The sequence below is a fragment of the Lasioglossum baleicum genome, chromosome 12 (assembly GCF_051020765.1).
Source record: "Lasioglossum baleicum chromosome 12, iyLasBale1, whole genome shotgun sequence".
NCBI lineage: Eukaryota > Metazoa > Arthropoda > Insecta > Hymenoptera > Halictidae > Lasioglossum > Lasioglossum baleicum.
In genome coordinates this window covers 5,071,689-5,315,481 of record NC_134940.1, presented here as the reverse complement: position 1 = coordinate 5,315,481, position 243,793 = coordinate 5,071,689, and the positions used below count along the sequence as shown (strand labels likewise).

Sequence of the window (243,793 nt, the reverse complement as noted above, 5' to 3'; positions counted from 1 at the left end):
ACCGCAAGTGGAAACGGCGGATCATAGTCAGACAAACTGCGCGACCTCGAAAGAGGACACCGTGTACATTGACGGTTGAGAAATGCCTGTATAAAGAGGGAAGACCAATAAATTGACATTTAATGAAAATCTATTGATCATTTTGTGTTTTAAATAAAACCTCATGAAAACCTATTAATCATTCGGCACTTCTGTGTACGTTTAATTAAAATCTATCGATTACTCGATGTTTTAGCCGGCGTCCAACCGAAACATATTGTTCGATAAGCGTTTCATTGGACATCTCATAAAAATGCAATAATCGGTGTGTTGTGAAGAAAGTCTGCTGAATACAGTCGGTCACAAAAACACTGGGACAAAATTGCAATAGATCGGAATTGTAGAACAAATACTAAAGGTTGCATTTCACAACTTTTTTATGCGGGATTATATTGAAAATTTAAAAAATACGTTCTGTAGATCTGTGTCAATTAAACATATCCTGAAAATTTCGTCAAATTCGACGTTGCAATCAGCTACAAACGTTTAAAAATGGTGAAAATTGCAATTTCTCACGATTTTTACATCTTTCAATGCCTGTCGTTTTTTCCCGCATCATCGATTTCGATGAAACTTTCACAGTGCATATAATTGACACAAACCTACGAAACATAATTTTTAAATTTTCAAGCCCCACATAAAAAAGTTGAAAATGCAAGTTCTAGTATTTTTTCTACAATTCCAATCTATTGTAATTTTTGAAAAAACTTCTTTTCGCATACTGTAGTAAACTAATTGCTCTTGCTTTCCAAAAAAGTTCAAATCGCATGGTCCAATATTAAAAAAGTTATTGTCTTTTCTAAGAGTGTCCCAATATTTTTGTGACCGACTGTATGTATTAATTGTTCGATGTTCTAGTTAAAATCGACCAATGAAGATCCTTCGACCAAGTCGTAACCCCATGAAAATTTATTGATCATTCGTCGTTCCAGTCGAAGGGGTTACTTTTAAAAGCACGATATAGCACGGTGTCGTTCTGAAATACACTCCCGTCGCGATAATAATAAAAAGCTATCGATCAGACTCTATATTTTCTAAGTGCTTATGGGCTAGGTGTTGTAGAGGAGTCTGGTGTATTTTCGTACGAGGGATAGATTAATTGGAGAAGATTCACAGCTCTGCTCTGCGTGGAACGCTAGAGGCTAGACCGAGCGTGCGACGCCCTCGTTTCACGCATGCCTCTTACACCTGCATCGTCCGGCTGCACCGTGGCCGCGAATCATGCACATCTGCGATGCATTGTGTGCGCCACCGGAGGCCGATTATGTCGATTGGCGTGATCACGCGGCCCGGCTCGAACATCCGTGGACAAGCTTGTGCATCTGCGAGCTGTATTCGACACGCGTTTTCGACCTTAAAAGGAACACGAGAAAGGATCAAATAAAAGTATTAAATTCGGAACCTTTCGGAATCATCCGTTCCAAGAAAGAATTGGATCCCGATTGATTTAGTGCTCTCTCGAATCCACTATCCGCGTGTTTACGACTTCGAAAAACCAATTGCAGAGAGGAATTCTATCCGAGAAACCAAAAATTCCCTGAATTACGCTCATCCTTTAGATCTTTCCTTTAAACGGAATTTCAATTTCAATCGAACTTTTCTAATTCTCGGGGTCCTCCAAAAATCGGAACTACAGTGTTGAATCTGTCAAAAGAAGATACAGTATCTGACAAAAACCACAAATTCTCTAAATTCCACGCTCCCCAAGGTGTAACGCTATCCTCGGAATCTATGTTTCGAAACGAGTTCGACCTCTCAACTTGTAAAGACTCCGGATTCCAGAACCCCGTAAAATTCAGTGGCATAGCGTGACCCTAACTTCTCGGGCCATCAATCGCGAACCGAAATCACAACATCGCCTCGCGGCCAGACTAAACTTCAACACCGTCGAAAATACAATAGCGCGGTGCGCGTCACCTCGTACTCCGAGAACCATTCGTCACGATCCACCGCAACGGAGGCTCGTACCGAAAAATTCCTGGTGCTTCGAGTGAACCTCGAACGAACGAGGGAACGATCGAACTCGCTTCTTTCCGGAGATCGGCCTCTGCGAAGGAACTCTTTCCAAAAATACACGCGAAAAATCAGGGCCCTCGTTGCGGCGGAGCCGTGGCCCGCAGCTGCAAGCATCACCAAAGAAAACACCCGGAAATAGAGCGAGGAACACTAGTAGAGCACGCGATTCGCTGGAGGCGTGGACCCGGTGTCATCCTGAGTGAACCAGGAAGTGGGCAAACAGAGGCAGAGACGGAGAAACGATGATATTGCACGAGACGTAGACGAAAACATCGTGGCATCATTTTTTTCTTCTATTATCTTCTATACGTCCTCACAATAACGAATGTTAGCATTACTCTCGTACAGTACGCAATATTCTTCGGAAAGAAACAAGTCGCGCCATTTACACAAAAGTATCAACACATTACCGACCGGTGATTATTGCATAATTTTGAGAAATCTATGATTCGCGGCTAAACACTTTTTAATGGAACCTTCAACAGTGACACGAATTTTCATTGTCAACGAACAAGTCACTCCCAATAACGTCATCTAATACATTTAAGATTGCAACGTAAAAGAAAATGTCTATGCTTTCTTTTGGTACAGCACAATTATTGAAAATCCTATTAACCCCTCTCCCTACGATTTATTCTTCGGTCATGGTGATTAATATTTATATCTGTTTTATGCTGTTTATTCTCCAAACGCTGTACATTCAACCAAAGTAGAATGTTATTTCTGTTTAAAGGAAGTTGGTAGAATACACATTTATTAGACTCTGTGCAGAATCTTCATCACGAGTCAGACACGATATTGTAGGAGAAGGGGTTAATAGGCTTTCGATAGGTAAAGTGTTAAGAAAAATACCGTCCAGGACTCTCACAATCCCATTCAACCCTCCCAAGTACCCCTGTATCAATATCTAAAAACTCTACAGAGAAAGAGAGAGAGAGAGAGAGAGAGAGAGAGAGAGAGAGAGAGAGAAGAAGAGAACCCAGGCTCCGGGCAAGCGGTCCGTGCAGCACAGACAGCACAGGTAGAGGCTTCGTTGCGCCTAGAGCGGTTTTGCGAGTCCGCCGTTCACACTTCCGGCGGATCGATCGCTCGCGGCACGTGCGACTCGACTCTGGTCGGGCGAACACACACAGGCGGTCCGCGTCGAATACGGTGCACTGTGCTCCTCGAGGAGGAAAGGAGAGAGGACACGCGTTTTTCCGCACACGTGCATCCGGGGGGGCCGCGCGACACTTGTCGATGCACTTCACAGCTGCGTCGCCGCGACACGGTACGCGACACAGTGCGACACGGTACGCGACACGAGCGAAAGCAACCGCTTTATTCATTTCCCAGCGAAATCCCCCGGCGCACCACGCACATGCAGTCCGCATTCATCTCGACAGTTAATCCGGTTCGAGAGAGAGAGCCTGGCCGGCTAGAGGGCCTAGAAAGAGTCTAGACGAAGTCTAGCTGGCTTAGGAGATATTCTCGTTCCCGGAATCGTCGATTCGACGATGACCACCGTACCGTTGTTTCGCGCGACGTCGTCGTCTCGATGGTCCGGCATCGATGGGCCACCGTGGACGCCGTCGATCGCACTCGTTTCAACTAAATCCTCCAGCAAGCTCTTCTGAATGAATCCACACTTTGATCTCGTTCAACCCTGTTCCCGTTCTCCCGTATCTATTCGCACGATGCTCTCTCGCGCTAGTGTGCGTCTCTGTAGGTCGAAGACGTGGTTCTTTTATTTTTAGCGTACGCAGGTTGAAAATGGACCGTGATCGTTGCGATTCAATGGTTCGGTTCGTTGTTGTTCTCGTTCCACGCGACCCACGAGGCGGTTTGTTATGCTGATCTTTTTTTCTAATACTCGCGGACACGATCTAGCTCCCCTACACGCACACCGTCGCCAGAGAACGTGCGTCAGGGTGATGGCATGACTGCGACTATCCAGCTTGCCGTACGTCGACGTCGGCGCTGCCCTCGACACCATGCGACGCCGGCGTCGTGGCGCCTCTTCGGCCACCGCTCAACCCTCACCTGACATGCGCTGTTCGATACCGATGCGATGGCCGCGGAATAAATGCGAACACGATGAAACGATCATCGCCGATCCTGAACGACCCGAGACATTAGCGAATTACCTGCTTTATCGTCTCCGTCGGACACTGGACCTTCCCGGTGTCTGCTAGGTGGAATTCGAGAGGTTTTCTTTGGGCGAGACGCGTTTCGGGATTTGGATATCCAGGAAATTTGAAACTTTGTGCTTGGGGATACGGTTTGTGCGATGGTCAAATGAATTTTTTAACCCCTCGCCCTACAATATCGTGTCAGACTCTGTGATGAAGATTCAGAACAGAGTCTACAGTTACTCGAATTAATATTTGGACACTCTAAAAAAGACGATAACTTTTTAAATATTGTACTATACGATTTGAACTTTTTTGGGCAGCTAGAGCAATTAGTTTACTGCAGGATGTGAAAAGAAATTTTTTCAAAAATTGCAATTGAACGGAATTGTAGAAAAAATACTAAAAGTTGTATTTTACAATTTTTTTTATGTGGGCCTATATTGAAAATTTAGAAAGTGTGTTTTGTAGGTTTGTGTCAATTATATGTACTGTAAAGGTTTCATCGAAATCGGTTGATGTGGGAAAAAACGACAGGTATTGAAAGATGTAAGAATTCTTAGATATAAGCCGAAAATCGTGAAAAATTGCAATTTTTACCATTTTTAAACGTTTGTAGCTGATTGCAACGTCGACCAATTTTATTTTTACAAAACGTATTTTTTAAATTTTAAATATAGGCCCACATAAAAAGTTGTAAAATGCAACTTTTAGTACTTTGTTCTACAATTCCGATGAATTGCAATTTATGAAAAAATTTCTTTTCACATCCTGTAGTAAACGAATTGCTTCAGTTTCCCAAAAAAGTTCAAATCGTATAGTACAATATTAAAAAAGTTATCGTCTTTTTTATAGAGCGTCCGAATATAAATTCGAGTAACTGTATGTATGTTATTAATTTCCTTTAAACCGAGATGAAATTCTATTTTAGTTTTGTTAATGTATAGTTATTGGAGAAGATAGTAGGCATATACAATAGATATGAATTTTTTCCTCTTTTAGGACAATTACGAACTACGAAAAAAGTTCTAATCACTGAAGCCGTAAAATAAATTGTGGGGCAAGGGGTTAATATGGCGATGTTTATAAGAAATTTTATAAGGTGGGCCCTCCGTGCGGGTTGCGCCTGACCATTGGCGGTATACCTGAAAAGGTTGTTTGGCAGACAAAAACGCGCACGGATCAGCTCTGAACCGGCCGATTATTTACAACCACCGCGCCCCGACAACTTCAACCCCGACAGATGGACACACGTGCGACAGACCCACCGAATCAGATCGATGGGATCATACATTCACACACACACACACACTTTTCTATTTTATATACCGGGTATTTCACCTAACTTGACCACCTTAAATATCTTTGTTGTTTTTAAAGATACGTCAAATGTCTAAAGGACAAAGTTGAATGGTAAAATGGGGCACAATACGATACCAAAAATATTTTTGTTTTTGTGTCATTTTTTTTAGAGATATGAAGGTCACCTTCATTTTTTTTAAATGGAATGAGGTATTTTTTAATACATCAATCGATGCAGCTGGACATTCGTTATAAAAAAGTATGTATGTCGAAAAGTTAGTAGCTCACAGGAGATATTTCAATTTAAATAACTCTAAAACACCATTACTGTCGTACAAGTACATAGTAAGTAAACGCCAACGTCTTTGTACGACAGTAATGGTGTTTTAGAGTTATTTAAATTGAAATATCTCCTGAATTACTAACTTTTCGACATACATGGGTCAGTACTTTTTTATAACGAATGTTATATGTACAGCTGTATCGATTGATGAATTAAAAACTCCCTCATTCCATTTTAAAAAAAATGTAGGTGACCTTCATATCTCTAAAAAATTGACACAAAAACAAAAATATTTTTGGTATCGTATTGTGCCCCATTTTACCATTCAACTTTGTCCTTCAGATATTTGACGTATCTTTAAAAACAACAAAGATATTTGAGATCGTCACGTTACGAAACTCACCCTGTAGATAGATCGAGAAAATTAAATTGGTTCAGGGAATAGGTAATTTTCAGCAATTTATTCTGCAATGTATTCAGTCATGTTTCATTGTTATCCAATCCTCGTAGAATTGTCAAAAAACTTGTCTAAAATGTCTAACAACCGCAGCAAGATTTTCCGGGAAAGGGGCTCGAAATTTTCGAATTCTCGCCGAGTATTCCAGCGTGGAATATTTTTCAGCGCGTCCCCGCCGGCTTTCCCGGTAATAAAGCAAGATTTCAGATTGAAGAAAGTTGCCTCCCCTAAGTAACGTATTGTGTATAAATAAGAATATAAAGTAGGGAGCACGGGGTGGAACGTGTTTACGTACACATCGCGTAACCCATGTACCACATACATACATATTTCGAATGTAGGGTAGAACATGTGCGCACCGGTCGGAAAATCGAGGCGCGGCGGCGTTTACCGGAAAATCGAAGGCAACCACTTCTCTAATGCGCTTCGTAAAATACAATAGATTTTATTGTCGACCAGGGGAAACGGGTCACTCGTCATTCCATTCCCCCCCTTTACATAACAATTTCCTCGATCAAATCCACTTAATCAAACGCGAACTAATCACAAAAGTTCCTTGCGTAACGCGAACATTCGTAACGAAACACCATTTTATCTCTGTCGATGTTGCATCTACTGCGACGAAAATTTCATTCTTGGAATGAACATGAAAAATGAGAATTCTATATTTACTCTGTACTCGCGATACAATTCAATACTGATTACTACGTGAAAATTCCACTTAGAAAAATTATATACATTGCTCAATAATTATGAGGTTTCTCGCGATGAAAACGAAGTAAAAGTTAAACGGAAATGCGATTGCAACGAACGCGCATAAAGATGCGCAGTTGGTAGATAACGGAGAAATAGGATTTTATTTTCCGACAGAAAAATTGAACGATTAGGTAACTGCGGAAGTTATGCTTTCGGATTTGCAAAATCTACTTCTGGCGCCACGAGTTATCAATGTTAATCGCTCGCTTTTCCTCGTCGCAGTTGCATGTTAATAGGCATTGCAGCTTATGTTGCAAGAGGAAAGTGTAAGCTGGTTGCTCTCTTACGGTATCTCTTATTGGTCGCTGTTAAACATTGCCGCCTGCTGGCAAGATGTCAGCACGAGGCGACGCATCCACTATATCGACGGATAGTTAGGTATCGACGTTAACCATGCTGCATATCCATTGAAATCTGAACTCCATGTGATATGGACACCGACAAGATACTATCGTCGGTGATATGGATATTTGCATCTGTGCAACAAATTTATATTTGCATAATCTATGAAATTAGTTCCGTTCATTTGCTTAGGAGTACAACTTCCTCGTTATCTATAGCCAGTGCCATAACGATGGTATGAAGCGCCTGTGGCAAGTGTCTAACTTGCGCCTCCCCGTTACCCAATAATGACAAAATAATTAAAAATTTTAATGTAACAAGTTAAATTTGACTAAAAATGTTAATATATTAAATACTATTAACCTCATCAAAACGAGTTGCCTGTATATACAATAATGTATTTGTCAAGGTATTTGCATGAATAAATAATCTATAACCTAAATAAGAACAAATTTAAATTCATATTCAATGACGACAAAATAAAAGAAATACAAAACACAGGTATATGTTGAAATAATATATAATAAAAACATAAAACAGTTCAGCATATTTTATAAAGTAATTTTTCTCGTTTTTTCATTTGCAAACACATCTATTATATCGCCATAATTTAATGTTTTGGCAACATCTTTTTTTCAATTGATATTATAGATATGTTTGTTAATCGCTCTTGTCCAATAGAAGAACGAATGTACGATCTTACCATTTTTAATTTGCTAAACGAACGTTTGCAGGAAGCTGTTGCTACAGGCATTGTTATGAAAATCCTTAATGCTATGTCGAGATTTGGATACGTGTTTTGTAATGAGAGTTCGTAATTTTTCTGCAATATTTGAAAAGCGTCCAAACGACCCACTACCGGGTTGGTATTCTTTGTTTTGCGCCCCAAACCCAGTTGCGCCCGTGGCGGGCGCCTCTTTCGTCACGCCCTCGTTACAGCACTGTCTATCGCACATTGATTACGTCGCTTGTGTCATGATGTAATTGATCACGATAGTTTCTGCATTATTAAAATATTCCCTCTGTTATTTATTGGCTACCGCAACTACAATTGAATATATGCTCATTAAAGAACAGAAAGCAGTCCGATGAATTGTTGCGGGTGTATTAGGTTTACCGGATGAAATGAACTTGTCAGAAATATGAAATGTCTGCTCACGGAATGACCATGTTACGTACGAAAGTAGTTATCGTCGTTCCACGAAGGTCGTGATCAAGCGAAACACAAATACACAAATCACAGCGGATTCTCACGCAACGATTTACGCTTCCGCTGTAATCCGGAATTATTCGATAGCTGATCCGCGGTTACGTCAGATCGGACACCGATGATGTGGTTCCCCTTGACCTCGATGCATAGTTAGGTTATTAAACTAGTTTCCAGAGGAAATCGGGGAACATTTCAAGGAGTGACCCGCCGTCTATTGCAAAAAACTTTCAGCAAACCGCGAGCGATAATGAAAGCGTAAACAAACAACAAAACCGTCCGACGAGAGTGCCGGAGCGGTGAGTCGAAGATTCGCCACAGTATCGATCCAATCCTCTCCTATTAACAGTCGTCACCGAAAAAAAGAATAATTACTCTAATTACTCGACAGCCAGTGAATTACTTCGTTAAACTCAAAGTGAATTTTTTTTGCGGTTTTTTTGCGAATAGTGAGAACAATTTCCATTCGCGTTACATAAGAGGTACAATTATTGGGAAAGCCTGCTTGGTCAGCAGAAAGGAGGCCAATTTTTCAATTCGTCGTGCGAGAGTATACAGGTTAGTTATCAAGTAATTTGTTTCACATTTTTATGATTAGATCTATGTATTTAGCTTGACTCGGACGAGAGAATCATTATACTGGCAACAATGATCGCGTTCTCTGTCAGGCGCGAGACAGTTGTTAGTTAGACGGACGGGCAATTACTTAACTGCGATAAGTATAATTACGAAACGATTACACAATGTGGAGTGCACGATACGTGCCATCGTTGACCTAAATCCGAAATGAAAGAAGGCTGATTTTATATTGGTGTGACTGTGGGTTTAATTGACCGTGAGCTGCCTAATGTATGTACGATCAAGTATAAATTGTTCAATCTATAGACATACTGCAAAAGGAAAAGAGCAAAAAAAAAATTAACATTGATACAAGCATAAATTGTAAGTGAAGAAAATTTAATTCAAATTGAAAAATTGCTTTGAAGTAAAATTAGATCGAACCAGTGCGCCGACAACATCATTACATCTTTTATCAACAATTATACGATCGATAAAAAAGGGACATTTATAAATTTTAAGGTTCACTTGATTTTTAGAAACACGAATCTGCTGTAGAACGCTGCAATTCACTAACAGCGTTGAGAAGAACACCTTGCAGAGACGCATCGGGTTTCAACCGGTAATGGAATTATTTTCCGTTCCCCTACTAGAGAAATTGATTTCGTGTTACCTGTGCACGGCTGCTCGCTATGTCTGTTCAGTAAGATCGCGGTTAGGCGACTGTCGGTTCGTAGGAAATGGAAAACTGCACCGGGAACGAACAAAAGTAATCATTCGTTGGTTTTTTTTCGAATCTCCTGTTATTTTCTGGCGAACTTGATCCAGTGAGACACCGTGAAACCATCGATTCGACGGTGTTAATAACACAATCACAGAGTGCGACACAGATGGTCAAATTGCGTGCAAATTGCAACATCGTGCATTCCGCATCGGAGAAGCTCTACTTATCGGTCGTTGATAACGTCTCTTATCGATTTTCCTCAATTTCGTGACTAATTATCCCGGAGTCAAGTGTCAAGTAAACGTTCGATCGGACGAGAAAGATATCGAGCATCGATTCAGTAATTAACTTCCCTGCAATTAGCCAGTTCCTGATTACACAGTTTTCGTAAACACGTTATGGACATACTCCCGATAGGCACCTTGTGCAATTGTTGTTATTCGTAAAATAATGCATTGTTGTTCGCTTATTTGCATGACTCTTTTCTTCGATGATTATGCACCAGTGTAAATATTGTGCTTCCTTCGCCTTCTTCGAGAATAATAAGACATTTGAACGTGCAGAAACGTTGAAAAGAATTTATATCGCTGTTCCATATCGTTGCTGCTATTTTTGTTTTGTGTCGACATGTTTTCAATGCGTTTATTGGTAGCTAACTTATATGTACTCCGGGACAAAAAGATAGCACATCGTCTATTTTTTCCTCATTTGGTACAGTAAACGGAAGAAAATGAATATTTTAATATGTTAACACCTTCTGTCATGCCTGTATGTATAATGTACTGAATATCATCGACAATATTCACTCTAACAGAATTCTAGCAATGAAAACGTAAATATTCTGGTTTGCAAGCGGGACAAAATGATAGCACAAGTAGCAGATTTACGCTTCTCAGTTGTGTAGAAGTTACTTAAGGGCAAACATTTATTGCAAATCGCAATTGATAAAGTAAAATTTTATAAAAGAACATACTAAAGTATTAAGAATAGATCGTGGAAAGAAACTAAGTGATCGTGAAATACATACGATGTTGAAGTTAAAGGAAGATCAATATTGAATTACACAAATATCAAAAGTTGTAAATGCAAGCCGAAAAGTAATTATAAACTTGTTAAAACATTTTGAAAATTACAGCGAAAGTTCTGGATCGAATTCGAGGATGACTGCAAAACAAGTCGCAGTAAGTGTTGGTGAAAACACTCGCGTAAAGAATGTACGTCGTGTTTTACAAAAATGCAAGCATTTAGCGCGAACAAAATTCCAGAAGAAACCTTGGCTAAAGAAGGAACATAAAGCGTTCCGCTAACAATTTGCCGAAAGCATATAAACATCAGAACAAAATGGCGAAGAATCATATTTACTGACGAAAAAAGATTTCATCTGGATGGTCCAGACGGCCTAGGTTATTACTATCATGATTTGAGTGAAGAACAGCAATTTTTAAGCCGTCGCCAAATGGAAGGCGGCTGTGTGATAATTTGAGCCGATATTGGATATTGGGGGTAAAACAGAAATCGAATTTATAAAAGGACGAATGAATAGTGAACGGTATATTGAAATGATAAATGAACAACTAAACACTTATGCTGTAAGAATTGCTGCAAATAAATACATTTTACAACAGGATAATGCCGCACTCCACGCGACGAAAGCGGTCAAGAAATACTTTTCTTAAAAAATTATTCGTGTTTTGGAGCGGCGAACAAGATCTCCGATCTCAACATTATTGAAAATTGTTGAGGACATTTTACTAGAGCCGTGTACCAAAATGGCAGTCAATTCCAAAATATTAACGATTGAAAACAGTGCATTTTGGACGAATGGGAGAATATTAGCCAAAACAGTATTAAAAAATTGTATAAATCTTTACCAAACCGAATGATTGAAGTCATTGGATGCAAAGGAGGTCCTACAAAATATTGAGCATTGATTTCCACTCATTAATTGTGTTATATTTCAAGTTTTTTGTTAAGTGTGCTATCATTTTGTCCATCTATATTTCGTTAATAATTCTACTCCTTTAAATAAAAATAGATAAGTTAACGAAGCTCCGTTTCATTTCATTCATATATCGCTGCTCCGGAAGTATAATGACGCAACTGTAAAATTTTGTGAAATTGACTTTATTTTGTTGGCAGGCCCAAAAATGATTTACTAGATGTTTGTAAATCGACATAATGTAAATCGAGGCTGGTATTTATTATTTTATAAATTGAAATAGCTTATAAATGTTGCAATAATAACCCACAATGTTTATAAACTACTCTCATAGAAGAATTAAACCGAATCTGCAATTTTTGCAGTTGTGTCATTATACTTCCGGAGCAGCGATATGTTAAAGATGCACATTTTGAAAATATGTGTATAAAAAAATTGAATTTATAATGTTTAATAAAAAGAAATTAAACATAACTTGCATCAGTGGATAACCATCCCCGTAATTTTCTGCTTGCAGAACCAGCGACAGCGATTCGAAAGATATGGATCTCTTAAGCATAACGGGATGGATGGAAGGACCGATCGGTCTTCTGAACTCGACGCCATCGGAGAACAATTATCTGAATTTGAGCGAAGAGCAGACAGTCGAGAGGGTGCTGATTCAGATCACAGAGGAAACTACGAAAACCTCCATAGAAAAGGAGCAGGAGAACCTGAAGACGATCAATTTGAACGAGGTAGCCTGGCACGACACTGCCGATAGCTGTTGGATCGTGGTCCACGACTTCGTATACGACTGCACGGATTTCTTGAAGAATCATCCTGGCGGAGCAGACGTGATTCTCGAATACGCTGGCAGAGACGCCACTCTGGCTTTCATCGGGACTGGTCACTCGAAAGCTGCTCGATTGAGCATGGAGAGGTATCTGATCGGCGAACTTCCGCCGGAAGAGAGGATCTTCCGCATTCCCAACGGCCTCAAGATCGCCGGATTTTAATTACTGCATCGATGCAGCAGTGAAAGACTGATCTATTGGTCCACCGAGTGTCTCGTGACTGAACTTTGGACACCATTGGTACTATCCGTCCTTTGAGACTTTAATCATATTTTAGTCCGGTAATTTTTAATCTACAACTTTGGAGCCACGTGCTTAACATTTAAGTCCGATTTCCTCTCTTTCCGATTCGAGGAAGTTTGCTTCGCCAGCTGTTCAGAAATTAAGGATTTCCTTATTGCAGTCCTTTCGCGTGCTGATTTGAATGCATTATTCAAATGCTTCAGTGAAATCGCACTGTGGCTTTGGTATGATTATATATTGTCCATTATGTAAATATATAAATGAATTCCGTAGCCGATTTAAAAGTGGATTTCGACTTCATTGAGTGGATGCGAACGTCGACCCAATTCAATTTATAGAATGTAAATGGAGTAATTGATGGGCTTGTGTACAAGTTGCTTATTGATTTCCTCTCGGAGCGTACTGTACGAGAGATACGGGTCATTGTGGACATAGTAAATCTGTTTTCGGGAACATCGTCCTAATTGAACCGACCCGCGGATGTCGGAAACCGTCTGGGTTATCGCGAGAGGTCCGTCATTCTTTAATTAGACACCGTGAAATTAGATACATACGGTGTCTGCGGTCTCAAACTGAGGTATTTAAGTCACGCGTTCCGGATCGCTTTACATCATTCCGTTTGCGTGTACTTTTTGCCCTCGTTTTGCACCGCGATCCCTTATTTTTAATCTCGTCAATGTGCATCAACCAAACCATACATAATACTGCAGTGGTTCGAAAATTCATATTTCATTTGCTGCAATTTTCCAAAAAAATTTTCCTGTTATTGCGGAACGAAAACTGTTGGAGAATTTCGACGAATCGGAGATCGCAAGGAGGCGAGGATCAGACGAGGATTTTACACCGGTACAGTATATTTCTTGGTCCTCTAAACATTCATAATATACACAACATACAATATGACATAGCAATTCAGCTTTTTAGTTTCTCGTTAATGCGTAACCGACAGAACGTTACAATTAGTTTCTCGCGAACGTGTTCACGCTCTTCTCTCTCCTCTCTCTCTCTCTTTCTCTCTCGTTTTTTTCCGCTTCTTTATTCCCCCATCGTTTTCGCCATGGTACAGCTAGAACGTGTGTCATTGTGCTCGACAGCAGGAAATAGTTATCGACATCCACGGAAAAATAAATACGAGGTACACGACGACGACGATGAGAAAAATATTTCTATGTCCAGAGTAATGCATCTACAAGTACGATCGTAGTTTTCTCCGTTCATTCTCTCATGCACACATTTTCATTCTCGCTTTCTCTGTCACTTTCTCTCTCTCTCTCTCTTCGTCTCTGGCATTCTTTTGTTTTTCTTTTCTTCTTTATCATTATTATTATTTTTACCAGCTACGCCTTTCAATCAACCTCGCACAAAATATGGAAAACACTTTTTCCGCCGGTGACATTTCTGTTACACAATCGCGTCGGATACAATTATTAATACTCCATTGAACGCATTCGCAATCAGTCGCTATTGCAATTAATTCGAACTGAAACAACTCGTTTGAACGTTCGACAAATGGTCGATCGTGTCGAACGGAAATACGTGTCTCGCAAACAACGCGTTTCAATTATTCCGTTTTCTTTATATTTGTTTTCTTCTTTTCATTTTGTAAAAGCGAACACGGAGTACACGTATATTTGCGTCTTGCGACTCCCACGCGGAAAACACTCGTGGAAAGGATGCTACAGATTTTAGAAATTTCGCGCTCTTTGGCAGTCCGGGATACACCACACACACACACCTATCACGCGATCGTTTACGATGGATCTCTCTCTCTCTCACGATCCGATTCTTCTTTGTAATATACATGTTTCTTGTTAGATTTATTATCCGCGTCGTTTTAACGATCGACCGTGTGCGCTTAGACGTACGTCAGCTCGCATACTGATTTTCCTGTCGCTGTCATTCCTCCTCTGACACAGGTCACTGCCTAATCTGCTGCCGTAAACGTTCCACAAAATTTAAGCAATTTATTTCATCGAGGGAAACTTAATTCTTACACTAGAACAACCATTTCTTTCTTCACAATGATTGAAACTATACAAACGCTTCTTTATTCGAGTAGACGTTACCGTAAAAATCGTACGAAGTCTGAATAAATTCAATTTTCATTTCGATCGTAAAAGAATATTTATCGTTCAAGCTTAACGCTCGTTGGTCTAGTGCCAAGATTTATAGCATCGATTGTTGCTTCGCTATGGACTTTATTCCGGTTCGAATGTGTTACGTTCGCTGCAAAAATGAAGTAGATTAAACTAGATAAAAATGCTCTGGTTGATAGCGGACAGGAGAATCACGCGTGTGTCGCATCGGCGTGGAAACTCGGCATCGGATTCGCTAACATTAGATTGTTTAAACACAACGAGCACCGCGAATCCTAATCTACACGACTCATTTTCCTCGTAACATTAATATACATATATGTATATATATATATACTGTCTGATTTCGACTTGATCCTAACGCTTAGAAAACATAATATCGTTTCGGTGGTTCATAATCAGCGTAGAGTGAACCGATTTAAATCGTGGTTCCTCGATCTACAATCATTTTAACGATCGATCAGTGCGTTTAGATGCTTTTATATTTCCGCCTCTCGATCGAGGAACCATTTCAATCATTTCACAGAGTTCGAAAAGTGTGTCGATACCACTAACAACAATGAAAAGACGACGAGCGCGATTGATAATGACGTCACGAATTATTTTAGCGGGTCGCAATCAATTTTTCCGCTGTTTCCCGTTCAGAAATAAATAACAGCCATTATATTGTTCGCGGAAGTGATGCATAGAGAATCATTTTCGGTAATGTTCCTGCAATGTTACCGATGTCCATTCATTTCTCAAGGTTCCACAGCTTGGAAATACCATTGCGAATTATTCGTACCGCTGTGGAACAGCGTTTCCCATCGTTGCAGATAGGAAAAGCTCGATTCGGAGTTCGCACAGATCAAGTGTACTTTATACTTTATACTCTCCTCGAAATAATGGTAACCATTATATGTATACAGCCACGAGTCCTTGACGAGTATCGTACATCCATCTCGTACAGTTAAACGATTGGAAGTGACATTTATGCGAGAGTCGAGAGCCTCGATCCGAATTCGCAGAATACTGTTCTGGAATTTTCAAAGGAACAGGTGTCTCTTTGAACGAATGGAATCGTTCGCGTTGCTCCTGCGCAGGAGATTTGAACGCGCGCGTAGGCGAGCGCTCACGCTTCAGGTCGCTGATGCCGTTATTCTCGAATTGTCGTTCACTGGACGAACAATGCTGGTTGTGTTCTCGAAGGTGAAGGATTTTCGAAGGCGAGATTCACTTTTTCATTCAGTCAAACAAACAGTTCTACGCGTAATATTAATGATAATAAAATTTCCCTCCCCGAATCTCGAAAATTCGCGAACAGCATTCCGCAAAAACGATCGAGCGCAATAATCGATTTACAGTGACGCGTATGCTCGGCGGCACAACTGTATAATCTCTAATCGACGAATTCTCTGCCATCTAATTACACTTAAATCGGAACAATTTGTAACTCTACAGCTCTACACGCTTAACACGCTTCTGTATTTTTTTTTATGTCGTTTTACATTTTTTTTTTTTAATTCGTTTCTGCATTAAAACACCGACTTTACACGCTACTTTCTGTTTTGTATGTCGTTAGGACAGCCTATACGTAGTCGTTACTTAATTAAACGCATCCTCCTCCTATCGTCCAATACGGTACGTCGAGTGGCTCGATAATTGTACACGGTTAATTGCTGCGGTGACCATTAAAATTATGGTTACTCCTAAAATAGAGACGCGGCGTTCTGGGAGAGAGGGAGGGCGTGTTTCGTAGTGTGTTGGGAGCGAAACACGAAGCAACGATTCGTGTAGAAAAATTGATGACTCGATTCTTAATTGAATTGCCGGCGCATGGCTCGCTCGGCTCGTCGGGATACTCGGATAATCAGTGTCTCGTTAATTCGCGAGTTGCGCCGGAACACCAGTTGTCCGGACATCGATCGATTCTAGCTGTTTAATTAGAGGTTCTTACTCTTACTCCCGCGTGCGCCAGCGGGAGACAATGTAATTATCGAATTGGAGATCATTGGCCGAACCTGAAACCGGAAAATCAGAGGGAAAATGTAAATCACAGGGGCGAAGGTAAAAATATTTAGAAAACACGTTCGGATATGTTTAAAAATATAAAATACGCTGGAATTATAAACCACGGGAAAATGAGATCGAAAATATAATGACTGAAAGCAAGATAAATGCAAAATAAAAATTGTCTGTGCATCGATTGCAAGAAATAGAAATTAAATTGAATATTAATTCTTCTTTTAACGATTTTAATAGAGGAAACATATATTGACATCTTCATTTTTTTTTTTTAAATTCTTCAACAATTTTGAATCTCATGTTCTCAATTTTGCTATAAATGCATAAAAATCTAATAATGACAGAGAATTTATTCGCAGCTTCAGAAATTTCATTCGTTTCTTGTCTTTGACGAAATAATTGTTGCTTACTAGACAGGATGAAATTATGAGTCTGTAAAATCTGCCTGCGGTTCACATTTTTGGAATTTGGGGATGAGGGTTGCTCGACGCCCATCCCCGCGTCTCTTCGTCTAGTTAATTAGACGTATATACAGTAGGACAATGAAGATTATCTCGTACCCCTACTCGCTATAGGAATATCTATCTCCCTCCGTGTCTCCCGTAAAACACCCATGCTTTTTTAGATAGTACGATAGGCTAGGACATACTATGACATTCGTTCGTATGAAACGTTACAGTGACAAAAATAAAAATTTCATACCTGCGCGTCTACAGAATGAAATCCGCTCATCTCGTTCCGATCGCTGGAAACGATAGGGTTTCGACAAAGTCCAAAAAAACCGAAAGAACGCCTTCCTCTCTGAACAAGCCAGTAAACTCAGGAAGAAATGAACTTTGTGCGAAGGGTAGATTCGATCGCGTTAAAAGAATTTTAAAGTGTACATTTGTTTGGCTTATTAAAATAATTAAAGAAAGAAAGTGATCCGGCTCTTATTTCGCGAACATCGATTGCAGAAACTTTTTCTTTTGCATAAAGATTCGCAGTCTATTATACGCTCGTAGTGAACACAGAGCACGGCCTCAATTATTTTCTGTTCTTGATTTACTTCGAGAATGATTTCTCTGTATTTTTATGGATTTTCCTGGAAGCGTTCCGTCGGAAAAATGTTTCTTTGATTGTCATGTTAAAGAAACCACGAATCTGCCACGAGAGTCGTGGTGATCGTGTGGAGCAATCGATCGATATCAAAGAAGGGGTTGGGATTGAAAATATTGAGACCGGGGATCGTTCAGAGAAACGGAAAGAATATGAAAACGGTACTATGCAAGGAAATTGTACTTCTACGTACGATTCGATGCGATCACTAGCACTCGTCAGCGTAACATTACACATTCCGTCGTAAAAATGATAGAAGATCGAATGGATCGAGACTAACGCTGTCTGAGTTACTGCGCGAGTCGATTATACGGAACATTATAATTAATCGTTAATTAATTATAATTAATCATATGTACAGATCGATCGTACAAAAAACCGAGTCTCTATCGAGTCGCGTTCGATTATCGGCGACAAGAAAGCTGGGACGCTTCGCGCCGAGAAATTAGGCCCAAACTATAGTCTGACGCACAGTTAGGCTAAAACGTCTCCGTACACTCTTCAAAATACGGCGGACCTTTTTAAAAATACTACGTACAATGTTTATATTTATATTCGTAACTTTTCTTTCTCGTTTCTTACAGATTTCTACAACTTGCTTGACCGAGGAATAATCACGAAATGGAAAAGATGCCGAAGAAAAAGAGTTTCAATATTTTCTTCGAAATTGTGTGTGATTGGTCGCACAGTGAAATCGTTTTACATTCTTCAAAAAATTGAAATCGTTACTTTTAAAAACGCTATCTTCTTTTAAACAGTGTGTGGAGACATTTTCAACGGACCGTGTATAGGAATAGTTGCATCTCTCGTCCAGCACGGCGAAAAGTAACCAGACTCGAGTAACTGATGTTAACAGACGCAACCCAAACGGGAAATCATCATCCTACGGCGGCGGAATCATCATCCTCCATCTATTCGAATTAGGCGCGCAAAAACCTGGACCAGCCAGGGGCGGACGACCAATAATCATCCTCGGACCGATTAAAATCCTCGCGATAGAATAACCCTAAAGTCTTCGTTCGAAACGAGAACCGTGCTCGACCAATAGTAATCGTCCGAGACAGCGTTCGTTTTCTTCATGTTTGTTAACTCGACGAAAGATTTGTGCGATGTATGATGATCATTTAAAAGCCTACGCTACCGGAAACGGGCCCCGGCGTTTCCGGGACCGTGGGGAAAACGCCGAAAACGATTCGAGAATTAATATCGAAAGCCCTGCCGAATCGATTCCTCTCGGAAAACTTTCGAGAACGCTTGAAAATTTCGCTCTCCTCTCGAGCTTTTTCGATACTAGTCGGTCCCCGACAATCTCTCGAATCGATTCATTTTTCTCGATGAGAATCGGTCGAACGAGGCTTTCATGCATTCATTATAATTAGCATTCGCGCTCGTAGTACCGGCCTGAATATTAATGCGGCCTTCCCGCCGGTGATTAATATTCATTTTCGAATTTGTGTCTCGTTTCGAAATATCGCCCGGTGAACAAATCATCGACAAATTAATTTCCATCTTCTGTCTTTATCGTATCGATTACAAGGATTACGATGATTCTCAAGCGATTCGCCATTTTGCGTGCAACCAGCGTTACTTCGAAAGTCGAGACGATCCGCGACGGGACTTTTCTTCTGATTTTTCGGAAGAGGATCGTTCTTGCTAGAGAGGACAATTTGTCTCGGATCTGTTCCTCTCGTGTTCGTTCTCATCGGGCAATCACGGCCTTACATCAAACTGCATAGCGAGATCCCGTTCTCGAACGCGGACTGCAACGCGGTCGTCTCCATGCAGAATGCACCGTCGTCGTACATCGTCGCCAGTCTCTGCTGTTGCACTCGGCTCTCGCTCTGAGATCTGAAATGTTATAGATTTGTTATAAGCATGTGGCATTTTCTATTTGAACACTTTACCTACCGAAAGCCTATTTATAGGATTTTCAGTAATTCTGCTGTACCAAATGAGTACAGAGGATTATACAACGCAATAGTAAATAGTTTAAATGATGAAAATACAATGAAACGTTTCATTAAAATTCAAGAGGACTTTTATCTTTCCACGCGTTTCATGCTCTAAACGATTATAGTCTGCAGACAATATATTTCGAATTGCCTAGGTTGACTGATATAGATCAAAGTGAATGGATTAGCCCAGTCGTATTCAAACAATTAAACTTTGAAAGAAGTCGAAACCATCCACTTCGAATGGATAACTTAAAGGACTTATTATTAAACGTTGAAACATCAATATACATAACGAAATCTGTTTCTGAAAGTTGAACTATTTAATAATAACTATTACAAATTTCCTTCATTAATAACTGTTATGAGCAATCGAAATAAATTTATCTCGTCGAATAACCGTTATGAGCGATAGAAATAAATTCCTTTTGTCGATAACTGTTAATGAGCGATCGAAATAAATGTATCTCATCGATAACTGTTATGTGCGATCGAAATAAATTTCTCTCATTGATAACATTTAGCAACAAGAGACAAATAGTAAAGACACTCGAGAATGTTGATAGGTACGCAATATTTGTTGTAGCATAAACGATTCGTTACATCGTTTCTACCATAAAACGTCGAAACGTTATCGAATACGAATATCGAAGAGTTGTTGGCAAGAATTACTTTCCGTGAAACGTCGAGCCCCTCTCTTATTTAGCAAACAATAACAGCAATAAACGCAGGATTGTTTTAATAACTGCTGTGAATTATATATTTACCAGCAATACACACGAATTCATATTACAATACAATAAATATTATTAAAACGCTTGATACATGTTAAGCCACAATATGAAGCGTATTTTATGCGTAATGAAGCGTATTAAATGATTCTTCTCTCATCGGTAACTGTTATGAGCGATCGAAATGAACTTCTCTCATTGATAACATTTACCAACAAGAGAAAAATGTTTCGGTTACTCATAATCCTTATCTGTAACCAAACGATTCTAGGCGACGAAATACTTTTTATTCTATGACTTTTTTTCTTTTTGATTATAACAGTTACGGAACCTAGTCAAAAACAATAGCATAACGATAGCAGGGAGACAAATAATCGCATGAAATCAATATCTGACATTTCATGTGCACCAACCTAATAATAAACAAGCTGCTGACGACTGTTCCATACATCTGAGAAATGTAGATTTTGGAGCAAGAGAGAAATTGAAGAAAGATGAGAGAGACAAGAACGATTTGTATCTAGAGAAGCAATTTGCCCGAGTCATCGGGGAGCAAGAGTATCCCCGAAATTCACGGAGACCGATGTGTCTGGAACGATAGCACCTGAGACAGCTCGGTGCTCGCGGAGAGTCCCAGAGGTGTCGTAGACACGTGGTCTCGGTGAACGACGACCTAAATTATTTCGCAGCTCGCCAGCTGTCCGTGCAGAACACTGGGTTTTCCCTTTTGGATAGTGTCGAGACTCACCTGGGAGGCATTGCCCTCGCGCGTTGTTGCGTCCTGACCTGCTGCTCCCTGGAGGCTTGCTGGTTCGATAGGTAGCTGCTGTCCCTGAGCACCGCCCCCTGTTGTTGCTGTTGGTGTTGGTGATGGTGATGATGGCCGGTGGTGGACCGATCGTTGCTCTGCGAAAGAGACAGCTGCGCCAGGTATTCCCTGAGCTCCGGTTGACTCGCGAGCAACTCGCGGCGTGTTTGAGCTGACAGTGTCGTTGTCGTCGAATCCGACCATGGTGGTGGGGGTGTGTGAGATCGAGACAGCATGGCGTACTTGTGGTACAGGTATTCCTCGTAGGTCGGCGGCAGCCCCGACTGAAAGCACACGAACAATTTCCTGTAGGACAGTGTTTACCAACCTTTTTTGTGCCATGCCCCACCTAAGCCCTTCTAAAATTCCTATGCCCCCTATGTAACATATACATAATTTTTAATATTCAAAAATTGAATTGTTCAATGAAGAAACTTAAATGATAGAGGTTTTAGGGAGAAATCACTAGGAAATTGTTGAGGAAACACAGTTCTCTAAAAGTAGAAAAACAGTACTAAAAATTCATGTACGAAATAACTTCAATGGAAGATTTTTCTATATTATTTTAATTATTAATAATTATTTATTGTTTAGATTTAGCAAGATCCTTGCGCTTGATGCTTGCTGCAAAGAGATTTTATGTTAGTTTCCAATTTAGTTAGCATCAGTCTCAAGTCTCCCCGTTGTGTTATATTCAGCCGATTAATTTTCTTAGCAGCAAATCATTTATGGCACTAAATCCACATTTAGCTATTTAGCTAGAAGATGGAAACGGTAACAATCGTTTTCTTGCACATTTGGTTGAATTTCGATATTTGATTACTTTATAAATTAATCTCTGGACGTGTCCATTTCCGAATTGCCCCACTTAACAATCAAATTGCCCCTCTGTGGGGCGTGGGCTTCACTTTGGGAAACACGGATGTAGGAGTTATGGGCAGGTTTTGTGCCTTTGATTAATTTTGATCAATTTCGTGAAAGTCTTTCGTGAAAGTCTAGAAGAATGAAGAAAGCAATCATCGGTACCTAGTACCTACCACTATAATTGCAATCAGGGAGCGTCAGAGCAGTTTGCAGTTGCAGAGCGATTTTCAACTTTAATAACGGATTTATTCGAATCCGCTTAAATCAATTTTTATCAATATTATTCCTGCTTCCCACAATCAAGGCAGAACAATTTCATTTTGCATAAAGATCCGCAGTCTAGTAATCACACAGCTGAATGAAATCTCGAGTCAAGAGAGCAATCAACGGTAGGTAGAACTACTATGATTGCAATTAGGGAACGTCAGAGCAGTTTGCAGTTGCAGAGCGATTTTCAACAAATTTAATGACGGACTTATCCGAATCCGCTTAAATCTCGAGTCAAGAAATGTCTATCGGTTCGGAACGATTTCAGACTAATCTACCATTGCGATTCCCTACTGAGCAAGATTCGTGCGATTAAACGGAAGCGATCCGCGTACGAGTGCAAATTGGATATGAGGGCATTAAGCACGATAAGTCTCGGGGCCGAAATTACGTAACGGAGAAACAGAAGTAATTTATCAGCTTTAAGCCTCCGATAATCGTAGCTCAACTAGAAAGAGAGAGCCAGAGAGAGAGAGAGAAAGAGAGAGAGAGAGAGAGCGAGGGTGCGCAGATTTTCGAGTAGAATCGAGGTTCTGCGGTGAGCTGCTCGCTGTTTACCGGGCGGCAAATTGCAGAAAAGTTTCCGAGGACGGGTTTGAACTCGAGCCAATTGTTTGGAGAGCAAAAACGGTGCTCGGCGTCGAGACGCCGACGCGTCTTCCTCTTTTCCTTTTCTGGCTGCGCATAGTCGCCGGAGAACTTCTGATTCATGGATGTTTCTCTCCTCTCCTCTCTCCACTCCTCTCAGCCGTTCTTGCATGAAAAATATCCCTGAACTTCGCGATCAAATTTCGCTCCGTGAACGGCTAATACATATTTCCATTTTAATCCAATATCCCGCGGATAAACTTGAATTCGCGCGAGCATCTGCAACCTATTCGTTACCCGTCGAAAATATTTCACTGGAACGTGATACCGAGCGATGGAAAGCGAGTGAAAGTTAATAAAAATCATTTTAAAAAACGTTTGGCTTTACTCCGATTATTTATTAAATGAATTTAACCACAGCACGGGGCTCGGCCAATTTTTTCTTTCCCGCGACGAGGTATATCGGTAGATTTCATGCATTTATGACGAAACGAATTGGTACTGCAAAATTCTGGAAATATTAAAGACACTCGAGAATGTTGAAACGCGACATTTTTTTGTAGCATAAACGATTCGTTACATCGTTTCTACCATAAAACGTTTCGTATCGAATAGTTGTTGGCAAGAATTACTTTCCGTGAAACGTCGACGATTTCCGTGAAACGCAGGATTGTTTTAATAACTGCTGTGAATTATAACGAATTCGTATTGCGATACAATTTTATTATTAAAACGCTTGATACATGTTAAGCGACAATATGAAGCGTATCTTTATTAATATGCGATATTTCAGAAACCCAGTTGCAGAGTAGAAAATATTTTAACTTCAACAAAAAGTACTCCGACCCGTTTATTAAACGTTATTAAATAAATGTTACACGGCTCAGTCAGAAATCCTACGAAACACGCGGGTGACTAACGAGTATTTAAACGTGCAAACGAATTGAATTTATCAATCGAAATATCCGTAAACATTATTAAACCGTCCCGAACACGCTGAGCAACGCTCCATGCATTCCCCGGGGAAAATTAGTCTTAAAATGAATTTACACACTACCACCTTACGGGACGCAAATGGTTTAACTGTAATTATACCTAGCAGATGCTAAAATAATTTTTAATTAAATATTGCAAAGCCAGAGCGCTCACGAAACGTTGATAAACAAGGTTACACGAGCCGTAGAGTAACTCCCACGAAGTCTGCATAAATCATGGAAAACATTTAGGTGCTCTGGTGCCTTTGCGCGGTATCGGCTGAGCAACGATAAATTGTAATTAATTAAAGACACGCGTTACCGTGGTAAATCGATTGCCGTAATAATTTACAAGTCTCGCGCTCGCGAGGTGCGAGAGATGCACCGAGAAATATGGAACACCCGAGATAATGAAGTTTGATATCCGTTGGAAGTGGAGCCGAAAAAGTCGATGGTCGGATTCGATCAGCTCGAAAATCGCGGGCGCGCTCAAAGTCACGATTGCGCGAGCAAAATTTTTCGGCGCGGGACGAGAGGGAGTGGGGAAATTTTCGTCCAACTAATAAATGAATTGCACGGTTTAATTAAAACGCGCGAACGGCGACGTGCTGGGCCCCGGTAATTGATCCCGTTGCTCGGCAAAGTAGAACAGACTTAGTTTACTCTCCCGCGTGACGTTTAATTTCGCGACGCGATTTAGATGCAGCCAATTAAATGCGCCCGGCAACTGTATCGAGTTCTACAATTTAGATAGACCGAGTGGAAGATGCTTGAAATTCGAGGAGCCCGTCATTCCGCGAACGCCGAACGTTCTGCAGAAACGTAGCACACAATCTTGGATATTACCCGAGCATCATCGGACTACTAATTTCAGTGAATTACTAATTACTAAGTACAGTAAGTCCTCGACATTATTTTAAGGATTATGTCTAAAAAGAATTATCGAATGGTATAAAATTTTGGAAGCTGTCTGGTTAATCCGAGTGGATCGGCGTCGAGTATCGCGATTCCTGTTCTAAATCCTGGTGAATGGACTAGTCGGCGGTCGTTTTTCTCATTCGAGGATCGGATTAGCGGCATTTTAGGCTGCCAGACGGCGAAACGAGCCGCCGGGAGCCGTCAAAGGAGGCAACGTTTCGCAAGCGCCAGCGAATAGTCGACGCGAAAGTCCGCTCCGCTCTGCATCGCTCTGCATCGCTCTGCATCGCTCTGCACCGCTCCATGCCGAGAGGGTAATGAGCGGGCGAGCCGACGTTTTGCGCTCATTCAGACCGTTTTATTCGATTACCGCGCGGCGAGCTCTTAATTAACGTGAAACGGTAACGTTAATTTCGAAAACGCGCACGCCCGCCGTCGGCTGGATGGCTTCCTTTTTTCATGCCGATTCGCCGACACGCGTCGGGGGATGAAAGCCCCCAACCCTGATCCCCCGTCTGTCCTATCAAACGTTTCCGTCGACGAATACGTCGGCGCGGCGCGATACAGCCTCGATGTCGTCGGGAAATTATTCGAACTCCTCTGGAAACATCCTCTACCAGAGGAACAACCATAGTTATTTGTGACAGAAAACTGATTCTGTCGAAATTTATGTGGAGGAATGGTTGATATTCAACTTTTAACAGTGCACACCATTTTTGGTCTCATGCTATTTAATATAAAATATCAAACATTATTTTTAACTCAAACGGACGTTCGTCGAAACAGTGAATCGCGCGAAAGGAAGAAAAAAGACAGATCCTTCCCCGAGATGGCAGGACAGGACACGAAAACTGTTCAGAAGCCTCTTATCGATATTTCTATCGAAATCACTTGATAGTTGAGGGGGAAACTGAGGGCCCGCAGTTATTGCCTCGTTTTTGTCGGTTTTGACGGAAACGGTGAAGGAAACGCGGAGAAATCGAGTTTCGAGATTATTATCCTGCGATTCGATTTTCCAGAATGACACAGCTTCGGAGAAACTTTTCCCTCGGAGAGGAAGGGCTTCCTGTTCTCTGTAATATTAATGAGATAGTAAAAAAGTGGATGCATGATCGCTGACCGTGGATTGAACGGGAATTTATTCGCCGAGCCACGACGCCAGACGATTCCTTTCTGCGGAACAGACTCCCTTCTGTGGAAACGAATTTGGGAAAAAGGGATGATCGAAACTTCGTATTCGCAATTGGACGCGATAAAAATGTATCGCGCTATATTTTGTACAGGGTGTTAATAAATGTTTGGTCTTGGCAAGCATAGGCGTGTTCTACATCTTCGGATCGATGGAGATCTGTAAAAAAAAGTTGCCGCAAAATTGTCCTTGACCTTGAATTTCAAGGTCAAATTTTTTTATTGCATTGTATTCTACGCATCATGAGGATAAAAAGTGTCAAAGGAACTATTGGTCAAAACTCAACCGTTCTCATAAAAAATAATAGTAGTGTTATTACTAATGAAGCATGCAGTTACTATTGTTGTTTATCTGTTGTTTATCGGAAATCTAACATAATTAATATTACCTTCTATGTCTTGAAAGATGTTCATCTTCTATTTCTTCTTCTGAGCCAAAGAACCGATCCATTCTGATTAATATTTCTTAATAGCCGAGCTTGACTGCCAGCTTCAATATGGCCACCATTGTTTTGCAAACAGGTCTCTAATCTGTTCTGAATATTGTTTATAACTCGCTGATGTAAATTTGTTATATTTCGTAAATGTTGGAAGGCATGCTCTATTCGAATTTTTAATCTTCCACAATTCTTATTTCGTGCACCGATTTATACACTGTTCCTTTACCGCTCCTCATAAGAAAAAATCTAATGGATTTAGATCGGGCGATCGCGAAGGCCATATAATTGGTGCAGGTCTTCGACCAATCCATTTAGATCCAAACATTTGATTTAAAAAGTCTCGAACCGGCCGACTAAAGTGTGGTGGTGCTCCATCGTGCATAAAATAAGTAAAACGACGCCTCTCACGCGGTATAATAAGACATAGATCGGTCAACAATCGTGAACGTAAAAATCTAAGGTAATTCTCACTTGTTAAACGATTTGGAAGATAATAAGGACCACAATAATTCTGTTTCCTAGAATAGCTGCCCACACATTGGCTGCAAAACGTCCTTGATTGAAATGTTGCATCATGGCACGAGGGTTTCGATAATTCCATATTCTAACATTTTGCAAGACTGTGTCTATGTCAACAACTAGAATTTCCAGTTGAAATCTACAATTTCTATGAATAAAATTCATCTTACAGTCGACAAAACTTCCGCATCAATGTTTGGCGAAACGGTTGAGTTTTGACCCATAGTTCCTTTGACACTTTTTATCCTCACGATGCGTAGAGTACAATACAATAAAAAAAAATTTGACCTGGATATTCAAGGTCAAGGACAATTTTGCGGCAACTTTTTTTTTACAGATCTCCATCGATCCGAAGATGTAGAATACGCCTATGCTTGCCAAGACCAAACATTTCTTAACACCCTGTACACTTCGTTTTTTTACGAAACGATTGTGAATTAGCTGAGAAAGGGCTTTCTCGAAGAATCCCCTGTCCCAACATATCAATGAATAAGATTAGAGGTATCGTTCTACATAAGGGTGGAACACTGCCAACACAAAATTGCTTCCGGTGAGCATCCCCAGCCGGTTAGGTCCGGCTTTAATACTATTCTCTTCTCCGATACCGTCGTCCGGTAGTCTTAACTATCGTAATTTCCCATAGAATACGGCGAACTACTTCGAAAACATTGTAATAAACCGGCTCCATTCCGAGCGAAATTTATCGTTTTTCTCCTCCTCGGATAGAAAAGTTTTTTTCCTCTCTCCCTTTCTCCCTAGAAAAAAAGGAAAATTACTGCGGCGAATATGCATTTGCTTTACGATGACAGGGCCACGGCGATATAATACACTCGCGCGTGGGAAAATTGTTATTTATACCGCGGTGTTTCGTGTTGCTTGTTGTTGCGTCACCTGGACGCATTATTCATTGCGAAAACCGGGAGCGTTACACGAACTCCAATAACTTCTCATTCGAACTTGAATTATTTAATGGTCGCATCTTTCGTCGGCGAACACGATTTTATGACGCGTCTTTTATTCACGGCCGATTAGATTGACGGGCTGAGAAATTTATTCGCTGTTATGTCACTTCTGCATCTTTACGCGCAGTTGCATGTAAATGAAAATTAAATTGAAAACTGTGTGCGAGAGATTCTTATTACATTTTTAATCACGCGGTGTGGTTGGTAAGTAGAAATTATGTTTCAAGTGGGGCGCAATAAAATTCTTTTCCGACTGTTCATTTTTGTCTGTCTGTTTGTTCGGTACAAATATTGCAATTGATTTTAAACTAACTTCTCGATGTGCTAGAGACTTGAAATTTTAAACATAGCTCAGAACTGGATGACAATGCAATATTTAAAAAAAAATTTTTTAAAAGCCTATGCGTTTAGGAGATATAAACTACGAGGTTAGAAATCTGTATATAGGGGCTAGGAAACATTATTTTATACTTTTTAGTCCGTTTTAAAAACGTGGTATTTTTTAAAAATTTATTTTTATTTTCTATGGACCGGTCGGATATTTATTCTCTCTCTCTTGTATTCGGTGGTTAATAAATTAATTTGTGAGGCGTTTATAAATGGCTTGGCACTATTTGGAATATTCTGCAGAATCGCGGACTGTACGGAATAGAATTTCATTTTTCATCGGACCTCCTCTCAAAATTGATCGCAGCAGATGCAGGGAATGGCAAGGAACGAAATCGCCGGCTGTTAAAAAGCGAGACGTTGAATCATTCCAACTTTTCCCGGAAATTAATGGCGCAGGTTTACCCCCCACTGTTCCGCGAACATTGTCAGATCGACTCGCTCTCTCGAGAGGTTCCGTGTCAATCCGAGGAAACTTTTCGACACGCGCAATTTATACCGTTTCATTCATGGGTCGGCAACATTAATCTCCCTCGGAGATTGTTGCCCGCCGCGAGTTCACGCGATATTGAGACAAGCGGTCGGAAAGTTGCGAACCTAAATTATAGAGCGAGTTGCTTGAACCTTGCCAAGCGAGATTCTCACGTTGAAAATGTGTTCGCGCGAACACGCTGATAAAATCACGAATTTTTCCTGACATTTATTCACTTCTATCGCCGATGATACGATTATTATCAAAGCAGAATCACAATTGCGGAGGATATCGGATTAAATTCTACATTTTATTGGACTCATTTGCGCTCGGATTTGTTTCATCGGAGAATTATAATTTTTTTAATCTGCAGGCTTTTGTTGAAATGCGATGAAACAGATTTTCTGCATGCATTGGCGATTATAGATATTGTTTCATGTGCAATGTAAAATGTATTCAGCAAATTCTCACGATTCAGATAAATGTATCAAATGTATTTTACAAGTATTCTAAAGAATATTGAGGAATACAAAAAAGTAATGTAACAATATGAAAACTCTGAACATCCTCCGCATTGAATTGAACAAGCACTTCTGCCCAGAAAGGGCAGACCTTGAGGCGAAGGGGGAACATACATAATATTACTAAAAAAAATCTGATGTACCGATGCTGTAGTATAAAAGATACGGCGTTTAGCAAAAAGGGCATCGCATAAAGGAGGGGAAAGTGGGTGAATATATTGTAGAAAAGGAAAAATATTCGTCGATCCTTGGGTGTTTAGGGTGGGGGCGTATACAACACCAGGCAAATTGGAGGACCATCCCCCAGCTTCGAGGACCACTTTGCCTCTGGCTCGCCGTTTCGCATAGTTCTGCGGCGCCGAGCGACACATAAATTTCCGAGGCACATCGTGGTGGCCGTCCCCCACGAAAAACACTGTTACCCTCGGTGTCGACCCACTTCAAAGTCCCGGTAACGATGCCAGGACTCTTCGAATTTCGCTGAGCTCGTGCCCTCCCATTCTCACCTCGTCCCATCGACTGCCCCTCCCTTCGATTCGCCGTGCAATTTCGGCGGACCTCAGATTTTTCGCGAAAAAGACCTGCGAACGATTCACTCGGAAAATGTCGCTCACTGCCAGTTAAAAATGAGTAATGGAATGACGATTGAAATTATAAGCGGCACAGGAATTCCGACGATCGAAGCAGCGAAAGAACTCGTTCGGCAAGGTGTTTGAATTTCTCTAAAAGCATTAGACATCGGTCGATCAAGGTTTCCATTCCCGACTCCACTATCGTCGGAAAGCACTCCCGTTTCTTCGATTCCAATCGGCGGCGTTTCCTTCTGCTGTCGAATTTCCATCGAACAGAAAAGATTGACCTTCGCCAGAGTCCGCGGAATGTTCAATTTTGATTGCGCCCGCTGATCACCGTTCCAATTTCCTTTTCGCGTTTAATGACCGAGTACTTTTCCCTTGCAGCGGTGAGAGGAGAGAGAGAGAGAGAGACTCTGCTCTCTTACAAAAATCCTCTTCGAATCTTTTTAATTCTTTAGAACCGTCCCGATATTGCATGTTCCACGTCAATGTATAATATACGTATACATATAAAATTATCAAATTCATTAGTCCGGAGACACATCGATTATTTTTACCTTCACCTTGAACCCTCGCCGAGGAATTTTTCACGAGAATAAAACGACGGTGATCGCGAACCTCGCGGAAGATCACCGAGGAGGAAAACGAATAGCGGGATTCTTATTGTGCGGGAGAAAAAGTTCGACTCGCAATTATCGAAGAATTAGAACGGCCACGGGATTGCCGGATAACATCGATTTTCTGAATTCCGCTGCTCTTCGCGGTTATATTTGAATTCGGGACAGGGAGAGCCCGCTTATCGTCTCGCCTTTTTCCCTCCGTCGCGATTAAACTTTCTTTTATTACCGCTTAAATTCTTCACTCCGATTATTGAGACTCCTTTATCGGGTTCCTTATTGGAGATCCCTCTGATCTTCCACTGATATTCGCATTAATTTTTACAATAGCGGGTCGTTTTTAGAACTCGACCGCTTGTTCTAGGACATTGCTGAAAATAATGATCGAAACGTCGAGTTGAACGTGAAAGATACGGACGGACAGCGCGATTTATCCGTGAAATTTATTTGCCGCGAGACAGGAACGAATATTCATTGGACAAACAATTTTTATATCTGACACACCGGTCCGGGAATTAAATTGTCAGTAAATCACGACGCGCTCCAGCCTGATATGGAGCGAGGCTGACATTACATTTATCGCGAAGTTATTTTTTAAAAGCCCGTTCTATTTGCGATGCTTTTTAGTAATTAAATAGTTTGCGGGAGTATAATAGCTCGCTGTTCAGAGGCGGAGAAATAACTTTTATGAAACGACAGTGGAATACAATTTCCAATTTCAATTTTTACGTTCATCTTATCGGATTTAAACTTCAAACGATTAAGGTGGAGCGGGGTAAGTCCGTTAATTGGTTATTTTTATTATAATATTAGGTTGGGGAAAAAGAAATCCATCATTTCTCCGCTTGAGATAACGTAAAAATTACTCTAGCTTCTATTTATTAACGTAGTATAAGTTAGTATGAACTATTCTACATAAATGTCGCCCAAGAATAAAGGTGTTTTCCTCGCTTAAATTAACCAATGCCAAACAGTCACGTGCGAGGTACACGTACAACTTTGAGGTTACCCTGAACGTGCAATAGTTTACAAGTTATTCATATATTCTGTGTGATTATTTTAGGTAAGTACAACATTTTCTATTGTATTTTTTAAAACTTATGGAGAAAAACACTAAGATGATCTTGCCCCGTAAACATTACTACACGGGGCAAGTCCGTACTGTCACGGTGAGGTAAGTGCGTACTGTATGGGTAACTATAAAACTAAACAATATAATTTAAGAATCATTTTATAGCAGGCTTGTTAATCATTCTTTTCTTGCCTCGTAGCACTTGAAACAAGGTTCGAAAGAATTTTTAACTCTCATAGACGGACTTGCCCCATTTTCGGGGCAAGTGCGTAGTAGTTGGCACTTTGTACAATATCCTATCAAAATGATAATTTTCTAGCAAAATTAGAATCCTACATAATACTAATTCATCAGTGATAACTGTGGAAAGAGTTTGATATCAAAAGCGTTAAGTTTTTACATACCAGACTGAAAATACACCAGTTTAAAGTCTAACTTTGCAAAAACTAGGGGGGGGGGGACTTACCCCACTCCACGTTACTTGCAGATTATATATATAAAGGACCTTTTGACACAGTTCGTGGTTGATTTAAAAATACTTGTCACTCACCTGCCACGTTTTCGAAATCGCCACATCATAGGTGGGCGGCGGTGACACCATAGAGGGAATTGCGTAAACAGCTTGCGCTCTACAGTGCGCGTTTAATTGACTATTTCCCATTTCGTTGACGCTAGAGTTCGGCGTGTCCGGGATCGTGGCGTACAGGGCCTCTGGTATAGTGTCCTCTCGAATTCCTCCACCGAGTATGCTGGAGCCTGAATCTACGCAACATCGGAAAAACAAATCAGAATAAAAATGTTTGGAAAAAGAAGACCTTGGAATGTTGATGGATCGTGAAAAAGGAATCGAGAGAGAAGTATTATAAAAGGTACGGGAAAGTATTTTTAGGTTACGTACCGATGTAAGTGTAATGCGATTCTGCTCTGTCGGCGCTTCGAGTCCTCCTCGAGTGATTCAAACGCTTCTCGTACTTGTTCGTCTTCGTGGTTTGCCTCGTTTGATCCACGACCGAGCTGCTGCTTCCGGTTTCAGAGCTTCTATTCTTTGAGCGTGCTTCATCCTGTTGTTTCTTGCCGGATCGTCCTTCTTGCTTGCCGCTCTTCGATTTTGATATCCTGATCAGCTTCTTCGTGGACAGAGAGCTGTTCCGGGATTTCGGTTCGACCACCACCCCGCACTCGCAGGCTGGCGCGTTTTCGTTAGGCATTCTGGAAAAGATCGAATAACATGTCAGCACCTTCAGCATTTACATGACAGCTGTTTGGCTGAGGTGCTTGTTTAATCATGAGGACTGAAATGGAGCCATTGTGTAAATTGTAACAGGTCAAATAATAAATTAACAGATTACTGTACACGTGATATTTGCCATTTTGCGGTCGGTTATAACGGGAATAATGATTTTGATTGAAAGTAAACAGCGCGGATTAACTGTCAGTGGAACAGACCTGTACATAGTCGGACAAGCGGACAATATAAATGCAATGCTGCGCGTTACAGAAGGATTCGCAACTATTCAGCATGATTACGCATCTGAATTTGATGGGAATAATAATTTACAGATGGAGATGGTAGAAATTCGTAGTAGAGTGCGCCTATATACATATAATCAGACAAGGAACGAAGGAAATATTAAGTTGTAAAGAACTAAATGCAGGATTAAAACCTATGTTTTTAGAGTGTTATAACTCACATAAAAAACAATTTTATTAACATTTTATTAAAATTGTTTTAATGGAAACAATAATATGAAAATTAATTTTATAGAAAATTTAATATTGTTCAATAGTAACATTAAATTATTACGAGAATTGAATTTAACATTATCGAGGGGAATAGTAATAAAATTAATATTTTACAGAGAATTTAATATTATCTAAAAATATAAAGCTGTGCATTCGTTGACACTTCCTTCGCTCCATACCTCGTTGATATTCCGAACCGCTTGAGCGGCACTTCGGCCTAGTTTGAACTTGTAGAAAAAAGTAATGCGAGAATCGCGTTTTGACATCCTGAAATAAAAGCCAAATCTATCTATACAAATAAAAATGTAAATGGTCCTTTGTTCAAAATCTTAAATCTCCGAATTGGCTGAACGTAGAAAGATCTCGGGAAGGTTTTAGAGCAAACCGCATTCGAGAAAGTCCATTCGTTCAAAAGTTGTGACATCATTAGTGATAACTTATAGTTATAACTTTTGACTGGTAGCAACTATATTCAATTTAAGGTACTCATTGTGAGAGGGAGAGAGAGTGAGAGAGAGAGAGAGAGAGAGAGAGAGAGATAGGTGGATCTAATATATAAAGTAGCAAAGTATGTCTGTTGCGCTTTCTCTTTTCTTTCTTTTCCATTTAACCAGACTGAGCAACAACAACGCGTGGGCGGGTACAGCTAGTAATTTAATAAAAATTTGAATAAAATTAAATATCAAAAGCATAATTACATAGAGCGTAACACAAGCTTTAAAATGACATATAACTCTGTCTATGTCACATAAAATTGCAATTAAAACAAAGGGACAAAAATAATAAACCTAATAATACGATGAACAACGTTATACGTAGGTAATTAGCTTATCCGATTAAGTTCGTTAAGATTGATCATATTCAGACTGGAATATAGTGAATTCAAACTAGAATATACTTGAATAATCTTCAATATGCGGACGTAATAGCATTGTGTACAGTAGAATAAATAGTCGTAGGTTGTGTAAAGCAGTTGAACAGGATCATTTAAAGTACACATAACAGAAATGAATTTACACGCGAGGCAACCGAGCACGGATGATTCAGTATCGAAACAGTAGGAAGGTCCGTTCGTGGTCAGACACGGGTTCAATCTCGTCTAAACCCCTAAACTCGTTGGGTTTACTGTAAAGTATTATTTGGATTGCACCACACAGAATAGGGTACACACAGATCGAGAGCAAATAGCATTCCACCGGAATCACGAACGAATGCATGATATCGACACTCTCTCTCTCTCTCTCTCTCTCTCTCTCTCTCTCTCTCTCTCTCTCTCTCCCCCTCTCCGTTTCTCTGCGTCCCTGTTTCTCGCCCTCTCCGTCCCTCCATGGGCCGGTAATGCCGGCGTATAATCTGGCAGAATAACGCAACGCGTTTCGTGGGATCGCGTTATGTAGCTCACGGGCCGAAAGCCATTAATAACCGTGCCATAATGGCCTCTAATTGGAGTCACTTCGAAACGTTTACCCTCGAATAGGGCCTGGAGCCAGCCATTTGATTCTGTGTGGGTGCGATTAAGGGCGTCGAGAGTGAAGGGAACGAACTTTTTGCGGAATCGCGTCGCTGCTTCGCAATCTCCATTACAGAATAAAATCGTAGAATATTCCCGATATCCAATGATTCACCGTAGCTTCTCCTTTCAATGTGTTCTTTCACACTTTTTCTCATTTTTCTCGTTCTAATGTACAGTGGAATCGCATTCTAACAATTTTTCAAGCTATGCTATTCGCACTGGTTACAATTTCTTTTCGAAAGTATCTTAATTAAGAGAAATCTGCGCTTACGGGAGCACAGAGGCAGCTCGAGTAGTTATTATCAGCGACGTTCCACGCGAGCGCACAGCCAGAGGAGGACGATTGATCAAACATAAACATCTCCAGGCCCCTCCGCTTTTGAAACTATCAACGGAAGTAGCTATCCAGATGATAAACTCGTCTGAATGCCTCTTGGAGCGTCTCAGACGTAGCAATAAATCGATAATCGCGGATGAAGATGCTAAAGGAGGGGAGAAGCCGGGGGATGGAGAAAGCAGAGCCGGCCCTGTTCGGTTAATTATTCGATTCTCGGGAAAAGCCTCTGGTCCTCTTTTCACCGAGGGAGACAGGCAAGCTCGAAATCAAAGGGAGTCGCTTTGATCCGAGATTTAAAGGCGTGATTTACTGGAATCTGGAAAGGAGTGGGTTTCTTTCTCGTTCCTGTTCCCCTTTGTAACGCGCTACTTTCCTGGAACAATGCTTTCAATCCTTTTACACCGCATCGGCAACCCCTCATCCATCCTTTCCGATAATGTTTCTTTCAACTATGCTGTACGCAACACGTTCGTCAAATAAAATATATATTAAAAACAAATTCCCTTTGAAAGTGTTATAACTTCAGAGAAAATCGATATTTCCACTCTTAAAAAATCCGGTACACTCTCGAAATATGCGTTAATAAGCACACAAAGTTTGGGATCTATATAGTTGCAAGTTGCGACGGTCTTCCTGAAAAAAATTCCCGAAAGTTTGCTCGATCACCGTCCCGGCGGAGAATAACGCTTCTTCTTTGAGCAGCCGATTTAATTAGCTGTCGCTGGTTAATGACGGTGTTCAAATGGCAGGCTTTTCAATCGTGCACGGGTAATTTATTAATGAAACAAATCGAGCGTTCGTCCGAACCTTTCGTCGAGCGACGGGCGGTACCGTGAAACGTACCCGGGAAATTGAGCAACGCCTCGAAACGCGAGATAATTACGTGGTCACGCGTAACTAATTAATGGACGGAATTAATTAGAAAACGTTTCCAATGCTATGGTTATCCGCGCGCCGGTGTGCCAGGGTCTCTAAGCCGCTTTTCGCACGGCAACGCGCAAAAAAAGCGATTTTTCGATCCCCAGCGAGAGGAAGAGAGAGAGAGAGAGAGAGAGGAAGTACATTACTCCGTGGGCTGAGATTTTGCATAAGTTAATTGCGAACGGGATTACACATGGGTATCGGGTGCAAAGAAGCACGTTGGCGTAGAGACTGCGGGAATAATAACGATGGATCGCGGTGCAAGTTTCGAGGCCGGCTGATCGACAGCCAAAAATTAAACGAAAAACAGATTATCGGTACTGCGATTCGCGTACCCACCGGCTGAGACGATGACAAGGTCGGAAATGAATTCGAAACTTGAAATTGAATTCCCCCAGGGACGGTGTTATAGATACTTTCATTTCAAGGCTCGTTTCTCCCGGAATTTATGATGCCGCGAATAGAAAAACCGACCTCCTCCTGGAAGATGCTGCGAGTAATTGGATGCGTGGACGGGGAAGGAGTGCAGGAGTATGATAAGTCGGGCGCAAAAGGAATTAAGTGTTCCAGTAAGTAGGGAAGGTTCGTTGCGGTCAAACGAGCGAAGAGACTCCAATATGTGTTCCAATTTGCATCGTGCATTTTTTAAAATTTTCACTTGTATTCCAAGTGGAATTGGTCGATGTTGAACCGACACATCGATGAACAGATGATGTTTCCTTTATCTATTCACAGTAGCCTTCATTTGGCTGTATCGAGTCATGTCACTCAGTCACTGACACAGGTACAGGTTCACTGATAAACTCATTGGATATCAGGTGTGTTCAAAATGTTGCGGTATGTCGTTATCCGTTCACTGCTAACTGGAAACCAATATCTCTGACCCTGGGTCATCCCTGTTCGATAACATTTTTCTATGAAACATGCTTTCGTTCCAAATACATTTTGTTCGTCTGTTACGGATGAAAAATGTTCAACTTCAATTTTATTATCAGTTCCACGATAAAAACAAAACCTACCGACCATCAAAAGTGATGTGTATAGTATTATAGAAATAACAAGATTAAATTTATTTCTATTTTGTGCGATTTTTACGATAATATGTACTGGAGTCAAAAAATATACTCAATAAATTTCTATGAAAACACACCGTTAATTGTCAAATAAAAAAACATACGCGTGGAAAACCACGCGCGGTAAAAGTAAATATATCATAGAAAAAATAATGAACGATCAAAATTTGCGACGCAAAGAAGGAGAGCGTATGGGAAAGAAAGAAACATAGTTCATAGCATTTCCCGTACGCTCTCCTCGACGACTCGCGATGGCTGAATGTGAGAAACAGACATCAGCGTTCGAACCGGAAGTGTATCGTCACAGAACCCTCGCTCTTGTATTTCTGTATTTGACAAACTGTGTGTTTAAAAACGTATGGTTTAACATAATAAACGTTGCATTGACATTGTATGTGTCCCTACTAGCGGGGTTGCCTCCAACTTTTTCTATGAAAACCCTACATCTCTCGATATTTAAGAAAATGTATGTCTCTTGACAGTAGCAGCACTGTCGCGCCGCCCAATACTTCTCGCGGCTCCGCTACATTCTGCCGAACAATGCAAATTACGCCTCGAAAACGCAAAAGTAAGCCAAATTGGGATACGTCCCCGCTAGATTGACCTTTTATTTAGCGATTGTGACTACGTAGGGGCCCCAAATGTGCATTAGCGAGACGCGGTTTGTTAAATGCCGGACCCTTGCAGTGTGTGAGTGTGCCTCCACACTCTCGCTCGAAATCGGATCGGCTAACCAACCCCACCACTTCCGTTACGCATTTTCGTGTCGCGAATTCCGTGACGCGAAATTAGGCTTACACCCTGCCAAAAGAAGTTTCACTTTAAAAATCCAAAATGGGTCATTTGACTCCTCGTGGTAGGTTTAGTGTTAAACTCCGACGTTCTACAGGGTTTCGGTGACAACCAGCAAGAAATTCAGGCGCAAGGATATCTGTGAACGTTTTCGCTCCCCTTATCGCGCCGTTTGGCGCTGATGAGCGGCGCTGTTTGTCCTGCTCGACGACAACAATGATCGCGTCGGAGTTTTGGGAACGAGCGTCGACACGGCGCCGGTTCCTTCGTGATCATCAAGGACCCGGCGAATTCCGTTTCGGGAATATGCAAGCGACGTTGATTGCAAATTGGAGCGAGTCTCAAAGTAGCTCGGGATTCTGCGGTTAATCCTGAAAACGTTCGGGCTGTAATTCCAGACGCCTGACACACGAGACGATGTTCTGTCCCGCGATACTGCCAATTTCGGATTAATTGAAATTCAAGCGTGGCCGCGTTGTCGAAAAAGCGCGTCGACGCTCGGCTGACACGCGATCACCGCTGCCCGTCGCTTTAATTGCGTTTCGAGTAATCAGCTTTAAATACGGGAATTCCGCATCCGTTCTCCGGTTCGGATGTTTTGTTTTACCTACTTCATTTTCAACCGGATTCACACCCGACTGCGCTTCTACGAAAGAATTTCGAAATTGCTCTGACTTGAATTATACAAAGCTAAGTTGGTTCGTTCCGGCATTTACTTTTGTAAATACTTTCTTGTAGTTACCGCTTTTAATTTAGAGTTATCCTATGTTTGAGGTGTTTGATCATTCTACTGTAATGTCCATGCGTGGGATGTTTAGAACTTCAAGAGCCTCATTTTAATCATGTGTTATTATTACTTGACATAAAAACAGCGAATGAATTGCATTCTTTGCATTCGTGAACCTACCACAGTCTGTAGCAAGCTCGAATGGTCCCAGAACTCGATTAAACAATCTAATACACCGTGCTTGGCACGATAACTATATCACTGCGGAACAAACGTCAGTAGCGACCATGTTAATAACGTCTGCCATAATTGGAACGTCTGATCTCCTTACAGTAGGATAATGTTGGAGAAATCGCGAGACGTCCCACGACCGAACGGAATTAATACCGGGAAGTAATCGATGAAATTAATTTTCCAACCGGGAACACGAAGCTCCCCGGGTATAATATCTCCGAGTGAATCTGCTTCGGTTGCAACGTCGAGATACATGCGCGCTCGGTGCATCGGCAGGTGCATCGCGGGTGCAGGCGCGCCAGAGAGAAATCGGTGCGCGGAAATGAAATTACGCGACGCGCTGCGAAATGAGCTCCCGGAGACCTTAGGTAGTTTCGACGACAAACTATTCGCCACGGTCCCCGTTAGTATTCATTCCGGCTGCTGGCAGCCGCCTCCGGCGAACTTTCGGCTCCCGGTGTGTCAGCCCGTGGAACGCCTTCCGTCATTCCAAAGACTTTGACCGAGTGCTAGCGATCTATCAAACAAGCCCGACACCGTGCCGATCCTTTTGTTTGCTCGCCCGTTTGCTCGATCATTCTCCTTCAGCCTCGTAACTTCCTTTTTCCAACGAATTACCATCCTTCCACGAGAACCAGGTTGCATCGCGGAGACAAATTGATACGCTGTAAGTAGAGCAGGATCAGCTTCGATCAGGCGAGTCGCTTGTAAAATGTTGGCGTCAGTGCAGCAAGTCGACGTTATGTCAGGCGACATATTCTTTAATTCTTCCTTACCCCTTTTGTCAAACGTTATACTTTTGACAGTTGAGAAAATAAGAACACAATTTTATTTATATCGCACACAAAGCAGGAAAATATTAAAATTATTCAGTTAAGAGGGTAGATTCGCGTTTCCAGGATTGCGAGGGTGCGGGATTCGCCTTCTCATTTCACGTCTCATTCCAAAAGTGCTAGATGAAAGATCAATCTAGGCCGCGATCGCCCTCAAAAGTCCTATTTTTACGTTTACGGCGTATAATTTACGTTATTCGGAAGCACGCAGCTGTCGCAGTTTTATGAAAATAACTACAGTTACTCGAATTAATATTCTGACGCTCTAAAAAAAAACTTTTTAAACAAAAAATTAAACCGACTTCGAAAAAACGCACTAAAAAGTATAAAATAATTTCCATTTAATATATGTGAATACACACGAACTTCAATACAATACAATCTTTTCGGAGGCGGCGCAAATATATTATTTAAATATAAATATATTAGTATTTAGAACAATTTAAGGATTTTCGTAATTTCCAGTGTCGAAAATTATCAATTTTGCGCCGCCTTCGAAAAGATTGTATTGTATTTAAGTTCGTGTGTATTCACATATATTAAATGGAAATTATTTTACACTTTTTAGTGCGTTTTTTCGGTCGGTTTAATTTTTTTTTTAAAGTTCTTTTTTATTTCACACTTTTTTATCTCTGTCAGCCGTCACATTCCAAATCGTAATTTATAAATATCTGAAAGCCGCAATCGATAACGGTAACGACGTCGCGTCGTTACTGTTCCTAATGTCTAACATTCAGCGGAGTTCACGACGGTATCACCACCCTACATTTTCGCAAATAAAATCGTAATTAATAAAGAAATGTAAAATTTTTTTGCATGGGGGACAATCTCGGGAACATACTCTACAAGATGCAAAAGGTTTCGTTCCGATTGGTCCATCCATCTCGGCGTAATCGGTGAACATACATAGAAAAAAAAGCGAAAAAAAAGAGAAAAAAGGACACATACAGATCGAATTGAGTAACCTCCTCCTTTTTCGAAGTCGGTTAAAAAGACGATAACTTTTTAAATATTGTACTATACGATTTGAACTTTTTTTGGAAAGCTAGAGCAAATAGTTTACTATAGGATCTGAATTTTTTTTCAAAAATAGCAATTGATCAGAATTGTGGAAAAAATATTAAAAGTTGCATTTTACAACTTCTTATGTGGGCCTATATTGAAAATATAAAAAGTACGTTTTGTAGGTCTGTGTCAATTGTATGCACTGTGAATGTTTTCATCGAAATCGGTTGATGTGGGACAAAACGACAGGCATTGAAAGATGTAAGAATTCTTACTAATTCTTGTCGCTCATTGCAACGTCGACCGATTTTGACGAAATTTTCAGAATATTTTTAACTGACACAGATCTACAAAACGTATTTTCTAAATTTTCAATATAGGTCCACATAAAGAAATTGTAAAATGCAACTTTTAGTATTTTTTCTATAATTCCGATCAATTGCAATTTTTGAGAACATTTTTTTCATATCCTGTAGTAAACTAATTGCTTCAGATTCCAAAAAAAGTTCAAATCATATAGTATAATATTTTAAAGTTATCGTCTTTTTTAGACCGTCCGAATATTAATTCGAGTAACTGTACATGCACAGCTCTATGCTTCTGAATAATGTAAATTACGGTTCGTAAACGTAAAAATAGGTCGTTTAGATTGATCTTTTACCTAGCGTTTTTCTCTACTGCAGAACCGCGTGTTTATATTATCGAGAAATGAGAACGCGCATTCCGCACCATTGCAATCCTGGAAAAGCGAGTCTACCCCCTTAAAGAAGGACCACGTTCTCGATTACAGTAAAAATTATTATATTGCTGGCATGTACTCGGATGGATAAAAGAGAAATCTACAAAAAAAAAAAACGTCGCGTTTGAGATTGTACGTTTTTCAGAGGTAACAGGGTCCGCTTTTCTATGAAGAGGAGAAAATCGCGAGGCTAACAATAGCCAGTGAACGGGCGAGGGGGCAATTCAGTTTTAAACAGAGAATAGCGAGCGAAATTGGGAATAGGGGTTGAAAGGGTAGCAGAGATGTTCCGAATAACTTCTTTTTAATCTCTCGGTGGAGGGGGAAAAAGCTGGATGTACGAGGGAGGAATAGGTATCCCTTTCGATTCGACGGCGCGGCGATACGAAAATTGGATTGTGCCACCGGCGTAGGATGTGCTCGATGTCACACGGCAACCGAAACGTTCTCTCGCGAAAAAGTTTTCTCCGTGCTGCGCGTGTGTACTTATACGTGTGTGTGTATTCAGGAAGGGAATGAAATTTACGCGTGAAAGAGAGAAAGGATCCTTTCACAGAAAATCTCGATGTAGCATGGTACGTTGCCGTCGGGACTGTGACGGCTCCCGACGCTTCCTTTCTGATATTTACCTCCGATTTAACGGGTTTGTTACACCGTGGAATTACGATCGGTGGTGTTCGATCGTTTCCACGGAATGATCGTGATCTTACGCTAAATTAACCTTTCGAATCGAGCCTGTTACTTCGCCGAAGAAATACCGCAAAGGATCGCGGTAACTCAGAACTGGAAAACTAAACCTGATCTCCTGAGATGAATAGTCCTTCGCCTGCGATCGAGTTAGCAAAACTAATAAAGCGAACGAACATATACCGGGGAAATCGGTGAATTAGTAATCAGATAATATACGAGCGAACTGCGGCTATAAAGGAGCAAGTCGGTGGAACATGAAAATATACGATCGGGCGAAGTATGGCACGCGAAAGTGGTCTCCGGGAGGCAGTTACTGTTTCATGATGCGAAAAACTATGTCCGCAGGGATGCTGGGCACTGTGAGAATCTTGCGAGCTTCTGTCGCGCACCCATCCGCGCACAGTGTGACGTTTCGATCATTTAGGGATATTTAATTCCGAATTGGAACATTTTTGAAAAATTGCATACTTACTCTTAGAATCACTATTGCTTTTAACTTTTCGTCGCATTCAGATAAGAAAAATCAGCCTCAAGTGCAACTGCTGCTTTATACAAATGATGAAACTACATCAGTCGTCAGTAATAATTTACCTGAATAAAAATGTGTGTACTTGAACTTCAATTGTTATTGTATTTATTTTATTAAATCATCGAAACGTCTGATATTGTACAATGAGGCTCCATTCTGGTTTCCAAAAAATGGTCTATAAAATTGACTGAATATATATTTAGATTGAAAGATATTAAACTCCACGAGTGTACGAGGATCTCCAAGCTTCGATGGCACTTGTGAAATTTCGAATACGCGAGGAATCGTTCGAACCTCGTTCCGGGTTTTGAAAACACAGCCGACGATATTGGAAATTCGTTCGACGACCAAGCCATTAGAAAATTGTCCATAAGGACGAGGAAACCTCTGCGGGCTAGGGTGAGGCTTCCTGGACCCGGGTTCGAGAAGAAAATTCGAAGCCGGTTTGAAGAGGGCGCCCTCATCCTCCTTCGGAATCGTTGAACCGCGTAACCTGCGTTATGCATGCCCCGACGGTCTCGTTATTAGTATATGGAAATCCGTGTGTAAAAGTGGGGCACCGGGTATCCGCCGATGTGTACATGTATCCCACGCTTTGTTACCTGCTTTTCATTATGGATTGGGAATCCGGCCGTCGGAATAATGCGCGCATCGCGATCTCGCGCCGAGGCAACGTGTAATTGGTGTGCCGCGATCGGCCCTCGCAAAAATTGGGTCGATCCGATGAATACGGAACCAAAACGGTTTTATCAACCATAACGCCGTACCGGCTGCGGTTCGCAGATGGTTAAAAATCGCGGCTGACTCGCATGCATATCTGAGCGCTTAATTTCGGTGAATTCGAATATTGGAATAGTGATATAAGTAGACTGCGGATGTATATGGAATTTTTAATTTTTGTAGACAAACTTTAACAAAGCGGTACCAAATAAAATACTAGTTTCATTGGTAATAACATTTGTAGATCCAAAGTAAATAAAAATCCTACTAAATTTTTATTTTAAAATAATCACAGATCAGGTGCAGTGGGGTAAGTGCGTGAACGGGGCAAGTGCGTTAATTGGTTATTTTTATTATAATATGAACGGAATTTCTCTAGCTTGTATTTATTAATGTAGTATAAGTTAGTATGAACTATTCTACATAGATGTCGCCCAAGAATAAAGGTGTTTTCATCGCTTAAATTAACCAATGCCAAACAGTCACATGCAAGGTACACGTACAACTTTGAGGTTATCCTGAACGTGCAATAGTTTACAAGTTATTCATATATTCTGTGTTGTTATTTTAGGTAAGTACAACAAATATTGATGTAGGTTTACATTAAATAAACCGTTTTTATTGTATTTTTTAAGATTTATTGAGAAGAACACTAAGATTATCTTGCCCCGCAAATATTACTACTCGGGGCAAGTCCGTACTATCACGGTGGGGTAAGTCCGTACTCTGTATGGGTAATTATAAAACTAAACAATATATTTAATGCAATAAAAAACATTTTGTAGCAGGCTTGATAATAATTATTTTCTTGCCCCGTAGCACTTGAAATAAGGTTCGAAAGCATTTTTAACTCTCATAGACCGACTTGCCACATTTTCGGGGCAAATGCTCCCTAGTTGACACTTTGTACAATATCCTATCAAAATGATAATTTTCAAACAAAATTAGAATCCTACATAATACTAATTCATCGGTAATAACTGTGGCAAGAGTTTGATACCAAGAGCGTTAAGTTTTTACACACCAGACGGAAAATACATCAGTTTAAAGTCCAAATTTGCAAAAACTAGTGCGCACTTACTCCACTCCACCTTAATCAAATAATTCGTTAAACCAGAAAACATGCCACTTCTGAAAAGAACTTTGCCGTGTAGATCACAGTGGGAAAAACGTCGCATAAATTCGAAGCCGTCTGCCCTCGAAAGGTGAGACAGAAGCACGGCTCAAACGGTTTCATTTCCCCGAGTTAAGAAGCATCTCGATTACCCGTTCGTGCATCCAGTAAAACTAGCGACGGGAGCGCACTCGAAAGCGAAACCGAGTGTTATCCTCGTCTCAGCGCGGCGATACGAAGAAGTAATTGTTGTCGAAGTTGCCTGCGCGTCACGCGGACTAATTTCTCGCGCGTCCGGTGAATTTTCAATTTCGAGGCATTCAATTAAAAGAAAATTAATCAGCCCGTGCTTTTTCGCCGTGGCCGATCAATTTCGTCTTTGCAAGACGAATCGGTAGCCGCCGATTACACGCGCCAACAATTTCGACGGTGTCCAGTGTCCATAGACGAGGGAACTCTGCGGCCGTACCAAGGCAATCGCCCATGAAAAAGTTCCTTTGGAACGTTCTACCTTTGAAACTACAAGTTTTTGGGTTCGTCTTGGTCCGTTGCTCGACGTAATTAAAGGGATCGTCTGTCCTATAATCGGTACGTCGCTTCTGTGAAACGAATTCCTTTTTTACCTTCACTCTCAACGAATTTTCTTACACTTTTGCCGGGTAATTCGAACACGGCTGCAATACAGTGCACATCGATTGAACAATTGAATCTATGTGCAATAGACAAGCAACAGGGACCGAGAGACGTTCCATTTTAGACCGATCGCTGCAGGAGGGAACGTGATGCGATTCTGGTGGCGCGGTGAGATTAATTTCTGGAAAGTCCTGAACGTGCTCCGAGGGTTTTCTTCGGTAAGCCCGCCGGCGCATGACTGGATTAATTATAGCAACTCCTCGGAGCGTGCTGGGACGCAGCAGTGTGGATGCTACTATTGATTAAACCGTCGATAATGTTGCTGACAGTCTGGCAATTGGAGCTAATTGGGAACAATCGAATCGACGAAACTGTATGAACATCCCTGCACTTTGTCACCGATCGGAACCGACCATCTTCTTTTTCGTTTCACGAATACTGTAACGATCTCGATGCTGGTCACGTAATTACAACAAAATTCAAGCGAACGTTCGATTCCCGTTTCCTGGAAAATACGAAATAGTTAAAATTAATTAGACCAACTTTCCTGTTGTGTTTTTAACGAGGCACTGGGCCTATTGTTGCAGGACCAGTTCAATTTTACTATAGACGTCGTTTCTTTTTTCGAAAGCGGGAAAAAGGCTTAAGCTTACGCGTACCAGGATTAATTAAAATACGAGTAATTAAAATTATTTCAGGCTCGCTTGCAATCGATTCTTTCGCATTCGGGAATATTCCGCTACAAGTTGTGTCGAGAATTAGACCGTAAAATTAGATCCGTACACGTCGACCAAGCTGCCGGCTGCGTTCTCATATTTTCGACCTGTACCGCGAGTCATTTATACAAAACAATTCCCAAACTCCGTTAGGACGGGTACACGGGCTAATACGGTTAAATTGTTCACTCGCAACAGCGACAACGCATAACTTGCTTTTTTGTACTGTTCCCACTGTGCTCATTGATTCCTTAGGTAACGCGCGAGCCGGAGTCCATTGATAGTCGAGTAACACGGATTACGTTCCGTTAATTGCTAATTAAGCCCGACTTTAGAAGAACTTTTTCCGGGCGAGTTCCAAGCACTTCTACTCAGGCAAACAATGCTCTTCTGCCGTCGTTTTACGACGATATCTTAATCCAGGATTCGTTTATGTTATAGCTTATCTTAAAATTTATCCTTTAATGTCCGAGATATAAATTTCCGGAATTTTATACAAGTTCCGACGACACACAGTGGTGCCGAACGCGAATCTAGCTGGACAAAAATAGAAAATTACATTTACGTAGAAGAGCGCGAAACATGTTGGGACTTCTTTCTAATGAAATGGTTGGTAAGGGTCAATGATCATTTACTCAAAGAAGAAGTGTAAAATGTTTTTAAAGCAGATAGAAAATGAGCTTTTGCGGGTGTCAAACCATTGCACGCGCCACTCGTGTTTTGCCTTCGATTTGTTATGTGCCTATTTTACTTTGTTGGATATGGATAATTCTAAGAGAAACATAGGTACTTATATATTTCACAGAAAAACCAATAATATCTACGTAAATAATTGAGTTCTGTATCATTATTTGTAAAGTATTATATTTTCTGTCTTAGCAAGTTGCTTTACATTTAGGTAGAGTTACAAAAAGAAGCTTTGCAATCCTTTGTTGTACTTTCACTCTCAAATCGTAGATTAAATATGGAGCCATCGTACAAAAAATTATCGCCGGCCTGTATCAATCTTCTTTGTTCTTTACATTTTAGTGGCGCCTGCTGAAATTTCCTGCGCGGAGCTATGTATTTCACGTTTGACGCAGTCAGGTGAACGTTGCTAAAAGAAGTGCTTGTGTATATAATTATGTAGTGCACTATTTTTATTTAAAAGACAGCAGTGCTGATGAAAAAGGAGTGTATTAAAAAAGTGTGTGATAGATTTTGCGTAAATTTAAAGAACAGGTGGCAGAAAAGTTACTGTAGTGTAACTAAATTTCTAAACAAAAATGAACAGTGGTTGGACGGTAAAGTGCAGTTTCCAACTAGAAATATATAAACAGTAAATGCAAAATCTTTTGGTAGAGGACGTCCAATGAAACAATTTGATGAATGTTCTGACAAGAGCAAGAAAAGAAGGATCGATACATTTGTGAAGGATATTAGCAGCGAAGAACTAATATTTGCAGCTGAAAAACAACATATATAATACTTAAACAAAGACAAAATAATATTATATGTGATTTGAAAACGTTGCGGGGTCATTTGTCTAGCTAGATTCGCGATCGGCACCACTGTGCGACACCGCGAAAAGGATAATTCGTAAGAACCAAAATTTCAAGAATGATAATAATATAGAAGATAAAATGATATAGAATTGATCTAATGATATAGAATAAAAGATAGAATAATATAGGAGATAGAATGATATAAAGAGTACAAAACAAGAATTCATTAGCGTTGTTATCCGCGGAGAATAAAATGCCATTGTTCACCGAACAATCACATGTATTTTCAAACAGAAATGTACACCATTGTAACGGGAAATATTCGACTCCGCGGAAAAGCGACAATAAAATTCCATTATCTAAAGCCAGTAGATGTTCGCAACAGCGATCAGACATGCAATGTAGCCGCAGTAAAAACACGAGCTTTTGGAAACATTCATCTAGCTACATACATTGAAAAGCACGAGCGGCCGAAAAACATTTGCAGCCGTTGTTCCTCGGAAAACGGATAATAAAATTTCATTTTCAGCTCGAATCATGTGCTGTAATCACGTTCAAGAGTATGATCGTGTAAAAACAGTCCAATCAATGTTCCTAAGAGAAAGAACAATCAATTGCAATTTTCTTCAGCGAGTAGAGGCGGACTGTAATGGTCGGACACAATAGCTAGCTTCAATGATGAACGGTTTTGTTGGAAAATCATTTTCAACGTTGCTGTTAAGGAGGAAATAATAAAAATTTCATTTTCAATGGTTAGCAGAATCAGACGTGCTATTCATCCACGTTAGGAAGTATGAGCTTTTTTGTACAGTACTCCGCCCTTTACCATTTCCAGGCGGAATCACATTCTCGCACGATCGTGAATCACTGTCGATCGTTCCTCCGGGCCAAAAATCCATGAGGATGGAATAAAAGCGATACCACGGGATGCATAATTTATAAGACATACGATTATGGCGGCGAGAGGCGGAGTATCCGGGTGGGTCCGAGGCTTCCAGCTGGCTCGGGATAACAAAGCCGGTCGTCTGAGTAAATCATCGCTTATCCGGTCCGTTTGCAATTTTCCGCGTTGCTTTTCGGGTAGCCACGAAAAGGGAATCGTTCGCGGAGAGGGGAAGGGAAACGGAAACCTGAAGAATTTCTGTCTCTTCCGTGTTGGGACGATCGGAAACGGTGGACGCGACCGAAGTAAGGGAATAAGGGTGAAAGGTGACCCAGTTCGTAAAGGGTGGCCGGGTTGGGTTCAGTGTGAATGCTTCCTGTCCCGGCGTGACCTGAATTCACCTGCTCCCGCGCCCTCCTACCTTGCGTTTCTCCCTTTTCTTGCCCTTCGACCGGCCCACCCCTCCTTCCATCGAGTTATGCATCCACCCACTGCGAGATGGATCCGGTAACCTAATAAGCTCCGGTTAATAAAATGTGTCGAGTGCGAGCGCGTCGCGGAAGCCGGTGGTTTTTCTATTTCGAGAGGAAAATCCGGCAAGAGGAAACTTTCTTGAAATTGCCAAGCGGAATGCGTTCAAGTACATATTTACGGTTTGTTCGATATCGCTGGAACAGAAGCAGGCGCTCCCGTTGTGTGTTATGAATATTTCAACCTCCAGGAAACTTAACCACAATGATTAAAGTTATAAACTAGAGGGGTGTTGTTGCTCGCTCGCTTTGCGAGCTCGCGAGAGGGTTAATGGTACGGATGTTATTTGGTGTGTGACTCTCCAAGAGTCACACAAAGAACATCCCGATTAGTTAGTTGTAGTATATTATTATCATTATTAAGTTTACTTTTTAAGAAGATTATACGTTTTCAGGGAAATTCAATAGTTTTCTACTTATCAAAATGTTTGCTATATGGCGTCGCATTAAACGAACATCGCAGGCTCGTTACTCGCTTGGTCCCTTGTTATAGCATACTAATGTTGCAAAATAAATTGTCTTAATTAGGTTTTCGCAAACGATACAACTCCTCATTATGAAATGAAAAAAAAATTTTTTTTTAAATTTGTTATGTTATTACGTCTGTTTCTTCGGTGGAAAATTTCCGTCCTCTCGTATAAATTGCATTGTTGAATCAACTCCTTTCGAAAAAAAACTAAAAAACTAAAAAACTACTTGACCAAAATGGACCAAAATCTAATCAGCTCTAAGTTACAGCGGGGCACATCGATTGCATCATTCATCAGTCTGATCGCGTTGTTACTTTTTCAGAAAACGTTAACGAAAAATTTGATACCATACAAACATACATACGCACACTCACACGTACAAACATTTTGTGAAACCTGAAGATCTGCTAAAAACTCGATTTTCGATTTTCGGGGTCATTACAGTAACTTCCCTATGAATCGGGAAGTTAAAAAGTAGAATGTGCAAGCCAGTGGTCGGACAAGCGCTACACGTCACAAAGTAAAATCTCAGCTACACAAGTGAAACAGGTCCTCGTATGGTCAGACACGTTGTACGTATGTATTCCCAATGGAGACGAAACAGGAGAGATCATAATTCTCGCGTGAATGTCGCCTGTCTTCCAGCACGGAGCGTACCCTGCAGCGAAATATAATCCAGAATAGGGAAGCCTTTGAACCACCGCGCCGCCGCGCCGGTGCCTCGAATCAGATTCGTGGCCAGTTCGACCGACAAAAGGAACTTTCTCTGTGGCGATCACGTGTTCTCGTGGTAATTGCTCGGTCAACGCTAGGACTTCTCCTTGGCAAACACACGGTAAATACACGGCCCGAGGGAAGCCGAAGTTGCCCCGGTTGCTTTTCCACGAGAAACGACGTAATTGAATTTCTTACGGCTGTCTCCTATTATTGCTCCCGACCGTGGTGACACGCTCACGGCCAGAGCCCTTCCCACCGTTCGACGAAACAATAAACGTCGCCGAGCTGGACACGCGATTGTCGTCGTTGGCAATCTCTGTAAGCGCGCGACTGTCAGCCTTTGCTTGTAAATCTCTGCGCCTGTCACGTTCCTAACGATAAACAAATAATTAGACACTCCTAGGAATCCCTCATCCCGTAAACCGTCGCTTACCACGGCGCACAGGGGGACGATTGTATCGGAATGCTGGACATCGCCCTTTGCAGCCCTTCCATTTTTTTTTTTCAGTAGTACAGAATACGAATCTGAAGTCAAAAAATTTGTTTAACCACCCAAACATCTTTTTTCCAAGCGTTGGAAATAAGGAAAAAATGACTCATTCATTTAGAAAATTCGCTGAACCAGGATGTATTTTTAATATTCTATATTTTTTCGATTCGTTATTCAGTTATGCCAGTATTAGAAGTAGTATTGCTTATTCGGAGGTTCCCACCACTTTTTCAAACCCAAATGCCGGCCGCAGTCGGGCCCCGTCGGATGTGATCGCAACGAATTTCTCTCATAGAATACCAAAGGAAAAAGTCTATAAAGCCCGTTTTTTCGGCAAAGCGCGGCAGTCTTTTTAAAAATGAAAATAAATATTTTTCAAGGAATAACAAAAAAAGTTCGTCATAGTTTTTTTTCCTTCTTAGTTCACGTTTACTGTAATATAAACATAGAATTTTTTGGACTTGCTATCTGTGAATGACGCTCGTCAAGGTGCAATAGAGCAAGTATACATACGGTAGCGGACAAAAGTTTATGACCGCTCTAAAGAAGACGATAACTTTTTTAATATTGTACTATACGATTTGAACTTTTTTGGGAAACTAGAGCAATTAGTTTACTAAAGGATGTGAAAGTAATTTTTTCAAAAATTGCAATTGATCGGAATTGTTGAAAAAATACTAAAAGTTGAATTTTTTACATTTTTATGTGGGACTATATTGAAAATTTAAAAAGTACATTTTGTAGGTTTGTGTCAATTATATGCACTGTGAAAGTTTCGTCGAAATCGGTCGACGTTGCAACGAGCTACAAACGTTTAAAGATGGTAAAAATTGCAGATTTTCACGATTTTCGGCAGGAAATCGTGAAAATCTGAAATTTTTACTATCTTTAAACGTTTGTAGCTCATTGCAACGTCGACCGATTTTGACTTTTCAGAATATGTTTAATTGACACAGATCTACAAAACGTATTTTTTAAATTATCAATATAGGCCCACGTAAAAAAGTTAAAAATTCAACTTTTAGTATTTTTTCAACAATTCCGATCAATTGCAATTTTTGAAAAAATTTCTTTTCACATCCTTTAGTAAACTAATTGCTCTAGCTTCCTAAAAAAGTTCAAATCGTACAGTACAATATTAAAAAAGTTATCGTCTTCTTTAGAGCGGTATTAAACTTTTGTCCGTTACTCTATGAGCCATCACAGGCCTTATAACAAACTTCAAATTCTGGCCAATGTCGCCGGTTTTCGTTTATTCGTCCCACTGTCCGGCATGCATGTCAAACAAATTGCCACTGCGTTCTATCACACACACAAATTCAACATATACCTGCTCGTACATAGATTAAAAATATTTTTTGTCCCGAGATCTGAAAAAACAGAACACAATTACGATAATGTTGTACAGGTTTTCGCAGGCTAAGCTAAATGCCATGAATGCAAAATAATTTTCGAATTAAACTTTGCGCCCGTACTTTATTTTATATTCGGCAACGAAAGCGACTCTTTAAAAACGAAATAATCAAAATTTTATACGGAAAATTTCACGGTACCTTTCCCCGTATAATTTGCCGTTGGAATACTTTTGAAATTTAATATTTTTAATCGCGTCGCCGGAATGGACTGGCCGAAATATTTACGCGGTTTTTCGTCGATCCATTGACGCCCTTTTCACGCGAATTTCGCCAGGAACGTAAACCGACGGACAAATAAAAAGCTTTCGTGGACATCGTTTGCTTAGCGGCGAGCATTCCTCTGCATAAACGGAGAATCATAGGAAGGCAGAGGGCGGCCGGGGAAAACTAAAACGGCGAGGACAGAAACGTGGACTGAAATGTTTATGTTGTGAAAGTTCGCGCGTGCTCGTACAAATGCCGGACAAATTTATTTGACCATTCCCTTGGTTTGCTGACGGTTTTATTTCAATCCTCTTGGCCAAAAGGTTTGACCACGGAGCCTGGCTAATCGCGATATCAATCGCGTCCAATGTAAACAGACGATCTCGCACCAGAAGTAAGTCGCTCACTGTATAATCTGACAAGTAGAATATTTTCGTTACTACCGGCCGAAGGTTAGAATCACTTGGTAATTTTTATAAAAATCGAATATGTCGATAAATTTTGGGGCACACCGTGGAGCCTGAAAGAAATAAGTTGAAAAGTGGCGGTGTGCCCCACGCCAAAAAAAACCATGATCCGAAGGTCATACAAAAAAGTTTATTTAATAAAAAAGATGCCCCTACTTATTTTAAACTAAACACAGGAAAAACCATCAAGATTCATCATTGGAGTCCTGAGATATTTAATTTTATGTAAACTCAAAAAATGATGGTTTTTTGCAATTACCTGGAAATCAAGGCCGAAACAAAAATTTGGCCGTTTAAAAATGGATGACCCTGTAGATGAATCGGGTCACGGTGACCCAAAAAGTAGAATGACCCAGAACACGACCAAACAAGTAGAACATTCCGGTATGCGGTCGGGCAAGTAAAACAGCATGTAAAAGGCAAGTAGAACAGTTCGGTATGGGACGACGAGACAAGTAGACCGAGAACGCAAGTCGCAAAGTGTCGATTCCGGCGACTTGACCCGTGTCTGAAAATGACCGAAAGAGTCGAACGAAACGGAAGCTAGTTTAATTTATCCTGTGGCTTGCATCTCCCCAACGCAAACGTTCGTACGAGGGAGTATTGCGCGGAGGCAGGGATGGAAAGTTCCGCGGGAAACAGTTAGGGATTAGCAATTTCAGCCGACATAGAATGCGCGCAGGTGGGAAGTTTCGTGGCAAAACACATCCGGAGCTGGAATTCCACGCGTATCCGGGCGCGCGCGCTGCGAACGACTCGCGGGCAAGTTTTAATGACATCCCAGCGCCGCCCTTCCCTTTGGGAGAGGTTTTTCGCCGCTCGCAAACGGAAGCTTTTACGGCGGCTGGTTCACCGGCAGCAACAGCGCAAAGGAATTCGAGATCCAGGCTGATGTTCGAACAGTTAACGGCGTTGGACTCATTACGAGTCGAACGGCGTGTCACCGGAACGTTGTTATCATTGGCTCCCGTCTCGGCTGGCCTGGTTTCCCTTTGGCTCGATCACGGTGTCCGTCAATCGCTCGGTCGCAACTGTCCTTTGTCTGATCACCGGCTTGATAAACGACGACCGGGTAATCGAAACCTGGTGTACTCGTTGGGCGTGAACCGTCTGTACTCGGGTCTCAGCAGAATGGTGATGCACGATTTTCCACCAATTTAGATTTGTGCTTTGCTCGAACACTACCTACTCCATCGTTGTTCCTCCACCGTGGATCTTCATCCATTTAGAAGCCCCGCGAACTTTTACCAAGTTACAAATTACACCGCTTACGCGTTTACGTGACCACCTTTCGAGATAGGAACGGAACACCATTAATTTTTTGTACACCCAAGTTAACCCCTCGAGGACGACGGCAATCGTCATTTTCTTTCTCTATGGTGACTCATACTCTTTGATATCTTCCATAACCATGTTCAAATTCTAGGAAATAAATGATAGAGTATGGAAGCGTATCGTGTCTAATCATTTGACCGTGTATAATCAATAGACAGCGGATCTTTATGCAAAATAAACATTTTCTAGCTGAATTCCAACAATCTGGAGTTCTTTCTTAATATGCTTGATAGGTTGAAAATGATATAACAGTATTATTAAATTCTTCCAATATTTTCACTATTTTAAACTAAGCCTAATCATTTTTGTCACAAATGCATGAAATCAGCTGTCTAATAATCAATGATAAAATACTCTTCGAGTTAGTATGATGATTTATACGACACATTCGATTTTTCAACCTCCGCAGAGGGGCCCTAAAACGTCCACTTGAAACTTTAAAAACCGAAAGAGCCCGGCAGGCAGCAAAGAACATCAATTTCTCATCCACGTTGCACGTTCATCTTGCAAAGATAAAAAGCAGAGATTTCGAGTGCACAGGGCTTTCTGAAGAATCACTTAAAAAGGAAGCATCGCAAACGTTCGCGCGCTCCAACGATTAGAATTGCATTTAGCGTGAGATCCGTGCGTCCTCGGGTCCGAAGAATACCTGTACGTGTTTGCATGTGTGTACATATCTGTAGATGTACAAGCGTGTTGAGAACGAGAAATCTTTTTTTCAAGGAGAAGCACCGTCACCGCTCGAAGAACAATTTTTGCGTCCCGGTTTCCCGGAGCATTGAAAATTTGTCGGGTTGTTAAATATTTCGGTGTCGAACAATGCGCTCGACGGGCATTGCATTTATCATTCGACTGTTTCTACGAAACGCGAAGACGCGCGTTTCGTTCCATTCCGTCGTCCGGGGCAGAATAAAGAATTCATGGATCGCGGAAAACGGCGCGACGCGGAGCGGGAACGGCGGCGGGGAAAACGGGGCCGGTGAACAAAGTGAGCGTGAAACTAAAGGGGCGCACAGAGGAGCGCGGCAACTTCGGATTAACTTTTCCCGACGGCACGGCGCGCGACGCGCGGCGCGGGAAGCTCCGACGAGTATTTAACTTTGATGGGATTCGCCGCCGCGAGTCTGTCGCGCATTAAGTGAGCACCGAAATTACAAATTCCGCGGATATGGATCCATCTGCGCCGCCAGACTTAATGCCGAGGCAGATTCCGAATGCACTGTGTGTCCGCCGACTGTTTTCACGAATCTTTATGTTTGTAAAACCTATCGCTAGCGAATCATCGTGTACACATATTCGTATGTGTATAATGTCTAAATATTGTATCCTGGGTTGGTAATTAAAACAACAGACCAAATTTGTTTCTCTGTAAATAAAGGTTATGTTTTATTAAATACTTATTAACGCACTTTTTACAACTATTTATTTACAAACTCACCTGTAAATAAAGAAACGACAATTAGAGTCTATTGTTCACTCTCTTTATTTACACTAACTTTATTAACACTAATTATCTCTATCTTCATTTACTTTCTATGCACGTGTGCTCTCTATATTCTTTTACTCTTTTTCCTATCTATATCTCTCTCTATCTATCTCAAATGTAAGAGCTGTTCAAAGAGTGCGCTGAGCATGCAAAGCGCGCTCGATTTAAATTAAAGACAATATATTTTCTTTACATATGTTCAAACAAATTCCAGAAATTTTTGCGAGCAGAAAAAACGAAGAATGAACTAACAGTTTAAACTCCCACAGCAGCCGGAAAATGTATATTTAAAATTCCTGCGATCGATCCCACTGACAGGGCATCAACTTCGACCGAAAACGATTGGTTAGAAAAATTTTTGCTCACAGAGCGCGTGTACATTCAGCCAACGGTTATCCTATCGTTTCATGTTCCTTCTTCCCGATTGCAGCCGGTTCCCCTTTGTGAGCGGAGTTCCCGTACTCACGGGTTCTTGAAGGATATATTCAGATGTTATCCACGGGGTGTCCGTCCCTTTGTGATCCTTATCATACCGAAAAAGTTCGAGCTTATTACCCAGGCAGCCGCCCACGCTAGATTATTCCGGACCTGGCGGCGTAATGAAAAAGAGGATGAAGTTCGAATGATTCCGCGCGATGGAACGCGAGCTTAGGATCGACGGTGTGGCTGAGCCACGAGGCGAGCTCCTAATAACCAACTGGGAAACGTAAACACTCGTTAAGGCCATTCCCGGCAGGCAGCTTTAAAATCTGCGATAATAGAGCGACCAGCCACGGATTACCACCGAGGGCAACATAGTGGAACTGAAATTTGCGGCCAGGAAAGTTGCGTCAGGATTCTCTCCTGCTCAATGGCGGAACGGATAAAGGGAGACCGAAACCACCCATGGAATTATTGAATCTACGGCTACGTCAGGAATTACCAGCATCCCCCGAGCGTTATTAACGCGAATGTAAATGAAATTCATCGAACACCCCTGGAAACAATGGAGATGAAAAAAAAACGGCTTATGAATTCTAGCGTACAAAAGACCTTTTTCGTTATAGCAGACACTGCAGAACTTTCCCTTCTTTCTGTATATTCGTTGAAAATCACTAACATGCCGGACTCTATAAAATCGAACGTAAAAAATAAAATTTTTAGTTCGCTTAAATTCTGCAAAATTTGTATCGTCACATTGTGCGTAAATAAATAAATATTCATTGCGATGTAAATAATTCTGTAACAAAGATCGTACCGTTTTTACACATTTTGTTCTTGAATTGTTCATATGAAAATATTGATAAGGAATAAAGTATTTTATTGTGTCCCAGACTACGCATACATTCAACGGTATGTAAATGTGCTATTATAAATTGTTCTCTGGAACCGTAAATTTGTTTAACGATTTACGGCCCAGTCGTTCATACACGCTTTCAGTTGTAGAACGTTATGCAGAAAGTCGATTAGCCACGAAAATATAACATGAATCGTGTCTGTCCATGCACAGACCTAATTTACTGAAATCGCTTTTAGTTTAACCGAGCATCGAAAGATGGAATTAAAATCATGAATAAGTAAACAGGAATATTTAACGCGCTTTATGAGGCCGCGTAATAGGTGTCCTTTGTCCGAACATGCACCCGGTACATTCTACTTTTCGTATTACACGCTACCCTACTGACCTACACTGCCATTGAAAAGTTTCCAGCGATTTCAGCGTTTCCAACGAATACCCGAATTAGTCACACAAACAGGAAACTGAACAACTGTGTAGAATGCAAAAACTTTTCCGGCCAAATATTATAGATTTTTCATTATGGAATAACGAACGAACAGCGAAACGAAATTACTCGACCAACAGGGGAACTAAATTAAAAAATGACGACACGAATTATCGTCAACTTATTCAAATTCCCATTTTTATGGACAACTGTGGAAACAAAGGAGCTCCGTATAGTTTCATTTCCTGACGAACAAAAAAAGAGGAGAAATTCGGTTGTAAACTCCATTAACCTTCTCGCATGTTATGAACGAAAGTAAATATAATAAATGTCTCACTTCCTTTCAACTTTTCTCTCGGAATGCTGAGAAAATGTGCGTCACGCCTAACCATTCACTGACCTTAGCTACCCGGGTAATCGCTTACTGTTTCATTTCGGTAGCCTGATTTCGTGCTGACGTTCTCCATTGCGTCTCCGTACAATTCTCTTTCAACTGTCTTTCAACGAGCTGTCCTCTTTCACTTCGCCGACGACATACGCCATTCTTCCACTTGTCCGAGCACATACGAATCCGATTCGCCTGACCACTCGGACTTTGATCCTATTTCTCTGCTCGTATCCCCTCTCATTCTGACCATACATGATCCTATTGGATCAGGGTCTGACCATACACCGTCTTATTCCCCTTATCTGGTTTTATTCGACTTCTCGCTGTATCGCTTCTCCGAGCAACGGTGTAATAGAAAGAACCATAACGACAGATACATGAATGGTCACTGTTAATAAAACGGGCTGCTTACGTACGCGGCGTCCACCGCGAACGACACCACCACTACCTCCTTTCATGGGCCATTCCTGCGCGCAATGTCTCTGTCGGAAATCATCTCCGATTCCTGCTCGGCGAAGTACTCTCTATAACAAGAGTATCTCCGGCTTTGTCGCGGAACAACTGTAGTTTGTTTAAACCCAACCCTCGGTGTTATTAGTCTGCCAAGGTATTTTTTTTTTTATAGAAACCTTCGCGTCTCATTGCATTCTCGTTTAGTTCGTATTTAATGTCATTCAATCCAACAAATCCAAGAATTAGGAAAATTGGTTTAAATTCAATACATACACTCCGGGACCAAAAAGATCGTCTGTTTCTCCACATTTGGTACATTAAACTGATAAAATGTACAGCAGCGGACAAAAGTTTAAGACCGCTCTAAAGAAGACGATAACTTTTTTAATATTGTACTATAATACGATTTGAACTTTTCTGGGAAGCTAGAGCAATTAGATTACTAAAGGATGTGAAAAGAAATTTTTTCAAAAATTGCAATTGATCGGAATTGTTGAAAAAATACTAAAAGTTGAATTTTTAACTTTTGTATGTAGGAGTATATTGAAAATTTTAAAAATACGTTTTGTAGATCTGCGTGAATTAAACATATTCTAAAAATTTCGTCAAAATCGGTCGACGTTGCAATGAGCTACAAACGTTTAAAGATGGTAAAAATTGCAGATTTTCACGATTTATTGCCGAAAATCTATCATGATTTGAATGAAGAATAGCAATTTTTAAGCCGAATTATATAAGCCAATTTATAAAAGGACGAATGAATAGTGAACGGTATATTGAAATGATATGAACAGCGAAACACTTATGCTGTAAGAATTGCTGCAAATAAACACATTTTACAACAAGATAATGTTGCACGCGGTGAAAGCGGTCAAGAAATACTTCTCTTCAAAAATTATTCGAGTTTTGGAGGGGCCAGCAAGATCTTCAACCTCAACATTATTGAAAATCGTTGGGGACATCTAGCCAGAGCCGTCTACCAAAATGGCAGACAATTCCAAAGTATTAACGATTTAAAGTAGAGCATTTTGGACGTATGGGAGAATATTAACCAAAACAGTATTAAAAAATTGTATAAATATTTACCAAACCGAATGATTAAAGTTGTTAGCTCTAAAGGAGGTCCTACAAAATATTGAGCATTGATTTTTATCGATTAATTCTGTTATGTTTCAAGTTTTTCGTTAAGTGTGCTATCATTTTGTACCTCTATATTTCGTTAATAATTCTACTTCATTCAATAAAAATAGATAAATTGAAGCTTCGTTTCATTTCATTCATATTTATTAAGAAAGACACACTAAACATATTCGTATAAAAGTAACTTGAATTTGTAATGTTTTAACAAATAGACATTACATTAATTTTAAAGTGTGCTATCTTGTCGTCCCGGAGTGTATGCGTGAATGAAATTGCTCGCTGCGCTGTTCCACCAACAGAAGCGTCGATTCAATACAAAGGAGCACGCGTCACAATGCCGGGGCTTGTTTATCGATAATAAATCATACCCTTGAAGGTGTAAGAAAAGAGAGCTCGCGGAAAGAGCAGGTTCAATAAGTTGTATCGAGTCACAATTGATCGTGGAATGGGGGAGAGTCGATCGAAAACCGGGCACGGCCGAACAAACGAGCAGCAGCCAGATGTCTGCGGATCCACGATGAAAAGGAGGCTTTTCACCGTGGCGGCTAATCAAAAGAGATCAGTCCGGATTAAGAATATTGGATGACAGAAAGAAAAAGAGAGGCGGAGAAAGAGAAAACGGAAGAAAGAAGACGAAGTCGGGAATAACTGCGGCGATACGCGACGCCCCGTTGCGACGGATCGGGGTCACGTTCCTTTTTCCGCGTTCACCTGAAAGGGAGAATTACAGAGGCGGCGGATCGCGGCTATAATGAGGCTTGGCGCGGGGCGAAATGAAATTTTCACGGGGCCAGGCGTAAAAACGTCTTCATTATTCAACGGGCAGCCGCGGGATGTACGGAGCGATAACCAAGCTGAATGACAAATCGTAACCCGGCCCCCCCGATAAAAGCCGCGTATGATTAATGCAGCCTGGCACCGACAAACGCCCAAGCTCACCTGAACCGATCCTGCGCGTGACAAACCCTTTTTTTGTGAACCTTCGTGCACGGTGCGGAGAAGATGCTGAGATTATCGTTCTACATGCACCTGTGATTTTCAAGATTCCTGCCGAAGCATGCGCGAGAAATTATTTTCACAATGTTCTACACCATACTTAAATTGCGCGTCATTTTTTTTTTTGTAGCGAACATAGAGTACTAATCCTTCAGAAAGTCACCAGACATCAGTGTCTAAGGCAGGGCCCGCTAGATAGCCTTACTGATGAGTCCACTAGCGGGTCCAGGACGAAAAACACCATCTGTCGTTGCCCCAATATTTTTAACTGATCGAACCTGGCGCCGATAACATTATCTTCTTATACTCCAAAATTACGATCAAGAAGAACTCTACTATATAGAGTACTAATCTTTGACAACTGGCATCAGGTAGTATCGAGGTTTAGTCATGCAGAATTACACGGTAGAGCAACGCATAGAAACTGTGAAAAATCACTACGAAAGATGGTGAAAATTTTGCAGAGATGGTTCGAAAAGTCTTTTGGTCATCATAACGCACCATCTCGCAACACCGTGGTGCATTTAATCACAAAATTCGACAGTTTTGTTTATTTGCGTAGCCACTAAGTTGAAAATGCGCCTCATCGCTGAAGATGATTTTCTTCGAAACATCATCATCAATTTGTTGATGCTTCAATATCCGATTGGCGAATGTACGACGCATGGTCTTTTGGCTGCAGTTCTTGTGTCAATTGGATCTTGTAAGCATGAAAATGCAGATCTTTCGTCAAAATTCGCTGCTCGCAGCATCTTGAAATGTTCGATTGCCGAGCACGATGGCAAATCGAGCTGGAAGGAGTTTCGTCAACACTCGCACTCACTGCGGCTGTTTTCATTCGACCGACCGGTACGAGGACGGCCACTGCTTTTCGCGGTTAGAATTGCACCACTATCCTCAAAGTGATTAAATGCACCACAGTGTTGCGAGATGATGTGTTATACTGACCAAAAGACGTGCGGACTTTTCGAACCATCTCTGCAAAATTTTCACCATATTTTGTAGTGAAAATTCACAATTTCAATGTGTTGCTCGACCGTGTAATTCTCCATGACTACGCCTCAATACTTCCTTATGCCATTTGTCAAAGATTAGTACTCTATGTTCGACACAAAAAAAATGGCGCACAATTTAAAATGTCAGGCCATTTTGAGACAACCTTTATATAACGTTTGATCTTTACAGGAGAAGTGAAACGAACATATTTTAATCATATTCGTAAATATTTTAACCGTCACATGTTAATTAGTAACGGAAGGTATAAAATTAATAGAAAGCCCGAGAGAATCTCGGTATTATTGGAGATCGGTGTTGCTGTTCTAATAAAACGCACAGAGCAGATCGCCAGCTGTTGGAAGTAGCTTAGAAGCGCGTTTTCCGCTCGGCCGATCGCGCTGAACGAAGCAAACAGCCTTGAATTTCATTCGACAAAGGCTTTCTGCATCGGATTCAATGCCAGACTTATTGTACGACCGCACAATGCACCGAGTAGCCGTGCATCCCGTCGGCTGCGTTTTTAATGAACGTCGCAGGGTTGCATCCCTGCACCAACCCAAAGTCTAAATCAATAATACAGACATCGAAATTGGTATCGAAATGATCGAATTGGTTAAATTCGTAGAACGTTGATCAGACCAGCTGAAATACTCGACATTGTAACGTCCTGCACGAAATTTTAAGGCAGACAGTTTTGATGGCGGACGAACCGACACGAGTAGAATATTTACAAGGTTCTGTTACGAAAGAGTAGAATGTAGAATGCAACCGTTCAACGTCACGCAAAGTCAGAGTTCCTGTTCGACGTGATAGATTTTGTAACAGACAGGAAATATTTTTGTCAGCCGAGCAACTGTGCGACGTTAAGTTGTCGATTCACTGAACCGTATTTTCAAGGAAATGTCAAAATGTATAGCAATTTTCAAGGGTCAAAGAATTTGCAGAAAATAACGTAGAACGGCATGAATATCGTTCGAAATTATTTTTCGAAGACGGATTTTTGGAACACGGTGGATCAAGCAGGAAGAAACAACGCGTCTCCCATCGGGCAACAATAAATGCTTGATAGACGCGGCGAGGAGATTAGAACCATTGAAAGTCGAACAAGTAGACTCGACTCTTCGTTGTGCTTTATATCAGGTGCAAGCACCACGTCGGAACGGTGAAAAGCAAATAAAATAGAACGCCGCCGTCGCGTTAGCGATGGATTCAGTTAGAAATTTCCGTGACCAAACGAGCGAAATACAATTAGTCTCGACGCTAATTTCTATTCATTCTATACTGCAATTAATCCCGAGCACTATTTACCTACTTTATTGTTAAAACAAACAGACCGCCGCGCCGGCAACAATAGACTATACATTTCAATGCACTCCGGCGCTAAAACGCGTCCGATCACTCGTCCGATCTACAATTAACTGGCGATATTTTTCCGTCGATAGTATCACGAATGGCCGCTTCGGCTAACAAATATTCGGCTATAAATATTAGCGGTAAACCTTACGTTTAGGGGGGGGGGCAGCTCCGATGACCTTGACCTTGACATATGTTGTCGAGGAGAAGATTCTGAACAACTTTTGTCATTACAACTACCCGGCGCTCGCTCTCAGTTTTCGAGATATTTGCGACAAACTATTACAAATACTGTATTGAATTTTACGTATTCTTGCATGCTCCGTGGCAACGTGAGCCTGTTCCGGAGCGGCATCTGTTTATTTTCTGTTTATAAACACATTGTGGGGATCAGAACAGAGTGTCACTCTATATAGGGTGAGCTTTCAATTTTGAAAGACTACTTCTGGATTTTCGCATGCCTTCTCGCCCCCCACCACCTCACCCTAACTAATTCTGATCGCATAATTTTTCCATTCTACAGGGTCATCCATTTTTAAACGGGCAAACGTTAACCAGCTGTAGAGGACCCCAAACGGAACAACTTTTACCCCTATCACTTTTTTTGTTTCGGCCTTGATTTCCAGATAATTGCAAAAAACCATCATTTTTTGTGTTTACATAAAATTAAATATCTCAGGACTCCAATGATGAATCTTGATGGTTTTTCCTTTGTTTAGTTTAAAATAAGTAGGGGCATCTTTTTTATTGAATAAACTTTTTTGTATGACCTTCGGTTCATGGTTTTTTTTGGCGCGGGGCACACCGTGGAGCCTGAAAGAAATAAGTTGGAAAGTGGCGGTGTGCCCCACTAAAAGAGTTATTAGTTTTTAAAAGGTGTACGAATACTTTGTACACCCACTATATGTATATCCAGCTGTACCACCGATATTTACACAAAACCGTTTCATTGAAAAAATCATAAAAATCCTGCATAGGAGATATATGCATTTAATACTCTAAAAATGAATGAAAATATTGTAGGCGTTATTAAATTCAAGCCTGGGCCGGCATTATGCTCGCTCTCTCTCTCTCGTCGCTCCCCCATCAAAAGAATATAAATTTATTCAGCGTTCTCGCAGTCGCCCTTGGAAGCATTCGCGTGCTTTTTCCTGGTCGCTGCTAATAAAAAGCGCGCGCCTCTCATTTTTATATTTCATCGTCCCTGCGACGCCTACGCTAGGCATCCCGGCGCACGCGTCGCGAGCCTAAGAGGCCCCTGTGCTTTGACGGCTTCGCCAAATAGAATTTCCATCCTTTGCGTTTTCCTGCAATTTTGTATCGCAACAAATGTAATCCCCGAGCATTATGGCATCGTCAAATCTGACGGTTCTTATATGCAAAAACTTCCGTCTGCTTTATTAGCAAAATGAAAATCTCCGTAGACAATTCCCATTTCATTCCCAGCTTCAAGTTTGGGAAAATTGTTCTAATCAATTTTCAAAAGTATAATACAACTCACTAGACAAAAGTAGTCGTCACATATCGAATCTTACGAATCTTTAAACCAACCTCAATTACACAATTGAATTACATTGTATTTCAATTATACAGTAATTCAACTACATCGTAACTGAATTACATAATTCGAACCTTTCAATTAATTCAACTACGTCGTAACTGAATTACATAATTCGAACCTTTCAATTAATTCAACTACGTCGTAACTGAATTACATAATTCGAACCTTTCAATTAATTCAATTACTAAGTATTTTAATCAGATGTGTAATTGAAATGCAATATGTATAATTAAAATACAGCTCTCCAGATTATAGCCCTGAACTTTGAAGAACTGCGATATATTTTTATGTTTTTCTTTCATATACTTGTTTGCTGTCTATGTGGCGTAGTTTCTATTCTAGTTCTATTTCTATATACCTTTCAAAACTGCTTTTTCACTCCCAGAAGAAGCTGTGAAAGTTCAGCGTTCGTTTCGCGGCGAGCGTGTACGAGACCGTTTAATTCAGGTACGACTCCCCCGACAGAAAATTCGAAATCCATTTCCCCGAGGCCGGTCGCGAAGCTTCATTTCCCGAAGAAGTTCGCAGGAAGTTGGCGCGGGGACCTGGTCCTTTTGGATATCGGTGTCCCGGAATTAAAATGTCGGCGAAGGTAATCCTTAATGCGCACGGTGGCCCACGGGGATCCCGAGGCGATCGCTAATCCTGCAGAAGTTAATTCTGTCGACTCTGATCCTCCGAACCGGGGCTGGTGGGCGGCTAACATTCGCCTTTCTCACCCTCGCGCTCTCATCTTTTTTTATACATGTATTTATCTCCAAGGCTTCTTTCCGGTTCTCACCGGCCGACAGTGCGGCCGCCTATGGACAAAAGTCGAAGGGTCATTCCAAGCCAAATAGAGCACTTTTTGCAGGCACCATCGTCGATTTTGTTCTAAATGAAATATGTCGTAGTCCATGTGAAATTAGGGGGGGGTGGGTTTAAGTCATCATTTAGCCGGTTTCGAATTTTTTTAGAAATGGCAGGCCTTCAAAGTTTTCAATTTTGCCTATTTTGGTGAAAACCAGTCTCACTTACGAATTTTGATCTCAGGAAATGTATGTTCGATTGAGCTACAGTTTTTTTTTGTTTTATTCGGAAAGGATTGGGCTATTACAAAATAATTTTTTAAACCTCGAACATCAACTTTATAATGTCGAAAAATTTGAACAAATTCTTTTTTTACGTTTTTTTTCGATGAGGGGCCAGAGTTATTTAAACTTTGAAAACAATATGTTATATTCTTTGAAGTTTCCCCTTTATGATGAGCCCTAAAATGAGCTCATCAGAGATCCCACGCGAGAACTGGCCCAATCACTTACTGACTTTCTTTTAATCAAGAACGTTCTTTTGTGTTCTTTCTTCGAATTTTGAATATGGAAGGTATCGAAGAAGGTGAGGAATATCCACACTTTTCCTGTTTCATTAACCGTTGAGAATTAGTTTTGTAGAAATAATAAAACACTAAGTTAGAATCACGTTTTATACAAGTTAATATCTTCAGATATGCTTTTCTCAATTTCGACCCAAAACATTCTGGGGTTCTGATATATTTCGATATCACAACTATTATACTTCACAAATATGTCAAAATTTCCTGCTTCAAACTGCTTTGAACGGCTCTGTGTTCTTTTTTTCCGTTTGGAGTAAAAATTTATTTTTTGTTATATTTTTTGTGATCAGACTTAATTAGTGACTTAGACTTTATGAATATCTACTTCATGGGTATAGCCTATATTATATAAATAGGCATAGCTTTATTATTGTGAAGTTACCTATTTACATATCCCATCCATTGTCATTGTTATGTATAGGTGATATTCATTTAATATTTCGTTAAAACGTGATATTTCTGTTTGAGTGATCAAAAGTTCAAACTCATTTTATTGTGATTGGATTTGGTGATAAAACTTGAAAGCAATTTTTTGTGGCTAATGTTATAATGTTTGTAAAATATTATTTGAAATTCAATTTTTCATAAAATTCAATTTAATTTGGTTCATGTTTCCTCATTTTTGTAGATGATGCATTGAGGAGTAATTTTTCTACCCCTGTTTCCATCACTTAGAATATACAGGGTGATCCCAAACGAAAGAAAGATTGAGGTTTTATAGGTTTCACGCGTATCACGAATATACCATATATGTATTAAGGGTCTCTGAATGGAGCTAAACCGTTTCTTCACGCAAAAACACTCGAAAAACGTCGAAAAAACGATCTTTTACGGAAAAACGGTTAAACTTTATACAGGTACCCTTAATGTATGGTATACTCGTGATCAGCGTGCAATTTCCTATAAGAATCCGTCAAGAACAAACTTTTGTCTACTCCGACCGTACTTACTAACGCCGCATGTGCGGCCGGCGAATCAAAGATGAAACACGGGTTGTGCAAACATCAGGCGAATGTCCACTCCTTCGGATGTAAATCGCAAACGATTTGATGTTTCTTCTATTTTGCAGTCTTACATTGTTCATGAATTAGTATGGATGATCGGTTGAAACAAACTTTACTAAATAAATTCGCCATTTCGCGAAATGGTCGAAAGAATGGAAAGGCGTGTTTCGTTAAAAGGGCGTGCCCGTTAACAATTATAATCACGGTGCGGAGCTTTGTTAAATTGCGTCGAAGTCTTGGAGGAACTGCAAGACTCGGGAGAGTTCTCAGAACAATTTAATAATAATAACACTGTCCAACAAATTTCAACTTTTTTTGTGATTTTAATATACTGTTGGGTCCTTCTTATAGAGTTTTTTGCGCTGATTCCGAATCTGGTTTTAATTTTTTTCCTATACGTCCAGTTTTTGAAAATCATGGCTTTGAAAAAAAAAGATATTTTTCAACTTTAAACAAATATTGTGATGTTATTATAAAAGATATTGAATTGTTGTTTACAGCAAACGATTCTGTAGACTTTCCCGAATACAGTGATATCCAATATTAATACATTATGATTGTTTAAACATGTTTAAACAATGATTAAAGACGGAGATGCACCACTTTTGCACCAATTTTTGCGGATATTTTCGAATTTATCTCAAAAAATAAGGGTCCAGCGAAAAATTGAACTATACCACGCGAAAGAGCAGACTTTTATCTTGAGAAACCCCCCTGTGAAGTTTGCATGGTCGACGTTTTTACCGAACCAGAAAGCAAAATATCTTCGCCCGACATGTGTTGACGCCAGTGGTGCTCTTCCACTAGCGCGGTCGTTCGTCGGGATACGGCGCGGCGCGCTGCGGTGAAACGGCGCGTGGCTATAAGCACGCAATTATGTCAGCTTACTTAAATGTAATATTTTATTAAATGTTATATTATTGTTATTTATTATCTATTAGTATATTTATTCTGTATAAATTATTTTATGTATATTTTAATGTTAGTCTCTCGTTTATAGTATATTTAATACAAAAAATACCTTTTGTAACAAAAAAATAATTTATTCGCACACTACACTATTACACCATTTACAATGCTAATATATATGTGTACACTATTCAGATATAATACACTACTAAAATACATATATTATATACACAACAACTAAAATACTATAAATAACTATAAATGTTTTTTATGAAGTTTTATACGTAGCAATGCAGATTTGAAATGCTTGACACGACTGATTTCAACAAACACAAAGCCGAAACTGAACTCTGGCATCAGTTTTCTTAAGAACCAACACGATATTTTGAAATAAATGACGGTATACGGACAACGGAATACATACAATGTAAGGAAAGTCTGCAATGCGGTGACTGAAAAATTTTATTTTCAGTAATTGTCGTCTTATCTATGTATTGTAATTATAGTGCCAATGAACACTCGAGATTCTTCCGAGTAAAATAAGTCCAAACACAATATAAACGGGACTATTTTTATTGACTTAAATACATAATTAAAATAGTTTGCTCCATATTAAATCGATATAATGTATTATATCTGAATAGTGTACACATATATATTAGCATTGTAAATAGTGTAGTAGTGTAGTGTGTGAATAAATTATTTTTTTGTTACAAAAGGTATTTTTTGTATTAAATATACTATAAACGAGAGACTAACATTAAAAAATACATAAAATAATTTATACAGAATAAATATACTAATAAATAATAAATAACAATAATATAACATTTAATAAAATATTACATTTAAGTAAGCTGACATAATTGCGCGCTTATAGCCACGCGCCGTTTCACCGCAGCGCGCCGCGCCGTATCCCGACGAACGACCGCGCTAGTGGGAGAGCACCACTGGCGTCAACACATGTCGGGCGAAGATATTTTGCTTTCTGGTTCGATAAAACGTCGACCATGCAAACTTCACAGGGGGGTTTCTCAAGATAAAAGTCTGCTCTTTCGCGTGGTATAGTTCAATTTTTCGCTGGACCCTTATTTTTTGAGATAAATTCGAAAATATCCGCAAAAATTGGTGCAAAAGTGGTGCATCTCCGTCTTTAATCATTGTTTAAACATGTTTAAACAATCATAATGTATTAATATTGGATATCACTGTATTCGGGAAAGTCTACAGAATCTTTTGCTGTAAACAAAAATTCAATATCTTTTATAATAACATCGCAATATTTGTTTAAAGTTGAAAAATATGTCTTTTTTTAAAACTCCATTTTCTCAAAAACTGGACGTATAGGGAAAAAATTAAAACCAGATTCGGAATCAGCGCAAAAAACTCTATAAGAAGGACCCAACAGTATATTGAAATCAAATTTGGTGTTGGACAGTGTAATTAAACCCCGTGGAGCTGCGTACGTTTACGGTGAGCGAGCATCTTCGAGACGGAGTAAAACTGCGAAGTTGCGTAGAATTTAATACTGTTTCGTGTTTATAATTTATCGAGGAACGAAGAAAATGGAGTTTCATTTAATTCGCAGTGGCCTTAAAGAACGATTTTTCTGAAAGTTCCGCACCATACTAGAGTGCTTACTAAATAAATTGACAAACGAGAAAGACGAGAAAAATGAGTGAAATTACTAAGGAATATTGTATACAGAGACGTAAATAACATGTAACATCATATGCAATAACATCAAAGTATCTGGGTGTTATTACATCTAACCGGTGTAATTAATTAGTAATAATTAAATTGGACGCGCTTAATTGATTCTATTAAATTACCATTATCGTGGACGTAATTATCGCATTTCTGTTAATACGTGCCGTATTAATTTATGATCACTGCATACTATGTATATAATAATATTCTGATAAATCTTTCTGGACTGATAAATAAACTCCTCGATTTTTCGTGATTGTGACCATACCAAAGTATATTCATTGTCGTCGTCTACGTATCGCAGATTTGAAAAGCAAAGCAGTCCACAGAGGGCACAAAGCAACAATGGACGCACAAAAGATTCAATAATTCATAAAGAAGCACAGGGAGAGAGAGAGAGATAAACAGGCTTCACGCGTTGCCTTTCAATAAAAAGCAGATCCTATCGAAGACTCGTTACTTAGGAATTCAATAGAGACCGATCGACAGATCGGATCGAAACAGCTTCAAGGACAATTGGTTATGCAAACGCGAGTCAATTATTGAAGCGCGTCGCAAAGAACCGGCAACGATTCATCTTCTTTGTGGCTCGAGTTAAACAACGATTTAATATTCATTTAGCGTACCCGTGGACGTCTGACGTCGGGCCAACGGAAGAAAATATTGTTTGATAGCCTCGACCCGAAACAAAGGAGTTGAGATGCAGCCCCGTTTGCAAACGCAGACTTTTAACACCATTAACGACCTCCTTTGGATGCTTCTGCACCGAAGGATCAGGCCTTAACGTACCCTTTCATCCTTGCCTGTGTCTCTGAACAGAACTTAGATTGTTCGTTGACAAAAAATTCAATTCATTATGTGTTTAACACTTTGCACTCGGTCGTCCTTTCTGAGGCACCACTAAAAGTATTGCTTACATTATTAAATATATCGGTATCTAATAAATTACTAAACATTTAGGTATTGTATGAGGTATTATACCAGGCCTGGCCAACCCAAAGGTTTCGCGGGCCACTTTGATGACGTGTAACGTTACACCGGGTCGCAATTTAAATAAACGTGATTTTAAAAAATGTAATACAAATACCAGATGAATAAAACTTTATTGTTATACTATGGTTCAATATATCATAATTAACTCTTGAGTCTTAATTAATGAGATATTTTTTTATCCTTTCTTTCACTTAATTTTTGTAAATCACAATATTTATGGTCGACGTTGCACATCTTTTATTAGCTGCTTTTCTAAATTGGCATCAGTTAATGAAGCACGTGATGAACTCTTCGTATCTTCGAAAAACTGATTCACAAACATACGTGGATCCAAAAGCACATACAACTCGTTGTGCAAAATATCTCAAGTTGGAATATCTCTCGGGTGTAATACATATAAGTATTGTAAAATTTAATTTTTGATGTGGACGCTAAAATTTGTTTCATTTCTTTGTTGCACTGTAACTCAATTATATCAAAAATATTAAATATAGAACTGGAGTTCGTAGTCGCACTTTCGCATTATGACAATGGCACTTCATTTATTTAATATTTTTCGTATACATACAACGAGAAACAAAAGTTTCAATAGAAATATAAAATCGCCCGGCGGGCCGCGTGTTGGCCAGGCCTGTATTATACCAATGTCATATCCATAAAATGTCAAAAATCATAGGAAATGGAAATATCCTAGATCGGAAGAGAAATGTGTTTAATTTTCCAGTTACAATAGCTCCGAGTGCAACGGGTTAATAGAAAAATGACGAAACGGTGCTGTGCTCCGGAAAATCTTGTTTGGAATTCGTGGAAACTCTCAATAGTTTGTGATTATTCATGTTTGTTGACTTAACAAGCACGTTCCCATCAATTGGCAGAGCGATTCGAAACTTCCGACTGGCAGTGTAACTCGTATTTCTCGGGGACTAGCGGAGACTGCAGCTCCTCCTCCCGGGAGGAATAGCCATGCGACGTGTCAGGCGGATTTACTAAAGTCGCGGAATGTTGATCGAGTAAAATGGGAACGCGTACTCTCGAAAGAATGTAGAACTGGTAGAATAACGAGATAATAAATCGAGGGGTTCCGTACGCGATGCAAGTGAAATGGTCGGGTACGTGACCGGTGAAATGTAATGGAACCGGGGTAGCTCGCTGAACAAGTAAAGTAGAATCATAAATTCGACAGGAAGTAGAAGCACTGTGCACTACTGGGAAACTGGCAGACCGATTCTGTAGGTTTACGGAAACGCACCTGACGAACAAACTAAAGTATAACTAATGTTTTACATCGCAAAAGATTGCTCCACACAAATTTTACAATTTCATCGACGAATTTTGTACGACCAAAATTAACCGAAGCTTTATACAATAAAAAATAACAAATAAAACGCAATCTCGCAATTTTTCAAAGTTTTGTACGTGAAGCTCCGCGGTTTAGTAATGAATAACCCGGCCGGCGTGTATGCAAATCCGGATCGCTATGTATTATTAATTTCCAGAGGCTAGAATCAAAGAGATATTTGTGTAGCGCATTAAGGTTGTTTCCAGAATTTAAATAAACTCAAAAGGACACTGTGGGTCATCGTAAAACCGGCGATGCCGCTAACATATTACAAACTTCGACAATCAAAAAGGATTCTATGTTATTCCGGCGGCTATAATTTTTTTTAATTAACACGGATACACCTTCATTCGACCGCGACCCACGCGGATCAATGTCTGAAAAATTAAAATTGAAAATACCCACGGTTGGGCGAGCGAATAACGCGAGCTCGCAAGTAATAGAATGTTTGTCGGACGCATCGAAAATACCGCAGCGGTTGTGTTTTTCTCTTTTTCTTTCGAAAACCACCGGGATTGGAAGAATGTATCGTAGCCAGGGAGAGAGCGAGAGAGTTACAGCTTCGAGACCAAGGTCGTCGTCGGCGGCGGAAAACGAGATTGTTAAAAAGTACGCGAAGAGTATTACGGTTATTGCGCCGGGCCATTGTTTCGCCGAGGATTTTTTTGCGAAAGAAAAATCGGGCGACCGCATCCGACCGTGTTGCCAATCGGGGCGCCAGAGGCCTGCCGAGCCTTGATATCGAACTGTCGATACATCGCGCATCGACTCGACAGAGAGGCGGTGTTTTTTGGCCGGCGGATAAGCGCTGACGGAAAATAGAAAGTGGCGCGGCCTAAATTCGTGGCGGCGGCGGCGGTGCAGCGAAAACAAAAATTGAGGAGCACAGTCGGATGCTCCGTTCTCTTCCCTCCCCCTCTGTTGCTCCTCCTTCCCTCCATCGGAAGTAATCCCCTATTTACGTGTCTCCGGGGATGATATCCAGCACGCATCCAGGGGCACACAGGAGAAAACTGTAGTGAATTGACTTCACGATTTTTCATACTAACTATGATTCAAGAAAAAATCAAGATCTTCCAGAAGATAGTTGACTCATTTATAAAAATGGCACGGCAGCAGATATTTTTCAATTTGTACGTCTATAGAAGTCGCGCGACATTAAGTCAAATCGATTTTACACTGACGCCGAGAGAAATCATGCTCGCGCGGTCGTAATTTTCTGATTGATAACGCGCATCAACCTGAAAGGTAATCCGTGTCCGAGATTAAATTCTCCGAGCTTTTATACCGTCGGACCGGGGCCATCTTCCGGAATAAGAAACGCGCTGGTAATCTTCGGAAAGCACGATAAATGACCAGCACTATCTTCCTGACAACGCCGGGGAAAAATACAAGGATCCCCGGGTCCTTTATCCCGCCAGGGAAAGGACACTCCTTTCTGCGTCGTGTTAGAAAGTTAACTCTTCCGGGTACAATTTCTTTGCCGCCCACACCACGTATCGCGATTGTTGCGACGCGATACGGAAACTACACCTACGTCTCTGTTCGAATAAACTTCTCTGGAGTATTATTATATGAAGACTCCGTTTTTAGATGAAGATACTTATAATATCCTGCAAAGCATTTTATAACTTCGAACTGATTATTCAGGTAACTGGCCCAGTTTCAGTTAGGATCATTTTCCAGGTATAATCCCTTCTCCGAATGGACCACCGTCGTCGTCGATTTACGCCGCGTTTCTTACATCGTCGAAACTCGCGGAGAGGCCATAAAACATTCTTGTCGGAGCAAAAACCGCTTTTTAATCGTCCGAACATCATTCTCGTGTCCCCGAAAGTTCCTCCTCGCTCGGTTCGGCCAAGCTGGAACGCTCGAGGTCGCTCCACAGTGATTTGCATGCGATAATGTGGAAAGTAGAGGACTATAGTTCTCGCGCGGTGGAGGAGGCTAGCAAAAAGGTTGATGAAGAGCTCCGCTGTATATTCCCGAACTTTTCTCATTTCTTCTCGAACCGGATACCTATTTAATTAATCATTTTTAGAAGGTCTTCGCAACTTTCCGAGTCCGAGAGGCTGCGAGAGGCTTCCTATACATCGTGCTGAACGTACTTCCTATAATTGTACTGAAGCCAGAAAGTTCATGCTTCTAGCGTATCGAATGCTTGAATTTGTTCATTCTGTATCGTGTCGGAAAAGGACTTCCGATCGTCCGTTCCTTGTTCCGTGGTGGTAGCCGCGTTGGTTCGTGGACCGGAGGACGAGTCTCCCAGAATTTCAAATTATAATGGGGCCAGGCGGGGGCGGGTACACGCGATCGATTCACGGTATCTCGCGGCCGGCGCGGCGGGTCGTTCAGAGGGAGAGGGTACCCGGGAGGAAAAACCGGAGACCGAACTACTCGACTGGCTGTCGAGCGTCGCGAGCAACAATAACAGCGCGTGTCGCATCGGCGACGGGCAAAAAGGGGAACAGAGGGGAAGAGGACGGGAACAGGAGGGAACAAGAGTGAGCAGAGGGGAACAGAGGAGGGGAGAGGGCTGGCTAGGCGATGCACCGACCGGAGGAAATGACGAGAGAGAACGCCGGAAACCAGGAATTCGGTCTACTGGCAGGCAGCGAACTGGGTGTGCAGGTGGGTGGCAGGAAGGTCGATCCGGGGGTTCGAAAACCAGGTCACAGCCAGGTCACTGAGCCACCTACCCCTCCTCTTCCCGGCCCTTGAAATCCCCCTGTTCAACCCTCCCGCCTCCACGACAAATAAAACCGAGGCGTCGTCGATCTGCTCGCTGCCGAATTAATTATAAATATTGCCGATCGGTCGAGCAACCCCCGTGCAACCAGAAACGGAAAGGTTAGCGAGAGAAAGGGTTCTCCAGCTCGCGCGAAATTTCCTGCAACCACGTGTCTACGACTAAGTAAGCTTTGTTCCCCTGTCATCCCTGTCTGACCTAGAATTCTCCTCTCGTCTGGTGCCTCCAGGATTCATCAGTTGATGCGAGCTGTCGGTTCCGTGTTTCAATCGTTTGTGTGTACCGTTAGTCGTAAATGGTAAGGGATCTAATTGATCTTAACCCTTTTGTAGTAGAAGATAGTTCAACGCTCGGATCTAGACATTTTTCTTGGTCTCGACAGTGCATCGGATTCTATGTTCTGTTAGATGGAGATTTAGCGTTCTCATTTCGCAGTCATTGCGCTAACGGTCCGACCATGTGGGTGTCGATTTTATAGGTTTTACGTAATCGAAATTTTCAGTGATAGAGTTAACCTTTAGGTGGACCGTCGAAACTGGTTCATGCAATTTGAAACTATTAGTGTTAAGTAATTGTTTAATGGGCGCCCGTGCACCTGAGAACTTGTAAATATTTTATCTAAAAGTTAAAAGCTCGTTAATTCTTGTTTAGTAGCCTGTTGCCATCGATCATTCGCGTAAGTGAAAAATTAGTCAATAAAAGAAACAATGCTTTATACAAATCCATTTTATCCTCACCAGAATAAATCTTCCACAGTCACAAAAATGATAAAATTCCTCGGACGTCCGTGCAAGTAGTACAAGCCCGCGCCAGGTCAGCCAAAAGAAATTTCTTCGCGGTTCCCGGGCTAATAAAATAACCACGAGGTTCCAAATATTCATTCGAATCGGTCGATACCGTGGTTCCACGAAACGTGACCAATGGCCGAGGAAAGTCGGTCCATTGATATGTTTACGGGCGCTCTAATTAACTGGAAATATCCTCGTTATTTTCTCACGGGCTGATTGAATCTCGCTGTTTGCTAATGGCAAATGGATATAGTTTTGTTCGAGATCATGCTCGACGATCTTGCACGCAGGAACCGTCGAAATGATTTTCGGAGCGGTCGTCGTCCCGTTTCCTTTCTTTTCATTTTTTCTTTCGGTGACGAAGAGTTTATCGAAATAGTCCATGATCCAGGGCGCAGGTGAAACTCTGTTCGAGCGAAATCGGAAGCGTCGAACGCTTTGATTTCACGGCCGATTGGAGAAGGGAGTGCGTCGACTGAGAGTACAAACTTGTTCATTCGAAATCTCTATAAAATTGCGCGTTCCTCCATCAAAGTTTTCTTAGCGGAAACGCCCGCAGCAAATTACCGGATTTCATCCTCCCACGGAAGCATTTCCCTCATTCACCGACTGGCATGGTCAACATTCACGAGAGCATTATTACCATGCACCCACAAGCTAAAGGCATACTTCCGAAATAACATCGGAAGCTCAAATGAATCTAAAAGAAAGTATTAGAAAAAAATGTATAAAAATTTTCTGTCCAATATTTGCGACGTGTTTATGCGTTTTCGCAGTAAATTGTTTCGTTAAACGTGACTGTCTACAGCTACCGTAAACGAGAAATAGTTTGCGAGATAATCGTCTGCGGAACAAGTCACGCGACCGTTTGTTACACATTCTTGGATATTAATCTAGCATAAATGGTAGTTGATAGTGATTAATTAGCCACTTGGAGGTAAACTCTGCGGAAATGCGCGGCAGCAATGTCCACCGGCGGGCAATACAAGCGATTTTAATTATGCAGAGCAACAGCTGAACCGAGTGGCCCACGCTTTGGTCATCGGTTGTAAACTGTGTAGAATTCTCGCGTCGTTGATGAACAATTTCATACAGAATTTGAAAATTTCCTTACCGTGCAAAACAAAAGTTCGCTACTTGCGAAAAATCAGTGCGATCTTTCACATTGGACAAAAATTGTCGATCGAAAAACTTTCGAATTGTTTCACAATTGACGTAACTTCGCAATGCATCAACATGTCTACTTGAAAAAAAATACTGTACACCTTCGAAGTATACATTAACAATCTTTCAAAAGTTCAAATCCATACGTTTAACAGTTACTCTAAAAAAAAAATGATCAAAGGTGACCTGTTTTCGGCGAATTAGCTTCGCAACGAATGCGCATTCGCTCGGACAGAAAAATTCGCGAAAGAAAGAGCAGTTTTCCCGCCCGAACGTCAAAGGTGAGAGGTTCGAAACGAGGTGGTATATACATTTCGCTGAATTCGCGGCCGACTGTATAATTATAATTAATCCGCGGTCGCTCGGCGAAGCACTTTTCGTCCTCTGTGAGTGACAGACCGTAACTACTTGCGGCAAAGGCGCGCTCGGGTCGCGTCGGTGCGTTTGCGTACGATTTGCAGATTTGACAGTGGCTGCGGCCGCGTGACAAATGCAACGATACTTGGCGGACCCCTACAAATTAGTCAAAAACTGACCCGCTGACTTGGCATCCATTAACAGTCTTTAATACGACGCGAAACGTTGACAACCGACACGCCACGCGATAATTAAATCTTGAACGACTGGTTTCGGGAAAATCGCTCGGTGAATGCTTCATTGACGGAAATTCAGTTGTTCGCCGCGTTTGAGCACCGGTCGACGCTTGGAAATCACGTTAGAGATCAATTGACTCTGTTATGAGAACGTTGTGTTATTTTTAGCATATTCGATAACGAGAAGTTCGGCGAAAGGTCCCTCTCCGATATATCGCTGACAGAGTTGTGCTAATTCAATTACATTGTAAATCAATTACGCAATAGAATTACATTTTAAATCAATTACGCAATTGAATTACATTGTATTTCAATTATATAGTAATTCAACTACGTCGTAACTGAATTACATAATCCAAACCTTAATTCAATTACTAAGTATTTTAATCAGATGGGTAATTGAAATACAATATAACTGAGAGATACAATATCATTGAAATACAATATAATTAAAATACAGTTCTCCAAATTATAGCCCAAAACTTTGAAGAAGTGCGATATATTTTTATGTTTATCTTTCATATACAGAGGTAGGTACTTGTTTGCTGTCTGTGCGACGTAGATTCTATTAATAAATTTAGAAAATGTGTAACGCAGAGAGAAGTTATTTCTATTCAGATATTATCAATTTATAAATAATAAATTACTTCCGTTTGTAACGTTCACATGGATTTTTCAACCTCTTCTTACCTATTACTTTATTATTCTTTAATTTTTAATTTTAATTTAAATACATCGTAATTCGTATAATTAGCGTAATTTAATTACAAAGTATTTTATAATTGTACTCCAATCGCAATTACGAATTACATTGTAATTTAATTTAAGATCTGAATTATAAATTACAATATGATTGAATTACAATGTAATCCAATTACATCGTAACTATGATCCCTGGAGTAATTCAATTGTAATTCTGCAGAACTCTGATCGCTGAATAAAATTCTTGGCTAAAGAAAATTTCTCGTTCCCTGGAAACGAGGCCACTTTATTTCTATAGAACTAAACAACTATAAGTAAGATTAAAAAAGGGCTTCGTTCATAATTACAGTATCTAATTAGATTGATCGAACGTAAATTGATTTCTCCAGGGCCTCCGTCGAAGGCAGCTAACTGTCACGAAAATTGAGAACGTTCATGTTCGAACAAATAGCCGCGCTACATAAAGGAAGATTGAAGTGGGAACTTTGAAAGGTCCAGATCCAAGAATGATCGCTAGTGGGACGTCTCAGGTTGGAATAAAAAATTGTGTCGCAGAATATGCTTGTCTTTGCCTTTGAGAAATCTGAGCAGTGAACGTGGCGCGTCGGAGGATTATTTCTTGCTCGAAAGAAAAAGTTGTGCGAGGGAAATTTCCGCGGTGAATATATAAATAACATAAATCTACCGTGTATACATATTTTAATGAAGAACTCCCATCCGGGGATTCTACAAGGGAAAGAATTCCGCCGCGTTCCTTACTCCAGGCAGATAAGATTTCCTCGTTGAAGACAGAGCAGTCGACGTTTCCTCTCTCGTTTGGAATATCCGCGGCGGGAAGTTTTTCGGAATGTGCTCGCAGGAAGGCAGGATTTTATGGCCGCGGAATGAACGAACAAATAAAACGTGCGTATCGAAGTTAATGTTCCGAAGTAACGCGGGGTGGCAGTAAAATTGTCTGTGTACGCATAACCTGACGAAATACAATTACCGCGAAAATAAAAGTCCCGTCGGTCTACCTCGGTAAACATCAGCAATAGAAAGTTCCAGGCGGGAATTCGCGAACGGTGCCCTTTCGAGAAAGAACACAGCAACGAGTATCAACAATGTTTCGGAAATTGTTTTCCTTTCTTTTCGAGAAACGGCGAAACACTTGATCGAATTCCGGGACGAAAGCTCAACGCGGTAAGCCAAACATTTTGACTGGGAATAGTTAACAATCGCACAACGTTCAAATCGTTAATACGTATAATCCTGATTACTAGCTAGGTTGAGAAACCGTAACAACTGTGAACAATAAAATATTTTACCACGCTTATATTAGCTTGTCGAGTTGTTGTTGTTGTATGCGTCAAATCTTGTAATCGAATTTTAAACCACTTCCCGATGAGCTAGAGACTTGAAACTTTAAACATAGCTCAGAACTGAATGACAATGCAATATTAAAACACAAATTTAAAAAAAAAACTGTGCGTTCAGGAGAAAAGAAAATGTTAATATTAACCGTCACACCTCGTCGCGGGACGCTTGGTAGTACGTGATCGCGTTCAGCGATCCCCACTCCGCGCGCCAGCGCTCCCTACTCGAAGGAACTCAGTCAGTGTAGTGTTCCCATTCATTCAGTTCCATTTCGGACAATTTCGGACTCCATCAAGAGGCGTCGTCTCTCGGAGTCATCCCCTCATTCTATCTCGCGTATTTCCACACATATCTTACTAATTCATACCAGTATTACTATATCTTGCGTTCCATTTAAAAAAGACTAAAAGGTAGAAAATAAAAATATTATATATATATAAAAAAGCTTTTGAAAAACCACGCGTATATTAAAATGCACCAAAAAGGTGAAAATAGTATTTTCAGGCATTAGTGACTATAAATAAAAGCGTGGAGCACCCACCAAGATTACATTAATATAGTTTAGCGCTCCACGCTTTCATTTATAGTCAATGATGCCCTAAAAGATTATTTTCTCCTTTTTAGTGCATTTTAATATAAACGTGGATTCTAAAAAGTTCTTTTTTATACATTGTTTAACTAAATTCGACGAGGAAATGCGCAGAGAAGATTTTTCTCGTGTCTCCAATGGAACAGATCGTGTCCTCGTTGCCGGTTTAAGAAACCTCGCCGCTTTTCGCGCAATAAGCCGAGGAGGAAGCTGCGAGTAAGACAATTAAAACGGAAGTAATTAAGAAAGTGTGCTCGGAACGATAGTGCAACTTGCTTTCGGATAAAGCGACCGGTCGTGCGGATAATTAAAACGCCTTTGACGGGAAACTTTCGCGCCAGCAACTTTTATAATAACAAAATTCATTAAACAAGCAGCTCGCGCGTGCGCGCCGACATGCGTCCCTCCAAAAAACTAGGACACCGAGGTCCCGGAGATCCGAAATCAGATTTTCAGTAATAACGTTCCAAAGTCCATAATGTTTCGGACACCGTGTACACGCGGGTTTCACGATGAATTATTGCTTTGGAAATTCATTTAGCCAGGCCGAGAGAGCCGCACTCGCTGCTTCCCTCGTGGTCGCAGATAAGTGCATTATCGTTTTTCTTGCGATCCTTTCTAGCTTCGTTTACCGGATGTCGTGAGTGGGGGTGGAGCAGTTTCTAAGAAACACATAGCAAGACGATGATGGCGGAAGCCACCCCTGCTTCCTTTACATCCTTTCTTTACGGGGGCAATACGTGCACGGACATCGCCGAGGAACGAAGGAGGTCCGGACTTCTGAAGTCACTGATGCGCTCGTTCAATTTCATTGTTGCAATTCCAGAATTTATTTTTACCTTTCCGTAACTTTCCTACGGTGCTTTAAAAACAAAGGGCCTAGCCGATTAAAATGGTCAAAACTGCCCTCTGATGCGTTCTAAAATTCTGAACAAAATGTGACACATTAGGGGAAGAGGTTGGGTTATGAGACGGGTTTTGTTTTTCGTCTGTAACTTTTTGCTTGATGAAGATATCAAAGAATTTTATATACCGTTGGAAAGGTGAAGGAAATACGTAACTTTTATATGTAAAAAGTTTCGTGATTTGATCAACAAGTAAAATTTTATGGTCAATTTTCCGAGGATATGTTTTTTGGCTTCCTGAGAAAAGTGGTTGGGTTGTGAGACACTCGAAAAAATCAACTAAAAGTGTGTGTGGTAAAATATAATGTAAAACCCATGTAACTTAAGGCAAAGATGAATTTTTATTTATTTTAACCTTCCGTCGGGCTCAATATCTGGACCGCCGAGTTCGGGCGCAATGTGCTTGACGGGATAAACACCTAATTAAGTTCATTTATACAACTGCTGCTAGGGAAATAGTGCACTTGGTGCCGTCTACACTCGTAGGGCCGCCCTTTTGGCCCTTCCCAAGGGTGGGGGTGACTGATTCGCTTGTGTTTTCCAGATGGAAGGTTAAAGACATTAAGTGGCCAAAGAAGTTAAAAAGAATGGCAAAAAATTGAAAAAAAAGCGAAGACAAAAAAAGCAACGTGCTCTTATGAACGCCATATTCTTTGGCAGCCTTTCTTATGCCTTTCTTCTCCAGCAAATGATCTTTAACGTCACTAAGCACGGCATTAAAATTAATTTCTTTGTTTGCGGGCGATTTTCTTGGAGTTGACTTGACTATAAATTCAAAAATTAATCCAAAACAAACGTTGAATGACAAATAAACACTTAATTCTAACACAAACAACGATATTTGACAGGTCTAGTTCGTTTCTAGTAAAAAAAACTAGTGTCTCAAAACCCAACTATTATGCCATTCCGAATGTGACAGAAAAAAACGATGTTTTTGTCGTATATGCGCAAAACTCAATATTGCATCGTAAAATGTAAGGAAAACACTAAATGAGAAAATGCATCACACTCACCTTTTTCAATTGATTCACTCAACAAAATAATGTTTTTAAAAAAATGAGTAAAAGTTTTACACGATGTGTTTACACACGATGTCCGTGTCTAATATAAGCAACACGTCTATACACCTCGGTGCTAGCACAAAAACTAGCAGACGTCAAAACAAAAATTTGACAGCAGACAGATTGGAATTATCGCGATTGCGCGATGGTCAAAAACGACTGTCTCACAGCCCAACCTCTTCCCCTATGGATCCTAAGGCGCATTTCACAATATTCTTTCAGATTATTTTATGCATACTGTGCTCGTATAAAATGAAAAACCAACAAGTGTAACTTTCCTCCTCGAAGCAGAAACGTCGAAAAATTCTGTTTTCGTTGTTTTTCACAATGATCTTGTTACGGATAGAGAACAGATTCAGTTCGACTTTCTCACGGGAATCTCTTCAAAATCGTCTCTGGCAGGAAGCGTCCTAGATAACCTTTCATATAATAGTTGAACCTTTTAACGAAGACCAAGCTCTGGCCCGATTTAATTGGAAGTGACAAAAAACGAGAGTCTGGCCTTAAGCCCTAAGTGCGATTAAATTATGAACAGAGCATTCCATTCATTGTAGGGGTATATAAACCCTTAGATTCTTACTCTCGGGGGCTAGTACTTTCGTAGACACGAATCGCGTCACTGCTGCACTCGCATAGTGAACTTGTTAGAGAGATTGGGCTAACGTTTCCCTTCGTATCAAAGTCAACCACAGAGATTCCGCTAGTCCGGTTTAAAATCTATTAGGCATTCGTAAAGTTGCTCCAAGACCCCGTATTGCCGATGCGTCAACATAGGTAATAATACTTTAAACCGGAGAAATCTGCATTTTTAGGTTTTTGGTGTTTTTTTCATTTTTTACGAGCACAGTTTGCAACAAAAAAAATCTGAAAAAATTCTCTAAAATACGCCTTGGGATCCAAAATGTGTCACATTCGCATCAGAGAGAAATTTTTAGGAAACATTACAACATGTTTGTCCATCCAAAAATAGTAGAATAATACTATCAATTCCAAAAGCCACAGCTGCAGAACAATGAATCCTCATGCCCCGCTGATCGCCAATGATAGCGGGCTAATTGCGTGTGCGTTTCATAACGTTCATCAGCGACTGCACGTGGACGTATCGGCCCTGATACTTCTCCGAGAGCATGTTCACCTAACACGTGGCCACTAGCTCCCACATGTCGAGCGACGACTGTCCATCCGGCTAATCACGGATCGTTATTTAGCTTCTAATGTAACAGGACCACGATGAGTGCGACTCCTGTCCACGAGCGCTGGAACGATGACCGAGGATTTAATGAGGGAAATTAATAGCTACTGTGTAGCGTCGCGGATAACCGAACCACTCCCGTCAGATTTATTTCAGCTGAAAGACACGTCGTAATAATAAGGGAATGTTTATCATCGAATGGGCTGGAACTGGGTGGCCCCCGGTTTAATAAATTACCGAACCGGTAGGCTGTTTTAATTGTGCGTCACCGACAGCACTGTAAACAATAGTGGCGTGTCATCGCGCGGGCATCGACCCGTTGTTCTCGATGATCGACGTGATTCGACAATGAAAAATGAATGTCGAGGGACATTAGCCGAACCCGTTCACCGATTCCGCGATTCAATAACGTTTATTATGTTGTTCGCTATAGTGTACACATTTATGTGCATGCAAATAACGAAAATCTTAATTCTTTTATTAAACTGTTGCACAATAAAATTCAATTGCTCATTTTATTCGTAGAAACTCGTGATTATAGTACCAGACGGATATTATTTGCTTGAGCGATTACTACACCTGGCGCAGCATCGAAATTCAATTTTGCCCCGCTAAATAGTGGAAACAGCAGCGCGCACGATGATTCAAAACGCCTGTTTCCGCTCGGCTGGCCGAGGTTTCGCGGTCTGCGGTCCGCGAAGCGGGTGTAGGAGAAGAAAGCGCCGAGAAAAGGGAAGAAAACTAAAGGAAGGAGAAGACTCGCTGGTTCGAAAGAAGTAAGGGTGGCCGTCGAATCGATCGGGCTATAAAGAAAATGACGCATCAGCCGGCGTAACAACGTCTCCGTGCGGAAAGTTCGTTATTTCGCGGGCCAAAAAGCTCGTAGCTCGCGAGCTCATTAAAAGTATACAAGCCCGGCTGGTTCGAAGAAGCGCAAGGACGCGAGACAGGCCTCGGAATAAATTATGCCGCGGAATGGAACGAAGACCTTAACGAACGAGAGAGGATTACCGTGGTGGCTGGGAATCATAATCGAGCCCAAGAGATACCCTACCTTAAATCCCCTACCCACACCCCTATATACATATACACTACCGGCCAAAAGTTTGGAATCACTTTGTAATTTTTGTAAAAATCGGATATATCGATAAATTTTGAAATGATCCATCGTTATAATATCAAATATTAACTAGTTGAATAACATAATATTTCTTAACAGATTTCAGCATCTTCTTATGTCCATAATGATCTTGTATAGTTTATACATCCAGTGTAAAACAATGTTCGGAATGCACTTTTCTAAAGGGATGGATATTTTCCAGGATGCCTTGAATATGTCAGGCTGTTATTAAAAATAAAGGCGGTTTTTTTTAACGAAAGAGCAATTTGAAGAAAAATACGTATTCCTTGACAAAAACAAAAGATAATACAAAATGTAAAACATACTGCTCGTAAGTTTTTTGGCAAGCTAATCTTCCTTGATTGTTCTAAAGGTATTCAGTTCTTCTTATGAACCTTCTGTTTCTCTGAACTTACGCCGTGATTCCAAACTTTTGGCCGGTAGTGTATAATTGCCGTACAATCTCCCCACCACGTCCGGTATAATCACCATTAAACGACCGGGTTTAATTGCTCTGTTAGACGATTTGCAATTTTGAACACGCAACCTCTCGAACGTTGTTCCCTTTGGCAGCCCGTGGAGTCCAGGAGAAGATGAATATCGCAGTGGGCTCGTTATCCCGCCTCGATTAAATTGAAGACATTTTTCCCCCTGTTCTTTCCCCCTCGCTTCGGGCTATACAACGCTTTTAATTGGTGGTTAAAGCTTCTGGCCAGTCTGAGTGGTTCCTTCATCGCGGAACAACGCGGCTTTGTCCGCTGCTTTCATCGCTGAAGAGCATCCCCTACTCTTCTTTATCCTTGTTCTTCTCGTCTTCCTATTCTGATTACAGAACCCCACGTTTCTCTGGATGCAGAACGCTGATATTAATTCCTCGAACTGTTGCCTAACGGCTCGCGTGTTTACCGGTGTGCCTGCGTTCGTTGGATCGCGCACAAGGCGACAGGTGGAGGAGCTCTAGAAATAACGATTTCACATCTATCTATCTATTACCTCAAAAATGGCAGAAGTTGGTCGATCAAAACGGCACATACTTGATTTAATAAACTTCATTGAAAATATGGAAAACTTCATTGCTGCATTAAAATACGAAGAAACTTTTTCGCCAATCTAATATATACCCAAAGTAATAAATTTGTTAAATAATTCCTCAGGGAAGCATCTTTACAATCTTAATAATTGCAAATTAAAAATATCAGAACCCGTCATTTTCACGTGTCCCGTAAGCCTAGTGTCAATAACAATAATAATAAACCTGATCGGTTTATGTTTCTCGGGGAAAGAGAATTGTGGCTGGAGTGTTTTCCTAATAAAGTTTTAGTAAATCTTTTCTAAGAGAGGCTGTTGGAAAAATCGATAGGGAAATGTACTACCACTTTGAAGGAATAAATGCAGAAGCGTTGCAATACTTGTATGACCAGCAAAGTACGCACGACTGTCGGAATTCTTTTTTTAGTTCGTTTCTCGATGGGCCGATCCTCGAATTTCAGTCGCACCGGCTCCCCGTTTCTCACGGCCGCTTTCTTTCTCCTCGGTTTCGCTCGATTTCGCCTTTCGCAGCGAGAAAAGGGCTGGCTCGCTCGCGTGCGGCTCCCACGAACGACAGAATTCACCGGAGCATCGCGTAAATGGCTCTGAGAGGAGACAACTGTGTGTCCTCGGTTACAGGCTGGTGCATGCTACGGACAAAAGAGCCGGCGGGGCTCAGAAAACCGAAAACGCTCCTCCCGAGAGGAGAAAATGCGGATTCCACGTCCCTCGATCCACCGAACGATCAATAGTACTCACTACCTCGATAATATTCCAGAGGAATTTTCGATCGAAATTCCACTTCTACCTTTTACAAATCCGCCGATTATTTTTCTGACGGGAATTCCGAGAATTGTTTGCCACTTCGTTGGAATACCAACGCCACGTGCGGATAATGAAACTTGCTGGTGCTTCTTTACACAATCTTTCAAGAATCATTTTATCGACGAATCTAGGAAAATGAGAACCTGACATTGAAGAATCAATCGTACGTTACTGAAGGAATACTTTCGTCTCGACCGGTCCACTTTAAAAAAGAACGTCGATAAAACAAAAATCTCTACAGAGGCGGGGCTAACCAGAAGCGAAGTTCATCCGGAAAAAGGTTTGGCAAATGTTCGTTAATAAACCAGAAATAGCTACGTCGAACTGCATTCCAATTTGTTGTGTGGAACGTTAAAACGCGGAGTAGGCTGCGACCTTGAAAGCCCGTCGGCAAAAAGCTGCAACTTTTGAAGTCCAAGCGACAAGAAACTTGCGGCCCTGATAGTTCAGGGACAGAAAGCATAGAGGCATAGATAGGTCTACGTGGCCGGTAGCAAAAAGCTCTGACCCTGAAAGCTCGGCGACAAAAATCTCCGGTTTGAAACGGGCGCCGCTCAAAAGATCCAGCCTCAAGATCTAAAAAGCTACGTAGATTGGAGTCGTTCGTCGGGACTTTGTTGTGAAAAGCTCGGTGAAACTTTCTCCGTCCCTTGGTTAGCGATCGTTAGGCAACCAGCCGTGGTATTTAAAGCTGTAAGATTGTCCGTTGTAAATGTTATCTTTTATCGGTTCGCAATTTCTCTTCTCTGTTTCGAAACTCGCCGTTCCGAAAGTAGCGGGAACACGTGACAAATAGGTCGGGGTGTGAAGATAACGGGCAACGGCACATGGGAAATCACGACCATTGTCCCTGCAGAATAAAGACAACTCGGACGCGTCCCGGGGATGTCAAGTGCGTCAGATATCGGGGGGGATGGAACTCAGAGGTGTGAAAGGCGAAAATGTTCCTCCCTGGCTAAAGTAACAGAATGCCTCGATTTTACGAGCGATTTAACCGCGGGCACTGTTGCGCCAAGATCTGCGGGAATTTCCGAAAAGGGTTGTTCCACACCTATTTCCCTCCTGTAATATCAAAATGATTTACGTACGAGCTTTGATAAATTAGGAATTATTTGGTTCACTGGGAATATTGTACCGATCGTACAAAATAATAGCCAGCCAATTCACGCTTCTAGAAAATTAGTTTGCCTTTAGAAATTGCTACACCCCCTTTGGAAAATGTCGGAACACTTTCAAAGTGAATTCTGATAAATTGAAAATATTAATTAGGTCCATAGAAACGAATGTAGGCGCGCCGCCCCCATTTGTTTTGCAAGATATTATGCAAGAATGATTATAAAATGATTATGTTTATAAATGAAAGATATGATTATAAAAAAGTTAATTGCCGTCCAGAACAATATAATAAGTTTTTTACTTCTTCGCTGCGTCACCTGTCACATTTATGAAAGTTTTCTAAATGGATGAATAATTTATTCTCTTGTTTTAATGAAACGCAGTAACGTAATATTGTAGAAGCATTTAATGTGGATTTGCAATTCCGGCGCAAAGTTTAATAAGGACACAAAGATTGTCTTCCGTGTCCTATTTCATTGAGACACGCACGAACCGAGAAAATAATGACACTTGCCCAGCCACGGTTCGTTTTTTTTCCATACGCGAGGCTATTTCCGCCACGAGAATAATTAAAACATTTTTACGACTGGCTACGGCTTAATTAGAGTCTGCATTATTGTGGAACTGCATGCATATTTACATAAATTATGCGCGCGAGTGCTTGCTTACGTCACATTACAACTTACGAATGATCCTCGCGCCAATATTACGACAAAATAAATTTTTTTTCATTATTGCACGGCACGTGTGTCTCTCGTCGAGTTCATTTAATTATCTCGATTTAATCCCGTTGCTCCGTACGGATTTTCTTTATGACTTTTAATCAACGCCCAATGTCGAGATCGACATAGATTCAATTTATTTTAATGATCGGGCTTTTTTAATGATGTGCAAAATATTTGCTGCTGGTATTGGTATATCAGGAAGAGTGTAAATTACTAGTAGACATTGAAATTGAAGTAAAAAATGCAAAATGTTTTGGATCGCGGCGGATTCGGCATCTCGACAGGCAAATTCGCTCCAGCGCCACGGATGTATCTGCATTAAATACGTAAGTTAGAACTTTGTCAACGGATTTCCACAGTCGTCTGTGCGCCTCGCCGCGCCGGGGGCTTTATTCGTCGGGATTTATTCAGGAAGATGCACGCCGCTCCGTAATTTTCCTTGATTCTCTTTCTGAATGCATGGAGCGTGGTAATTAGTAAGTACGACCGAGCCACTCCATCCCACGACCTACTTCGCGCACCACTTGAAAAGATAAATAAATAGGAGCCCTCTGTCCGTTCATTTTCCTGGTATCAGCCGCGGGAATAGAAATCGACGCGTCGATGAAAAAATTTCCCGGCTGAACACACCGATAACCTTCACATTAAACAGGAATTTCGATAACTCGAAAATCTCGACTAAAAAGCCTGATAAAATCATCAGCAGCCTCGCTCCAACAAATTTTCTCCAGCATTAACATTTTCTGCGTCGAAATCATCCGTCAATGTTAAAACAGTGCTTCTCTATTCGACCAGCTATTCTTTTTCCACAGCTTTTTCACAACGGAAATCTCCCTTGGAATTAGAAAACTGTTTTTTTATTGTGTTGCCAATTTTTGTCTGTTCGTTACGAAGTCGAAAAAGTGTTTTTGCGTTCAACTGGCAATTTTTTCGGCCTTTCATAACGAAGACCAACTTTTGGAACTAAAAAAGTATATTCCCATTGTATTGAAAAATTCATTGTATTACCAGCAAATTCAACAAAGCCTTTCCTACTTTTTTCTTAGTACTTTTTTGTTCTCCGTAACAAAGTCACGAACATCCCTTAAAACTAAGAGAAAAAATTTTGCCAAAAAATTAGAATAGACGTTTTTATCGAGCTGGCAATTTTTTCTAGTTTGATCAAGGAGAAACAGTGTTTCCCTATTGACGTGGCAATGTTTCATACAACCTTCTCGCTTTTACAGTCAGAGCACCTTTCGGAAATGAAACAGTATTTTTCTATTTATCTAGAGGTCCACGATCGATGCTAACAAAATTTTCGAAAATGTTATTAGTAGACTGCGGACGTTTATGCAGAACAAAAATTTTCGACACTGATTGCATGAAATAGAAACTAAATTGAATGTTATTTCTTCCCTTAACGGTTTTAATACAGGAGAAATCACATATTGGTCTCTTCAATTTTAACAATTTTTCAACATCTTCGATTTTCATATACTCAATTTTGCTGCAAACGCATAAAGACCCGACCCGCAGTCTACTTATTAGACTTTGTGCTACTGTACAATTTCCTAATGAAAGGAGATGAAAAGAGGAGTTGCGGATTTTTGCAAAGCCTGTGTGCGTCGTACGAGAAAAAACATGTGTCGGCACGGAGGGGCCACTAACATAATAAGAAACTATGATGAACCAGCTGGTTCTCCTTTCACGAGAATTAGATTCGGTCTCTACGGGGTTTCGAAGACTCTGGCGTCGCGTCGCTGGGAACGCGCCGCGCCGGGATGGATTATCGGGGGTGGAATTTTAATTAATGCGTCCACGTGGACAATGTCTTAGAGCTTGGCACTCGGTGTTCCGCATCTCCGGGACCGTTTCTATTCGAAATATTAAAGCGAGGCCAGCCTCGCTTAATTATTTATTCTTGCTCCTCTGCATCCCATGTCCATTTACTTTTCTGCTTGAATCCCCTGCGCCCTGTGCCTTTGCCGCGCCGGTTTCAATGGCAGAGCGCAATGTGTTCAACGAAACACAGTCGCCGCCATTATTTACTCGGGTTTCCTTCTGTTTCACGGTGATCTACTTCATTCCAGTGTTTCCCGCCGGCATTTCTTTACACTGGCCAAACCTAAACGCTTTTTTCTCATTTGAAAAAATATTTAATTAGGAATTAAACGAAGCGCTAGCGACCCCGGATTTTTAAGTATTTTTCTCCGGTTGGAGAGAGACGATTTTTTTAATCCTCGAATGGCGGTGAATTATTTTCATCTCTTGAATTTCAGAATTTGTTCGAATGAACGGTGTAGAGCGGTAACGATAGAGTTTGAAAGACAGGTGACGTCTTCGGATACACGTGGAAGATGTCGCCGATGTTGAACGTCATCGAGATACATTGTCGCTTACGGGGAACTGTTTCTAAGCAACTTCGAGGAATACGGATCCAGCATGGCCTTTGGAAATGAAAACTGACGGCTGAATGAAGCTCAAATCGGAATTAATATACTCGTGTTGTGTGGCGGTGGGGCGCGAGCCGCGACACATTTCTGTCAGTGGAAATGAAGCCTAATGGTTACACCGAACACTCGAGTTCACTTGTGCGTCGCGTCGATACTTTGTATCCACTTTTCTCTAAACAATGCTGTGGCTTCTACTTTAAAAACATTGTACTGGATAGAACAATTTGTTTTCTCTACATTCGCTATGAATAAAATTCTAATACAGCTCGTTTTAACCTCGAACGGTCACGCAATATTTTAAAGCACCACAAACTTAAATAAACATTGACATTTCTAGCCTGTGAGCTTTGCTTTAATGACGTGACGCTATACCACGCGGAATGCTCAAACCATTAGCTGCGATAAATTGGATGAAACACGAATCTTCCTTTCTTCATTTCTACTGAAATATAAAGTCAACCACGGCCACATGATCCGTTCTAAAATATCGAACTCGTAACTACCTGTTATTTAGAAAACAAAATTCTGCTGTCTCATAAAGTACTGTAGTTTTGCCGTCATCGGTTGGGGGCGTGTTAACGCACTATGTAAATTGGCTTATGTGCTTAATTGCACGGGAAATGTGAAAATATTACTGTGCCGAGCGACAAAAATAAACGGGAATTGCCAGTGTTCCCACGTGAACAGTTAAAGATTAAAGCATTTAAACATTTTTTTATCGTAGCAATCAAGTCGAGACTATCAAATTTCTCATAAAAATCCTTTATGGAAAATACAAGACTGAACTCTCGCTCCTTTGAGAAAGTTTTAACGTTGATAATGTTCGCAAATAGGTTGCATCAAGGAAGTTAAAAATATTACTGAAACTTTGATAAACTTTTATTGGCTAGAAAAAATTCCGAACGAAGACTAAAAGTTACTAATTAACGTCAAGTGCTAAAAAGAGAGGGTTGAGGATTTTCTGATGACGCGCATCTGGCTTTTGCAACCGTGCCACCTCTAACCTAACCAAACTTGTCAAGATAAAAATATATTACATTTTATTCGGCAAAAGAAAATTCTGAACGAAAATAGAAGTTGCTAATTAACATCAACATTGGCTGCTGGTTCTTGCAACTTGCCACAAGACGTTTCCGTACACAAAAATTCTCAAAGGAAGCTGGAAGTCGCTAATTAACATCGACTGTCGAAAAAGAGTGTCTAAACATTCCATGCAATTTAAATTCCACTCCTTCCTTATCCAATCCTCTCGCTCGTAGCACTTAACGTTTAATCGCAGAAATGAATTTCTGGAATCGGCGCGAATAATAGCGTTAACTATATGTAGGTTAAAACAACGTAAACGGGAGCGGTACTCTTCAAGTTCGGGGAAAGTCCGCGAGTTTATTTGGGCATTGTTAAGAGTAGCCGGCGGCAGGCGGCGATTCGTGATTGAGCCGAGATCGAATCGTCGGCTACCTTTTTCGATTGTTAGTTCTTGAAATTTTCATCGGGCAAAGTCACGTATAAGTCGCGGTCGAATTTAATTATCAAGGAAAGTTACATCTGGGGTCCGGCGCTGGTCTCGCGCGCGCGTTCGAGCAAAGTTTTGCGAGAGTTGGTGACGTCGCGCACTCGTAATGGCCTAGTTCGATACACGTGTCAAAGTAAATGCAGGCCTTTCAGCTGCTTGTCTAATTAGGCGGGCTTTTTAGCCGGCGTTTGATTAAGCAGTAAATTGCGAGAGTCGCGCGCGGCCGCGTGAAAGGAAATTAGGAAGCGGCACGCTGGCAGCCCTAGGAAACCGAGCTGCGAGTTTATGAATATGTTTGGATCCGAACGCGAGAACCGGAAGATGTCTCGCTTTAATCTGCCCGTCAATCGACTGTTACATCTAGCCTACGGTTCCGGCGAAATTGCATCTTTCACAATTAATCAGATTCAGAACATTAGAAACATGTTCTTCTATCAGATCGTTCGGAAAATCATTTTGTTTGCTCGAGGAATAAAATATATAAAAAAAACTTTTTAAAAACCACGCTTATATTAAAATGCACTAAAAAGGAGAAAATAATTTTATTCCTGGTTCTCCATAAAATACCGAATCCAGTTAAATGATTAATAATATTTTCCCCCAAAATTTTAAGCAATTAGTTCAAAATTTCTTCTGTTATAAAATTAGTGTCGGAATAGATAGAAAAATTTATATAAATTTAAATAAAATCTTGACATTAGTGACTATAAATAAAAGCGTGCAGTGCACACGAAGATTACGTCAATATAGTTCAGCGCTCCACGCTTTTATTTATATAGTCACTAATGTTATGATTTTATTTATATTTGTATTAAATTTTTCTATCTATCCCGACACTAATTTTATAACAGAAGAAATGTTGAACTGGATTCGGTATTTTATGGAGAACAAGGAGCAAAATTATTCTCTCCTTTTTAGTGCATTTTAATATAAGCGTGGTTTCTAAAAAGTATTTTTCATATATTTTATTTTCTACTTTTATTGTCATCGGAAGCAAGTGTGTATACAAAATTTCAGCAAGATTGGACTATGGGAAGAGGTTTAAAATTCAATTACAAGATTTGACGCATACAACAACACGGCAAGTTAATATAAGCTTGGTAAAAAAATGAAAGCCAATTTTTCACTTGAAAAAAAATCGTATAAATAGGTTCGCTGGGAAATTAGGAACAACAGAGTAAGAGTGACGAAGACGGTCATCAACCGAACGATGGTAAAGGCGTTCAATCAACTTCCGGTTAATGACGCCGCGTACAAACCGCGGGAACGGCCGTTCCCGTGGCGTCGGCTTCCAAACAATCGATACCGACGCGCGGTTCGATTAAAACGAGCTTTCACGTGTGCCAGCTGAAAACGAGTTTTCCCCGTTGGAGAAAATCGAGCAGCGTTCGCCAGGCTGCCGAGTCGAAAGCGGAGGATAGATCGAATCCTGTCGCTAACGACCGCCACAACGAAACAATGGATCGCGAAACGCTTTCGGTTTCCTGCGGGTTTTCGTCGCCGCGCTTTTTCTCGGACGATTTCCTCCGAATTTTCGGACCCGGTCCGTTCAGCGTGCCACGTGTCGCCCATTCCACGCTTTTTTCCCTTCGGAAACCAACCCTCTGGTATCGCCACTGAGACAGTCTAAATATTGTATGGAATAAAAATTCATCCGTGGGTTTGTTTGCGTAACATCCACAGAAAACAAGTCGAATAATAGTATTCCTAACAAATCCGACTAAATAACCTGCCACAAATAAATGGAATATGTCAGAGCACCTATAAATGGATCAGAGAAATTTGAAATTTGTTTTTTTTTTATCCCCGTACAGTGCGGTGAGCCCAATAAAAATCGTAATCCCGAAATTGATCCGCGCGATAGCCGTAGCGTGTGTCCCGTCGGGGCGTAATCAAGTCTGTTTCCATTTAAATAAAGAAGGCGGGCGCGTTTCGATGAATACACTATCGGTGGGAATGTTCATGGACGGGCGTGCCGTTCGCGGAAACCGAAGGCAGCAGTGCTGTGCCCCGGTGAACGTTGCTCACTTTTTCCCACGATTTTTTCGTTTTCCGTTTAATGAATATGCAGGAAATCGATGCAGGCCGGACACCGTGTATTTTAATTCGTAAGTTAACAAGGGGGGCTTGATCAATGCGCCCACCCGTTCACGGAATATTGCCAAAGAGGAATTTAATTCGACTGATCCGAGCCGAGTTCCGCGGGGAATTTTCATTTCCGGAATGTCTGCTGTTCGCGGAGATCTTCGCGACGGTACTATCAGCTCGCGTCACAACCACAGTTTCTCACTCGCGACTTTCTTATTCGCCAAGACGATTCCTAATTAAACTTCCACCTCGGGAAGAAAAGCGCATTTCCCTAATTTAGAACGTAACTTTGTAATCCGCGACGCGAACGAATATTTCAATTTTCCCGGCGCCGAGAGAATCTAATTAACCGCGCAGAATTATTTTAGCTTCTATTTTCAATCTATGAATGAGCTACACCCACGCGTTCGACTACAGCAAGATCATCTCGGCCGACGCGGGGTTAATGTTTCGTTTCTTGGAAACGGGGATTGAAATTCTAATAACAGTTCGCGATAACGATCAGCGCAGACCGGAAAAACGATCGACCGTTAAAAGAAACCGAGCGGCAACGCTGACCATCGCAATGGAATTGAAATTGTTCGTGATGAAACCGTACCGATCCCCTCACCCCCAAATCTCCGTTCACCCCACACCCTCGCGATCCTGTCCAGAATCAAGCCTAACTAACTGGCAACGAAAACGTGAAAGGACGTCGAACGTACCGGAGCGACACGCGACACGGAGAAACGAAATGAAACTGCTGAAAGTCGAAAGGAGAAATTGCTCTTTTCAACCAATCAACCCTCTCTCGCCCACCCCCTCGAGCGGCCGCTCTTTTTCCCTCGTTTTCTCTCGTTTCTCCGCGAGCTCGAATCAACGTGATTAATTACAATATCGCTTTTTCATCCCTCTCTCTTTCCTCTCTTCATCCCTTTCCCTTCGATTGCCGCTTAATTTTTTGTTTACACCCACTTGCATCCCTTTTCGAAATTCTAACTCACTCAGTTTCACTAAGCTTTTAATTGAAGTTTTGGTTGCTGTAGAATGTTTTACTATTGATCGCGTTGCTTTACAGACATGTGAAATTGAAAATGTTTTGCTGTACGAAATGTAACGGCGTTGAGAAGATGTAAACGTTTACATTACTACAAAACACACATTCTATTCACTTTATTCAGACAGAAATACACCGACTGTTTCGCACATATTGTAAATACTTCCTTTATTAAACTCGCATGCTTTATTCTTGCGCGAATGATCGAAAAAACAATGGAATACAGCAACACGAAGAACCGCTTCCATTATCCTACCCCACAAAAGTAATAACCAACCAAAGGCAGAGTTGGGCATTAATCGATTAAAAATTTGAATCATGATTGATTAATGTGTACGATCAAAAAAAGAAAACATCGGAAAATCGACGATTGATTCAATCGATTGATAAAGTTAATCGTCAATCGTTGATTAAAAAAAGAAATCATCGAAAAAAAACATAAAAGCACGTAAACAGTGTTTATATTATAGTTTACATTTTTTTCAGTATTCATATATATATTTGAGTCCGTATTTCATTTTGAAATTTCAGCAGTTAATCATTAATCAATTATACGATTGACGATTACAATTGGAAGGAATGTAATAGTTAATCGCAATTAACGACTAAAGTAGGAATTTAATCGTTAACCGCAATTAACGATTAATAAGTATTTAATCGTTAACCGCAATTTTTTAACGACTAAACTAGGAGATTAATTGTTAATTGCGATTAACGACTGAAGTAGAAATTTAGTCGTCAATCGTTGATTAAATTTTTGCCCAACTCTGACCAAATTTACGGGAACTTGTTTATTTTCCCCATCTTGAACAATCTAATCTGAATACGAAAGAGCTTATTGATCCCAGCAGGCTGATAATTTGTAAGAACCCTCGATCCACAGATTCCACCAGACATACTAAAAACCGCTGTGAAAAATATTTTCATCGCGCCACTGATATATTTCTTCAGGCTAAAGATTGATCAAAGTGAAAGCACTATGAAACGGGCAGGCCAGACTCATCCTGTGGTCGTAAACCTCGAAGATTGTTCTTCCAGGTGAGCCAAAATGGCGGTGGCGAGTCCGTGTCATCGGCTGTGGATTAACAGTTTTATCTTGGGGGATACAGACGCCGATAAAGGTGAAGTGTGCGGGAAAGAAGGAAGCGACGGCGGTTTATCGGAGCCCTAAAAATATTTACCCATCGAAATATGGCCGGGGAACTGGAAGAATGGCGTCATTAAACCGACCGATCGGCTGGCGAACGACCAACCATGGTTATTGCGCTTCTCCCATCCGTTTCGGCGAGGTAGGCGACCCGTAAAACCAGCCGGCGAATTAATCATAAAGTTGCTGAACAACGATTCCACCTTGTATTCGGAATGGCCATCGCTCGCGACGGAATCTCTCCGTTATGCCGCTGTTACGATTACAGTCTCGTCGGAATTATACGTTGAAATTAAAATTACCATCCTGACGAACGCGGAATCTATTCGCGAATTCAATTCGCCGGACGATTATTCCATACATCGATCGAAATTCCGCCGACCGTACTTTCGCGAATCAGAAACGCAATTGTTTTCGCGCGAAAAGTCCCTTACAGCTTTCACCGAATTAATTAGGATTTTCCATGACGCTCTCCACATTTCCAGGAAATGTTATGTTTTATGTTATGTTTTATAAAATACGCGACAAGGGGTGGAAAGTTGCTCCATGTTGTTGCATCAATGCGTTCTTGCAAATCGAAACTCTTATTATAATTTCAATTGAAAAGCTCTGTTGCAGCCCGGCCAAATTAATTAGAATTTTAAATGGCAATCTCCCCGATTCCACTGATGATGTCCGGAATAAGAGAAAAATTCGTTTCTCGCCAACAACGATTTTATGCTATAGCAAATTTACAATCTGATCGTCGATGTAAATATTTCCGTGTATTTCACGAATTCGCGAATGCGATGTAAATGGATAAATGTGCGCAGTCCGATGTCGGTAATAACAATTGGTGTTTCCAGTAAATTTAACAAGCAGAATATTTTGTTTATAAATTAATTAAATGGTCTCTGGGTTAGGTCGAGCATTCAGCACGACAAACAGAGAATTGTTAAGGATCTCTGGAGAGAGCGAGTAGAAACTTTCTGTTCGCGGAATCGTTTAATTAATTGATTAGTCTCGCCCGAGGCATCGCCTGCCCAACATCAGACATTTTCTGCTGATGCTGGTTCCACGTGTTCGGCCATATCCCACGCGATAAAAAGAGAATTGGACATTTTTTGAGTCGCGACAGTTTTACCTTAACTGCGATTGGTAGTGGGGCAGATGGAGAGCGCGGAGGGGATAGTTCTCGATGCCCTCGAGCGTCCATTTCCTTTTGCTCTGCCTATGAACATCAAATATTATTCCACCGCTGTGCGCAAACCATTAACACCTTGCCGTATTTTAACGAGTCAGACTCGTCATGAAGATTTTAACAAAGTCTAACAAATACGAATGTTATGCCTTTCTTCTCAGATGAAATATTTCATTCGTTTCTGGTCAATATTTAAGCATTCAAGTAAATGTAGCCATACAAAAGATATAAATTCACTTTTTTCTTGTACGACATTTCTCGGGATAAAGACGTGTTCTAACCACTGTAACTGTAAAGAAAATGGTACGGCGAGGGGTTCACATCATCGGAAATTAAATTGCAAAGGCTCTGCATTTTCTGCGCGTATAGAACTTTATCAATGATCAATGCAATTTCAAAAAACGATAAATCTCTAGTTTTGGAGCGATCCATCTGTAAAATAGAATTAAATTGAAGACAACGACGAGCGAAAAGAATGGAGGAATGTGGGTGTTATAGCGTCGGTACTATCCCCTGGAACGTTCATTTCATTAACCCTGCTGCGTCCTTGGGATCTTCTTTGACCCATTTCCAGTATCCTCTCTTCAACAGTATCATGATTGTATAGTATTTTTTGACCTAGTCTTCAACTGGGACTTCTTTGACCCATTTGCATTTTTCTTTCTTTAACGGTATCGCGATTGCACAGTATGCTTTTACCTAGGACTTATTTGACCCGTTTATATTTTTCTTGCTTTCACACTGCCATCATCGTACATGTTTTTACCTGGTATGTTTTTACCTTACTGATGATTGTAACATTTCAAGATTAAATCGATAAAAGTGAATGAAATGGGTTTTCTATGTTACAGCTCGACCAAGTGGTGCGTTCGGATCAAAATCGAGGTCCGCGAACTTTTTACCTTTCAATCGTTCGCGGAAAGCGTAGAAATCGTCCATAAATCGCTTGGGAACGATCGATCGCTCGATTTCGTCCGCCGTAGTGCTCGGAGCGCCAGCGTAGCGGGCTTGAAGGGAGCACAATATGTCGTCCCGTGGAAAGTTCGTTTCTGCCGGGCAGATATTCGTTCAACTCCGTTGGTATTGTTCCCCGTCGGGTGAAACTCATCTCTCACCCTCGGCCCGTTCCCCGTTCCCCGTTGGTCGCGACTGCACCGTCAAATTGCACAATATTCATCGAAGTTTCTCTCTCTTTCGCGAACGGATTAGCCGAAGTCGCTTAAATCGGCGAACTTTCGGCGACCGGGATTATTTAATCGCGGGGAACAGTGGCTGAGAAGAAATCTCCAATTTTAAGGCAGCTCTTTATCGAACCTGTCGGACGGCGCGGCGAGCTTAAGGCTGGATACGCGACGAAGATATCGAGTTTAATTACCCTCCCCCCCCCCCCCCGATACTATCGAACTTTCGCAAACTGAATCGCCCCCGAGCCGTCGGAAGTTTTCTATTGACTCGGTCCCCGAAGAAATATGGAAAGTGCAACCTTCGAACGCGTTATGGTCGCCACTATTGCCTCGGTCGCGCGACGCTCGACACGCGTATAATTGATTTCTTTGCTTGCCTGAACGAAGCGAGACACGGTGGCTACGCGAGAGCTTCGGAAATTGTAGAAAACGCGCTCACGGGAAAATTGGAGTAATTGGCACCTGGGACTGTCGAGCGTCGACATGACTACAGCTTTTTCAGTTTGCAGTTTTTGAAATTATGATGGCACTTTTTCTGGAAACTTGTTGAGTTCCATTCTCCTGTTGAGGTTCGCTTGATGTGATATAAATAATGATTAAAATATACACAATGAATGTACACACTCTGTTCAATGTTCTAAATTTCTAGGATGTGTGAATTTTTGAATGCTGTGTACAGTGGCTCATGCATTTTTTCACATACCTGTGAAACAAACGTCCAGTGGAAAAATTGTTACGCGACACCCGTATGCATATTTCCGTCGCTATTTCGTTTTAGCACTGCTTTGCGATGCATTTATATTCATTCTAAAATCAAATCCTGACGTGAGATTTTACATGTAACGTGGAGAGGGGAGAGAGAGAGAGAGAGTACACCGGATTTCTGTGAACAAATGTGTGAGTCACTGTGTATACAAGGCGTCTCTGAAATGCAGTACCTCCAAGCGAGAAAATCTACAAGAAAAATAAGTGGAAAATCTTCATTTTTTATTTTCTCGAATCAATGAAAAGACATTATCAGACACTTCAGTCAAGCTCCATTGAGCGTTCCTCGCGCCACAAAATCAAACGGATCGAAAGCCAAGGAAGAGTTACAAAGAAAATTGCAGCTTGTTTAAAATTTGGATTGTAAATCGAGCACTAATTTCTCGGAAGGATTCACCAATTTCGAACCACCAGAGACACCTTGTATTCGTCACGCATCCACCCCCGCTTCGAACTCACAGGAATCAGTCGTCGTGGCCGGTTTCAGGATGATCGGTTGTTCAGAATCGATTTCGAGATTCGATCTGGATGGTCGATCGAGAAGAAGAGTAGAGCACTGGCACGAGTCACGCGGCCCGTCAAAACAAACCGAGCACCGTAAAACCGCGGAGAGCCTACGATCTATAGATCTACCTTGGGATCCTGGCAGGACACACCGATCGGGGACATCGAACGCGTACGATCCACCTGGTTTCGTCCGCCCTCTGTCAGTAAACTGTTTTCCTTTCGACGAAACGGAAGGTTGACGAGCTTGTAAGCTTGCGGTAGCACGTGAACACCACGGCCGAGTGGCGCGACTGAACTCGGCTGAACCGTGTCGGAGCTTGACTCCGGCGAAGCTTTCGGGCCGGCGCTCTCTCGACCGACGAGGCAGCGTCCGGGAGGGATGGGGGTTGGGGGTGGCTCGGAAGGGTTCGAACCAGAGAGGGAGGAACAGGGGGAGGGGGTAGGAGTGTGGGGGGAGGAAACGCGGAAAGGGTTGAGGAAAGAGGAAACACGACGGAACACCTGGAACGCGGGAAGGGTTGAAGAATATCTCAGAAGCAAAGGGGTACACGTCGCGGTGTATGAAGAAATGGGAACGGGGTTGATGCGGAAGAGACGAGAGTTACGGAGAAAGTGAGGGATTGAAGGTTGGGATACGGAAAAAGGAAAAGATTCGTTTTTAGAGCTATTGTTTCAGGGGTTGAAACGTACAAGGGTTGAAAATGGGAAATAATTACAGAGACGTGAAGGAAGTCTGGAAACCGTGAAGGCTCGAAAAAAAAATTATAGAGAGGCTGAAGTGAGGGCTGAAGATGTTGCCGGAGACACAGAAAAACGCAGAGGGGAATCGACGTACTACAAGGAAAATATAGAATCGGAGATTAGAAATTTTATAGAATTTGTGGAGCTCGGAGGGTCGATAAAGTGGAATGGTTAAGAACAAGTGAAAAGTTTGTGGGCGTAATGCATTTTTATGAAAGTTGCAAAGTGAACACCTGGAGGAAAACTGCGAGTTTTGAAGCAGCAAGAGTTGAATATAACCTGGAAGATGTGGGACTGAAATGTGCGAATAATTTAGAAATTTGAACACATCGAAAATTTGGGGGATTTGAAAAGTCTGAGAGGTCTAAAATAGGAATAATTTATGCTTGAGAAGGAAACCTGGAAAATCTTAATATTTCAAGAATGTAAGGGGGGGGGTCGAGGAGCGCGAATGAGAGAATATCGCCAGTGGCGTGGGGAACTGCGCACCCGATTCATGGAAAAGAGAAGACTTACAGAGAAAATAAGAGATCGAGGACTAGGAAATTGGAAAGGATTGAAAATTTTTGAGACTTGGGAAGTTTGAAGGGGTTGAAACATTGGAAGGACTTCGGAATAGGAGAAAATAGTGAAAGAGTAATATATTCGTGCGAAAGTTGGCGAAAGAATGCAGGAAGTAAGACTTTGAAAGTTTAAAGAATACTTTTGAGGAGGGGGGTGGAGAGAGGAAAATAAGGGATCGAGAAATTCCGAACGATTGGAGATTGTGAGGACTTGGGAAGCTCAAGAGGGATGCAGTTCAAGTTGGGGATAAGAGAAGAAACAAAAGATGATAGAGGATGGTGTATTGGAAACCTCGAGGGTGGGTTGGCAACGAGAAAAAATGAGGGAAGAATAATATTAAAATTCCTTATTGGGTTGCAAAGACAGGATATCGTAAAAATGTCACGGGGAACATAAACAAGAGCGGACAAGATTGATGCAGCAGAAGATGGTGGAATTATGAAGAACAGAAGCAGGGGTTGAAAAATCTAGTGCTGCTAGAAATAAGAGGATATAACGGAAAGGAAGTATGAGAGAGACAGACGAGTGGAAACACGAAAAAGGTGCTAGAGCAGCTGAAAGGTAAAGAAGGTGAGGATGAGAAGGGGTGAGAGAGGGATGAAAAAAAACATTGATCGAAGAATTTGGAAAATTTTTCGGGGAAATTCGAAGTACAGAATCAAAATACATAGCATGAGCTTACGAGGGTTGCAAACAGAAAATACGGAAGGACGTGGGAGGGTTCAAGAATACCTGAGACAGTTGTGTAGGAGGGCGATTGTCGCAGGAAGAAGTGCTGACAAGATTGATGCAGTAGAAACGAAAATGAAATTATAGGGCAGACAAATGGGGGACTGGAAAATTTGCAGAGGATGAGGATAAAAGAACGTAGAGCACGTCTAACATATTTTTACGTGGATCGCGAGGAGTGGATGTAACGGAAGAACGAAAACACGGATGAGTTGAACAACCGGACGACGAAGTAAAAAATTGGGGATGAGAGGATGCCGCGCGAGGGATGAAAACATCAAAGTACCGGGGAAGAAAAATATCGAGAGGAAAATTTAAGGAAGTAAGACAAAATAGTGGAGGAGTAGGATTTGAAGCATCGCGAAAATATGACGTTGAATTCGAGGGAGGTAGAAAAGGGTGGAATAAGAAACAGAGCTGAAATGGCGCGACAAGGTAGCGAGAAGAAGTGCAGACAAGATTGATGCGATAGAAACGAAGATAGTACGGGTCGGTAAGATGCTGGTGAGTAAATATAGCAAAAGAATAACACGTTTCCAAGGGCCTGCTCGAAGAGGTAGGAGGCTCTAATATTTGCGGACGAAAATCTACATCTTACGGATACCTTCGGAGAACAATTCTTATTCGACGGCGGAAACTTAATGAAAAGAGGAAGAAACAATATCGAGAGGGGAATGAAGAGCGGTAAAAGGTTCAAAGGCGGCAGGTCCAGCTAGGTGGAAGTAATAAAAGAGCAAGATGATTGCCTTGTTGTCTACGGGAACATCAACAGAATTAAAATGTTTTTCTATGTTCCTTTCCCGAGCAATGGATGGCTGAAAATTTGTATAATAGGAATTCTAGGGGAAAATCATTTGAGAAATGAGAAATCTGAGGAAGCAGACCGGGGGACGTATAAAAATCCATTCGGTTGCTTCGACATGGCAATTGATAGAATTTTTACTGCCACGGTGGAGAACACGTTTCGAGGATTGGAACGACGGAACGTATCGGAGATTCGACGAACGAGCGGCAACATTTTTGCACGACCGAAGACATGGGAATTCGCCGGGAAACATTTATATCGTACTTGATTAATGATCCCGGCGTGAATCGCGATACGCGAACGGTACTCTGATACATAATCGCTTCCTTCGGAGAGCTGCTCTAATGTTACGGATTACATTCCAGATGCCAGCGATCCTACGCTCTCGGCAGCGTGAATAACGCAGGCAAAAGTTACTCTCGTAAAAATAGTATTCCAAAGGTGAAACCTTTTTTAGCAGAGTGTGCTGAGGAAGTGCATTAAAACCGAGTGCAACCGGCCAGAAAAAATTAAATCATCTGTGAGATATGTTCTGGAAAGAAAATGATTTCATAAAATTCTTCCTAAATGAAATTCAATTGTACACATTATACCTTGTCCAATAATCTAATTTCAAGAACGATTGTAAGTTAAAATATATATGGCGACTTGAAACACGCGAACAGACTTTCTGGCCAACGCAATACCTTCAGTGTCCAGTACGATTTATTGCAAAAGAGCAGTTAGATAACAGGCAACCGGTATAGCGTTGGATAAGGGCTGCGAGGTTCCGCACGTAGACGTAATATCCAAAGGGAAGTTTCCGAGTATCGTATCAGTTATTTTCCATCAAGGGAGAAGCGTTGCGACTTGTCGCATGAACCAGATGGAATTTCGTTTAACGCCGGCCATGAAAATTTCTCCGCGAAGAAGGTGTGTGTCGGGCGTACACATAAAGGCCTTGCTGAACTTCGGGGGCACGGAAACTTTCCCGTCTTTGTCCGTGTTCCATCAGCGAACGCCCTGTCGACGCGCGACGTTAGTGGAACACCGGTTCACGACGATGCTCGGTATGAGAAGTATCAAAATATTCGAGCCTTCATTCAGCCCGAAATTCCCCGACGGAACTTTGGAAATTCGCTGCTGCTTACGCTCTCCCACTTCCATAGAGACGATCACGTTTACAACCGTAATTTCCATGGCGAGCAATTAGCTGCTTGTCTGACCACGGAATCTATTTACGACAAATTATTGTTACTGCTCTTGTGAGTTTACGGTTTTATAAAATAATCTTCCACCAACATGTTCGCGACTAGCGTCGTGATTTTGTAAACAAATCCATTTTCTGCAAGTCGTCATTTCTAATTACAACGAGACAATTACTTACAAGAGAATGATTAAGCTAATTTTGAACATCTCGCGGAGTCATGCAAGAAGCCTATTACCACGCTTTCGGTAGCTAAAGTGCTTACGTGGAGGTAACTTGGTACCACGATGCAACATGAATTTCTAATAGCCCCGATTTTGTTGAGTTGGGCTGCTTAAAAGCTTGGTTAGGCCTGGTTAGACCTTTCAGTGCTGGAACAATTGAAACTGCTATTGCAATACACTTCGTCTGAACCTAAATTATTTTCAAGGAGCATCTTCTCTTTCATCTTGCTTTGTGGTCAGAAATACTGAATTCTGGTAATGACTAACAATAAGTTGGACGTGGGTATACATATCTTTCAGTCGCGGAACAATTGAAACTGGCGCTGCAATGAACTTCGTTTAACTAAGAGTTGTTCCTGAACACGCATCTGCTCTACTTCTCTGCATAAATCTGTACTAATCTCGAATTACATTTACATAAGCCTGAATGAGGTCTGAATGGAACTGGATCAGGATGTCTGGAGCGAAGACCAACCCCGCAACTATCTCAATCCTCCGTCTCTACGAAACCGCAGCACATTAGTTGCACATTAATCAGCCCCGAAACCATAATCGGAACTCTGACAATCACTGGCAACGTCTCTGTCGCGTCCTCGGACAAGTTCCCGGGTAAAGTCCGAGGAAAATTCTCGCCCGCGTAATTAATTTCGGATCCGGTGGATCCGGTCTAGGCGTCAGCTTAGGCGAACGTTGCCGGTCGGTCTCTGCCACGGAAGCCAAGGCTGAGTCAAGTTTCGTGACGTGAGGATAATTCGAAGTTACAGAAACTTGTCCCTCGGTGGCCCTCGCCTGGTTCCGTGGATATTACGCGCGCGGAACAAGGAGGAAACTCCGTGGGCGCTTGTAATTGAAGGAAGATTCACGGATCCGTAACCACAGGCCCGGGGTACCTAGTGCGCGCGTTCAAGAAGCGGAACCATTCATCGTGAACAAAGGGCCTCGAGCACCCCACTCGTAGTTTTTTCTCCTCTGTCTCTGTCTCTCTCTTCTCTCCCTCCACACTTTCCTAGAGGAGTCTATCCTGATACAGCGGCAGGGGGAACGGGGAGGTGTCTCTTCGTGAAAGCCGATCGCGTTAACCCCGAAGTTCGCCTACAGAGTCGGACTCTCATTAAAAATTCACGCGCGCCAAGCGGCGAGACCGGGCTTAATCAATCACGAACCGCTTAACCGTTCGGCCATCTTAACGTCTTCTCCGGAGGGTTCTCCTTTTTAGTCAAAGGGTTGGAAAGTCAGCCGAAGACCACATTATCATCGTCCCGCTGACGCCTTGGCGGGCATTCTAGCGTTAACCAAACCCAAACCTTTCAGAAAGTCGGTTTAATTTACAATTTCTAAAAATTCTAAAATTCAGAACAAACTTACCCATACAGTTTGCTTCAGCGATTAATGGGGTAGACTCGTTTTCGCAGGGTTGCAAGGGTGTAGGATCCGCCTTTTCATGTCTCCATAATACAGTGAAAAGCATATAGCGAAAAGCGCTAGATAAAAGATCAATCTAGGTCGCGATCGCCCTCAAAAGGCAGCGTAATTCGCATTATTCGGAAGCATACAGCTGCTTGTAGCTATGTTCATAAAGCTGCGACAGCTACAGGCTGCCGAATAATGCAAATTACGCCTCATAAACGTAAAAATAGGACTTTCGAATGCGATCGCGGCCTAGACTGATGTTTTATCTAGCGCTTTTCACTATTGAAAAGTCCCATCTTTGTATTATCGAGAAATGGAGAATCCTGGAAACGGGACTATCCCCTTAAAACCGAGAAAATCTGGAATTAGCAAATGCACAATGCAGCTCGCATCGAACGCGCTGCATATTGGATTTCCCCGGTGCTGGAAGCAAGTATACATATTACCTTCGATCCCGTCGTTTTTCCTCTCGGACTAATTAGCCCCGAGACATCCGGGCGACCGACAACACGAGTCCGCGTGCGAAAAAATCCGCGCGACACGGCACGGTATTCGACGATTCATTGAGAAATCGCGTCGGACGGGTCACTCAGCAGATTACATGTTTAAATATGAATAAGCCCGAGCGCGCGGCAGGGGGAGACGCGCCGGGAACGTCGATAATTTAGCGCAATCGTGATAATTCGGATGAAATGCAATTCCGCCGCTGACAACGGGGAATCTTCTCTGTGACGTTATAAATTTCCGTTCGTCGACCGGTGAAAAACACCGGGAGAAGTCGGGAACTTCTTCGATCCGATAAATCTCGCAGGGAATATCGACGTGCACGTCGAAAACAACGGATATGTAGATCGTTATGTACGGAATCGGTCTGCGTTCTCCATGAATTTCGTCGAACCAAGTACGACATTGGAGTCGATACTATTCGTTCATTCATCTTTCCAGCTGTCGAGAAAATGGTTAAATAAAATAGGCCATGATGCAGATCGAGCGAAGGACATATCTGCTTGAAATTCCATTTGGTCTTGTGTAGATAAGAACAACAGCGCTGTTCTGCAATAGCGAATCCGGTTAATATTTAGCTGAGCCTCGTACATTTCCGGTTCCACCCTATGCCAAATATCGGAAGTTTATTTGTCCAGCGTAACTCGGCGCGCGCTCGTTCATTCCCTGTTGTTTTACCACGTTCGTCGCTACGCCATCCATATTTGGGTGACGTTCTTGTTGTATTTTTGACCGCGGTGGTCATAGTTCTCCTAGGCGCCACAAATAGCGCCTGAACCGGCTCGAGAAGCGAGACGCGCGGCCGCACAGTGGTCGGAAATCGCCAAAACGTGCCCGAAATAGGAAAGGGTACTCCAATTTAGTTCAAAATTGATACTCATAGGTTTTTAGGGTCGCTGATTATAAATCTGATGTCAAAATTACAAAAAACAAAATGGCGGATTCAATATGGCGGATGCGTAACCCAAAAAATTATTGGAGTCTCTTGAAAATTAGTATTCCCATATTTCTCGTGCCGGCGTATACCCGTGGAATACCCCCACTTCTCCCGGCCGCGCGTCTCGCTCCCCGTGGGGGCCATAGTCCTAGCAGCAACTACGGCCGCCAAGAGGATTGAATGCGGACATTTGTAATACGGACATGCACTCCGCATTACAAAAATAGTTATAATAACTAAAGTGGCACCTAGGGGTGTCCGATCTTTGTTGATTCTACTAGGTGATACTATAATCTAAAAGTGTGTACAAGTCCCATGCTCACAATCCCTCATAATCGTAACTATTTCCCTAGTTCTCTGAAATTTTTGTATGAAATTTTTATACATCCCGTATAATAGATTATCCATAATTATTTGCACCTTATACAATACATAAGTATGATTTACGTACCTCCAGGGGTACCGTCCATATTATAGAATGAAAATTAGCACAATGTAATGTAAATGTAGCGAGTTATGCACACTTTTCTGACGCGATAATTCGCAGTACGTAGCTGCGCTCTCAAAGAAACACTTTTTCAATAATCATAAAATAGCCCAAACATAAGTACAACCAACCCAAGGATCCAAAACTCTCGATTTGAAAATTCATTTTTTCGATTTTTGGGCACGTTTTCGAGCAAATCGACCACTGTGGGCCGGGTCGAGGTGGCGCAGCCATCGAAAATCGGTCGTAGCGAGTAAATAATTCCGAGCCCTGGTGTAGGCACGTGCGTTGTTAAAAAAAAAAAAAAGAAAAGCCCTAGAGCTAATCGCTTTGTTTACGTTCTCGCGCTCCGACTATTGGATTTGGGCCCCGTGAAAAACTCGACCAATTCACGCTGGGCGACGAACGTGTTTAATCATTCGCAGCCAGCGGAGAATTCAACAATTTATCCGACGGTGCTGTTTCGCTCATGATTTTCGCATGGTCCGTCGAATATTCGCGTTTGTGTCATGCAATTCAGGCCACCATCGGATTATGAAAAAGTTTTATTACTCGGCGGGACGCATGTTTTAATAATGTAGTCGCATTGATCGACTCGCGGTAAAGGTGCGAGAAGAATAACGCTGAACAATGCCAGACGCGCTTGATTTTATTGTGCGAGGGTGAATTAAATTGGGTATGCTGCACGGACCAGTACAATTACAAATCTACAGGTGTCGGTGAGCTACCAAAAAATGCCAAAATCATACTCGCAAGCCACGCAGCCCCCGGGAAAATGTGGTATTCCCGTAATCCCCGTCGAGTCCATTACCTACCCCAAAATCCGGCCGTACGTGGCGAATGCTACTACCCTCGCCGGTTGATACTTATGTATAATTAATCCTGGCGTGCAGCACGTACACGCCACTTAGAAAAAAGTGGTGATAGCGAGACGGTAAGGTGGTTGGGGCGATGCGGGAAGAGAGGAAAAGGGGGTTGGTTGCGCGCGACACTCGGCTACTCGTTCCGGCAGCAACGAGTAGCAAGTCCGCTGCGAAAGACTTTTCGGCGGATTCCTATCCGTTCCAGGAGGGGAGGTTGAAAGGGGTGGTCGAGTGGCCGGATGTGGTTGCTCACGAGTGCCCTTCCGGGGTTGTTATAATTAATACGACCCCATCGATCTCGGGGCCGTGGCTTTATCACGGCCCCGGAGAGCTACTTTTCGCTCTCGTGCGAAACCGAGCGCTGTTTCCGCGTGGTCCGCGAATTCCCGGCGATCGTTCGCGCCCCCGTAAAGGTCAATGGGCCGGTGTTCGAGGGCCTCGGGAATCTGGGCCAACGCGGACACAGACGGCCCGACGTGTGTACCTAATTCATACATTAATTCCGAGGGTAATCGAGCCGATAGCCCCTGAAACGCGTCGAGTCAGGCTTCGCTCGTTACCGAGCTCCCGGGGCTCGGACTGCCTTTCCCCATGGGTAATTTACAGCTTCTTCTTCTTCTCCGGTTTCTCCGCTGAAAATTTAGAAGCACGTGTCTCACAGATGTCTCTTTTTTATTACCACGCTTATTAACGCTTGCCGAGTTGTCGTTGTGGTATGCGTCAAGTCTTATTATCTTGAGTGCTCCAAAACGATTTCGTCATTCAAGAACGAGCAGAACAGAATAGTTTCCGTTTCTCGCGGGAAAACTTGTTTCCCCTCGAGGGTTACACTCAGTGCCCAGTTTCCGGTGATCTAATGCACCATACTGATGCAAGAAGAGAACGTCTCCAGGTTCCCTTATGGTTCGTGTCGCGACGCCTCCGAGTTCATTCGCGAACCTTGAAAGACGTCGCGTTGGGACCGAGGAACAACCTTCGGTTTGTCCATGTATTAATTCATTTCTAAATAAGCGACGGGGTTTTCTCTTTTTTCTTCTGTGTCTCGCTCGCTCTCTTTCTCGTCTTTTCAATTCAAACCTGCAAGATTTTAATTGAAAGCACGTATTCATCGACACGTCCAGACGAGAGAGGATGTCTTGCGATTTTCCATCCGCAACGCCCGAAGAAAACTCGCCGGGGAAAACAAGAAGGAAAACGACGGGGCGTCCATTGAAAGCGCATAATTTAAACGCTGCTGAATATTCCGGAAGTTACGGGTTCAATATATAATGCAGATCCGCGAACAGTCTCTATATAAAAAAGGCCTCTTAAATATTCCATCCTTCGTGTTAGATCATCTGCATAAAGATATAATCCCCGGTTTCATAGAATAACGTCGTCTCGATTGAAATTATTTTTCACTCGCACAGCCCCCTTTAACAAAAATTCCGGTTTTTTAGAGCAGATAGTGCTTTCGATAGAGCAGAGAGTGCATTAGATGGGGAAGAGATATGAGACAGAGATTTTCAACTATACATAGGATAAATTGCCCAAATATGGTATAGTTCCCTATTATGGCACTACCTTATATTTTGTAAAAGAGAAGTCGCAATCTAGTGAGAAAATCCTCAAACAATAGTTTACCATGTTTACTCATCAGTGTGCAGTGCAATCGCACCATTCTATAGATTTTAGTATCGATTTTAGTATCCTCCGCCAGTTGTGTTTCCACGTGTTGAATATTTTTGTGGTTAGATTTTCGATTGTATCTTTTTCGAGGAAGGTAATAGTCCAGTCAATTGTGAGCACCTGTCGGTCGGTACCTATTGGGTGAAAAAATACGTTGGAACAGTGAAATTTGAACAGTGTTTTGTCATTCGACCGTAATAGAATTTTGGTTCCTCAAATTCCTCAAACTTCTATATTCAATTTTTCGACTTCTGACCACTCTGAGATTGTCCACCTCCACCTCCGCTTTGTCGAGCACACGGGGCGAAAGTTTCGGCAAAAAGCCGGATATAAATCGCTCGTCGCCATCCATTTCTCATGAAGGTGTTTCGTCAAGGAGGAACCGGAGACGTTTCTGCGACTCTGCCGTAGAATGAGTCGGAACTGTGGGGAAAGTTTTGAGGGTCACTCCCGTGGGACGTTGTCGGGCACAGTCATCAGAACCGTCCGAAAGCTTCACCGGCGGAGCTGACTCGCGGCAGAACTCAAACCAATTTTTCTTTCGGAACTAACAGCCGAAGAAATGGCTGCTATCTCTGGAAATTAAAATGGTACACCCTTCGGGCACTGGGCTAATATTTTTTCAAAATTCATTCCCCTATAGATTGGAAAATGAACTTTTACCGTGACACGGTGACCTAATATTTGCTTCGCGAAAAGCTTTTAAAAGAAGAGAAGATCGCCGACATTCGAAAAACGATAAAACTTTGGGAATATGTAGAACACGCGTTGGTATTTGTTTCGGAATTTTTTATTCCCGCAGAAATTCGAACTGGATCAATCTTTGTAAAATCAAATGGAAAAGGAAATTCTTTTCGGTTTACCTCAACTGGAACGCTATATTTTTTCGAGAAAGAATAGTTCTTCATTAACATTTCAAATTCTACGCATGAGACATGCGCGTCCCATTAGTGGCCTGTGTTGTGCATGTTTGTTAAAATGGAAACCGTAGTATTTCCCTTAGTAATTCTTTAAAACTGCATGGGATGCATGTGTCCCATTAGTGGCGGAAAGGTTAAACACATGTACATAAATTAACATAACCCCCCGTGTGTACAAAGGGTGGACAGTCCGGCTCAGATTGTTGCAAAGTAACCTGTAAAAGAATACATTCACATAAAACACATAATAAATTACAGGTTTATTGAAAGAGCAGCATTTTACAAGGTAAAATGTTTAATCGCAATCAATAATAATAAAGTACCTCTTTCTACGTTCTGTCGCGAGTAATAGTTAAAAAGTGATCAATATAAAATCACAATGAATCATCCTGTTAAAATGCCATAGCCAGCGAAGACGACGCGTAATCATGATTTTACAGTGAGTAAACCCTAGAATCCCCTTTCTTACGTCTCCCCAGGGTGAAAGGGCACGCGGCAAGGCGACGGATTCTTGAACTCGCGAAAGTGTGACACGTCGGAACGCGCCGCGCCGGTCGAAAGGGGTGGTAGGCGAAGGGGTGAAGAGCAGACCAGCAGGAGGGTAGGGATCAGGACGTTCGTGGAGCATGGGCCAGAGGGCGCTGGATATCCAACAACATGGCCGTCTAACACCGACACCCCGTGCAAGTCTTCGCAAAGCTGACCAGCCGGATTTCAAGGAAGCAAGAACGCCGCGTCGACTGCTCGACCAGAAACTTCGAATTTCGTGAGTAACCACACAATTCGTACTAAAATTTCTTTCTCCGTCCCATCGGCTACATACTGGGCACCGTCTAAAAAAATCTATCTGCGATCTGCGTGCTTTGTCCGGCGAAGGAAACGCACCCTTCTCGCGTGTGTCTACGTCACCCAGCGCGCTGGTGTGCGTTGACATTGCCGATCAATAGAGCCCACGATAGCCTCGATCAGGATCCTCCGTTCCGAACTCTTGATCGATCGATCACCTCTTCATTCATAAAAGAATTTTTCCCGAAGTTCTGCGACGCGACTGCAAAGTGGCTGTCTCCCACAGATTTCGTTTGTTCGCGATATAAATAGCACGTAATTTCACGTAACAGTGTCAGTGACTTGCTAGTCACCCCTCGAGCCTGTGTTTACCGTTCCAGTGACGTTATAGCTAACGCGGGACAACGTTCGACGAATATTATTTTTCAATCGTACCCCGGACACACGGGGGATGAATATTTAATTTCTTTGTGTTTAGCTTTCATTATTTCTCTCGTTCTAGCTCACGTTTCCCACGAAGGAAACCGGTCAGAGCTTTACGGAAACTAGTTCTCACCCCTCGCGAACACAGGTCTCGATCGTGCTTCAATTTTTAATGGGGATTTTACCGGCAGCGATTTTTCTGTTGTGCTTTTGTCAGTGTACTTGTTTATAAAAATATGGAAGCTATTAAGATTCTCTTCTAGATAAAGGAACGCTTCGTTCTAATCTTTCGTGGCTGAGGATTTCTTTAAATATTAGAAACATCCCTTAATAAATACCGATATTTCGTCCTGACAGAATGAACAGTCGAGAGCCGCTAAACCGTGACAGTACAGCACGTTATCCGAAAATCGCATTTTAATGGGCAAATTTCAAGCTCCAATCTCCTCGTCAAATTAACAACGAAACTGCATCAAATTCTGTTGCAACCCACTGCAATTGTTGACTAGTTTCGAACATCGTGTGCAAGGTTCCGCAGTCTGTTATGACTCAGACCAGCTGACGCCGTAATTTTCCGAATGGTTATCGATCAGCCCCAATCGCGTTTTTTCGCGATACTCTGTGTAGAATAAACAATTTAACAATCTATCACGAGCAGAGACGGACCTTGAGTTTCGGTGACACGTGCGAGTGTTCTGTCCGTCATCGAGACCCTCGTTTCGGTCTAGCAACCCTCTCCGGTACCCGCACCCGCGTCTCCACACAGCAAACGTTTCTGCGTCGTTGACTCCTTTTCCCCCGTGTCGAACGAAGAAAAAAGTAAAAGGTTCGATAATTTCTCTCGGACAGCGACACCCGCCATTTTTCACCGGTGCTCGGCTCGCATTCTTGTCCCATTATTTTTCTCTCGATAAACTATTGACAAATTATCGAGCGCTGATCGAATTCCGTCGTCGAGCACCAGAAGTGATTCTTTCTTCGAACGAAGCCGCGATAGATAATTCATGCTCGCAATTAGCCCAAGGAACGGGTGACGCTTGAGGTTTGACGAAGCATTAATTTCCCAGCTAATTTGAAGGTACTGTGCGTTCAATTAGAAGGACTAAACTGATTGCTCCTCGTGACCCACTTCCACTGCTTACACGTGTTGCGTGTGTAAACGAGCATCTCCTTCTTTATCGCTTATGTCAATGCCGTGGCTAAGACTCAATTAATTAGGACACACCTCGTCTGTTGAACGCAGACTGATCGCATACTTTCGCGTTTGTTCGTCAAGTTTCCAGGAAATTCGCGGAAATTCCAAGAAAATTTCGATTCCGACGAATCCGGAGCAATTTCTGAGTAGTACAGCTCGATATTAAATTGATCGAGAGAGCGGTGTCGTCTCGCTCAAAGGAATGCGTTTTGCGTGTTTGCCAGTCACGTTTGACATTTCACGCGATTGTTCGGAGGTTGACTTCGATACGGTACGTGCTTTGACAAAGCTACTACGATCCTGAATCGCTTTACTCCCGACGTGCCAGTTCATATATATCAACAGGTGCATTAAAAAGTTTGCACGCGGCTCAATAAACACCTCCGAGAAATTACGATCTGATCTTTTACACCGTGAAACGCGACTAATACTTGCTTTGCATTCGTCCAATCGGAGGATTAGATTGTTTCTAGTGAAACAGCCGCGTCTGATCCGTGGCAGATACATCCTACTTAACTGTAATGTATTTCTGATTTCTGATTCGATAATAAAAGAATTACTGGGAATCGCCCTGCTCTGATTAAGGTTAGGTATGTTCTACTTCTCCTGCAATTTATTTGCCGATTGAATAACTCCGCTTGCAATTCAATATTAATAGGATTACGAGGTCGAAGCCAGACGTATTGGTTCCTGATTTATTTCCCATTCGATATCCTACTCGTTACAGAAAAACTCCACATCCTATTCGACAATAATACAATCACCATTGAAATGGTAGGGTAAAGTGCCCAAATATGAACCACTCGTACTATTACCAGTTGTACATAGATTCATTTCCTCCCTATAAGGTTCTGGGGTCTAGATTGTTCAAAAATTAATACAGCTTGGGAAAAATATCTTTTTTTTGGTGTGCCATTTGCAAGTTCCATTGAATGGGGTTCTTAATATGGTACACCTTGAGTCCCTAATATGACACCTAGTACCATATTCGGCACCCACACCAAGAATGTCAATAGCTATACCCATATTAGGGAACCCCTTGGTAGTGTCATATTGGGAACTCCACGTGGACTGATAATATTGGCTACTGACAAAGAAAAAATGAATTTCAGCCCAAACGAACAGTTGGCAAACATTAATATAAATAAACTGAAACTACAGATATGTTGAAACATTTCAAAATCACTTACCTTCCTCGAAAAAGATACAATCGAAAATCTAACCACAAAAATATTCAACACGTGAAGACACAACTGGCGGAGGATGGATACTAAAATTTTATAGAATGGTGCAATTGCACTACATACTGTTGAGTAATTATGGTAACCTATTGTTTGAGGGTTTTCTCACTAGAGTGCGACTTCTCCTTTACAAAATATAAGGTGGTGCCATAGTAGGCGACCATACCATATTTCTGGCCTGATCGTTGCCAGGTATACTCTACTTGCGATTTAGTTCCTATTAAACAAAAAATTAATTACAAAAAAATTAAGCGAGTCTCAGGAATCCTTGGATTTCGAAGGTCGAGGAAATTCGATGAGAAGAAGCCGCCATCCGGTGATTTTACCCTGAAATGCGCGAACAAGAAAGGGAGTGGCTGGCATCCGAGATGGGTCAGAAGTTTGTTTGGCGGTTTAGGATTACTCATCGACGCGAACCCGAGCCGAATACTATCATGATTGATGCCGAAGCCTCGAACTTGCTCGATCCTCGTCCATCGAAATTTTCGGGGTCTTGGCTAACGTCCTGTCAGTGAAATATCGGATATCAACCGACGTATCCCGTTTGTTGGTCGACGACAATGGCGACGTCGGCGACGAACAGATTTTCCGCGGGATGTCGCGTTATTTTTCATGCGGTGAAACAAGACCGCGCGACCTAAATCGTTTTTCAAGTGGCTCGTCCATTCGCGGAACACTTTTTTTTCCCAGCCCGATATTTATAGACTGCCCTTCCGATGATTCGCGCGACTCGTTTCGCGGAGAAATGTATGCCGCGTTTGCCCGCGATATTTATCCCGCCGCGTTTCCAACGAAAACCGCAAGCATTAACGAAAAATTGCGGTGTTATTTCGCCGTTCTCTTTCCGAGAACAATTATTTCGCATCGACCCGATAGATCGTTACACACAGAACACATATTCTCGTCGATGAATTTTTAAAGGGGTACTTCGACCATCTTCCTTCTCGAAATATTATTTTTCGTCTATCCACGTTGTCGAAGAAGAAAATGCGGTTGCCGAAACCTAAATATTTCTATACGGAACGCCTGTACCAGATTTCAACCGGAGTTCTCGAAATTTCGGGAAAAACTCGTCCAAAATTTCAAGCTCAGCCCCGCAGATACCACTGGAGTACGTGTCCATTAAAAGTGCACAGCTTCGTTAACTCCACGGATTTTTAAAACAGAACTTGCCGAGACTCCGGTCCGAATGCAGTTCCGTTGCGCTAAAACATTTTTCGAGAACTTGGCTTTCTCGGTGAATCATACGAGATCTGCAAAAAGAAAGAGAAATACGAACGAACCGGCTAGTCCGAAATTAATTTCCAATGGCAACAGGGTCTCCGCCGATCAATTTCACGAGAGAACGGAGAAGCGAAATCGCGGGAGGCTATTTTTCATGCGGCAGCAGTCGTCGCCGAGATTGTAGATAGCTAACAGGGGGGAGACGTAAGTAATACAAGTCACGGATAAATCGGACGCCGGCCAAACTCCCGGGACAGGACTTCCATCTGGCCAATTTCCTGGTAACAGAGTTAATTACGTGTACCCAGAAAGTTTCCCCGTGCTGCCGGAGATCTCCCTTAACGATCATTTTTCTTGATCGTTCCGCTATCAGCAGGCATCAGCTTCAAAAACAGGACGATTGCTCTCGGCTCTCTCCGGCTGACAGAAATTCCCTCGACTTCCATAAAACTTGCCATCGCCGGTTTCCCGTCGAGGCGTTCGATCCTCTTTATCGCTCGTTCGACGTCGCTCGTATTTATTACGGACCTCCGCACCCTCTCGCCGACCCTCTCCAACCCTTCTAAGAAAATCACGGCCATTTCTCAGCCGTTTCTGACCATATCCAGTCTCGTTTTTGCGCAGATTCCGCCTGAGGCGCGCACGCGAACGCTGACAACCTGCTTTTACTCCCTTAGGCCTGATCAGGTTTCTTTTTTACAACCCCGTCTGGGGATGGAAGGGCACAGAGGTGAGCAAGGACGGAAAAGGGCGAAGGGAAACTGTGGCTAACTGGGTGGCAACATTTTTTCTTAAGTGGATCTGCTTGTATTAATATGGGCAAAAAGCGGATTTTTTTACAGAGAAATGTTTGAAAAATGTTCCCGCCGTCAAGAGCAGCAATTCAAACAAATGGTACGCGTTTTATCAACACCGTTCGAACAAACGAATCCGCGTGCTAAGTGCTTTAGTGTGGTACATGCGATAGAACGTGTTCCACGTGTGCAGACCCAGCCGGATCGAAATCGTTTCGAAAATTCCAGGCCCGCGAACTGAGAACGATGTAAACTCAACGAGGCTTATTGTTCGCCGGCTGAATGCGATCCTTTTCTGTAACATTGAAGATTCCGTTTGAAAGGACTGGTTAAAATTTTCGCTGGCTTCGTAGCGCATTCGCTGCTGCGCCGAAGTGCAGCCCGTGTCTTTTATTAGCGCGGCCGTCGATTGCATATATCGGGTGGCTGGAATATTCTGACACAATGAATCCCATGTGAAAGGTCCTTTTATTAAAGAGACTCGAAACCTCTTAAGATGCTCAATGTCGACCCTCACTTGTGAACGTCTTTCTAGGCGCCAGTGCATACTTTAAATTTTTTTATCCGGCGTTCCCTCTGAATTAACAATTTTTTCATCCCGACAATTTTTTGCTACAGAGGTAACACTTTAAAAATTAGATTAAAAATGAATCAAATGTTTATCCTATTTTCCAGCGAAGTGCTACGGTTCGATTTATTTTTATAGAGATTTACGTTTCTCGGGTATTTGCGATTCAGCGCGGTCCATTTTTGAATTTCGTGAACGATGATAGAGAGACATTTTAAGGGACGCAGAGAATGATTTGTGGGGCGGAATCGAGCGGTTCGAATTACCGAAGGGTCACGGGAAATTTTCAAGCGAACCCGTCAGCGAAATTTATTCTGACTCCTTTACCGCACCGGTTTCTATTTGATATTTGACAGTGCAAACTTTCCACACGGAAGCCGGTAGATTACCTCGTCACCCCGGGGTTAGGATTGCGGCTGATGCAACCACCCTTGTTCCCGAAACTCCCGCGAAAAGTCACCTCAGCGCCGGATGAAGTTCTTGCATAAAAGGATATGAAGCCGAGGGTGTTTGTCGTCTTCGAAACAATACGACCCCTTCGGGCACAAGAAACTCCTCGGAGATTGTAGTGCTTAAGCGTAAAAATCGAATGAAAGGAGACGAACACAACGATCGTTGCTATGAAATCCCCAAACAGAATGGATCTCGAAAGTAAATTACAACAAATCTTTATTGCAGCGCTTCCATAAAAAAATTCTAAAACTTTTATCATCGTATCGTAAACGCATAAAATTGCAATTGCGAAGTTTCTTCCGCTATGTTCGAACATTTCAATTTCATAATCTCATCGTACACGCCTAAGAGCATTTTCTACAAATTTTCGAAAACCTTTTATCCATTTCACCGGCGGTAAAACGGCGATCGCAAAGTACACAAGCGTGCAAATCGTTTGCGCCATCCTACGCTCGAACCAAAGAGCGTTCTAAATCGGCCAGATGATTTCACATGCAACGAACTCGTCGATCGACAGCGAGTTGAGCCAAGGGAATGGTTGGAATCGACGTCGGTAGCAAAGTATCTCCAGTGATTCTGGGATCCCCGATAGACGCTGTATCGTGTCCCCAAATGCAGGCTGGTAACAAGGTGCTGGAAGCAATTTGGCCTAGAGGCTGGTATGTAAATCAGCCCCTTATTTCGTCATCGGTTCGAGAGGCGTCGGCCGAGCAACCGGCGGTGTATTCGGTTGCGATTTTAAATCGTTGCTCGGTTCGAGAGCACTGTCGGATACGGATTGTCGAAATAAGACGACCACTTCTCGACAGGGCTGAGCTGGAGGGTGGGAAGGTAGGCGAACGAAGTAGGTGGCAAAGTAGGTTGCATCGAGGGAGAGGCTGCGGGGGTGGCTCGGGGTGAAAATCCAGCGGATTCAATGGCCGTACACCCCTCGATAGAAGTGGACGGTCTCATGTCAGTGGCCCCAGCTAGTGCACCGTCATCCTGGGCTCGCACCTTTCGTCCTAGTTTCTCCGTTCTTACCCCCGTTCCAGCCACCCTTTCCATCCCTTCCATCACTACACACCACCCCCGCTTTCCAACCCCTGCCTCTCTCTCTCTCTCTCTCTCTCACTCTCTCGCTCAGCTGTGATCTTTATCTAGCCCGCTCCTTTTTCTTCTTTCATTACGCGCCCATGCATTCAACTCTGTTCAAGCCTGACCATGCACGTCTGTTTCCACTCCGGCTCCAGGTAAATGAGAAGACAGAAATCTTCTTTCCCCTCACTCCCGGCAGGCCGGCGAGAAACTTTTACCTGAGCAGCAGAAATTGATATTTCAACCCCGCAAAATCGCTTCTCCTACTGTGGAACCCTTTCGAAGTACAAATAATTTAGATAAAATATTTCGGGAATCTCTCCACCCCCTCTCTGTCCCCGATAAATAACTCAGACGTTCCCAACCGGAAATACTAATTTCAGCCTTCCTTCGCGCGGCCGCAAATCTGGTCAGACCTTCAGGGACCGGAAGTGAAACTGCAACCGCGTTGAATCGCAGACTCTCTTTACTTTTTTCTTTTAGTTTCTCTTTTCTACCGACCGGCGCGGCGTTCACTTTTGAACACATTCAGAAATCCGCGCGTCCTTGCTCCAGTTCTAACGCGATGGAGCCTTCGCCGCGCCGGTTTGTAAACCTCCGAGAGGGAGAGAGAGAGAGAGAGAGAAAGATCCTGCCACGGGATTAACGAGTAAGGTTACCCAGTCTTGTTTGCCCTTTTAATTCTTGGACAAATTCTGTGGAAATTCCGTGCGAGAACTTCCGACGGAGATTTTAATTGCTTCTCGTGGGCATTGGCGACGATCTCGACCGGAATTTCCATGGTCGTCGAATGGAAATTGGTCATACGCTGTTTTGTACCCGTACGTGGCTCGAATCCAAATCTTTTGAACTTGTATACCATTCTACGCGAAAGCGTCACGTGGAAACTTTGCGCGTTCACTTGAGGAAGAAAATTCTAGTTTCCGATTGTAAAAGCAGATTAATTAAAAATGTCCTCAAATTTTCTTAATGTCTGACCTTGCAGCGTCTTGTGCAACTGCACAATTTATGTTGGAAGTTGTAGTGCACGTTTCTGACCGCATACAATGCCATTCTACGGCCCACATTCATTGACATCACCTTGCTTGACTAATGGTTGACTTGTTCTACTAGCTCGTTAGTATACCCGTACTGGGACACGTTGTGTCCAGTTAATCACGTATGATGCCCACGAGAGACCTTCCTAATGTCATGAATATACCCTTCTAGTTTAATTAGAAATTGTTATCGCAAAACATATTACCCTTATAATTACCATTGCCTTTTTGGCACATATGTTTGTTCTACTTGGCCTGAAACGCTGTTATATTATAGTACAATGCACGACAAATGTTTGTCCATCAGTGTAGGTCATACGTCATGCCATGGTCATGTGCCTTAATGAGATTGTGCATATTCTACATGATTGCAGGTAGTTAATCAAGATGTCTTAACTAAAGATGTCTTAAGATGTTGGACCTGAACGTATAATGAACGTTTGCTCCCGTGTTTGCACTTACATTCTTCAGGATCGTTGTGTTTGGAGTTATAAACAAGTCCAGTGCACCGTAACAATTCGCAAACCGCGGACGAAGCTGTTCTGCTTGCCGACCTGGATACAGAGACCAGTATTCTACGCGTCTGTGTAACAGAGTCACGTTCTACTTGCCTAATGACGTGTAATTTCGTTATCTGAGTCTGGTCGTGCACATTCATCTCTTCCCGGTCCGACTGAAACTGTTTAACCTCCACTTCTTTGCCGGCGAAACGATTCCGATTACGTTTCGAAAAGTTCGATCTAATCAGTATCGTTCGACGGTAATCCCCTAAATTAATAGAACTTTCCGTGCTCGATAACGCATTTTACCGTTCGTAGAATCTACGCCAGGAAATCTCCGCGCTTCGCAGATTTAAATTGCAGCGACGCTCTTCAGATTCTGATCACACACAGGACAGTTCTACTTCGTGAAAATTTACCCCAGCATTTACTTCGTCTCTTACAGACGTTGAACAGAAGGCGGGAAAATTTTACTTAGCAAAATCTCGGATTACGCGATCATTCCGCAAAGCTTCAAACGACTGTATTCACCCGTCTGGTCACGCATAGGAACATTCTACCTCACGAGATTCTATTTGAACGTATACTTTAGCGTTTACAGAAAGTTGGGCCGAGTCTAATCCTAATCTTATCGCCGGAGGAAGTTCTAAGAACGGTCTTTACATGTCTGGCTGCATAAAAGCCCATTCCACTTAACGAAATTCCAAACTATTTTGCCATCCGTACAATATAAACGCACGGAAATCGCAATCCTACGGACGATCGAAGTTGCAACAACTTTCTGGAGTCGCCCGATTGCATGCAGGACAGTTCTACTTAACGAAATTCCACAACTATTTCAACATCCACTCAGTCTAAAAGCAACGAAATCCTTGTCCCACGTACGATTGAGGTTCTAACAGAACTGTAGCTACCCGATCACATACAGAATAATACTACTTAACGAAAATCTCGACTATTTGGCCATCCACTCGGTGTAAAAGCAAGCAAATCTCTTTCCTGTGTACACTCTCGAGGTCTTAGCAGGAGTGAAACTGCCGAGATTACATATAGAATAATTCTGCTTAATCAAAATTTCAACTATTTTCCCATCTACTCTAAGAGCAACTCAATCAAAATCCTATGCACGACTAAGGTTCTCACGGTAGCTACCTGATGCTGTACAAAATAATTCTAGTTCACTAAAATTTCAACTATTTTGCCATCCATATAATTTCAACTTCAATCCTCCGGACGATCAAAATATTAACAACTTCCTCCCATCGTCGGATTACGTTCAGAGCAATTCTACTTAACGAAACTATTATTTCTCGATTTTATGCGCCATCGAATCCGAATTCTACGATCAACCAAAGCTCCGACAATGCTATTTGATTGTCCGATCACGCACGGATCAATACCGCTGCGCAAAATATCCGTCCACTTTATCATTCAGTGGGTTTAACCGAGCCGAACCTGGATTCTATAAACGATCAAAGTTCTAACAATGCTAGTTGGCTGTCTGATCACAAACGGAACATCTCTACTTCGCGAAATCCGTATCCGTTTAACGACTCGGCGAATTTCAAAGCAAAATATGAAGTTCGAACGGCGCTGCTCCCGTTTAAACCAGCAATGGCGTAAGCCGAGGAGGCTGAAACACAATTTCCCGTCGCCTAAACTCCAAGCCTGAGGATTTTAAAGCCTAACGACGCCCACGCTCTGCCACGCCGGTCACAATTTCCTCGTTCCGCGTTACGTGTCTGTAGCGAGCTCGGTTTCGCCGCGCCCACGCCAAGTATTCTGCCTAATTGCGCTATTGTCGATAACAGCGAGGGCTTCCTCCCCTTGTGTCCCCGCTTGCTTTCTATGATTGCATTCCCGTTCCCATTAAAAACGATGACGCGTGCGGTCGCTACATCGTCGGCGCAACACGGTCCGACAGGGGAAAGCCCCGAGGCGTGCAAAAGTAAACAATGCTTCGAAATACTTTTCCACAGTCAATTCAGGTGAAGTGCCCTATGCCTGGACAGCATGTTTTTCTATTTTAAATTTTATCACTTTAAATAAACAAAAATAATTTTTTTAGATTTTTAACATACAGTTCAGAGTTTGTAAAGTAATTTAAAATAAAAAAATCATTGTTTAGGTTAATATCTTAATTGTATTAACAAGAATAATTGAAACCTATATAATATAAAAATAGTTGGACATATTAAATCCAATCTAAGCTAGTACCTGGACAGAAGTAAATCCTATACCGGGACAATGAATTTACATATAATCTGCAACAGATACTATAGTGTTCCAAGCACTATGGCCGCCACGGGGAGCGAGACGCGCGACCGGAAGGAGTGGGGGTATTCCTTGAGAATGCCTTCGATCGAGCAAAAATTTGCCCATGCCTGATCTATAACATCGAACTTTATTAAATCTTTAATATGATGCACATATGAATATATTATTATCGTACATTACATTCTGCCTTTTTCTGCTTTGTCGTGTAATTATCTTTTTTCTTTCGTGTAAATTATTATTGATTTCTTGCTCTTGTTCTTTTTTAATTTTGTATCTCTCTTTCTCCTGCTTTTTTGACAAATGTTCTTCTTCTATCATTTTTTTTCTTGCTCCTTTTTCAAGATCTTTCTTCTATCTTTACAGTACAGTTGGTGGTCCTTTGTTAGCATCCACCGAACTTAAATTTTTCATTCTAGAATGTGTGCTTTTTGGAATCTTAAACTGGCCCACTGTATTGAGGGCTTGTACTTGTACGATGGATTCAACAAAATGAGATTCTTGATTTCTCTTCAATATTTTATTTCTATTCAATCTTCTGTTTTCCTTCAATCTGTCATTTTTAATAATATCCTTAGATATTATGTTCACTTTTGGCTTTCACTTACTTTAATCTGTTTTTCTATGATACTTATCAATTACTTTTTTCGACTGGAATCAAAAGTTTTGTTTCTAGTGATGGCCATTATCAAATTTAATTTTTAAAGGAAGTTTACAATCTGAAAAAAACATTTTTTTAAGAACTATATCGACATGAATAATTAATTTTTGAGGTTAGGTATTAATACTGATAGATTTATGACATAAAAATTAAGTATTATTAACGTCACAGCCGGAACACATTTTCTACATACGTTATACAAGCTAATAGAAGACTACTTACACGTACATTTAGTTAAATAATTTGCAAACAATGCGTTGATTTTATTAGCAAACGCGTGTCCGGCTTCAGGCGTAAGCACACTGCGTATAAGCTTAGAGTGGGACAGCTACTGTCATCGCGTCCCAGACAGTCCCAGTATGCAGTACTTATATTTGAAAACAGTCCTAATCTTGGACATCTAATATTTGGATTAATAATTATTATTTACGTTAAGTTTGATTGGCAATTTATTTTAAAATATCAATATTATTATGCGTGATAATTATTTTTTGTCAGAGGGCTTAAATTATATCTTTTTTTCTAACAAAAGTTCGAACTATAAATGCACATGATTCGCATGTAAATTGACTATTTTGTATACTGTTTTCAGATGAACTTTGAATTTATTTTTAAATTTCAATTGATGTCATAATGAAATAATATTCACACCTACTTGTAGCTAAGGCCTCAGAATTGTATAATATAATTATTTAATCTCTTAATTACTGATTTTACTATGAAAATTCAATTGTCCAGATTTAGGTATCACTTTTGGACTGTCCAGACTTAGGGCACTTCACCTTACTACATCACAATAATCCTATTTTTCTGCGTTAGAAAAACTATAACTCGCAGCTTCGCTTCTTTTCGAAACCTCAATTCTTCGAATACCACTGAAAATAAATGATTACGTTCTACATGCTCCAGGAAGATTATGTTCTAAAATCCGGGAAAATTATAACTCGCAGCTTCGCTTCTTTTCGAAACCTCAATTCTTCAAAAACCGATAAAAATAAATAATTACGTTCCACATGCTCCAGGAAGATTATGTTCGAAAATCCGGGCTCCCCTAAGCGAAAGAATGCGAACCACAGAATTAAACCTGCCACTTTCAGCGACGCGGCGATTCTACCTTGACATTCTCCCGCGAAGAATTTTCATTTCGCCGAGCGCGAAAAATTCCGTGTTCGTTTTCGCAACGACAAAAATGATTTCGAAAGTCCCGAAACAGGTTGTCGCGAAAGATAGATCGTTACGCGGTGTTTGCGAGCGGAACGCATTGCTAATGTCATTCCGAGCTCTAGCGAACAAATGTTTGTCTAGCGTGCACGCCGAAAGTCTCGCTAACGACTGGATTCTACGGCGTTGCTTGACTTCCGCTTGATTTCGGCTCCGATCAATATCTTTCGGTCCTCCGAGGTGGGTCGTGTTTGTCTCCTGTGTCAGTTTTCGTGTTGACGCTAACTTCTGGCCACTGTTAGTCGGGTCCACCCACCAAGCTTGTGTATCAAAAACTGTCGACAAAGTGCAGCTGCACAACATCCTGCCCGTTCTCAGCTGCGCTGCTGCAACTCGTTCCCGTGTTCCGACCGGAAAATATTTGTTTCTGTTCGAATTTGATAACTTCGCTTGTAAGTTGTGGTCACGGTTTTATTATATACTATTCCATCTGCTGACGATCCAAAGGTTAATTGCAAGTCACTGAAATTACATCGCTTTTCTTGAATTTTCCGGGAGTTGTGATGTGGTAATTAATAATTGGAAATAATTTTCAGTCTCTCCGCTTCAAGTCGAATAAATTAGCAATCTCAGAAATTCGAAGTGTTAACTGGAAGGATCTCGGTTTCCTTTCGCAGCATTGACTCGAGTAAACTTTGATTTTCTCAGAGGCGGCAGACAGGTGCCAGGTCGATTTTCATTCATTCTGCCAGCAGCAGAGCAAAATTTCAAAATATCAAACGGTTAATGCTAGGCATGGGCGAATGGAGAACCTGTCAATCTTTTCCAATTCCTTTCAGAACGTTCCTTACATTCGGAAGAGGGTAAAATACTTCTTCGTTTAGATTGGTTGTTAGAAACATGAAATTTAGAGAGAATACGATTGTGGTTGACTGTAGAGATCGCGGTAGAAGCAGAATTTTTCTACCGTTCAACGGGGCTATCGCTTTAAATATGGTGTCCGTCGTCCTAGTTTCCCAATAATCGCTCCAGCGACCGAAAATGTAGTTCAAACGCCCCTTTCCACCCCCCGGCCGAGCGAGCCACCCCCATCAAGCGAAAGCGCCGTCTCGATTTTACATTCCGCGTCCCGCATCGACGTGTCCGATGTACCGAAACTCGCCGAAATCGGGGGATTCCCCGGCAGATATCCAAAATAATTAAGACACGAGGTCGGACGGGGGGTGGGAGAGGGTTGGAAAAGGAGCAAGTAGAGGGCGAGCAGGAGAGTACACACAGATCGAGATAGGTCGCGTCCCCGGCTACGTGTCCGGTATATGTATATCGGCGGTGGGACACGTCGATATCGATCGTCGACGATGAACTCCGGATTACCGGAGACGCTAATTCCAGTTTCGAGATCGACGAACGCGGGGGTGGATCGCGCTCGCCGGCCAGCTAAGACCTGCTGGAGGAGTCGGCGGGCTTTAAAGTCAGCCGCAGCTGCGCCAGGTCGACCGATAACACGGAACTCGGCCACTGGGTCAACGACAGATGCAGCCCGGTACAAGCGCACCCGGGGACACACCTTTTCGTGGGAATGAACTACTTTCCTCATCCCCTACCCTCGCGCTTCCCCATCCCCCTCACCCGGGACTCGCTTTTCGATTCGGATCCGGAGGAATTTTGCAACAAGCCAACTTTTTTGGGGCTGCTTTGGGCTCGAATTGGGTCTTGAACCCTGAAATATTAATAGAGAACCAATTTTGCAGAAGATTTAATTCCTTTGGTCCTTATCACCCCAGCTCAGCTTCTGTTTACTTTCCTCTTGAGTGGCTTGCCAGAGAATTGTTTGTAGCTATTAAACATCCGATTAAAAGAATTTGTATAGCGTTCTTTTTTTACAAAGAGAAGGTTGAATGATTTAATTCTACGTTCTCTTAGCTTTTGAACCTATCCCCGAAAGCACCACGAAACACATCTGCTTCAAACGAAAGCGAATTACCACTTTCATCCCCTATTATTTCAGCTCAGCCTCGCCACCGTCTTCTTTCCTCCGCACTCGGCTAGGAGATGTTGTAACAAGAACATTTCCTATTATTACGATAAACCTCTCAACATTGAATGACACATCTGCTTCCCCCGGAAACGAATTACTTCTTTCGTCCCTCATTACCTTCCCCGGGCTTAACTCTTTATTTCTTTTCCCTTTTTGCGGAGAGAAGCTTTGTAACAAGGCATTTCTCGTATTATTACGCGGTACACGGGGTGGTTCTTGTAGCCGCAATTAAGCCCGATAAACCTGTAAACATTGATGGATAACCATTCTTTCCCTGGGAACGAATCGCATCCTTCATTCCCTCTCAACGTTCTTCCTTTTTCTCCTCAGTTTCTTCCATCTGCTGAAAGATTTTCTTAACAAATAACTTTCGTAATCGACACTGCGCATAACAATTTAGCAAGAAGTTCAATCTGTTCAAATGGGATAAACATCTAAATTAAATGAAAGCCTGAAGTTGATGAACGATAAACCATTGCTCTTGTTCGAACTTCTCAACGGATACAGACGAGTTCGAACAAGCTCGAAACAGGCCAGAACGATGCACGGCCCGACCCCGATATTAATGGGGTTTTTCAGTATCATCGATCTAGGTCGCGATCGCCCTCAAAAGTTCTATTTTTTCGTGTACGAGGCGTAACTTGCATTATTCGGCAGCGTAAAGCTGCGCATGTAGCTATTTTCATAAAGCTGCGACAGCTACATGCTTCCGGATAATGCAAATTACGCCTCGCAATCGTAAAAATAGGATTTTCGGGGGCGATTGCGGCCTAGATTGATCTTTTATCTAGCGCTTTTGGCAAATGAAAACTCCCATGTTTGCATAATCGAGAAATGATAAGGCGCATTCCGTACCCTTGCAATCCTGGAAACGAGTCTACCTCCTTAACAAGACGGTATCACGTTAATTGCAGGCGAACGAGGCAAACAGAAGCTGATCAAGCTGGCGCCGTTCAAGTTCCCGTTCTCGAAAATGTCAAAGTCGCGCAGCAGCGACGAAAAAGACCGCGAAAAGGACAAGGAGAAGGAGCCGGACAGCGAAACCGAGAAAGACAAGGACAACGAGAAGGATATCGATGAAGAGGCCGAGAACGAGCGAGACGCGACGAAGGACAACCACAAAGAGAGAAACGACCTGGAGGACAACGCCAAGGGGGGGAACGTTCAACTATCCATGAACCAATTGCAATTGGCTACCGACCCGGAATCCAATTTAAAGTCACCGGTGTTTGATTCGAACAACCTGATGGTGAGGAATGAGCCGGCCATTCCGAGCTCACCGCCCCCCTCGTACGAGCACGTTATCGAACAGGTGAGGATCTGGGTTATCGTCACAGAATAAAAAATTATCCTTTCCACGGCACAGCGGCGTGTGGCCCGACCCGGCTACAATAACGCGCGCACGAGTCCCGCTCGCTTTGATCACTTTCCGCTAAACGAGCAATCCGATTCCATTTGCAATCCCTTTCCAGCACAATCAAATGTTACACTCGGAGGCAGCTGGAAATTAGCCGATTTTTCAAATCAGCTCCAACCTTTAATCACACCGTGGAAATGTTTCATTTCACGTGGTAGTTTGATGAGAAAAATATGAAAATTCAGAATTATATACATAAATCACTTTGTGTTTGGAGCGTTGTGGGCGTGGCAAAGTTGAGTGGGGCGGTGCCACTGGACGTGGCCGTGCGTGGTGGGGCGCGACCTTGAGCAGAGTACTCTCTCTCTCTCTTTCTCTCTGCAACAGATACAGCTTTATAAAAATGATTCTTATTTAACCCGAATCTATTCTATGAATTAGATAATCTTGCTGATAAAAGAGATGCGCGGATAAGAGAAACGTAAAGAGTACAAGGGTATCTTTGATCGACCCGAGTCAAATCGGTTAAGTTTGAAATAACTTGGCTGCACGCGGCAAGATAAGAATGTTTTGAACCCGCGTCACGTACCGTTACAATTTTAGACGCGATTGGAGCACGCGGCCGAGGCGCAGAAGCTCGACAGCGACAAAAACAACGGCACCGACGTGTCCGAGGAAGATAACAAAACGAAGGGGCCGAAGATCCTGCACAAATCGAGCAAGGAGTTCTACAGAGCGGTGGCCAAGCAGTGGGGCATCACTTGCAAGATGAGCGACCATTGCAGGTGCTTGGATTGCCAGGTATGTTCCTCTTTAGTAACAACCCACATTTTTTTAAAAAATCATTTTACGAAATTCAAGGAAGGAAAAAAAGTTGTAAAACATTTTAAACAACAGGCAGATCACTTTTACGATACAGAGAACACTTTTCTGCTATAATACGAGAATTCCTACTGTCCCGGTGCAATTCTGATCGCCATTATCCGACACATCGAACATTTCGCTCTCTGATCATGCATAAAACGCCGGTAACATTTTGATCGGCGTTCACAAAAGTGCATATAAAATTCAGTTGATAGAACTACAGCGATATTTCGAAATCGTTTCAACGATATCTCTGTATCCTTTGGAACAGAGATAGACACATTCTAATTGACAAAAATTGGTGCACTATTTAACTATAGTAGGTATGTACTTTCCGAATGAGAATTTTGTCGAGAAACATATTGTCAAACGAATATTACAGAGCCGTTACTTCGACTGCGAATACGACAAGAACGAGAACCAGAAGACTGACGGCGGCCTCGGCGCCGGGACGCCGATGTTCATCTCCGAGGTGATGCAAGGCTCCGGCTGCATCCTCTTCTAAGTCGCTGGAAAAACGGGCTTCTTTCTATAATTGGAGGATGGTTTTTGCGGCTGGTGCCGGTGCTTCCGCAAAAGGACAAGACGTTCACGTGATCGCGCACAAACCAGGCCGTTTGCTGTTTCCTAATGGACCGCAGGAAGGAATCGCAGGACCCCCAGGACACCTCTCTACCCATAGTCCTGATTTCAACACGGAACGAACGGCCAGCTGGATTTTCCTTAACGACTATCGAATCCTTCGTGGTCGTTTTATTGTTCAGAGAACGTCACGGGAAACCGTCTTCGTGAGCTTTTCTTTGGGAGCTCGTCGATTCACTCCGAAAACCAAACAAATAGCATACACTCCGACAGATAATCAAATTGTACTTCGTTGTTTAATCCTGTGCGAATTTGTTCGAATTTTTCAACTTGAATGTCCTGGAAAATGATTATCGTTGATTAGACGTGCTATTATGTAGTATACATATAATAGTAGTATGTATCTTGATAACATTTTTATATAATCACGCGAAATATTATATGCACAGTCGTTGTGAATGACCAATCAGTTTACAAATCGCCACATTTGTACGTCATCGTTGTGAGTCCTCGATTTTTAGTAATAATTTTTCGAACCTCAAACACCCAAAATAACGCCATTGGAAAATTGTTGATGCATAGAATCGAAGTAGACCCAAAGTGAAACATCACGAAGAATTTTCCATTAACGGAATGAGATTGACAAACGTAAGTGTGAGTCTCTGTTTCCAACAACCGAATAGCACTTGGACAACTGTCGACGAGTGGTTTTTACGGAGATTGACCATCCACAGTGACTCGTTAACGAACATTTTCAATAAACAAGCGTCGACGCAGCAACGCAGATGAAGATTTCAAGATTTGTCAATTTGCAATACACACCCAGACTCCGAGGAACGATTTCTGATAGCTCACACTAGACCAAACTTGTTCAAACGGATTTTGTGATTGTACAAACATTCGTTGTCCCGTGAACCCGGTTCGCATTCAACCAAATTCGACTGTGTCTTACAATTAGTGTCCAGTCGGCTGTCAACTGAACCACGTTTTTTCATAGATGGTATAGTTACCCTGGGACGTTCGAGTAATTAGTTTCTATTAACGAGTCGATCGTAACGTTGATTTCCAGACTCGATAGATTAACAATGTAACAGTTACGTTACGAGTTCTCACGATTTTTGATAAGGTTTTGCTTACAGACACGTTCATTTGAATTGTAGAGTCGATTGTTATCGTAGAGAAATGAGAAAAAAAAGAAGAGGATCAGTCTTCGAGTTTGTTGATGTGAATCGCGAAGTCTGTGTTACGTGAACTTTTAATTGAGCGTTAATTGCGAGCCTTCGTTTCGACCAGGGGAAGAGGAAGACTAGCATAAATATTAGAGATGTTGTAAAACAGTGTATAAAATAATCGGCATATTCGTCTCGAAATTTCCCTACTATAGTGAGTCACCGTTTTCCGACCTGTTTGATCGATTTACACCAAACTTTCTACGTCGAGGAATGAAACTATACTTTGTTTAATAGCTCTTGCAACTTGAAGGAAGTTGGTCAATAATCTGTTGATACTGTTACAAAGCATAATGTGCTTCGTAAACTATGTTCGAAGTTTATTCAGAACATTCTTACCGTGTAACACGATTGAACGTACATTTCGACGCGAATTTCTCGACAACGATACAATGGCCTATCATCTAACAATTTCATCTTCGACTACTACCAATTTAGTTAGAGAAGCGGGAGTTTTTTTAAACGTTTTTAACACTTAATTGTTCTGTGTCTATTGCATGATGTAACTCAAGAATCATATTACTAATATTTAATGTAACGTAATGAATGTCTTTATCTTCTAATGGAACGTATAAAAATTATTCTACACTACAAATTAATGTTTAGAATGCAAAAAAATATTACAAACCGCACAATCTTTACGTTTACTGATATCAGCTATTTTTTAATTAGGACTGAGATGTTTCCCTCGATAGTAGATTTTTCTACAGATTAGTGATCGACGTTAGACTATGACACATTAGTTAAAATATAAACATTATCGGTAGATCTTCTCCTACTGCAAAGATTAAACAAAGTTTACTTTGAAATGGCAGTAAGTTTTATTCGAGCAAAAATTTATTAGACATTTGTAATGGAAACTTCATTTCAGTATGAAATCCTTAATGCTCAATTCTGCCGAGCACCTTTTCCCAATTAAAATTAAGAAGTATTAAAACGATCTCAAAATGTTCTACAGATTACTAATAGACTGTGACACATTAAAATACAAATATTACCGATTTATTCGAAGAAAAGCTCGTCCAACATGTTTAACCCTGCAAAGGTGCCGTAAAATCTTGACGAAAATGATTTCAAAAATTCTCTAAAACACAATTGCTCAAAAGAAGTCGATCAAGCAAAGCAATGAAAATCAACATACAGAAAATTTCACCATTGCAGGGTTAATTAAAATGTCGAGATTTGACTTGAGTACAAAATTTCCAATGCTCAATTTCTCCGAACCTACTGAGCGAAAGTATCGAAGCAGTTTAAGAGTATTCTCATGGATCACGTATCGCATTCCTCGAGGTAGAAAATCATGATCGATCGATCGGTCTCTATGATTTCTTCGTGCGGCCGAAGCACGTAGGTAGATCTGTGTAATTAACGATTGTAAACTACTGATTTCCGGCGGAACGCGGTCCGAGGAAATCGAAACTCGAAACACATGAAAGTATTATAGATCGAGCGTCGAGTACGCGTTTAGCGATACTGCGGCGTGCTTATCTGCAACTATGCTCGTTTACGAGACGGCCGTAAATACTCGACTTCCGGAATCACTGAACGATCACTCCAATCGACACAGTTCTCTTTCTGTCGGCCAATTGGTCCCGATAACGCTTCGTTAACCCTTTCGAGACACATCAAACAAATGTATCTATCTAACACTCGGCTGCAATTATTTACAGTCCTTAAGGGGCCCCCACACGATCAATAATATTGTCAATATTCGCTTCAATATTGACGGAGGACCATATTGACCGTCTAGGAGGTTTATTATCAATATTTCCTTCAATATCAGGTGCTTGTGAGACTATTTGAGAACGTACGTCGTTTTCTATAGCCATCGAATTATATCAATAGCACCGCATTGCAGTTTATATCAATAATGATATAGCACTGCAGTCAAACATAGAAATAGAGAGTCTATTTCTCTTTCTCTTTGATTTTTTTTTTGTTCGCACAATGAAAGAGTCAATGCTAGAAAACTCGAATCCAAACTGGAAAACATTCCGAAATTCACAACAAAAATACCGCTGAAACAGCCCCGATCATGCAGCATGAATATTTTTGGCATATTGATGCGCGCTTCAGTATAGAGCGCCAATATTAACGCGGATATTGACAATATCATTGATCATGTAGGGGCCACTTTACAATTTCAACATTACAAGAGAAAAATCGATAACCATACTCCGTTTGTTCAGGTGAATACACACATTTTCATGTATTCTACTTTTTGTCAAACGAATATCTTTCGTTTCGAAAGGGTTAATCAGAGACGAACAGAATTTTCTTAAAGCGAACTTCAATCATACTGCCGCTCACAAATAATGAATCGTTCGTTTAACAGTGATGCCTATCAAAATTTACGAATAAAACGCCAATAGATGATTCAGTAATAATATTTTCTGGATACGTAAAGAACGTGATTAATTGACACTGGTCTGTCTCGTTGCGTGCTTTTTTACGTCAAAAACTGTGAAGATTGTAAATGAATAAACATTTTTGAGCAGCAGTGTGGATTTTGATAATCGACGATGCGATTAATAAATAGTTTCGACATGCTTCTCCCAACTTCGTCGAGTCTAAACGAAATTCCTGCTTCAAGGAGGCGGTCCCCTGAACAAACATAAACGCGCCCGAAGTGAGCATAATAACTTCGTTCCATGAAAGTCCCAGAATTCGCAGTCGTTGGACGACGACGAGCGATTCGGCGACCAAGACGTTAGATAGAAGATGGAAGACACGAGTCAAATTCTCGACGCGATTCGATCGTCCGTGTCTGTGACGGCTCGGATCGGTGCAACGAAGTTCACGATCTGACGGAGCTTAAACAGAGGAGTGCAGAGAATCTCGGAACACAATCTCAGAAAAAGAAATTTTATAAGTATAGATTAAAATTCTTGCTCGTTTTGTAACAGAAGATATTTTCAGTAAGATCTTCTGGGGAAATTTGAATATAAAATTGAATTATTGTATTTTCATGTCAGTTTTATTCATTTGCTGCACCTATCCGAGTCTCGTTAGAGAACGGACGTCGATCGTCTAAATGCGAAACATAATACAGTACCTGTCTATACTTGTCTTTTCGAGATACTGTTCTTTTGTACCTCGCGCCGAAGAAAGAAAGAAAGAGTCACGAACAATATAACTATATCGCGTGCGTATAAAATAGAGTCAACCCTGTGGACGACCCTCGACGCTCCCCACCGTTGCCAAATATCAGTTTCTTTTTCTATCGGTGAGAAGAGCATCCGTTTTTTTTTTTACGACGCTGAGATTCTTTCTTATCTATAGGACGAGTCGTTCTTGCAGCTTAAAGTCACAGTTTTTACTGAAACCTTGCTAACTGTAATTGACAAATTGGATGATCCTGAGATGACCATAAAAATTAATTGAGGAAATTAACTGGGAGAGAATTATGTTGATTAGCAAGAACAACTCGTTTCACGACCACAAACCATAAATTTACTACGGTCACAGCCATTTCAACGTTTACAATTACAATACATGATGCACGCGTTTCATTTACGATTAACGAAGTCCTTGGAAGCTTGCGTATGTGTGTGCGTGGAGAGAGATGCTATTAGAAACTAGAGAGAGGTGTAGAGAGAACGAGAACGAACGAACCTGTGTGTGTGTGTGAACGAAAGAGAGAAAGAGAGAGAGATTGCGTGTGTAGTTAGAGAAAGAGAGAACAAAAAAAGAGAAGAGGTGTGTATAGTATTTTTTTGGGCCACGGATTTTTTATTAACGTTGTCGTCGGACTTCCGGTTGAACGAGCAAAATTCTAATTGTAACGTTATCGTTAATATAATCACGCGCGCATAATGCGCGTGGTAATACGTGTAGCGTAATATTCATTGTAACAATTATATCTGTGCGAACGTCGATAGCGATTGCACGTTCCAGAAATGAAAAAAGACGAACGATGGAGAACGAATGAACGCTCGCCGTTACAATTCCAATTACACCGACGAGATAATTGCCATACCGATTAACAATCAACGTTTCGAACGATCGAGATCGATGAAACAACCCACGCGCAAAATGAAAGTCAACTCAGACCTAATTTCCTTACACGCGATCACGTTTGATCTGACGATGGAATTAATCAAGAATCCGGCTGTATTAGAAACAAAAAAGAAAAAGAAAATCTTCTGAAGCAACAACCATAGCCTTTAACGATTAAGATTAACGGAGGCGGCGATAGAGATCGATGGTAGATACAGTCTCCCGAGAACCGGGAAATTTAAATAAACAACACGTGAGAAGAGAAAAAAGAGGAGAAGAAAAAGTAACAAAAACACATTGCTGTCTTTCGCTGTTTGTAAAATGTCAATTCCCTCGCGAGTAGACACGATCATGTGAGCGGAGAGCTAATTAAATCTACGTATACATACGACTAGCGCGTAAGCCGCAACCTCTGAGCCTAGACAAACACTGTCTAGATGTATTTGTTAAGATTTTTCTATTCAAGTCAGGACGTGTTCGATCGTCCACGATTCCGTTTCTCTTTTTCTTTCTTTTCTTTTCTGGAACAGACAAACAGTTCTCTCCGGCTTTCTCTGTTGTTCGGTGGATAGGCGACGTGCACATAATTTGGCACGTTCGCAAGATTGTACGCGTGTGTCGTAACACATTTATTCTGCGTGTATGTACGCTCTCGTATAGAGGTCGAACGGTCGTTCGGCGAACGTCGTTCCATAGAAACATATTGACTGTAAAACTCGATGTATTCTGGTAAGTCCGCACCAATAAAAACAGGCCTAAAGGACTACGGAGCTATCTCTTCAAAGTTTCCCGCCCGCACCATTCTTATTATTTAATTACTTTGGAACAGTACCGTTCATTCCTGGCAAATGGAGGCCCCTTTGCACCTCCATACGTGCGACATGCTCCGAGTACAACCTTCTGGTTGCCTAAATTTAGGAGCCTCGTTCATTTTCTACTGTATCTTCCCCATGCCACAAGATTAATAGAATAAACAGAAATAATGTGATGAACCTTCGAAAATTGTATTGACTAAACATTTATCTTAAAAACAGAAAGATCTAATTTTTTGTGAAATCAAATTTTCTGTAAAATGGAGGTGCATTTTGCAATGACTTTATTTGCATATCTAGTGAAAATGCGGATAACTGTGAATTCGCTTCGTATATTGTTAAGGAAAACGTAAATTCTACCGTGGCAGGTACGCCGAAGGCTTTGTCTAATCCAGCGCGTTCTAAAATAAAGCCGTGCCGCTTAACGTGCTGGTTTTACAACTGGAAGAAACGAGCGCGAGCAGCGTGAACGCTGAATGATCGTACAATTATAGCCGCAACCTTGCTCCTTTCCAACAATTTGTACCGTTGTGTCTGACGTAAGCCGACTGCAACAATTCCTGGCACGTTTTATTTACGGTGTGGACTAGAATCGATTTGAGCCTCGACCTAGTCAACGTAAAATATCGCTCGGTATGAATCGGAAAAAGGGAAAAAGTTCCGCTAATATTTTTCTCCTGTTTTAGCTGGAATTGAATGATTCAGCCAAGTGAGTTTACCGGGAAAACCGGAAATCGGGGTCGCGGTTCATGATTTCACTAGCGCAACGCAATTATCGCAACAGAGCTGTCTTCGGTGCAACGCTGCGACATCCTCGCGTTGGATTCCGGTTTTTTCTCGGTTCATAAATAAGCGAATAATGCGTCGGACAAGCCGAGACGCTTAGCTGGAAGTTGTCCGGGTTCTAGATGACGACATGGTTTTCTTTCGAACCTTTGGACGCGCGTGCGAAACACTTGTCGCTCGTGTGCTTCTCGTCCGACTCTCGATTAGCGAGTTTTTGCTGTTGTTCTTCAAATGAATTTGCTTTGGAGTTCTGTTACGATTAGGAGACTTCGGTAGCAGCGGCGAACAACGGGAGCAGTAAATTCCGTTCTCTGTGTACCGTTTTATCGATATAGCTTATTAAATACTTGTCTCTGACGCCTCTTTTATCTCTCCGTTCATCCTTGTCTCCCTTCTGTTGTAGTGTTCGCATCTGTCTCCTTTTAGACCCGCACCAGTGGCGCGCCACATGTATAATCGTGGGTCTATCTTCCACCTCCATTCCCTCACACTTTACATTTCTCCCCTGTCCCCCTTTGTACACTTAGTGTACTAGACACGTGTGCAAAAGCCGCATAAGTCTGTTGGAAAAAGCTTCTTGGCATCTCTCATGATTTCTTCGTACCATTACTGAAACATTATAATCGCACACTTTTTTCTAAAAAATCCTATCTTAATTTTTAGTCCGTTTACAACCCCTAAACTGTAGAAGAAAGGTGCCATTTCCTTCTGACCTAGTTAAAATTCTGAAGAGAGCGAAATAAAATTCTTGGCTTAATTTTTAGCTCATTCTCGGCCCCTAAAACATTATTACATACATGGAACGCAGTCATTTTACTTGACCTCGTTAAAATTCTTAAGGAAACTAAGATGAGATTCGTCTCTTAATTTTTCGCTCTTTCTCAACCCCTAAAAGAGAACGCTGTCATTTTACTTTTTGACCTGAATAAAATTCTAAAGTATTTTCTACAAGTTAAATAAAATTAAATTACTGTAAAGCAGCCTATCTTTTCCCATAGAATTCCCAATTACAATCCAAGCGCTAAATCGTGGGTTATGATCTGAAATAGGCAGTCACGCGTGAAAACCTTTCTTCACGCTACATCAGGAACTATGATCGTCAAAAATGATGACAGCGAACGTGTTAATTATGTAAGCCTCGTCGGCGGACACGGTCTCTCGTAACACAGCGCTCAATTTGTGAACGAGTTGAGTAAACGGGACCCGTTTATTTCTATAGTTTGTCGATTACATGATAATTCGAATGAACATGGAAGAATAAATAAAAACCTGAGAGAAAATACCAGCCCTGTGTATTTTACTAATTTGTACAATTTCCTAGAGATTTTATCCATTCAATTGTGGAATTTTTTCCCAAATTTTCATCCTCGATTCTAATCAAATGAAGTGATGTAATGGTCAGAACTATTTTTAGAACCGCTTATCTCACGCCACCCCTCCGATCAGATTCACCCTCTTAACTCCTATAATCAGTGCTTTCAATTGAATTTATCTCTACCACCCTTCCTGGTCGGTAACCCTTTATCTGCCCCTTCTTATCGTCTACTTCGTGACGAAGTGAAATTCTGCATACCTTCTCATTAAAACGCTCATTCCACCCCCCGTTCGGTCATCCACCTTTGTTAATTACTTTAGCCGAAGGGAGTATTGCTCGAACCTCGTTGATTAAAATCCTTTCCTTCCTTTAAACTCCTTTTCTTCGATCCACGGTATCTGATGCAGCACGAGGATCGATTAATCAACGCACAAACATAAAATATAAGAAAATCTTAAGAAAAATTGGCCGCTAAACCCTCGTTCAATTTTGAAGTTAATTGACTGTTAATTCCCAGCGCTGCGCGAGGCAGGCGAAGTTTGTGTAAGAAAAATATGAGCTTCCCTCCGTCTTACAAGGCAAACAGCTTACAATATTTTTCTTTTAAGCTAAACAGTTCATTAATAATATACTACAATGATCTGACTAGTCTTAAATGTTAAAATTCTTTTTTATATCTCGATCTAAAAATCACAGAAAATTCCACTCACATTAGTTGACTGTTCAGCACCCTCTGATCAGCCTGCACCCCGTCATCAATTACTTAATGCCATCTCCGGGTATCTGTCTCGGCCTCGGCAATTACTCCTCGCCGAAACTCGCGTTTCATTTTCGTTCATTAAAATCCTCCTCCCGGCTTCCCTCTCTCCCTTCCTCCCTCCCTCTCTCTCTCTCTCTCTTTGGTGGCCGTCAAGGATCCGTCCTCTATCCGCACACGTGTTCTCTCCCTCTCTGGCTGCGATCGGGTCTCGTTCCTCCAGCTCTCGGTTGGCTGCCACTCGGTTGTCCATCGGTCTCGTCCCTTCGCTACTCTGCTCGTTCGTTTTTGCGGCCAGTCAGCTCGGTATCGCATTATGCTACGGTCGCGCCAGTGCATGCTGCTGCATCCCTCTCGTTGTCTTTACCGTCGGTGCAGCCTCGTGCGTATACCTGGAACCGGTGCAACGTGACCCGCGCTGCCTGGCATGCGTCCGCCAGGAAAATGGGAAAAACCGCCAGCAAACTGAAATCGAAACGGAGCCAGAGTCAGTGTTTCTTCTCTACATTTTTCTCGATTTTTACACACAATGTGCCCATCATTGTTTAAGTGGTGTAAATCATGTATTTCTTGTTTCGAGATATTTACATTGGATTAGTTTTTTTGTTTAAAATGTGATGTGAAATTTTGACTTAGACCACGTTCATAATTATGGCCACATATTTCTTCGCGCTGCAATCTTCTTGTCGGAGCCCTTTCTTTCAATTGCCGATCCATCGATTTATCGTCTGCTAGAACCACGATCTCTCTCGATCGCTCTTTCCGAGATCGTCGATTTGATGCTCAACGAATTTTTCAGTGATTTCCTGTAACTAATTTGTAGTGTTCTGATGTTCTGAAGCAGCACAGGAATTTCATGACAGAAGTCGTGCTGATTATCAGTGAAACTTTTAGAACTTCGGAAGGAGTTCCCTTCCTAATGGAGTTTTAATGTGTTTAGGAAACTTTTCGGTGTTTAACTACATAATGTTTCGAAACATTTGTAGGAGGTAAAGTGCGTTGTTGGATACCTAATGTATCTCTTTAATGGTTCTTTTTATTGTTGGTGTTTGGTGATCGATTAGCGTGACAGTTATTAATTTCATGTGTCACGTTCAACAAGGTGATTCAATTTCATGGTGAAAGGATAGTGATGACTCGAAGGGGCTCGACGAGCACGTGCTGGATGATATGAAATGCTCTTCGATGGACGACGTTCGATCACGTATTGCCTCTTATAAATTAATAATAAATGATTACTGCAAGGATACTCTTATATCAATACCTGACTTTTATCGTAAGGAAAGACGTTTCCTCTTCTTATTCGGTGATCTATCATTTAATCAATTTTATCTTAATTTTGCTTAACACTATTTATGGAGCTCTAGAAATAACTATTTCACATTATTTTATAAACATAACAATTTTGGCCATTTTTCCAATAATATATACACAAAGAAATTTTGGTAAATAATTCCTCGGGGAAGCATCTTTACAATCTTAGTAATCGCAAACTAAGAATATTAGAACCCGCCATTTTGGCGGGTCCCGTAAACCCAGTGTTAAACGCGATGTTCTTCATCTCCCACATAAAAGAGAAATTCACGGAGCGCGTTTCGAAAGCGAATGACAAATTTAAGAAATGAACGGGGCGCGGTTTCAGTTTGAGCAAATGTAGCAACGGGTGACGCAAAATTATTGCAAGTACGGTGTTTGTCAAACAGTCGGCGCAAGATAATGGGGAAATTCGCGAAGCCGAGGAACGTTTATCGTCGACGACGCCCACGAGGTCGATCGGCTCGCGGATCAGCCTGCAAAACATGTGTAGAATCGCGTCAGAGTATGTTTTATTTCAAAATCGAAACTGGCGCGGAGTATGCTAAACGTAGGATGTAGGTCGCGAGTTGGTTCTCTTTTGCGCGGTCTCGCAGCTTATAAATCCGACTACGCCAACTCCCGAGAAAATAAACGAGTCGAAAATAAATAAACAATCTCCGACTGTCTGAAACACTTTTATGAACGGCCGACTCGAGGATAACCGCGGGAAAATATTTGGATAAACTTCAAGGGAAAAGGAGAAACAAGAATTTGTTTTCTCGTTTCTGACAGTTTTTAATGAAGAAAGGTAGCTAAAAAAGACTGTGACCACCTGAGAAAAGAATTCAGTGATTCCGATATCTATCGGCGAATAAATTTGCATAAAATTTCGCCGGCAGACCGGGAAGAATCCATTAGCGAATGTTTTACGCAAATGATAACTTTCGAGGAAAACATTTTACTGTGTAACATACATGGACAAACGCTTCAGTTATTCAGAACTTAGTGTAATTTAGTTGTTTCTCTAGATAGATTCGCTGTTCTTGAGATCAGTGTTTTGCACCTACTAGCGAGTTGATAAAGATCGATGTATCACGAAGTTTCTAAGTAATCTCTCGTGAAGTGGCTTTCGATTTACTTCCGTTTCTGTTCTTGATTTCTTTGATTTGTCGACAGCCATGTAAGATATCCGTCGACTCTGTCAGCTGTGCGTAAAAACTGGATCCAATTGAAATTCCAGTCGCAAGGTAAACGCGCATATAATTACGCGTCCGCGGAGGAAACGGGAGAATCACAGCGCACGTTTCGCTCACGTGAATAAAACTTTTCGAGGAACGTTCACGTAGAACGGCTTTCCTGTAGTAGCTGGAAAGAAGATTGTTTCGTTTGTTGAAGATTGCTTCATCATCTAGCTAATTATTAGTATCTCCAGGTATATGGACTAATAAGAACGCTGAATATTAAGTTGATTGAGCATAAAAAATAAGAAGAATAAATCCGAGGCTTCAGAAATAAATTGGAAATACATGTCCTTCGATTCTCCGTCAGCCAAATGAGAGAATCATTTTTGCAGCGCCTAATCGCCGCCATTAATCATAGGAGTTACAGTCGAAGCCCCTTCCACGTGGAATAATGTTGATCGAAGACACAATATAAGTTTCTTGGTGAATGGAGAACCGTTCAGATCGATCGAACGGCGAAAAAGAAAAAGAAAATACATATTCTGAACACGGCCTCGTGCGCCGCCGGGCTCGACCTCGGTAACGACACCTATCGCGGCTTTTTTCAGTCGATAGTGCCTCTCCAAACGTTGCATAGTTATCTCGGTAAACCGGCGACCTTATCAGTCGCCAGGTATTATGTCGGCGAGAGAGTAAGAGGCCGGCGTGCGACGCAAAACACACCTGCATTCCACGATTCTGCTTTTCGAATCAGCTTGCCACCACACACGGAGCCGTTCTTCTCTTCTTGTGTCCTGGGCCTGTCCTCCCCAGGTCCTCGAGAGGCTTCTTTTTCTACCGACACCGCGGCGTGTCCTTTCTCCTTCTATCTCCCTTTCCACCATTCTTTCGCCGCTCCTCCGAGGGTACACCGTGAAATTTCTCATCCGGTGTCCGTGCGAACGACGTTTAGCTTTTCGAGAGCTCTGACTCTGACACCGGAGCCACTCGGGTAGTCTAATTCATCCATTTATACGGTTTTATGGGTATTGGTAAAAATTCTTTGTGAGGATTTCAAGGGATTCCGACGCTTTGTGATAGATAAAGACTCCGAGAGCAGCCATTTTGTCGGCGTTATCTTTGCTGGAGGATTTTTTAATTTGTTGTATGTACAATTTATGGTTTACTTGGAACATGGCAATGTTCGGTGCAGAATAGATTCGAGATTGATAAACAGAAAAGATTATGTAGAAGAAGAGCTGTTTCTTATGGCTCTGCATTTCTTCTTCCTTTTCGAGAATTAATTTATTTAATGTCACGTCACGGTAGCTTGTTAGCTATTGGCGACACTCACGATTAGTATACGCAGTTATGCACATTGTTCGATCAATTACATGACTTGAGATTGCATCTACACAGCCAAGTAACATTACATAACTGGAAAACTGGTTATCACGCTAGCATTTACAATTCATGCGGTCATAATGGTTAATATAAACCAGTTTAATAGATGCACAATTCGGCATGAAAATAATGTTACCTAAATCAAGATGTCAATAGCTCCTCTAAAATCCAAAAAGCGGCCGAGCTTTCGCTCATTCCTCTCGGACAACGAACATAATCTACATTCTATTTTCGCGACTCCCACCGTTTCGCGAAACCTAAGCGAAAGGGTTAAGGGGCAACGTTCGAATCCCGGCGACTGGAAAGGAGGCTGTCGAGAACAGGTTTATATCTGCTTGGCGCTAGAAGGCGAGCGAAGATAAACGGATCGAAGCGAAAGTGAGCCCCCGGTGACTTCAGTTTCTGGCGAACCGAACGGCCCGAACGATCCGTTCTCGCACGTGTTCCGTGCAAAAGAGAGACTCTCTTACTCTCTCGATTCTCTCGGGTGACACATACACACGGGGGGGCACGTATATACGGATTCCGGAAACCCCATTGAATCAGAGGTGCCCCGAAGGGGGGCCCCACTGCGAGAACAATCTCGTGGGCGGCTCGAATGGGACCGGGAACGATTGTCCGGGACCAGTTCGCAATAAGCGTGGTCGTTTCGCTGCACCTGTGATCGCGTTCCGAACCACCCGTGGAATTTCAATGGAAGATATATGGTGTCGTTCTGTGGTATTTGCACATTGCACGGCGAATCGATCGTTACCCGCCGGGAAATGCCACTATTTATTATTCGCGAGTCGTTCCTGCAACGATTTTTCTAACTCGCCGGTGGTCCTCAGTTAAAAAGAAGACATTGATCTTGTCGTACGTACGGTGATTATTTATGTGATTACGAGACGTATAGGTGTGCAGAATTGCGAGAAAAATAAAATAGAATATATATATATATGTAATAAAATCAATTTTGTTAACATACACGATTCTGCGTGTTTTGACGCAAACAGCGTTTCAGTATAATTTATGACGAAAATGAATCTGAACGGACCTCGAGTTACTCTGTCTAGATTGGCATAGAGCGAAACAGGTGAACGGTGAACGTCAGACAGCGAAGAAGGGGAATCAGCGGATGGGGGAAGCAATTTTTCTCATTGAGAAAATTACTGGCATAGCTAGTTAATTTTGTTAATGGGCAATCAAAAAATCGGGGTCACTGGGATCGAATAAGGGAGAATCTAATTTGTTGCTAATTTGAAGAACGTGGAATTCGAAGAGTAGCTGCGGTGAGCCTTGAGAGTATGTGGTGCGTTGTCCTGGGGAATAATGTTCCCTTCTGTTCGAACAAGATCCTCGTTCTGGTGACTGGCTTTTTGTTGAATAATGCCTTGTTACGTATTGTAACAGGAGTCTTTATTATAATGAGGATGGTAGGTGATTGAGACGAGTGTTTGCAATGCTAATCAACTGTCTTCGGTGTTCTTGAACGTTTCACTGCAACGTAACAATCAGTTAAAATAAAAAGAAGAGGGAAGACTCGTCGAGATCGCAGGATCGCGATCAACGCGAGGAATCTACGCTCGAAAAAGTGATCCACGGATGAAACTCGATCGAGGGTCCGCCGCGAAGATCAAGAAGACAGTCTGGCTCATACAAAAGGCATTCGCCGATCGTTTATGCGTAGCTCCGATAAACATTTCGCGATGTTGCTAAGACAGCACGACACCGAAACGTGATACCCAATCGCCATAGTTAATATAAACCGCGATCGAATCTCTTTCTTTGTTTGTCGTCGGGAATTCGCTTCGTGGAAGCAGACTGGGTTGTGTCGATGCTGGTAACAATTGTTCGAAGATTGGATACGCGTTTCTGTGACGCAATCAGCGCGTTGACACGATTTAACTCGCGAGTGAGCGCTCTTGGATTGAGATGATCTCGAATGACAGATTTATTCATAGCTATTCTTGTCTCAAGAATTCTTACTTGATTCTCCTTCGACCAAATGATTTTGCTGAGCCAAATCGTCGACGTCTTAATTGTATTCCGATCGTGTTTATAAGTTTTAATGGTTGCACGTGTAAGTGAAGTTTGAAATGAGGAAAGTAATTGATGGTTTCGTATTCCTCTCAGGCATAGCATGGAGCTTCCGGTTTCCATCTATGGGCGCCCTGCAAAATCTAGGCGCCAGTGGCCGTCGTCGAAAGAGGAACGGCCTATCCTCTTCAGCTTCTTGTAAGGACCTCTATCAGAAGCGACACACGATCCACCTACAACCGGAAATAATTATTCAGAAGGAGCACTCTCTCATCGTGACTCCTCTGTCGCCGGATGATCTCAACGACGAAGCCAGCCGAAGGTAACTTCACCGCAAACTAACTATTAACACGTGTACATCAATCTTCTTCATCCTTTCCAATCCTCGTGTAACATTTCCTCTCCGAGAAATGAGAAACATAATATTTTTCCAGCGAGTTAAAAACATTTACGTTTACATTTACGTAAATGGAAATTTCGAAGAAAAATTCAAGAAGATCTGTTCAGTGATCCACAGTCCCACAATGTTTCGCTAGTTCCCGGAATCCCCGAGCCTCGAAGACTCCACAATTTTCGAGATATCGATCTACAACACCTCCCCTTTGAGCCCCGTACAAAGCGCCATGGTAAAAAGAGAATGAAACAGAGTCAAGACCTCAGGCGTCGAGACCTTGAAAGGACTTTTCCTACGGAGTCGAGATTCTTCTTTCTCTCATAAGTTATGAATTAGCCTGTCGGAGGGTATACGCGATGGTACCGGTCCAGGAAAATAATAGTGCCGGCAGGTCCCGAACCGGTTTCCCTCGGTCTTTGCCTTCGAAATAACGTCCTAAGATCAGAGAGCACGGGAATCCCATAACTGAACGAGACGGAATGGGGGGAAACTGTAAACCTTGTACCTCTTTCGTAATCCCTTCGGAAATCTGTCGGACACATTGTGTAGGCCCTTGTATCTGGTCTCGTCTTCAGTCGGCATGATAGTTACCTGGATATCCACGATGATTTTCTGATAGTTAAATTATTTCATTGTCTAGAATGGAATAAGAAATTTAAACAGTTAGTAAAATGTCTGACACACGTTCGTAAAACGTGACGTAAGAAGATCGATGGAGTATTAAGTCAGCGAGGCAAACATTTGCGGAGTATGATTTATGTAATTGTTCGATGAACAATTTTATCAATATCGATACACGCTGACGCGATTCCTGTTCGATGCATCTGCGTCGATCGAGCGACCGTCATGCAAAGCAAACACGCGCATCTGCACATTTGCAACGCGCTATAATCTTATCGTCCTTCGGCTCCGAAAGGACAGTCCTATCATTGATCGCGTGAATCGAATTATGTCAATAATTCCCGTCTCGATAACGTCTGCCTGTATTTCCGAGCCGCGAAAAAGGTTGGAAATAAAATTCCAGCATTGATTGAAAATGATAGACCAAGATGAGAGTATTACTCAGCCCCATTAACTTTAATATTTCACGGACTCCCCGTGTTTGAATTCGAGGGGAGCAGAGGCGTAATTTGCGATTAGGGTAGCTCGGGGCACAGTCATCGCGCAGTGGTTGATGCAGATACAGTCTGCAATCTGCAAGTCAGCACGCGAGATCCAGTTACAGTGACATTAGAGACAGCAGGATGATAAGAGGTGCGGTTTACTTCTACGAATTCTCTGCTATCCGCTTGCATCTGTACCCGTACTGTTCCTATTTATAACATCGGCTGCCAGAAAATTGCTTCCTACGGCATCTCGCGGAGCTGCAGCTTTCTATCGCGTTTGTTGCATTCTTGGTGCAGTCCGAACTATTTTCCTATAATTATTAATCAGTTTTCTCCCCAACAGAAATATCTTTAACATTTAAAAACATCCTCGCGTACTCAATTTTGTGAGGATATTCAATTTTCTTAACAAAAAAGGAACTCGTCGATCCGAGGACTACCCTCTCTCGGGGTGCTGATTAGACTAAACCCTTGCTAAAGGATCATTTCCTGGCCTTTGATCAGTCGTACGCTCCAGGTTGTTCAACTTCCTGAAACAACAGGAACAAAACAAGAGCACAGATGCGTTTTATGGGTTCCTAGACCCTTATCGAACGCTTTTGTCCGACGCAGGCGCGTCGGCACCCTTCGCGACCCCCTCTTTTCTCAAACAGATCAATAACCCCCGTCCGACCCCCCTGGCTACTATCGACTAAACCTAACCGCCGGCTGATAAGAAACCTAGCCCTGACTGGCTGTCGCCGTTCGGGAAAAAAATCGGAATAATCTTTTGCCGCGCGATCGAATGTACGGTGTCAACTCGACGCCACTCGAGAACGGAGAGAACGCAGGCGTGGGTGAGGGACGGGTGCGTTGCAGTGACGTACGAAGTGCATCTGAAGTTCGATGCACTTTGACGCGCACCGTTCGCCAAAAAAGAAAATTTTTCTAGCCTGCATAAATTGACGCAAGCAACACAAAAACATATGCCATCATTTTTTTTCATTGTTGAATAATCGACGGCTATCGTAGAGTAAATTTATCTCGAACATCTTCAATTGAAGAGCCAATATTCTTTTACCGAACGCACTCGTCGCCAAACATTGTTTCCATAATCATTTCAACAAAGGACAAAAGGCTATTTCCATTTCAATAGGAAGACAATTGCGAGCTTCGAATATAATCGTGTATGCGATACACACGCAAAGTGCACGTGATGTTTCGAGGAAATATGCAATACAAAAGAATCATTCACTGCTACGGTACCATGCATTCAAGCCTTCGAACGGTAAAGAGGTTAAATGCATACTTATTCACTTTTGTCTCGCACTGAAAACTCGACTGGAAATTATCATGCATTATTCAGAATTTCTGGTACTATCTTCCGGAGTGTGATCTTCAAAAATGGGCGCCTGATGCACTTTTCTATTGCAAGAAATGCAAATGTGATTTATTCAGGAGCATTTCAGTAAAGAGTTTCATTGATTTTCAACCCCTGAAAATTATTAAGAAGAGAACAAGATTCTCTCTGCATAAAAATTCGCAGTCCAGTAACAATCGTTGGCAAATCGATGAGAAAATGAAAGTAATTGATGCAGAACCGCCTCGAATTCGAAAATGTGCACGAAAGGTGAAGGGAAAATATTTTGCTTGGCACGAGGATCGAACCGGTGGCCCCCGTGCTATTAATACCCCGCGGGGAGCGCCTCCGAGGTCCTCCAAAAATACGGCCCTGGCCATGTCGTGGGTTTCCATGCACATAGTTCAGTGGGGTGCGCGCGCTCGGCCCGAGAGCCGGTGTGGCCAAACCCTATCCGATTTCCCGTGTGTCCAACACGATTTTCTATAGTGCTGACGAAAATCGTTGGATCAGGAGACGAGATGTGAAGGTGGCATAGTGAAAACTCACTTTTTCGGCGCAGGTCGTCGGAGGTGAAAGCCGAGGAAGACACCGAGGTGGCCAGAAGCGAGGACCAGGATTCCGGCTCCGGCGAGTTTGCTGGGAAAAGGGTTGACAGCGGCGACTACTCGAATTTACCGATGGTGAGTGCACGCCTTTTCATTTTTAAAGATCTCTTCTTTATTACTGTTCTATCCCAGACTTCGATCTTCATTTGGAATGTGCAATACATGGTGGTCCGGTAGTTAGTGGCTAGAGTGACGAGCTGTGTGCAGACAACACCCTTTCAAAGGGGCTGAAATAATGTACGAGTTTGAATCCCTGGGGTCTGAATATTTTTTATAAAATTGTTAGTCTTAATAGAGTCTTAGTAGAGCTTTTAATTTGACTGTAAACTTGGAAATAACTTCTTGAAAATTACTTAAAAATGTGGTAATGATAGTTTTTGAGACACCGCGTAAAGGAATCGTAGTATTAATGAACCTATCGGCAGAATTGGTCGGTTGAATACTTTACCGTGTTATCATAATTGGATCGTTCATACGCATACGCAGTCATCGTCTCGGCGAGCCGACTTTCACGCGTGACATGCTAAGTCAGTGATAAGTCGCGCACACGAGAGCGTGCCGATGATCTCTTTATGGACGAACCACTCAAGGCTGTTCTTGTTAAGCCAATTTCGTGGTCTCGCTGGGTCGAGACACTTCTTCATTGATCCGCACAACTGTCTCCGAGGCCTACGAAACATTCGCGAGACGTTCAATTAAAATCGCAGTTCGGATCGATTGAGATCAAATGCGCGTATGACACGATTTACATATTTCATGTTTGAATCAACCAAAATTTTCACAAGAAATTCGTAGGATATCTATATATATTTTGTTAAGGACCGATTATTAAAAAATGGAGAAGATCCAGACAATAAATTAGGTAGGATCTACACAGACGATGTTAATGGAGCCACGCGTTCACATTTCGACCCGCTAATTTCTAGCGTGCATCGTGGTTCCGTAATTTAAGATTGCCGTTCTCGGATGTCTAATTTAGGAGCCACCCGAGGAGACGACGCGCAAACTCTTGGAGCGGGAACTTCGTCTTCTAGATCCTAGAGATCTGAGATCGCACGCTTGGTACCATGGGAGCACGTTGCGGGGTGGTCGGAAGGGTGCGGAAACGGAAGTGCCGAACGATGGTGACTTTTTGGTGCGAGACTGTGCCTCGCAACCTGGGAACTATGTCCTCACTGTCCGGTGGAAGGGTCAGCCTCTTCACTTCGTTATTAACAGGGTAGGTAACACTCTGTTCTCACACTAGCTTACACTGTTCTTACACTGACTGGAACAGAAATGAATTCTTCATTTAGCAAAACAGACTATCAGACACTAGCAACGATGAATGTGTAAGAAACAATTCTAACGATCTCCTAAATGAACAGGTGGTCATCCAGCCGGAGACAGTGTACGAAAGAGCCCAGTACCAGTTCGAGGACGAGGCATTTGACACGGTGGCCGACTTGATAACTTTCTACGTAGGCAGCGGAAGGCCCATCAGCCAGGCGAGTGGTGCTCGGATCATCACGCCAAAGCCGCGATCAGTACCCTTGACCTGCGTCGCGGCTCCAACAAACAGTCAGCACTGCTCCAGTCCCTCGTCATCATCCCTATCAACCGGCTCTCCACCCCGTCTGCCTCGGAAGCAGCAGCGAAGTCATTCTCTAACAGCTCAACATCACCCTTCAGACCAACATGATGGTCGCCAAGCAGCGAATCAGCAACCAGCGCCTCATGTTCCAGTTCAATCGAGCACTTTACCTCGAGTCCCGCCTATCCAGAGCCAACCACCATCTTGTTCCTTATCCCTGGGTCGTCAGAAGATCACCAGGGTGATCTCTGATCCAGCTTTGCAACAGCAACAGCAACCCCCTCTTCAGCCACCGAGTTTAAATCACCAGAACTCGCTGGGAACAGCTCCACCGAAGCCTCCCAGGATACCTTACGTTCCGAATCACCAGCATCATGGTCACCATCATCACCATCACCATCATCATCATCATCAAGGCTACCAGGCGTCGGGCAGCGACAGTGGCAACGGTTCTGGGGACAGCGAGTTCGAAACCAATAATTCTGGAGGCACCAGCAATCCTTCTGGTTCGGTTCCTATCAAAGGAGTGGTGATCAGGAGCCACTACCATACCAGCGACGGAATGAATGGCAGTAATGGGAACGAGTATGAATTATCTGCGGAGGAGCAGTTGGTCGTCGCTGCGCCTTCTTTAGAGATTACCACGGCGTTGGACATTGAAGGATTCTCTACTTTGCTCTTACCTACTGGGGATCATAGACCTTTAGATCCCACAGCTCTCAGAGGAGTCTCGGGAATGCTGCACGATTCCGCTCCAAGGATCCTAGCCTCTCATTTAACGAAGATCGATCTGGAATTGGCGTTGCAACCTGGGCCTGGGAATAGAAATGGATTAAGTGGCATCGAGTTGGCTACCTTACCGCATGGTAGACAGGCTAGGGTGGATCTGATAGAGAGGTCCGAGTGCTTGAAACTGCTTGTTGCAGTCACCGTGCTAGCTGGAGCCACGGCGATCGAAAGAGCAGCTACCATCAGCAAATGGATCAAGGTGGCCATCGACACCAAAACTGCTCTGGGAAATTTGTATGGGTTCTGCGGCGTGATGCTGGGTCTATGTCTACCGCAGATCCAGAGGCTCGCGAATACTTGGCACCTGCTCAGGCAAAAACACACGGACGAAGCCTTCAGCTTCGAGGCGAAGCTGAGGCCCACTTTAAGAGCGATGAACGAGTGCACAAATCCTCAGGCTCCTAACACTACTCTACCCCATTTGCTGCCTATTGCGTTGCTGGGAGAACGTGGACCCGAGGATGTGTTGGGTATGCTAAATTTTTATTTTAAGTATAGATTTAGTATTTGATAGCAGTATTAACGTGATTAAATCATTTCGGCAGGAACGGCTGCGCCCTCGAGCTTAACAGCAGCTATCTTGTCCCCATGGGAGAATTCAGCGCCGGATTGCGGCCTGTCGATAGTCTGGTCGCACTTGGAAACAGCCAGAAAAATGGCAGAAAATCTGCCCCTGTTCCGTAGAAACGCGGAAATCGCTTTAGAAGGATCCAGAAGTGACGAGCTGCTTTCTGACGCGTTCCGCACCGAATTCCATATAAAATTCCTATGGGGAAGTCGAGGAGCCGCCGTAGCACCCGAAGAACGACACCTGAAGTTCACCCAGGTCCTCGACGCGATGTTCGACAAGTGTTCGTCCAGCGAGGTGACGGCCTAAACGACCAAAGGACAAATTATTTTATAGAAACCCGCGATCGAGAGATTGTTCAATGTGGACATGGAAAAATAGGGTTTGTTTGAGACCTTGACTTCAATTGCAAAACAGAGGAATTTCTTTGATATTCTTCGTTTCTTTCGATTCATCTACTGTTAGCATAGCACATTTTCCTCGTGTCTGCGTTGCACAGATCTCGAAGATCGCCGTTGATTTTTAAGGACTTCTTTCGAGACTAACGAGGGACCCGAACGAGTTTCTGTTTCTCTTGGTTTGCGTGTAAATTATGATTATGTAATTATGTAATTAAATAACTGTAATTAATTGTAATTTCGATACGTATAGGTATATTTTGTTTAGCGTGGTTCGACCGTGAATCTTTGTACTTTAGTATTCGATTTTGCGATCGCGTGTTGATCAGCCATTTTACACAACTTTCGTACCATCATTTCGTACGATCACCGAAACATTTGTATCAAATTATAGTTCGTAAGGGGAACCGTGTGATCATGATTTATCTACTGCGACGAACGATCGACGATTCAAATAAGCAATGGGAACAACGAAAAAATGAAGAATCGTTGTTTAATTTCGGTCACGTTCCTGGCGATAGATCGGTCGCGTTCACAGGCGAGAAACAAACAATCAAAAGTGTAGCGTTAACACGACAGGAAATATAATCGCAAGCATAACGATGAAAAGTGTCATATTTAGTAAAGTAACTATTATCGAATGTATATTGGGGATAGCTTCCTCCATTTACGATCCGCATCTACCAACCAACCATCTCGCAACAAACCGCGACGATATAATAATCAAACCCAGTTCAGCTATCATGTACTTATACCTTTACCTAATCTTATATTCGGCCAATACTACATTGTAAATGTTGTTCACGTTTGTTCACACTTAATATAATATACGAGATGAAAATCAACAAGCACTAATCATATTCTTCGTAATCCTAACTCCCTAAAAATTGACACTACTTTAAAAGAATTCTTTCAGTCAATTTCAATAAGACACAGTGTCACTTTCGGCAAGAATCATTTACTCTCTACGAATTAAAAATAGTAAAATTATCGAGAAGTTTACTTCAATGATGCTAAAATACAGCGCTATTCCACGTAATGCAAAACGGTCAAACTGATAGCCAAATGTTACCGACAGGTACAATAATATTCTAAAAAGGATCATTTACAAAAATCAAATGGAAAGGAATAGGCTTGAAATGATCATGGATATCAATTTACAAGATCTTTATTGAAAATCTTTCGATAGATTTGTACTAAATGTACGACGTTTTGTATACGTTTTTTATTTTTTACGAGCACAGTTTGCAACAAAAAAATCTGAAAAATTCTGTAAAATGCGCCTTAGAATCCAAAATATGTCACATTTTTTTCAGAATTTTGGAACGCATCAGAGACCGAAAAATGTACTGAAAAGCGCAAAATTTAATTTACCCTGTAAGTATACCCTCGCAGGAAAGCTAGAGCACCGACGAGATACTATTAAAGACTGCCAGCCCCCATGTTTTTCAGCGGGACCGGTAACCGGGCGCGACGGGCGCGGGGATAACGTGGAACTTACAGTGATCTGAAATACCACATCGCTAAAAGTTCTACCAACGACGAGATACTCGTCAAGTAGAAGAAGAATGATATATAGTATTTACCCATTCTGTAATTGCCTTATAATACTATCACCGACGAAATACTATCCCGTCTCTTTACCTAAATAGAACCAGACGATATACATATAATTGACATAGATCTACAAAATGTATTTTTTAAATTTTCAATGTAGGCCCACATAAAAAAGTTGAAAATGCAACTGTTATTATTTTACGTACACCGTACGCCATACGTCATTCTTCCGCATACGATAGATTAGCGTATTCGCTCTCTTCACGGCGAACGGGCAGAAGAGAGCCTCTTCGCGATTGCACTCATCCGATGATTTTCGGATGTGTTGAAAACTCATAATCGGACAACGTTGCGTACTTTAGACTTGACAACGCTGTAGACATATCGTTCGCAGATATTTTTGCTACAAAAAAGGTCATTCATTGGGTTTTATTATATTATTGTGCAAACCACAGGGCCTCCTGGTTAAATTTGCTACGGGCAAAATTAATTAATTCCCGTGATACGGAATAACTTTTAAACCATAACATTCGCACGTATTCATTTATTCCATACAATTCACAGATAAATTTATTATTTCTGGCTGTTTAATGTTTATAACAATTCCTTTTGCTAACGATGTTAACGAGCACTCCCTTGAACACCTTGCCATCTAATTTTGTACAGTAAAGTCTTTTCAATATATTTCTGTTGTCACAGATCGATTCTTGGAACATTTATGTATAAAAAAGTGAAAGGTAATAATTCTCGTTTATGAAATGTTTTGAAATTACAAATTGAGGTGTCTCGTATAAAATTTGAAATAGGAATTGTTGATTTTCCTAAAATTATGCTTGAATAATATATTTCTAGGAATTTCTTGTCCTTGAGATTTGCTTTTAATATTGAAACCAACATCGTCTGAAACAGAGTTGGGCAAAAATTTAATCAACGATTGACGACTAAATTTCTATTTCGATCGTTAATCGTAATTAACAATTAATCTCCTCGTTTAGTCGTTAATTGCGGTTAACTATTAAATTTCCACTTTAGTCGTTAATTGCGGTTAACGATTAAATTTTCACTTTAGTCGTTAATTGCGATTAACGATTATTAATCGTCAATCGGATAATTGATTAATGATTAACTGCTGAAATTTCGAAACGAAATACGTAATCAGAACTGTATGAATACTGAAAAAACATCTTTGAACAAGTATATAACTGACTTGTTAGACCTACCAGAGGCGCCTTATACATTTTCATTACAGGTAAAGATAAAAAATTTAAAAATCGTAACCTTTACTATTTCCTTCGCAATTGGGACCAATAACAATTTTTAAAAAATGTTATTTACACATTAGATAGTAAACTAATCCTTCGAACAACTGAAAAGAAACACAAGCTGTTGGGTCCAATTTTGAAAAAGTAATTCGGTTTTTTAATGTGTACGAATACTTTGTACACCGACTGTACATAATAAATGTTAAATGCTTTCGGCGCAACGGTTCGATCGTTTATTACTAATTATAAAGCAATTTTGCTAATTATCAAACAAAATCAACGTTTCGATCCTAGTTTGGATCCTTTTCAAGATTTATTTTAATCGTACATATACATACTGAGACACAGTCGAATGACCGGTTTCACATTTTTTGTTTTCTAATTATTGAAATTATGAAGATTCTTCCATTAGATTAAAATTTCTTTATGCAATTACGTATTATTGTAAAAGTTGTATAAAATCTAAATAAGTTCAGTCTTCTAATTTTTATAAAGCAATGTATATTTGACACATTTTGTAGCAGGTACGGTTAGTGTTAACGCCGCTCAATTATTTCCTTTAGGAAACAAAAAATGTGCTGTAATAACTTATGCATGACTTTTTAAGATGGTCGACGATTCCGCGAAATTGTATGGACGAGAAATGATCATTCAAGCGTACCTTCAAGTCGAAAGGAATACAGATTGGTTCAAAGTAATGAAGAAAAGAGAATTTTATTAATACAGATTGTTATTAAAAATAAATGTATGTATTGAAAGTATTCAGGTCATTCCGCGGAAGTTTTTCATTGTGTACAGCTCCCATATTAACCATCCAGCTGTCTAGTTTCTGCGAAAGAAAAAATACGTTAAATAAAATCATTGCAAGGCGAATTTGTTCATACCTACATAATAATATTCCAGAGGATACATACTTAATACCTAGAATCCGCAAATACATGTGCCAGCACTGTTGCAGTGGCCAACAGCCTGCAGCTGGCAGCTGTGAGTACAAGCCCAGTTTCCAAGTTTACAGGAAGCTAATGGTTGAACACCGTCAGTGTTTCCGGCTGCCTCGACATTTTCGAGTTCTGGCACGTCTGCAACATATTTACAACTGAGTGAAGCTCTACTGCCTTTGTCGCGAATTAGTAAGTACTGTTTATACTAAAATTTAGATGTATTTACTAGAGGTGTGCGGGACCGGAACGGGATTTTGAACCTTTCGGGTATTCCTGATAATGTTCGGGTATTCTCGAAAATGTTCGGGTGTCCCAAAAAATTTTCGGGATTTCTTAAAATGCTGGGATTCGAAAACGTGTCTTGTTTTCTTGAATATGACCATAGTGTTAGATTTATCTAAATCAAACATCAAGTTTTATTTGACTTGATAATTTGTAACTACAGACAGCGGAAGTTTATGCAAACGCATATTTTTATAGAAAGTAGGTAAAGTTATGGGACCTGGACAGAAATTTACGTTGTTTGTAGAAAATTTGGAAAATATAGTTTTTATTTTGCAGATTTGCATATTGCATATATTTGATATGTTGCATACTTTTCACGTATATGTATTACATACTTTTGACATATTTTGCAGTTAATTGTAGATACATCCCTGTATGTATTTACGTGTGTATATATTTGTAAAGAACCGTTACGTGATATATAAACAGAATAAGACATTCAGGTTGTCATTTATCATTTATTTCCAGGTTATTGAGTAATTCGATGACAGAAATGTAAGTAGCGTTAGATTAGCCCAAGAAGTGATGAAAAATGAAACATTATGACTTAAACTATATTGCAACTAATTTCTGGAGATTGCCTGTTACTAATAATTATTGTTCATAATTGTAAGTATTGTTTTAACTAATAAGTCAACTCACCTTCAATGTTCTTAGCGGAAGCAGTTGTAACTGCGACTGCGGCCAAGCAGAAGAAAGCAAGGAAAAGTGAAGTCTTCATGTTGTAGAAGTTCGATTGTAGTCTGTTTACTACTAATTGTTCACCTGTGCCTCGTAGCCTTTATATACCTATACCGGTTTTATTTACATCTGAGGGATGGTTGGGGTAACGGTTTATCCATAACTTTTCCGATAGATAATTGTGTGGTTGCGTTCGCGGCGCAATTCTATATAAGATACGATTTCTATACGATAAGCTTCTAATCAATAAGGTTCTAATCAATGAAGAAAAATGATTTGAAAAATTGGAATTTTTGGTGCACATACAATCTACAACGGAAGTAGATACTATTCTGGGAACATATGTACAAGTGTTTATCAGTTATTGACATACATACTTAGAATACGTTTACGTAAATTGAATACACCGATATGTATATGTGAACACAACAAATAATATCGATATTTCAAGAGGGAAACATAATTGAAGATAGCTTATTAATAGTTCCTACAAATACATACATACATGTATGTACATTTTGCGTTTAACGCGGGCAAGTACCCATATTTAACAGCATTTAATTCTCCGATTTAACCATATCTAATATAATACTGGGTTGGAACGTATTTCGCTTGATTTTGTTTATTTCTTGCATATATTTTCCTTTATTTTGTTCTGCAGAATCTAAGTTCTCAGTAATAATATCCTCATCTGATGAAGATTCTACCTCTATTATTCTTTTTCTCTTTTTACTATTCGTTAATTTGTTGTCCATAGCGGAATTATCTTCATCCTCTGAATCTAAGATTATTCTTCTGTTTAAATTAATGGGCTTTATTTCTATGTGAATTTATTTAAAATTAAATAAAATAAATATATATTTTCAATTGTCATAAAATAATATTGATTTACCATTTGTTCTTACCTATATCACCCACGAGGTACTATTAAAGACTGCCAGCCTTATGGGAGTTCGTGTCACCCGAATATTTCGGTGTTCTCTTACGCACTCTAAGTAAGATATATTCTGACTGGAGTGAGAAAGAGAAGGCCATCGACATGATCTCGTAGGTGTAGGTGATCTCGTAGGTGCAGAAGGCTACTGACGAGATTCTCGTCGGTGAGAAGGCAAATCGTCACGGAACCATATTGATCATCATGAATTGTTACATTCTGTACCGAGCAGATATTTCAGACGATGTTGGTCTCAATATTAAAAGCAAAACTCAAGGACAAAGAATTCCTAGAAATATATTATTGAAGCATAATTTTTTAGGAAAATCAACAATTCCTATTTCAAATTTTATACGAGACACCTCAGTTTGTAATTTCAAAACATTTCATAAACGAGAATTATTACCTTTCACTTTTTTATACATAAATGTTCCAAGAATCGATCTGGACAGAAATATTTTGAAAAGACTTTACTGTAAAAAATTAGATGGCAAGGTGTTCAAGGGAGTGCTCGTTAACATCGTTAGCAAAAGGAATTGTTATAAACATTAAACAGCCAGAAATAATAAATTTATCTGTGAATTGTATGGAATAAATGAATACGTGCGAATGTTATGGTTTAAAAGTTATTCCGTATCACGAAAACTATTAGCCACTTAGACTAAAAAATTAGGTGGTCAGATAGCCAAGGGATTACTTATGGACATCGCTGTAAAATAGAATTGTTATAAACATTAACTAGCTGGAAATAATAAATTTTTCAATACATAATTGTCACGGCGATCGACATCGATCGATATTCGGCGGAGTGGGGGGCCCCGCTCGAGCTCGGCGGCTCGGCGAGAGCTCTTCGTCAGTCAGTCAGTCGGGGCGGGGGGAGCGGCGTGAGCGGACGTGCTGCGGGACCAGGAACGCCAGGAGGACCGGAGGGACCAGAGGTGAACCAGAGGTCATCTGGGTTCGACTGGTAAAACTTCTACAGCCAGTGCCGGATTAATCCAGCGCGGGGCCCGTAGCAAATTTAACCAGGAGGCCCTGTGGTTTGCACAATAATATAATAAAACCCAATGAATGACCTTTTTTGTAGCAAAAATATCTGCGAACGATATGTCTACAGCGTTGTCAAGTCTAAAGTACGCAACGTTGTCCGATTATGAGTTTTCGATACATCCGAAAATCATCGAATGAGTGCAATCGCGAAGTGGCTCTCTTCTGCCCGTTCGCCGTGAAGAGAGCGAATACGCTAATCTATCGTATGCGGAAGAATGACGTATGGCGTACGGTGTACGTAAAATAATAACAGTTGCATTTTCAACTTTTTTATGTGGGCCTACATTGAAAATTTAAAAAATACATTTTGTAGATCTATGTCAATTATATGCACTGTGAAAGTTTCATCGAAATCGGTTGATGCGGAAAAAAACGACAGGCATTGAAAGATGTAAGAATCCTTAGATTTATTGCAGTTGGAGGCCGAAAATCGTGAAAATCTGTAATTTTTACCACCCTTAAACGTTTGTATAGCTCATTGCAACGTCGACCGATCTTGACGAAATTTTCAAAATATGTTTAAGTCACGCAGATCTACAGAACGTGTAATTTCTGAAAAAAATTACTTTTCACAACCTATAGTAAACCAATTGCTCTAGCTTTCACAAAAAATTTCAAATCGTATAGTACAATATTGAAACAGTTATCGTCTTTTTTAGAGTGTCTTTAAATTTTTGTATATCGAAATGTAATAAGAAAACTATAAAAACGAACACATTAGGAAGGCGTAAAAAATAAAATTTTTCAATTTAAGAGTCATATTAAATACACGTAATGCGAATGGAGTATAAAATTTTTTATTCGTGCTAATAAATGCTCCAAAATTGTGTTTTATCGGTAACATTGGGTGTTGACACTGAATGGTAACGGGACGTTAGCGACTGGCAACTCAGACTCAGACCCGGGCGTGAGCACTCTCTTATCCTCTCTGGAAGTAGTAGGGTACTCGTCGCTGACATTTACTCGCATAAATCGATGGTACCCGCACGGTGTGTGAGCAGACCAGTAAATCAAATAGGAGAAAATGTGTAATCGTACAGTGTTTTATTGCTATTGTACATTTAAAATAAATTACATTATAACATCAGCCACAACATCTAAGATATTATTGTATATTCATCTAGTAATCAATGTTCGACTTATAAGACTCTAAATGCCTCAATCACACTGTCAACAATAACATGCCCGATCGATCGACGATCGGCCGCTACAACGTAATTTAAGGGTAACTTTTGCATTTTACTGTGTTTGTCCCGCATCTACATATTGTCTCATGAATTACACAGTAAAATGAATTCAGGATGCGCATAAATATATCGCCATGTGAAAACGATCCGCGTGTAAGAATAGTAAAAAAGAGGTTGAGGTCAGAAAAACACACTGGCATGGTTTTTCTAACTAGTACGCATTCATCACAATTCCCAGATACGCCCAGGATATTTTGTTCTTCAATTCGTCTTGTACAATTTGTTAACGACATTCGTAGTTCGCTATTATCGTTATAAAAGTTTCCATGCAAAACTGCAATCTATGATCGAAAAACTGAAATGCCTCTCTCTCCGTCTGCGATCATGTATACACGTATTCCTGAGATATTAAAATATTATTGTACTGAAAATCGATCTTAACAATATATTGACTCTACATGCCGCGAGTTACATAATATTATCCTTGTCTATTGGCAGCGAATAATAAGGTGAGCTTGTGTTGCAGCTTCAAAAGCGGTTCACAAGTAATACTTGACTCGTGACGTCAATCTAATCGATCAGACGGTAACTGGTTTAATGTCCAAACAAAAATACTAAACAATCGGTATGGACAGATATGAATCACTGCACACTCTGTTTGTACAAATTATATGTTATCATTATCCGTGATCGTGTGTCTATGTGTGTGTGTGTGTGTCCCTCTCTCTTTCGGTGTGAGTGTGTGTGTATAAGCAGTACGCTTTTTGTAGTATAAATTCCTACGAAGCGCGAGTCACTTGCATCATGGGTGCAAACAGCGCTGCTTATACGTGGTGAGTCCACGTAAAAGGAAATGCATCAGAATATTTCATCGATCGGATCGATCATCTATGAACAACAGCATTTTTTTCACTTTTGCAATAGAGGATACTGCTACTGCACAAAATATATGTACATATTCGTTTGATTAATGCATGCCGTGAACTTACATCTAAGATTTCATGTACGGATAATCATACTCGCGCAACGGAACAAACGTTTCTTTGATCGACTGCGGCGACGCCCAACGAAGAACATAGTGAGGACCGCCAGCTTTGTCGTTTGTACCAGACATTCGGCCACCGCCAAAAGGTTGTTGGCCCACAACCGATCCAGTCGATTTGTCGTTAACGTAAAAATTACCGGCCGTGTACTTGAACTCCTCGAGCGCCTTTCTCGCCCATTTTCTGAAGAAAAACGGGAGACGATGAAGCCAGATTCAAGTTAAACGATTACAACTTAAATCGGAGTACATGTACTTACTCATCTTGTGCAAATATCGCTCCAGTTAAAGCATAAGGTGTCGACGATTCGACAAGTTTCATGGTATCATCGAGATTCGAGTCTTTGTAAACGTAAATCGATAACAGAGGCCCAAATATTTCCTCTGTCATAATCTTATCTTTCGGATCCTTTGACACCACTATTGTAGGATCGATAAAGTATCCGCAACTAGAAAAAACATATATACCGTGTAACAATACATGTATATGCATAAACGATGAACAATGATAAGTAAAGCAAACGTACGAATCATCATATTTTCCACCGCCAATGATTTCCAAATTCGGAGATTTCTCCGCGTGTTTGATGTAACCAGAAATCCTCTTAAACGCAACAGCATCTATAACGGCTCCGGTGAACACAGTAAAATCTCTAACATCTCCGACCTTCAGTTTATCACGAATAGATAAAAGACGTTCTTTTAGCTATAAGAGAAATGAGTAACGTTTAATAATGAAGATATATATATATATATATATATATATATATATATATATATATATAACATATAAATATATAAAAAAAACATACTTTAGGCCATAGAGATTCTGGAACATACATTCGACTGCAAGCGGAACATTTCTGACCATTGAATTCGAATGAGCTTCTTATGGTCCCATGAGCTACCGATTCTACATCAGCACTTGGGTGTACGAAATGGAAATTTTTTCCACCACATTCACCTACTAATTTTGGATAGTTCTTGTACTTCCCCAAATTCTGACCGACTTGCATCCATAAACGATTAAACGTCGGCACTGATCCAGTGAAGTTAAGTCCAGACAAATACGGCGAGGCAGTGATAGTGTCTCCGAAAACAGGACCTTCGCAGGGCACGAAATTCACTACACCTGCTGGTACACCAGCTTCTCTACATATCTTGAAGATCCACCAATTAGAAAGTAGAGCAGTATCGGATGGTTTCCAAAGAACAGCGTTACCCTAAGAAAGATTCGTCTTATTTAAATATTCGAGTATCTAGCGCTTAAAGGGATATTCCAATGGAACTGATAAAAGAAATCTTAATTAGGTCGGGGTGAGACGAGCAAATTTTTCAATTATTTTCGCATGTCACGGTTATCGTTCGATGCGTTATTTCCGCGCCCGACCCCAGTCTTAGGAAATCCTAAACTACACCGCCATTTTTTAACTGAAAATGCACACTTCTGCTAGAATACCCCTTCAATTTATTGGCAGAATAAAAGCTACGGCAAGGGAAGTAATTTGAAAAAAAAATGCAAACCATTAGAGCAGGTGTGTAGCTAAGATTACCACCAATGGCAGTGAAGTTGAACGGCGATACTGCTGCAACAAAACCATCCATTCCACGATATCTCATAGAATTCAAGGTTTCTTTACGGTTCGGTGAAATTGGTTGGTACTTGAGACTTTCTTTGAGAAAGTACGCGTGCATCTTGAAGAAGTCAATTAATTCTGCTGCGCTGTCTATCTCTGCTTGAATAACTGTTTTGCTTTGGCCAAGCATAGTGGAAGCATTCAATTGCTGCCTGTACTTGTTCGCCATTAAATCGGCAGCCTTCAACCAGATTTCTAAACGTTTTTCGATTGGACATTTTTCCCATTCGCGCTGAGCCTTGACAGCAACGTCAATCGCTTTCTTGACTAGATCGGGTGTTGCCCAGTGATACTTGGCTATTTTTGCTTTGTGATTGTGCGGCTAAACAAAAGAACGTTACAATTATTGAAACGTGTACTTCAATATTTTTAAATTATCATCTCTTTATCACCATGCTACATAACTTACCATAACTTGATATCTACGCAAGTCAGATTTAATTTCTTCGTTTCCGATGACTAATGGCACTTCTTCGCACTCGTTGGCCATTTTATTTAAGACCTTCTCCAATTCAGCCCTCTCAGGGCTGCCCTTCTTATAACTAAGAATAGGTTCATTTTCCAATGGAAATTCAGGGGGGCTGAGTACCGGTACAATTGATCCCAGACATCTTGTACCAACTCTGTTAAAAAAGAAACACAGAAATAGGGTTTATATTTCGTGTTCAATATTTTTCTTCGGCTACTACTTTTATGTAAATATTTCCAACTAAATTCGAGTTAACGTTTACAATTTGTATTTGCTAGTGCTACAGACGATGAGATCAGAAGTATGAACAAATATTAGCTCTTGAAATCTGTCTCGAAACCAACTCTAAATATTTATCTGTGTACTTGGGAGTCGGAACCTAAATCCATAGTGTTATCTACATCCTCAAATTTTAAGAAGTCAGATTTACATTGTCATACTTGTGATCTCTTTTAATTTAAAAACAAATATAAACGAAACAATAAATCTAACAAAATATAAATTATTGTAAAATTAAAAAATATAATTATTTATTAATTAATTTATAGTGAATTATAGGGCCGTACGAATTTGCGTACGAATATTATCTACATTAATGCTAACGCATATTTATTATCCAAAAAAATATTACACAAGATTTATTTTATCCAAGTTTCGACGAAAAAAATAACACGTATCTGTTACATAAATCAGATACTTATTTTGAGGGAAGAAAGATGTTATTTTAAACTGGGTTGCATATGTCAAACGAATACCATGATCATAGTATTATGTAACGTAACGGAATCTTAGTGACCCATATTATTCCAGTTATCGCTTTAATACTAATTGCGCAAAAAAAAATTCGATAACGAGAGGGGCTGTTAATTGAAATAAATCAATGAAGAGTTGCAGATTCCGTCATACAGGAACAATCAATATGAATGGAATCGAAATGAACGAATACGCTCGGTTTAATTATAGAACAATGCGCCCACGAAGCAGCATCGAATCCATTCTTTTCATTACTAAAAAAAAAGGTACGATTTTACAGAAATTGTAAGTTGTTTAGGATTTAAATAGTTGCTTGGTTGCTTCAACGTAAGAACAACGGAAGATCTTTTACACGCGTTTGTTTAGGCTTAAGACGAAAAAAAGTACCGTGTGCCGATTAATAAATATCAAGGTCATCATTAAAAATACCGCTGTCAATTTGCATATTAACGAATACCTGGTCGGTAAAATACGTGATCCGTGTCGCAGTGCTGTGTATCATGTATCGTGTATGGATTATGGATGTATAGGTATTCAGAAATATGTATCACGTTTCAAGGACACATGTGTGTACACAAATAAAACCACTAGTTTAAAACAAAGATCTATTTAACCCGGGATATATGTCTTGAAAAATATTTAAAACTCCTATAAAAATCATTTCATAATATTCCATACGATTTCGGTACATAAATATATTTAGTATGTAATAAGAGTAAGGAGTTTGACATCAATATACAAGGTGTCCAAAAGGTTAGTATCTAATTATCCGGTAAATTTCAAATTCCAATAAAAAAAAATTTCAATATAATTTTTCTTAGCCATTTGTAATATGACACAATAATGTTTGTGACGCGAACTTGTTTTTTCAAACTGATTAGATTTCCAAAAAAATATTCCACAATCGTCTGGCTAAATACGTTTGGCAATTTAGCCTGACCGATTAGGATTATTTAGAGATTTGTAGAGACGTTTGGTAACGCGCATGTGTGAACCTCTGATTAAACTTTGTAAATTTGATGGAAATTTCACAGCTGTGTTTGCAATTTAACCGAAAACACGCATTTTGTATAGGAACGAACGCGTTCCTCGTGTCATAAACGCTTGAATTTCACGAAACATGTTGAACTTTATTGAAATAGAAACCGTTGGAATGGTTTTGCATAAATACATGCGTGTGACATAATGCGTCACCGGTAAAATAAACAATGTAGAAGTATTTAGTTGCATACATTATGCATATCGCAAGCATGCTCTCACGATTTTTTACAATTCGATGTAAATACACACTTGCTGCACGCAACAATAGAAGTAAGATAACCGTTATATCCGTCAACACCTGACAAAAATACGCCATGAAGATTTATTTAAAAAAGCATGCATATCGTACGGTATATAATGCAGCAGCCGTTAAAAGGTAATTCGAATAGTTTGTCGGGCTCTAAAAGTGTTGCAAACAAAATTGATGAATGAACTGTCAAACGACACCTTTCATATTCGTTGTACAGTGGAAAATTCCGACAGGCCAGCAAGGTAGCCTATCCTTGTCCTAGACAAGGAAGGACAACATAAGGACAGAGGAAATCTGACAAGGAAGACGAATCGGAGGACCAATAACACACCAATAAGCTGACGTCTACATATACATGCATGCGCGTCCGTTCATTTATGTTCGGACATTGTTATATAGCGTTGTGTCAATGCGTGAAAATAATCAATATACGTTACTAAGGACTAAAACATGCTGTAGTGTAATAATGCACAAACCAGCCAAGTTTTCTTTTGTTAATCGAACGTGCTCTGCGCCAGGTGCTTCATACATTTATACTCACTTTTGACTGTTAACTATAATCGCTTGACGGCAAAGGCTCAACATTGTTTTTCCTTTTTAATCGCTTTCCCTTGTTGCTTTTTACATAAATGCCTCTTATACTTGTCGACCAGACTCCGCAAAGTTAACAACGTGATTCGTTCGCAATAATCACCGTAAAGACCGACCAAGGTACCAAATTGTCGAAACTACGTAGACCGCGACTACCATCGAGCAAATAGTGAGCCAAACCTCCCCCTCCCCCCGCATCTTCCCCTCCCTTCGTCAATTCGACTACGAAGCAGGGCCGTAACGGAGAACAGAAAAATAGGGGTCGCGATCGAAAGTAAAACCAGAGAACGCGAACGAATATAACTGAAAATATTCACGAACGTTCAAGAGAATGCAAATGAACGGATATTTTGAATACGACGATGCAAGCTGAAATAAAAAAGTACACTTTTGCGGAACGGTTGAAACGATAAATTTAAATATGTTTTAATAAATAACAAAAAAATAAAAAATTCACTAAATTTTGCTTGTAGCGATACTTTGCGATAAGAAAATTTTTAAACGAACAAATTATTCGCGCTATCAAATTTTATTAATAGTACTTTATTGTCTAGCACTTTGAAAATTCATACATAAAATTATTTTCAGAAAAGTGTATAGTTTAGGTGCAAACTTACATAAGAATAATTATTTTGGCAGATTCATAATTTATTTTATTTTAAAATCGCCCGAGAACTTTCAAGGTTTTCTTAACTAGAATAAAACTGTGAAGGAACTTCTTTAATACATTAATGAGATTAAGAAAAATTTAATTTGTACAAAGTTTAATATAATAATGCAATATGTAAAAGTTACATAAGATATTAGGAAACGAGTTGTCGTTAGTTATCTTCTTGTTGCATCTGTAACTCCCGGAGTAATTGCGCTCTTTGTTTTTCTAACTCATCTTCCGAAAGTTCGTGGTGATCCGCATTCTCCGTAACAGATCCTTCGCTGTGAGCAGAAGGTCTTCTATGTTTCTCCTCTTTTCGTTTTCTTTCTGGCGATTCTTCGGAAGATGGAAGCCTCGAATGCGAACGCTATAAAAAAATATTGTAAAAGTAAATAAATCGCACATGTTTCGGAGGAATTACTTGGAACTTATCGAAGACATAGATAATAAGCGTTTGTTCTTACGGAATGACTACGTCCTCTCTTCTTTTTGTTCTTTTTCCTTTTTGACTTTCTAGTATCTGACTCGGAGCTGTCCGATTTACTAGGAACGCTCGGTGAACGCGATTTATGCCGTTTCTTCTTTACACCTTTTTCGCTTCCTTCGGACTCCTGCCAAGTCATGATCAAGCGTTAGAAATGAAATCATTTTGCGACCATATAATATACTTACACTGTGCGATCTGGATCGTGATTTCCGTTTCACTTTCTTTGTCTTTTTCTTTTTACTTCTAATATGGTGATGACTACAACTTTCCTCGAGCTCATGCTGATATTCTTTAAAGATTCGAACTCTTTCGCTTTCCAATGTGATCGCTTTAAAGTCTGGTTCCTCCTCGATTTTAGTTCGTAGATCCTCCCAGGTCATTTGATAATCGACGTTCAACGTTTTCAACAAATTCTTAAAACCTGTTTCCAATTTCTTGAATTTCCTGGTCTCTTCTTTTACGCGTTCTTTCTCTCTCGCTTCAGCTTTCTCCAGTAATAAATTGTATGTCAGTTTGACATTTCCTGCATCCAACGTTGCAGATTTTCTGTCCTCGCATACAACGGTAGCAAACTCTTCGAACGTAGTGTTAACTTGTACTTCAAAATTCTTGTCCTTTAGAATTTCTCTTATAATCTTTTTCTCGGAATGAAATCTAGATTTTAAATCCTCCACATAAAACTTGAAAAGATCCAGAGGTGTCGATCCAGATTGACCAAGCATAGCAGAGAATCTCAAATCGGCGGAAAGCATCGGGTAAAGCTCTACCCAAAGCGACATCGACGTTAATTTTCCTTGCTCGTGCAGTTCGTCGAGTAAACTCTGAAAAGTTGTAGGAAATTCGTTGTAAATATTACGTAGAAGAGAATCGACGAAAGTATAACCGATTTTAAAGAGACTTACTATGAATGCATCTCTGTTCTTCCTTTCTTGTCGTTTCCTACGTTTCTTCTCGTGTTCTTTCTCTTCTTCTTCATCCTTTTCTAGCTGACGTATATGATTTTCAAACACAAGCAAAGCGTCTTCTTTGTCCATTTCCAATAGATCTGCGTCTTCCGCGAAAGCCGCATGTTGCAAAAGTAGTGCCTGTGCTTCCTGCCACGTTGTCCTGTACGTAACATCTGTCATAGTGTCTAGAACTTGAGCCAATCTTTTGGTATTTCTTTTTTTCAATTGCTTAGATTCTTCTTTCTCGCGTTTAGATAAATTAAAAATAACATCTTCGTAAATGTCTCGTCGATCCGAATCTCCTACAGCTCTCCAAACTTCTAGATTACCATATATTTCTTCGCACTTGTAATATTTCGTAGTACTAGTCATTCGATCGTTTTCTAGTAAAAACTGTTCCAAGTCTTCTTTAGCTTTTTTTAACCTGTTTAACACAGTACGGTTACCCCATCGTCGAATTAACAAACAGTCCTAGCCGAATAAGATGGTCAAAACTGCCCTTAGAGGTTTTTCAATGACTATCGAACCATTCGAAAGATGACCAAAAAAAAACCCGTCCGAGTAAAATTTCAGCCCTCTTTTACGAGCACAGTTTGAAATAAAAACATCTGAAGAATCTTAGGATCCAAAATATGTCCGGAGAGACCGGAAAAATACGCAAAATCTAATTTACCCTGTAACTACCCTCGCGAGAAAGCTAGAGGGCTGAAATTTTAGTCAGAGGGGTTTTTCTTGGTCAGCTTTCGAATAGTTCGGTATTCATTAAAAAAACCTCTAAGGGCAGTTTTGACCATCTTCATCGGCGAGGCCTTACCTCAATCATGTTACTCACCTCAATCTTTCTTGTTCGCGTTCCTCCTTAAGTTTTTGCGTTTTGTACGCGTTGAACGCTTGTTTACGTTCATTCAACTTCTTCATTTGTGGATATCTAGAATCGCTTTGAATTAATTTGACTGCCTGTTCCCATGTGGCGTTCGACGGTACATCTCTTTCTCTTAATAATTCCTTAAACGCTTCGATTGCCTCTTTTTTATCTTTAAATTGCATCTTTGGTTCGGGAGTACTCGTGCGGCTATCATTCGCCGAGCCCTTAGCGGAATTGCTATCTTCGTCCGGTTTCGCAGGCGGCGTAGGTATGTTTATCGCTGCGAGCGTCGCAGCCATAGCCTGCTCGATCGCAGACTTTCCACCTGGTTCCGGCGTACTGGTCTGCGATGTATTTGTAATCGCAATATTTGGGGACAAATGCTGCATGGCTACAGGAACTATCCTGCGAAAGAAGAATATTGATAATTGTACCTCGCCCAATTCGACACTGTTCAAGTTCACTGTAGATAATTCTTACTAACGTGTTCGTAGCACTCGCGACAACCGCCGCCGCAGCAGCTGCAGCTTCTTCGGCTGCGATTCTTGTTTTCAATTCTTCCAATTCGGAAGGAATGGTCCACCTCGATTCCTTAGTAGTTACATTATGATAATATACTTTCCCATTTTCTGATTTGTATTCTTTCCAAGGGCACTGCGATAAAAGCAATTCGCTAGGTGTTTTTAGTTCATCCGGTTTTTCCCATAATGATTGCTTCGTGACGCTATTGTAATAATACGTTCTGCCATCTGGGGCTTTGTGTTCGGTCCAATCGGTCTTCTTCTCGGCAGACGCTGTAATAGACTGAACGGCAGATCCGGCGTCTCCTGTTATAGGTGCTGGAGGAGGAATACCTGGAGCTGTTATTTGAGGAGGTGCAGCTAAAATATAAGAAATATCTAAATAAGGTAAACTTTCGGAACCGAACGGATGTTTTTTAAATAGAAGTATTGACCTATAACTCCAGCATCGGGTGGAGGAGCAGCAGTAATTGGAAAACTAAAACCAGGAGGAGGTATGGAGAATTGCGGTGGCATTATGCCTGGCGGACCAGGTGGCAGGCTAGGAGGCGGTATAAAAGGTGCGGTAGGCATAATAGGTGGTACAAAACTAGAAGCGATATTTGGAGTTGCTGGTGGAAATCCAGGTACCGCAGCAGGTGGTGGTATACCATCATTTGAAGCCTATAACACATTTTAAAATAAAAATAAAAATTAAGACGTTTAAAACGATGCATTTGTTTTTATAGTTAGAAAAATATTTTACTTAGAAAATAAGCAATTATCGACGTCTCTTAAGAACAGAATCGTAACTGAAAAACATAATGTAAAACTGAAACGAGTAAATAATTTAATGTCACCGTAACGTTCGAATGTTAAATTATGTCATTCAAAATGATTAAACTTGAAAAAACTGAATGTGTAATAGAACGAGGAGTAAGGTTATTAATCGTTATACATATAAGCTATACGAATATAATACTATACCATTGTTTTAATCTCCTTTCTCAGTCAAATCATTGAAAATAAACGTCGTTGTTTTCTAAATCGGTAAATCCAATTTTCTTTATAAATTAAAGAATACACACAGCAACACTGCTACACTATACCTAAATAATTGTGTTTGATTATATCTATAACTATAGCAAAGCATATGTATACTAAATATATACACTGATATACATATATGTACATATACACATAAGTGATCAGAAAATGTTTGCCGGTTCTTCTTCTTTCTGGAGTCCGGAATCAGATAGGATACAAGCAGATACAAGAGCGCTCACGCCCGCGGTTTTCGTATCCTCTCTGCTGGAATCAGCTGGAATATAAAGTATAGATTATAATCGAAGTAAAATAAATATCAATATAACGTTATCAAATATTTCCATGAAAATATGAACTTTGTTCGACATTATCAATTATATATTATTGTGTTACAATAAATACATTTTTTTATTGACTGAGTATCGCATATATACATCTGTTAATGCACATTTGTAATTAATTTGTTCACAACAAACTGTTAAAGTATAAGTAAAATAATTTAAAAAAACATATATAGATGATATATATATATATATATTATATTCTATATTCAACGAGAGAACCGTAGCGTTGCGCGCAGCTTGGAAGATGGTGGGGGCGCAGCGAGCCTACCATCTCTCACTACACTATCCACTCTCCACTTTCTTGAACCAATTAGGGCGAAGATGCGCAGCAACGAACGAAAACTGGTCTTCACTGGACTGGGTACGATTCTCTCGTTGAATAGAGTAGTTTCCCCATATTGCGCTCATTGGCTCATGCAGAGCAAGTCTAGTTCCAAATTTAGTTTCGCTAGTTTAGACGAGATGACGCGTAGTCAGGATTGTGGGGAGCAACCACGGAACAGCGCTCTCACCTCTCACCTCGTGCTGTATACATAGACCTTTGGCCTTTGGCCTTAGCCATATACTTGTGTCCGTGTTGTGTATGTATGAATACAGAGAGCATATATATGTATACCTCAGCACTTGACTTTACAATTCAACTAGCACACAGTGTATACATGAATTTCTAACCTGACATCAGTGTTGTTCGTGTTATTCAACGTTCATGCAGCACATATTCTCAAACATTTCCCCAATAACATATGATTCATTAGTGAAATTATCTAATAAAATGAAGTTACGTAGTATCTCGTGTGTCAAATGACAGCATCCGAACGTAGAGCATACTTGTTTGTTATCATGTAACTTTCAAATTAAACGTTTCGATGAAGTAACAGAGGAGTCAATGGATATCCACGATAGCGTAAATAGATTGACATACATCGGTGCGGCAGGATAAGTTTTTCTCGTAATCTATACAAAGACAGATTCCATTAAAAAGGTATTTTATGAAGTACAAAGAGCAAATTGACAAAGTATAGATCTGAATTGAACACAGATGATCTATCTGATCATCACTATGTGCGAAGACGTTCACATTAGAGAGCAACGACAACTTTTACAAATTTTACGGACCACCGTCGAAGGATTGTTAGTCGACGGTGTTTTAAACGTATGGAATGTTTACGGTGGTTTAAATCGACTACACCACATAATGGAGCGGATATTTAAACATGGCTGTCGAATATTTAATCGAAATGTAAGATTACATCTTCGTTTGTTTATTTCGATATATCGTCGCAAGTATTGAATCGTTTATCTTGGTTCTCTATTAATTATGTTCTTCATTTCTTTTTGCGTTCTGAAAAAGTTTTATATCACAGTACACATTGTAAGTATCCAGTGCTGTTATCAGTAGCATTGTTTTCTTTTATTTCTTTTCATTCAAGATATCCTGTTTTTTCTGCTTTGTAAAACTAATATTAACATCACTGCTGTGCGATAACTGTTAGAATGATAATAACTAGGAATTCTATTGCGCAATGCTGACATTGAGCAAAGTCAAAGGAAAATGAAAAAAGTTTGTTCATTTTTTAAGGGAGAACCGGACTGTTGGATTTTTATTCAGGGATTAAATTGGCTACAACCTTCTTTAGCAGTCTCGCCTGTTTTATCAGAAGTCAAAGATTATCTTTCCAATTTACCGGCGAGAATAACATCACAAAAAGATATGTTATGGCTGTATAAAAGGTATACGTAACAATGAATGAATATGTTAAGATGTAAGAAATATTGTATGTCGTAACTAGACTGCGGATTTTATGCATTTACGACAAAAATGGGTACGTATGCTTTAAAGTATCAAACACGTTCCAGCTCAATAAGATAATTAGAAGAGAAGTTTGGAGTTTCTATTTGGCTCCTGTGTCTTGCAATTGATGCAAAACTTTTTTATTTTGCATAAAGATCCGCAGTCTAGTAACTCATATGATTCATAACTCATAACTCATATGATTTTACATATAAATTTATGCAACGTGATTTTAAAATTATGATAATGCAGCTTGGAGAGTCACACTTTGTCGCATAAGCTTTCCTGGCTTTTATCCGACAAGGAACATTTACTCTCTTGTTTCGAACCATGGGCATTTTTGTGTCAAGAGAATTTGGCCGAAGCCACACTGTTATGTTTGAGAGCGGTCGAACGAAATCAACCGATGCTGCTGATAGATATCGACCCATTTTTAGTAAGTCTCTTGGACAATATTACATATTTACAATACAATATTACCAAAATTCTTTATTTACATATAATTGATTTTAGTTCCTACCTTCTTGGATTTCTCCTAAAGCAAGTCCTAAGAGGCATCGGCGTTCCTCTTCGTATCCAATTAACTTTTCTACTACAAATTTCAGTGTGGCAAGAGACAGAAACATTCACCTTGACAATTGTCAGTTAGATTCACTGAGAATATCAGAAAGTCCGATAGCGCAACAAGGTGATATTAAGCCTGATGAAAACTACCATAAGACAGATCTGAATATACCTTTAAAAACTTGGAATAGTCTCTCTGCCCTAACTAAAGGCTATACAATTTCAGGTACAAATTCTGCCTCTTCGTTAACTGTTACAGATGCTAGTTCTCATAAAAGTATTGAATCTCAGACATGTAAAGTCGAATTGTCGAGGCTAATTAACGTGAATTATGCTGAATTAAAGCAATCTACCTCCACTGTCGCAGAAGACAAACTATCTGCAAGACCTAGAACTCCTTTAAGAAAAACGAAAAATAGGAATAAGATGAAACATAGTCAGACAGCTAGAAAATCCAGCGAGGACTCTGACACAACGAACGACGAATCGTTAACAAACACCGTGACAGAATATCGTATTCCATCTCCTACGTCGAACGAGATTGACATAGAGAATTCTACAAGAAATTCCACAGGAATCGAGGTCCTTCATAAACCGAGAAGGAAAAATTCCTTTTTGCCTGGATCGGCGCCTGAATTTACCAGTCCGTGGAGTTTAGAGATCGAAGGTCTGAAGGACATTAGAACGCCGAAGAAAAGTTTCATGGAAGATGGTGGTAGTAGCGTTCAACCAATGGCCATCGGATATTTTCCACGTCCAGCGGAAGGCCAGAGTTTAACCAGCTTTTTAGCATCCGCACAATTTTCTAGAGCGAACGCCGAATTGGATAGAGAAAATGCACATTTCAGCGTATCCGAAGCCGTGATAGCTGCCATCGAACAAGTGAAATGCAACAGGCAATGGTGTCTCGTGGAAGAAGCTGTTGACGAAAGTGATGAGGAAATAAACAGTTTAAAGCAAAGAATACGATTAAGGCGTCGACAACGACAAGAGGAACGGAGTAAAGGAAGAACATGGACTCGCGAATTACTAAGCGACGGAAAGACGGATACAACGACAACCGATCAAAGCGTCAGCCCTTTGTCGACCTCGTTTGATACTTCGTCTGAAGATATTTTTACAGACGAAATAGAAGATGTAGAGATGAACGACGAACGAAATGCGTCGAAATTGAAAAATGCTGGGATTTCGATCTCCATGGCATCACTGTACTCCGATGCAGATTTGTACCAATCGTCTCCTTCACATGGAACAGAGTCTACGTTAACTGAAAGTACTATGTCAGCGGAAGGTGTAGCTTTGTCGCTGATTAGTAAATTTAGTGAGAAACAATTGCCTAGAGCAAGCGAATTACAGTGGCTGGTTTCCGAGGAAGAAGCACCGCAGAGATTGTTGCCGTTGCCTAAAAGTTGGCCTGTTAGTCCAGAGGAGATGGAGAGTTCAGAAAAGATTTCGTTACGTGGCACCACGGAATGGGCTCCGCCGAGGCCACAAATTATTTTCACACCGCATCCTCCGCCAGTGTAAGTTTAAAAAGATAATTCTTTTTGCATAAAAATCAGCAGTCAAACCGTCACACTGAATTCAGTAATTGAATGAATTTTAATATGTAGGTGGCGAACTCTCATTGCCAAACAGAATTACAGGTGCGCAGGCTGTGGAATGAAAGTTGCAGTAAAATATGCAAACAAATTTCGTTATTGCGAATATTTAGGTAGATATTTCTGTACCGGTTGTCATACTAACCAAGTGGCGCTAATACCAGGAAAGATTTTATCGAAATGGGATTTCAATAGGTGCAATCAGTTTTTATTAAAATACACGATCTATATAATCGCATAATATCTTTCTGATCGTGATTTGTTCCCGTAGATATCCTGTATCGAACTTTTCATACAGACTATTAGACCAGATGGCCTTAGATCCATTGTTTCAAGTAAACGATTTAAGTCCGTCACTTTACAGACGCATCAAACAATTAGACAAAATGAGATTATTCCGTACGCAATTATTTTTCTTTAAGGATTTCTTATTTACCTGTCGTTTCGCAACAAGGTATGAATTTGTTAGATTATTATTTCGGTGGTCTTTCAATGTTTCTGTACTTGCATTTTGTTTCCTTTTTAGTATTCAAGAAGTATTGAAGAAAGAACCAAATTATATAATAAGCGATCCCCATGTATATTCCATCCAGGATCTGGTACATGTTAAATATGGCTCTTTGCCTATGAGATTAAACGGATTAGTTCAGGTTTGCAATATGCACATTCTAGAGTGCGAGGTAAATAGTGAATATTAGGAATAATATATTGGTGTTGCGGTATTTTTAATACAAACAAAGTATCATTTCAGTTGTGCCAAGCTAGGGGATTCGTGTGCGAACTATGTTGCTCCAAAGATGTTATATTTCCATGGGAGTTATCAAAAGTTTTTAGGTGCGAAATGTGTGGTGCATGTTTCCATAATGAGTGCAAGCAGAACTTTAAGAAAGCAGATTGTCCACGTTGCATTCGTTTGCACTACAGACGAATATCAAGGGACGAGAAATTTTGACACACGGTCATGTTGTCTTATATCGTGCGTTTACATATAGGATTTGAATTGATTCTTTGAAGAATGGTAAGTTGTGCCGTCGATTCCAAAAGGCTATATTTTTTAAAGCTACAGGCATATATCTAAGTTTTTATTTGCTATATTATTATCCGAGACTTGTTAGTACAGATTGTATATTCTTTCAATTTTTTTTTGGAAAATTTAATATATGTATTTCTATTTATGGAGTCTTCGAATCTGTAATCGTTCAAACTATTTAAATTTTTGAGACACAGTATTCTCTGGAAGTGAAAGCTTATTTACTGCATAGATGATTTTCGAACGTAGCAAAGACTGAACAAATGTGATATTTAAATGAAATTATAACTTACTCAAGTATTTCAATACTGCGTGTTCTATTGTTACGTATTTATTCGTTTAAAATGTTACGTAATATATGGTTATGAAAGAAAAAATGAAGGATAAAAATTACATTGTTATTTGTTTATCAAATTTTGACATTCAAACATAGTTTAATCGAATAGTAGAAAGTAAAATGAATTGTTATTCTCGTCTTGCATTTAACTTTTATTTGTTCAGTCATGAATTTTAATCTGATAATCCTTCCTCAATGTAAATAACGCGTTGTAAGTAAAAAATAAGTCAGAAGAGTATTACCTTTATATTTAACAAACGGCTAAGTAGTCATGGATGCGGATGTCTGTTTCCTCCTTATAATTAAAAACGTGTATTGTTTATTTATAAACATTGTTAATATGAACGAAATTTATAATAAAATGTTCTTGAAAAAGATTATACATTCTGAGAGAAATTATTTTTTTATTTTAAAAACTCGAGTTGTATTTTAGAGTAATGATTTCGCAAAAGAATTGTGCACAGTATATTAAAAATCATCGTTTGATTTTTATTAAATTACATTTTGCTTACAATGGTTCACATACACACGTCTTACAAAATAGTAGGTATTAGTACATTGACTGACAGTAAAAAAATATATTATTACATTATATGTACACCACCTAATTCGAATAAGTCTTAGAGCTGTATAATATGCTTAACGGTATGGCTTTCATTCCAAAGAAATTGCTTAAAATTTTTCCTAATCGGTTTCGAAAATATGTACACTTCAATAATTGTGATAAGTATATGTACAAATGAAGATATACATCTATAATTTTCTCGAATCGATAATAGCCCTAATCTTTCTAAAATAACTATCTCGTTAGTGTTACAAATACGTGAGAGAATTTGAGTGTGTTTGATTGCATCCAAGATTTTTGAATACATTCGTATCACAGGTGGTACTTTTATTAAAGAAAGAACTATATCTTGTACATTAATCAGTACGATGATGTATTAATAACTATGGCCTGAGTCAGAGGTTTTAAAAAATAGATCTACTTTCGCATTTGATTAACACGTGTCCTGAATTTGATTTATGGCAATAAATAGAATCTCGGAAATGAAGAGTAAATGGCGAGAAATTGACTTCTTCTGCTAAATATATGTACTTACATTTATTAATTTCATGAAACTCGTAAAAAAAGATAAATTAATTGTTTTCAATTCTCTTAAGTCAAGTAGCAAAGGAAGCAGTCTCTCTCCTTCGTTTCTTCCTTCCTCCTTTTCTCTTTCACACTGCTAATTTTCACCCGCACAATGATTTAAAAGAAATTGAGTGACGGTACCTTATGTAGTTAACTTAGAAGCATACAGTATCTTCCATCAGTCTATAAAGTGCAACAACAATGCATAACAATACGCCACACCCTCTCCTCACGGCTTCGTTAAAAACGGAAACGCCGCATAAATTTCATAGTATTCATTCGTATTGTGTATACATGTATCAATTTAATTTAAGGCAATGAAATTGTCTCAAAAAAAAAAAAAATACTTAGCAGTATAGTATAGGGAGAGAAAAGAAATTAAAAGATTAAAATTACTTAATCCTTTTCATGCATATAAAATAACGCTTTAGAAATACCAATTTCTTTATCAGAATGCAGAGTATAAAAGCGTGGCGCTAAAATAAATTTCTCAACAAAAAAAAAATTAATATAACTTACAAATACTGGTATTGTAGAATAATATACAGATTACGAAAGTTGTATAAATAACTAGAAAAAAAATAGAAAAAAAGGGGAGAAAAAAAATGAAAACAAAATTCTATTACTCATCTGTCCTTTTGGGTGTCGTATAAAGTTCAAACTGAGCTTCACAGTCACTTGAATTTATATGGTTTATAGACAATCGATAATTTAAATTTTTTCATGTTGATTTCATTTTTAAACAAACTGCGGTCATGGTGGTTTTGCATATTCATGCTTGGCGACCATCTTTATTCCTTTATAAATTTCGTTGTCGACCATATTTTTTTTCTTAAATTAATTATATATCTAGAGTATCTTTTAATGGCAGCTTTGCTACTTCGAAGAATATCCTAAAACGTAAGGAGAGGAAAAAAAAAGAGGTCAGAAATGTTCGAAGCTAACTTAATTCCTGATCCTGTAAGTCTAATAAATAAGAGTAACGTAATATTTTTCAACTTACTTATGACTATACTTGTTGCGCACTGTTGTCAGAGCTTCTTTATGTTTCCTACGTAATCCTTCGTTTAAGAGATGTACTATATCTCTTATGTCGTCAACCTTATAACTACTGTAATATTCTAAGGTTGGAGTCCATCCTCCTAGATCTTTCATTTGGAACGCGAGTAGAAGTGCGGCGGCAGCCATTTTACTATCACTGAACATTATCGTCGAATAATCCATTAGCGAGTACTCCAAAATATATCGTGCTAGAGTTAAAGTTGGCATCGAAACTTTCGCGCACTGTGAAAGTAACATTGCAATTACGATCTTTGAAATATAGAAAAAACCATATAAGAGTAAATAACAAAAAAAATAACATACCCTAGCATATCGTCTAAGGAATCTATAAGAAAGAGGAATACCAAGATCAAAATCTATTATTTTCAACACGCTCATTTCCATCCTAATCAATTCTCTTTGTGTGTAAGCACCATCACATATGTACAAAAAGTCCTCGATCATTGGTGGTATTCTTTCCTGGAAAAAATCCGAAAAAATCACGTGGTGATTATAACAAGAAACTAAAAATATTAAAAATATGTTTGTGATACTTACATCATATTTACTCGCTATGAAAAGACTTGCTGCTCCTAACAATTGCAATGTTTCTTTTCCAACTGTTACTTTTGTCAGGTACAGATCAACCAGTTTCACAGCCAGGTACAGGGTTTCGTGATTTAGTTCGAAAGACTCTTGAACCTCTACCATCCAATCTACTAATAAGGCTCTCATCCATCGTGAAAGACACACTTGTTTGTCCATGTAATCTTTAATAGGGAACAAATGTTCTCTCCTTCGTAAGTACTCGAAGATATCTAAAGCATAGTGAGAGACTTGAAACGGATCCAGCCAATTCTCCGCATCGAAATCCCATTGTACACCTTCGGGCAGAACTCTCTCAGGCACAGCATCTAAACGAGCAGCTATTGATACCACTTTGGACTTCGCAGGTACCGAAGATTCACTTTCTTTCTCAGTTTCATTAGTCTGTAGAAAACATTGATTAGTATATTTTAAACATTATACATTGTTATCTTTACCTCAACCACTACCTTGATCGAGGAATAACATTAGAGATTGCTCACCTGCACATTACTTCTGCGTGCTTTCTTCTCAGAGTCTTCTCCAATATCCTCTAACGCGCTTACATACAAGGAACTATCCTCTGATTTCTCTAAGTCTAAACTACGTCTAACATTAACAATTTTACTAGGTATTTCAACTTTTTCGACGTCTTTCTTCACCGACTTTACGCGTGGCGCTATCTTTGGCTTCAGAGGTACTACCTCGGGTTTAGCGACTGTCTTTTCAAGTGTTCGAATCGAACTTGTCTGAGTATAAGCTTTTGTTTGAGTGACAACTGCTGTTACCGCTTTCTTAACAGCTTTCTTTGGGTCTTGCTGATGCGCTCCCAATGTTTTTCCAATGGCCTATTAAAAAAGTAAAAGGGATATTAGAAAAATAATTTTAAATCATGAGTGATTATGAGTAACTGTGTTGATAATAAATTCTATGATAACATACATTAGTAATGTTTCCTAATGCGGATCTTTTCGCAGTTTTTTCCTTTTGTGGGGACGATTCGGCTTTCCTTTTAACACGGGACTCTTTACCAATGATTGGCTGCTTGGGTAAAATATTGCTCAAAACGGAATTTTGACTCCTCGTTGTTATTCCTTTCCTCGTTGCCATATTGGCATTGGTTTGGGCATTTAATACTTTCGACGGTGCCATTCTCAGTAATGATTAAAAATATAAAATTACGGTTTTCCCCTATGCAAAGAAAACTACAGATTAATTGTGGGCATTATTGTGGTTTTCAAAGAAACGCACATCGAATTAATTAAACAGAATATATTCCACAGAAATAATATTAGAAAATAGTCCAACGAAAACAATTTATAATAAAATATACAAGTAGCGACAAAACAAAAACGATGGTCGCGAGAAGGATTTTTCACAAGTATAGAAATTTTCAAAATTACAGAATGTTGGGCCTTAAATCCTTCTTGCAAACCTTGTTTTTATGTAAAATGATATTCAAAGTTTCAGCCAAATCGGGCGCGACCGATTTTCGGAGGTACAGCCCAATAAGCAACGTACACAAACTTATCCAGTTAATTCACGATTCACAGATTCCACATGAGGAACAGCGAGTAAATAAACAGTGAACGAACGTTATGGTTGAACGATGTACTTTCGCGAGATAAATGAAAATTTCCTTAAAGACGTTCTGCACTTCTAATAATATTATATCGAAGCCCTATGATATTCGAAATCAATACAGAATAAACGATTACAAGTTCGGGATGTTTCGTATACGTGGCCAACCACCAGTTACGAGGACCACGCGACTTTGAAACGAGTTATCTATCGAGTTTCTTCACTCCCACGTCCGCCAGCGTGATTTTATCGTACACCGTTAATCCGCCGATCGTTTGAGAGGAAAATCGAGATCGCATTCGTTGATAAATCGCGAGAATTTTGTCAGTTTCATTGTGCACGGGCGCGACTGTTAAACTGGATCCATGGCGCAGCGCGTTCACAGGAGGGGAAAACGCGGGAACGTAAGTCAAGGACACACCGTTAGAAAACATACGAAAAAACAATTTCTTCGTTAAAATAGAAATCACACGTGCAATCGAAATTCGTGGCGTCAAATACAAGGGACGCTGATGAAACGGGCGATAAGTAAAAAGTTTGCCACGGCATCCATTGAAGTGAGCAAGCAATCACGAAAACAAACTATGTATTTATTCACTGATTTACAGACGAAATATTTCTACAAAATCTACAAGAATCAGCGACAAATAAGTGATTCTGATTTACCTGTTACCGTTGAGATTATTTGGCGTGCTCTGGTACGTTAACTCATTTATTATGAAATGATTGTGTCACTAGTTCGTTACTACTATGTCCGTTCGCTTCAGCAGAGCAACTGAAGTTGATGCTTGTTCAAAATATCACAGTTACCATTAGCCTTCTCTCCGATTGGCTGCCTACTATTCGGACGGACCAATGGCAAGCCTTGCAACTGTTAGTGTACCACCTATCGGTCAGACGTGGAATCAGACGTTTTACTTCGTTTATTCAAAGCATGTTGTTGTTGTTTCTTTCATATCTCGGTTTTAAACAATGTTTTAAGAGTATGTAAAAATTTTAAAAATTGAAGTACATTTAACAATATATTGATATACACGCAGTAATTATATTGTTTGTTATTATTATTCAATCTTAAGAATTTAGTTGCACATTAATTAATTTAACCTAAAATTTTGTTTATTGAACATCTCTCTATTTACATATTTGAATATTCGTATCGTATAAACATTTATAAATAGCTCGATCAAAGAAATTCAGATGACTGTCCGGATACTGTTGCGACAAAAATAGTTTGATTGTGCAAATAGAATATGTAAAAATATTTGATATTTGTAAGAAATATTCAAGTTTTGTTAATTGTATACAAGTAAATGTTCCCGTAAAGATTATCTACGATTATTGTTTCAGGGAATTCGTACGTTACTCGATTCGTTAGATCACGGTATCATACGCAAATGGGCTACGACAATGATTATGTTTCAATAAACAATTAACCTTTGCCCCCCGTATTTAATCGTTTCTCCAAAAGCGAAAGAGTAGTATGCTCGAAACCCGAGCCGGAAGCTTGTAGAATTGGCTGTGCAACAACGAATAACTCTATGTATCGTTTCTATCCGTTAGTGACTCGTTAAAACACAGTAAATATGATTCTCGTTAACATATTGTAAGGGTTTATCACATACCCAATAGTTACTGTATGCTCGCTTCGTACGTGTGTGTCGATGTGTCTCGCATTTTAGGGTTTCCGTCGGATTCGTTCGTGATTTTCATACAAACAATCGAAAATGCAAAGTGAACGTCTAGTAGTCAAGTACATAAAAGTGAATAACTGTTTTGCCTATTTGCCGGACACCTGGTTACGAAGACTGGAGACAAAGGTTGGTGTTATACGTTATACGTCTCGAAATATTTCGTTCGGCTATATACATGCATGATATACTTACATACGTACATGCACTGTACACATACATTTCTACATATATAGAACCACGTATTATAACGAAACGGTAGATAGAATAACTGATATGCTAGTGGGGACAGAAAACAGGTTACAGCTGACAGAGAATTTTTCAATATACGAGTAGCCGTGCCTTCTGAGAGATGGCGCAATCTATTCTTTGCGGTGGGCGATAGATGTCTGCTAGATTTTTACTTTATCGACATATGTAGAGAACGATATAATTGTGCAAGTTGCAAAGAGTTTTTTTAATTTTTCAAAAATATGGTTATATTCCCTGAAGTTTCCCTTTGAAAACGATGTTGATTTGAAAAGGACGCGTGCACCCCCGTGTCAGCCAGTGCCAGGTAGAGACAGGTAGAGACGAGTCGAGCGCACCGCTATTACGGTCAATTGTTTACGTTTACGTCGCGGGTCACAAAAGAATATCAGCAGACCGTATACGACTAAATGACTCTATTTATACCTCGAGAACAATTTAGTAACCACTTTAGGTCAACACCTTTTTGTTTAAAACTTGAATACCCTGAAACCCTCACTGGTTTGAAGGGAATAAAATCATAAACCTCGTTGGGTTTTATAGATCATGCCAAAAGCTTCGATATTCCTAAAATCGATAGTAAAAGCGTTAGTAGGTCCAGAGTGGTTATTAATATTGTTTTCAAGGTATAAATAAGGTCTTTTAGTCGTATACGGTCTGCAGGTATTCTTTTGGGATCAGCAGTATGAATAACTGACCGTAATAACGGTGCACTCGACCGCCTCTACCTGCCACGGGGGTGTGCACCGCGCGAAGCTATATAACTTTAAATTACTCCAGCCCCTCATAAGAGATAAAAATTCCTAAGCGAGGCCCGTTTTCGGCTGGACCACAACATATTTCGTTTAGAGCAAAATGTAATAAAAGAAAATGTTGCAGGAGAATGTAATCGAGATAGAGCACAAAGGTAAAATATACTATGCGTCGTGCAACATGAGCGCAAGCCCAAACGAAGTGTTATGTCTTGGTACAAGTTTTGCACGAAGTTTGGGCATCGATGAAGGGGATGAAGTGTTTATTTCTTCTTTGAAAAATGTGCCACACTTGACGAGAGTCGATGTCGTACCTCGTACTTTGGATGACAGAGAGATCTTGGTATAGTAGACAAAAGATATATGCGATTTCCCGATGCGCTGATTAAGAATTCGAGATTGAATTGAGGATTACTTTGTAGGAATTACAAATAGAAAAGGTGCAGTCTATGTTGCTCAGTCAGATCAGAGTGGTGGGCAAGGGTCAACCAATTGTTGCATGGGTATCAAAGTTCTCTTCGGTATCGTTCATCGTAGGCAAGTTGAAAATTCATGTTTTCTCATAAATTGAAGTACATTATTTTTCCGATGAAAATTTCACATCGCTGTTAATTCCTGACCTCGTAGACCTCTTAGAGCCAAATGCCAGGTACGGGAAGCTCGAGCAGCTAACAGAAATCCACGTAGCAGACGTTGCGGCGAGTAAACCTGCAGAGGTTGTGACCAAAGAGGCTAAACAGCCAGGCAGTATAGCGAACGATCTACTGACCACCCTCAGAAGATTCGTATCGTCTGCAAATAGATCCGCTGATAAGACATCGCGAGAACCAGCTAGAACCTCCGAGCTGCTTCAAAGTTTTCGTAAAAGAAAGAAACTGACCATATACCGCGTTCTTCCCATACCAAAAAAGGTGATCGAAGGGAACTCTATCGAAATTGGCAGTGCTCCTTACCACGTATTCGTTTCGCGAAAATCCGCACCGAAATTCGATGGTGCCTTTGCGATTTGCCGCGCGAAGAAGCTACCAGAAAAGAAACAGCACGCGAACGTGACCAACACAAGTTTTCTTACCAAAGACGAGTCTGCTGTACCTGAACTGACTCAAGAACTGATCGTCAGATTATTCATCCTCGAAGATTCGCTCTGTTTCAATGTTAATCTTCATCATAATAGTTTATACGTGTCGGACAGCGTGAGGCTTACTTTGGGTTTGAGGATAGGAGCTAAAGTGAGCTTATGCCATGTGGAGTCTCCTCAGCAAGTGGCCCCATCCTCGATTGAATTGTTCTCCTGGAGGGACTCGGTGAGCACCGAGAATTTCGAAAGTTATGTTAAGACTCGTTCCACTGGGCAAGGGTTGTTAGTTAATTCGTGTGCTGCGGTGGTCCTCGATAACGGCGATCGATGTATCGTGAAAGTATCGCCGAAGAATTGCGCTTTTGCGATAATCGACGAGACTGTTTTGAATGGACTGCATGTGCATTCGAGATCTCTGGCTGAGAAAAGCCATCTTCGAGTTTCGGAGAAGTTGGACCAGGAGAATCACAGGCTGGGCCAAATCTCTACTGGGTAATTGTTTGTTTCTCTTTATTGGAAATCAGTTTCGAACTCGTTCAGCTTTAGAAAATTTACCGACCAAAAGATTATGTTTCAGGCACACGAGGAACATTTTGTCGGAATGTCAACTCGCGCTCGATTTTAGTCTCGGTTTGCGAACGCGGCTAGATTTCGATTATGATCGGGAGAACATTTTGATTTCTGGCGATGTTGGTTCTGGCAAAACGACCATTTGCAAACTGCTTCGCGAATATTTGGAGAACGAGCCGTACTATGTGCATACTCAGATGATAGACTGTAGATCCTTGAAAGGTGAGCAAAAGGGATATGTATCTTCATATCTAAACTGACTTCGCTTCATCGTCTAATGAATGTAAATTTTCTTAGGAAAAAAGGCTGAGATGTTGCAAAAGATTTTAATAACTGCACTGCACGAGAGTGCCTACTATCAGCCTTCAGTGATATTTCTGGATGATCTAGAATGCATCACGAACGCGTCCACGAACGATGAGGAGAACACTCCGGACGCCATTAACGCGGCCAGGTATTTCTGCGCTATTTTCGAGATAAAGCACGCAAGGAAATGAAAAATTTAAAAAACCGTTTATTATCAGGATTTCAGACATGTTGATTAGCACGGTGTCACAGTATCAGGAAACATGTTACATATCAATCGTCGCGACGTGCGCTGGAGTGAATAGGATTGGCCAGAAATTAAGACCAGCCAAGGGATGTCACTTTTTCAGAACAGTTTTGTCGATACCGAATCTCGAAAAGGTAATATAATATTAATAAATCAATATTCCCCATAGTTATCCGACGCTTCACTCCATCTTTGTTGGAAGGAGATAAATCGGGTGAATCGCCGCACAGTGGTCCGGTAGTTCGCTTTTCGTGGCCAAAACTATTGTAGCGTTATTTCAAGGTTTAATGTTATATTATCATATTATAGGTCGTTAGATTCGTCTTGATACCAGTTAGAATATTATGAAGTAAAAAATACATATCAATATTTAAAACATTGAGGTGACCTTCATTTCTTATAAAAAAAAAGAGATTTTTCTTTAACTTTTTGTATTGAACTTTGTAGAAAAGTGAATACTGATTAACTTTCGTTGGAAACATTTTCTTGTCAGATCATCGGAAATATTTGAAAAATCTTGTGAACAATTCTCACAATGCATACTATTTTCTAGAAATCGCGGAAGAGTAGCTAAGATTGAATTCTTCGTAGGAATTATACGAAATCTAGTAATGAGAGGTTTTCGGGGTCTCTGTGACTGGAGCAGAGAAAACATATATGTACATACAAGCTACTATGCAAGATTCAAGTGGAACTGCGTATCCAGGCGTCGAATAATCGCGGGCTCGTATTTGTTAAAATCCATTTATAGTTCAAGATTGCGAGAGATTGCAATTAAAATTTACATGATCTTCTTAGTAAATGTTCAAGCTTTCATATAAAACAAGTCCGATGCTTAGCGGTCTTAAGCGTTTTTGTATAATTCTTTTCAAAGTTTGAAATGCTATTAATTTACGCTATTCGTGTATGGACTAAACAATGCTTAAAAATGGATTAAATATTTGAGAAATGCGTTTACTAACATATATAAAGCCATCATTAAAATCTATTTTCTGATATTCGATGATTAAAATCTAAAACGTTTTATTTTACTTTAAATTTTCTAAAATAAATAATATTTTGGATTTGGGAGCTTTGAAGGTTTGTTACTTTATAGGAAGACAAATTTTTGCAATGTATTAAAGTTGACAAATTGAATTTTGGCCACGAAAACAGGATCTCCAGACCACTGTGCGCCGTTTAACTAAGGGTAACGCGTCAGGGCACCGCGAGGTCAAACTCGTGTCAGACAGATTAGCGGAATTGCGAACAGTCTGCTGCGTTATTATACGATTCCTGTTCAGCGGTGTAACCCGTGCACTCTAATCAGGTGGATAGAATCGATATTTTGCAAGTAATGCTCGGAGACAAGTTGTACGTGCCTGGAGACGTGAATTGGGATTACTATGGAAACAAGACCGAGGGATGGATGGCTCAAGATCTGATTGATCTTGCGGAGAAAGCTGTGTTCGCTGCTTGGAAGCGCCATGGTAGGAAAGTCCCTAATTGCTTTCGTTTGCATCCGCTGCTAATCACCGGCGGAACCTAATTCTTAAACCAAACACCAGTAGCGACTAATTGCGTTTATTAGGAATGTACTCGAAAGCGTTTGAACATTTGCAACATTCGGCATGTGTAGTATACGTATATTAAACTAAAAGATTCCATCCATTTATGGTAGTGCCATAAATGCAATAAACGTATGGAGGACCTCTGCCTGACAACGAACGCTTTCGTGTATGCACAGAAATGTAAAATAGAATTTCCAACTATTTCGAGGCTCACAGTAGTCAATTGACACTTTATCATGGCAATACGTTGCGTGGGTCTGTGTGCCTGTTCGACTGCTGACAATCGTATCATTGTTGATTCGCCGGGAATAAAAAGGATCCTCGAAGCCGCCCGTCGTTATCACGGAAGAGGACGTGTCAATTGCCCTGAAGAATTGTACGCCGATGTCTTTGCAAGGCATACAATTGTACAAAGGCGAGGGCCACATTTGGTCGGATATCGGGGGCCTCTCGGAAGTGAAAAAGTCCCTCACAGAGATTCTACAGTGGCCATTGAAGTATCCAGAGGTATTCAAAAATGCTCCCGTCAAGCTTCAAAATGGCGTACTGCTGTACGGAATGCCCGGTACTGGGAAAACCATGCTGGCCAAGGCGATCGCCAACGAGTGCGGCGTGAATTTAATCAGCGTCAAGGTATAATTACAAATTACCATTTCTTGATGTTCCATTAAGTATAAAATTAATGATGATTTCAGGGTCCAGAGCTGCTCTCGAAATACATCGGTGTGAGTGAGGAATCGGTGAGAAATGTATTCGAAAGGTATTAATGAAATTAACTAACGTTTTCAATGGTTTACTAAAATTATAGAAATTAACGTATCTTTTTAATGCTTAGAGCCCTTCGGGCGAAACCTTGCGTTCTATTTTTCGACGAGTTCGACAGTCTTGCTCCCAGGTGAGTCTACTGTACAAAATAGCCTGTACATCTTTTTAATTACTTGGAATTAATTGTAGACGAGGTCACGACAGCACCGGCGTGACAGACAGAGTGGTGAATCAATTGTTAACTCAAATGGACGGGGTAGAGGATAGAGAAGGTGTAGCGGTCGTGGCAGCATCATCGAGGCCAGATTTATTAGATCCAGCTCTACTGAGACCTGGACGTCTTGACAAGGCTTTGTACTGTCCCCTGCCAGACGAGGTAGATTTTAATCCAAAATGAATGACGTCGCATCGATGACAACAATGATTTAACTATGCAAATATCGATACAGGTCGAAAGAGAAGAGATTTTAACAGCATTGTGCAAAACGCAGAACATAAATACAGTTGGATTAGATTTGAAGGAGCTGTCGGCGATTACTTCCGGTTTCACGGGGGCAGATTTAAACGCGGTGGTCACTCAAGCCAGATTCTCAGCTTTCGAAGACGCAGTTGCCGAGACTCCCGTAAGTGAAATCATTTAATCTAAGTAAATACTATAATGGACATCCGTTCACCGGTACAGTAAAAACGGAGTACTAAATACATTAATAAAGGTGCACTTTCGAAGCCTACTTTGAAGGCTCACTTTCGGTGAAACAGTGTTTGTCTCGTCGAGAATAAATTCGCCGAAAAAATGACGACGTAACGAGGAAGCCCTGCTCCAGTTTAGCTCCTCGACAAAAGCGAAGGAATCCGAATGCCTGGTCTATGTTCGGGTTCCGGCGGTTGATCAAGATACCGGGCCAGAAGAAAAAAAGGAAAGGAACGAATCAGCCGGTGAATACTCCTAGAAAACCTCTCCCCCGTTGCTAACGATCGTTTCGTTTTGTTGGCGGTCCCGTCGTATCTCTCCCCGGCGCAATAATGAAAAGCATTTTAGCGCGACTCCGGCCGAGAATCATTTGTAGGGAGCTTCCGAAGTAAGATAGTGCGTAATGATGATAATATCGTTAGGTGTATACCCCCCGTCTCCTATGTATATAGAGTGGCTGGGGCTAGGTGGGGAGCGGCGGGTAGGTGGCGCGATATAACTGAGGAAACGTAGACCAGGTTTATTAGCGCACGCTGCCGAGAGCGCCAGCCATCCCCCATCTCGCTCCACTTCATCCTGGCCTACGCCTCGCTGAACGTCGAGGGGGTTATTATCTTATGCGTTATAATGATACACGGTTTAAGGCCTGCAGCGGTCCTGCAAAATCGAAAGGCTCACACCGTTGCCGTCTTGTAACATTTTACCGACTCGAAGACGTCTCCTGATCAAGAAACGATCGGAGAAACGTTTACCACATGCTAGAATTTACAAGAGAAGACAATACAGTAATGCCTCGGTATATGTAACGAAATGTATCCCCTTCAACAGGCCAGAAACATTTTTCTAGATTTCTCAATTTTATTACTGCACGAAGTATTTGCTTTCGTTAAAACAGAACAAACTAAATGAAATGAAATTTAAGTTAATTACGGATCGTTTCGCGATAAAACGAAATTTCTCATTGTGATCGATCAGACGCGTACAACGGCCGATTGCACAGCGTATACGGGGGGCGAGTAGAGGTTCAGGGACTATTAATTAACTTCCTACTGAGAAAACGAAGTTACGCCGGCACTTACCTACCGGAAGAACACGAATATCCAAACTGTGCGTCTAATTAGCGAGCGAGCTTCCTGAGCGCGTCGCATTTGGAGAGGAACGCGTCCCCGCGTTGATAAGCGATAATACCTATATAGGATGGGTCGACTTGCCGGAGTGTTTCTCGCTTAGAGCGACGATTAATGTCTTCGTCCTTTCAATTTGATCGTAGGATGGAAAAATCGAGGCTGAGGATATCAAGGTTTCTCAAGAGCATCTCGTCGAGTCTGTTCGATCGACTCATCCGTCGTTGTCTAGCGCTGAGAAAAATAAGTATGCGAGAATGTGAGTTTCTTTCATTTATCATTACTGGACTGCGGAGTTTTATGCAAAAAAATCTATTTTCGTTATTTCTGTTGTAGTTACGTCAGGTTCTCGAAGAAGGACAATTTCATCGAAGATATGGTGAAGAATCAAAGAGCTACTTTGGCGTGACACAATTTTGTAAACTAGTTTGGCTGGATTTCAGAATAACACACTATAATTCTCATGAAATTATCTTCATTATTATGGTTTTTCATTTCTCGACAGAATGTCGCTCGATGTTCGAATCCGGACCACAGTGCGCCGTCAAGAAAGAAGAACACGAGCCCAGTCTTATTCTAATTTTCATTTTATCACGGATGCATGTAGCTGCAGATCTCGCGAGCAGTAAAGTTCGAAGGAAGAGGGGTTGGCGGGTGGTAAAAGGTGGTCGGGGGTAAAAGGGGGCGGCACTTTTCCTCGTTTAGCCGAGTATAAGCGTAATCCGGATGCCTGCGTCTCTCAAGAAACTCATGGTAGACGGGGGCCAGAGGGCGGCGCGGCGTTCCACGCCAGGCGAAGCTTAACAGCACGGGCATAGCGGCACAGAACTTTTCGTATTAATAATCGGTATAATAATTAGTATTTTCATGCGCGACTTAGCAGGAAGGACGCGAGGTTCTCGCGAGGTTTCGCGAGGTTTCGCATTGGCGCGTCCGCGCGCGCGCAAAACCCACACCGCAGGGTGAGAGAGGAGAGCCGAGCAGCGAGGCTCTGAACTTCGGTGGATCTTGATTTTAAGTTCGGGCGAAGGAGGCGCATATTTCACCCCGCTAATGTCCCGCCAGATAAACTACAATATTAGCTGCCTTCGCCCGTGATTTAATTTAACTTTGCCCCGGCGCGACATCCGCCTCTAGCTTTCGGCTGCCTCAGCCTGGTTTAACCGGCGCTGCAACCACCCCCCGACCGCCCACCGCTGTCGACATGTGTTTCTGGTTTACAGTTTTGAGGGTTGGATAAGCAGATCCAACCCCGGCTACCCGAATTATTAGGTTATCGAGAGATAAGAGTCCCACACACCCCTTTTCTAAGTAACATTTAAAGCCCCAAGGATCTTCCCTTCGAAGCTGTTTGCCTTTGATTGCTTAACTACTCCGTTAAGCAAGCTTTTATTTCAGCGTACACGAGTTCATTTTTAATGACAACAGCCTGGAAGCTGCACGAACTTTTTTGGCTACCTGATCTCGCTTCTCACTGAAAATAAATTCTGTCTGGCAATCGTAAATCTGAAGGTGATGTAACTCGCGGGAACTTTATTAATTAAAACAAGAGCCATTAGATTCTATGTATTTTGGAGAACGGGAGTCAAGTTTATCTATTCCGTCATCGTGAACGTCCAGAATCCTGGGCTGATGAATCCCTCGAGGCGCATCAGAAACAGAAAGATTGAAAAATTATTTTTCAGAAGAAGAGCAATTTGTGCTTCGATGACACAGTGGACACAAAGTACCCCGGGTAGCGCGAGGGTTAAGCGCGTCGCTGGAAACAATCGCGGTCAGGTCAGAACGCCTCGGAAACCGTCGACAATCAATCGTAGAACAAGAGCCGGCCGTAAGAAAAGCGGAAGCGAAAATGGCGAGCCGCCGTAACAGCCCTGGGTCTGCTTAGCATAAAAATGGCCAATTATCCGGCTAACAAGCAGGCCGAGGCGACGAAAACCCCGGAGAAACCTGAGGGGGTGTGCCGGCTGGTCCTAACTCCGTTACCGCCTCGCCTTCTGAAGAAGATTAGTTAGCGTAAATGCCGTCGGTTGTAGCATTTTTATTCCTGATTACCGTTTCTCGTCCTGCTAATCTCGTTACCTTGACATTTGAAAACTTGACTGCGACGTCTCACCGGCGCGCTCTCGTTCCGCCACTTTTCTCCGACGATGAAGAACGAGAACCTGGAGGAAAAGAGGCTGCAGAGACGGAAGAGGAGAGGAACGAGGACGACCAAGGGAGAAAAGCATCACTCTCCCGCGTTCGAAGGATACACGACAATGCCGCCATGATTTCCGCCGGACTGAATGCCAGCCTAATTCTTCTGGGAATAATCGCGAGTGCAAGTTTGTTTGCCTCGACGCGTTTACCTCTGTTGCCGTTCCTCAACGCGCCGGCGACGTCTTCAACTTCGATCGGATAATGGCGGACGAAGATAGAGGATTTAACTCTCGTATGGTCTACCCATATGTTCTAACATAGGTCCATTTGCTATTTTATTTGTGTTCACGCCCGCGGTTGATCGTGAACGATCGCTCGGGCTTTGTTGTAATTTGCACTGCGGGGTGCCCGCTAAGGATTTCTCGAAGGATCACCTTCCAACTTAGAAGGACTAAAGGCAAAGCAAAAGTACTATACATATACGACTATATGTATTTACACTATGTACACGAGTTGAGAGCGAGACTGTTGCTATGGTTACTAGTGGAAAAAGATCTAAGATGTTGACTAAGCGAAGTCTAAGATGTAGTTGGTTGCAGTCTAACTGGGGGACCGAGAGTTCGCATATTTATCACTCTTGGTCCTCCCCACCTCTACAGGGTTTCATCTCTACTTTTTCGGTGATTTAGGGGTGGACGGAACTAAAACTAGGTGCTCGAAGCGGTCCCAAAGAATATTTGGGACCAAACTTTGGGTTTTCCAGCCATCTGGAAAACATGTGCGCCGCAGTTTCAATCAGCGAGCCGCGCTGACCCTGAGAGACGATTATTTTAACCGTTTTACGATAAGGGGCTGCGTCGAGGATATCCAGGTATGGACGGCAATTTCAATAAGTTAATGGCGCTGACAGGTCCAACGACGTAGCCGAACTACAAAAGTCGTACCGGGCCCACTGCACAATAACGATATCCCTACCATAAAACGAACCCCACGTAGGCCGCTACAATTCGAATGATTTAAAATTCGTTCCTTTAATCGACGTTATAATCGTTTATAATTATTTCAGCGGCCTCGCTAACCTATTCCTTAGGTTTTGAATTGTACATATTTCAATCGGTGCGCTCTTTCCCCATTTTCTTCGTTTCCTTTCTCTGTACATCGCGGTTCGTACAAGATAAGGCAGTAACGGTGGTCGGTGCCACGGTAAGGCGATTACCGAATCACGGGAATGCATTTCTCTGGACAAAGTGTGGGGCTGCCTTTGTGGCGGAAGCCTTATAGAAGAAAAGGATCTGATCGAGCACCTTCCTGCTCCACAAAAATCTGCTGAAAAAATTCGCTATTTAGCTTGACTGGTTGAATAGTTCTTTTTTCAATTATTTTTGTGTGAAATGGAATTTTATTAGGACTGCTGAAAGATTAAAGGAACAATTGTTGCGATAAATTTTGTTCTCCCGGTTTTGGTTTCACTGACTAAATTATTTTGCTTTTTTGAACTTTCTGGGGATTCGTCAACGCGTTAAGGATGTTCTGGAGGTATATAGAAACGCAACAAAATTTTTGAAAATTTGACAAGATATAATTCTTACTAAATTAATGCAATTACCAAAGTTTGGGTTCGATTCACTGCATCGTTTAAGAATTATAGCAACTTAAAGTTTGCACATTTTAACACGTCTTCTATTATGGAGAATTCATAAAATTCCACTTCAAACCCTATTTAAACCTTGAAAAAACGCAACTAGAAACTCCAGTTTTTTTATATATGGTAAAAATTATGTAATCAATTATGTTCAAAATTTATTAGGATTCACTAAACAGTTATACAGCAAAAAATTATAAACTGTTACAAAACGTCAAATTTATCGTGTTGTCCTTCTCACTAGGCTATTCGCAAAAGTCACTTACAATTTTTGATAATATGAAGACAATTTAATTAAAAAATAAGTATAACATGAAATTCACTAATTAAACGAAAGCTTTTTAAATTAATCTATTTTTTTAATGCAAAATATACTCATGAATGGCTTTCATTGCCAATATATCGATGGATTACGAATTTCTTGTACTTTTGTCTCCCATTGTACCTCCAGAACATCCTTAATTGACGGCAGCTTCCTTCGAGAACGTTATTTCTCCGCGCTATTCCCGAGTGTCGAAATTAGAAACACAACCAGCGGGAAAATTGAAAATGGTTGGCACACCGGCGAATCACATCCGCGGCTTCTGATGCGAAACAATTTCGCGACGGTGGCTGCAATTCGATCGTGGGGATTACGCGGCTCGAGGCGTGGGAGTGGGCTGTCGGTTGGGCCCCGGTTGCAAAAATACAGGATGGGAATGCAGAACAAGGAGGCAAAATCTATCTGGCGATTTCACAGGCAATTATGCCATGGCTGCTCGTTCGCCGGGTTACTCTTATTTAACGCCAATGTGCGCCGGGATCACGCCTCAACGCCCTTGCACCGCGATCCCATTTGCGCGAAATTGTCAATGATAGAATGGCAGATTGAAAACTTGACATTCAACGCCTCCCCGGCATTCTGCTTTTACCTTTTTCTCCGGACCGCCCACTCTTCCACGCGACGTTCTCGATTCTTTCGTTACCAGCTTGAATTATATTACAAGACAGATCGACATTGCTTTCACTCGTAAATTTTTCTTTATTTCCAAACTGGACACCTTTTTTCGAACGATCGTTCGATCTGTTGGATCGAGTGATTTTTTCTGACGGAAAGAGACGGGTACGGGTAAATACAAACGAAATGTTGTCACAAAGATGGACCGTCTTCTCTATCACAGAAGAGGAATCGAGCAGTCTAAAGTCTTGCTTGGAGACCAAACGTTCTCCGCAAACATAGGAGATTCCGGGCAGGGTGAGTGGCCGATGTTCCCCGCGAGTTTCTCTAATAAATTGCACTCGAAATAGTCGATCTCTCGGAAGTGTCAGGCGATAGCTACCGGCTGTCGGTTGAATCGAATGAAAAGAAAGCACCGATAACTCGATTATCAGCCACCCAGATAAATAGACGGCGGCCACCAATACGACGCGGCCGAGAATGAGTGCTTTCGCCGACCGATCAAATCGAAGGTCCCGGAACCTGCGCTACAGAAGTATCTTTCGACTGTTGTTTCTATTGTCACGATCGTTCCGTCGCATTGTAACTTCGCACCCCGGTGGAATTGCACTCTGGTCTCTTGATCGCCATCTGTGGTCTTTAGACCGGATCTTTGTGCCAAATAAAAATCACCTCAAACCTGTGCCTTATTTAAGATATAAACCCAGAGATTACAAAGGGGGTGGCATCTTCGTAAGGTATTTTAATCAGGTTCAGCACCTCCCTTCCCAATTTCTGTCGGATGAAATTATCAGAATGATCCAAACAAATCAGCCGTGCGATCGGTCACGTTGTCCGAAGGGATGATGGGTGTCCTCGAGCACCCCGGAACCACCGGGCGTAAAGTTCGCGATGTAGACGTCGCACGGTGGTTGCCACCCTTGCATCGGCCGAGCAGTCGCCCCCGGAGGCCAGCCGATTCGGAGGATCCTTTGACAAGGACAGGGGATGAACGGGGGTGAGCGGTTTCGACGGTGCTATCTCTCTCTCTCTCTCTCTCTCTCTCTCTCTCTCTCTCTCTCTCTCGCTCGCTCGCTCGCTCGCTTTCTCACCCTACCTCTCTCTTGGTCGCGATATTTACGGGGCGTCGAGGCGTGGGTAACGCTGTTTGCCGCAATTTCTTGTTTCCATTAGGTTGGCCGGCCTGCGGGGTAAATTCCACCCTCTCGCTGGCCCACCTACCCTTCCTGCGGGCTGGGTTGCGTAACTTCGATGGCGATGTAAGGGGGGTGCGGGCGGTCGAAACGTCGAGGAAAGGGGGCACGGGGGTGGATCGGGCGACAAGCCTGGCAGGAGGGAAATGGTGCACACACAGGCCTCGGCTTCCACTGTGCGCGATCAAATGACGCGCGCCAGCGCCCACAATAACTGCCTCTTCACGCTCCGGTCCTATCCTATTCCGGCCTCGAACCCCTTCGCAAGTGTTCGACGATCGAGGATCGAGGATCGGACGTCGCGTCGAGCTTCGGCGTCGTCGGGGATCGTTCCACCTGCACCGACTCACTTGTAATTGTTCGCTGGGACCACCGATGGGGACCACTGCAATTTTATAACGAAGGGATGAAACATCTTCGTCATCCCCAGAAATCGAGACGTGCTCCAAACTGCTTTTCCAACATACTTTTCTCGAAACAAATCGATATCTGCAAGGATATTATACCCGTCCCTCGAAATTGAAAAATGAAGAGAAAGAAGAGGAGGATACCCTCCGCATAACTAATACGTCGGGCATAATTTCTGTTTTTAAATCTCGCTCCTCGCTTACCGCAAGTAATTGAATTCTCGTCCGAGATTACTTTAGCTCTCGCCATTTACTTCCGGCAGAGCATCTTGCAGCTCGAGCTCCGGCTCGATGAAGGCTCGTTCAGCGTCCGCTTGAAGCCCCTGCGGGTTATTTAAGATAGATTATTATTCTCTCCTGGAGGGTAGAGGAGGCACGGCGGATAGGCGGCGAAAATGAAAACGCTATCATTTACAGGGTAGATTAATTGCCGCGAATCACTTTATCCGTGCGGCTCCTACCTTTTCCCCCCACACCCCGGTCCCTTTCTCCGCTTTTCTCGCTCGAACGTTTTAATGGGAGCCCCGTTGTTGCTCGACGTTGCTGTTGTTTGGATTATACGCCGTTCAGCTGAATGCGATATTCCCCGGCGCCGGTGTTCACCGGATTGTTACGATCCGAACGAGTACCATCCCCTTTTGTATCGTTGTCATCGATACAATATTAATTATACACGTATCGGGGAAAAGCGATCGCGCGACCCGTTCCTCCGTGAAAGAAATTGTTACGGACATTTGTTATGGAAAATTGCGATTTCAACGGCGGAATGCCGGCACAATGATCCACGCCGGGCGAATTCGCTGTTGAACAATTTTATCGTTTCAACTTTTATGCGAATCTCCCGCGGAAATTCTGGTTTTGTTACGCCGAATTCGATTCTCTGCTATCCGGAACCTTTTCTGGGTCTTTATTAATTGCGCCTCGACGAAATATTATTCGTCCGCTCACAGTAACATTGCCGAATATCTGGTAGAAAATCGAATCTACGCTGTTTCCGTCGACAGATTTTCCTCGAATGGTGTAAGAGAATTACAGCGAGTACCAGTTCGGACTAAAAATTGTAAAGATTCAGCAGCGTTTACAGGGGAAAAAATATCGGTGTGAAAGTTATTGTGTAATGTGCAATCGGTCAAATACGAGAGACACGTGTGAACGTTCTAGCATAAATATGCCCGCGAGCAAGAATAGCATTACACCAATCGACGAGCCGAACGCATACGCTTTCGTAATGGGCTAAAAGCTTTACAAAGCGTACGAATAGGCAGGTGAAGGGTGTGGGAGGGTAAGGTTTTGTCGGCGGCGGAGCTTCGCTTCGCGACAAATCCCTCCTTTGTTGGCCCCCGCTCGCGAAATAGAAGAGCGGAGAGAAGAGGAGCGAACGTTGCATTATATTTTACCTCGGATGCATATCCATTGGTGCATAGATTTCTGAGCTTGTATCGGGGACGGTTGTCACGTGAAAAATAATTTGTACTCGCGAGACGCGTCGCCTCTCATCGCAAGACGTACCCTTATTCTGCTGCTCCTCCACGAATTCTCTAAATATAGAAATTCTGCAACTTACAAGCGAATTGTGCACGCTTTTGCAAATATTAACACTTTACCTACCCGAAGCCAATTAATAGGATGTTCAATAATTGTGCTGTACCAAACGAGAGCATAGAAATTTTCTTTTACATTGCGATCTTAAATGAAACTATAAGATGACGTTATTAAGGGTGACTTGTTAGTTCACAATGAAAATTGCTGTTGCTATTGAAGGTTCCATTAAAAAATGTTCAGCCATGTACCATAGAGTTTTCAAAATTATGCAATAATCACCGGTCGGTAATGTGTTAATTTTATCAAGGTTTTATTTGATAGAGTTGAAATGTAGCACACGGATTTCGCTGATTGCCCAACATCACGAATTTGCAAATAAAAGTGAAAGGTCCCCGTAATGCGAAATAGAAATCGCGTAGGGATGCGAGGGTTAAATTATAAGCAATAAGATGCCAGTTCATAAGCAGTTAAGTTTTACGAGGACCTCCGTGGCTCGCCACAGATTCATATAAAAATATCCATCGTTTCGACAAAATTGTCAGTGATAGACTCCGTGAGATTTCGTTGGCATTCGCGCGACCGTTTGCATATTTATAGCCGTGTTACCAAAAGTGGATCGTCAGAGGAACGATAATGATCACGAGTCTGCCCTCGGTTTATATATTTGTCAATCGATTTACTTTCGACTATTAGCACTTTCCAACCGAAGCGCGATGTTAGGTTACTTTTGGAATCGATCCGAGCGCTGTCTGGAACGTTCGCAGAGCTCAATCTACAACCGTAACGAACCTCGATCTACAATCGCAGAAACGATCCTGGTGACCAAAAATCAAATACGGTAGAAATAGCGAGGCGACTCGGATCGAATCTGGAAGCAAAATGGAATCTCGGGCGTGCTCGCAGGGGTTTATCCGCGGGGGCCAAGAGAAACCGGAAGTGTCGTGCAGAACAGTGGCCCGATTTTTCGGTCGGTCGGAAGGCGAAATTGTGGGTGCGGGGGCCGAGGTGTCTCGATAAGCCGAGTCTGCTGAGAATCGCCGAAAGGAAATAAAATCAATTCGGTCGCTCGGCCACGGTTCTCGAAGAAGAAGAGGAAGAGGCAGAAGAGGAGGGAGGAGTGGAATTTCGCGGAGAGAAAAGGGAAGAAAAGAGAAAGAGGGTTGTCGCGGTTACAGGGCGGAGGGTATATCTGACGTCGTGGAACCCCGGAAAGCGTGGGCGGAGGGTGGTAAATAGGGGATGGACCGAGGGAAACGGGGGGGAGGGGGTTGCGAAAACCCGGTCGAGAAAGAATGTGTGTACGGCGGCTGCATCGGTGGCACTTTCGAAATATCAATTTGAAACAGCCGCGGGTATAGGTATGCGTCATACTTTCCACCGGCCATTATGGCCGGCTTTCCATTTTTATTTATATTTACTGGCTGCCAGCCCCTACCAGTCGCGATTATATATCCGTCGCTCTCGGGTCACCGGGTACAACCGGTGGGAACGAGAGGGAAACGACTCGAAAACCTGTGAGAGAAGAGGGTGGCCGGGTATAGGCTGATTGCTATGGTAGAAAAGAACGGCCATTCCGTGTCTCTCTCTCTCTTTCTTTCGCTTCTAGCCCCCGATATTTTACGACATTTTGTTTCCAATCCGCGGGAGAAAGTGTCGGGGCATCACCCGACGCCCCGGGCCTTATTCGACTTTTATGGCGTTAAATCGTGATGAAGTGTCCCCGGAATGGCTCTTCCTGCACACCTTCTTTTTCCTCTTTCCGCGGACCGGCTGCCAAACCTAACCGCGATTCTTCTTCGTGTCTGGAACATCGCAGGCTTACTAGAATCGGTTTTGCTTGGTCGATCTGTTTTCGATGTCGGTACCAGCCCTGGGTTCGATACTAGTTAATTGCATAATCTTGCAGATCGCCACTTCAAGAGGATAAAAATCAAAAGCCGTTCCGTAGCTCTGTTTCACATTTCACGGAGCCTGCGTTTGGCAGTGAACGTGGTAATGGAGTGTACAGTTTTCATCCGAACCCCTATCAATCCACCGATTTCGATCGGACAAGCAGAGAGACAGCCCCGAGGACGCCGCTCATCTCGACCGGAAGTTGGTTGGGGTGCGGCGACCGCTGACCGCTTTCGGTTTTTCAATTTCGCATAATGTCTGGGCATGGTCTATCGGCTCCTTGGAGAAGCGTAGCCGTGATAAGATAGCCGCGGCCAATACCAGGGAATTTACGCTCGGCATAAGTTTGCCTTATATATGAGCGTCCACGGGAAATGCGACGATCGTATCGGTCGCGGTCGGGTCATGGAGATCCGTCCGTGAAATGTTGCCCCGCCTAGTATTTTACTAGTTCCCGGGTTCCTGACGTACCCGAAAAGCGGTCGCCGTTGGTCCGCAAAACTGCCGGGAACGAATGGAGATAAACTGCCCGGCCGCGTCCTGAAGGAGACTCTTTTAAAACGTAATTTGTTACCAGGAACATCGCCGGCGTTTTTGCCACTTCGTCCCTCGGCCCACCTTTATTTAACTTTCCACTTTTTATTTCAAATTTTGACGCTTTCGAATTTGATAACCGCGGAATTTTCACCTTTTCACGACGTAAGGCGAAATCACCTTGTGCGTCCCTCTCCGATTTTCCATCGGTGAGCGGAATTTATACCGTTTTCGGCAGAAAGTAACGCGATTGCCAGCCACCTCGAAGTCGACATACCTCCGCATTAAACTGCGAGTCGGGTGGGATCATGAAAACCCTTGGATTGCCTGCGCCGCGGCCTGAAACAACAATAACCCCATTCAACGCGGTGGCATTTGACAGTGGGGTCGGAAACAATGAAACAATCAACCCGCGCCGACTAGCGCCCGGTTCGGAGGCGGTGAGAAGAGGCCGGAAGTCAACAGTACCGGACAATGCCCGGGCGGCGTCTGACTGCCGTTCCTAATTAACCAAGTTCACCAACTTCAGCCGGACTTGACGACCCTTAATGCATAATTATACCCGGCATTCGAGCCACGCGGGTTCATAGCTATGGTCCACGGCCTCGTTTCCGCCGTTCTCGACCAATGATCGCCCTTGTTACCCAGTTTCCAGACGAATACTTGCGCCGACCCACTTTTCCCAAATTGATTCGCCTAACACCGTGTAATCCGGAAGAGCATCCGGCGTCTAATTAGAATCACCTCTCGGTGGACAACCTGAAATTTATTTTTCTCAAACGAATCGCTGGAGACAGCCGATTGTGTGTCACGACAAAATGAAATAACGGAGCCCAGACGGAGGAAATGTACGTACATTTCCTCTTTCCACAATTTTAATAACGTTAAAATAAAAACCCTCGTGCACCCTCTGAAAGCACAAAATTCGTGGTCTATTTATCAGCTTCCAAATAAAGGTGCGAACCACACCAAACTTAGCTATGCTATATTTTCGATGAACGTCGTCGAAAGACATCGAGGTCCAATCTCCATCGTTTGGTGGCCGTCCATTCAAAGATGATTTCGCGGAAGAAAAGCGACCGAGAGTAACGAGCGTTAAAAACGAAGAATACGACAGCCGATCACGCGACATTATTAACAAACTTCTCGCCCACTCTCTCTCATCCTTCTCCGATGCAACCCCCGTTTCACTGCATTTTATTATTTGCATAATCGGATCTGGGACGGCGATAGCGCCGGTGATTTCGGGTTTGTCTACGGTAACGCAGTTGTCGGCCTGACAATGCCACCCCTGAATGCCTCATTGTCTGCCAGGACCGACGCCCACTCAAAACTTCCACTCGCGCCATCGTCGCCCGTCATTTTCCGCAATCAAACGATTCGTGCGACGCGCTCGGCCCTCTCCCGGCTACAAAAGCGCTTATATAATTACGCACCGACGCAATTAACATGTCTAGCTACGCGCCGCCTTCTTTTCGAACCACCCACGCCACCCCGCTCTTCAATCTCCGAGTGTCCTAGGGGAGGACAATGGATATCGTTGCTGAGATATGATGAGGTCCTCCGGGTTGCCTTAAAAAATTTGGTGTGCATAATATCCCAGCTACTGTCGCTTTATCTTTAAACAATTTAGTAGATTTTGTCAATGTGTTCTGGAACTGTATTTGTAATTGTGCCCATCATTATGGAGGTGGTCTACGTGAAAATTAAAAAAAACATGAATGTATCAATTAATTTAATGTAATTTTGATGATATTGATATTATTCGTAGAGAAAAATGGGAGATCAGCACCCTTTTTCCGTAAGCGTCACGCTTAGCCCCATTTGCAAGATGAATCCCGCCGTTTTCCCGCGTTCCCCCCGAACGGTCGCGGTCGAGTTTTGACGGGAAAGAGTCTTCGCGTCCCTCGGAAAAATCCATCGGGTTATAGTGATTCTGTCCTAGAAAGGACGTCTTCATGGTGCGCGAAGTTTTCCACGGGGCGCGCACAAAGAGCGGTAGAAGGGCGGAATCGGGGGTTGGCGTCGACTACTGGCTGGCCGAAAGGAGTCTAGGCGCCTCTCCATTAGTATGCGCGGAAGTGCTGCTCGCTCGATTGTGGCAGGTATTGTCGGGGAAGAATGTCCTCGTTGCTGAGCTCTGTACCAGCGGAGACTGCCTTTGGTAAGGAGGCACGAATCCAAGTCAAATGTAATCACTTTCGAATCGGAACACCCACCGCGAGGAACGCGTCTACCACGGTTCTTCGTCGCTTCCGGTCGTTCCCCGGGCTCTTCAAGATTTTAAACGCCGAAGATGCGTATCGGCGTTAGACCGCCTCGCACCGTCCGAAATTTAACAGCGATCTTTCACCATTCTTTTTTCGAAAGTCGAGGAAAATCGGGAACGCAGACTCTGTTCCAGACGCTTAATTGCCACGTAATTTTTCAAACCAAGCATATTTTCAGAAGTTCCACTTTCCCCGTCGATATTTCTGTTAGATCAAGAGGAACAGCGATGAAAAATGCTTCGACCGAGTTGAAAGGATCGCGGCGGGTTCGCGGCGGTCGAGAAGAATTATAGAATCGCCCTGAAATTCGCTCGTGTGCACGGAGACGTTTCTGGCTCTCCATTCTGCTGTTATCTCGCCGCGAAGAAAGCGTGATTGCCTTTATGGGGGAAGAAAGGGTCCTTCGCGGTGGCGATAATGTCCTCGCCGTGGCGACGGAGGCGTCGCTATCAGAAATAAAACACGACGCTACGGAGGGATGGTTCGAGGGTCGAAGGGGAGGGTTTTCTCCCCTCCACGTTTCCCGAGATTTTCCTCGGAGACGATTTCTCCACATACCGATTAGTCCTGCGAACTTATAGGTGTCTCGAAACCTCCCTCGATCGACTTCTTTTATGGTTGCGTGTCCAATTCCCGGTCCAGAGAAACCGTGGAACGCGTCGCGAATTGATTCGCAAATCATGAATAATTCAGGATGTTTTAGCGGTTATGCTAGAACATTGCGTTATGCTCAATTCAAGACATTCGTCATAACATATAGCTACCATAGGTTGTACGACGATGATCAATATTATTTACATTCAATTATGGACTGGCGAATTCTGGAGAAAATGAAGTACAAATTTTCTGAATCGATTGTAGAAAACAAAAATTAGAAGGCAACTAAAAGAATAACATTCATTTTGCTTTCTAACGTTCAAAAGGGTTTCGCATGAAATGAAGACAGTGGGTTCGGTTAAGTTTCAATTTATTTACAAACGTCGCGTTATGTTACAGCAATAATTAACAATAATTACGTGCGTGACGTCTCAGTGGTGGGGGTGTTTTCGGAACGCAGAGCGGCGTTTCCAGGTAAAATGTGAAACTCGACGGATTATACGGTCTCTACTTCGTTTTCGTTCACGGCAACGCGAATGGCCGAGGAACTTACGTGAATAACTGTAAAGATATGTTTTCCTATCCTTTATAGAGATACGCTTTACATTATATTTAACGCGTTGGCGTTCCCGTTGGCATGACCGCGCAACGTGTCACGGGACGCTCGCCGATTTCCTACGATCGTTACGATTTAGTATACATTTTTCTTCTCGCTTTCACACGCACACACACACTCTCTCTCTCTCTTTCTCTCGCTCTGTCTCTCTCTTTCTCTATGGGCGAAAGTGTCCGCGGGAAATTAGTCTCCATTCTGGTCTGCTGACAGCACGCGTCGGTCTTTGTGTTGTCGGTGTCGAAATTTCGGTGAAAATACGGTGGAACGGTCCGCTCGCGAAACATTTTCGCAAAACGCGGACATGTGTGTGCGCGTCGATCGCGGAAAAATCGCCTCCGATAAAACTGCGACAATGCCCGGCCGGTTCATAACGAATTCAACAATTCGCTGGTAGAATGCAAACAATTTGCGCGAGATTGAACGGTTTTATTCCTATTGGCCGATTATTCGACGACACGCCAAGCCGAAGCCGTATCCCGAGAGCCCTGCCTCGACCGTGATTATAGACTGTCGCTTTAATTGCAAACTTTTCGATTAATTATGGTACATATTCGCCTGGAGATTCGCAAACGAGAAGCAGCTTTGCAAGCCTTGTCGCTTTTCTTTCATTCGCTTCAACAAAAAAGAAAAGGGAAAATAGCTTTTGTCGTTTGTTGGGCGTGGAATTAAACAAATATAGTATTGTTGTAAAATACCACCCCGAGCCTCGACAACCAGTAAAAACTTAACATCGAACGATTCACATTTCTAAAATGAGAAAACAATTAATAACGAGATTATACAACATCGAGATATCACAAGAGCGTTCCTCCTCAATTTCAACGGATTCGAACGAGAGATAACGTTCGCGCAAGCAATTACAAGCGGAGGAAGACGAGTGCGCGAAGAGAAAGGGAGAACACCGTCGAGACTTTCGCGTGGGTTTGCCGAAAGAAACAGGAAAATATTGGATAGTTGCAGTATCGATGCGCAACGCCGGCCGCCGGCAATGAAATCATCTCGCGAGAGGGATGGCGACGCGGGGGTGGCGGTTTTGGAACGCGTACACAGGTCCGCTGTCGCATCTACGTTAGCATTCAGAATGTTTGGCTTATTTCGCATGGCCGGCTCCCAAAGAAGAGATTTGCCTCCGCTCTCTCTCCCGAAGAGATTTTTTTTTCTCCTGCCCGCGTTACGAGAGCCCGCTCTTTCTATCCCCGTGTATGTATGCATGTATGTGTACTTGTATGTGCGAGAGACCGTCCTCTCTCTCTCCACGCTTTGGCTCGCGTGTGCGGTAATATGTGCCACGAGAGGGTTGGTTATCTCATCAAAATTGGACTCTTCTGGCATCCTGCGCCGCCTCTGTGTACACGCTTTACCAGAAAAGACCCTTTCGCCTCTCTTTGTGGGATTTCGGCCGTGGCGAGTTATCGATTCGGCTTTGCTATCCCACCGACAGGCTCGCATAACGAATTCTTTGCGAATGCACACGGACCCCCTCTTCTACACCCCACAAACCCCTTCCCTGGAGCCCTCTTTTCCTCGGTCTGCGAAAGGGGTAGCACGACTCTCCCGAAAATCGTGACTTTCTGCAAACTTCAGCATCTTCATATTCTGTAGATAACTGTAGAAAAGATGGCAGCCGGCGTTCAAATTATCACACAACGCAACAGGCTTCTTTCTGGAAGGTTCTTAGAAGATCCTGCCACACATCTACTTCTTACTCTGTCTTCCTTAAGCTGGACCCTCCAGTAGCTTCATCCAAGCCTCCATTGTTGCTCCCGGCGTCCCGAGACACCTTCAAGTCCGAAGCACGGCAGAGATGATGGTCACCACGCAATCACAAAACACATTCTCTCAGGTCTCTCCAGGATTTACGTTACCCACATCCATTGCACATTCTTCATCCCCTCTGTCCGTGTCCCTAGCTTCTTCGATTCATCAGGAATCACTGTACATTGGCAATGTGGATGCTCCTCGACCTGGCCATGACGGAGTTTCTCTGCTGATCCTCCTGGAACTGAACCTCGTCCTCTTTTGGCGCGGTTAGGTTGGTGACGGTAGCTTGGGGTATGGGTGACAGCATAGGCGGGACCCTCCACCAATCCGTGGTCGGCCATCCAGGTGGTACCAGGTTCCCCCGGAAGTTGAAGTCCGGGAGAACCGGAAGCGGCCTTCATATGACGTGTCCTCTATGCGCGCCCAAGTTTGAACTTGAAGACGTTAGGTTCTGAACGGAAAAAGCGTTCTCCACCTTGGTAGACGTTGACAGGGTTGTTGGCGGGGCAGTGTGGCTGATCTTCTCGGTTTGTTCTGTCGGCGATGACGATGACGAAGAGGAGAAACGATCCTGGGATCTGTCTTCCTGATGCCTGTCCACCGATGGCGAGAAACTCTCCTCTTCCAGCTTCCTGTAGCGAGACTCCTCCCTGCTGGAGTCTCTATCTGAAGGAAAACCATCGTCATCGGGTTTCCCTGGGCTAGGGAAAGATCTCTCTTCAAGTTTTGTAGGCAGATACGTCCTCTTAGGATCCTTCGGGGGACTTGGACAGCCACAGTTAGGCTGCAGACACGCTGCCGTCGATAGACTTGGCCAGGACATCGTCTGATGACTCGAGTAGAACGTGCTACCCCCGTATAAAGCCTGGAACGCTAAATCCGCCGCTAATTTGCCACCGTTGAATTCCTCGCCCAGCTTGTGCTGGATCGGGTACAGCGGATACGGAAAGGGCGGGAAAAACCGAGGGATCTTCAAGTCCTCGTGGCTCATCAGCGTGTGATGCGAAGGGGGTGCTAGCGGTGGCAATAAACCCCTCGATATGTTGCCCAGGGTTTCACCTGAGGACATCAACGGCGATATCGAGAACCCGAACTTGTTCTCCTTCTTCACCAGAGACTTCGGCTTCCGGCGGGGACGGTACTTGTAGTCGGGGTGCTCCTTCATGTGGAGTGCTCTGAAACCAAAACGTTGGTACTGTTGATCACAATCGAATTTTTGCGGTTTCGTCTTGCCGGTGGCTTTTAAAATTGTTTCAGTTGGACGATCATATTCCTTTTCTGTTTAAGATGATGCGAGCTCAACAGAAAAGTTGGAACTGCCCGAAGAAATGTTATTTGAACTTTTCCACGGACAATTTCATCCCCTGCCGCCGCAAATCGCCCGTAGAATCTGCAATCGTCAGGTCGTAGGGGTAGTTTGCTCTCGAACGTTCCAGGGGTGAGGTTAATCGAATAGTTTCATGATGGGGAACGGCAATAGTTTTCCGAGGGGTTGTAAGCATAATCCAAGTACCGTTTAATCGCCGACAATGAACTGCACTATGTATAATTCATGAATAGTATTCTAAACAAACTATTAATTTCCAATTATTCTCGTTCCGCGTGAACAGGTGAAATTCTAGCGAGACCTCGATGACGAGAACGAAATAGTGGTCTCGGGAATCTTCTTTTTTGGTTAGACAATGCATGCAACGGTATCTACCTCCGATAATCCAGGGGCGAGCGTTATCGCGGGAAGAATCGCGCGACGAGACACTTCAGAATTCAGTAAACTTTGCTCTCGACACCGTTATCCGTACAAAGGGACGTATTATCATGGTGCTAGAACACGATACGGGGCCACCCTGGGTATTTGTAGTAAATATCTTGTACACACACCCCGGGCTCGGGGCTTCGCAGGGCTGTTGAAAGAGTGGGGCCGTGGCGAGGGAAGAGTCAGAGCGCCGCGTGGTATCTCCGTCGCATAATACTCCATTATGTATCCAAGAGGCGCACAAACGCAGTCCTTATTTATGCTTCGCCTCGTGTAGATAAAAGAAAGCGAGAGAGACGACGCGACGCGACCGAGGGAACTCTTCTTTTCTCTGCGCAAGACTCGCCTCGCGGCGAATCCTCCCGGAAACGACTGCACAATGGGCCACACTCGAATTATTTCGAGCACTCTCGCGAAGGGATTTTGATTTGATGCAGTTCGATGGCTGATATTGGACATGTGTTTGCACGTTGTCTAAATCTGTACGCTGTAATGATTCCTCCCGCCGCGAAACAAATTCTATAAAATGCGTATGCGCATCTACATTTCGAGGTAAATGTAAAAAAAAAAGAAACAAGAATAAATACCTTACAATGAACGGATTAAATAAATATCAGGAATTCTCGCGAGGTATCGATAGAAAAATCAATCGAGTCCGACGAACGCTCGCGATCAGTGGTTTCGCTAGATCAAAATGCGAATAGTGTGGAGGCGGAAGAGATGAACGCAGGAAGAGGGGGTGGAGTCAAAATTTTCCGACTCGCGAACGAAATCCGAAATTTGGGTTCCTCGCGAGAGTGACGCAGCGGAATAATAATTCCGGGACAATGTGTCCCGGCAGATAGCACAAAGCGTAAATCAGCATAAACATCGGTAAAGTCCCGCCGACAATAATTCAGCATAAATGCATAAACATCGGGCGTAATCTTTACAATTCGCTGGGAGCCCCCCGACTCTCTTTCTCTCTCTCTCTCTCTCTCACACACACACAACCACCCCGTCACCACCAACGGCAGCAACCACCGTTCCCAGCATCCACCACTTCCAACCGCGCGATAAACAACGCGTTATATCATATCGGTGGACATAAGCCGCGCGGTAGCTGCGCTCGCGGCCCCCGCAACAAGAAACAATAACAATTAGTCACGATTGTCCGCCGGTGCTCCGCGAATGTCATTAGTGTAACGATTCGTCATAAATGTCATTGTGCCGCAACGACCGGCGGACTTTCGCGATCCCACCGCACGGTGAACTTTCGCGCATTCGACTAGCTCCGGACCACACGGCAACGAGACGTTCCGCGGACACCATTATGGCGTCGACATGTCCAAATCTGCGATGGAATTGTCCATTGTGCAAAACTAATTCTGTTTGATACGCGTTAACGTTAACGTAGTCGAGGTGCACGGTTTTCATGATTTCAGTCTTGGTTTGTGCCATTCAAGTTTTTCTGTATCAATCTTCCGTTACGTGTTTTTCAACCTATCCGTTCGAGATCAACGCCGATTTTTCTACTGGACTTTCTTTTCAGATATCCAAAAAATGTTAACACTTATTGTCGGGGGCGCTCAAGACACATCAACCCCCTCGTAGTTCCTCCATTTCCGCGACACCGTTTTAATTCTCCGTGTTTGCCTTCTCGCTTGCCGGCGGGTTCGCCACGAACGAAAACGAGAATGAGAATGAGAACGAGAACGAGAGACAACGGCGTAGAATCTGGCGAAAAGAGGGTCGGAGGAGGGAATCATCGGACAGGCAGCAGCAGTGGCATCGGCACAGCCAACGAGCAGCCGTGAGGGTGAAAACGAGAGGGTGCGAGGGGGGTGGGGTGGTTCCAAGGGGTAGGGGCCAGCAGAGGAGCGCGCAAATCCTTTTAAATCCACACAATTGCGACAATGGGGCTTTATTTGTTATCTCGGGGGCCACATTGTGAGTCGCCGTGAACGAACGGACAGATTACGTCGGGCCAGTGACGGCTCGGCTCCAGGGGAACCCGTTCCTACCGGGGACAAGGCTCCGAGGGAACGACTTTTATCGGGGCCCCTCTCCTCTCTTTATTTTACGACCGTCCACCCCTCCGATTCTCAACCGGCTTCCAACGCTTTTCCCGCCGTTACCAAAGTCGTCACCGACGTCGCCATCCGCCAGAAAAGCGGATTCGCTGTTACACATCTCTCTCTCCGCCCGAAATTTTCCTCCTGCTGCTGATATAGCCCCCCTCCCCTTTCTAGCCTCTAGCAGATCCCCGTTGCAACCACCCCTGCGACGATTCTCCTGAGAAACGTCATTCGTGGTTGAAATATTTCGAAATCTCTGAATCATTTCCACGGCTGAAGAGCAGCTGGTTTTTATTTTGATTCTCAACGGGGCGGTGGAGAAAATGGGGGAGGTCTTTGAGCGATTACGATTTGATGGTGTCTGAAGCTGTAGTTCGTCTGTCGTGTTTACAAAAGGTGGGTATTTCTCTTTGTTCGTTTTATGGCAGTGATTTTTTATTATTTCGTTTCCAGGGGTAGGTTTACGTACGGTAACGCAAGAATTAATTTTGGTAATCGAAGAACCATTTCCACTAAAGGGGTGGTCTTGCAAATGGTTATATCGGAAGCATTTATTTCGCGCGCTTCAATAATTTCCCCGTAACAATACTGTCCATTCAACAACGGTAAAGAAGTTATGGTTCAACGGTACGCAAGGATTTAGGCACAGAATGTGGATCGTCGGAAACTGAAAAAAGGAAGAGAGAATAGTGGATCGGCACATAGCGCAACACTATCGACAGGCAATTTTCTTTTCTTTTTTTGTTTTACAGATCGTTCACGGTCATCAAGGGAAAAGCGGATTCGACGTTACACCGAACCGATAGAAACCGGCAGAGCCAAATCGATTCATTTTTTTTTTTCACTTTTCGATGTGTGTGGAAGTGGGTGAAAAAAAAAACGGATCCGCCCCCCGGTGAAACGCGCACTTGGCAATTGAAAGCGAATCGACGGTGACGCGTTTCCGAAGAAACGACTTTATTATTCCATTATTTATTTTACGAGCGGCCATCGTCGCGGCGGCTGATTCCGCGAGAGTTTATATCCGACCACGGCTGCTTCCTATCAATTGCCTATAACCGGCAGTTTTTTGCTTTGGGAAACTGTGATAAAGCTCGACTCAGTCATTCCCGCGTCGTACTTTTCAATTAAAGCTTATTCCCCTTCTATCGCCCCCCCTCCCTTTTCCTTTTCCATTTTACCAGTCGTTTTTGACGAGCCTCTAATTTGAGGCGTTTCGCTTTTCATTCGTTCCTTAATCCATAATTGCATAATCCGTAATTATTCGAGACAACATAAACGCGCGGCCATCATTTATTCATTTGTCATATTAATTCCGAAAACGTTTGTCGGGCAACTAACAAGAAACACACGACTCATTTATGGATTATACAAATACATATTTTTTGGATTAACGCGTCGTCATGAATAATATTTACCCAGTACAAATCGAATCGATAAAAACCGGTGCAAATAGATGTGAACAGATTCATTTGAATTTAAAAATGCAAGTCGGTCATCGTAAAACAAATCGTGATTTTAGTAAACATAACTGAAAGGAAATTCAAAAATCCTTTATAAATTACACGAGGGGAATAAATAGTCGATGGATTAACACTCGATCATAAATAATACTCATCCAGTACGAATCGAAGCGATAAAAATAAAAATCGATTGGTACTCGGCCCTGAATTCTTTATAATAAAACTAACGATTCCAACATCTATTCTTTCTGTGCAATTTAGACAGAAATGATCTTAATAAATGTAGCTGATAATGTGGTGCGCAAGCTGCAATTCTCGCCGAGAAAATTCGCTCGGATTTTAATCTCGCCGAACGAGCCCGGTAATTAAACCGGAGTAGACGATAAAAATATTGAAATCTCTTGAACCTGTTCTCCGTTCGCCGGACTAAATAAACTCATAACAATGATTAAATATTCAGGGCCGTAATAAAGAGCTTGTCCCCTCTACCTCCATAAATACCACTTACTTCACCCCTATTCCACCCCTTAGCTTAGTGCAGCACGGCCCTTAGCTTTCGTAACAATGTACCGTATTATGAACTACGGGGGTCCCCTCCTTTTCTCGTTTCGGATTCACCCCCATCATCGGTTATTGCAGATACGCCTCGATGCGATAATTCCGTGCGGACGGCCGCCGCGACTAAAGAGCAATTAGCGTGCAAAGGAAAAATCGCCGAGTCGATTGCAAACGATACGGACCGCTTTGACGAATGAATTCAGGGCCTGTGAAGATTACAATCGATGAATGCGCCGATAATTGGGGAACTTACGATCAATACTCTTTTCCCTAAACTTCAATCTTCCGTCACACTATCCCCCTTCATCTTCTCTTGCACATACAATCACACGTTTATACTGAATTTAATATAATTAATAAATTAAAGATTTTAGCATGCTAATTGTTTGATTGGACAAATGCATTGGTTTAGCAGTTCAAAAGCCGAAAAGAGAATATGATCACCCGTGGTTTTCATTCATTTTCAATAAACATCAAGAAAGGGTTAATTATAATTATAGATGATCGATTCTCACCGTAAGCGTTTCGCTTCGTCGATGAAAGGTCGCTTCTCGCTCTCGCTGAGCAGCTTCCACTCGGCTCCTAGTCTCTTCGAGATCTCCGAATTATGCATCTTCGGGTTCTCTTGTGCCATTTTCCGTCGCTGTCCGCGAGACCACACCATGAACGCGTTCATCGGCCTCTTGATGTGCTCGTTGTGCAGCGTTTTCGACGACATGTCTGCTGTGTGTCTTCAACCCGTGTCAAAAGACTTCCTTATCGTACAATCTATATCTCTCAATTGTTCCCTCCCACAAGTCTTCTAGCTTCGTACCGATTCACTGGCAGAAGTGATCTTTTCCTCTCACCGACCTCGTGCATCATTGTCCGAGTACTCAGCTGTTTGCAAAGGTTCAAAAGTCGAAACACAGCACCTCGTGGAGGCTGCAATCACGTGGCCGTCGAAACCACCAAATCTCAGCACCACACGATCCAAATACTCAACTACTGCAACCACCGATCCAGAAAACTTAACTTCTAAGGACCATCTAAGCTCTTGATAGACTTCAAAGATAGACTCTTCAAAATCCTCCAAGCCAGTTCACTCCTCACGTTCTTGAGAATTTTCCTTTTTGTCCCTCCTCAAATTCGATTCGCTCACAGGATCCTTTTCCAGGGTCATTTGTGAGGTATCCTTTAAACGCCCTGCAGCATCCTGTCGGATGACGATGCTCGCAATACGGAGTTTGGGTTAGTTGTGGGTTAGCTGTTGGTCCCACGTGTTGAAGAACGGGAAACACCAGAGAGTAGAGGAGTTGCGTGATTGATGCTGTGTCGAGGACTGGCAAGGATCCAGCCAGGACCTCTCCGGTGTCGAGTCTGGGATGAGCCAGGGAGGAATCGAGACCCGTGTAGTAGCTGGAGCCCCGTGGGACGCGGTGGAAACAAGGATCGGCCAACCAGGAATGTTCCTCCTCTCCCACTATGGTCTGCGGCTGACGGGCATCCACGATTGGCTCCTCCGCAGACATGGCGGACCGAGGACACAGCCGCGATCAACAGGTGGAGATGCCTCCTCTCTCTTTCTCCCGTTTCTCTCTTTCCTGCTACGCTACAACTCTTCACCGGCGCGACAAGCAGCCACGAGTATGTTTCTCTGTTACGCAGATTATCGTATACCACCCCACTTTTTCTGACCTTTTTGCGCGACGCCGATGGTCAGCCCGTTTCCGGGACATTGATGGCTCGAGACAATGACACTCGGCCAGAGATCCCGCGGATTTAAGTGGAATAGGTCTACTAGTGGACGGACCTGATCTACCTGCGAGACCTCCTTTTCGACATTCGATACTCGCGGATCTTTGTTTTTATTGTTTTACGTCGCTTCTTCAACTGCTATGATTATTAAGCGACGGGGCTTACAGTTTAAGGTGGGTTCCGAACAGAGATGGGCGTTACTTGGCGAAACATATATTCCAAATACTATTTAGTATTTTAGATTTCATTTTGCTTGAAGAAAATAGTATTTTAAATAAGATATACAATTTCGAAAATAAAGTATTTCTATTTTAACAATCTGAACCTCAAAATAAAATATTTCTATTATATTTCAACAATGTGTGTGTGATCGAGAAAATAAAATATTTCTACTTTAATCATTTGAAACATTCTGAGAGAGAATCCGCATAAGCATACACTCTGTCTTATCGTTAAGAAATTATTAGCACTCACACAAATGTATTGAATTCGAACCATTATTTTCAGCAGTAATATTTAAAATTGAAATTGAAAATAAAGACAAAATACAAATATCTTCAATATTCTTCAAATAAAATGCTATTTTCAAAAAAATTACTGCCTCAAATAAATTATTTTATTTTCAAAAATTACTGCATCAAATAAATTATTTTATTTACAAAAATTATTGCATCAAGTAAAATATTTTATTTTCAAAGTTGTACACATACTTCAACATAAATAGGATTATATATATATTTATTATTTACTATTTAAAATACTATTTTCTCCAGCTCTCTGGTTCCGAATCACCCACTTGCGGATTTGGTTGGGGGCGGTCCGTTAACACTTAGCCTACCAACACCGGTCAAAATGACCGGTTCCAGGTTTTTTATTTTTTAATTAGAAAAATAATAAAACTGATTTCATAAGAAACGATTAGACACAAGGTCTGAATAAAATCAATCTGGTTATTTTTATAAGGGAACATGTACTAGTTACTTTTAAGGCTCGGTAGGTTTAGTGTTGCATGTTTCATTCCAAATCACTTTCCAAAAATGCATGTAGTACAAGTACATACAGGGTGTCCTAGCTGTATTGAAAACAATGGTCATCATTTCAAACATTTAATGAAATAAAGTAGTTCAATCAGATTAATTAGTGTAGTAAATTAATCACTGACAATACGCAAATCACTGCAATGCTACTGGATTTTTCATACCCAAGGTCACACGAAGGTCATTGTATAATATGTCATTGAAGAGGACTTCACCCCTACTATTACTTAGCGATAAAAAAGATATAGTTCCATTAAAAAAAAATTGATAACCTTGATATCTAGAAGAAAATGATCTTGGAAAAAGTTTTTTCCCAATCATTAGCCCCTTCGGTTAGGTTAATATTGTCCTATAACGTTTTTTTTCTATTACTAAAACTAAGCCCGATATTCAAGGTGGTCAATTTAGCTGGAACACCCTCTATATTAAACCCTATGATAGGATAATAAACATCGCTTTTCATAAGGAATATAGATATGATTAAATATTTTTGAGAAAGTAAAAGTGTAGCACCTTCGATCAATTTTGTTTACGGACCACCTTTTGTCCACATGGAACGCAGACATTTTTTCCCCCACTTTGTTCGTCCAGTGAACGAGAAGAACGTGCTACGGCACTTTTCGAAATAAATGTTATCAGTCGTGGCAATGTCTTGCTGGAAGAAGAAGCCGGGGAAAGGGGGTGTAAAGGGAGACGTGGGGCTGAAGACGTCTCCAGTGATAAGACGATAAAGCGAGGAGGTGTAAAACGAGACAAGAGGGCTGTGTGTTAGTGGTAACATCTCAACGAATTCCATCTTTCATAAACCAGCGGCTGTATAGCCCTGCGATTGAATTTCCGGACGGTTTCGGGATAGCCATTTGTCAAACAATGAACGAAAAATATGATTTTCAAACTTTTAGTCGAAGCTGTCCATTTTTACAAGTAATACGTTTGTTCGGGAATTTTTCGAACACTTGAAGAATACATGGACGACGAAGAATGACGAGTGAAGATTTTTAAAAACGATGTTTGATAAGATATAACTAGACTGCGGATCTTTATGCAAAATAAAAGATGTTTGCATTGATTGCAGGACACAGGAGCCAAATAAAAATTGTATTCTTCCTTTAATGATCGTATTAAGCTGAAGCTAACGCATTGATGTCCTTAAATATTTATTACATATCCACTGTTTTAAATTGTACGTACTCTTTTTTGTCATAAATGCATAAAATCCGCAGTCTAGATATAATATTAAAAAAGATTGTGGTAATCATTTTAAAAAGAAATTCTACTCTTCATTTTCAGATGACGTCCATGTACATTTTGTCTTTAATTTTTCATTAATCGCGTGACTAAATAATAAACGAGGCTTAAACGTCGTTTATTCTATAATGATTGATCAACGACAGTTTATGCTGTATACTAAACTGTCGGCAACGAACGAAGCATTTGTTTCGCCGCATTTTTGTCACTAAGATGAGCCAGAGATTAGAAAGGGGCGGCTGCGAGGAAAATTGACCGTGCGACAGACGGAAGCGAATCAATGGCAGAAAGAAAGAAGGGTAGGCACGAGGGGTTCGTCGCTCGGAGATTATCGAAGGCAATCAGCTATTTGTTCTGTTATTAACTCAATCATAAATTCGGTGCACGACGACGGTGCACGAGTAGCTGCGGTTCGACTGTCATTCTGCCGGCGTGCCTTTATCACCCCCTCGTTACACAGTCCCCGTTATTCATGGGGCGTGAACACGATTTTTATCAGTCATCGGCGAGAAGAAAAGGGGACTCGCGTCTCTTTTCAAGGTCTGGGTTAGGTCGGCCAGCCGGGACCCTTATCTGTACGCCGATACTTTCAATTAGTCAATATCAGCTGCAAACATCGCGCCCTCTTTCGCGAAATGTTCCTTCGTCGAATTATCGCTGGGCGTACTTCGTCGACACTGTGTCTCAGTCGGTTGAATTTTCAATTTACGCGCGACACAGCTTCTGTGAAATAAGGTATTCTAGTCTAGAACAGATCTTGCATATAATTTTTTGAAAAAAATAGAATGTTTTCGCCACAAAGGGACCAAGACATAGCGCCACCCTAGTGTTCAAAATCCTGCAGACAGCACCTTGAAAAACAGAGACGAGTGAGAAACTAAAGAAGAAACGCAAAGGAAGATCCGTTAAGTGACTTTTCCACGTTCGCGTTTCTGGCGATAGCAATGGCACGACCGGGTGGGGAATTTCTCTATCGGCTGGCCGTCTCTCTTCATCGTTGCTCACCTTCCGTTATCGTCTTGGTCTCTCTTCAGGGCGGTGGGGTGCCACGCGACCGCTGATTATACCATTCATCGCGCAGCGTGGGCCAAAAGAGGGTTGCAAGCGGACTCGTAAACGTCGTAGCATCCCCTCGAACCTCTCTGTACCCCATCGCAGTGTACCCACTTTGGTCTTGGTGCCTACTACTGGCCTTGAATGCTCCCTCATCAATGAAACAATTCGGCTTTCCGGCCGCTCATCGCCGACGGCTCCTTAATTTCAGCGGCGCGGATGCTGCTTTCCCGGGTCCTTCTTCTTCGATCAATTACCTCTGTTTGTATTTGTTTGCCGATTGATCTCGCACGGGTTCGACGCCGGTCAAGGTTCTGGCTGGCTTGAACATTGGGGAATAATTTGAACGGCAACAGTTTGCTTCATAAGCAAGATTATCTCTATACATATAATAAAAATCAAATGCTGTTCGTTGGTCACGACATCACGGGAGAACGGCTGGACCGATTTGGCTAATTTTTTTTTATACGTTCGTTGTAGTCCGAATCAGGTTTTTAGATTTAAAAAAATTGGAAAAGTATCACGGAAAAATGGAAAATTCAGGAAAAACTAAAACTGCTTTTAGAATCATATTTCAATACAACAACAAAAACGAACATCGCAGCTTTTAATCAATATTTCAATAGAAATTTACATTATCGACGTTTGTTTGCATTATCGACATTATAAACATTCGCTAGTTAGTTAATTTCGAAGCTCGCAAAGCGAGCGAGCAACAACTCCCCTCTAGTTTAATATACAAATCTTTACAATCTATACAAAATTAAGTCACAAAATTTGAAAAAATTAGGAAATATAAATATAGGATATTTTGGTCAGATTTGATTCACGTGTTCTCTACATTAGAAGAAATTAGTAAGTACCATTTTTATTCCATAATATCGGTCCTTTAATATCAAAAAAGGTCTGCATCCATCTTTGAATGCGTGTCCGGCGACTTATGGACGGGAGCGTAAATTGATAACGCAACGCAAAGACAATGGGGTGGTGTGAATCACATGGGTGGTTTCGGCAGATGAAATTTTCACGGCCACCGACACCGGGTCCTCAAGAATATCAAAGAACACTTTAAGGGATCGTCGGTGGTCAAATGGCAAGATAAGTGTACGTGCGTGGCGTGGCAGTAGGGGGTTGAACGGGGTGGTTCGAGAGGGGGTGGTTCACCGTGTAGCCGGGTTTATGATACATTCAAGTCACATACGACGGTCCCCGAGCCCCTCTGCCGTTCGATGTATTCATCGTATGTAACCCGAACGGGACTCCATAAAATACTACCCTTCCACGCGATTTTGTTCGGCCGAATAAGTTATTGTAGCGTGCTCTATTTTGATACGGCGACGCCTGGCCGACCGGCCGCACGCTGAATACCGAATACGCGGTATATATATGTATATACATATAATACATACACAGATCTATATGTATACATAGTAACGTACATATATATATATATAGATATATATATTCGGCCAAACAAAGTGGAATTCGATTTTGCCGGGCCTCGAGGAACATTCGTTCGCGCGATACGGACAATCGAGTCTCGTTTACGGGGAACGCCCTCACGCCGGGTCCTCTTCTTTTATCTTTCGACTCGCGACACCCCCGGTCACCTGTGCCGAGCTCGCTCTCCTCTGGATTAGGGGTGCGAATGATAGCCTCCTTTGTGGCCACCGTACAAAGTGCTCCCGTGTCTTTCTCCTGGAATTTGTTAACCATTTGCGGTGGGAGCGGTTATTTCGAACCGTCCACATTTTCTGCATATTTCCGCCCCACCATTTCCAGCCATCGATATCATTTTAGTATACCGATCGCTCCGACACCCCGGAATTAACATATGTCACACTGAACTGTTTGTAAAGGTTGTTCGAATGCGTCGTTATTTTAACGTGAACATTAATAACGTAAGATCGAGTCACCGGGAACCACGAACAGATTCATCTCTGAAACACACACACCCTTCTGAGGACCGGTGTTCCATTTACCTGTCTCTAGTAAATTGTCCTCCAGGCCCAGCTGCGCATCGACGAAAACAATGTCGCGTGGCATCATCGTCGCGATTGCTGAAGCGACAACAACAGTGGCCCGCGATGCCGAATGGTAAGAGGGACGCGCCAAGGGGGTGGGAATGGGTGCGTCGAAAAGCTCGCTGATTACTCCATTGTCGGGCCGGTTGTTTCAGTTAATCGCAACGCCCCGTCGCGTTTTGTTGTCCTTTTATCGCGCCGTTCTGCCGACCGGTCTCTGCCAACTGCATCCACCCCGATGCTAGCTAGGGTGCATCCTGAAATTCAAGGTAACGTCGACCCCGTCCAGGAATTCTTTAACCACGGACACTTCGCATCGATGACTAACCGAAAAGTTGGATACGGCCAAATTGATATTGCGACGATCATTTTTTAAATATTGGATAGGGGTGTGCGAGTACCTTCGGGTTCTGGTCGGGTCGGGATCCCAAAAGTTTGCAATATTCGGGTACTCGAAGTTAAAGTTGGGGCAAGTCTGTGATTAAAGCAGTGATAAATAACTCTGTGCATATTAACCCTTTGCAATTCGTTTTCGCCGATAATGCGATATTTGAAATATGAACTTTAAAACCACTGTCACTGCTACGGAGACACGGCTCTGTTTTGCTTACTAATATAGTGCTGGAGTTGTTGGTGTACTATATGAATCACTAGGCTGGAGTGCTAAGGGCTAAGATGTCCAATCATCGGTTGTAATAATATTTCGATTTGTAGTAAACACGGTTTACTAAACGCTGATTTTACCGCAGACTTGCTCCAACTTTAACTTCGGGTACCCGAATATTGCAAACTTTCGGGATCCCGACCCGACCCAACCCGATCGTTGCCCGACTTGACTCGAGGCTCGGGCACACCCCTAATATTGGACTACACGATTTGAACATTTTTGAGATGTTAACCATTTGCACTTGAATGGCCACTAAAAATTGCCATACCATTATTCAAAACAGTTTTAACATTATTAAATTTGTCTGTATTCTATAAATTGTAAAAAGCTCAACTGGTATACATAAGAAAACAGATTCAATTTGATGTGCACAATGTAAAAAAGATTACATAGAACAAAAATGATTTGGGTTGAAACAAATATCTTGATATTGGAATTCAAATTGCTTCGAGTGCAAAGGGTTGAAACAATTGGTTTGCTGTACAACGTGATAGTAAACGACATTGAATAAATTCAATCGGTAGTAGCGTGTTTAACGTTCTTTCTAAATATTCATTGAGGATTTGAAAGTCATTAATAAATAGAATGTACGACAGAGTCGTCCGACAAACGTTTATTAGAATCGTCATTTCTCATTGAACAAACAATGCTCACTGACGCAACAACTTTTACGTTCCCGTAACGCTATTACGTCAAAGACCCGGATCGATCCTCGGAAGACGTTATTCGCCTTATCATCGAGCAACCGTATCCCATACGATTCCGAGTGGCACAGAGGATTCTATAGAAAACGCGAGGCCGCTTCAATGACTAACATTCTGCTGACAACGTTCCACGGTGATAGATAACCGGGGGAGAGGCGCGGTATCGCGCCGTCGCGTCGGATTATCAATCATAATCGGAAAATAATTATCCACGGCCGACGAGTTCCGTGGAGGACGGTCGAGAATGGGGTATAGGCCGGCTCTCGTCTCGACGGTAAAACGGCACCTGAATCGCCGCTAATTGTGAGGAATGGTCCCGCGTCGATCGCTGATTCGACAGACGATATATGCTCCGGACTGCCCTCGCTCGATATTAGACTCCGTGAAGATGTGTGCTATCGAAACTGTTCACCGTCGCATAAAAACGCTTCCAGGTGCAAGACGATCGACAAGACGTCCGCGGGGAAACTCTTCGTTCGGAAAGCTGATCCTCTAATTATACTATTCCATTCCCCGACTAATAGAAAGCACGTAGAAGCGTCCAAAAACAAAATTTTATAGTTCAGGACTGAAAAATATATGTGGCCACAATTAATAGAAGTGGTCCAACTCAAAATCTGATAAAAATGGAAATTTTAATTTAATTTTTATATTTCTTTTTATTTCAACAATATATGAAATTCATTTAGTGTTAATATCCTCTCCTTTTTAACTTTTGACTTAGATCACATGAATGTACTATGTATTATATGTATAATACACTATACAGGGTGTTTATTTTAACTCGAACACTTGAATTATTTCCGCTACTATTAAAAGTAAGAAAAAATAACTAAATAGGATGTACATGGTTTTAAGGCGTGCATCAGATCAATCAGATGGTAATAAAAAAATCCTCTGTAGGTCATTTCAACGGTTTTTTCAAGGCCACCGCATTTTTTTGCATATTATCATGTATTTTTCATAATGTAATGTGGAAGTCGGCGTCAAGACGAATTCAACGACCTACCATGACCTTGAAGTGACCTTGAAGGCGAAGAAATCAGTTTTAGTTTGAAGAATACAAAAATAATAAAACGAAAAGGGTAATATCACCTTATTTTATTAGTAGCTCGAAACACCTTAAAACCATGTACATCCTATTTACTTATTTTGCCTTACTTTTGATAGTAACGGAAATAATTGAGGTATCGAATTAAAATTAACACCCTGTATATACATATAGTGTAAGGTATTATGGGTGCGCATGCTTGCATCAGAAGAAAGAGGATTAAAGCATAAGAGTATGACACCACCATGTAAAGAGATAGTAAAGTAAATCAAGGAAGTATTTTATGCGAACAAGCAGAGCGAAAATTCACCCCCGCAATCCTATTATAATCACCGAGAATAATCGAACAGCTATACACTGAAGGGAGACATCCCCGCATCATCAGAAACATCACGAATGACAATGACATCTCGTTACCATCGCTCGGTGTCCGAGGAATCCCAAAAGACCGCGATTCCTTCTTGGTGGATCGTCTCGGAGGTGTCCGGGGCTGCGATAGCCGGCGGCTGCTACGGGGTCTATGGGGTTTCATGGGGGTGAGGGCAGCGACCATTGTAATTTTGACGGTGCGCGACACAACAACGGAGTCCGGCTTGGAAAATAAACGACACGTGAGGAAGAACGAGCCGTGGCGAACGATTAAACGTCCGTCCGATGTCCATCAATATCGACTCTTAAGACGTTCTCCCGAAGGACGAGATTGCCGAAGGTTTTGCACGCGACCGGCAAAGATATCCAATAGCGGACAATGCTGGACTGTCGGCATTATGGGGGACATTGTCGCCGGCATGATATGAGCCCTGTTGCCTCGGGTATACAAGCAGCAATATCGTGGTCCACCTCCTTCGCCCTTTGTGGCCTCTTTTCGACGGTTAGATGGACCTCTCGGCTGGATGAAGTGGACGGTTTGTCTTTGTTGTAGCTGCGAGAGAGTTTGAAGATCGGATGCTGATAGAGGAATAACGATATTTGGAAGCAATCTTTATTTTGTTTACCCCGATCCTGCATCCGCCGTTTTGTGAATCTCAATTTTTATATTGTATATGTTCTGCTTAAACATGGCTCTTCACTTCAACTTACAAGTATGATTACGAGTACGACATGTTAGAATAAATATTTTATGCTTAAAAATGGCTCTTCACTTTAACTTACAAGTATGATTACAAGTATGATATGTTAGAATAAATATGTTATGCTTAAAAATGGCACATTAACTGTAACTTACAAGCACGATAACAAGCATGATATGTTGAAATAAATACGTTCTGCTTAAAAATGGCACCTTAACTTTAACTTTATTTTAACACATCATACTTGTACGATGCAAATCTTTCGACAAGGGTGCGAATAAGCCTTTTATCGGAGCGAGGCTGTACATTTTAAACGTACACAGTAAGCGAGTGTCTGTGGCTGGTTTGTCGTGACAACGGCCCTCTTTTCCAATTATCGATTCGATCGGCCCTTTCCGCCGCCGGGCATAAAAAAAAGGATTCACAATGGATGAAAACATACATTACAGTGTAATCTACATTCACACGTAGCTCTCGACCAGCGTTCCTCCCGCCGCGCGACAATAAAATCGAAATTAAATTCGCGGTGTACGTCATCGTTTATTGGGAAAAATCGCGAACGCGTTTTCTGCGATCGGAGGATTCAATGGAGCCGCGGTTGAATGGCCAATTAAAATAGATATAGAACAAGCTACATACATTATAGAAAACCTCTGAATGGCCGGAACGGAAACAATGCACTTTGTTGGTCATTTATGATTTCAGCATTCACGGTTTTTTTATCGAATTAGCCGGCAGATTTTAATTCCCGCCGAATGCATCAATTATTTTTATTTCTCGGGAACGTGTCGCGAATGCTGACGCTCTTTCGATGTGTGAAGATTTGTCAGCGTCTAAATTGTTTTCATTCGAAGTGAAATACTCTTTTTATGATTTCAATATCTTTTTGTGATATTGTTGTGATGTGATATTTCCAATGCATGTCAAGGGAATTTCTTAGAAGTCTTCCGTCCGTGTATTCTGTCTCGTAATCGTCAACCCCGGGATCGCCCTTCTTCCTTCCACCTTCGTCTGGTCTTGTGTAATCGATTTGCGGAAGTGCCGATAAGTAAAGCGTTATCGTGAGTCCTTCTGTGGGAAAGATAAACGGCCGAGCAGCTTGTCTTTCTTTCTTACAAAAAAAGAACTGTAGCAAAAGACGATTACTGTGACTCGAACCGTTATTTCCATGTCCACACATTCCTTTTCTGTCATATCAGCTGCCGCGCATCTCTAAAAAGAATACGTAGGGCCTAGAAAACAATTTGTATCAGTTAGAATACAATTTCAAAAACTTTTCTACTAAATATATTCTATATAAATCCTTGTCTAGTACGTAGGTATTGAATTGTCATTGTACTTTATAGTCGGTCGGTTTATCGATTACGCGATTCAATCACTGCCACCCTCGATTATTATAGTTTCATTAAATCAGACGCGAGCATTCCATTCATTAGCGCTAACAGTTTTAAATGGCCCGTAAAGGGCCGCGTTTTTTGATTCGTCAGCCTAAGGTATTGTCGAATGGGTTTGGATCCTGAATGCACGCAAACGAGGTCGATCTTTAATATTAGTTAGCAGAAACGGAAGGTAAACAATCGATCTAACAACCGTGCTCCGACTGCCAATCATGCGATCGAGTTACACTGTATCGTGCGAAGGTGAATAAGCACTGGCGATTTTGCTTTTATTCATTTGAATAAATATCTAAGAAATTGTACGAATTATATCGGTTCTATGTTTTCCATATAATTTGTAGCAATTGTAGAAAGTGTTCCTGTTTCGAAGAATCCGTTAATTCGACAATTTTCGACCAGAATGAAAGTCTCCGGTGATGATAGGATAATTCAGGGCATAAAAGGGTAAAATGTCTAAGGAATTGTACAAATTATATCGGTTCTATGTTTTCCATATAATTTGTAGCAATTGTAGAAAGTGTTCCTGTTTCGAAGAATTCGTTAATTCGACAATTTTCGACCGGAATGAAAGTCTCCGGTGAAGATAAGATAATTCAGGGCATAAAAGGGTGAAATCTTTCAGATTCGTTAGATAGTTTTCCCCCGGTATTTTTCCTTTCTCTTCGTTCCCCATCGATTCGTGGCCGCGTCTCCGGTTTTCCACGTCAATTCGGCAAATCTTTCGGCAAATCTTCTTACTCGATTCTCATTGGAACCCGTGCCGTTCATTCTTCCCCGGGGAATAACGCGTTCCTTCTTCGCGCTGCAGTAAGCCGCCGGCGTTATCCCGGCCGAGTTCCTTTTTCCAGGATACTGGAAGACAATTTTATATTATTGCATTATATTCCGCGGACGGGAAGACGGCGGAGCCTCGTGAAAATTGGCTCTTCCGAAGATTATCGTATTATCTGCCGTACAAGCGACTGTACTGAATGAAACTACTAAAGTTCATTTACAGGATCGCGTTTTCGTTGGAACAGCGAGCCGAGCTTCTTTAACCTGCTCGCTTATCATCGACAGTAATTAATCAACAGCGGATCTTTATGCAAAATAAACATTTTATTTATTTCTTCCATTAGTTATGTTACAATTTTAAAAATTTTTCAACAATTTTGTATTTCATCTAGAATCTTACAGATCCGCAGTCTAGTAATTATTCTTTTAATTTGCTAATTCTAATCCTGCGATGTAGGAGATTGGTTCCAGAAAACGAAAATTAAAGATTGTCTGGAAAAATGGAGATGTACTACCGAGACAGAAATGTATTCATGAGCTCAGGAAATCGTTCAACAATCTGCGGAATAAGACGGTCCGCAATTAAACTCGAGGAACGCGCGAAAGCGAACGTCTACGACAGTTCCATTTCCGTTATCCTCGTGAGACCTTAACTTACGATAATGCCGTACGAGCTTAAATATAAGAATCAGTCTTATTACAATCTATGGTTGGAATAATTGCACTCGAAATTTCCTGGGGCTCCATTAAAAAAAGATCCATTCAGGGCCCGCGCTAGGGGCGGGCAACCTGGACATTTGTCCGAGGCGCCAAAATTTAGGGGCGCCATTTTGGCTGTAAGTGTGAGAAAAATATTAAATATTTATAATACCCAGATATGAGTTAGATTGTTATAAATATTTATAACACCCAGATTGTTGAGTTAAATACCCAATTAATAGAAAATTTCACATTACGTAGAATTAGCAGAGAAAATTTCAGCAGTATCTGCGCTTTTGGGCAAAAAAGAAAGCCTAAGCAATGTACTGAGCTTAATTACAAAGTTAAATTTTATCCCAAATCTTACTATTGCTTTAAGAATATACCAATATATATACCAATAACTGTAGCAAATGGCGAAAGGCGTTTCACTAAATTAAAATTAATTAACAACTGTTTACGTTCGACTACTACACAAAATCGTCTTAATGGTTTGGCTATTTTGAAAAGATGTAATAAAAAAGTTTGCGGAACTGAAAGTAAGAAAAAAATGTTTTTTGTGATTTTAGCGTAGTTGATGTTACCTTGTTTTATTTTCAAAACAATGTCATTTCGATTGTTTGTGCAATAATACACATTTCTAATAGCATTTAAAAATGTAAAAAATTATATGGTTAACAATTTGTGGCTAGGTACAGATATTTCTTAATTAATTTCTACTGTTTTGTACTGCTTGATTTATCAATGTTACGTTATGTTATATGTTTCTTTCTAAATGTGTGCTTTTATTAAAATTTAAATGGAATGGTTTGATTTTTATTGAAAAGAAAAAGTATGTACCTCTACTTAAAAAAAATATATATTCTTAAGGGGCGGCAATTTGTCTGTTTGTCCGGGGCGACGTAACCGCTAGAGCGGGCGCTGATCCATTATCATATTCTCCCAGAGTCGTGAGTCGCAATATGCAATTAAATCTACTGCTGGATTATTCTCCTTAATTCAACAATATTATATATCATTCTGGACATTCCTACATTACTTATAATTTGTGTAATCGATAGGCGTAAATCAGATTGTTGATATATGTATGTAGACGATAAATGGTATACGACCAGCGTCAATAAGTTGAAATTCTATTTTCCACGGAGAGAATGGAAGATACGCCCGGGCAGATAATCATTGGGAAAAGAACGGAACCGCTTCTCCTTTTCCATATCTTGTTTTGCTGAATTACCGGGGTTGGTAGCAGCGGAGAAAAAAAGGGAGGAAGGCGAGAAGAAAAGAGACGAGGGTTGCTGGCACCGTAGCAGATAAAGTCGGCACATCGAACAGGAGAAACTGGCTGCGCATAAATGCCTCGGTAGAACGTGCTACGACGGTGACTGCGGAAATGAAGCAAATCGGTAGATACCATGCAGGAACATTAGAGTCACTATCATGCTGGCAGGCGTTTAGAAATTACCAGACAGTCATTTACGGCTGGCAACCTTCCTGCGAGAAGCGGCTGCTGCTTTAAAACATTAGCGGACTTTTTGCTGTCATTTTTTTTCGGCTGTATTAAAACTTTGGAAACTTCGAATCCAAGATCAAGATGTTGGAAACAGTAAAGGTAAAGAGGATACAGAAAATTCGATTTGTTAATGTTACGAAGCCCGTAGAATTTCTGCCGAGGATAAGGAATAACAATAGGAAAAGCGATAAAAGGAAGTCGATTCAAGAAGGGATGATAAGATGATAAAATGGCTGATCTCTTCCACCATTGTAGTAATACGATCCAGTTTACCTTTTCTAAGCTGAATACAATATCCTCTCCAGATCCTTAAATCCTGTTTGCATGTATTGTCCAGCCAATGGTCAACTCGACGACCATTCGAAAAGACCCCTTTTCAGTCTTCAACCCTTCGAACTTGTCTGCGCTAGTCAGTACAGGTTCCTGTCAGGGATTTGTGTTATCTATTGGGAGCTGTAATATCCACTAGCACAGACGCGGCATCGAATGCATTATATCGCGAAACGTATTTTCGTATGAGGGTCGATGGGGTGGTTTGCAACCCCTACATACCATTTTGGTGTCGTGCTCGACGTTACCGATGGATATTAAAATGATTTTGTATTTCATTGTCAATGATTGTGCATTTTTCAGGATAATCGAAGCTTTATTTTAGTACTGACTGATTTTTGGGATGTTTAAATTCAAATATGATTTGGAAATCACATGATACGCCATCTATGGCAAAGGATCTCAGGTCTTAATTGATGACTACACTTTCTTACCGTTTCATGGCACTAGTTGGCAGTGGCACCGACGAGGTACTAATTCTCGTCGGTAGATATACCACCGGCCGTTGGTGATATTAGTTCCGACCGATACGGTAGGATTTGACACGGAAATGGTTAGGTCTCTACCCCTATACCACAGACGAGATATAGGAATAGACTTGACACACCCAATGTATTTTGGTGTCCGTCGGTATTGGTGCGCTAATAGCAAATTATGGATGTAATTTAAAGAAAATTATTGCTATCACTGGCATTTTAAGGTGTCGGTACTACCGATTCCTGTGGACACCAAGTCCCATAAGGTGTCAGGTCTATTCCTATATCTCGACTGTGCTTGCATTATCATTTTTAGATCACATCCTACTGTGTCCATAACTGGTATCATTCGAATATAGTTACCCACAAGGTTTTCGGTTCATTTACAAACCTCGTTCGTTTAAAAATTATCAAAATACATACACTAAAAATGTCAGAATATGTATAAGCCGGTACAAATCGGGTATTGGTATATATATTTTATTGATACAACTTTGGCGGTATCCTACAGGAAACGTCCTTATTAACTGACACCCAACTTTATCAAGAAATTAATTGTAACAACAATAGATAACGATGTAAAAAATAAACACGTACATAAGTGCACGCGTCCATTTGTTGAGTACAAAAATGGTAAAATTGAGGAACTATCCTGACAGAAGTGTAAACACCCCTTAATGATGGAACATAAAAATAGTAGAATAATTTGAAAACTGTATTTTTCATCCTGGTGGTCCCAAAATATAATTTACAATGAACGGCAACTCGCTGGTTACCACGGTAGAGAGTTAAAGAAACTGCCGCTTTTCATTTTCCATCGCGTCGACAAAAATGGTTGATCATTCGCGGCGAATCGCCGGCGTTAATTGTAATACCACAATCGAGTTAACGCGGGCTATAACGAGTTCGATTGCGTTTACAAATCGCGAGGTTGCAAATGACGTGCGCCGCCCTCCGCCTTCGCGTCGCGCCGATGAAAATCGAATCAACGTTTTTGTCCGTCTATTTTTCATTTTGAAAACGGACCGGACCACCGTGTCAGTGTGTCGACGCGCTTAATTGGCTCGTTATATTAATTGAATTTCATTACACGCCGGCGGACAATGGCGGCTCGTCCGCCGCGCGGAATTAAACGAACGGATAGAGGCGCGCTCGAACGGCGAGAAATGTTTCACAGCCGGTTGTCGACGCAGCCGCTCAAAAAACGCAGATAATTCAACCGGCACAAAATTCCGGCCGCTTCGAAAACATTTTTTCGCGGAACGTTCCCGGAATTCTCGACGAGCTCTCTCGCGCCGCTTTCGATCGCTAATTAAGAAAAAACATAAAACAACAATCCGATAATCATTATCCGCCCGAAATTTTCATTCTTCGCATTGATACTTTCACTTTCCAGGCGTTTTTTCAAACGAGCTTGCTCCTGAGAACCTTTGCGCGCGATAATTACTCCTCTGTCGGCAATCAATTGATACAAAAACGTGTGAAAAACACATTTTAGTGTCTCTGAAATAAACTCCTCCATGAAATTGTGGTTAAAACCAAAGCGACTGGACTCGCGCAGAAACTGGAGACTGTCTGCGAATGAGAACGCGTCTAACACATTCTCGAAGAAGACGGGGAAGAAATCCAAGAATCGGGAACACGTATCGCTGCCACCCGCATAAAACGGGGCTTCCTGCGTTCCCCGATTAAACGTCTTTCCCGTAGAAAAGCGCAGTCGATTCTCGACGAAGTGCACAAACGGTATACGCGTCGCAAGCGCGTCGAAGTGTGAACCGTATTTTTCCCGGGTTTTCCAGCCGGTGTGTGTCGACACAGGGGTTGGTTAGGTGTGCCGGGGGATGAAGGGGGGTTGTACACGGTGGGAAAACGTGGAGAGGGGGGGGGAGAGTGCGACAGGATCGACAGGCGAAGGGTGTCGGAGCTTGCACGTGAACTGCGAAAACCGCGGTCGGGTCGGCGTTCTCAATGCAACGTGCCACCTTCGAGCGTTTTCTCGAAATTGATTTATGCCCCCCTGACAGCCAACGCGGCCATTGTGCCCGCCGGTCTGTCATTGTCCATTCAAACAAATTGACCACCGGCCGGTCCGGCCGCGCATTGTCGCTCCATTGAACAATCTGCGGAGAGAAAAGAGAGAAAAATGGCGATGCGCGCCGGACAGATGCTGGGGAAAAACTCGCTACGTTCGACACGCACAATGTCAACCCACTGGCATGCTACTATATGTATGTTTGTATACCCGGGATATAACCTCTGTCTTACACGTTGACTTCGCTGTCCAACGAGATCTCGATAAATCTACGTCTGGAATCGCGTGTCCGGTATCTGGCTCGCTTCTCTTACACTCCGCTGGCTGAGAAATGACTTCAAGGCGAATCGCGGATCGAACCACTCGCAGTCATCTTCCATATCAAACATCTGATGTCTCTTTAACTGCGCTGTTCGGGAAATTCGAAATTTATCATTAGAGAATTGAATCGGTGCATAGTCGATGCTACGTATACATATTCTAGAAGAAATCTAGTTTTTTACTACTCACACAAAAAAGTTGGGATTGCTTCGATCACCAGTTTCTACGGGAGCAACGAGAATACGACTTCGAAAAAATTTAATGGACATCTTTTTACTAACACTCCTCGTCAGCGAAAAAGTAAGTTTTTCTTACTTCTCGGACAATAGCCAATTTCATGCCACAAGGAACATTGTAGAGACGTGGCAGAAGAACTGGTAGAAGTCGAAATAATTAAGATAAAGTCGATTTAGTTATCCGAAGCAGCGGATGATTTATTAAGCGAGGATATTAAGTCACTCCGTCGCTCCATCGGCCACAAAGGCCAGTTCTCGACCCAGTTAATGGCAGAGGAACGATCCGAAACAAGAATCGAACGCGTCCCATTCAGGCTGACCCGTAAAGTTGCAAGAAACGTGTCCAATTGTTGGTCTTAATTAGCAGAATTAAAACCGACGTGACGTGGCAGCATGCTTCCTCTTTTTCTCTCTCTTTCTCTCTTCATCTTCGGGATTGGTTCCGGGACCGGTGTCCACCATTCTGTTCCAAACGAGCGCCTCTGGAAGGGCAGTTTTTGTCTCTCGGTCGAGAGGAACGCGATTCAAGGGGCCAGTTTCTCTCGAGCCTCCGATTGGACGGCGGAGTTGCCGGAAACAAAAAGAAAAGTAGCTGGTACCGACCGCCCAGCGTGGCCAAAGAACTCACGGCAAGTGATTCTCCTTGTACGGTGCCCGGCGACCGCCATATTGGTGTTACAATGCCAACAACAATGAGCGGAAGGCAGACTCGCTCGACCATGAAACCACGGATCATACATGTCGCAATTTCTCTCCTATTTTCGCCATTTAGCCATCAGAATGACGCTATTGTCGAATCAACATTCTTTTCCACCGTGAAACCCAAGTTCCACGTTTTGGACACCTTTTTGTGACTTAGAAATCGTCGGATGCTTCGTCGAACCTTGAAGTAGAGAGGTCTTGGAAAATTAACAGATTGCGACAATGTACAAGAGACAATCAATCCCGTTGTTAATGTCTGTCTAAGAAAGAAGCTATCGTAAAAGAAAAGCTCTTCGGGAGGTGCATAGCTAATTTGAAAGTTGTACAGAGAGAGCATCTAATGCTCATTTCTTCCGAGGATCCTGAAATTCCCTGGCCCCCTAGACGCGAGCTGTCCCCATTTCTCCCGGCTGGTCCCCCGTTCCTAATTTCGACTCCTCGTTCCTGCGTCGGTGCTCGCTTCTTGAACTTTTCCTCTCGTCTCTTCTTCGCTCGGTAGTTCCTCTGTGCCCGGTTTTCCACTCCACTCGTTTCTCTTTCTGCCTGGTGGTATACATCCACCTTCGAATCGGCCCGCCCCCGTCCACCCCCCGCGACTTCCACCCTTTTCCCAGTCGCGAAGCCGCCGTCTTTTTCTTCCCCGGGGCTGCTTTAGAAGTCGACAAAAGAACATCGCGGCGGAGTCAAGATGGCGGAGGGATCTCGAGGTAGCAGAGAACCACCGCGCGCCTCTGTCCCCTTTTATCCCCTCTTGTCCCCCCTAACCCTCCCCCCGTTTGCTTCTCCACCTCCTGCACCCCCTCATCCACATCATCTCCTATACCCCTCGCCTCCTCGTCCTTCCCGCCCTCCCACGCCGCCCCTTCCCCTCTTTTCCAGTAACCTTCACCTCCTCCGCCCAGGCCCGAGCATTGTTGCCACGAGCAGGAGAGACAAAATGAACTCGATTGTTAGTCCGGGAGGCATCATAATGAACGCCCATTCACCAGGAGACACCAAATGAGCTCCCGCGTCTTGTCCCGCGGCTTTGTCCACGATACTTTTAATTCTCTGCTCTCCCTTTGTCTTCTTTCTGGAGGCTCCTGCGCTCGACCTGCTATTTTCTTTCCTGCTCCAGCCCGGCAAGGCGTCCCTGTTAATATATCCATCTCCGCGCGAGAGACTTTCTTCTACCCTTCTTCTCCTTTTCTGTTTCTCTCTCTCTCTCTCTCTCTCTCTCTCTCTCTTCCCGTTTTTCCATCTGGGATTGAGTTCCGACTGCCCGGACCAATACGCTGCGGCGTTGTTCCGCCGTTCTTCCACCTCGCATCGACGATGGTACACCAGAATGCCTCGGTTTATTGCTCCTTCCGACGGGACTTTGATTCCAGCTTCGATTTCTGCTCATTTGTTCCTTTGAATTTTCATCATCGACCCGGTACGCTCGCTTTCTCCGCTCGCTTCCACGGAAGATCGATCTGCACCAACCCCCCCGGCCACCCCCATTCACCCCGTTCGTTTTTTTAAACGCTCGTTGTGGAACGATCGAAATATGACTTCATCTGTCACAGCAACTCCTTTAATTAGTCCATCGTTCGACGTCCTGTCTCGTGCTAAGCTTCCACCGCCACCTTCTCCCAGGTTGCCGAACGAATTTCGATTCTGAGTGACGACGCTGTTTTCTCTTTGATATTTTCTGAAAATGTTGTCAAGTTTTCTGGTCTATTCGCGGTTTTAACGTGCTCGGTAGGGGTTGATTCCGTCGTCAATAAATCCCATCAGCAGATGACGATTAAGTTGCTCTTTATTCGGGGATGATCCGCGGTGGCGTATCTGCGGGCGAAGATTACCGGCAGTTCCCGATCGCGAGGCGTTCAAAAGGGCGTCCGTGCAAAACGCCAGCGAAAGAAGACTCGCCGGTTTCCGCGAGACAGGCCGCACGGTTACTAATCCGTTGCTTGTAACTCGAACATTATGGATATCGTTGTTTGTACAGCCGCCTGCTGGCTGTCACGGCAGGCGACAAGGAGGAGAGCGGAAGCCTCGATCGATGCATTTATGCATGACGCGCGCGCGGATCGACGCAATAATATTTTCATTCTCCTTTCACCTTCCGCGGCCGCGCACACACTCGTGCCAAACCGCGCCGCGCCGTCAAGGAGCAGGAACCGCGGACACAATGGCCCGTGTACAAATAGAAAGTAAACCGAAGGGAAACTGGCTGTTTTTTGGGCTTCGCCCGGGATCCCAGACGCCGATTTTTCGGGGATCGAGTGCGCTCGAGATCGCGCGATCCGCCGGTCCTTCTCCACGAACCCACCGAAATCCGCAAAATCATTCTCGTTCGTTTCAGACAAATCAATTTCAGCTTTTCACTGGCTAAATTCAGTAATAGACTGCGGATCTTTATGCAAAGTGAAAAATCTTTCCATTGATTGCAGGACACAGGAGCCAATCAAAAATTGTATTCTTCTTTTAATTATCCTATCAAGCTGAAACTAACACATTGGTGTCCTTAAATATTTTTTACGTGTCAGCTGTTTTAAATTGTACGTAGCCATTTTTCTAAAAAAATCCATAAAATCCGCAGTCTATTCATTAACTACATAACAAATGTTTACGCTTCATACTTAACCTGTTATCTGAATCTTCTTGATACATTACTATACTAAAAATCTCGCACATCGACAGCAAGAAACGGGAATCGAGCTCTCTGAATGCAAAGTTAACGCCGCGACAGGCAAGCACAGGTAAACACCGAGCCCTCGATTACGCTTCATTCTTCCGTGTCCCCAAATTAGGCCCTATCTCCTATCCTAAAAAAAAATGAAGAAAGGACTTGGGGCACCCCTGAAGCGTTTTTTTTCTCCATCAGGCCCGTGTTGTACCGCGATTGACGCGGGAAGCGAGAGGAAAGTGTCATGAATCCCAAAGTTTGATGGCACCGGTAAAAAGGGACAAAACCCCCGTTGCCATCGTGCCTCGCCACGTTGATGCACAGCACCGTGCCTAATCGCATAAAATCGAGCCGAAAGTGATCGATACCGGGTCAATGCAGTCAGGAATGACCGTGAATTACCTTCTCACCCTCGAGGAGGCTTCCCTCATCTCTGTTCATCGTCGTTCCAGCACCGGTGGAACGACAGCCGCGTTTTGTGAAGAGGCAGGGACGGAGACAGTGGGACCTCAACAAATTGACATTGTTCCCACAATAGCTAATAAATTGTTTTTCACGGTGCGTCTTTTATAGCTTTGCGCGAGAGGTGTCCTGGGACCGTTCACGGATCATCGGCTTCCTTTTCCAACCTTTCACCGGGCCACGACTTCCAAAAATGTTGTCCAAAATACGCGAACATATTTTCCGAAACGCCCGTTTTGTTGGCTGACGGGATCCGATAATGGTCCTTTATGGCGATCATTCTAATCGCCCTTCATTGTTGGTTCTTTAGCTAGAGATTTAACTGACTCAACCTGGGTATAGCTATTTTCTGAACATTTTTATATGTTCTTGCCTTAAATTGATTCTTCCCTTAACACTAAACCTACTATTGCTGGTTAAATGGCCGGTTTTACATATTTAATTTTATAATTATTGAAATTATGACGTTGCTTACATGGAAAATGATTCGATAAATTTCTTTGTCCAAGCTCATATTGCATTAAAAATTGCACGAAATCTAAATAAGGTGGAGTGGGGTAAGTACGCCCTAGTTTTTGCAAAGTTGGAGTTTAAACTGATGTATTTTCAGTCTGGTATGTAAAAACTTAACGTTCTTGTTATCAAATTCTTGCCACAATCATTACTGATGAATTAGTATTATTTAGGATTCTAATTTTGCTTGAAAATTTTGATAGGATATTGTTCAAAGTGTCAACTACTACGCACTTGCCTCGAAAAATTGGGCAAGAGCGTCTCTGAGAGTTAAAAATGCTTTCAAACCTTGTTTTAACAAGTTTCCTATAAAATGCTTCTTATTATCCATTTTTAAGGAAACAAGTACTCTTATGCTGATATGAAAGGGGATACAGTGATATTAAAACAAAGTTTAAAAATGCTTTCGAACCTTGTTTCAAGTGCTACGGGGCAAGAAAAGAATTATTATTAAGCCTGCTACGAAATGCTTTTTATTGCATTAAATATATTGTTTAGTTTTATAGTTACCCATACAGTACGGACTTACCCCACCGTGATAGTACGGACTTACCCCGTGTAGTATAATGTCCGGGGCAAGTGCCTCTTAGTGTTTTTTTGAATAAATTTTAAAAAATACAATAGAAACGGTTTATTTAATGTAAACCTACATTAATATTTGTTGTACTTACCTAAAATAACAACACAATATATATTAATAACTTGTAAACTTGTAACCTCAAAGTTGTACGTGTACCTCGCACGTGACTGATTGGCATTGGTTGATTTAAGCGAGAAAAACACCTTCATTCTTGGGCGACGTCTATGTCGAATAGTTCATACTAACTTATACTACATTAATAAATACAATCTAGAGAAATTTCGTTCATATTATAATAAAAATAACCAATTAATGGACTTGCCCCGTAGACGGACCTACCCCACTCCACCTTAAAACATTTTAATCGCTTTCAGTGCTCGGTAGTTTTAGTGTCAATGATTTTAAAGAGGTGGTATCATACATTGACACCTTCAATTTTCAAAATTTCTCAACAATTTTCAACTTGATCTTCTGAATTTTCTTATAAATGCATAAACATCGAGTGGAAAGAAGTTCAAGACGTGTTCCGAAGTCTCTGCAAAGGTCAGAAATCGAAATAATTGGGAAGGGGTTAAAGAATCGGCGATCTTTGATCAAAGCACCGATCGCAGACCGCTGATGGATCCAAAGCGACGACGAATCGAAAGGAGACAGTCGATCCTCTCTCTGGAAAGAGAAAAGGGGTGCGAGAGGGGGGTCGACCGGTGGTGTCTTGAGCCTTTGGACAACGGCAGCCGTAATAAGAATAGATGGCTTCCCTCGATTCCTGAATGGTTGACTATTAGCAACGAGCCGTACCGGCGACAATGAGCCCCGACAAACTGATAAATTATACCACGGGTGTATCCGCCGGTGCACCGGCCGCAGGTAAATAGAATTAATCACGCTATAGAAGACGCGACGCGGCCCACAAGGCCGTGCTCGCAACAGCTACCAGCCAATATAACAACGTGACTACACATTTTCGCGGACCGACTGTCTCGATCTTTTCTCGATCCCCTTCTCGTCCGTCTCCTGGTCACCTTTTCTCCTACGAACACCTAAACGAGGAACTTCAGAGTCCGATGGCTGTTGCGTCATTTGGACATTGAACATTAGACATTTTCCAATTTTCGTTTACTTCTCAGTTTAATATCCTTTCTTTCAACTTTCATAAACGAAGCTAATTGACGTGTTTAGATTAGTTTAGAATAGTGGTAATGACTACACAGCGGATCTTTATGCAAGGTAAAAATTCTCTACCTGGATCGAATCGAGCTGAAGTGAAGTGGAAGTTTATTTTCTTTCTTAATATGCTCAATAGTCTCGTTGACTGGAAATACCGTTGCAAATTTACGCTACGTAACTTTTGGTCTCGCGGAATATTTTGCCAATATCTGATCAATACCATCGTTACGTCGACTCGTGAGATCGCAAATGGCGATCGTAAGGGCCCGCAAGAGTGGCGAGCGGCGAACAAAACGGCACTTACAATTGGAAGCAATCACTATGAAAGCGTGATAATGCCGCGCGGCGATTCTGTCGCAATTTCCTAATTACGCGTGCTAATAAACGCGCATTATTCGCCCCCGCCGTTAATCGGTTCGGCCGTGGCGGACGACGATGATTAGATCGATTCAGGGATAAATCGATTCAGTGATTCTTTGATCAGCACCTGCCTGCGCCGGGACCCCGCGTAATTCTTTATTAAGTCGGTTTTTCCATCTCGTCATCGTCTCTTCATCCTCGCCCGAGCGAGATCGTTCCTGCAAGATCATCGTGCGCGTCCACGAAGCTCGCTTTCTGTCCGCTATACGGCCGAGTCACGTATTAAATCATATTCTTGTATCGGGCGACACGCTTCGTTGCCTCCGGTTATCGAATTCGGTGAGAAAGAATGCCAGATTCGAGCGGCCCAGAATCCCCGAATGTCGACTCCATTTTGTCGGAAATTAGCGAGAAATGTGGGTAAAACAAAAATAGATGAAAACTGTACGAGTTTTGCGGAGCTAGTTCTAGTATATTTCAGACACATTTCATTTATTTGAGAATGTGTTTGTTCACGCTCGTCGGCGAGCGTACTTTTCCCGGCAGAAAATTGGGATCGACGCTCGCGCGCGTCTCTTCCATCGCCGAAACTCGGCGCATTAATTCGCGAGGGATTCTTGCCGCCTGATTATTCCGGCGACACCGGTTTCGGTTCACGATTGGATGGCCTCTGACCTCGGGAATTCCCCGCGGATAGAAGCCGGAAAAAATCGCGGGAACGATTGAATGGCTGAGTCTCCTCCGCACCGAGAGAGGCTCAATGCATCCTGTCGGAGCCAGCACGTGAAAACGAGGCTGCGGATCATAATGGAAAAGTAGCGGGATCGCATACTGGAAGCGACGAAGATGATGCGAGAAACAAAGACCGTTTCGTTCCGTATATACATATACATACACATATCTATGTTATATACATATATTTCGCTTTTTTTCTCCCCGGCTCAATACGGGGGGGATTCAAGCGGAAACACAATCGCGGCTATAGCATGATTGAAACTCGCGTTAATACGGAATCATTACTCGGAAAAGGCTTAATCTGGTCCCGGGTCTCTAAATAAAGATTCTAGTCGTAAACACATAGAATCTACAGTCTACCAATCACAATGGTTCGTTAGTAGTTCTTCCACTACAGTCTTGTTAATTTCAGCATTGATTTTATAACAATTACTTTTAAGTAATTCCATAGATCACGATAGTCCATAAAATGAAGTGCGTTTTATTTATTGAAAAACGTGCAGGAGTCAGTTTCAACCCTTCCGATGGCGTTCCGACCGGAAACGGGAAGCGGACGCGCGCAGCCTCGGGAGGGGACGATTTCAACTCCCATTCGCGGCACTTACCCCATAAACAGAAGCCCATAATCGATTAGGACGTGCGCGTATGACCATGGGAAGATTTAGTGGCTGAAACAGATGGGGAGTTTTGGACGATGTCACCCCTTGTCTCCGGTAGTCATTAGCCCGGACTATTGTTAATACCTGGCTAGACGCGGGGAGGGTTGATGGATATCGATACAAATCGATACTCATGGCTGATCGGCTCCTGCCTCGGTTTTAGGGGACACTTATCGCGCGTTCGTTTTGTTCTCATCCATACAAGACACTGTATTCAAATATTTAACTAAAAAAAATTGTTAATATACCACGTTTTTATCGATCGAGGAGCCGATAAAATATTCCATTGTCATCCAGTTCTGAGCTATGTTTAAAGTTTCAAGTCTCTAGCTCATCGGGAAGTTAGTTTAAAATCAATTGCAAAATTTGTGCGGAACAGACAAACAAACAAACACACAGACAAGAAAGCGAGTTAGAGTAAAAACGTGGTAAAATATGAAAAATGTGAATGTTGAAGTCAACCTCCCCGAGAAGCGACTTTTCAATCCAGTGAACCGTCCGCGTGATAATCGAAATTTTTATACGAGGTTTCCTCGATCTGCATAAAATCGGCAGTATGTGGGTCGTCCCAAAGCCAAGCATTGTCCGTGAAAAATTACCGAAACACGCGACACAGTCCATTCTTCTTCCCCGGAACCGCTATAACCGCGTACTTATAATGGAACCATTCTCCGCCCACCCCTCTCGTTTTTCCATCTTTTTCTCGGTGTTCTCAGTGTCTCCTCCCTCTCTCTCTCTTCTTCACATTCTCTATCTCTTTCAACCGAACTTGCGTCTTCGTTTCTCCGTTCAGTGTTCTGTCCCTCCAGAGCGCAGTAATTTATCACCGCTCATAACAAGGAGCCGCAAGTTTCTACATATTTCAGTCTCGCGTGCACCCCCTACACCCCCATTCTGTCCAATCCCCCCTCTCTCTCTCACTCTTTCGCGTGCTCTATATCGTAGAGAGAAAGAGAGAAACGGGGGTGGAAATATGGAACGAGGGATGCGAAGACGTTATTATTTATACGCGGCATTATATATCAGACGGAGTCGCTGGAATATTGTTCAAGACGTCCCGCGCATACATTACGAGCAGCAAGGGCGAACGAGACCATCCACCCTCGAGCTTTTATTACCGCGACCACTTATTTGTTAACATAATATACACATTACGGGGCGGCGGCTACGAGACAGCACGCGCCACCCCCGATCACGATATTTGCGCCGCGGGGATGGCTTTTAGACACGGTGGACGATCTTCCACGGGGCCCTGTGGATCCGGTCGAGCAACCGCCCCTGTGGAGCTCGCTATAGTCGAAAATGGTATCGTGATGCATGACTGATATTTCGATTTCTCCTTCGACTTCCGATTTTTCAACCGTTCGATGTTCCAAAGATTACGTATTAAAAAATTAGTTTGGATGGATGGCGTCGTTGTGTCCACATGCATGTATTTTCCTACAGACTGTTCAAAATTCTGGAGGCAAGAAGTAAATGTTTGATCTATTTGATTGCTCTCAGCACGTGTAAGGTTAGCATTAATCCAGAATGAAGAGGAGCTCGGCAACGTTCGAAATTATAAATTCTCATTAACTCGTTCCCAGCGTTCTCGCGATCGCCTTAAGCCAGCGAGCTTCTCAGCGACAATTGCGCCAATCACCCTCTCTTATATCACCACCTTCCCCCTATCCCTACCAAGAACATCGTTCTCTTCACCTCCTGTCGCCCCTCGAACAATATTTCTCTGGTAATCACATCCACGATTCACTCATCACCGCATTTACGTCCTCATGATCAGCCGTCAGACCAACCGCAGTCGAGAACTCACCCTCTCCTCTCCCTCGCTGTCTCCGTCCTTCGTATTCCTTCTTCAACTCGGTGACCCTTTCGTTCATTTTTTCCTTGCAGCTACAGTAAATTGGAAGCTTAACCGAATACTTCCTGAGGGGTAAAAAAATTGCCTGGCAAATGAAGTGTTAAAAAATATCGAAAATACTTGTTGGCTTTCTTACAGCGCGTAATGTTTTATCGTGATCTTCCAGCTCGGCTGTGATCCATTTTATTCATTCTGGGAACGTAGTGGCCGCTGGACGGGACATTAGAAACATGACGGCGAGACTCGCGTAACGAGATTATCGCCCGAAGTGGCTGTTTCTCGCACTGGCCAGCATTCATCCGTAATATTGCTCATAATATACTTCCACCCTCTTAAGCGGCCACGGTTAAGGCTACAAAGCGGCTTAACCCGCGGCTTTGCCTTTCAGGCTGGAATCTCGAGAGCGCCTACATTCCGGGGATACGTGCACACCGGCGCGGCGCGGCGTTCCCCGTGTCTGAAAGGGTCCACTCGCGTGCTCGGGTCCACTCTTTTGGCGAGCACGGAACGCTAATCGAGAGGGACGCCTTTCAACTTGCTCGCATTACCGATACGCAACGACTTCGGGGGAGAAAAAGCCAGGGAAGATGCGGGATTCTGCGAACGGGAATCAGCTGATCGAAATATCACAATATCTCCATAATATTCGGTGCAGGATGAAATTTCAAAAAATTTCAGTCTACGTATTGTATAATTTTATTTGTTCCCCTCGGGTCTATGCATTAACTTTCAATTACTTCCATATGGTTCGAGCAGAGGGTAATTTCGGGAGAGATGCACCACATTTTGTTTTCTGCTTACAAACATTTTATTAAAAAGAATTGAAAGTGTAGACAGGCATAGATGAAATTTTTTATTTAAATCTCTTTAATAAAATATAACATTACGTGAGTAAAACTTTTATATTGGCATATTAATATACTGTTTAAAAAAGGTCGAGAAAGTGCATCTCTCCCTAGGGCCTGTCGCATTCCTTTATTTATTTCTCTCTACTTGTATTCTTTTTTTTCTCTACCACACATGTTTCACAAAGTAGTATACATTGTACATGTTTCATGAAGCGTGCACGAATACGGAAAGTTCAAGCCGTTAAAAATTCGTTGTGTCTATTCACTGGTCCACGATATTACTCATAGCCCAGTAAATGAACAGAGTGTTCATGAAGTGACAACAATGGTAGAATGTGAAAAAGGAAAGGTATGGAAATGGCCAGAGATTCCAGATACGGTTTGGTACAAGAGACAGGATCTTTTAACGAAGATAAGGGAGCCAAAGAAAATTAATTCTAGGGGATTTTTTGTGATTAAAGAGTTAAATAAATAGGAGAATATTGTTTAGTAATCTTGTTCATTCATTGGACCATCATTGTTCAATTACTAGAATGTAGTGTTCATTGACTGGTATTTTTTATATTTTCTATTGAACGTTTAATAAAGAAAAATAATAATAATTTCATTTTATTTGTGTTCATTTATTTTTGACAAATGAAGTATAGCGAGCCATTTGGCATATATGAGATTCCTTTAATTCACATATTTTTTTTTTTAAATGAAATACCTTCCTGAACAATTTCTTAAATGTTCATTCACTGGAGCAGTTACCTACGCGCATCTTAGGACGTAACACACATAATCGATGTGATACACGTGTTCTTCGAGACGAGGTTAATTTGCATAGATTAATACGATGTAAATGACACGCGAAAAACAGTTCAAAATCGTCCAGTATTGCCACAATAAAAACTGATACATCTTTCCCCGAAAGTACCCTAAATAAAGCTGTCGACTACACCAGCAAATATTCATTTTGCATTAAAGATGCTGGGGAAACAACGATGGCAATAATTCCGAAGCAGATGCTCGTACACCGGATTTCCGAGCACGCGCGCTCGTCTAACGCTTTAATGCGATGCAATAATATGGTAATAAAGCGTGTACACGATTCTCGTTAGATCCTCGAACCCCTTTTCCGCTCGTCGGATCCCGGCGACCTATATAAATCGGCCGTGACGTTCGGGGCGGTTCCGTCGGCAATAATCGAACCAGATCGAACCGGGATACACCATGAACGCCTCTCGATGGGGTGAGAGCCCCGTATCGGTTATAAATTTCAGATCGTAAAGATGTCCGTAGTCTTGTAACCAGAAGGAAACGGGGTGAAAATGGGCTAGAAAGGCCCGAGACAACGCGGCCGGTGCAGCGACACGTTCGATCTCATTGTCTGTCCGCGATTTACGATCCTCTGGATTCGTTTCTCGGTGAGAAGAATCGGCCGACTGAGGTCTCTATTCGTCTCAGTCGTAAATATATAGCACGGCATTGTGGAGCACCGGGGCAAAGTTCCGGCATAGATTTCGTAATAACGCGAAGGGAAAGAAATTTCTGTACATTACCCGTAGGTAAAGCGGTGAATTAATGTTTCCTTTTTTCGAAACCCCCAGCCACGAATCCAGCCGGAACGTTGCTTGCTCGTTCTTTCTCGTTTCACTCAACGGGAACTGCTCGCGTTTTTTCCTTCTCCGCGAAGAATTCTGCGTGGGTAAATGATCTCGTTAGCGAACCCACCCCCTTCGTCGAGAGGTGCTTGTTGTTTCATTCTTAAATGGAAACGAAATGTGGTTTGTGTATTGGCTCGATCTCGGTTCTTTAATTCACCGTTCTAACGAACAGATTCGAGAAGAAATAAAAACCAAATGATGTGGGCATAAGCTAAACAAAGATGAAAGCGAACATGCAACTCCATTTGCCCCTCTGCGAGACCCCTTCGAGTTTCAATCTATCGATCGCCAAACATCAGGGCAAACAAGAAGAACAAGGAAAGAAACGTGTACATTTCTATTTAGCGATTTCTCATGGGAAGGATCGAGCGGCTCGGATTCTTAAATCACGAGGTTCGCGGTTCGACAGAATCAACCCTGAAGGTGCACCCCATCCGACGATGTCCCCGAATCTTCGCCGACACAATGCGCGCCTCGTATGACGCCAGGGGACGACACTTTAAATTTAATTTGAAGGCGGTATTGTGCCACCAACACCGTCGACCCTCCACGCAGCAGAAATGGGAGCAGAAACGCACTAGTTTCAGGCCCCCCTCGCCCTTTTGTCGGTTTTCATAATACGCATCCCCTTGTCACCCCTTCTCCCCTGGTTTTGCATGCTGCGAATGATTTTTACGATTTATGTGGGACACTTTTTGCAAATATTGTAATACTTTGTTCTAAGATTTTTCGACTCGAAGTCGTCGCGTTAAAGAAGGAATGTTTTGGGAGCAGAAATGCACTCGTTTCAGTCCCCTCTCTCGTCCTTCAGTTGGTTTTCATAATACCCATCTCCTTGTCACCCGTTCTCTCCTGCTTTTTCACCCTGTGTCTCGCTTTTCCGCCCCTGTATCTCTCTCGTCGCTTTCGGGTAGAATCAGAGCGGAGGCAACCGACGCAAAATCCTTCGTTGTTTACTTTTCGAGAAGGAGAGGTTCCTCCGTCGCGGGGCGACATGATTCTGTTACATAAATATTGGCTCGATTTCGGAGTACACACCTTTCGCCGCGTCTCCTTCCGGTAGAATGGCGGCGGGAGACGCCTGCGAATCGGGGCCGGTGTATCTCGGATCGGTTAAGAGCCGTTTAATGTCGGCGGAGTAATTCGAAATCGACCGGGGTTCGAGGGCTCGGCGGAAATTGATTTTTATTTTAACAGACCGCTCGAGAGAATCGACGCCACCCCCGGATAGAACGATCTAACACGGTGTCGCGATCATTGCTGAGCCAACTTCTGGGTTTTATGGGAAGCGGGAACACCTCTTTAGCAGAATTCTCTAAAAATCGTCTTTCTACTAGGTCTATAACTTAAAAACCGGAATTTTTTTAGGAAATTTGAGCGTTTATTAAAGAAAATCTTGTACGATTCTGTTATTCAAAGTATTGTCCATCGGAAGTTACAACATTTCCCCATCTTTCTGACAATTTGTGGATGCCATCCCAAAAAAAACGGTCATCTTTTGAATCAAAGAACGAATCGAGCCAATTGTTGATGCGCCATACAATTCCACGAGCAAACGATGACTTTCGGCTGCAGTTCTCTTTGCAAAAAAGTGACTCAGCAAAACTTCCCGCAAACGCTGTTTCTTTCGCCAATTTTCAACACTTTCCATGATTGAAAAAAATCAAGCAAATCAAACACTGTTGAATGATTTTGCAGGTTACGAATAGAGCTTCAGAATGACGCGTATGTCAATGATTTGCTACAGCGCATACACAAGTTTTGACATCTAGTGTCAAATTCCGGTTTTTAAGTTATAGACCCAACACTTCCAGGATTGTTTGTTGCCCCTTTCAATAAAGGAAAATATGGTATACCTCTACGAGATATTTTTGCACAATGAACGTCAAATTTGGCGCCGAAGGAAACGAGTATGCGCATCAGCACAGCTCCGTCAAAATCTCCGCGATGAAACAATGGCCATTGCATGGTGCACAACGGGACAATGCGTCCCCGGTCAATATATGGCGAGTAATCTCGCGCAAGAAAGCGATCAAGAAAAAGGAACCGGGGGCTAAAAGGCGAGTCCTGAAAAACAGCGGAGAAAAGCGCTGGAAAGAAGAATCGGAAGAAGACGGCGGAGGAGAAGGATGACGGAAACGGTTGGACGGAGAGCTTGGAAAGAGAAAGGGCGTGCAAGAAAAGCGCCCCGCGACGAAGAATCTCGGGGGAGGGGACGAGACATTGAGTTCCGAGTTTTTTAACGACATTCTTACTTCTGCGAGTTTTCGCGACAAAGGCTCGCGTGAAAAGCGGGCACCGGAAGTGCACAGGGGGCTCCAGGTTTCCGGGTTCTGGAGACGGGGAAGCGCCTGAACGCTCGTCGGAGTGAAACGTTACGAGATTAACGTCCGACGTCCTTTGATCTCGGCCGACGCGATTTCACAGAGCGTTCTCTGTCAGTCTCTGTTCCGTCGACGGAGTTTCTTCCGCGACAGAGGAAAGGGCGTGCGGATTGTTTCTCATCCATCCGACACCCCTTTCTCTCTCTCCCTCTCTTTCTATCTTTCAGCCGATGGCGCGAGAGATTCCAGAAAAAAAAGAAGAAAAAAGAGTGATTCAATTTGGCGTTATTGCTCGCGCACGGAAACTCTCCTCCGGCTCGTTCATTCGACGCGCCGACTCTCATTTAATCTTCCGTTGTAAATTGAAGAACTTCGGGGAGATGCGTTTTAAAGAAATGGAAAACTGACGGGGGCGGGACGGGGCCCGGAGACGCATATTAATTCGTTCTCGATGATTCTCCCCGGGAGCGCGGATGCAATCGATGCAATCGCTATCGTAATGAGTAGACTGCGGATTTTTATGCAGAGCAGCGTGTTCTTCTTGAATCGAAGCAGCGAGACGAGAGCCTCTTCGATTTTCACAAAATAGAATGAAGCCGAATCAATCTATAATGAAACTGTGGTAAATTCGTCATTAGCAAATGTTGATCCGAATATTTTCCAACCACAATCCAGCCACAAAGTGATCCTTTCATGATGCTACGCACAAGGACACAGGCGTCTCCCACACAAGGAAGCAAATGAACACCCTCGAGCCAGCAGGCTTGAACTCGCCTAAATTCGGCTTAACATACTCATTTCCATAGATGCCAGCGACACACTTCCCGCAATGTACGTCATATTCGAGCCTGTCTAGAAGCGTTTCTGTAACTTGTAGAACACAGACGCGCTTGCGACGAGACCTCTAGACACTGCGATCCTCTAAGAAGACTAGGAGACAGCCGAGAAACATCGCGACATCGCTGAAAGTCTGGCTAGACAGGAGCTTTGGGAGCAGAACAGCCAGGTGGATTGGAAGAGGAGACTTTTTCGTGTTTGCAGTGCAAACCAGGATCCCTTTAGCGAGACGTCGATCGTTGATCTAGCCGCGAGCTTCGAAGGAATCTCGATTCGGAAGCAATGGACCGTCCCTTGTTTCGCCAGACAAAAGACGTTGGTCTTCGCTCGATAGTCTTCAGTTCCCTTTGGGTCTCTTGTTCGAGGTATTATCCAAATTGTAAATTGTGTGATCTGTAGAGACAGTTAGGGTGAACTTGTTTGCGTAGAACCTCGAGTCGGTGTGGCAGAGCAGGTCTTCAGGAAGATCTTCAGTCGCGGAACGAGAGTAGTGGAGTCAAAACTCGAAGGTTGGAATAAAACGGACCATTTGTTCAAAGAGCAGAGGGTCCTCGAGTCCTTCAGTTGGTACACTGAGGCTAGGTACCGCGATTAAATATCAATTATCCGAGGAACAATCTCAACAACCAAGGGAGAAGATCGACGGGTAGAGAACGAGGCATCGCGAGCGTCGAAGAAAAGTCTTTCATGCAGGATGAAGCACTTTCGTGGCAGCAGCGTGCTCCACCGGAAGTCCTCCAGTCCATCAGCGTTCCCTAAAAAAGAGAGAAAAAGAAAGACAATCGGCACTCGCGTCTTTGCGATTATCGTATGACAGGGATGAACGGGGGTTTCGCGAATGTGCGGGCGCAGCATCGCGGAAACCGTTCTCCATGGCTCGTTACATCGTTACCACGGTTCGGGGGACAAAGGGCGCAACGATATTTACACTCGAGCAACAACGTACCGGAGAGGAGAGGAGAGGACACACGTTGCCCTCTCCCGTGATTCGTTCTCTCCGTGCTCGCTCCTTTTCTTCTCCTCGCTCGGTGATTTCGCATCGCCGGAGAGGAGAGTGCAACCGCGCTGCTACTACTGCAAAGTGAACCGTTTCGTTGCATCGATGTCGGCTTGGAGGTCGGTCGAGAGGAGAGGAAGGGGCAGGCGATGAGGGGGACACACGCTTTCTGTTCAGTGAAATTAGAAGTGCGCCCGTCCTCATCTGAAAGCAAATAGCACTCGACCCACGCTCCTTTCCGCGGAACAATGGAAATGTTAAGCTAACAGCGACCGGCAATTGACACAAGTGCCGCCCGCGAGTCTCGCTCTCTTTATCCGGTGGAAAACTTTT

General features: G+C 42.0%; 10 protein-coding genes and 2 long non-coding RNA genes across 22 annotated transcripts; 5 read left to right on the top strand and 7 right to left on the bottom strand.

Annotated features, from left to right (window-relative positions):
* Positions 1–8,763: 8,763 nt before the first annotated feature.
* LOC143214219 (cytochrome b5) lies at positions 8,764–14,188 on the top strand. 5 transcript variants are annotated; one of them, XM_076434961.1, is made up of 3 exons: positions 8,764–9,071; positions 9,611–9,840; positions 12,252–14,188. In XM_076434961.1, the coding sequence occupies exons 2-3, from the start codon at positions 9,812–9,814 to the stop codon at positions 12,730–12,732; spliced, it is 510 nt and encodes a 169-aa protein (XP_076291076.1). In that variant the 5' UTR covers positions 8,764–9,071; positions 9,611–9,811; the 3' UTR covers positions 12,733–14,188. The 5 variants fall into 5 exon arrangements, with proteins under 5 accessions (XP_076291076.1, XP_076291079.1, XP_076291080.1 ...); XM_076434964.1 differs by having other exon boundaries at positions 8,773–9,071; positions 9,611–9,693; XM_076434963.1 differs by lacking the exon at positions 8,764–9,071 and adding an exon at positions 10,931–10,976 and having other exon boundaries at positions 9,775–9,840.
* LOC143214218 (uncharacterized) lies at positions 13,648–99,687 on the bottom strand. Of its 3 annotated transcripts, none has more exons than XM_076434959.1 (5): positions 99,305–99,687; positions 32,765–33,075; positions 32,417–32,628; positions 21,443–21,786; positions 13,648–19,859 (listed from the first exon to the last, which is right to left on the bottom strand). In XM_076434959.1, the coding sequence occupies exons 2-5, from the start codon at positions 33,072–33,074 to the stop codon at positions 19,730–19,732; spliced, it is 996 nt and encodes a 331-aa protein (XP_076291074.1). In that variant the 5' UTR covers position 33,075; positions 99,305–99,687; the 3' UTR covers positions 13,648–19,729. The 3 variants fall into 3 exon arrangements, with proteins under 3 accessions (XP_076291074.1, XP_076291072.1, XP_076291075.1); XM_076434957.1 differs by having other exon boundaries at positions 99,479–99,687; XM_076434960.1 differs by lacking the exon at positions 99,305–99,687 and adding an exon at positions 98,784–98,887.
* Positions 99,688–110,996: 11,309 nt separating this feature from the next.
* LOC143214704 (uncharacterized) lies at positions 110,997–134,616 on the top strand. Its single transcript, XM_076436054.1, has 4 exons — positions 110,997–111,156; positions 126,737–127,134; positions 127,783–127,980; positions 128,426–134,616. The coding sequence occupies exons 2-4, from the start codon at positions 126,796–126,798 to the stop codon at positions 128,546–128,548; spliced, it is 660 nt and encodes a 219-aa protein (XP_076292169.1). The 5' UTR covers positions 110,997–111,156; positions 126,737–126,795; the 3' UTR covers positions 128,549–134,616.
* LOC143214705 (uncharacterized) lies at positions 134,125–141,704 on the bottom strand. Its single transcript, XR_013010194.1, has 2 exons — positions 137,477–141,704; positions 134,125–137,164 (listed from the first exon to the last, which is right to left on the bottom strand). It is a non-coding gene; the product is annotated as an uncharacterized LOC143214705 (long non-coding RNA).
* LOC143214702 (breast cancer anti-estrogen resistance protein 3 homolog) lies at positions 137,736–151,025 on the top strand. Of its 2 annotated transcripts, none has more exons than XM_076436052.1 (6): positions 137,736–138,010; positions 143,499–143,724; positions 146,804–146,924; positions 147,829–148,068; positions 148,217–149,681; positions 149,757–151,025. In XM_076436052.1, the coding sequence occupies exons 1-6, from the start codon at positions 137,968–137,970 to the stop codon at positions 150,086–150,088; spliced, it is 2,427 nt and encodes an 808-aa protein (XP_076292167.1). In that variant the 5' UTR covers positions 137,736–137,967; the 3' UTR covers positions 150,089–151,025. The 2 variants fall into 2 exon arrangements, with proteins under 2 accessions (XP_076292167.1, XP_076292168.1); XM_076436053.1 differs by lacking the exon at positions 137,736–138,010 and adding an exon at positions 141,914–142,238.
* A 2,406-nt stretch (positions 151,026–153,431) lies between these two features.
* On the bottom strand, positions 153,432–155,094 carry LOC143214673 (uncharacterized). The gene is made up of 3 exons (XR_013010192.1): positions 154,865–155,094; positions 153,911–154,075; positions 153,432–153,825 (listed from the first exon to the last, which is right to left on the bottom strand). It is a non-coding gene; the product is annotated as an uncharacterized LOC143214673 (long non-coding RNA).
* Positions 155,095–157,914: 2,820 nt separating this feature from the next.
* P5cdh1 (delta-1-Pyrroline-5-carboxylate dehydrogenase 1) lies at positions 157,915–164,051 on the bottom strand. The gene is made up of 7 exons (XM_076435995.1): positions 163,808–164,051; positions 161,163–161,376; positions 160,641–161,075; positions 159,929–160,339; positions 159,644–159,822; positions 159,377–159,565; positions 157,915–159,300 (listed from the first exon to the last, which is right to left on the bottom strand). Exons 1-7 carry the CDS (start codon positions 163,849–163,851, stop codon positions 159,066–159,068), a joined length of 1,707 nt encoding a protein of 568 aa, XP_076292110.1. The 5' UTR covers positions 163,852–164,051; the 3' UTR covers positions 157,915–159,065.
* A 433-nt stretch (positions 164,052–164,484) lies between these two features.
* Positions 164,485–168,601, bottom strand: Prp40 (pre-mRNA processing factor 40). The gene is made up of 8 exons (XM_076435993.1): positions 168,296–168,601; positions 167,764–167,992; positions 167,293–167,689; positions 166,776–167,213; positions 165,899–166,367; positions 165,182–165,817; positions 164,974–165,120; positions 164,485–164,876 (listed from the first exon to the last, which is right to left on the bottom strand). Exons 1-8 carry the CDS (start codon positions 168,296–168,298, stop codon positions 164,679–164,681), a joined length of 2,517 nt encoding a protein of 838 aa, XP_076292108.1. The 5' UTR covers positions 168,299–168,601; the 3' UTR covers positions 164,485–164,678.
* Positions 168,602–169,251: 650 nt separating this feature from the next.
* On the top strand, positions 169,252–174,405 carry Rubicon (run domain Beclin-1-interacting and cysteine-rich domain-containing protein rubicon). Of its 2 annotated transcripts, XM_076435992.1 has the most exons (9): positions 169,252–169,939; positions 170,279–170,430; positions 170,744–170,927; positions 171,005–171,179; positions 171,282–172,578; positions 172,669–172,851; positions 172,928–173,110; positions 173,183–173,336; positions 173,408–174,405. In XM_076435992.1, exons 1-9 carry the CDS (start codon positions 169,739–169,741, stop codon positions 173,606–173,608), a joined length of 2,730 nt encoding a protein of 909 aa, XP_076292107.1. In that variant the 5' UTR covers positions 169,252–169,738; the 3' UTR covers positions 173,609–174,405. The 2 variants fall into 2 exon arrangements, with proteins under 2 accessions (XP_076292107.1, XP_076292106.1); XM_076435991.1 differs by having other exon boundaries at positions 171,005–172,578.
* Cycb3 (cyclin B3) lies at positions 174,324–180,125 on the bottom strand. Of its 2 annotated transcripts, XM_076435996.1 has the most exons (8): positions 179,985–180,125; positions 179,029–179,248; positions 177,724–177,972; positions 177,285–177,629; positions 176,755–177,186; positions 176,521–176,676; positions 176,159–176,439; positions 174,324–176,048 (listed from the first exon to the last, which is right to left on the bottom strand). In XM_076435996.1, exons 3-8 carry the CDS (start codon positions 177,931–177,933, stop codon positions 175,997–175,999), a joined length of 1,476 nt encoding a protein of 491 aa, XP_076292111.1. In that variant the 5' UTR covers positions 177,934–177,972; positions 179,029–179,248; positions 179,985–180,125; the 3' UTR covers positions 174,324–175,996. The 2 variants fall into 2 exon arrangements, with proteins under 2 accessions (XP_076292111.1, XP_076292112.1); XM_076435997.1 differs by lacking the exons at positions 179,029–179,248; positions 179,985–180,125 and adding an exon at positions 178,303–179,012.
* Pex1 (peroxisomal biogenesis factor 1) lies at positions 179,380–187,939 on the top strand. Of its 2 annotated transcripts, none has more exons than XM_076435990.1 (17): positions 179,380–179,633; positions 179,710–179,939; positions 180,042–180,179; positions 181,179–181,394; positions 181,474–181,588; positions 181,679–182,621; positions 182,707–182,921; positions 182,997–183,153; positions 183,224–183,386; positions 184,562–184,721; positions 185,119–185,435; positions 185,498–185,562; positions 185,638–185,697; positions 185,757–185,943; positions 186,017–186,190; positions 187,529–187,641; positions 187,719–187,939. In XM_076435990.1, exons 3-17 carry the CDS (start codon positions 180,087–180,089, stop codon positions 187,789–187,791), a joined length of 3,051 nt encoding a protein of 1,016 aa, XP_076292105.1. In that variant the 5' UTR covers positions 179,380–179,633; positions 179,710–179,939; positions 180,042–180,086; the 3' UTR covers positions 187,792–187,939. The 2 variants fall into 2 exon arrangements, with proteins under 2 accessions (XP_076292105.1, XP_076292104.1); XM_076435989.1 differs by having other exon boundaries at positions 179,710–179,965.
* Positions 187,940–200,898: 12,959 nt separating this feature from the next.
* Positions 200,899–210,135, bottom strand: LOC143214251 (uncharacterized). Its single transcript, XM_076435021.1, has 2 exons — positions 209,263–210,135; positions 200,899–204,091 (listed from the first exon to the last, which is right to left on the bottom strand). Exons 1-2 carry the CDS (start codon positions 209,463–209,465, stop codon positions 203,314–203,316), a joined length of 981 nt encoding a protein of 326 aa, XP_076291136.1. The 5' UTR covers positions 209,466–210,135; the 3' UTR covers positions 200,899–203,313.
* Between the last annotated feature and the right edge of the window lie 33,658 nt (positions 210,136–243,793).

Bases quoted from the DNA above. Each gene is read 5' to 3' on its own strand.
- Pex1 (XM_076435990.1), top strand. From the start codon at position 180,087: ATGCAAAGTGAACGTCTAGTAGTCAAGTACATAAAAGTGAATAACTGT. The intron at 183,154-183,223 runs GTATTTCTGCGC...GTTTATTATCAG, and splicing joins GACGCCATTAACGCGGCCAG to GATTTCAGACATGTTGATTA. The intron at 185,698-185,756 runs GTGAGTCTACTG...AATTAATTGTAG, and splicing joins TTCGACAGTCTTGCTCCCAG to ACGAGGTCACGACAGCACCG.
- Rubicon (XM_076435991.1), top strand. From the start codon at position 169,739: ATGATCTATCTGATCATCACTATGTGCGAAGACGTTCACATTAGAGAG. The intron at 170,431-170,743 runs GTATACGTAACA...ATGATAATGCAG, and splicing joins ATGTTATGGCTGTATAAAAG to CTTGGAGAGTCACACTTTGT. The intron at 173,111-173,182 runs GTATGAATTTGT...TTTCCTTTTTAG, and splicing joins ACCTGTCGTTTCGCAACAAG to TATTCAAGAAGTATTGAAGA.
- LOC143214251 (XM_076435021.1), bottom strand. From the start codon at position 209,465: ATGTCGTCGAAAACGCTGCACAACGAGCACATCAAGAGGCCGATGAAC. The intron at 204,092-209,262 runs GTGAGAATCGAT...TTTTGGTTTCAG, and splicing joins GACGAAGCGAAACGCTTACG to AGCACTCCACATGAAGGAGC.
- LOC143214219 (XM_076434961.1), top strand. From the start codon at position 9,812: ATGGAAAACTGCACCGGGAACGAACAAAA. The intron at 9,841-12,251 runs GTAATCATTCGT...TTCTGCTTGCAG, and splicing joins TGCACCGGGAACGAACAAAA to AACCAGCGACAGCGATTCGA.
- LOC143214218 (XM_076434959.1), bottom strand. From the start codon at position 33,074: ATGCCTAACGAAAACGCGCCAGCCTGCGAGTGCGGGGTGGTGGTCGAA. The intron at 21,787-32,416 runs GTGAGTGACAAG...GTGTGCTTTCAG, and splicing joins CGATTTCGAAAACGTGGCAG to TCGGGGCTGCCGCCGACCTA. The intron at 19,860-21,442 runs GTGAGTCTCGAC...ATAACATTTCAG, and splicing joins GCGAGGGCAATGCCTCCCAG to ATCTCAGAGCGAGAGCCGAG.
- LOC143214702 (XM_076436052.1), top strand. From the start codon at position 137,968: ATGGGAAAAACCGCCAGCAAACTGAAATCGAAACGGAGCCAGA. The intron at 143,725-146,803 runs GTAACTTCACCG...TTTTCGGCGCAG, and splicing joins AACGACGAAGCCAGCCGAAG to GTCGTCGGAGGTGAAAGCCG. The intron at 148,069-148,216 runs GTAGGTAACACT...CTAAATGAACAG, and splicing joins TTCACTTCGTTATTAACAGG to GTGGTCATCCAGCCGGAGAC.
- LOC143214704 (XM_076436054.1), top strand. From the start codon at position 126,796: ATGTCAAAGTCGCGCAGCAGCGACGAAAAAGACCGCGAAAAGGACAAG. The intron at 127,135-127,782 runs GTGAGGATCTGG...TTACAATTTTAG, and splicing joins ACGAGCACGTTATCGAACAG to ACGCGATTGGAGCACGCGGC. The intron at 127,981-128,425 runs GTATGTTCCTCT...CGAATATTACAG, and splicing joins GCAGGTGCTTGGATTGCCAG to AGCCGTTACTTCGACTGCGA.
- P5cdh1 (XM_076435995.1), bottom strand. From the start codon at position 163,851: ATGTTGAGCCTTTGCCGTCAAGCGATTATAGTTAACAGTCAAAA. The intron at 161,377-163,807 runs GTGAGTATAAAT...CTTTTTTAACAG, and splicing joins ATTATAGTTAACAGTCAAAA to AGTTGGTACAAGATGTCTGG. The intron at 159,301-159,376 runs GTAAGTACATGT...GTTTTTCTTCAG, and splicing joins GCGATATTTGCACAAGATGA to AAAATGGGCGAGAAAGGCGC.
- Cycb3 (XM_076435996.1), bottom strand. From the start codon at position 177,933: ATGGCACCGTCGAAAGTATTAAATGCCCAAACCAATGCCAATATGGCA. The intron at 176,677-176,754 runs GTAAGTATCACA...GATTTTTTCCAG, and splicing joins TCATAGCGAGTAAATATGAT to GAAAGAATACCACCAATGAT. The intron at 176,049-176,158 runs GTAAGTTGAAAA...CTTACGTTTTAG, and splicing joins CGCAACAAGTATAGTCATAA to GATATTCTTCGAAGTAGCAA.
- Prp40 (XM_076435993.1), bottom strand. The intron at 167,214-167,292 runs GTTAGTAAGAAT...CTTCTTTCGCAG, and splicing joins GTCGCGAGTGCTACGAACAC to GATAGTTCCTGTAGCCATGC. The intron at 166,368-166,775 runs GTGAGTAACATG...TGTGTTAAACAG, and splicing joins CGCGAACAAGAAAGATTGAG to GTTAAAAAAAGCTAAAGAAG.